The following is a 288358-nucleotide window of genomic DNA, read 5'->3' on the forward strand; positions in this document are numbered from 1 at the left end:
TACCCAGAACTAATCCTTTATCTTTTCCCTGAGATATGTGCATGTGCCCAAGAATAAGTAGTTCACATGGTGTCAATTCATTATGGGAGCAATAAATGTGGACTAGAGCAGAGATTGCAATCAGCCCTTTTGTGACTGATGCCAAATTGTTCCCTGCACAGTATCAGTTCATGTTTCTTGAACTGAAGGAAATGAGAACTTTACTCTCAGAGCTTCCTCCGAACTCATTAGTTTGTGTTCTGACTCCTCCTGCTGGAAATGAGATCAGAAAGGATGTATCAGTTGGAAGCCCACCCAGACGTTTCCTTTTATTTTCTGTCGTTTCTGGTGATGACACTGACAAACGTTTTAATCTTGCCCTCAAGGGGATATTCTCATGAGCTACCTTTCAGTATTAGTCCAACTTAAATAAGGAGCTCAAGGTCCTTGTGTGGTTTAGGAGAAGGAAGCTTCCTTCTAAGGGTGTTTCCAAGCAGGATCCATGTCTAAGCTTTATAAACTTTGTAATTGTTGCTGTGTTGTAATTATTTCCCATTGTGTGGAGATTCATATTTTGTAATTTTTCGTTAATACTTTTAGGCTTTTTAAAGAATTGTGCTTTTAAAGAATGTTTATTTTTGTAATTATTTGGATTAATTTTCTACAAGACTGTTATCTATTTTTTAAATAAATTATATATGGCAATAAAGGCATTCTAGCTAATATCATTTAAAGAAAAAAATGCAGCAAGTGAAAACTTCTAAGAAATAAACTAGCATAAATTCACTTTCTGACTTTCTTTGTGAACATTCCTTGTGAACAAGAATGTTATTGTATAGACCTGGTTGGATTTGAGGAATCCAGGGGTCTTCTTTGCTGTTTCTTTTCTGCCTTGTTCTATTTAGGACACAAAATATTTATCATCTCCCAGAATTCTTGCATCTCACTTATGTCCCAGTGCTGTTGATGACATCTATTTCTTTTTTTTTTCCCCTACTCTCCTTTACCAAACTGTGGAGCTCTGAGAAAGGCTTTTCCTTATCTAGAAAAGTGTATTGGCTTAGATGTAAAAGAACCAGAGGAACAGTGAAGTAACCATTTGTTGTTATTTGGATTCCATGTCACTGAAAAGAGAAGTTGTTCTTCATTTTGAGGTGCCATCCTCTTAACTTATACCTAGGATTAGGAAATTCTGAAAAAGAGGTATTTTTGCTCTTGTTTGCCTGAACCTGCTGAGACTCTTGTACTCACACACTTTCTGGATCATTCATGTGGGGGTGCTGCCAGTGTGTGGTTTCTTTGTATTTCACAGCAGAGAGCAAAGTGAATTGATTGGGAGAGGAACTGGAGTGCTTCCAAGAACTAGAAGAAGGTATATTATATCCTTTATACCAACTTAATTTTGTATTTGCTTAAACTGTGATTTTAACTCATGTAAATCACTTGGCACCACAGTTAACACACTGGTCATGTACTGAAGTACCCCCTTGAGGAGATGACTTTCTGCATTTCTGCTAATCCTGCCAACTGCAATCTTCATCAGCTTGCCTAAGAGTCCTTCTGTATCAATGAACATGGCTGCAGAAGAGATGGCAGAGCTGAGAACCTGATGCTGACAGTTACTAGCCCAGAAAGCAGTTCAGTCTTGGGTAGTTCCTGGATTGCAAAGTAGTTGAAGGGAGTATTGGTATGCTAGGTATTATATATGCTTAACCTGTTCTTATTCTTGTTGAGGTGGGAGAAAGAGGAGTACTAAACTAGAGAGAATCTTGCTGCGAATTCTACTGTTTTTATGATTAGCATTGAACTGGTTGCTTCCTTAGATTGTTTTCATAGTATGTTTTTTATTCTCTAAGAAAAGATGTAATTCCCAGATATGGTAAAGCTACGCAGTCTCACTGCAGTCAGTAAGGCCATGCTATCTTAACTTAGCTGAGTATCCAGTTTTTTTGTTTTTTCCCTTATATTGGTGGTTTTGAGATAATTTTTTACTGAGCTAGTACTGTACTTAAGGAAGATAAGTGGCTTTTTTCTTATGCCTTTCAAGATGGATACTAGTTTGACAGAAGTTTATTGCAGTATAGGCCACACATTTGTACCAGCTGGTCTGAATACGGACTCTATCTACTTCTGTAACTCCTACACTCTCTGAGGGACTACAGGAAGGGGATCTGGCAGTGCGAGATAGTAGGCAGCCTGAATTGCTTGTCTGTCTCTTGGATGTAAACACAGCAGTAAGCCCCCAGCTTTACCTTAAGCACTCTAGCAAGTATTCTGAGTAGAACCATGTGTGTTTAATGTCAAAGACAAATTCCTGCCCAAATAAATTATGAAATCGGGACTAGCGCTTTTGTAAAGCATCAATAGCAGTGCATTTTTAACATGAATAAACCGGCATAGCATAGGTAATGAATCAGCGTTTATATGTACATCTACAGGTGTCAGCAAAAGCTTGGGTACTTCTTTTGAATCAAACCAGAGCTATATACCAAAGGGACATCCTAAGCTAATCTATGAGGTAGGGTGCCTGAGGAAGGAACTGCGCTGGGAATGTTCTCCAGCTGCTTTAGAGAACATTAAGTCGTTTTCAAAGAGTGCAGGTACTGTCAGCCTCCATTCAAAACCCTTTTGAGCTTCAAACATCTTGTGGCTTTAGTGACTTGCTGTTAACATTTGGCTTCGGCTATCTATTAATCTAAAAAGAAATTTAACTGTGATTCTAGTGTGGAAAGATATGATTTATTTCCTTCTTGTTAAAAATTTCCTTTCAGATCCTATCTGCAAATCTCAGCAATAATGGGAATAAATAGCTTTTCACCATTGGCAATACAAATGTAGTATAGACCATGGTGATGAGCTAGATTCCCTTCCAGCTCGTGCACTATTACTCAAAGAGAGCTGAAGTAGGACTGCGTTGTGCCACTGCAGAGTAGACACTGAGTTTGAATTGGTGCAATGAGAGACGCTTCATATTCTGTGATAAATAGTACAACTTATTTTATTTTTACTTTTAGGGTAGGGGGAGTTGATCTACTGCAGCCTCAAGTCACTGAAAAATGATAAACATGAAACCCTTATGATAGTATCTTTCCTGTGTCAATTTATGTAAATACAGCATGGGTTTTCTTTGATCTTCTACAGAGAATGGCTTCTAGTTTACAGTTTTCTTCAGCTGTAATGTGTGGAGCTCATCCATCATTGCTAAGTGCCTTTAGACCTGTCTATTCAGGACAAGATAAGGGAGTATCAACTCTCATACTTTGATAATTAAAGCTTTTAGATGCTCTATGAAAACATTTCAAAGATGACATTTCCAAAGAAAGAGCTTTTAGAAGTGATGTCTCCCAGGGTATGTAGCCCCTCCCTTACTTAGAAGGTAAATAATACTCCTTTAAAAATGCCACACTTGGGTATAATTTGAAATGACTGTTTGCACTTGGTGCATCTGTGACTACGGATAAGGTGAACGCTAAGACTGAAGGAAATTTTCCCATCAAAATAATAAGTTTGATTAGACAGTAAATGTGAAGTAAAGTTGTTATGAGATTTACAAGGATTACCTCATTTTCTTGGGGAGCTTGGCACAGCAATTGGTTTTGAGCCGTGTGAGAGTCATGATTTTTATTATTTCAGTGCAATGGGAAATCACAGCTCAGTGACTGGAATTAGCTAAAAGAACTCAATTGTATTCCTGCTGTAACAAAATTTAGGCAGTGTTACCCTGTTGAAGATTGGAGTAGAAAGTAAAGCAAAAAATATTTTTCTTGAGTGTTTTAGAGCATACTTTTAATTCTGGAATTAGTTTTTAGAAATCACTGTGATGAGCTATATTAAGTGGAGAAGGAAAGATATTTAATGAACCCCAACTATACTGGATAAAACTGGTGCAATTTCTGCATTGTCCACTAGATGATGCAGCTGTATTACAGAGAAGTAGAATTCACGGCATAGCTACATGCAACTGTAATTCTATATTCTATACTATATTTTAGCAGTAGACAATATAGTTTTCAATGGGTACGCCGTAGTCAGTATTACATAAATAATGAAAAGATGTGGTTTTCTTTCTGATGACTTCAGTTGAAACTTGAGGATGCATAGACTTACGTCTTCTTTCACTTTTATTGTATTTTAACTTTGTTGGAGTTGCTTCTTCCTCAAGTTAAATCAGGTTGCTCTTCCATGAAACTATCACCTGAGCCATAACTAATGACTCACATCATCTTTATTATCATAATCCTAATGCTTTAGTTAGTGCGTTTGCAATATCTACTCGTGTGTCTTGTTTGTTAGAGTTTAGTTGCCATATGCAATCGTTTGCACAAGTCTCCAAAAATGACCTTTGATGTAGCTGAATGAACTCTCATTGAAATATCTCCTCTGGGCACAGTGTTTCTGTGGACTCTACCTAGTGTCTGTTCTCTATTGTATAATAGTAATAAGCTGATGTTTGACCACTAATTTCCTTCCCTGGAAATTTCTTCCCTGCCCATTTTCATAAAATCACAGTGGCATAGTTTGGAAGGGAGCTCAAAGCCCATGCTGCCTCAACCCCTGCCATGGGCAGGGCTGCCCCCCACCAGCTCAGGCTGCCCAGGGCCCCGTCCAACCTGGCCTTGAGCACCTCCAGGGATGGGGCAGCACAGCTTCTCTGGGCAGCTGTGCCAGCACATCACTGCCCTCTGAGTGAAAACTTAGTCCTGACATCTAACCTAAATCTCCCCTCTTTTAGTTTAAATCATTCCCCCTTTTTCTACCACTATCAGACTCTGTAAGAAATCAGTCCCCCTCCTGTTTACAAGCTTCCCTCAAGTACTGGAATGCTGCAATGGGTCTCACTGGAGCCTTCTCCAGGCTAAACCTCAGCTCCTCATCATATCTTCACAGGAGAGGTGCTCCACCCTCTGAGCACCTTTGTGTCCTCCTCTGGACCTGTTCTGACAGTTCCACGTCTTTTTTGTGCTGGGGACCCAGGCCTGGATGCAGTACTCCAGATGGGGCCTCACAAGGGCAGAGCAGAGGAGGACAATCACCTCCCGCTTCCTGTGGAACACCCCTCTTGTGGTGCAGCTCCGGATACTGTTGTCTTTCTGGGCTGTGAGCACACATTGCCAAGTCTTTCTCCACAGGGCTGCTCTCAATGAGTTCTTCTCCCAGTCTGTACTCATAAATGGGATTGCCGGGACCCAAGTGTAGCACTTTGCATTTGGCCTTGTTGAACCTCATTATGATCCCATGGCATCACTTTTCAAGCCTACACAGATCCCCCTGGATGGGTCTCTCTTCTATTGTAGCAACTGCACCACTCAGCTTGGTGTCACCTGCAAACTTACTGAGGGTACACTCAGTCCCAGTGAGTATGTTATTGACGCAGATGTTAAAGAATGCCAGTTCCAAGATAGGCCCCTTGGGATGCCGCTTGTCACCAGCCTCCACCTGGACATAGAGCCAATGACCACAACCCTCTGATTGTGAGCATCCAAGCAACTCCTTAACCATCGAATAGTCCACCCTCCAAATCCATCTCTCTCCAATTTAGAGATAAGGATGTGGTATGGGACCATGTCAAAGGCCTTGCACAAGTCCAAGTAGATGACATCAGTTGCCCTGTCTTTGTGCACCGGTGCTGTTACTCCATCTTAGAAGGACTTCAGATTGGTCAGGCATGAGACTGCTTATTACTGTTGATGTATATTTGTTTCACAGGGACTTCTGAAACACTCAGTGTGTGTCTACACTGTACATCTTTGGGGCTCTTTTGGATTGTCCCTGTTGTCCTGTAAATAAAAGAGTGAAGATAAATGCTGCTTGCAAAGCTATTGTTTGCTTCTGAAATCCTCTCTCCTGTTCCTTATTTATTTTCCTCTGTCTCCAGTGCTGTGTCATACTGCAGTGAGCCAATCTTGAAAGCACTGAAGTGGATTGAGATCTGTTACCATCATGAGTATGGCAGGAGGAAGATTAGTTTTCCTTTTTATGTACACCTGGACATTTCCAGAGTCTTACCTCTCCACTAGACTGCTAGAGTTGGGCAGGAGAAATTGGTAGATGAGCACCATGTCCTTTGCAGATACATCCAGATGCACAGCTGTGCTATTTTAGTTTTTCCTTCTTGCTGGGGACTGCTCTGGAAGGAGCTGGCAGTGGCATTTTGGCTCTTTTGACCTTTGGCAGACAATGATGACCATGGACAGGACAGAGAGACATTCTCAGCGTGAGGCTGGTGCCATGCCTGTCTGTACCACCCAGCCTGGGCCAGCTTCCAGAGTCTGTATCTCTATCCTTAAGAAGCCAGCTCTCTTTACAAGAAAGATCCAGTGCATTTGTGTATCCTTCCCATGACATGGACTTCGTATGGACAAAGATGCTTGGGTGTGGGTGGGCTGGTCTGTAAAGGATGTTGGCAAGGGATCATAAGGGACTCTGCCATCCCAAGATGACTCACACTGCTCTGAAATGTTTCTAAGACTTAGATGCTGAGCCCCTGGTTCAGGAATGGGAAAACTGTGTGGGTCATGGGAGGCTCCTAAAGGACTGCTGGCAGTGCAGTGTGGGCTTGGCTGTGGAGGTGGAAGGGAAAGGGTGAGCAAGAACAGGAGGAACAGCATGGTCCCACTGGACAGGGGATGTTTTGTACCCTCATAAAGAGCACACCATATAGTGTGGTGGCCAGGATCACCAATTCTGTACAGATTGGAAGTGGGTAGGAAAGTGAGGGCGATAAGCACACAGTTGGAACAGCAACCATTAGAAAATGATACAACATAAAGCAAGTGTGTATGAGTGTCTGTGTGTGCCATGCTTTGGCTAGCCAGTGCTATCTGAGCTCCATGAGAGCAGGGTTCATTTATGCAAGGGAGAAACAGTATGAGCCAGAACTGCAGTGATAGAAGAAGCCCTGTGGTTGTACTGGTCCATCAGGATGCCCCTCTTCTCTATGCTGTTGTTTACAAGAAAATGGGGATGGATCCCTCCATGTTTCCAGGTGAGAAATTCATCTTGTCATGTCAGTCATGCTGCTGCTGGTATAGAAGTAACATCAGCCTGTCTGTGACATGCAGCGCATCCCACCGTTGTTCACTGGTGAGGCTGTCCTGCTCTATGGGATAGGATTTGGGGGAACATGAGTTGCTCAGGCTAGGATGACTTTAAGTGTGGAGCTATTTGGTGAAGTAGAGAGTACGTATTGGAAAGAAATAAGCAGTCCTCTTTGCCAAGTTTGCTCGGGCATTTCCAATGGGGTGCACTCATGATCAGTCCTTTGAGCATGATCCAAGGTTAAGACAGGATAGTCAGAGAGCTGGGCTTTGAGGGTACAGCCAACAGCACTCAAAGGGACAGCATGGGTGTGACTGCTGCTTTGAGACTACTATTTATTTTTATGTCACATTGGTACAAACTGGCTAATGTATTCAGAAAATAAAGGAGAGAGAGAGAGGATAGGATAGTCAGATTTGCTTCCTTGTGACTCCAGGCTAAATTCACATAAGAAAATCAGAAAGTTATACCTAATATGCTTTGAAGCCAACCTTGAGCATAACTCTATTGGAGATTATTGCAATGATAGGTGATTGTACATCTCTGAAGAGGTCCCTGCCCTTGGGGAATAGCCATTCTGCTTCTAGATACAGCTAGAAAAGCATGTACAGTTGGTACAAGCACAGACCGGTCTTATCTGAACCACGGGAGACCTAATATTGTCTCTCCCTGACTGCTTCTGGCTAAAACTGGAAAATCAGTTCATCCTATGTCAGTTTAATTTCACTAGCTTGAATGGAGCTACATCTCACCTTTGATATTTGGCCTCAGGGCTTCACTAGGCATAGCTGTGGTCCAAATCTTCCTGACAGAAATCAATTGTTTGTTTGGGGTCAAAGCGTAATGTTCATTTTAACAAGAAAATAACAAAATAGTTTGCAATTACATGGGAATTATTGCAGCCTCCCGGAAGTATCAGAGAGCATGACTCCTCTATCAACCCACTGTTTGAACTGGAAGCGCCTGGGTGTAGCCTGAACTAATGTACATAGGGAATCTTGAATGCACTGAGCTCCAATTCCCTTTTGTGCACTGTGGCTGTTGGCTAAGAGGTAGCTCTGGCTATCCTGAAGCGTGTTATGCTTGTGTTGAGATGGGACTAACGTCCTCCATTGCAGGTGTAACTCTCACAGTAACAAGGTTTGCATGGCTTCCATCTACCCGTTGTTGAGCTTGCTCTTACTCTCCTCCAGTAACAGCCCAGGGATAAAGCTAGAGAGGAACAGCTGATGCAGCTGAAGTGCTGAGGGTAGGCTGCCTAGGTGTCTGTGTTTTTCCCAAAAGGAGTGTTGTTCACGTGGAAAAAGCAGAAACTGGTTCTTTCTCTGAGACTTCCAAAAGACAGTGGCACATGGCAGCTGACCAGCCACATGCACACAGCCAAGCAGCATCTCTATGTCCAACGAGACCTGTGCATGTTAGTGCAAAGACAACAACAACCCAAAGACAACTGTGTGTCAGGCAATAGCTCTGCACCTGTGCACAGCCTGATTCATGTCATCTGTACATGCTCTGTCCACTTGACATTGCATACACAATAAATGCACCACTATGTTCATGCTTGCGGGACTGGCTGGCAAGTGAGTCCCTGGGTTGTGCCTCCATGAGAATAATCAAGGAGCCTGAGCTGGGAGTCCTTTCCTGAGATCTGAAGGAAAATCCTTCCTGAAGTTTTCAACTATAGCATCAAAAATAGTGGAAACTCATATCAAAACAATGACTGTTTTTATTAATATGTTTTTCAAAATTATTGGAAGAATCCCCTGATGATCACTCCACCACCTAAAAGAAAGAAGCAGTGCTAGAAAAATGATGGATTGAGCACTTCTAAGCTTTTTTTTTTTTTTTTTTTTTTTTTTTTGGTTAGAGGAAATGTGCAAAGAATTGTGAAACAAAGAAACCCCAGGCCATAGCAAAATGAAACAGCATGAAAAACGTTCTTAATGTACCCACATTCTCTGGATTTTTCCCCATTTTCCCCACTGTTTCAAGATGAAAGTAAGATTTGAATCTGAGTCAATAACAAGATGCAACTGTTGAATGTCAGATAGGGGGGAAAATATGAGCATTACTTGGATAACTCAGAAAACAGCTGCTGCAGCGACGCAGCTTTGTACAAGTTAGAAAAAGATGCTGCTCCCCTTGGGAGGAAGAGACAGAATTCTGGTAACTTGGTGTCCTGGAGCCAACAGCAACACTGCTGTGATGCTGTGTGTGCCCTGGCCAGGCAAAGATCGGGGGGATATCTCTGGGGTCTGGGCTTTGGGGTCTCTGTGCCTTCCTCATAAACACTTGCCTGACTCCTGTGGGGCTGCAGAGTTGGAGAATGTGAGGAAAGCAGATACCATGATACAAGGACCTGTGAGAAATGCTTCTGACAATCTCAGGTAGTAAATGTAGAGCTAAATGGACTGTTATTCTGTGTTTAAAAGGAGAAAAGGTCAAAAGAGTACTAATAGTCAGTTTTTTAAATCATTCTTTAAACACCTCTTCCAGTTGTATGGCTTGAGCTATTTTTTCTCATCTCAAAGCTCTCCATGAACAATAAATATTTTAAAAATACAGTATATGCTAGTTGTTACTGGCTGCAGGTTGCAGTTTATATGTAAATCAAGTGCTCCTGACAGCAAGATCCACTATATACCCTCTTTGCACTCTGAGCACTTTAATATTAGAGAATCATTCTCTCCATTAGTGCACTTATATTATGAAGAATGATGTGGAACAGAGGTATTAGCAACTCTTCCTTTGTTTATAGCTAAAAAATATCTGACTGCTTAAAAGAACATGAAAACGAGTTTTGTCTTCCTTTCCTATTACTGTCAAACAAACTTCACCTCCGCGCTCAACATCACATGGAATTTGTCATTGGCAGGAAGCGTAAACCCTACCTTGTGAATATATAACTTACAGTCACTTCAGAGGGAGAAAAAAATCCTTTCATCATGTTCAGTTTTCTTCGCTGTTTTATTTCACTTAAAACATCACTCACTACCAAATGGTATTTGTCAGTAGTAATTGGCAAATGCTGGAGGCGGTTTTCAAGGCTGTCTGAATGGAAAATCTCAAAGCAGTTGTCTGCACTGAAAGAAAATATTACATTTGATCTTTTTATGATTCTCACAGACATGATGTATGTCTGCATTCCTCAGCCCAAAGAATTCTTGGTGTTTGGGTTTCTTTTCCTTTAAATGACAGGAAGTAACACTTCAATGTTATTTTGCAGTATTGTCTGAGAATTAACCACAACATAATGGTAATGTACATTTTTTTAATGCTTTACAGGGATTCATTTTTATTAGCCATTTATTGTGGTTTTGCTCGCTGGCAAGGTTCAGATCCTCTCGATGATAACTGTGGCTATTGCATTTCATCTGCATTTCTATTTAGACACATATTTCTCCTGATGTGTTCTTTCTAAATAGTGTCTCCCTCAAAGATTGCCATGCAATAAATCACTTTTCCTTAATGCAATTGGACAAATGTATTGTTGCTCTGGTCACCTCTGCCCCTGCGCTTTTTGGTCATTGAGAGCAGGGATGGATAGCATGTTACATTAACGCTGTGATTCAAGCCCACAGAGCTGAGGTTTCTGTAGTGCCAGGTAAAGCCCAGCACAAAGGAGTGGAGGACACAGTAGTGGATGAGTACTGACTCTGAGGGCTCCAGCACTGCTCAAAGTACCTCTCCTTTGCTCCCCAGAATTTTAGAAACCCAACGCCATGTACAGTGTGTGATAAAGCCAATTCCCATCTTGCAATCACTTAAACTTTCCAAATTATTTCTATTTATTTATTTTTTGCATCTGTAGAAGTCTTGAAAGCCTTGGCCTAGCAATTCCCAAGCATCTATGAACTGCAAATGCAGCTGCTTTGATACTGCAGCAAAGCCCTGAAAGCAGTGGCTGCTCTGCAATAAATGTGACCTCTTCCAGCCAGGGAGCACAATGACTTGGTGATGGCACTATAGTGACCAGAATGATTCTTGTTTCAGCTCAGGCGCCCTCCGTGTGCTCAGCGCAGAGCAGAGGAGCTGAGGGGAGACCTGGTGGCGGCTGCAGCTCCTCACAGGGAGCGGAGGGGCAGCGCTGAGCTCTGCTCTGTGTGACAGCGACAGGGCCCGAGGGAACGGCATGGAGCTGCGTCAGGGGAGGGAAGCTGGGGGTCAGGGAAAGGGGCTGCACCACAGGGCGGTGGGCGGGGAACGGGATGCACAGGGCTGTGGGCACGGCCACCAGTGATGGAGTTCGAGGGGTGTTCGGACAGTGCTCTCAGACATGTGATCTGATTTTTTGGTGGTGCTGTGTGAAGCCCGGAGTTGGGTGAGATGATCCTGATGGGTCCCTTCTAACTTGGGATGTTCTATGATTCTATGACTCTTCCCCTGGCAGCATCTCTGGGCTGGCCTCAACTCTCTGCTTTTGAGACAATCGGCGCCCATGTAAGGTGTTCCTAGCAATGGCAATGAGCACTTGTTCAGAGAGTACCTCTATAGTTATCTAAGGGTTTCACATCTGCCTTTCATCACAAGGCATGATTATATGCTGCTGATTTTTGGTGTTGTTTCACTTGTCTTCTGGTTTCCAGCTGTACTAAATTTGAATTTTCTTTACAATTATCAGATTTAGAAGGAAAAAAAAAAAGTGATTGTTCTATGCAAACTAAAAGCCTAAGTTCACTCACTGAGGCTTTAATTTCTGTGTTAAAGAATGTGGGCAGCTCTGATGTGCTCTGTATCTATACCTTGGCTGTATGACCAACAATTAATGACATACTAAAATGATGGTTATCTGCAAGAAAACTTCAGCAACACGGCTTGGTTTGCTGAGGTTAAACAAGATGCTGCCATGCCTATAGAAACACTGAGTGCTCATAGTGAGATGGCTGTGTGTGTACGAAATATTCACAAATGTATATATGTACAATTTCTTTTTACATAATGAACATTTCCTTTTACCTTTAAAATCACAGTATAACCCCATGAGAGGGAAAAGGATAACTTATTTACAGGCAATGCTGTGTTTACATTGTACCAATGTAAACCAGAGTTATCTTCCCTCCACACAGAACTGTGTGTTTTGCACTGATTCATTCTGGGATTACTGGCTAAGGGAGGTCAGATAAAGCTCATATGATTGCAACTAGAGACTTGGTCAGATAAAAGCAGGTCTTTGGGTGCCACCAGGGCCCCTCTCGGTGTGCTTGTGTGCGTGCAATGGGCTGAGTCCTCATAAGCTGCTCTTTGAAGCATTAGGAGGGCTGGCTAAGGTCTCAGGGTGGAATGCCACCTCAGGGGACCCAATGGACACAGCTTGTGTTCACCACCCTGCTTCATCCACGCCACAGACTCAAAGGAAATGGAATTTTGTTCATTTTGCCACCTATGGAATAATTTGGTTTTAGTGTGGTCTGTTGGTGCTTTCTCACTTGTCTGCAATGAGAGCTCGTTCTTTCCTGCCTCTAGGGATGCTCACCCATTCTTGCTGGGCAGAGTTCAGTAATACCACTCTTTCTGCAGTCTGTTACTTGAGCTATTTAGCCACATCTGCTGCAGATCCGACTGTCACTTTTTCACAGTTCCCGAATTAACAGCACATCAGAGATTTTGAAGTCAATAGCACTATTATTCAACAGAACTATGTGAGCTCATGAGCAAAATTAAAGACAAGCTGCAACAGTCTTCTAGCCCCAAAAGTTTTGTGGGCCTCGTTTACTTATTATCCACAGGCGGTTACTGTTTTCTTCTTGTAAATCTTGTGTGAGAGTGTTCAGAAATGCTTTGCTTTATTTTTGTCACCAATCAAAAGAACAATAAATGCACAAAAAACACATTTGTCTCACATGGAGCTAATGGCTCAGGGATGTGCATTAGAGATGATCACAGGCTTTTACAAAAAAGTTCTGGTCAAGTCTTTTGGCCAAAAGGCCTTTGGTCTGGAAGGTGGCAAAAAGAGGTATGGCACAGAGAGGTTATGGCATCCTTCAGAAGTAGGAGAGCACTGTGATAGATCCAAATGAGAGTCCTGAGTCTAAAAACCTGCAGTTTTAGGGGAGTTTCAAGTCAGTCTGGATTCAGTAGTATGGATCAATCTCCTGACAATGGCTCAGGAACAACCCCATACAAATGAACCTGGTAGTGCTGGAAGATTCATCTTGGCATGTCAGAAACTGGAGGAACAGGGAAAGGAAGAATGGACTGATCAGTCATGGCACTGGAAACATAGGCTGTGCAGGAGAATAGGCTGGCTCTCTTGCTGAGGAAGACAAAGAGATGGTTGCAAGGCATACAAAAAGAGAATAGTGTGTGCAGTACTCACAGGGTTTTCATCAGCATTAGTTGTGGTTTTCACATGAATAACTGTTTCTGAGTATGTAATGGACTTTTCAACAGCAGAAGTATTCTGCAAAAATTATGGGCTGCTTTTGCGTAACCTGTTATCACAGTTTACTATGCAGCTTTCCCTAGGTGCCAGCTAATCAAATATCTTTATAAACAACATTTTAAATAAATGTTCTGATCTGCCATCAGGAACAAAAAATTGTAGAGGTAGGGAGTCATCCCTCCTTTTCCAAAACTGTTTGTTAATGGTCAAAACAAGCAACAAGCCACTGTAACTGCCAAGTGGGCATTGTTTTTGACATTTTAATATTAAATAAATTAATCAGAGTCTTTCTTGATGAGTTCATGCCAACTAGAACTGGCTGTCAGTTCAAACTAATTGAAGTTAAAAGCGATTCTATGCAAAATGTCCATGCTTCCACTACTGTCTAACGTGAGGCATTTGAATAGGAGCTAAGAGGCACATAGGCTGTATTTTGGCCCTGTTTTCAGGAACAGATCCGCTCCATTGCACATTTGTTCTTTGGCTGAGGCACTTTGAAGTCAATGTGGTATCTATATTGTGGATTCGGCTGCCTTCAGGATACTGCTATCACCTTGTGACTGTGAGATTGTGGTGTATGATAATTCTCGTTCAGGTCTCAGCAGCAGTCAAAAAAGCCCAGCAGTCAAAAAGGCAAATAGGAGATTGCTGGGAAAGGGATAAGGATTTAACAAAGTATTTTTTAGTCACTGTACAACTCATGAGTATACCACCTTTTAGATAGGAATTATAGAAGCACAGAATCGTTAAGTTTGGAAAAGAGCTCTAAAATCACCTAGTCCAACCATCAATACATCTCCAAATATCCAACATGAAACCTTTTCTGAATACTAGAGTATGATACAGCATAGTATAATATAATGCAATATAGTTTAAATAATTTAACAGTCCCCTCTTTGGTTACCACTTACTGAATGCTACAAAACTAGGAAAGGTAAAGAGAAGAGCAGAGACTGAAATGATCCCTGCAGAAAGTGAATTTAAATGTACCAGTTTTCATAAGTCTGGGAAAATAGACAAAAGGAATGGTAAAAAGTAGTGGTAAGAGACTATAAAATCAGGAATAGTATGGACAGTGCAGATAGGAAAAGATTACTTATTCTTTCTCAAAATACAAACAGTAGGGGGTCCCTATTGGGATTATGAAGGAAGAAAGAACAACAAAAACAAAAGGGAAAACTTTTTCACAGTGGTGTGTAATAGGTTTATTGAGCTTATTGTCTCAAGATGTCCTGGAGGCCAAAAGGATTTCCAAAAGGGACGAGACAAGGACAGAGACAATGGTCTGGATGCAAACTGCAACAGGACCACCATGCTTATGCTGTGTCTCATGCTTTTCCCTTGAGACACTGCTGCTCTCAGAGACTGGACACTGGGACAAATGTTCTTAGTTTGCATACAGAATTGCCATTTCTTGTCAATGTTTCTGTATTCAGAAAGCACCAGATGGTTGTTTCTAGCTATCACCTCACTTGGGTATCTGTGTATGTTTTACAGTTCCAGAACCACAGCAGGTGTATTATATGCCTATAAGGCACAAATCAGACACAGGAGCTGATTTTTGCTTCCTGAATTGATAACTTGTGTGATAAACTCATACCCCAAACAGCTAAAAATATTAGCATTTGATTATATTTTCCAGTAGTATAGTTCACAGCAGAACTAGTTCATCACAGTAGTTTCTGAAAGGTGTCCATGGCACTAGCACAGCACTCAAGGTGTGTGCTGATGGAGAGCTTCTTTCTGATTTTGCAAAAGATGAACTTGAGAGACAACTCCAAGCAACAAACTGAATTATTCATGGCAGAGTGAAAGGAAATCATGATATAACTTCCCAGAATACCAAATAATACTGTTGTACAGCAATACACGAGAAAGTCAAAACAAAAGAACAGATTGGCACAGGGCTGCCAATGTTTCCAAAGGACAGAAAATGCAGTACAGAGTCCATAGGTTAGCAGCTGCTAGGGTTGCACTTTGGAAACTTGCAGTGCCTGCCCCTTTATCTACACAACTGTGCTTATTAAATGTATGAGTCTCCTGTGTCTGTTTGAGCTGTCCAACCTTGCAATTTAAGAACAAACTTAAGAGTTCCTCAACATTTTTATTATTTAAATCTTAAAGAGCTTTTCTTTGGCAAATCCATTCTGGGTTACAAATTTCATTTAGTCAGGATAAGCTTTTAAGGGAAAAGTGCTGGCACTGTAATAATCCCCTCCTGCTTTTAAACCTGCACATAATTTTAAATTTTATAATGTTTAAAAGAGAAACGTGATCTGTTTAGAGGATTTCAGTGGTATTTCAGGACCTTAGGATCCTAGAAGTCCATCTTAAAACAAAACAATGTTTTATTTCTGCCTTATAGATTTCCTCCAGATGTTTTCAGACCTAAATGCAAGTTCTAAAAAATGATATTAGTAACCTTGGCTCAGTGTGTCTCTTACTCAAAATTGCGTTTCTTAATTTAAAATTATTTAGAACAGTAGATATTAAGGGAAAATCAGTTTAAGTTTCTTTGTGTGCATGGCTTGGATTTGATGCTTCATCACTTAGCTGCAGACAAGAGTATTTTTAAGAACGCCTTGTAAGCCTTTCAGGAAGTATATGTGAGATTTAAATGTCAGCTCTCAAGGGAGCTGAGAACTATGTTCAATTGTTTTTAGTTTTCTACTTGTGTGATTCTACTGATGACGTGAATGCTGGTTTTTGTTGCTTTTTTGTTTGTTTTTTTTTTTTTTTTTTTGCCTTTTTCTACTCTTTCCAGGATGCCTTTGCAATGAGATGCTTCATAGAAATAAGATTTTCCTGTTTGTGTATTATTTTAAGAAGAAAAAAAAATGAGCAATTATGTAAATGTAACTCTGGGGTGCTAGTGACAAGGAAGACATTGTGCCCCATTAAGCAAGGAAGAGAACCACGAAAGCTGACTTACAGATTTATCACTATGTGCCACTAAGATCTACTCTTTGCCTCTCTTTTATCTGGTCACTAGCCTATGAGAATTGCCAAAAAATCAACACAGGATCCTCTGGATGCTCACTCTCTCAGGCTGCCCAGGGAGATGGTGGAATCACTGTCCCTGGAGGTGTTCAGTAACTGTGGATGTGGCACTGAGAGACATGGGCAGTGGGCATGGTGGGGGTGGGTTGATAGTTGGACTGGGCGATCATAGGGATCTTTTCCAATTTTAATGATTCTGTGCTTCTACGATTTTGCATGGGGTTCCCTCAGTGTTCATTCTGGAAGGAATGAAAACACTTGCAACACCTGTTCTGGTGAAATGATTAGTCTGTTGAGTGTTTGGTGGTAAGGTATGAATCACAACATTACACAGTGCTGTTTGCTTTCATAAAACATACATGATGCAAGAGGGGTCACATCAGCTATTTGCTTATCTTCCAGCTTGTTTAAAGACTAAACCACAGCCATGTTGGGATAAAACAACTGAGGTTAGATAGTGCTAGTAGCACTCTGTTAACTCCTCTTCCCACTTACCACGAAAACCTCAGCACTGATACACTTCTGTGATATGTGCAGACCAGGAGAGTAATTGGAAAATGTATCTTCCTGCAGCATGCCAGCTGACTCCTGCTGATGGGGCTGTGGCGAGGCCTGTGCTGTGTGGCCATGCGAGTGGTAAAACCAGGGTCTTGTCTCACATGGTCATGCTCCTCAGGGACACAACTGCTTGGAAAAGCATGGCAGCAGGGGGTTTAAAGCTGTGTCAGATGTACAAAGAGAAAATCGACTGATGTTGAGCACCTGATGATCTCAGGCACCTTGAGCACCCAAAGCTGAGGTGGTAACTTGGCTTTTACTTCCAGCAGTGCCAGAGACATGTCTTAAATAACAGGATTTCACAGCATTCTTGCTGTAGAAATGGTTCTTTATTACACTTCTGACTGATTTACAGGATCTATATGAAGGAAATAAGATTATGGATGTGTGCAATTGCATCTTCTCTAAACATACCTGAGCTAGCTCCTTCAGTGCTAGTGCCAAAGCACGAGTGCAAGGAGCAGCCTACAGCTCCAATCTGAGAAGCCATCTAGTTGATCAGAACCTGATTTAGCCACCTGATAGTCATCTTGTGCCCAACTGAACTTGGGCTAGTCTCCACTTTTTAGATAGGAATCACAGAACCACAGAATAAAGTTAGCAAAGACCTCTCAGATCCCCCAGTGCAACCATCAGCCCACCCCCCCCACACGCACTGCCCACGTCCCTCAGTGCCACATCAACACGGCTCCTGAACACCTCCAGGGATGGTGACTGCACCACCTCCCTGGGCAGCCTGTGCCACTGCAGCACTGCTCTTGCTGAGAAGAAATTCTTCCTAATATTCAGTCTTGTACCACTAAATGGTGATAGACAGACATGCTACTTATGGAGTTATGCTGTGGGTTACCCTATCTTTGGGTTTAGCTCTGCTTATACACAGCATCTCTTGAACATAGCAGCCTTCTGTGCTAATCACCTTGTGTTACACACACAGCACAGTGCCTATGGGACAGAGACACACACATGCAGTCTAAATCTTACCGAAGCTCCTTTGCACCTGCAATGTCTCGACGCTTTTTGCAGAGCCCATTCTCTTCATGAATGGAGGATGCTGTGTTTTTCAGAGTGTCTTTGCAAGTGGTACTGAACCTGAACCTCAGGGCCTTGAAGTGCAAACTTATACAGCTTGAGCCAATAAAAATAAAATCCTAGCTCTTGAAGTAGTAGCAGCAATCTTGTGGCCCACCCACTGCTCAGTGCTGCTGGAGAAATGCGCTGAACACATGTGTCTGGATGAGAATAAACCACTCTCATGTGTGTGCCTCTTCCTGCACTGATGTTTCCATCTGCTTTTACTAGTTCTGAAGGGATGTGGGCAGCAAGCCTCTTGAGTATGTGGAGATAACTGCACGCTTCCGCTCTGAAGAGCAAACAACTCCTTGATGATAAAATCTTTGATGACACACTGTGGTTTTCTGTGATAAAGGATTTCTTATGTCCTGTGCTATCTGCACATGGAAAAGCTGCTGCCCTGGGCTCAAAATGCCTGCTCCCTGACAAGGCAGGGAGATCTTCATGTCCCATTGCAGAAGGAAACGGCAGCAGGTGGCAGGGAAGCATATGAGGACCCAGAGTGAGTTCATGCACTGAGATATTTGCCATATTTTGGCAACAGTGCACTTTTCTTTGTGTGTGTGTGCGTATGTATGTGTGTTGTATTGTAATGTTGAATGCGGAATTTAACACAGCACTTTCCAAAACAAACACACCCTCCCTTTTTGCGTCATATGAATTGTCTGTACCTGCTTCAATATAAAACATGATAAAGAATTAGGTCATACAGATGATGGGCAAAGTGAGTGACACGATTAAGAAAGAAAGCTGCTGCTGTTCTGCTGAAGTTTTTTGTTGAGCTGTGTGCACCACTATTAAGACAGATTTTGATAATTTTACTCTCTTGGAACATTAGACTCTTACCTCACATTTAATTCTCCTGCCATCTGTGAAATGCTCTTTTACATCTTCTCTCAAGATAATCTTATTTGTAAACACAACATTAATCTTCATACTTATGAGTCAGAGGTATACCTCTCCAATCCAGGTCATCACCTTCTGTCCAAACAAAAACTTTGGCTGTCTCTTCGCAATCTCCTTATGGGTGTCCATCTGTCAACTCTAAAACAGCCTAACTGGAAGTGTACAATATCATCATTCTGCCTGCCATTCAGTTTATAGTCAACATACTGACATCAGGCTAATTTATTGTCCTATTAAAATACCAACAAAATCCTCCCAAATGAAAAATAAAAAGCCTCAAAGATATTCAGAAACAATTCTGATATCTTACACTGTTTTTAGCAGTTCTTTCATCTGTTAACTGGAAGCCACGTTGCTCAAAAGATGAGATACCTATATCTAACAAGCCACCTCACTATCTCTCAAATAATAATTTAAAACAAATAAAATAATAAATAAAACTAAAAGAATAATAATAAAAATAAATAATGGCACCCATTTCCTTATATTTTTTGCCTACACATATCCTGGTTCATGTTTCAACTGTAAACTTTTTGGAGCATGGGAGATTTTTTGTGTGATATGTTGTACACCACTGAGCACATTTGAGTCCAAGTCTAAGACAAAGTCTTGAGAACACTTCAAAAATTAAATTCACACAAATTCTATAAAGAGCAGTGTGGAATACTGTCTATTAAACAATAATGCAGAGTCAGAGCTTGGTCATTTTTTAACTTGCTGGTTTTTGATCTTTTGCAATAATGTTAAAAAAAAAAAAAAAAAAAAAAAAAAAGCCATGGCCCTGCATCCTTAATTTAGTTCTCACCTACAAAACAAACAAACAAAAAAAGCTACCCTGAAAAAAACTGAAGAACTGAGTCTTCTGTGCTGACACCCTACTGCTACCAAGCACTGCAGGCATTTTTGCTATTGCAGACATCTAGGCTCATAGACTGTCTGAAACTGCTAACCTGTTTCAAATTCTAGTGCTCAATATCTCTCTGAAATTTCTCTTGAAAAACTGTGTTCAAAAATAATCTTTCTGGGCATTTCTCTTTAGTTTCAAGGCACAACTGCAGGCAAAGGGCCTCATAACACTTTGCTAATGATTAGAACTTTTCACAATATCAATATCACTATCCTTTGGTTATTCAGAAGACAGACAGCAAAGGCAGTTTTATGCCTCGTTGCAAAGTAGATGACCAAATATATGTTGGATATTGGAAACAATTTCTTCCCAGCAAGAGCGGTGAGTCAGTGGCACAGGCTGCCCAGGGAGGTGGTGCAGTCACCGTCCCTGGAGGTGTTCAGGAGCCGTGTGGATGCAGCACTGAGGGACGTGGGCAGTGTGCATGTTGGGGGTGGGCTGATGGTTGGACTGGGTGATAATCTCCTACCTTAATCTCCAACCACGATTCCATGATTTTATGATTCTATAGCATCACAACTCAAGCATCAGTGCACGCTCTGGATAGACAGAACTATTATGGTAGTAACCAAACCGTGAATCCACATGATCTATGGTAAAGTGGGCTTGAATTTCAAGTGGTCTTGATATACTTGCTCTGGTTTCCTGGGCAGTGTGATCTATAATCTAGCTACTGAGCTGCTGGACCATATAGTTTGGGCTTTCCAAGCATCTTGTATTAAGATGTTTCCTGTATCTGATTTTCCATTTATATCCTCCTGGGATCAACTGACAAGAAATTAGAGAACAGCAAGCCTTATTAAAAAATTCTCAACATGTTTGCAGTTGGAAAGAATTCTGCAAAAACTTGTCTGATCACTTCTATGACAATTTAATGTGAGTTTCTTTATGGCTGCCCTGCTCTTCCCCTTACCCTTCATAATAGAGGATATTCCTGTGTCGATGGCCACTGTGTCCATCTGTGCACTTCCTTTGCACAATTTCCAGGCTTCTTTCTCCTTCATTCTTACATTTGTATTAAAAGTTTTTCCAAGTCACTGTAGGTTAAAAACCTGACTCCTTTGCTCCAGCCTCCAGCACTGCCTGCCTTTGGCTCCTCTGTCACCATAACCTGGGCTTAGGTCAGATATTACATCCCTGTTTTAAAATGTGTGCTATATACCCACACTGAAGATTACTTTCAAAAAGAGGTTGTCATGGCTTTTGCTAACAAGAGAGACACTTGTAATCTCTCACAATCATTTCTTTATTTACTTGTGAAAATCAGATAATTATACCAGCTTAGTAGAGAACAGGCATCAGGGACACAGGAAGATGTGGTCAGAGAAAACATACCAGAGATTTGATGTTGCTCTTTGGAGTACTTTTCATGTTCACCTGGTGTATAGCAATATATCCCCTAGATCACCATTCACTGCTTTGGGTTTCCAAAGGCAGCTTCTGTCTGTACACATGAAGGAGTTCAAAGGCACAGGGTCCTCTCGTGTTTTTCAGGTACATGATCTCACTTTGGAAGTCCTGGGGTTCAGGCAGAGGAATAAAATGGATAAGTTTATTTTCACGGCTGGGAATGAGTTATGGTAACTCAGCAACAAAAGCTGGAAACACAAAAGATAGGACGGCTGCCCGCCTACTTTGTAAACTCCATGCAGGTGGCTGAAAATAATACCTGAGCAAATATCACCAGTCACTTCTGAAATTTTCATTGTATGAACATTTGCTGTAGGTGGTTCACACATCTATTGGCGTTTGCTTGGCAAACAACCTGGTTTGGAACAAAAGAAAAAGACTCCCAAGGAACAATTATGCATTAATTAACCTTACAGATAATGTTATCAGCATTACTTTTTCTGCCATTAAGAACTGTAACACTGTTCTCCGTTTTAATCTTAACATTGACACCATATGCGTAGCTATAGTGTTTAAAGGTAGTGAATTTTGTGGTCTGATGTTTTGAAGACACCTTAGTAGCTTCCACATGTCTTGTGGTCTTCACAAAACAAATGTTTTCAGCAGTTTGCAAGACTGTTTTGCAAAGGAAGTATCCAACTGATCGGATGGCAAACTGCATGATGTCTGTTCAGCTCCCTGATTCTCTACCATTGGTGTGGGCAATCTTTTAATATTTGTATTATAAATCTATTTGTATTTGTATTATATAGTATTTGTATTATATAGTATATATCTATTTATATTTGTATTATAAATCTATAAAACTGGAAATTGTCCTGTCCTTTGAGGATTGCCTGCAGAAAGGTGTAACATGGATATGTACTTATTCCTGTAGGCAGGTAATACATATTTTCGGAAACTGTGTTAGAATTAAAAAATCATTAATATGAAGTGAAGTGGTCTACAGAGTTGCCCAGGAAAAGCTTTCTTAGATGGAAAACGCGGCCTTCAGCCTCACTGTTGATACGTTGGGTGTTTGGAGAAGGAGTTATCAACTGTTTTATTCACAAATAAAGGGCTCTGCACCAAAACCTTGTGCTGTTTTAGATTGCTTTGTCTTTCCCTGTTCAATCTCAGTCCTGAATGACTATTTCTGGAGTTTTGGTGCAGGCCAGCCTTATGTATTAAACAGTTCAGGATGCTTAATTAAGATGTTCAGGAAGAAAATTCTTTGCAGCTTGATTTTGAGAGGTCCACCAACAGTTTCTTCTAATCCTTATAGCTCAGCACAAATAAGTTCCAATCCCTGAATGAGGCTTCTGCCTACCTCATAGTGAATAAGAAATGAAAAGATAATATGAAGTACGCTATACAATTATTTTTGGTAAAGATATGACAGACATTTCATAGCATTTTAAAAGTTGTATGTTTCCCTGCACCCCACTTGGAGGCACTGTATTTTCAGGGCCTGCCTCGAGTGCTGGAAGGGTTCCTGTAGGATCAGACCTCTACAGTACCTGTACTCAAAGCCGTACTTGAAAACCTCAAGTTAGTTTGACCTTTTCTGTCCTGAGGTAAGTGCTTTGTAAGTGAGAGAGCACGAGACCACTGCAGTCTGCTTTTGTCCGCTGTGCTTTCTTGGTAAGCTCTCCAGGTTGGTACCATCTCCTGGGTGGCTTTTCTTAGTGCTCTCCCTGGGCTCTAACTTTCCAACACGCCTCCCTCCTGCACCAAAGGCTTGGTGGGTTGGATACCTACAGCTGTTCCCAGGGGTGAAGAGATAGAAGCCTTCCTCCTCTATGGCCTGTAGCTGCATCTGGCCCTCATGTGACTGTGCTGGCCTCTGGGAGAGGATGGAGCCAAGGCTCTTTGATCCCCACTTTGAGAGTAATGAAAAGGCAAGTCTCTCCCTCCTGCTCTGACTAGCACCACGTAGTGATATTCCTAGGAGGTGATGCTCTGCCTTTAAAATAACTTTATTATGCATCTGCCAAATAGCCAGAGCCTCATGCTCACAGATGTGAAAAGCAAGGTTTTTTAATAGGAGAAATACAGCTCCTCTGGGAATAATTTCATCTCTGTCAACTGAAGCATTGCCCGTGCTAGCATTTAGAGATGTTCTTACTCCCTTTTTTAGAAGAAGAAAAACTGGCTCCTCAGGCCCCTTCTCAAAGGCTGAAAGCATTCAGGACCGCAGGGCTCTTCTCCTCCAACCAATAAATATTTTAAGTTTTGAGCTTTCTGTTGAAAATATATTCACAGAAGCAAAGGCTGAACTCCAGACACAGCAGATCTTATTCCTGAGGCCTGCTTGCTGTTGTGCTCCAGCACTTGGTGTTCTTGGATGAACATGAGCCCAAAATGCTGGGCATCACCCATGGAGCTGGCGAGGGGCTCCTGCAATGGAGGGGACTTAAGTAGCTCCATGAAATTTTAAGAAGTTATTGTTCACTATTAAACTCATTGGTGAAAATAGAAACATAGCAAGAAACAGTTCTAGCTCCACAGAGTTGTGATTATTTTTATAATTCATAATTAAAAATGTGTTGGGTGATGTTTTCCTTATTGGTTAGTTAGGTGTCAGTCATTTGTACTTTGCATTTATGTTCATCTTAGTTGGTAAAGCCCTAGAACACAGTAATTTATGTTTCTTTTTTCACAAGTGTCTCTGAGATTACTGGAAATGCTCACCTTGTTAAGTACCCACCATAAATTAAGACTTTTAGGAGTTCTCAGGAAGAAAGCAGTGTGATTCTGGGAACCACTGCTAGCCAGTGTTCCGTATTCCATGAAAGCCAGATGTGTATGGATTTTGCTGCTTCATCAGCTTTCCTAGAAAAGGATGTGCTCATGTCTTTGCAGTCACTATCTCATTAAAGATATTTCTCTCTAAATCTTTATGTTCATGTATGCGTGGTTTGCTTGCCATAGGCTTGGCTGGGCTGGATCTGGCCCTGTACACAGAGTGTTAATGCCACAAAATTCAGAGCTACCTCTAGGTGAACTGGGAGTGGTCTGTTTTCCCTTGATAAATACCAAGTGAATGGTAGATACCAGGTAAATACCAAACTTTTCCTGGTGTGGTGATGCTTTCTGAACAGGACATAAAGGAGATCTGGAAAAGTGCTGTGACGTCACTCAGGAAAACAGGAGAAATGATGTCCATGCTGGTGTCCTGACAAGATGACAAGCTGGACACTTGTTTACCTTTTCCGTGGTTCCTAAAATCCAAAGCATGCATATGGAAAGCTTTGTTACCTTCTTCATAACACTGCTTTAAAACAATACATAGTCAAATTCTGATTCACCCTGGTGCTACCCAGTGACAGGAAGATTCTCATTCTGTTGAGAAACAGCACCATGGCAATAGGATGGCCACCTCAAACGTACGGGCCCAAGCTGCACGTGGCTTTGGGATTGAAATCAAGCCCATACCTCATAGCTTGACACATCCTTCCCCCTCAATGCCTCCTCCCAGCACCCGCTCAGTGGTCTGCAGGTGGTGAGTGCCATGGCTTTGTTCGCAGCACTGCTGGCCCTGTTTGCCCAGCTGGTGTCAGCTCAGATCGCTCTTTGGGTTGGTCTGCAGAAAGATTTGCCTGAAAGGTTTGCATATTCCAAGAAACCGCAATGATTGAGTACACATGAAAGAAAGCATTATGATGAATAATCAGGACATAATCAATGATACCCATTTTGCATTATAAATGATGACGCTTATACTCAATAGCTTTTAGGCAGAGTGTGGGTGTGACAGTTTGAAAAACAGAGTTTAGTATGACATGAGAGCTGTCAACTCCTAAATGCAGTAATTAATGACCCGCAAAGCGTGTGGATTTTAAATGTGTCACTTATTTTTCTGAAATATCTCAGGAGTAAAAAAATATTTGTAATTTATCATTAATAAAAAAAAACTGAGAATGAGAATACACATGGGCAATGAGAAATCACAGTAAAGGTCATGGCAAAAACACTTCATGCTTTTATTAGTAATAGGAAAAAAATCAGACCTCTCTCCAAGATTTCTCTCAGTCGACATCCTCTTCAGTGTATCTTTTTAGAGGTAGAGGTATAGAGGGATTGGCTATATTTTAGAATATTGTCTCCAAAACTAACACTGGTAGCTTAAAACCAAGACTCCAAAGAGAGGCTTTATTCTGTTGGATGCCTGACACTAATCCTGCAATATCTGAATGTGTACAACCCTTCTTGTAGGACTTGATTAGTATCAAAAAAGGACAGATCTCATTTTTGAATGAAGCTTAATAAAGCATCAGCTTTCAAGTGTTAAGCCTCACAAGGACACCAGGCCTACTATTGCTTTTTTGCTCTGCTCCTGCCTGCATCTCATCCATTGGCTAAAGATAATTAACCATTGCAGCTGTGCTATTTTTTTTTTTTAATCATTTCATTGTTTGGCAATAACTCATACAGCATAGAAAATGGACAAAATTCTTCTCCACCAAAGTCCTTTAAATACTTTCTTCTATTTAATGTATTAAACAGTTTTTAAAGCTATCAGTACTCTGAGTTATGTATGCTTATGTATAGTACCACCACCTGCCCACCCCCACCATGCCTACTGCCCACATCCCTCAGTGCCACATCCACAGGGCTCACGAACACTCCAGGGATGGTGACTGCACCACCTCCCTGGGCAGCCTGTGCCACTGCCTCACTGCTCTTGCTGAGAAGAATTTCCATCTTGAACCTCCCCTGGCACAACTTGAGGCTGTTTTTCTCATCCTGTCACTGTAATCTGGGAGAAGATGCTGACACCCACCTCACCTTTCAGGTGGTTGTAGAGAGCAGTGAGGTGTCCCCTGTGAACATCCTAGACTGAACCATCCCAGTTCCCTCAGCCGACCCCCCAAGACCTGTGTATGTCCAAGTGCATTCTTGGCTGCTGCACTGCTCATGTCAATGACTACAGCAAACTAAAGTCCAATCTTCCCCTTCTAAAATGCATTAAAAAAAAGAAGGTAACAAGTGGGTTGTAACTGTTCTTGTAAACCAAGATGGCTCCTGATGAGTGAAATGAATACTTGGGATACTTCCAAATTAGTGCTAATATGTCAGTGACAGCGTACACAGTCCTTCATTGTCTCCCTCAGACAACATTATGCATTTCTGTTTTGGTACAGTAAATCTTACCTTTGATATAGTTTTGAGTCCTGAATGTTTAAAATAAACAAGGTGCAGAAAAGGTGCAGTTTGATCTCTAATCACATCTGAAATACTGTGTGAAGCTCAAGAGATTATAATTTAACAGTGACCATTTCCTAAGTGTTAAGATTGTATTTACTCCATGCATGCACGACGAAATCTCATGTAGGTGCTTTAATAAATGAAAGAAAACATATATTAACATGTTGTCTGGAGCACTTTGAACCAGGAATCATAATCACAAAAAAATCAGAAAGTACTATTTTGTTCATACCTTTGTCTTGCAGCGTTCATGCAACCAGTAATAGTGATTTTGTCAGATCGTTGTAATAAGATCTCCATACAGATTAATGCATTGCACATCTTGAATTGATAGGTGGATGTTTCCTTCCCAGGGATGTATAAGGAATGCAGATGTGCTTCTTCAGTCTCCTTCTCTGTCTTCAGTGAGCCCTCGTCTGCCAGGTATGTCTGACTCCAACCTCTGACTTCTAGCAAGGAAGGTCTGACCACTACTTTGTGGAGCCAGCAGTTGAACTTGATGATCCTTATGGATCCCTTCCAACTCGGAATTTCCTATAATTCTATTCTTTGTCCTGCTTTCTCAAAACTGTTTTTCAAATTGAGCTGGTACAAAGAGAGTGAAGAACGTTTTGGATACTACACATTACCAATGAGTGTAATACGGAAGCATCAGTAACATTTTAACCTGCACATTTACTTGACATCTTTTGCTATTGTTTTTATGACTCTTTCCCGGCATCCTAAGTCACCATGACAATCATTCCTGCATATCCACGACCTTTAGTCTCTATGGAGTGGTTATTCTCGGTTGTCTGTCAAGCTGGCCGTGGCACTGGACTAGATGCAAGCACAGATGCATGAAGAATGACTGTTCTGGAAAGGTGCCATTTCAGCAGAGGAGGCAGGATGAGAGGGGAGTGGAAGCAAGAGTCTTGCCTAGGGTCAGGAAACTGTCACATGGCAGAGGCCAGAAATGTAATCCAGTTTTCTCAAGTCTCCGATAAATATCTGTACAGGACAGTCCCGTATTGAGGTAAGCTCTCATTTGATTTAGTTAGGGGATTTATTATGTGGAATCATCATATATAATCAGTCCTGGTACACGGCTGAAAAGTGCAGGGCAGACAGCAGGGAAGTTTGTGGTAGTGAACAAGCTAAGTTTAGAAAACTGTTCTCATTCACCTCTACATGTGAGTTACCTTATTAGTTTGAGTCATATGGAAGAAAAATGCATCAGCTATAAAATAAACAGAAAAAGCATAAAAACAGTGGTGTGACAGAAAAGATATAATTTGATAAACATAATTCATAAGGCTGGTGTTGGTTGCTCATTGTGGAAATATATGAATCTTCAACATTAGGATGCAAATGCAAAATATCAGTGAAGTCTAAACTCCTGTCAGCTACAAATTGACTCAGAGACCCACTGGGGTGATCGAAAGCCTTCTGACAAATTTCAGCAGGGCTCATACCAGAATCATGTATCTGTGCACAAACAGACAGCTGCACCTTATGCAGCAGAGAGCAGAATTAATTTCTTCATGTGCTGAAGGATGAGTTATACCATGTTGTGCATATGATGGAGGACTGTGAGCTCTGGCTTACACCTTATTGCCAGCTCCTCAAATTCGTAGCTCTATATGCTAGCGTGTGGTATCTTCTAACTTGTTATGAAGTGTGCCTTTTTTTTTTTTAATACAGTAATTTTCATTGTAAACCCTCAGAAATGTCCCTTACTCTGAAAAGCTGTTGTATATGTCTAACTTAAATATTTCTTTTTTTATTCCATTCTTTTGTTACTTGACCTGGCGCTTTCACTTCAGTTTCTGTAACTTGCAATTACAGTTTGGGAAATAATCCTCCAAAGGAGCATACTGTATAGTTTAAAAATTTTTCTCCTGGAATGTCAATGGAATAATTTTACTTCAGAATAGCTTATGAAGGCTTTTTATTGCATTTCCTATTCAGATAAATTCAGCCAATGCAGCACAACCTGCACCTCTTAAGTTAGGGCAGAGTTTCCCTCTGATTTCAATTAATCATGGTCAGTGAAGATCAAATAGGATTTTGATACATTGTCTTATGGCCTTGAGTGGACTTTAAAGAAGCTCAGAGTCACTCTCTTGTCTAATTTTTCAGATGTATAAGCTATTTCCCAGTGTCTTGTAAATAATACAGTATATCTACTATAATGCAAGATAACATGGACTTCAGGTCTTCCTTTTGATGACTGTTGTAGCCCTGACTAATGGCTGAGAAGGTCAGCTAAGGCTTCTGAGTAACTGGCAGCATTGTGTGCAGGTACTGGCATGAGTGCCTGCATTGATATTAATGTCACGTTGCCCTCATTAAGATGCAGTGTCTGATAATTCATTCTGCTTAGAACGTTGCAAAAATCACATGCTTGAGGTTTTGATTGAATGCAGTTGTGCTGTTTCTTTGTCCTCTATTCAGCATGAGGATCAGTGACTTTTCTTCGCCATCCTGTTTCGTGTTTGCTTTCTCCTGTTGAATCATAGGCAAGTAATCACAAAAGCCTTCTTCATAATCCCAGTTCTCTACTAACCTGTCAGGGACATGCTCAGTGGCATGTATGTTTCATATCTCCTTATAATGTGTAGCTACATCAAGCATCAGAATCTGAATGAAAATCCCAGCTACTTGCTTGAAAGATAACTTTGATGTGAAGCTGTGAAGCTTAGGGTTTATTTGTTTATTTATTTATTTATTCTTGCTCAATGCTTTCAAGTTAGAAAACAACAACAACAAAATGTTTTCCGAATGCCTGAGTAGCTGAAGAATTCAATGGGAATTCTGTGTTGTGCCGTGCTGTGCTATGGTAGCCCAGCCTGATATTACTCACACATTTTTGCACATATTTCATTGCAGCACTTTGTTGCACTGTCTTATTCTGGTTCCTTTTGCAGGATTCTGCTTTATGGCAATGATTAGATTCATGTGCTGGAGAATCCCATACTGGTTTCTGTGTCCAGCCTGATCTCAGCCTGATCTAGTTGGACCTCCTCTAAGCAAAGGATTGGCCTGGAGTTTCCTAAGGTCCCTTCCAACCTGAATTATTCCAGGATTCTCTAAAATCATGCATTCTTTTCTCCCTCAGAGGTATTATAGTGGAGCTTACTCATACATGATTAGCTGTAAAACTCAACAACATTAGCAAGGACATCTTTATCTTGTTGGAAGCTAGAAGAACTTAGCAGCAGTATAGGTTGTCTGATACACCGATCAAAAAATGGTGGAACTTTGAGGAAGAACATATGTTTTTTACACAATTACTTCCCCTTTCTCTTTGGTGAGGGAGGAACGAGATGATATCTTTCACTGCAAACCTTGCCAAAGACATGTCACAGTGTAACCACAGTGGTATAGTAGCTGGAACATCATGGGTTAAGTCATTGCTGAGCTCGTTTAGAGCCTTTTTAGACTCTGTCAGTCCTGAATGACAGTACCAAGAGAATCCAAGGCAGACCAGATTACTGACTTGGCTATCTAGCTGAGGTCTACCTCTTTGATATGATGCCCAGGGCAGTACGTTCTGCAAAATAATGCTCTGGAGAGGCTTCCAAATGTTGGTGAATGCATCCTGTTATCCTCTTTTTGGCCTGAAGCATTTAGTAAGTAAGCAGTTTGGGCCCCACCAGGTGTTTTCTATTAGAAACTGAGGCTAGAATCAATCTCTTATGTCTTTGGATCAAGCAAGAGTAGCATCTTTATAACAGATTCAAGCCATGCCTTAAAAACTCACTTTCTCAATTTTTGTTCTGTGTCACAGCCACAAAGCCTATGTTTGGTGCTTCCTTACTGCCTTCTTTGTTAGATTTTCTGTTGTTATTTTATTTTTTTTTCAGCTTTCTTCCCCAAATTCCTAGAAAAGAGGAAAATAAACGTCAGTTCCACTGACAGTTAGTAGCCAAACCTCTGCATGTTTTCTATCAGTACCAAATGCCTTTATGACAGATATTTTCTACTTAGGACTAACTCTATGAGAATACTTGATCAACAGTGGGTGCTCTCAAACTCATAGTCACCTGACTCCATAAATGAACTGTATAGCTCCTTTATGCACTTCTACATCGAACCTGGGCATTAATTACACTCATCACTAATGCAGTGTGTAATAACATTTTTGTCATGTTGCAGATTTAAAGCATGCTATGCTTTCTCTTACACTAATTGCTTTTCTATTATACAAACTGTCACACAAACCATCTCTGCAGACACATCAGGGCTGTTGTTCCCTGCACTGCTGGCAGTGCAAAAAAATGTGTAAAAGCATCAACACTGTCTGGAGAAGGCTGTGGAATACAATTGTAGAATCACAGAATCATTAAGGTTGGAAAGACTACTAAGATCATGGAGTCCAACTGTCAACCCACCCCCCCCACGCCCACTGCCCACATCCATCAGTGCCACATCCACCCAGTTCTGAATGCCTCCAGGGATGGTGATGCCACCACCTCCCTGGGCAGCCTGTCCCAGTGCCTCTCCACTCTTTCTGAGAAGAAACTTCTCCTAATATCCAACCTGAATCTCCTCTGGCACAACTTGAGACCATTCCATCCTGTTGATGGTTATGCAGAAGAGGCTGACCTCCACCTTGCCACAACCTCCTTTCAGGAGCAATAAGATCTCCCCTGAGCCTCCTCTTCTCTAGACTGAAGAATCCAGCTCCCTCATCTGCTCCCTGTCAGGGTAGTGCTTGAGACCCTTTACAGCTCTGCTGCCCTTCTCTGGACACACTCCAGGTCCTCAAATGTTTTTCTTGTAGTGAGGAGCCCAAAACTGAACACGGCACTTGAGGTGCGACCTCACCGGTGCAGAGAGCAGAGGGATGATTACCTCCCTGCTCCTGCTGGCTGCATTCATGTATCTCTGCTCTGTGAAAGGAAATGCAGTTTCGGCAGAAATTAAATACTCCAGAAAAAAAGCATGCTGCCATGCTCTTGTCCTCCCTCTTGTGCAGTTTTGTTGTCCGAGGAGGGAGTGAGCGCTCCCCAGAGGGCTGAGATGATCTGATAGCATGCCAGCTGAAGTGGGGTGGGAGCTCTGTCTGCAGCAGTGGGAGCAATGGGAGAGATGGGAGTGATGGGATTTTCAGATGGGCAAGGCAGTGGGCTTTGTTTTGGTGTTTCACTTCAAAGAGTTCTGGTTGATCAGGTGAACTGCGAATTTGGTGTTTGATGAGCACTGGTTGAAGAAAAAGCAATCAGATAGATGATTACAGCAGTGGATTTTTTCAGACTACTCTTGTCTACATAAATGATTCTGTTTTGCATCTGCTGTAAGCAGCAGTAAACCTAGATTAGAAAACAATGCAACACCCTTGAAAGCCAAATGAGGCCTCTTTCTTCTGAAGATGACAGTTGAGTCTATTTTTTTATGATGTCTTTTAAGGCTGCTAAATTGTTCTCTAATCCTTACCTCAGGGCTAAAAGCCTTTCAAGAGAACAAACATATGTAATATCAAAAAGAAAAGGTCTGCGCTGCACACTCTCCAAAGCAGCTTGTGCACAGACAGCTCCACAGAGGTTGCATTCAGATGAGCAAATGTGACAGAATTGCATTCAGTAATAACAATATCCTCAATCAAAGGCATCAGATGCTCTCATATGCACTAAGCCTGACTTCTGAAGTCTTTGAAAGAATGAAAATTGGCACATGTGAACATTGCACAGCATTTGCAAGGAGGTTTGTGAATATCTTCGTAATATCAGAGAAACATTTGCCTGGGAGAATTTCAGAGGTTACACCTTTCTGGCCTTCACTATTACAGAAATTTCCCCCCCTTTTTTTTCTACATGGCTGAGTTTTGCTATTTTGTAGTAGATAGATTAATTGAGAATGTTAGCAGAGAGATTTTATAACACATATATAATCATAGAATCATAGAATCACAGAAACATAGAAACATAGAATCATGGAACGACTTGGGATGGAAGGGACCCCATGGATCATCAAGTTCCAACTCTCCTGCCATAGGTAGGGCCACAAATCTCCAGAATGTAATAAGAGTTCAATCTCACTGATCTCAGAAACTTAATTTACCTGAAATATATATATATATATATATATATATGTATATATATATATGTATATAATGTGTATATATATATATATATATACACATTATTTTATTTATTTACACTTGATTTTTACCATAAACTACCCAAGGAAAACTTTCTGCTCTCCAGAACTGGAGCTTGGCCTGTTCTGGAGGACTAGCCAGCCTTTGGTTTTCAGTAGTCTTTGGGCAAAATAGTAACAAAAATGCCTCCGAATAACACCTTTTAAAAAGTATTTAAATGTTAAGTATTTAAATTGTATGTATTATTAATGGTACTGCAATGGCACTGCCAAAGGTAATTTCTCATGAAGCAGGTAGATCTCTGCGAAGACCTAAGAGATAGGGCAACTTTAGGATTCTGCTGCTTCATGAGGGACTGGCTGGGAAAGGTGATCAGGTTGCTGGTCAGAGATTGTGGGCAAAACTGTAAATTGTCCTTCCAGAACCAAGTGAGCAGACTTTAAACCCAAAGTTGTACCTGATCCAACTGGGCATGATATGTGGCGGGACAACCCCCGCCCCTGACCTCTTAGTGATGAGTTCCTGGTGCAAGCTCTCCTGACTGTGGGTGCATATTTGCTTTCTGATATATCCTGCAGTGTTCACTGGAGGTCTTGGTAAAACTTTTTGCCAGTAAAAGTACTTATGAGAATGTGAGTTCAAGTGGTCATAGAATCATACATTCACAGAACGGCTGGAGTTCGAAAGGACCTCAGAGATCATCTAGTTTCAACCCTCTGCTGTAGGCAGGGCAGCCAACCACTAAATCAGGAACTAGGTCATAGGAAATTCATTTAAATAGTCAAATGAATTTTCTTGGGAATTTTCCGTTGCATTTACCCAGAATTTCAAAAATCAATAATTATGTAATGAGTAGTTCCATTTGCCCAGGAAGTGAAAGCTACTCATAGATAAAGTAATAATCAGAGTATTCGTTCACTTTTCTAAATATATATTTGGCATCATTTGGAAAAAAAGCAGCGACATGAGGCTTTGGAGCAGACCCTGAGTATGTTTCCTGCCTGTCTCATCTCAGGACAGTGTGTAAGTCTAAGGAAGTGATGCTTCGGAATGAGGTGTCTTGTCCTTGCCTTATGATATTGAACTCATCTGGGATATGGTGCTGTGCATGTAACTCTTGTATGCATTTACCACACAGACAGGTAGATCTCACATGAATGATAGACACAAAGGCTGCTCTGCTCTTTCTCGCCAACAATGTGAGAGTATTCGTATCATTCCTCCTAAAAATGATTGCAAAACTCTTCCAAAGTGGGCTCCTGCTATAAGGTTTTCTATATTTGCATTGTGGATGAATCAGCTTGTGTTCTAATGTCTTTGCAGAGAAAAATTAATTTCTGTGCTGGGAGGAAAGAGACATTCACTGAAGATCAGTAAAAAGCAACAGGAGAGGAGTGCTAGCCGCAATAGGACACTGCTTTGCACAGCATGTCTAAGGTGAAATCTAATTATTTCAAAAAAAAAAAAAGCAAGGCCAAGACCCTCACTGATGTTCCTGTGCAGCATTTGAATTATTCCACTCACGCATACTTCTTGCCCTGAATTTTGGAATTGGTTTAGCAGAAATAAAAGGCAGAAAAGACAGAGAATCTGTGCTCATTTAATTCACTTTTTAAAAGCATGGGTAAGATGTAGGTGTCCCTAGAGATGTTTGAAGGCTTGGGAAGAGAGTCAGAACCCTGTACCATCCCAGGGAGCTGGTGATGGGGTGACAGCACCAGGTCCACTCACATATCTTGGGCTCTGTTGATGAAACAGCTAATTCACCTAAAACAAGATGTTGTAGTTCTCAGCTAGGAGCTGAATCATAGAACCACAGAACCAGGAAGGTTGGCAAAGACCTCTGAGATCCCCCAGCAGTCCAACCACCAGCCCACCCCCCCCACACCCACTGCCCACGTCCCTCAGTGCCACATCCACACGGCTCCTGAACACCTCAGGGACGGTGACTGCACCACCTCCCTGGGCAGCCTGTGCCACTGCATCACCATACACATGCTAATATCCAAGAATGGCTATTTTGCTTTAATTTTACATCCTCTCTTAGTTGGTATTAATTTTTAAAGTAGACAAGTTTTTAGAACTGTGGAAGTCTAAGAAATTCAGAACAGAGCCCCAGAGATTTATATCCCAAATTACTGCTATTGACATGGTCACAAATTAACCACTTCTGTCTCTTTGTCGGCAATTTGTCTACCCACAGAAATGCACATTTATCCCCCTTGGGTCTTTGTTAAATTTAATATGGGAAAGAGCTGATCGGTTCATTTGTTTAAAAAAAGCAGCAGTAAGTTTTCACCCCCCCAGTTTCCCTCAAGTAAAATCAACGTTTAAGAAGAGAAAAGAAAAAGAGAAAGGAGGAAAAAAGAAAGAAGTAAAACAGAACAGAACAAAACGAAACAAAACAAAACAAAACAAAACAAAACAAAACAAAAAAAAAAAAGGAAAAAGAAAAAGAAAAAAAAAGAACAAAAAAAAAAGAACAGTTTTGCTGCCTGTGTGTAACTCTAGCACTCATGCACTGAGTGAGGGTAATCACCATCTGTTAAACATATTGCTTAAAATATCTTATTGCTTATGTTTTTATATGTTATATATCACATTCTGAACTCCTAAAGAAAGATGGAACAACATTCTCAAATTCTATCATGGTGATTTCAGTGGTTCTACACCATCAGTGCTGCTAACAAGCAGGATATGATATGCAGATTTTTTTCAATTAACGAGCAATAACCTCCAAAAAATCTCATTTTTTGACCCATTTGGTTGTGTGGGATTTTGGAAATTTTTATGAAGAGAGACAGAGTTTTCTCTCAAAATCTGCACATTGATTAAAGTCAATGGCTATTTTAAAACTAGCACATTTTATGCAGGAATCGAATGCGTTTTGTGCAGATGGATCAATAGCTTAAAATCATCGCTACTCTCAGAATCAAATTTAAGTATTTTTCCAAGAGCGCATTCCTGATATTTTGCTGCATTAGCCTGGTCTGGTCACTAGATGTTGCTAGGTGTCCATGTTAGTGGTCTTTTTGGCTGATTTAGCCGTACAACTCCACAGATATAAGAGAACGGTTGTATCAGTAATAACCTAAGCAGTTACTTCCCTCAGTTTATAAACGCTAGCAACAAAAAAAGCCCCCTCTGCCTTCATTTTCTGATAAAGCTGTGCCCTCCTGTTATTAATGGATGCTACTGAGCAAAGCAGATCATCTGATCACTGCCTTTCAAGAAAAGATATTTCCAAAGAATGTTGTGATTTGTTTGGATATTGGGAGGATTTGGGGCTAATGAGTTATGGTACCATGAGAAAGAGAGCTAGATGTCCTTTTCATTCTGAAAGTAAGGCAAAAAGGGGTCCTTGTCCTTCAGCTCAGAGCCACCGTAGAATCATAGAATCATAGATCACTCAGGTTGGAAAAGACTTTACAGATCATCGAGTCCAACCACGACCTAACCATCCTACCCTAACTCTAACAGCCCTCTGCTAAATCATGTTCCTGAGCACCACATCCAATGGTCTTTAAACACATCCAGGATGGTGATTCAACCTGTGGAATTCGTATTCACCTGTTCCTTGAACCAAAGTTCTTCATAAGTCAGTGGAAATCTTAGTCTCCCTAACATTAACTCCCATACCATTAGGCTCACACGTTGAATAGGTTGTTTTTTTTTCTACTGCTGAAGCGTGTTATTTTTTTTGAATTATCTGCCACATCAACAGCATCTATGCACATGATATTGTCTTGAAATCCGTGGAGTGAATTTGTGGATAGTAATTATTCAATCAAGCTGTGATAAAGTAACTTTTATTTCACCAAAATTTTCAATCCTTAACTTTAAATTCAAATTTGAATTGAAGATGAAAACACACAATTGGAGGGAAAAATACTTAACAATCTTGAAAAACATGAAAGTGTGGAGTAGAGTGCTTATTTAACTAAATCTGTACTAAATACAGCAAGGAGTGTTGCCAGCCAAAACGCCCTCCCGCTTTGCTGAAACCTACTGGAATGTTTTGTGTCAGAAGCAGTGCAGTTCTTCACAACGTGTGCACTCACTGTGGATGGAATTCCTCCAGCCGGGCTGCGGCTGCCTCAAGGTCCGGGTGTAATGGAAGCCAGCAGCTCGGCTCTGCCAAATGTGATCCATCCCATCCCGAGACAGGTGGTGAAGATGGGCAGGATGAACCCACCTGGGCACGTGTCCGCCTCTGCTGACGACAGAGGAAGCCCAAAGGGCTGGTTTACTTAAGGTCTGACCTCTGGAAGACTGAAATTAGTTGAAGTGAGGCTGAGCTTTCTGTAAAAAAAATGCTGGTACATGGCAGCTAGTGCTTTTTTCTCCTTCTTACACATTTTCATGTTAAAAATGTTGAAACATAATTGTGCTGTTCTTTTTTGATGACTGTTATTTCCTATAACAACTAACTGTGACTATTTGTTCGAAGTTCTCAGCGGTAGGGGAAAGAGGAAAAGAGAAAGAATAAAGATTTCTGACCAAGGAAACAAGGAAAGAACGGAAAAGGAAAAAGCTTGGAGGATAACTTGGGAAGAAACATGAAATACACAGAATAAATCTGAAGACTTGGAATTAAACATATTTTTTTTATTAAACTGTATCTTCTGATGAAAACCAGCATCTCTATTCCTCTCAAAAGCAGCTATCATCAGAAAGAGTTCACTGCATTGGGCTATATGAATGTTTTAATTTATCACTTTTCTTTACTTTAGAAATATAATTTCTGTCTTTTTTTCCTGCACTAGGAAGGATAGTTTACATGAATCAGCCTGAAAGATGGGAAAAATCTGAAACCACACTCTTTCATTTGTTCATGTATATATTTAACTACCACATGTACAGAAGTGAAGATGATTAGGAAAAAGTGTGCATTATAGCACTGGTAATTACAGCATCCATCGGACAGATAATCACAGCATTCAAAGACTGATATAACTTCTTTCACTAATGTCCACTTGCATTGCTCTCCATTGTTCCTTTTCTATGGGGACCATGAGGATATGTGCTCTGCATCCCACGAGGAGCTTGAGACCACCTTCTGCAGAAGTTCCTCTAAAAATATCCACTTTGCTGCAGAATTTAATCTGGGAGCGACTGTTTCTCTTCCACTGGTGGAAGAAAGGGAAACAACATTGTCTGGTATTTGTTTTAAGCCTGCAATATGTGGGTTTCTGGTCTATATTCAAAAGGTCTGCTAAAGGTAACAGAATCCATCAAACACAAGGAACTGAAAACCACTTGCCTATGACGTTTGTACATGAGCAAGAAAAATAAGGACATTTTCTCTCTTATTTTGTATTTTCCCAAGCTGACAAGGAACCTAACATTTGGCTGCCCACCGCCATCTCCTGCCCACTGTTCTGCCCGTCACCTGCCTCTGTGCATGGGTGACAGAACTCAGCAGCCCATGGGGTGCTGCTAGGACTGTGCAGTCAACAGTGCTGCTGCACAGGCTTAGGGCTGCCCTGGAATGCAGCTGACCGCCTGCTTCCCAAAACCACCAGAGTCTGCTTCCCAAAATTGCTGAACAAAACATTTTTTTCCCAGACCTCCCGACTCTTCAATTCACCCACCTTTGCGTAGCAGCAAAAAATATGCTATGCACGGCCATGCCCACATGGTATTTATACTGCATTTATTTCTGTTGTTAAAATTGATAGAAGGGGAAGGAAAGATGAAAATTCCCATCCCTAACTGAATTTTGCATGTATGGAGAGATCTCTACAGATTAAAATGTGTTAAGTCTCCACACAGTTAACAACATGTCACTTTGTGAGAGAATTTTCATAATTAATGAACTGGTTCAATTTGCTCTGCCTCTTGACTTTGATTAATACATTTTTGAGTGTTCCCACTGGGACTCTGTCCAGTTTGTTTAGTAAGCTCTTATGTCTATATCCAGTTCATGTGCATGGATCAAAGTGTTGGCACCAAGTGCTGGCAATATTAGGCTATGGTACAGCCATTCTGACTCCACTTAAAAAGAAGATAGCAATATATCTTAAAACAAGTTCTTTGTGACTCATTAAAAAAAATAGGGGGATGGGGGGGGAAAGAAATTTCACACCGTATTGTGTGGAAATGCTGTGATTTAAAAGTTCATCTCACGCAAGCTTTGCCAATTAAAGAGTTATTTATCAATCTGGACAGTAATTGTGCGCACCCAAACTGGCAATTTGTTCGATATTAAGCAGTGAGCTGCAAAACTCCCATAATTAACCAACCTAATGAACATCAGCCTCTTCTGCCCAGATGCTGCGGGGTGTGTGACACGTTGGGTATGGGTGCATGGATGTTGCTGTACTTGGATGTCAGCTCAGGGTTGTGCTGGCCCCATCCGAAGGCCAACATGTGATGCTGAAGCACTTTCCCAGCTCTGTTTCCTAGGGTAAATGCCATCCCCAGGGAGCTGGAGGCATGAAATGGATCAGTGATAGACACCATCACTGACAGCCAGCCCCCGGGAAATCCTTTGTCAGAAGAAAATCTGAGAAGGCTCCAATTGGGTTTCCATTTAGCGCTGTGTGTGCATCCACATCAGCCCTGGGCTTGCGGTGCTGAGCTTCGAAAGTGTGGCAGTTGGAGAAGTGTATCTGGAGCCTAGAGTTTAAATTAATTGGAGGAATTCCCCAGGGCTCAATCTCTGCTTTCCCCTGGGGCAGTGGGGAGCAGGCAGTTAATCACCAGCAGTAACGAAGTGTCATGCCTGCTGCCCTGGTTTTGTTCAGACGTTACAAGGCTGAGCGATATTGGATAATGAACAATGGGAGACAAGCTGATGGAAACACAGAGAAAGCTGGCAGATTTAAGCGCTCATTGTTCAGCCAGGAGCAGGAGAACTGCCACAGAAGAAATGTATTCTTTTAAACTTTTCTCATGGGTTTCTTGCTCCCGTAAGACTCCAGTGGGTTTTGTTGCTCTATTCCTGCTCTGTGAGGATGCCAGGGTTGTGTTTGTGTCTATCAGCTCCATCTGCAGCATTTCTCTTAACAATTTATATCTTGTCATTTAAGCACTCTTAAGCAGTCTTTTGCCCAGTGGAAAAAAAATGCATGTAGTGTGCTTTACACGATAAATAAATCCTGCGAAAAATTGGCAGAGGCGAGCCTTCATTCAGTCAGTGCTTTTAGTCACATGCTTATTTTCATTACATACCTTACATGTGACTTGCCAGCAAATCATGAGTGTGCTAATGGCTGTTTTCCTTTGCCACATACTGCAAAATGTGGAAACTCAAACCACTCATTAAACCAAGCAGACAGTCTAGCACAGTGTCCACACAGATTTGCCTACCAGTAGCTTGCACTCTTCAGGGATTCTTCCCTTTCAGACCCTGGTCTGCAAGCACATTCTGTCCTGGGGGAACTCAGTTAACTCTGATAACATGAATGAAATACAGCTCTGCGTTTTCACAGAAATGTAGAATCGTAAAATCATTCATCTTGGAAATGACCACTTAGACCATTTAGTCTAACTACCCTAGTCCAAAACAGCATACACTATAGAGTAGCCCACCTACCTGAAGTAATTTTTTTCACTTTCTTATATGCATAGTATATAAGAGTGCTGAAACAGAGTGCAGATAAGACAGAAGTGCTTTCTTGTTTTCTATTTTCATTTATTTGGCAGATATTTAGCAAGGGTTTGTTTTACTCTTTGCTCTGACTACTGATCAACCACTCAGTTTCTCGTCTTCTACACTTCCAAGTACTACAGGGTGTTCAAAAAATGAGAACAAGAAAAAATGAGGAAAACACAGTGCTGTCAGAAAGACTCAGAATCAGATGTGAACAGTAAAAGAAGTTAGAGGTAGAACTTCTTTTAACAAACTGGTTAGATATCCAATGTATGTTCTGCCTGTAGCAAGCCCTCATAGTACTCCAGGATTTGCTGGCAATGGTCTCTCAGTCCAGCAGCAGAGGGAAGGCTGTGAATTTGAGCTGTCTTGCCAGGTCATTTGTTTTCTTTCAATCCACTGGAGTACAGCATCTCACACTGTAGTTTGCATTTGTCGTAGAAACTACTTCTAGGAGGATTCTACTTTCTTGTTTCTCTGTTTAGCAATATATCCTCTTCTTATAACTTTTTTTTCCCCATCATTTTGGCCAGTGGCAACCCAATTTGGTAATGGAGAACTTTTAGAAGGTGGGGAAAATTAGTTCCTTATCCTGTACTTAAGCCCATTCGAAATATGCGAGTAAACCCAAAGACTGCTATGCTGCTATAGAATATGTAGGAACTGCAGCTTATGGGATGACTGCTGGGGTACATGCATGACTTCTTGGCTGAGAATGGGGTCTGTAAGGGGCCAAATTCAGGGACTGTATGATGTGTCCTATGTGAGTTCTGCATTAAGAGCATGAGATTTTAGAGGTCCCCTGTTCAAGGTCTCATCTCACCATAAATCAGGTGTGGTCACTTTACCTGGATTGCTCTCTAGCATTTACCATTGACCCCAATCCCATCGTCTTCACTTCCTCCCTGTCCAGGCCCAGTGAGGCCCAGTTCTGCTCACTGCATGGCCAGCCCTCTTCCCAGCGTGGGTTGGTGTTGGATCTCTCCATCCATCATTTGTGTGTGTTAGAACAGTGCTGTAGTGGGTCAGATTGCATCCTGTACTTTTTACTCCAGAATACATTCACATCTGTCTTTTGTCCATTGGAGAACTGAAATGTTGGGAAAACTTTCAACAGTCTTTAGGTTGTCCAAAAAATTTGATGTTGTTTTCAGTATTATTGCCACCTTTTTGTAGGATCTTCCCCCTAATGAAAACATGAGGGGTTAGAGCAGATAGAGTTTTAAAAAGGGGAAATACCAAGATATTTAAGAGAAGAGGAAAATTGGCATTGATTACTGGAAAAGCCAATGAAGTCCTGGAAACAAAATTAACAAGGCTGCTGTCTCATCTGATACAAGAAGCAGGGAGGCAGGAAGGGAGCACAAATTAAACTAGCAGATTCAAGATTTACAGCCAACATTGGCATGCCAGCCCAGTGTGGGGTGAAGCTGGGGGGCCAATGTCACAGAGCTGTGGTGACAATAGGAATTTGTCATGTTCATAAGGACAAATGGGATGCCGGCATGCCACCTCCACCCAGCCCCTATGTCTTCAAGGGAGGTGCTGGCACAGGAAAAACTCTGGTTTTATGCTCCAGTAGCAGGCGCCTGCTACTGGCTGTGGCCAGGAACAAGATATTGGGTTAAATGAACATTTTATCTGACCCAGTACAGCAATCTTTCAGAGTGTTATGAGGAGGACAAGCTGTGCAGTTGTGCAGGTGCCACTGCATACAAAAGCAGATGAAGACAAATTCCAGTACTGGAAGACTAAAGCCAGGACCTGGCACTGCTCTAACATCTGTGAACATCTATAGTTTGCACCCTGCTTCTAAATCATGCTGGGAAAGCCTGCAATGCCCTCCAGAAGTTGAAATGTTGCTTTTCTGATTTGTGCACCTAATCCTGCTGAGGGCTTTGGCAGATGGTGGTTCCACAGAGAAGTCCAAACCCATTTAAGTCAGTACATTTAAGGTGCTGTCATTTAAAATTACAGGAAATCCCAAATCTGGTTTGGCTGGTGATATATAAAGAAGCTTCTCTAAATAAATTGAAGAGTAAGTGGGACAGTGAAATACTGTGAAGCAGATTAGACAGGCACAGTGGCTCCATTGAAGAATGTTTTACAGAGCAGCTGAGTTGCTGGCAACAGAAGTGAGATCCTTCTCACCTGCAGGAGGAGACTCATTCTGGATGAGTCTAAGAGGGGCTCTTCCCTGGGTAAGACACGAGCAGCTAAACATTCTTCTTTGTGCGTCTCTATGTTTGGGTTCCATTTGTGAAGCACTAATTGTGATGATCGATCCTTTTTATAATTAAATTCAAGTCTTTGTAGTTTATATCTTCATGTGATATTTCTGTAATGCTTACACACCTTTCTTATGGGCCCTGATGAATTCAGCAGTGTGAAAACAGAGGAAAAGAACAGTTTCCAATTCAACCTAATAAGAATATTACTACTACAGGGCAAGCAGTGTGTTGATTTGTGCTAAGTTTTCTGGCTGCATGTGCAGAAGAAGTAGCGCTTGATCAAAGCAGGATCTGTCGCTGTCGTGTGCTAGTGAAACATAGTAATTGTCATTCCATGTTTCCAAGAATAAAGAAGGACTGGTGCTATTTCTCTGCTTCTTGCAGAACACAAAGATCAGTGACACACATAAAATGGCATTTTATTAACTAGACATTTATATTATAAAAATTATTCCCTGACAAGCAGGAAAGTCCCAAAAGTGTGAGTCACTGGTGTTTGAATAGAAGTTTTGTAAGGCTGAGTGTGGGTCTTTATAAATAGAGCATTGATGAAATAAACAGTCACTTTGTATCAGAAAGGGAAAGTTTTCTATACACACATGCAGTTTTCATATGTCAGTGCCATGACTTTGAAGTTTATTTTAAAATGTGCAATCCTATCAGGAGATTTATTCAGTTTAACCAGCATCCTAACTTGTTACTGATCTAAGATATGCATTTTGCACTTGGTATATACCTGCCTCGGCTCATGCTTGTGGATAGATTACAGATTCTGTGCTTGCAGCCCACCTATGCTCTGGGCTGCGTTAAAAGAGGAGTGGGCAGGAGGAAGAGGAAGGTGATTATCCCCCTCTACTCAGCTCTTCTGAGGCCCCATCTGCAGTACTGCATCCAGGCCTGAGGCCCCCACTGCAGGAAGGATGTGGAGCTCTTGGAGTGGGTCCAGAGGAGAGCCACTAAGATGATCAGAGGGCTGGAGCACCTCTCCTATGAAGGAAGTTTGGGGAAACTGGAATTGTTTAGCTTGGAAAAGAGAAGACTCTGGGGAGACCTTGTTGTAGCCTTCCAGTACTTGAAGGGAGCATATAAACAGGAGGGTATGTCTGTTTATGAGGATGGATAGTGATAGGACAAGGGGAAATGGTTTTAAACTGAGACAGGGGAGGTTTAGGTTAGATATTAGGAGGAAGTTTTTCACACAGAGGCTGGTGAGGCACTAGAACAGGTTGCCCAAGGAGGCTGTGGATGCCCCATCCCTGGAGGCATTCAAGGCCAGGCTGGATGTGGCTCTGGGCAGCCTGGTCTGCTGGTTGGTGACCCTGCACACAGCAGGGGGGTTGAAACTGGATGATCATTGTGGTCCTTTTCAACCCAGGCCATTCTGTGAGTCTATGATGATGATAACGATGATGATGTTTAATCTTCCTTCCTCTTGATCTCAGGTGTGATTATGACCCTAAAAGACAGTATTAAGCTACTGCAATGATTCAAGGTGTGTCTGTTGTTGGAGAAGAAAGGTACATGAATAGCAGATATTTAAATTTGAAGTCAATTCTTGTTGCTTGAGAAGTCAGACCAGTGCCTGGTGTTTCCAGGCAAGCTCTTTTCCATGTAAGGTTTCCTTGAAGACACATTTCACTGGTTATTAGGATAACATGACTCAGAAACTGATCATTTAGAAGCAGGGAACTCTCAAGTGTGTGTTCTGCCACACCAGGGTTGTTGAAATGGCTGCATATTAGGAGAAATTTCTTCCCAGAAAGAGCAGTGATGCAGTGGCACAGGCTGCCCAGGGAGGTGGTGCAGTCACCATTCCTGGAGGTGTTCAGGAGCCGTGTGGATGTGGCACTGAGGGACGTGGGCAGTGGGCGTGGGGGGGGTGGGCTGGTGGTTGGACTGGGGGATCTTAGGGGTCTTTTTCAATCTCTATGAGTCTGTAATTCTAAGAGTGTAAGACACAGACAGCAGATCCAGCTGTCGTTGCACTCTGATGGGGTACCTGAGGCTGACACCTCAGCAGGTAATACTGGGCTGCTTTAGCAGCTCTGCTCAGCTTCATGTTTGTTCACCAATCTTGTTCTGGCTGTGGTTGCAGGCAGAGCCTCTGCTCATGCATTTGCACAGCACGAGGTGCCTTATCACTGAAGATGTCGAGGACAAGAATTTCCTACTATTTCCCTGAGAGTGAGAAATTGTTTCTCCCCTGGAAATCATTAGGACCCTTGAACTCATGGGTCCAATCCTCCTTTCATTTGAGACTAAGAAAAGAATCAAAGGGATGCTTAGCAGTGTTGGGATGAAAACTCTTTGCAACAGCAGAATGGCTGACAGCAGCAAATGAAAATGTGTGAAGAGGAAACAAACATTAGGTTATAAAACCAGTCATAACGTTGGATGGCTTAAAGTAAACATTGCTTTATGTTTATTTCCTTTCTTTTATATAGCCCAGGATAGTAGATGACAGAGATGCTGCAAGATCAATTAGTTTCTCTGGTTGATCAAATAGGAAGAGAAGTTTCTGTAGGGAAATCAAGAGCAGTACATGCACATATTTTTTCTAGAACTTTAAGTGTCAGGGCTCTGCCTATCCACATTGTCAGAGCAATGTCAGGAGATGCAGGGAACATCCCGAGGATGGATATCATCCCTTCTTTCCTATTAGTTTTTTGTTTGTTTGTTCATTTTTTAACTAATCTTTAATGATTGCAAATATTTTGTTTTTGTATATAAACTATATAAATATTATTGGAGTCATGCAAAGATGTAAACACATACTTGCTTGTCGATCTACCTATCTTTCTTACATGTTTATGCTATTAAGGAACAGAACAAGTAACAACCACAAGTAGCTGCTAAAAAAGACATTTTCCCAACACTACTAATGGGAAAGAGTGTAATGGGATGTGGTAACCACCTAAATAACAACAAAACAAAAATAGTCCATTTGTGTGGATTTCATTTTCTTGCCTTTTACTTGATCGGGCAATTGGGGGCAAAGATTTTAGGAACAACTTCAATCAGCCAAGATTAAAAATAAAAACTCCTATCCAGAGGGCATGAGCAATTAAATACAACTGTGGGAAATGTCATTTGAAGAAGAACACTTCCTCCCTTTATAAAGTGTGCTGAAGATGTGAAAGGGCACTGTGTGGAAAGGCAAAAGAGACAGGTGACTGGAGGTTTCATGCATATGCTTCTTCCTCCACCTGAATGCCTTTGCCAGGCTTCTCAGAGTCCCCACCTGATTTCCCTCTTGTTCTCAGGTGCTGGCCTCCACCATAATGTGGCTTAGTTGTTCTGGCAAGTGCCCAGAAGCCAAAGGGCTGGTGAATGTGGCTTCCCTGTTTGCAACTTGCTAGCTTGCAATTATCTGATAGGAGCTCGAGCACAGCCACAGCCTTCTCCCAGTAGCATGAGGCAGTTTTGACAAAATGATGCCCTTCCCTTATCTGCCTCTCTTCTGGAGAGGTGTTGGCACTGGTAATGTCACATCCTTCCCTCTCTGAAGTGAGATCCATTCCTGCTGCTAGAATGGGCACTTGCTGTTGTTCCAGTTCCTCTTGCAGTAGTGCTTGAAGGAGATAGGGCTGGAGATGTGGGCATGGGCTAGGGACAGGCCAGCTCTACCTTGTGCATCTCCCGAGGTCTTAGGAAGCCTCTGAAGAGGAAGAATGGCTATTTAAAAGAAATATTTATTGAACGTGAGAAGAAAAACGTTGTTTCCTCTGTTAATCTCACTGAAAATACACGCTGTCCAGAATGCCGTGCTGCCCACAGGTGAGTTACAGTAAGTACATCTCTCCTCTCGGCTCAAAGGAGAGTGCTGCATTTCATCTCTTGCCTTGCAACATTTGCATACCACATGAATGGATGAGCATATGATTTTTAAGGAGTTGTGCTTATTTCAGAGAGGCCTAATATTCTTTTTAAGGGTTTTGATGAATGTAGGCAAGGAAGATTTAACAGCACGTCTAGAACTTCCAGAGCACAGACTGAAAAGGCATCGAGGCTGGCAACCTCAAGATCGCCCACAGGAGTGCAAAGAAGCTCTGACTTGCTTGAGTGAGGATCTCCCTCTATCCCACATGATACAGATCTCTGTGTTTCTTTATGCAGGGGCCACAAACACCTCCTACCTGTGCTTGCTGCTAGCTGTTGGTTATTGCCATGAACATGCACAACACACCTGCATGGTACATGCCATGCAGGCATCAGCCCAGCATGAGAGGATGGCATGATCTCCAAATTGCCCAGATCTCCTCTGGCCCCTCGTGTTTGCTCACGTTTTGCCCTAGGGACGTTTACCTGGATTTTCACTTTCTGAAACAAGAAGTGGGCAATGATCCCCTGGTTATTTATGTGCCCTTTGTGATTTCTGGTGCTTAGGCTTGAGGCAGAATGGAGCTCTTGCTGTGATGTGAGATGATTCCTGCAATTCTGGCAGATGTGTAAGAATCAGGCTGTGGCTAAAGCTCTCTTCTTAGCTCTGCTGTGTGTACTGATAAGCACAGGGGCTGTTTCACGTAATGGAAGAAGTGATTGCTCTATTACAAATGATTTTGGGGGAAAAGCTAGACCATCTGGGAAAAGACTGGCTTTGTAAGAAGCTCCAAGTTAAATGTAGATTTTCTTCTAAAGCCAGCTTGCTCCACTGCTATGGTTCTATGAGCCCATTTGAAAGGTTTATCTTTCCCTGAGCTTGGATTCCTCCTGCCATCTCTGAAGGGAAGTTTTATTCCTCTGTATCAGAAAAGTGACTTCCCAACATGAGGGCTATTCTTCATGTGAGGAAAGAAGTGTTTGGATGAATGTAAGGAAAAACAATGACACCCCTGGGGGTGTTGGTTGACAGTGGCCAACAGTGTGCCCAGGTGGCCAAGAGGGCCAATGGCATCCTGGCCTGCATTAGAAATAGTGTGTCCAGCAGGAGCAGGGAGGTGATCATCCCCTGTACTCAGCACTGGTGAGGCCGCACCTCGAGTATTGTGTTCAGTTTTGGGCCCCTCACTACAGGAAAGACATTGAGGCCCTGGAGCGTGTCCAGAGAAGGGCAACAAAACTGGTGAGGGGTCTGAAGCACAAGTCTTATGAGGAGCGGCTGAAGGAGCTGGGATTGTTCAGTCTGGAGAAGAGGAGGCTCAGGGGAGACCTCACTGCACTGTACAACTTCCTGAAGGGAGGTTGTGGTGAAGAGGGATTTGGCCTCTTCTCCCAGGCGACGAGCAGGACACGGGGCAATGGCCACAAGTTGTACCAGAGGAGGTTTAGGTTAGACATAAGGAAGAACTTTTTCTCTCAGAGAGTGGTCAGGCACTGGAATGGCTGCCCAGGGAGGTGGTGGAGTCGCCGTCCCTGACAGTGTTCAAGAGGCGTCTGGATGAGGAGCTGCGTGAGATGGTTTAGTAGTAGTGGTGGCAGTGGTGATGAGGAGACGGTTGGTCTAGATGATCTTACAGGTCGTTTCCAACCTTGTGATTCCATGATTCTATGAATGACATTATCTCCTATGATGTGGGCTGAAATTGTTAGGTCATTATGGATGAACTAGTTTGCACAAAATAAATTGTTCTACCATAGACTGTGTAATTTCAGATTAAAACCGATCTTTAAAAAGTGATCTTTCTACTATATCTTATTTTTTTTACTTCTTTGTGTTCTGCTTGCAAGCAGGCACATCTCTGGAACATCTTTGAAGAAAATACCTCAGACGTCTCACAGGAAAAAGTGTGTCTATGAAATTTTCAGCTTTCCTTTCATTCTCATAAGAAGCTTTCACCACAGCGACAACTTTTAGCCTCTCCCCTGTTCCTATTTCTTCCCCTTTTAAAATAGAATAGGTTAAGAATAACTCTTTGAACTAAAGCAACATGGAGGTTATGCTGATGGGAAAAGAGTCGGTGACCTGCTTAGTCTGCTTCGGTCAGAGTCATGTACTTTCATTATCAGAGGAGTATTCTTGATTTCTGGGTTCAACACTTCTATCTGTGTGGTAGAAACCTCATATATTTCATAGTGGAATACCAAGTCAAATGTGATGATTTGGTCATTATCTTCAGGTCACTCTAACCTGGATGCAAATTTTCTAAAGACTCACTTAAATCTCTGGTAGACAAACAGCTGCAGAGCTCTTCGGGAAGTTGCAGACTTTTGCTTTAAAACACTGTTTTTTGAGAAGTTGGTCCAAGACTTCAGAATATATCTCTGAAAACTGAATGTGATCCTGGACATCACTGGCTTTAATTCCAGTTATCTCTGGTGTGCATTCTCTAAATAAAATCTAAGGTTTAGTGATGTGAACAACAATTAAGCCCAATACAACATTTCAACAAGTGCACAGTTTTTCTGTGTGGGGCTGGTAAGAACGAGCTGCAGGTGTCAGGTGCTAGACACAGCACGGAATGCTCTACATGTTCTACTACTTTGGTTTATAGAAAGAGTATTTAGGAAAGAGAAAAATGTACATGCAAGGGGTTCAAATCTTCTGGACTTCGGGTAAGCGTTTACTAATAAATGTAAGAAATACAATGATAACAAATGTGAACTTTCAAGGTGGTGTTAAACACAGAAAAAGATAAATCTGTTCTGTATTGAATATGGAGACTATAGAATTATCCCCATTTAATTAGCTAAGACTTAAAAAGTCTGTATAAAGAGCCAGATTTGCTTTTTGTTACACTTCTGAGTTTTCTTTCTCAAAGACAGTACATGGTATTATGCTATCTGTCTGCCTTAAAACCGAGTAGAGAAAACTAACAAAAACTCATGGAGAAAAATAACATCTTGAAGACATAAAGTTCTCTAGATATGCATGAAAATTGAAGATTGAGTGGAAGAGGGAGATCTGCTATAAAGTTCCTGCTGGGGCCAGAAAATGAATGCTGCAGTTACATGCTCTGTTTGGATTGCCACCTAGCTGGCCTGCACAGTTCAGGCTATAGCCTCTGCCATGTTGCTGTCAGATAGTAATTACATGGGAGAGCAGATAGATCAAAGGTCTAGTGGTATGGAGAGAAATTACAGATATGATAGAAAGAATAATGTCAAGGAAAATACAGAATACTACGAGAAATTATGCTCTTGCAGCCTTGGAGGGAGCTGTAGGGATAGGCACAGGCACAGATCTGTAAGTAACCAGGCTTATTAGCTCCTATGTCCAACATACGGCTTGCAAAATTTTGTTAAGGCTCCAAACCAGGCACCTGTGATGTGCAATGCTAAAGGAATGGAATATTGTAAACTCATTGAAATTGATTGTGTCTGTAAACTTCTCAGTATCAGTCCTAACCAAGAGAAACACTGACAGGCTAGCAATGAAAGAATGTGCTATAGATATTACTGCAGATGATTCTTGGGTTAGCATTTTGGTAGATAATTTCTTCTTAAACTTCGTGACATCTGAAAAATTAGAAGGTGAAAATGCTGTGGGAGTAGATATGATTAAATGTGCCATGATTCAACCTCCATTAAGGCAACAGAAAGACTTCTATTATTTTCCCAGAAGATAGCTAGGTGAGACAAAGGAAAAAAAATATGTTGCAAGTCTTCAGCAATTCTTTTTCAACATCAATGATTCTAGACATCTGTGAGCTTTGGTGGACAATGTGATTAAACTTGAGAGGGAGAGAACTCTTCCTTTCTAAGGATCATGGTAGATCATGGCCATTCACATGCATGACAGCAACCTACTTGGGAGCTGGATTTGCACTTTGCCTCTGATTCCCAAAGTCTGCATCTTCTACAGCTTTAGCTGTGAGACTGGAAGTGGGATAACTGTTCTTCGAATGTCTTTTTCCTCCAATTGCATGTAAATGATTATTGATATAAAATGAGGTGGAATATGACAGTGATTTTTAACTATTACTGATAAATACATGATAATAGAAGATCAGAACCCACAATATCCTGATATGAATAGCTGTGAAGACTAAACTTCAATCACTGGGGAGAAAAAAAAGTTAGTGGACCAAACTTTCAGGATGTATAAATCATGGAAGTTTTATTGTAGTCAACAGATCTTTGTTCTTTTCACCTCCTTTTAAGTGATTTATACAGCCAGAGAGCAGACATAGCAGCACACAGAACTTTCCAGCCTATCTCTAAAATATTTAGCCTGCTCTAGAGTTGTCTGAAACCAAAGATGCCAAGAGCTGCCAAGTCTGGAAGTTGGATTATGTTAAATCCTATATTGTTCCCCTTGCATAGTGGTGGGATAGATGCATGCTCCTCTTTCTTTTACAGACTAACAAATTGTAAATCATCCTTTACAGAAAAAGCAAAGTTTAGTTGCAGTCCTGAATTGGGAAGAATATATTTCCTGTTTAAGCTGTTGTATTCAATTCCAATTGCCCAGACAGTTTTGCTGCCTTCCATTCTTCCAGTCCCGTTTGCAATACCCCTTGGTGCCTGCTGGGCTGCCAGCAGTCAGTGGTGTGGCAGCGTTGTTGCCTCTCTCTTCCTTTTATTTCCTGGCCATCATTTACAAGCTTTCCATTTATCTTCTGTTTACTAAGGTCTCCTGCCCTGTTCCATGTTTGAATCCACACCAGAGGTCTACTACTGCTCTCGTTACTGATTCACTACTCATATTATTCCCGTGTGTGTTTTTCTTTTTTCTCTTTTTCTGTTTGTTTTGATGCTTTTGTGGTAATCTACACCAAGGAAAGGGTCACTGGAAAGACACAGAAAATGCACATCTGATTCTTAAGAGCAGAGCACAAAATGAAATACCGGAGATGAAAAACAATCTAGGAAAATACATTCTGAAAAATGAATTTCAGATTCTCAAACCAACTCTGCATTGATATTTCTCCAGAGAAAAAATGTTGTTAGAAACTTGGCCCAGTTGCATGTAATTCTAGAGTCTAATCTACTGATGTTTATCATCTGTTAACACGATTCTCTGATTCTGAGACTTATTTTAACACTTGGGATTTATTAACCACTGCTCAGTGTTAGTCATTTGCTTAATGTATGGAAAATTCAGGACACCGGTAAGTGAGAGTTAGTATGATTTAACAGAAAGATTCTTTGTGTCCATGGTGTATGAATTTCCCGCTCAGATATGAAATATCAAAAGGGGGCTCTTCATAAAGTAGGTCAGAAATATTCCTTACATATCTCACAATCTTTGAATCTGAATTTTCTTGGGGTAATATCAGTATCAGAATGGTGTTTAAAAAAAGATGTGTCTCCCCTGTATTTATCAAGGTGCTACTTAATTGAAGTTGTTAGCTACTAAAGGCCATCAACTTTTCAGAAGTGTCACACAGAGGTGAATTTTCCTTTCCTCTCCTTTCCTCTCCTCTCCTCATTAGACATTGAAGTTCATTAAATGTCAGTGACCAGAGCAGACAAAAGGAATCTCTCTCTGCAAAACATTATTTATTAATTCACTGGTTAATTTAATGTGTCTCAAAAATCTCATTATAGTTCACATGCCATGTTATGATAGTTTTTATCCTCTTCTAGAGCAAATAAGAAGATTTCAAAACATTTTGAAGTATTTATGATGGTCTTGTTTTTCCTAGAAAATCAAATATTTGGAAGAAAGTCTAATTGAACAGTATTGGAGATGGTAATTTTTCTTTGTAGTGGGGAAAATAATAGCAGTGCTAACTTCTCCTATTCCTATCTTAATGAGCATGTGACAAATGCCCAGGTGGCCAGGAGGGCCAATGCTATGCTGGCCTGCTTTAGAAATAGTGTGGCCAACAGGAACAGGGAGGTGAGCATCCCCCTGTACTCAGCACTGATGAGGCCACACCTTGTACTGTGTTCAGTTTTGGGCCCCTCACTACAAGAAAGACATTGAAGCCCTGGAACCTGTCCAGAGAAGGGCAATGAAACTGGTGAGGGGTCTGGAGCACAAGTATTATGAGGAGTGGCTGAGCGAGCTTGGATTGTTTATTCTGGAGAAGAGAAGGCTCAGAGGAGACCTCATTGCTCTGTATAGCTTCCTGAAGGGAGGCTGTGATGAGGAGGGGTTTGGCCTCTTCTCCCAGGCAACAAACAGAACCCTAGGAAATGGCCACAAGTTGTACCAGAGGAGGTTTAGGTTAGACATAAGGAAGAACTTTTTCTCTCAGAGAGTGGTCAGGCACTGGAATGGCTGCCCAGGGAGGTGGTGGAGTTGCCATCCTTGGCAGTGTTCAAGAGGTGTCTGGATGAGGAGCTGCGTGAGATGGTTTAGTGCTTGTGGTAGCAGTGGTAATGGGAGGATGGTTGGACCAGATGATCTTACAGGTCCTTTTCAACCTTGTGTTCTATGATTCTATTCTATGATTCTAGATGATTGTCTTTAGACTGCAACAAGATTCATTTGCTGAAGTTTAGAAATTAAGTTTAGAAAATGTTGAGTAAACACCCTCTTAATAAATTCCTTGAAAGTTTTATCAGTGCGAACCCTTTAAAATCAGAACACCTAAGAGTGGTTTGCCATTTTTCAAATAGAACTGCAAAATCTGTGGGGCAAACAACTTAGTTGCATGTTATAGTCTGAGAACTGTGTGATTTTATGTCACCAGATTCTGTTCTACATTATCTGAACTGTGATTTTGTCCTGAAAAATAATTATTACTGTTTCACAGCATTCCTCTGTTTGTACAGGCACTAATTTCATGCTGAAGGGGATCAGCAAAAGGGCTCTCATATAATATTTCTTGAGGTGTAGCATGATTTTCTTAAAGCAAATATGTAAAGACAAAAAGACATTTGTGCAGTATCTATCCCTGGGGCCTAATGTTCTAAAAAGAGAGTGAGAGAGATTTTTCATGGTGGAGTTATTGTGTGAATTCCCACCCCCGCACACATTGAGTTTTCAGTCGTTTGTGCAATATGGGAAGCCTTAGATACAAAGCCCATAAAAGTTCTTAGAAGTATTTTGGAAAGCATCATAGAGTTGCCATTAAAAAGAGCATTATCTCTTGAGAGGGAGGAAGAATGCTGGTGTTCCAGTGTCTTTACTCCTCAATGTTTTTGCTCTGAAATTGTTGTCATGTGTAGCAGAATAATGATAGAGATTTGTATCCTGAAAAAAATAAATGCGCATATCAGTGGCACGATCCATCAAATGTTAAGAATTGCTTTCAGCTAAAAGTAACCTTTAAAAATGAAATATAGCTATTGATTTAGATCAATATTCTTTATCATTCAAAAAGCGTATGAGTAGATTCCTCCTTGTTCTATCAAATTCAAAGTTTCCAACCCAGTTTGAGTCACAGCACATTGATCTACCATTGTAGTATTAAATTCATTGTTAGCTAAGATATTGATAAAAAGGCTAACTGCCCATCCAACAAATGTAGAGTTCTAAATGATCAAATTTGGAATAAGACTGACTAAGAAGGTGGAGGACAATCATTAACATGAGTAAAAAGTTGAAAATCTTAGCAGATATAATGTAAAAATGTAGACAAAATAGGAGTTCAGGTAGAAATAATTTACGCAAGAAGAGAATAAATATGTGGAATAAGTTAGCAGAGAAAATAATTTCACAAGTGTAAATAAGTCTAAAGGTCTGCCTCTACTTGTTTCTGAAAGGTAAACATTAGAAGGCACAGCAGTGGATTAAGGGAAGTTAAATATGTGCAGAACTTGGTATCTCTGGTGGGACATTTTTGTACCAACTTGGGCACAATTGATTTCATATTTGTACCCATATGTGTACTGTGTATGTTCACATTAGACATAACTGTGAATCTTTACAGAAGACAACTGGCTTAATTACCCTGTGCACAAATGTTATCTGTGTTGTGTGACTAGTTAGCCACACGTTGTGGTTTTACTCAGTAGCAGCTCAGCACTGCTCAGCCATTCACTCACTTCCCTCAATTGGGATGAAAGTGAGAACTGGAGGAAACACAATAGAACTCATGGGTTGAGATAAAAGCTATTTACTAAGACAGAAAAAGAAACTGGAAAAAAAAAATCTGTTGTTAAATATATGTGTATATGTATATACATCTCTCCACAGAGCAATTACTCACCACCTGCCAACTCATACCCAGTTAACACTACAGCTGCCTTCTGACTGACACCCTGCCAACAACTCAACATCCTGCCACCCTCTGACTTATGCCCCACTGATCCCTACAGCCTAACAGTCTTCTGCATCCAGTTTGGAATAACCGTTGGCCTCATTCATGCCAGCTATTCTGGCTCTGTCCTGTGCCATCATGGCAGTGGCTCTTCCCCATCAAGTAGCCCAGCCTAGCCCTGTATGTGCTCCCATCACTCAGCACCATCCAAACACCAGTGTACTATTAGCACTGTCTAAACTGAAACCAGGACACCAGGTCAGGTCATATCACCCTACAACTGTGATTTAGTGGTCCAGCTTTCAGAAGGTAATTCTCCTGCTATGTGAAATCAATTAATTTTTGATGAGACTCCATTTATGGGTACGTGCACCTGAAAATGCTTTCTGTAAACTGTCAGGTGACCAAACAGAGAAGCGCATGACAATCTAACAACTACTGCCTGTATGATTATCAACTTGAATGTGTACAAATACTAAAAAATACTTGCCCCTCTTAAAAGCTTGACTCCTAAAGTTTTGATATGTTCAATTTTCTATCCAAATCAACAGGTGTACTTTTCTATTGGCTTCAGAAAGTTTTGGATAGAGTTTTAGTGTCTTCAGATTTTATTTACTGGCTTTCTTGAATGTGTTTGGTGTAAGATGCTCTTTTTCCCTCCTTGGGAAGTTACAGTGTTGACACTCACCAAGTGAAGCTTTCCCTGATATTGATCCTCTCTTTCATTTAGCCCTTCCATACAAGAACATAGGAGAGAGAGGATCTCCTTCCACTTTGACAAAAGCTGTATGAAGGACAGGGGCTTAATTAGCTTCACTAAAATGTGGCCATCATGGGCTGAAACATCCTGGCAGCCAAGACAAGCTGAGGTGCCCATTGAAATCTCTGCCTCATTTTGGTCATTAAGTTGAGATGCTAATTTTAGCTGTCAAACCCAAAATGTCTCTATAGCAGTGCTGCTGTGCAGACTATATTAATTTCATAAGAGAGAAAACAACACCTGTTGGTCCAACAGAACCATATAAACACACAGAAACACAAACTGTCCATCTCACTGTAACTTTGTGCGTCTTTTACCTTCAGTAACTTGGGACACTATGAACCTGAAATCCTTGTATTGTACAATACAAGTTCATAGGAAAGTGTTTCCTAACAAGTAAAATGCACTGAATTATAGTATACCAAAAATTCTATACACCATATCACCTAGAGCTTCCTGTTAAAATATATTGGACTGTAATGATCGTACTATGAGTTGTAGACAAATAGATTTGATATATATATACCCACTGCTTTTTGAAGAATTTCTGACATACTAAATTGCACATACCAAACTCAGAGCAGTGCTTCTTATGGCTTTTTTCATGTACAGTAAAGGAGAGCACATCCTTTGCTGGGTGGGTTGCTACTTTTCACTTTTGCATTATTGAAAAAAGAGCCCTTGGACTTTGTTCACCTGGTTAATGGTGGATATGGGAAAGAAGAAAAACTATGAATTTACAAATGTAAAGTGCGTTTCAGATGACTGGCACTTCAACTGTCAGGCTACTCAATTTATTCTGAGGTTTGCTGTGTGATTTTACTGCAGTTGACTTAGTGGGAAGCACTATGCCAAATCTCTTTATATTAAATCTGTTGGAACTTCTATGCTCAAATTTAGAAGCAGCAGCAAGAATCTGAAATTTCTCTTCTTACTATCCAGGGAAGGGCAAGAAATACCAGGTCCACAGCAAGCAGCATCATGTGTGTTGGACCTTGGCAACTAATGGGCAAAGGTTATTGGCAAAATTTATTTCTGCAGATGCAACTTCCTCATTTACCCTGTCCTGTGGTATTGGATGCTGAATAAACATCTAAGGATATAAAAAGGACAACCTCTTCCCTATGGGAGTTGATGAAATACCCAGAATTAGAACAGAAGTCAAAGCAACCATGATATTTATAAACAGGAAAATGCCAGCTTCCCCAGTGGTCTATCACCAAATCTAAGCATTTTTTACAAAATGAACTGTCTCCTGGTTTCTGACCACTGAATACTAATTTGTTTTTCTGCATAGCTCTGTTTCTTTAAATGATACCTTATCTCACAATCATCTGTTGCTGGAGTATAGAAGAGGAGGATTCAGTTCTAAAGATAATTGTGATAAATTGCTTGGAATCCTTCAGGGTTTTTAATGTTTTTACTTTCCCTCCTGAAGAAAAAAAAAATATGATTTAAGTGCAGATAATGATCTCTTTCTTCTCTTTTACTGCCAGTCATAATATAACACCCTATGTTCTTGTCTTGCATGCAAACAACTGAAATCTCAGCATTTCTATTATTGCTGTATCATTAGCACATAAGGACATTAGCTGTCCTAAGGGCTTATGCAGATTGCTCTTTGATACACAAAATGCAAAGAAGATTGTGCCTCCCTGTAAAACTTTTTGTTATGTAGATCTCATAACCCAGTGAGTTTATCCAGATTTTTGAAGGAATTCAGCCTCTGTTCAAACATGTAAATAGTGTTCAGATTTGTAGAACTGCTCTAAACATAACAGCACTTACAAAAAACATTTCCTTGAAGGGCCTTTTTTTCCCCCCAAACAGCTACTCACACAACACGTCAATATTACTCATTGCTAGAGTCCTGGCCTTATATTCTATTACCTCAGTAAAAGCTGAAAGTTTCTGTAATCTGGCTTGTAGTCTGTCTAGTGAGAGTTGCTTTCTTTCACTCAGATGGTTTTGGGTATCACTTTTTGTAATACCTTTTTCCATAACTTTCTATCAGGGAGATGCATAATACTGGGCCACCCATGTGTGGAAGGAGGTGGATCGTGTTGCACTGAGGTTTTTCAGGCTCTCTTCTCATTCATTTACCATGGGTCTTTGTGTATGTTGCTTCTTGGCTGCCTGATAATTGATGGGGAGGACTGAGATGCCCTGGAGCAGGGGCGTTCAGCCACTTATAGGTTTGGAAGAGCATATATATGAAGACAACTGAAGGCCACTTTTTACTGTACTCCGTAGAACTGGCTTTTCACTCAGTTCTTGTCACACACACCTTGCCAGCAGGAAATATTGAGTCTGAGTATCTTGCATGTGAACCTAACATTCATCGGATTTCTGATTTCCAGTATCTTTTCAGGCTTCAAAGAAGTATTTAAGGCCTGAAATGGAAAGAGAGACCCACCAAAGACAACAGGAAGATCTTCCTTTAGTTTCAGAGAGTCCAGGATCTTTGGTCAACACCAGAGAGAGGGAAGCAGTTAAAAATGGGATCTTGAGTGAACAGGAAAAATAGGAGGAGATGGGTAAGTCTGCAAGCTGTGAGCTGTATCCTGTGCTTGAGTTTTGAAGGTAATGAATGACCTTTCAGTTTTCAATTCAAAAACATTGCTTCTTGGTCTCCTGGGAGGTACTTTCTAAGTCATTCAAAGTTGTTCTTACACTGCAGCTTTCAATTTCTTTACTTCGGCAATGCAAAAAAGCATCTCAAAATTGGTAAGAACAGCTATGAGAGATTTTTTGTTCCTGTCTCTCTCTGACCAGTGCTGAACTCAGGAAGAATCTTCTTCTGGCTATCAGGGCAGATATGAGGACAAGGCAATTACAAGCAGGAGGGGAATCAACTCTTTGAAAGGATTGATAACTGCAGGACAAGAGGAAATGGTTTTAAGTGGGAGGGGAGATTTGCGTTGGATGTCAGGGGGAAGTTCTTTACAGAGAGAGTGGTGAGGTGCTGGCACAGGCTGCCCAGAGAGGTTGTGGATGCCCCGTCCCTGGAGGTGTTCAAGGCCGGGTTGGATGGGGCCCTGGGCAACCTGGTCTAGTATTAGATGGGGAGGTTGGTGGCCCTGCCTGTGGCAGGGGGGTTGGAGATTCATGATCCTTGAGGTCCCTTCCAACCCTGGCCATTCTGTGATTCTGTGTGATTCTGTGATATATGGTATGTATCAGAAACATGCCTGAAAATTAGTGCTTTGCCTCTTCTTTGTTCTTCATGGCTCAGACAGAAGAAGACAAGGTGGTTAGTGGCATGGACCAGCTCTTCCTGTCACCTGAATCAATCCTGGGGCTAAGGGTATGTGATTAGGGATGTTATTTCTACATGTGGACAGCTGAACTCACAAGTCACGAACACCAAGGCATGGAGTCACCAGTGAAGTGATTCTCACCCCCAGGTGCATCAGTACCAACAACTACAGAATGTCATCTGGCAGCTTATTTTCTTACCTTTCTCCTTGAAAGGTGGCTCAGGGCACCTTGTTTGGCAAATGCTATTGCACCCTCCCATTGCTTTGCATATCAATAGGATGTACACTAACAAGGGAGCATGGTACGTTAATTAATGTCTAATGTGTACATAACCAATGGGTTGGAATGTGGTCGAACAACACTTTTTAAAGGTTTATTGAAGATATAGACCATCTTGTACTGAGACAATGAAGCTGCGTTTTCCTCGTCCTGATACAGATCCAGTTGGCTAGAACCTCCTTGAGCCCATTCACTTGCATGTGAAGGATATTACCTGACAAATATTAACATAAAATAGAGAATGTACGAGTGCTTCCCTTTATTCCTGTCTGCTTTTTACACTTCTTGGCAACTTATAATTCTAATTTATAATTATAAATTGTGCTCATAATTACATAAATTCAAGATAACTCATGGGACATGCCTGTAGGCATCACTTTGTTTCCTAGTTGGGTAAGAGGGTAGTGAATACATTTTTTCTCATAGTTTTAAGGCTAGTAGAGGATTAAAAAAATAATAATACTTGTTTATTAATATATAAAAAAGCTTATCAAAGTACCCCCTACTTCAGTATGCCATTTGTAAATAGCTGGCATTGTGTTGCTGAAGTTGAATGCTGACATAGTTGCCCTATTTTCTATGTGAAACATGGAGATAGACATATAGCATTAATATTACTAGCTCTATGTAGTGAATTATCTCCTAAGTTCCTTATCTATGCAAATCAGAAATATCTCAGAGTTACTCTGGTGGAACACAGGTGGTTCACCTGAGCTAAAAAAAAAAAAAAAAAAAAAAAAAGACAAAAATCAGATCCTAGTTCCTGAGTTTGCATTCTATTTATATGTGCAGAGCAGGAAATATTTTGTAAAAATCCTGGGTATTTCCAAATAACTGACTTCTCAGAGGAGTAAAAATGCAATCAAAGTATTTCCTTTCAAAGCTGCATCATTTTATGATTAGTCAAGGGTTTTTGGTAACATGAATTTCCTTTTCAGAAATGTTTTCTATTACATCTGTTTATTTTCCTTTTTAGCAATGCAATTAAATCCCTCTTTCATCAGACGGAAAATTTGGAGCAGATCATTTAAATATATATATATATTTGAGTATGCATGGATGCTATAGCAAATGCTTAAATATTTCCTCCTTCAGCTCTATGCCTGTCTGTGCTAAAATAGATCAGGATTTGATCCCAGAAATTATGAATATCCTTTCCAGAACATCCTTTCGTTCCCTTTCCTTCAAATTTAAAAGCTTTGGGATGATGCATCCAGTATCACAGATTTTATTAGCTGAAAATATCCCTGCACATCTGGATGAACAATTTGAACCATCTTGTGATGGAAGTTACTTATCATTTTCCCTCATCTTATGCATTTTACTGTATATGCATATGCTGATACACTTTCTCCAACATAATTTAAATACAGACCTTTTATAAATGAATTATTATCCCAATTCCACAACTGTGTTCTAGTGGTTATGGAATAGTTTTGTCCAGACTAAAGGACAGAAATTTACATTCTTTTACTTTGATTTCTTATGAGTTAAATTAACATGGAAGGAATCTTGCAACCTTCCTGTTACTTTTTTTCATTTACTCCTGACAATCAGTTCTGGGCCAAATCAAGGCCTGGCACCTTTGCCCCAGCTTCGTCTCCCACCAAGAGGCTGGAAGTGTTGTCTTGCTGTGACATGGCCTCCTGCAGCTGCTGCTCCCTAGACTCTCTTGGAGGAACTCCTGGTTCACTCCATGTGGGAGTTTTGTGGTTAGTCTTGTTATTGGTGTTGACCCTCTGTTCTCTCTCAAGACCTTGGTGGTCTTGTAGGGCAGCTGCATGGGAACGTGCCCTGAAGTGCAGTTGTGATGCTGATAGGATAGCATGGGTCCTGAGGGGGCATTTTTTTCAGGGAGAGGAGGGGGAGGAGAGGAGGACACTGGTTGGGGCTGGAGGGTATGTCATCCATGATGTTTGTAGCTGAGGCATACGATCCTTCTATGCAGCAAATGAAGCAATAATAGTGTGTAATGAGTCTGATTTTACTTCACGGTAAGTTATTGCACAGGCAGCCAGCGTCTGGCATTCAAGATACACTGGCAAAAGAGTAAGTTTTTTCCTAGTTCGGTCTTCCAAAAGAGGGGCTTGGCAACCAGAGTTCTGTGGCTTACAGTAGATGAAAGATATTGACAGGAAATGAGGAGAAATCCTCAAAAGCAGAAGTGCTGAGTATTTTTGCCCATTGCTAGGAATAAAGTGGCAATATGGGCCCCATAACAAGTACTGAACACACTGAAATGCCTATGAGAAGCTCCTTGGGTGCATAACAAAATAAGAGGCTGTGTACCGGATTCCTGTGTTTGGGGCAGCAGTGTGCAGCCTGCCCAGCCCTGCAGGATGGTGGTGCAGAGCCACTGGGAACCACGGTCACCATGGATGGCTGGTGGTCATGCAGGGCCCCTGGGTACCCATGCAGTACCACTGAGCCTGCTGGCCTCCCCAGTCCTCCTGATTTTGGTATTTTGCAGTCCTGTTTGAAAAGAAAAGTTCACCTACTGGCTTATTACCCTGTTCCTAGAAATGCTTTCACATGGTGCATCCCTCAGCACCTTTTTCTATGTGATCTTGATCCCAAGCATGTTAGTGGCAGGGCTGGAGCTTCCAGGGAGGGCTGAGAGTGCGTCTTTGGCTGAGAGGCTGGGAAGCCAGACCTATTGATAGCCCTGGATTTATTTGGACTGGCTCTAGCTCCTTGTGTCACTCAGAGAAGCCACTGAGGGCTGGCAACACAACCAAAGGAGGAAACAGGGCTATTGGGAACGGCGGCTGTCCTGGGACAGACTGAAAAATGGTAAGCAGTTGAATAGGAATGCCGAGACTCTCTTGAAAATTCAGGACACTTGATGGTGAGGGAAGATGAAAGTCTAGGTAACTTTTCCCCTTGCAAACATGTTACCGTTGCCAAAAAATAGGAATTGTAACAATTTCAACCTTGTGATAAGATGTGAGCCACACACACTCTTTTGAGAATACCTTAAAATAAAAGCTAACTTTGGCAATAATAACATGCTTGTAAATAAAGAGGTTGACTTTTGTGAAATGTTATCCCTGACTGGAAGCATCTGAGCAGAGCCCCTGAGGCTAATTTCCTTTCCGTTGTGTACAGAACAATGATTCACAAGCAGGTCAGGACACTTTTTGCTTTTTGAATTAGAATGTTTCTCGTTAACTGGGTGTAGCTGAAGGCACTCTCCTGCAACCCAGTGTCACTTCCCTGTCAGGAATGTTGACAAAGATGCGTATATAGTGCAAAAGTGCACACTGAGCAACAGAGACCTGCTTCAGAGCTGACTTTAAACCACACAGGAATTTAGGTATGTAAAACAACACCAGTAAGCATGTGTGCAACCTGAAGTAATCTTATACAAGGACAGGATTGCAGCAAGAAGGGAACTGGTAGAGATCTGCCAGCTCCTCAGATGACTTGATTTGAGAAGCAGTGATTGGCTTTATATTTTAATACATGTTTTGTTTCATAACTACCCTGATGAACACTGAAATCTTAAGCTGCAAGCTTCATTCTATTGGCAAGATGTCATGGCTACTGCTGTACTGCGTTCTCATATCTCATGCAAAGTCATGGGAAAGAAGATGAAGAAAATACTTTCTTGGTGAGGTTGCCAGCAGATCCAAAGGCAAAAACCAGGTTTAACTTCAAGCCAAAAGCTCAGGACTGACCATCGGAAATTTTGTAAGATAGACACCACTGGTTTAGAGTCTTTAAGCTGCACATCCCAAGTAAACCACAATAAAAGCTTGAAGAGGAAAGGTCAGACCTGTGAAGTGCTATTTGTTTTCACTGAAACTTCATCTCCCACTCACCCCCAGCCTAACCAGCAACGGAATCAATTACCACTTGTCAGGCTGAAACCTGACCCCAAAAATGAAACAAGGACATGACCTCTGGGGGGAAAAGAAACCACGAATGAACCACTTTCTCCTGCAACCAAGGGTTAACAGGCCTGATCCTCTTCTTTTCCCCTTTAAGAAAAGATCAATACCACCATTCTGTACATTTACTCTTCCTTTCATCAAGGATGGCCAGTAGGACAGTGAGGTTATTGAGATTAGGTTTCATAAATTACTCCATTTAATAATTGAAGACAAAGTGGTTCCATACATTTTAATAGCATTTAGCGTAACCGTTCAAATTTGTAGGACTCATAATAGATCAATTTCAGCTGCCATTACCACTTGAGGTAATGGTGCTTTCACTTACCAAGCTTCTGTTAAGTATAGGATCAGCTTGTCAAAAAGTGGTCGGGTTTAAGGCAATATCCTATGCCCTCCCATTTCAGACAAGTCTTGAAGGGTGCTCCCAAAGGAGTATCTACGATACACTCTGGACATCTCTGTCACTTCATCTCACACTGCAGTGGCCGTGGCGGCTGAGAGGTCTGTTCATTTCCATGTATGAAATGATACAAGAGCATTACTTGGGCATCCAGGACCAGCCTTGACTTGCTCTTTTAAAGCATGAGAAGCAAGCATGGGACACATAGGAGGAGCATCTTCTTATGTTTCCATTTCTGAATGTGAGGAAATACCTACACATAAAGCTGAAAAAGTTATCTTCTTGGGAATGGGAAGAGGTCTGTCTGAGCAGTGGGATTTGAGTAGCTTGTGATTGACACCAGCTAACACTGGCCTCACAGGATTAAATACAATATTTTTTTAAAACATTCTCTCACACACTACTAAAATCAAAGCTGCCCTCTCTGTTTGACCACTCTGCCATTTGGGTTTGTTTACATTAACACTGCATATGAAATTATCTGATTTTGCCTGTGTGCTTGTTTCTTGACCTTGTAGGCACTCTCCAGGACTATAGCAACCTTAGCTTTGCATTTCTTGCACACCGGAGTTGATCTTGACTTTAATCTGTCTGTACTCTTTGCTACACTGTATTTTCCCTGAGTTACAACATTTCTGTAACAGAAGGTTCGCGTTTTTGTGTGGTCAGCCTTTATCTCTGCTGGCCTGAGTCAGGGCAGAGGTACTCAGGGAATCTCATTAGGCTCTCTGCTAAATTTTTTCTAGGAAAGATTTACCTACAGAGGTATTAGCAATCACTCTGTGGTAGATAAGAAACAGATATTGCACTTGTGGTATGTGTTGGGTGCTGAGCACAGCCCACACAGCAGTCTGAAGAGCGTCTGCCAAAGGGGATGTTGAATGCACACAAACACACATTATTTTTTTTTTTTTTTTAAGATACTCTGCCAGGACCCTGCTGACACATCAGGCATAGAGAACTACTTGGCATCAGCCATTTCTGAAGCATTTTCCCTGCCTGTACTTTATAAAAAATAATACCAATTTGCATATTCCTTTTTATGCTTGTATATTTAAACAAAAGGATTTTTCTTTATTTTCCCCTATACTTTGGTGTTTCATTATTTTTTTTTTTTCCCCTATAATTATCTGCCAGGGAAACCGAATTTTTTGAATCTTCTTGTCTTGCAGTTCCTTGAACAAAACTCTCACCCAGTTTTCTCTGCTGCCTCAGGAAAAAAGAAATTTCTTAAGGACATAAATTGTGGACACATCATCAAATCCAACCAAGCAAATAGGAACAAATTCTCTTCTCCCATTCCCACTCCCCCTCTTGCTGAAAAGCAAACAAACGGAGCTGTAATCTGAAGGAGGCAGGAAATGAAGTCAAGGAGGAGCAATTCAGAAAATACAAGACATTTTTGAGTTTCACAGAAGAATGTATTTCGTGGTCCTGATTTTGCAATCTGGTGCTATACTGGTGATAAATTGATAAAGAAAACAATTTGTGCACAGTTCTATGGAGGGGAACCTCTCCAGTCCTCTACTATGTCAACAGACTGCACTAAACATGAGCAAACAGATGTGACAAGGTGGACCACCGTATGGTGGTTGTGGCTGAAGAATAAGTGGGATGTGATCTGGCACGGATCAAGTCAGAAAGGAGAAAACATGAGGTTTGTGAAGTCAGCAACACAAGCATCTCACCTTCTTCTGGCCTTCACTTTTCCAGTGTATTTTAGAAACTTAACCCTAGCTGTGACTTCTCAAAGTATACAAAATAGCCTTTCATCACTGAATTTCTTATGGACTTCCAGAGAAGCACTACATGCAAGGAAATTAATTAAACATGTCAGAAAATGATTGCTTTCCACCTGAGCCTGTCACAGCTTCTAATTAAAATCATGAGTGCAAAGTCACTTTGGAAAGATTGAAAGGCTTATCATTTGTCAGCTACACAGAAAATGGACCTGTAAGAGTATCAGAACTGCAAAAATAAAGCTTTTGGGGGAAATATTTTAGAACTTTTTGATTTAAAAAAACAGTAACTGTTTTTCAAAGGAAATGTCTGAGAATTCTATAAAAAATGTTTTTCCAAATACCTGAGATTTTTGGCATAAAAAGGAAAAAAAAAAAAAAAAAAAAAGCATTAGACTTAATACCAGCTTGGCTGGTCAGTCCATTTTGTGATGGACGGATCCTTAGGGAGACTAGGGAGACATCTTCAGACCCCAGGTTTCCCTTCTCCAATGTTCCCCCTGATTCAAGGCTATGTTCCTGTCTTATATTAGGTCTCCCAAGTCTCAGCTCTAATTCCTCTCGCTTTTTGCTCTACTTTACAAAGCCAGCCCCCTCCCTACAGGGTTACCACCTGCTCTTCTTTCCTTGCTCTGCCTAACGGTCATGTATCTCAGATCCTGGTGGGTGACTCATTTGTCAAGTGGTTCTAAGGGATAAGACCATGGAATGGCCATTTTAGGGAGTTTTGCACCTTTGCACCACTCTCACATCTGCTTTTGGCCCCATGGGTGTCTTCTTGACTGTGAATGACTTTGGGATACTGGCAGAAGAATGCTGACGTGGCCTTGCCTGGAGCCTGACATACTTCAGACAGAGAAAGGAAATAACTAGGGACAGTCATTCCTTTTCTGTGGGCACTAATGTCTCTTCTCAGCAGGACCCAGAGTCAGATCACCTTCCATTTACTATTCTGATTTTATGCTGAGTTTTAGCAGTATTTTTTCCTCAGTTTTCCCCTTGCATATTCCAGCTATCAGACTTTACCAGACCAGGTAACAGTGAAAGCACAAGAGGTAATGCTTTTAAGTTTTGTCAAGGGAAGTTCAGATTAGATGTTAGGAAGATCTTCTTCTCAGCAAGAGCAGTGAAGCAGCGGCACAGGCTGCCCAGGGAGGTGGTGCAGTCACCGTCCCTGGAGGTGTTCAGGAGCCGTGTGGATGTGGCACTGAGGGACGTGGGCAGTGGGCGTGGGGGGGGTGGGCTGGTGGCTGGACTGGGGGATCTTAGAGGTCTTTTCAAACTTTCATGATTCTATGATTCTGTTATTCTATTTATAATCTGTCCAAAGCTACTCTTTGCTTTATGAAATGCCTGAAAACTGATCAAGATTTCTCTTAAAACTATCCGTTGTTGACAAACGTTTTGTCTAATCCTTTCTTCTTAGCTTGCAGGTTGCTCAAAAACAATCTCATGAAAGTGTTGGGAAAACTACCTAGGGCTAATAGAATCTCTTTCTTCATTAACTAAGTAGAGTGGAATCATGTCCATCTTGCTTATGAATTTGAAATTCATAAATAAATGAATAAAATAATTCTGTGCTATTACTTCACAACTGTAGATTTTGGAAAATGTTTGCCTGCCTGTATAGATCCCTTCTATAACAGGGCAGCGTATGGGCAGTGCAGTCAAAATCTGCATGAGCAGCACTGAAATATGAACTTTGTATTTAGAAATGTTTCTTTTGTCAGAATTTGTCCCATTGTGCTCCTTTGGTCTTGTCACATGTTTGGGTAATCAAGTGACTGCCCAGTCGTAATTACTAATCTTGGTTTATTTTGTCGCAGGCAGACTGGGACACAGAGGGCACAGTTTAAGATAGTTCCTAAGCATGTGGTTTTTTCTCCCTGTTGCAAAATAAAACCAATTTCCTGAGTTGAATGTAGGGAATGGTGGAACCGCAAATGGATCTCCCCACTAACTACTAAAGAAGAACTTCTTCCATTCCCTGCAGATGCCTAAAGTTAGACCTGACATTTGGATGGGAAGAGAGGATGGAAAAGGGTAAATCCTTTGCTCTGTGCCTTGTTGCTACGCAACTCTTTGCTAAGGGGAGATAATTCAGCTCATCAGTCACTGTTTTCCCCATGCCCTCATGAGATATGCTAGGGACAAACAAGTCACTAGCACTGAGAGTGAGTCAGATGAACTGACTGTACTCATGCTGAGAGTTGGCCATCCTTTGGCAGGAATTCTGGCTTTCAAAGAGCTAGTTGAGGTGATCCAAAAGAGAGCCAGAGTAATAGTAGCGTAATACCAGTCTGGGCTAGCAGAGCCCTGGTGCTCCAGTTCCTTCCTGGGCACTCTCTTAGTCTGTGGTGTGGCTTAGACAGAGCTGACCCTCTCACCAAGGAGCACATCTGGATGATGTTGTGTGTAGTCAGGATGCGGCTTTGTTTAAAACAGCGTTCCTATGCTGAAGATGAGGAAGTAACAGCAGTATGCACTGCATGAACTGTTATGTAACGTGGTCAATAATTATCAGCTAATCCTTGGTAGCATGAGCAGCCTGTATGTCTGCAAAGTTGTTTTTTGTATTTCTGGTGTGCAATTCTAAATGAGAAAAAATTGGCAGCATGCAATGTAAACATATGCAAAGAGCATTTTCCTGATGAGACTCATAAAAGATTATTGTTTTCCTGGAAATTAATATTTTACAAGTGGGGTAAAGGGACTATATCCACAGAACTGAAGACTTTACAGGTGTGCGTGATGAGTCATGAGTGTGAAAGTAAATTCCTCCTGAACTCACAAGAATTAACTTTGCTAAAATAATCTTGGCTACCTGCAGATTCTGTCTGTGTTATATCAGGTATTGGAATGACAGTAAAATAAGGGACTTTGCATTGCTTCTACTGAAGGAGCATTCAGAATTCATATGTCAAGGGGCTCTTCTCAAGCCTGAGGTGTTAGTTTTGGCTCCATGGCTCATTCATGGCAAACTGCCAGTTTTGTGAAGTCTTGGCTAGGAGGGCAAAAGGTAAACCAATGCTTGTCCTGTTCACAGGCTGTTTATTGGATTTGACCAGGAAGTATTCAGCTAGATAAGCTGACTGAAGCAAAATCCCTAAGTGCATTAATGTCTGTTGCTGAATTCAAGTGGTGTTTTGAGAGAGCTGACACTTGTCCTCGCTGATGGATTTTGTTGAGTTTTCTTCTCACCATATTTATGTCTGTAGAGAAATGCTAGCTATAAATGTAACACAGAGCATATTTTAGAGAATAAACAGTAATTCCACTAGAAGTTAATTCATATAGCAAATGTTAAATGTTTGAACTGCAATTACATCTCACAAAAAAAACTCACAGGAAGGATGACTTTGTATTAGTCTTCCACTTTCGTCTTCCATCATAATTTAAATTCACACATTGCTTATTGTGATTAATCCACATGAATTGTTTTCTTCCTCTGAAACCATGTGGTTCTTTAGTATGAAAAATGGGATGACATGATGGACATGACGTTGTGCCCTTTTGATACTTGTTACGATTCAGATAAACAGATTTGGTCATGGCTTCATTTATTGGGCAGATGACTAAGCTATGAAATTGGAAATGTTAATTCCCAAAATATGAGCCTTCATTACACTGGAAATCTGTGGGTTTTTTTTTTCTCCTTTGATGTGGTCACTGTGATGTGTGTTAGGAAATAAGCTAATTAATAGGAGTCCACTGCAGGGGTTTACAATGTAAACACACATATCCAAGTAGCTCCCATGAGGGTCCCTTTGCAGTTAGTGGGGAAAAATGGACGCTATCAGGGTGTTTTTCCTCTTGCTGTAACATCGATGCCTACAGAGTGAACTGTGCCTTAAAATTTTGGAGTTTCAACAAGTGTAAGAGGAGTCTATCATGAGCCTTAGTCAGTCTTACCACTGCAGTCTGCTACTGTGGAAGTCGAGTTCAAGAGCAGGGGGTATTTTTGTCATTGAAAAAATGATTGCTTCACTGTAGTAATGAAGGAATATACCTAATAGCCACAGTGCATGAATATATTTGTGGAAATACTGTTTAGGAAACGATGATACCATCCCACTTGCACTTTGCTACAGCTCAGTATTTGTGCCCTACTTTTACCATGTAACTGAATTAATCCTCACAGCCTTCTGCTTTTACCTCCCTTTCAGAGATGGTGAAAGTGGAGCAGAGGCACTTCAGAAACCAGAGATGTTGAGCTTCCTCAGATTTCAAGGGAAAGGATGTCCCAGAGTGACTCAATCTCTTGAATGCTCCAACATCATTTCTGGCAATCCATCTGTGGTAATACTTGGGATAATACAAAATGCACCCTTCTCCATTTGGAAGAGAAGAAGGTGATGAAACCACATCCTCAGGCTTAAACTAGAAGCACTTATATTTGTGCTTATTATCTCATTTCCTCTGTACAATTTCTGGGGCTTTGCATGGAGGTCATTGCCTAGTCAGCAAGCACTCGTTTCACCCTTGAAGGCACTGTTGTTCCTGAATTTGTTTGCCCTAAAAGAAAACATAAATTCCTACTACCCTTTACTCCAGTCCCTTGGGAACATTCACCATCTTGCAAGAGCAAACATCTGAAGAACATTTTTAGTGGTAAATGGCTGTTTTAAAGGCTATTTACACGTGCCAGTGCCTTGCCAAAAACTGATAAACTGTGATCCTAGAACAGCCTCAATTTATACTTTGCAAAACTGTATCCAGAAGTCCATTTGATATCTATGTATTTACATAGCTGTAATATTAATTACAGTGACTTAGATACTTTTTCTCTGAAGAATACTCGATCTAAGTAGACAAGCAAGAGAAAGAACATTGAGTTTCTTGCCTGAGTTTTTGTTTGTTTGTTTATCTCATATTTGTGAAAAAAGTACTGAATTAAGTTCACCAAAATCTGTGTGTCACATGGCTACGAATTTCAAACAAAAGCTCTCAAATCCCCTTTCTGATGTTAAAACTGCTTAAATTTTCATGGTGAAAGAATTTTCAACTTCAAACTTCTATAGCAAGTGACATTTCAAAAATTTCAGATTGACATGATGGTCTTGGCTGCTCAGGTTGCTTCTGAGTTAAAAAGTCAGTTATTTATATATCTGTTATCACCACCTTTTTATAAATGGGGAAATGAAACAGAGAAAAAAGGTCTTGTCTTAATCACATGGCAACTCTGTGTCTGATCTAGTAGGGAGCCCAGGATCCCAAGTTCCAGTGCAACAGTTCAAAGTTTCAACCACAAAACAAACAAAACAGTCATGTTCTTTTTATAGCTGGAAACCATCACTGACTGTGTTGAAAGACCCGCTTGGATTCTCACATTTTCAGCATATAAGAGTGATAGCACTTCTCAGCCAGGTGGCAGTCTCTTGCCCTAGGTTAGAAATTCCAATTTTAAGGTGAACTGTGTGGTTTACACCTCTTTTTTGTGCTCACAAGACCTTATCACTCAAACCTGATGACTTTCCAGCCACTGGGTTGAACCCACATGTGCTACTGTCCTTCAGTGTTGAAGAAACAAATTCCAGCCCTAAACCAGCATTGCCCAAAACTTAAAATAGTAATGGAAGGGGGCAGTTGCCTCTACCAACTGTAGTCTTCTTTCGCAGTTTGATGGGAGCAGCACGCATTCAGGCTTGAAGCGTTCCTCATAGGTAAGATCAGTCTGGGAGGAAGTGACATCAGGGCTGCCTGGCAAGGTTTTAATCCTATGCATTATTTAGTATGTGATATTGTTGTGGGGAGGGACTGCACACTGAAAAAGATATTTTCTGAAGGAAAATAAAGGAAGGCAGAACAGCTGATTAGTTACTATTATCAGATGCTAATGGGTGTCATGTTGATAAGATGGTAACCAAATAGCATGTAGAAAGGATTTTAGTGCTAAGTACTCCATTGCTTTTGTGTGATGCCTCATTACTGCACTTGGATCCTCTCCTCTATAAATTTTTAATGACCTCACCATTTTTCATGTAACACTTTACTCCTTTCTTTACTCTAGTTTTTGTCCTGCTCAGGTTCTCAACTGAAGTGAAAATGCATTTTGTACTTATATGTGGAGAGCACATATTTTTTCACCTTGCTGCACTGAGTTCTCTTCAGGAAGAGAAAAAAAATTCAAAACTCAACATTTTTTTATTTATTTTTTTTTTATTTTTATTTTTTTTATTTTTATTTTTTTTGTCAAGGAGTGACGGGAAAAGAGTTCTAGTAAGACAGTTCTGTGGTGCCTGACAGTTCTATATGAAGCTGTGGGATAGATATGGCACGATTACAGGGTAACACCATTTCCAAGTGTCCTCCAAAGATATAAAGTGTGAGGTAGATTCTCACTCCTTTAAGTATCCTGAGCTGCATCAAAAGAGGAATGGGCAGCAGGCTGAGGGAAGTGATTGTCCCCCACTTCTCTGCCCTCATGCGGTTCCATCTGGAGTACTGCGTCAAGGTCTGGGCCCTCAGCACAAGAATGACGTGGACCTTTTGGAGCAGAGGACCACAAAGGTGATCAAAGGGCTGGAGAATCTCTCCTGTGAAGATTGACTGAGGGATCTGATCTTTTTCAGCCTTAGTATTTGGCAACTCTGCATGCAGGAGAGGGGTTGGGTCTTTGAGATGCCTTCCAACCCAAGCCATTCCAAGATTATATAATTTCTCCATGTTCCCTATCTGTACTGGGGATGCTTTAAGGTGAGCTGGGCATGACCCAAGAGTGGCTGCATGAGGCAGGCTGGCCTCCTCCTCCTGGCCTTAGCAAAGAGTCTTCGGGAAGCCATGGGAAACAAGGGTGGAAACGACAATATCTTTGGTCTTGTTCTGGTCTGTGTTGAAGACTGAAATCCTAGAATCATAGACTCACAGAGTAATTAAGTTTTGGAAAGACCACCCAGTCCAATTGCCAACCCACCCCCACCATGCCTACTGCTCACATCCCTCAGTGCCACATCCACATGCTTCTTGAACGCCTCCAGGAGCAGTGACTGCACCACCTCCCTGGGCAGCCTGTGCCACTGCATCACTGTTTTTTCTGAGAAGATATTTCTGCTAACATCCAACCTGAACCTCCCCTGGTGCAACTTGAGGTCGTTACCTCTGGTCTCATTGCTTGTTATGTGGGGTAATAGGCAGACTCCCACCTCATCACAACCTCCTTTCAGGTGGCTGTATAGAGCATTGAGGTTTCCCCTGAGCCTCCTCTTCTCCAGACTGAACAACCCCAGTTCCCTCAGCTGCTCCCAATCAGACTTGTGCTCCAGACTTCTTACAGCTCTGTTGCCCTTCACTGGATGAACTCCAGGGCTTGATAAGTTAGAGAGGAGTTTATACCTTGGGAAGAAGGAAAGTTTCTCGCTTGGACCTAGTTAGTGTCACCTAAAAACAGAGCTGCAGATATTAGCCCTGCTTACTGTGAGACCTTTTTAGAACATGGTGTTAGAAAAATGTGTGCTGATTAGTCAGAGGAATAGCAATCGGTGCCAAATAGTAAGGGTGAAGAAACTCCCATGGTTGAGGTTTTACAAGCTAGGTTTGGGAGAACCTTTCATGGGAAACAAGCTGGAGGAAATCCCTTTTGCTTTGGCTAGGCTGTGGCTGTGCTCCTGCCCCAACATGTGGGACTCCTCAGCCAGGGATCAGGCTTGGCAGATGTAGCCTATTACCATGCTGAGTGCAGAGTGGCTTCTCACTGACATTTCTCGGGAAAGACCTGCTTGGAATTTCTGAGGGAGCTTCTGCTATCTCAGGCTTGCGGTGGCTGCTGCAGAAACAGTTTCTTGTGGTATTATCATAGCAATTTTTCCACAGATCCACCATCGTCACCATTGCTTTTTTTACAGATAATACACATCTGAGAGCAAAGCTCCTTGGGGCTGCTACTCAGGCTTTCCTCTTTGAAAGAGTCTTTTCTGATCTTTTCTGAAAGATGAGACATGCGGTCTCACATCTTATTTTTCATTTTTTTTTCTCTGGAAATATCTGAGTCACACTTGCAGGGGTAACGGGACACAGGAAGGAGCAACTGCCATATCTGGTACAGTGAGCTCACTGTTCCAGCTTGCTAGACAAACGTTTATGTGTTCAAATAAACAGCAATCACAGCTCATGGGCTGATCTGCATGTGACACCCAACATACTGCTTTGTTATGTCATGTGGTGCTGAGAACGGGCAGTGGTAACACTGGGAGGAGGAAGCAGTGGGGCAGTGTGTGCTGTGGCATGATATTGCACGCTCAAGGAATCTGTCTGCTGGGAGCAGGGGTGGAGAAAAATGATGTTCATAGGGTCAAATGTTGCTCTGGAATCTCAGTTTCTGTATTTGATCAGTCTGAGAACAAATTTTTCTTTTTTTTTTTTTCAGAGCCTCTTTTTTCTCTGTATAATATAAAAACCACTTAAGAACTTGTTGACAAAAATAGCAAGTTTTGTCCTGTGGAAAACTGGAAAATTAAAAGGATTACCCTGAAAGTAATGCCTCCTATTTTATTATGTTGGTCCAGAACATCAGATGTGGATGTTGGTGGTATAGCAGTACAGGTTGAACCTGTCGATATCCCATTACATGTTATTGTTGTGTGACAGATGGCAGCAGAGGGGCAATGTGACACAATGGTATCTGACATGGAGATGCGTATGAAGCAAAGGTGTGTCACTGAATTCCTCTGTTTGGAAAAAATGGCACCCACTGACATTCATTGATGCTTGCTGAATGTTGATGGAGATCAGAGAGTGGATGTGAACACAGTGAGGAGTGGGTGGTGCATTTCAGCAGTGGTGTTGGTGACGGTGGATCACCTCCACTGGTGCAGATTTTTATGAGTGTGGCATGCAGGCTCTTGTTCATCGCTGGCAAAAATGCTTAGCTAATGGTTGTGACTATGATGACAACCAGTGTTTTGTAGCTGAGAATTTGCTCACTTAGTGTAGTGGGATTGGGCTCTTTGTATCTGTTGTAGTGCCTGTGGAAATATATAGGAGGCATTACTTTCAGAGCAACCTACATGTTTAGGTAAACATACTGTGGAATATCTATAAACATTGTAGTCCCTACCTACTCTTGTTCTGGAAAGTAGCTCTCTGGGCAAGGAGTTGTGTAAACCCAAAGCAAAAAGAGATCTCCTACTTGAAATAGCTAACCAAACTGATAGATTTTGGAATAGCTATGTTCTTGCATTCTTCCCTCTCCATTCTGCATGATAATTTTTTACACAGGAAGAATATCAAAGACAGAATAACATCACTTGATACTAATTTTCTTTTTTTCTTTCTTTCTTTCTTTTTTTTTTAATTTAATTAAAAATCACGAGGACGTTTTCAAACACTTTAAATTCCCTGATCACTGAAAGTCTCGGAAACTCCCAACACAAGACTTTTTCCCTTCTGTCTCGCAATTCAGTGTCCTCAGAGCAGAATGGGTATTTGGGTGCCAGTGCCAGGAGTGTGTCCCAGAACTCAAATATAAAGCAGCCAGGCAGGGCTCTGGGGAGCCCTGGGGAAGAAATGAAGAGTCCTCTTCCAAAGATGTGGAGTGGCTCCAAGGAGACTCCTTTGCTAATTCTCCTGCTTCTTACTGCCAAAGAGTGTTCTGCTGGCTACTTAAATCTGCAAGATGCATCTTACTTTAACCATACTGAAAAGGACTGATGTTTTGGGGTTGTGCTGTGCTATATTAAAATCCATATTTCAAACAATAAATGCTTTCAATTTATCCAGGCTAGTCTGTTTCTACTGAGCCAAACTTTCAGGCAGTTAGCTAAACCTTTCAGTAATATAAAGCACCTTTTTTATCTTGTGCCAACACTGTAATGCCTCCAATAATTTATGTTTAATTTTTAATACAGTTATCTATCATGAGTAATTATGTGGGCTGCTCACAATATTCCATTTTCTGTTATGTGGTTTTTCTGAAGATTGTGGACTTAAAAAAATACCAGAGTACTACTACTTCTCTTCCGAATTTACTCCAAAAAAGAAATATTGTGGTGTATTTGAAGATACTGTATGTTAGACTCCAAGATGTACTTTGCTCTGTCTTTAGATCTACTGATTCCAGTGTGAGAAACAGTGCAAGCTGCTGTGATTTATATACACTGCACAGACAGAAGGAGGATGAGGAGTGTTCCTCACGGTCACAGGCAGGGTTTGCTGGTGTTTGCATATGGAGCTCAGACTTTGGGGACTGGGCTCTGAGCACCTGATGGACCTGTAGCTGTCCCTGCTCATTGCAGGGGAGTTGGACCAGATGGCCTTTAAGTGTCCCTTCCAACTCAAATAATTCTATGATTCTATGAAAATGTCCCTGCTGCCACTGGTAGTGCACATCACTACTGAGATAGGCACTCACTTTCCTCTCCAGAGAGTAAGGAGAAGTTATCCCAGCTTTCCATCTAACAAACATCCTCCTCTGTGCTCATAGATCTCAGCACCTCACAGCTGTGCACCACTGCCACTGGGGACTGGCACTGCTGCAGTGCCCCTGTCCTTACCCCAGTATGCCTCAGAATTGCCCTAAAACCATTGCAACGTCCCAGTGTGCTCTGCAGGGAGGGTTGGGGAGTGTGTGATGCTTTCTAATGGCAAACTGGAAAATATCCGCTCCTGGCTCAGAGCTGATTGCGCCAGGAACAGCCAGGAAGTGTTTGCCTGCCTTGAATGACAGCCTGGTTTACACGTGCAATAGGAGCAGATGGTTTTGTTAATCTGTATCTGGCAAAAAGCACTGATACGAGTACCAGATCTGTCTGAGGGACTGGAAATGAACTCCAAAGGGCCATATAAGTTTTCTGTCCAAATCTACACTTTGAGATGTCTGTGCTGCTTCTCCTACTCTGTATGAGCGCTGCTCTTTTGGGAGGGAAAAAAAATGATTCTTTTTTTCTTTTTCCTGGCCAGACCACAGCTTGTCCTGACATGCTCTCTACTCTGGGAATTGAGAGTGGGATGTGTATGGGACTGCTAATGGAAACATATACCAGGAAGGCTGTCTGAGCCCTGGATGCTTGTCAGGGACATTTCCAGCCTCTGTATTAGACAACAGTGCTCATCTGAAATGGCATTGCTTCAAGAGTGAATGATGCATCAAACTCACAGACTCAAATAGTCTAAAATGCTACACTGGATGAGTCCTGTCCTTGCTGTGTATCAAAACAGACATTTTGCTGGCATACAGTTAGAAGCCCTCCTTCCAGGCTGTGGCACTTAACTTACACTCAGAGCTGTAGCTCCATGTATGAATGTAATATATTGCTCACCAAGTCTTTGTCAGAACTAAACGAGGTCTTGCATACCCACAGATTTTGTCATTATTAATTCCAATATTCTTTGACTTAATGAAAAATACTAGTTGTTTTTAGGAGTGCTGTGAGTAACAGCAGACTGTGGTTACAGACCTGTGACTACAATGTGGTTATTGAAGGCAAAAGGGCTGCAGGCTTGGCTTCATCAAAATCCAAGGTAAAACTTCTTTTGATGTCAGCATCATCAGATTTCACCCAGATAAAAAAGCAGTTTATTTTGGTAGCAGCACAAAGTTTAAATCCTATGATACATCCTATGTATCATCACATATACAGGTAGCATTGAATAACACAAAACGTGCAGGTAAATCTAAGACTGTAATTCAATCAAAGACTTTTGCTGATGTTTTAAGCTGAGAGTCAAACAGCTTAAGTAGTTTATGACCAGCAGTAGAACTCCCTTGATTGAATTACTACATAGGCATTCAATTGCATAAATGTATTTTTATTTGTATGGTGTGCCAAAGCCTGATTTTAAAGTTACCAATGGCTGTCTGTAACTAATGGAGAAAGAGCAGTATGATATTACACTGCCCCTTAAAAAAGGAAAATGAATGATGTGTTCTGTGCTCATGTAATAATAACTGTTGTAGTACTGTAGGGAATTAATTCCTTAGTATTCATTAAAGGAAGGAGAGCTTGAGGTTGTTAGTCAGAAATAGACACTGACCCCTACACCCGAGTGTACGACCTGAGAGATTTCCATTACTGTCAGGCACCTGTCTCTGGACCGGATCCACAATTTTTTATAACTCTCTTAGATTTAAAGGAAAGGAGATGAAACAAGGTGAAAATGGGCTCAGTAGATGAGCACTACAAATCCAACACAAATCCAACACTGTGCAGAGGACAAAGAGGAGTTACAGGGACCCCTGTGGCTTCCAGCACCCCTGCTCACAGGCAAGACACTGAGCCCAGCCACCAATCTTCATGGAATAACTTACACCAACAGATGAGAGGTCTTTGCTGGCTGCAGCCCAGCGTCCTCCAAGGGGCTGCAGCTTTTCTGCTTTCCTCTTTCACTACAGAGCTGGATAGCTTTACCAAGAGCGATCCAGAGAGCATGAACATTCAAATCAGTCCTTTTTGGAGGTGGTCAAAACTGCTTAGTAGCTGTGCAGGTTGCCTGTATCATGGGCTGTCACGGCAAATTGGAGCTGACAGCTAGAAACTGCTCACATAGATTTCCTATTGCACCTTTTAACTGGCCTGTATTAAATTGCACCGAAAGGGCTGACAGCCTTAAAATTCATGCCATTATATCACATTAAGGGCTACAAAAATCTGCCTGCTTTCACACATTTCAAAGTCAATTGATATATAAGCCTAGAAGACATCCTATAGCCTCGAGACACAGCACAACCAGCACACGTATGTGCGTGTTACTTCTGCATCTAGGACCATCTGCAGTTCTCAGATATTACCCCGTATAAACATTTCTTAGAATCCCATACAAAAAGGAAATACTTTAAATACAGAAAAAATTACTACAGGCATGAATATTTCCTTCAGGGAGACTTCCTTCTGAAAGGACATGGCTTTTGAAAGCACTGTTATTACTTATCTTGGGCTCATTAATTACAAGAATAACCTGTGTATGTATGAATACTCCCACTGAGGGAAAGGCTGATGTGTGTTTCAGTGAGGTGTGAAGATGAATACTTGCATGCCAGGTAGACTCAGTCCTGTATATCATAGATGACAAGGCAGCAGTATAGACACAGAAACATGAAATTCTTGAATATCTTAAAATTTTAATCAGGATAAAAGCAGGAAAAAATGCACATAGTTGTGAAAGAAATGTTATGACTTTGTCCTTTCTTCGTCATTTGATTTTATCTAAGTTAACACAGTTTTTAATATTTGACTTCAGAAAAATTCTTCCTCTAAAATATCTCCATCGCAGCAAAAATACTAAGCACAAAGGGAAATGGTTTTAAACTAAAAGATGGTAGATTTAGGTTAGATGTTAGAAGGAAATTCTTTCCTCAGAGGGTGGTGAGGCGCTGGCACAGCTGCCCAGAGAAGCTGTGGTGCCCCATCCCCGGAGGTTCCCAAGGGCAGGTTGGATGGGGCCCTGGGCAGCTGAGATGGTGGGGGGCAGCCCTGCCCACAGAAAGGTTTGAGGCTGTGTGGGATTTGAGCAGGGATTCCAATCTAAACCATTCAGTGATTCTATGATTATACGATATTATGCCAACACACAGGTGATAAAATCATCTTTTAATAAAACTTATGCTACATCTCATTTCCTGATTAGTTTTGTTGTGTTTGAAGTGGGATGAATTATGGCTCTATTCTCTTGGTTTGTGTATCAAACATTTAGCTCTTGCTACTCTGTTAGTAGACTTCCACTTTTTAGGGAACTCTAGCAGAAAATAATTTATTTTTAGGTCTCTAACTAGACTATCTCTGGATTCAAATCAATGTAAATAATATATATAAAAGACTAGCAGATGAGCCAGCTCTCTCACACACATAGACCCCTGAAAACTAGTCAAACTTCCTGCCTGACAGGAAGTCAGATGATCCTTAATTTGACACTTGAGAAAAGAACAGTTAAAGGCAATGAAACGTTACTCTACTTCTCTTTCTACCTCAGCAAACAAGAAAGAAAATTATTCGTGCCATCCATATCGCACATTTTAAAGTCCTTCGTATAGTCAAACCTCATCACACGTAAAACATGCTGCATGCCAAAGCAGTTAAATGTGTTTTTGAGTGTATTATGGTTTCATCAGTTCCTTTGGTTGCTGGACTTTGGAGCAGTCTGCTCTAAATCCTGAGAAGAGCAGTTGGACTTCCATAGGTCACCCAAACCTGTAGTGGTGACAGCCTGACCTTGGCACAGCTTGAAAGGAAAATAATCTCTTCTAAGTTTGGGAGGGCCAATTCACTAGCCTTCAAAATTCTGCTGAGGGAAATAAACAATTAACAGAGCTAGCTATGTCCTCAGCTGTGTTTGATAAATTACATCATGATTTATACATACAAACACATTATATGAGGATGGATCCTAGTCTCATACTTTCAGTCCAGAAATCCAATTTTCAGTGAACATGTGTTAGTCCACCTGTTTATTTACTTTTAAAATACTTTATTTGGTGTGTAATAGGATGTGATTTTATTAACTAAACTAAGCAGGGTTTTCCTAGGTTTCAGTTTTTATCACATACAAATTCTTCTCTTAGAGTCTCTTTCTGATTCTGACATCTGTGTTTGGATGTGGTCTTTAAGGGCACTGTTAACTTCTCCAATCTGATGTTATGTTAAGGACTTTGATCTTGTAAGGGTGTGATAATTTCCACTGTGTGGTTCAGTGCTAGTTCCAAAGAAAAATCAGGCCAGAAGATAATAAAAAAAAATATTGCACTAAATAAGAGGGTCAGCCACAGCTTTCCTTCATATCATAAAAAGGGCAATGTCTCAAAAGCACCCTGGGAGGTCATTTGTGACTCAGAGCCCTGCACAGTAAGAGTATTGGTTCTTTCTCACCCGTGAGAGCCATCACTCCATTCAGGCTAAAGTCCCAGAGATTTGATTTAAGAGTGTTTCCACTCAGTAGGCCAAAATTCTTTGGCCTCTTCTCCTTACATGCTGCACAAGGCACTGGGAATTGTCTGGTCTTATGCACCAAGTCATGTAAACAAATTCACTATTTGGATCACAACAAGGAATTAATCCTCAAGTTTCCAGGGAAAGAAGAGACATATATGTTCTAGCTCTGTTGCTTTCGGTAGCCCTTCTGCAAGTAGGTGCTGAGTTGGTGCTAAGGAAGTGGTTCAAAACTGATAGATCTCTATCTGTATGGATTGGACGCATTTGTGTATATCTGCTTGTTCCTGTGTTGGGGTTAATGGAGCACAAACAATCAGGTTGTTTGAATCAGTCAAGACAATCAAGAACTCTGTAGGAAACATGGTTAGAAGACATGCACTACAGAAATGTGAGAAATAGTTAAATGAACTAGCAACTCAACAAAATTAAATTTTCTGTATTGCTTTCTGCATTTTTCCAGTCCTAGCATATCTTTCAACAATAAATACGTTCCATTGTGATCTCACTTTAACTATTATTTTCCTTCTTTTTACTTTTTTTTTCTTTCTTTTTACTTTTCTTTCTCTTCCTTCCTTCCTTCCTTCCTTCCTTCCTTCCTTCCTTCCTTCCTTCCTTCCTTCCTTCCTTCCTTCCTTCCTTCCTTCCTTCCTTCCTTCCTTCCTTCCTTCCTTCCTTCCTTCCTTCCTTCCTTCCTTCCTTCCTTCCTTCCATCTTTTTTTTTCTATTAAGGGCTTGTGAACTATCTTTTCTATTGCTTCCAACATGTCTGTCAAACTGATTTGAATTTTTGCTGGTATGCTTAAATTGTTGAATATGTTACAGTCTGTAGTACACATAGCTGCAGTATTTGTGCTGCCTGTTTTTCTTTCTATGTAAATTAATTAAAAATCTAAAGTAATTTTGAAGCAGTAAAGGCATGATGATCAAGCAAAATTTGCAGAAGATACTAAAGTAACAGTGATGAACCAAACTTTCAGACTCTAAACAAACTTGGAAAAGAATCATTAAATCAGTGCTGGTTTTAATTTAATTTTTTTTTTTTTTTTAAAAAAAAGGTCATGAATTCTTATCAGGCTTCCTTAAAGGACAGCTTGGCATTGGCCCTGACTTCTTAAAATTAAAATTATATTGATTTTCCATTTTATTAAATAAATGTTTCTCCCTGAGCTTGCTTTAGGAAAAGAAAAATGTTTTCAGTGCAATTTTCTGTCCAGCCATTGCCTAGACTTTGACTGTGGAACACACATCTATGCTGAAATTAAGAGACAAAGGAGAACTTGTTCCAAGTTTCTGATGATACAATGCAAGTTCTGCCCTATCAGATTTATGAATAAAATGCTAGTTCTGTTAAGTTACCCTGTACAATATCCTGTGTAAAAACTGTGCACAAATGTTTATATTCATGTTAACATTCATGTTTAGGAAATAAATTGGTGTTGTACTCAGATGCATTGTAGAAGCCAACCTTTCCTCCTTGTCCCCCTGCCATGCACTTCACTCTGGACTGTTTGCAGCACTTTTTGTGGATTATTAAACATGCCAGCATGACTGCTGTGCATAGACTGCCTCCTAATTCCAGATTTATCTTGTACAAGGCACGCTAAAAATTATAGCTGTATGAAAGTGGGACTTTGACGCTGTTGAATCCTTCAAGATTAAAAATGTTAATTTCCAAGTCCATTAGGACTTCTTGCCCTTTTAGGATCTTTTTCGTTTAGGAAGACCAGGAAGACCTTTTCTAAATTTGTCAGCTTTAAAAGTATGCCTTGACCTCAGGGACAAAGAAACATTAATTAACCGAAGAGAACCCGTGAACTTTGAACTTGAACCCACGCTATTCTTTTGGTTTGTTTGAGAATTGAGACCAAAAACCTGCAGAGGTGAAACATGCAATGCAATGTGGTGCAAGATCCTTCACTTCTGTCCTGTTCTCGTATTGCAGATGGGTTGCCTATATGACAAGGGAAAAGCTTTTGACAATTTGGTATTGAATAACGTGGTCTCCAAAGGAACTATGTGTACTTTCTGTACTTCTGTGTGATTGAAAAGGAATAATTTGGTAAAATAGTCATTGTATTATTTGCATAAAGTATTTTAAGACAAAATTTAAGCACTAGGGAGATTAAGAAGTTTATTTATCTCAAACTACAAATGCAACTGTCAATCCTATCAACTGTGGAGAAGTGAACATTTCATCCCAACACAAAGACAGTCACTGACCCTAGCTACAGAATATTTAATCAAGAAATTTCAAACCAAAGGCATAAAATAAAACTTCTTAAAAACAACCATCAGCTGTGAACCCATCAGAATGATAAGGCCACATGCAACTCTTAAATCAGTAATACTCAATTAGTAAGTTTAAGCCATAGCCTGTAGTTTGTAGTGGGAGCAGGAAATGGCTGAACAGAATGACTGCAACACCCTCCATTTACATAAGCTCCTGCCAAGCACCCTGAGTGGCTCATATGGGTGGTGGGAAATCAGTTACAGATGGCACTGTTTGAACTGTCTGAGGTTTTTAGGTTTATCTGCTGGCCGATATGAAATAAGCAATGTCCTCATCTCTTCATTTCCTTACTTTTAAATGCCTGGCTTTATCAAATGGCATAAGAGGTTAATAATTTTTCTCAGCTACGTATCAGCTTTAACAAGCTTTTAAATCAAAACTGTTTATTTATCAGTGATGGCATTAGGAGCAAATGGGAGGTTAGAAAGTGTTGCCTGAAACCATGCTCCCCTGTCATAGCATTGAGATGAATTTTTGGTAGAAACAAAGTAATACCCCAAGATCTAATTTGGAAGCATTAGCCACACTTTAGAAGGGAAATATAATTTTAGCTTTTGAAAGAATAATAATTCCTTTCCAGATCCATTATTCTTCATTGGAATTACATAAGAAAACACCTTCTCCCTGGTATTTTTATAGGAAATACCAAGAAGCAGAGCATTCCTACCTTATGGCATTTCCATAAAAACATGCTCTCCTACATTATTTTACTTTGAACAAAAAAGCTTTTCTTGCTTTACAATGTTTTCAGCAAGAATCCTGAGCATATCCTTTCCAGGCTTACCAGCTTTGTGGATACTCTGAATTACACTTCATTTACTATACTTACTGCTTACACAAAGCAGTCACATAAAACTTTTATGAACATGCTTCAGGGATTTTTTGGATGTCAAGGGGAATGCGATGTTCCTGGCTGTGTATTTTTTTGTGTGGGTTCTCAGGATCACAAGTAGAATTCAGGATCCTTGTATCTATGATTTTCTCTTCTATGCTTTTCTCTATTGATAAATGAAGTTTCTTACTGAGGGCTTGCTTTTCTGGATGCTACAAAATTATGATTCCTTGCTGTGTTGACCCAATAGCATCCCAAGTTATGGCAGCAACTAAAACTGTTATTTCCTTTCTCTTTTCAGAACTACATTGATATTTCACATTCTGTTCTCCATCAGAATTTTTCTCTCATCTTCTTCTTCCCTCTCAACTCTAGGACCATTAGCTCATGCACAAGATACTAAAAACTGTAGGATTGCTGTTTTTTCCTTCATTACGTGTTTCAAGTAATTTAAATTAAAATATATTAAAATCTCAGCTCTAAGAACTTAGTGAATTTTTGCTTGTTTTTAGTTTCTAACCTAATCCTGTTCTATGCCTTGAGGAGATCTCATGCAAACTGCACTGAATATACAAACAAGCAAGAAACCTGCAGGTGAACCTCAGCCCTGGTGGGGTTTGTGAAGGTGCCCCCTTGCTTTTTCTTAGCTGCAGCAGGATGTAGTTAGGGGGCAACTCTGAAGAGCTTGAAGAATGCTTGGCCTTCTCTGCATGCCCATGCAAAGAGCCGTCTGGAGACAATGTCTTCCAACAAGACTGCCATGAGGCAGGCATAAAGGCCTGAGCCTAAACCATTGAGGGCCACAGAAGATTCCTGTGGCATGGCAGGGTTAGCTGCTGGCTGGTAGGGAAGATGCAGGGGAGGGTCCTCATCTTCAGCCAAGCCAAGGGGTTTCAGTAGGATTGGAATTTCTCTGTCTCTTAGGAGAAGCTTCTTCCTTGCTAAGCTTACTCGATCCTCTTCTCACATCCAAGGCTGTATGAAGACTTGCAATGATCATGCTGCAGACCATTTACAATCCTTGTACCTCAGGTGACTTATTAATATCTTATCTGACAAGTCAAATTTAAATGCATGTTGAAAAATGACTTTATTCTGTCAGAGCTCATTAGGTTTTATGCACAAAACAAAATCATTATTCTGAGATTTGGAACTGCTTTACTAAAGTGGGCATCTATTGAATATCCTCAAAGCAATTCTTCCTTCTAATATGGTAATTCGTTATCTGTATTTAATTATCTGCAAGGTGAAAGGTTGCTGGGCAGTGTTGTTCAGCAATAGCCCAATGGAAATTTTTAAGTACTTTCACTCTGAGCTGACTGTCTTTACAGATCAATCTTACTGCTAATGACAACCAATACTTTCAGATGTGATTACAGACTAGCTCCATCTTTTCATGAGCCGAGACTCTTTGGAATCATATGTATTGATCTTTTTAATAGAAGTCAAGAAAAATGAAATTACTGTGGCTTCTTTTTGCAAAACTATGATAAATGAGAACTTGGAAAGTTACAGAAGATTTTTTTTTCTGTTGTGGATTATTTTAATCACTAAAAATGATGGTCTTTTTAATAATGTTTGTCTTTCCATTATGCACATTTGCAGGAAAGCCAGAACTTATTTCTGTATTACTTTTTATAACCACATTTAAGGAAAGACATGTCAGAATTGCCTGCTAGTATATTTAGGTAACTATGAAGGGGAGTCTGGGCAAAAGGAGAAAGCTGCTTTTAGATTCCAAGTGGTTGTGTTTTCTCAATATCTTCAAGTTTAATCCAATTTTTAGAGCAGTGTATTGGAATGCCTAACATCAAATATGTAGAGTTTACCTTTCATTGCTTATTATATTAAGACAAGTAACTTTACACGTGTATATTATTTTTCTTCCCAGAAGTTTCATTCTGGCTTTCACATGTCCAGTTTTCAGTGGATATTTATGCTGCACAGTTTTCCCTTTTGATTTATTCCTTTGTTCATGTTCATGTGTTTTACAAAATATAAGTGCCTGTTGTGCCCTGTCTCTGAGGCCTAGAGGACAGTGTTTTGGCTTTATGTTATGCTATAAATGCATGTGCACCACCCTGAGAATAACATTTTCAAGCTTCACTTCTCATTCTTGTGCCAATAGGAAGTAAAAATGTATTAGATCTCATGTTAATTGTAGCTATGCATCTTAGATAAATTTCACTGCAAAGGCGGTGGATAACTTAAATCTTAGTGACACAGGGGCAGAAGAGAAGATATGGATAAATCACAGCAGTGGTGGGAGATAGATACTGGTTACTCTCACTGGTATTAATAGGAGCTGGAAGATAGACGCGTAACCTACATATATTTAATCGGAAAGACACTGGCAACTCTTCTCAGTTTGAAGAGCAGTGTCAGGTCTTCTTATTGCCTGATTGATCCCCAACTCTCTTCAATCACATGTGTTGTAAATCCGTGCTCTTTTCAACTTATTTCCACAAGGTAATTTCCTTCTTTTCTAATCACATCTCCCTAATATTTTAGCTTCCTTTTCACTTTTCATTAAGTCTCTTGTCACAGCAGTCTTCTATACCCAATCATTTCATTTTATTGCTGTCCATGAAATCTTTAATATTTTAAAGTCAGATTTCTTTTTGAGCACTTTGGTAACCTGTACCTCATTGTTTTCAGAGATCCAAATTTAACATATTTTGAAAATCTGGTCAACTTCAGAAGTATTATCTTATGCTTGATTCAGGAAGTTCCTAAACTGTATCTGATTAAAAGGGCACAACAAGGGCACTGTGTGTCTGCTCCTTTATTTCTGCTCTTTTCATAACCTTCTGTTAATGTCCATTATTGGAGACATGTTACTGTGATGATTGGTTTTGGATAGATCCAGCACGAAGGTCCTCAGTTGACATCTCTGTCCCATAGGTTTCTTGCTATGCCTAATTTTATTTGAATATCCTGTTCACAGAAATTATTATACTTACAATTTAAAAAGAAAATCAAAACAAATATCACAGCTCAACTGATTACAATTTTATACTGTTTCTATTTGTGATAAATTGCAGCTTTTAAGAGTAAGCCTTTAAATTTCATATAGACTGAGTCTGTATTGCAGATGGACTAAAGCAGGTGATAAAAATATTTTGTGATAGACTGTATTCAGCTGCATACAATCCAGTACTTAAATGAGAAATCTAAGTTAAAAAACCTATCTTCTAATAATTGCTATTGTTATGTCTTAATACTTTCATTAAAAATAGTGAATGATGTTTCAGGATGTCTTGCAACCATTCATGGTCAGTCAAAACCAGCCAGTGTTTTCCATAGTTTTCTGAGACACTGTTTTACAGAACTGTGTCTGACTGATTTTGCAGAGGAAAACTGTCCATTTGTTATTGAATGAAGATCTGAAATTAACCACATTAGAAAGATGATGGTACAATCGCATTGCAGTGTATTTATTTTAGGATATCTTGAGAAGCCTAATAATTCTTCCAGTAAAAAGTGTTTCTCAGGAAAAACAACAGACCATCTTGAAGATGCCTTGTATTGAGCTCTAGAAGCTTATTTGTTAGTCTGATGAAATAGAGCACACTAAAATTGCCAGCTGATGATTCCAATCATCATCTGAAAGATGATTAACTTTGTTGAAGTAGTTCTGTGAAACAGTGGTTTTGTCATAGATTTTTCTTACCAGTGGATATTTTGTAAGGTGTAACACACAGATAACAAAATTGTTCTTCCATCCCATTTACCTGAGTTTTCAACTCATTTATTTAGATTGAATATTTTTTCTTAGCATGTATAGTAGAGCACAAGTACTAAAATCTGTTATAACAAGTCAGAACAATCTGGATTAAATAACTCAGCCATTCAGTTTAACCCTTCTAACATTTATGCACATGAGTAAATTTGCTTATATGAGTATGTTCTTTAAGCTCAAAGGTTCAACTACACCTGTGTGCATGTGCAACTGGATCCCTTCAGAAGCCTCCTTATTTCCTTTAATAATACAAATAAGCTTTGTCTGGGTACCCATACCTCTTGCGTGTCAAAAGGAGAACTTTGCTGTTGCTTCAAGTTTCTGGAATGCTTTCTTCTATTATGTAAGCTTTTACAGTATAAGCCTGAAACAAAAGGTAAAACTGAAAAAAAAAAGAAAAAGAAAAAAGAAAGGGTGCTTTGCAGGTAGACTTGTTTGCAAGATCAGAAAGGAGGTAATTTTATTTTTTCCTTGATATGAATAATTTTACAATCTGAGGAAGAAGGGAAAACTGGCGCACTGAGATAGAAGGATAGCCTTAAATACGGTGATGTAAACTAGAGACAGTTTCCAGCATACTTTCTCTCAATTCCTCTTTTTTTAAGAGAGCCTGTACAATTTCTGTTTCAGTTCACTCTATTACATAACAAATGTACTAGTTACTTTACTAGAGTGAGTAAGAGCAGAGGATGGCCTCTTTCTGACTAACTGTTCAAAAATTTGGCTGTTCATCTCCTTGAAATCTTTTGCACAACTCAGAGAAAATCCGTCAGTTTTAGTTGTCTAGAGCTTTATTCAACCATTGCTCAACATACTCCAGAAGTACACAGTGTTACTGCTAAGAAGTCAGCATTTTCTTGCAATTAGCATGCAATACCATCAAAGACCATTGTTACTTCTCATTCGGATGACAGAGAGCAATAGTTTATTCACCTATCCATCTATCTGTCTATCTATAGGTAGTGCTGTTTGGTAATTTTTGTCATTGTTAAATTTTAATATTTATCATATTACAATTGGTTCTTGTTTTATAGTTTGGAAAGGAAGACAGGTGACTGTGGAAAAGAATATGGAAAATAAACTGCTATTAAGGATGTAAGATAGTAGAAAGGAGAAAGAAAGCTTTTGGCAGAAAAGAGAAGACAGGTTGGGCTATGACACAGAAGGGATAAACCTGCTTCCACCAGGCATCTTGAGTGCTGTTGAAGCTTTTCAAAGTTACATCAAAGAACAAGACAAGACATCTCCCAACATGAGCTCTAGTTCTTCTGTGGTGGTTTCTTTCTCCAAAATAATTGTCAAAAATTACTGAAAAGAAATCTATGAGTTGGGTTGCATTTGCAATATCCAAGTTTTGGTTTTCTTGGAACTATCTGTGATATTCTGACATGGTAATAAAACAGTTAAATCTCTACTGGGTATCCCCAGAAGAGTAATTCAAACACTAGTTATTTAAAACAGGAAAATATTTGGGCTGGTAAAGAATTTTTTCCATTCAACTATTTTTTTTATGGAAAACTTTTTTTTTTTCTGATGAAACTTATTTTTTTTTAAATGAAAAGCCTTTAATGGAAATCAGCTGTCTGCTTTTTGTGGAAAATGTTGGCTTTTTGTTGAAAGAAGAAAGTATAAAGAAGGCAAGAAAAGAGTATTTCAAGAGATTCCCATATTTGGAATGTAGAAGTGGCTACACATTGGTTAAACATTCTAATAGTTAGTAAGTCATTCCAGTTAACAAATGTCAAAGCTTGTATTGTCTATAAGAGCATTCAATTCTGTGCATATCTAAGTTAAGTGGTCATAAAAGTGTTGAAACATCTCTCTCCAGTGAGTGTTCCAACTCTGCTTCCATTGAAATAAATTAAAATATTCTTATTGACTACTGTAGGATGAGAACTGAGATCTGGGGTCTAGGGCTTGCTTGAATATGCTGTGTGCAAAGGAAATGAATGTTAGGAGGCTGACTACAGCTGATGACCAACAAAGGGAAATTCATGTCTGCAAATGGATGTATGACAGTTGGCAACAGACTCTAACAGAAATTGTTTTCCCTCTGGAATTTGATAACTGTTAATTCTTCATGTACTTGGCTTCTGCCAATGAACACAGTATTTTTCACTGATAAGGAATTCATATTGTTAAACTCCATTTGAACTCAGAAAATATTTATGTGTGTATTTGCTTACCAGCAAATATGAACAGCAAATGTCAGAGAAAATTAAATAATTGAGCATAATAAAATAAGCTTGTTTTTGGGATGTCACTTTATAAGTTTCTGAAAGACCAATTGCTCTTAAGAAAACTAAGTCAAGAACGAAATGTAGTGTATGGCTAATTGGGAAAGGATCGATGAATTTAGCTAAGCCATAGGAGTTCTTCTATGGAAACAGTAATTTAAAGCTGTGTTAACAGTGTGCTCTGCTTATGTACCCATCTGTCTTGTGAGGGACAGAATGTCTCAAACGATTCTATAGTAAAAACTTGTCCCCAATAAAAGGTACAGCTGGCCAACTGATCTCTTCTGTGAAGTTCCAACTAAGGAAAGATGTTGATGAAATGAATGCTGACAAAACCTTCTTGTAACTGTAGCCTACTCTGAGATACTTCATCTACACAAATGATTTTGCATTTGTTATGTTATAAATTTTTATATTGTTAACATTCATGAACTGTGCTATTTTTGTGTCCCTAAATGAATTGGTGATAACTCAGATAGCTCCAACCTACACTCACTCCCTGTGAAGGAGCAAAGAACAGAAAAATGGCAGCAGCTTTGGTCTCCTCTGTCATACCTGAGCTCACCTGGTGAATGCAACTCAGAGATACAATAAAAAGAAAAAGGAAAGAAGGAAGTAAAGTAACACAAAGCTTGAGGAGAGCAAATAGGGAAATGAGTGTAAAGGTGGACTGAGCTGCAGACCATCTGCTTGTCAAATTCAGAAATCCTGCTGCAAACTAGGGAGGAATTCTTAGCCCACATTACATATCCAAAATTCCATATCACATCTCCTCTTGCCTTTCATAGCCCACTCATTATATTCAGAAATGTCCCACTTATGTCTCTCATGTTTTTATACTCATGGTAGAGTGAGAAGAACTACCACCACTGCCACATTGTGGCACACTGTTTTCCCTTTCAGTAGGAACTCTGTTATTCCAGTTACTGTAGAGAAGTCCCATGTTGTTTACATGTAATGTACCAATGCTGCAGTGTAAGAAAACTCCTACTCTTCTTTCATTTTTCTTGGGTTGATGTGGAACAGAAAGTTACAGATTTCTTTACTACTGCTCTTTTCTTGTTGGAGAGTCAGTTCGGCCATCTTTTTTTTTCTTCCTAGAAATACACCAAAAAAACAGGTGGCAAATATCAGGATAATGTCTGAAAAATGTGGTCTGAATGAAATCTTCTTTCCTGTAACATCTCACAGTACCTGTGGACTATAAAATTTAATCAGATGATCAAGAAGAGATGGCAAACTTTGCATTTGACATGATCTCTCTTTGTATTTTCCTTCTAATTATTTCCATATGCCTCTCATCTGAAGTATTTTTCATTTGCTTCTTCAGTCTGAATAATTCTATGCTTTTCTTGAATAAGGGTGAGACAGCCTGAGCCAAAATCTCCATTAGAATGCAGTGCTAAAAAGCATTTAATTTAGTGAAAATGCTGAGGACACGCTAGACCTAGCTTTGAGGTGGCTGGTCACATCTTCTGTTTCTGAATGTGAAATCCAAGAAATAAGATATGCTTGATTTCCATATCTCCTCAGAATGCCCTGGTGTGTTACTCCTAAATGCAGCCTAGGTCTTCCATTCTTTTTTTTTTTTTTTTTTTTTTTTTTCTCTGATGAGGATCTATTCACAGCATTTCTGAACTGAAGAAAACATTACATGTTCAACACAGCAAGAATAGGTTACCACTGGCAACTCTTATAGCTGCTTCAGACTTCAGTCTTCTGCAGGGTCATAACATCTGCTATGCATTTATAGAATTCCTACTAATATATTAAAAAGAGTGGATTTATTATGTGAGTGCTGAATTTTGGAGATTTTTCCAAGTGCTGAAACTGGTCAGTGGGCTGTCCTGAAAAAGCTAAATATAGCTGTTTCTATAATTTTTGTATATAATTCTTTTGTAATGGCTTGCTCAGTACTTCTATTTTGGTCACTCAGCCCAAAACAGAGTGGGGACCAAACAATGGAAAAACTCCCTTTGTTTGTAAGGCCAAGGGTGAAGGTAACAAACCCAAGACTTAAAACCAGAAACTTTTTTTTTTTATTTTCCTAGCAAGAATGAACAAACTTCAAGAAGAACTTAAAATGAAAAGTTACTGACATAAAGATTAGGCTCTCTGGTCAGAACTTAAGCTGCGTCCGCCTGATAATTTGTGATGTCAACTGAAATGAAGGATGTACATCTTCTTTTAAGCCCTCTGGATGCATTTTGTATGCATTTATATTCCTTGATAAGCTGTCTCATTCATTCATTTAAATGAACGAGGAGCAAGGAACCAAACTACCATAACCCACATCATGAGGATGAGAGATTCCTGGCTATTTTGAAAGTGCATCCTCTTCTCACTATCTCATCATGAAAACTTGGGTTCTTTTTGTCTCCTAAAAAACGTCTGTGGGACAGGAAAATATCTTCCCATTTGTGTGCTAGTCACAACCCTTATTGAAAACTGCAAGGGCTGGTAATCCAGTTTGCTTGTGCTTCTTCTGTTATGACCTTTATTTGCTTACTGGGTGGATAGTGATGACATTTCCCTACAGGAAATTATTAACTGCATAACGTTTTCCTTCTCTCAGGTCATCATCGTCATCATCGTCAATGTTGTCAGATGTCAGGTGCCCCAGTCTGAAGTCAGCAGATACTCCTCCTGTCTGGGCAAGCAACACTGCCAGCAACGCCCTGGCGATCCTAAGCCTCCAGAGTGCCACTCTGTGAGACTGCTAGCCATGTTCAACAAAAGGAATGTTTTTCATGTACAGCTAAGGAAATCCTTGGTCAAGATAAACAACTTCCCCCTCCTACTTGCTTGCTGCCAGGAAGCTCTAAATAGAGTCTCTGTAGTAGGGTTTTTTTTTTTTTTTTTTTTTTTGAATTACTTCACATTGGAGCTCAGTTCTGAACTCTAAGCCAGAAAATCCAAGCTGTGTTGGAACTGCTGAAAGACCACAGACCTTGCTAAAAGTTCAGGTACTTCAAAGTTCTAAGAACATGTGTTATCGTTTACATCACGCATTTATTTGAGATGGAGAAGTTCTGCTGATACCTTCTCTATCTCCATGATAATGTATTTGCCTAGTGGGAAGTCCTCTGAAAAATTAATCTTTAGTTCCTTGTTCCCATCAAAGCTTTATCAAACCCACCAGTGTATGGTGAATCTTATGGCAGCTGGCGCTTCTGTCATTACAAAGGCACTAGCATTCTATACAGTATATTTGCAAGAAAGAAAATGAAGAGCCAAGCAGAGCACTGAAATTTTGTCTTAAAAAGCCGAACCAAATTTCCTAGTACTTGAAGAGAGCTTATGAGCTAGAAGGGGACTGATTCTTTACACAGTCTAATAGTAACAGGACACGGGGGAGCTTCTTTAAATTAAAACAGGGGAGATTTAGGTTCAAAATTAGGCAAGAATTCTTTCCTTAGAGGGCAGTGAGGCGCTGGCAGAGCTGTCCAGAGAAGCTGTGGTGACCCATCCTTGGAGACACTCAAGGCCAGGTTGGATGGTGCCCTGGGCAGCCTGAGCTGGTGGGGGGCAGCCCTGCCTACAGCAGCAAGTTGGAGGTTTATGATCTTTGAGACCCCTTTCAAACTAATCCATTTTGTGATTCAGTGATCAAATGATTCTATGATTAAAAACTTTCTGGTGCTCACCACAATAACACAGAGGCAAACTGACTGTAGTAAGTGGTCGCAAAAGTAGAGATACTGAACTGAGCGCATTATTTCTGGTGGTGGTGCTAAGAGTGCAGATTGCCCCATTGTGGCTGTAAGAAAACATCAGAACCTGTAAAACAACAAAGTATCTGGGTGTGAAAATGAGATGGGGTGGCAATATGAAGTTACAAAAGCCTGGGAGACAGAGGACTTAGATACTGGTCAGGATGTTGTGAGAGGAGAAGCAGGGGAAATGAATGTGATGACTAGAATGATGGAGGTGAAACAGTTGGTAGTAGCAGCTATGAAAAGAGAAGTGTGAAAAGAAGAGGAAGGAGGACTAGGAACAAACACTTAAGCTTTAAAGAGGAGGAAACTGGGTAATAATATCTCCAAAAACATACAGTTGGGAAATCAGTTCACACAGAGCCCTCATTTCTTTTTCTTTCAAAGTATATTACCATTAACAGATGTTGCATAATGTTGCACAATGCCCAGATGTATTTGGTTTCCTCTATCCTATTCCTGGCACAAATTACTTACTTCATTGTGTGAGAAAAAGCTGCTGTGTTATGATCAGATGCCAGGAATAAGTACTGAAAATATTTTCCCAGGAGAGGACTAGGGATACTGTCTTCTCACCTGTGTTGCTCTGTGATCTCTGTTTACAGAACAGTACCAGAACCAGGTACTTATGGGGTTTTATTTGTCTGCTTTTCTTAGGATTTTCAACTATAGAGATAGAAAGCCATACTTGCTGTTATAGATTGTCCATATCATTACAGTATTACTTGCAAGTGTCCTGTTTCTCAGAGACATTTCAGTCCTACGTGATGTGCACAGAATCCATAGTATGTAAAGCTTCCCAGAGGAAGACCTGCAGTGGATTTCTTTTCACTAACCTCAACTCTAGAGTGAGGGCCCTAAGACTAATCCAGTATTGTGCCTTCCACTTTCAGGTGTTTTGCTTTAACAGAGAATGCTTACAGCAAGGAAGGATATAAGACTGCTAAAATGTTTGTAGTGGAGCTGTGCTCCCCACCTTCCAGATCTTCTTCTCTGATGCTAAACACACTTCCTGCAGTGTCTAACACTTACGGACGCTGTCCTGGATACTTATACTGAGATTTGAGCATGGCAGTAGAAAAAAAGAGGGAACTATACTTAGTCTTTGCTTATGATTCATATGGTTCATGGTGTTTCCCTTTGCCCAACCACTCAGTTAAAAACTAAAGGAAGATGTGATAGTTGGCAGATGGTCTCTGGAGGGAAGGCTGGACAAAAATTATTGGAAAGAAAACTTGGACAAAAGAAGTAAGTTCCAGACAGGAGAAATACAAGAAAATCTCATGTTTTTAAACTCATAGTGAATTCTCAAAGGCTCAGTGTAGGTTTTCTTTGCCAGGTCAGATAATTATCTCCCAAAGCACTTATCGAGTTGCACTATGGCCTTCTGTGGAAAAACCAGGTGAATTTGTTCTTGGGAAGGGGCATAAAAAAGGTTTCTAAAATCAAGCTTAGATTAAAGGATAACAACAAATGCTGGTCTTGTGGAAACATTTTATTTTAATTCCACAATATCCTCTTACGTAAACACTAAAACACATTGAATCAATTTTTTCAAACAAACTTGTAAAATCAGAAAATGCACTAGCCTCTGATAGGCAGAAGCATTAATTGCCAGGAGCACAAAGAGGCATTTAAACATTAAAACATTTTGGCAAAATTACAAATGACTTATTTTCCTTCCATGCCCTTGAAAATAGCTTTTCTAAACTCTGAGCTTCCTATGATGGAGAGTTCACCATTAATCACCTTTATGACATCTTGTATGTAGGCTGTGGATAAATCCACGGGCCCTAATCAACCACTTTCCTGAGGAAATTGGCCAAATCCTGACTCTTTGAGGAAGGAGGTGGGGGATGAATCACAACAACTTTGCTATTCAGACAAATCTCTTTTCAAGTGCCCTTAAAGCTTTTTTTTTCATACACAGCGAAGACAGCCACACAGGAAACAATAATAGTTTAATCTCTTGAAAAATTTCCTTCCTGCACTGCAGCAGCCTTTCAGACAGGTAGTCAAAGCACGCCAAAGAAAATTATCAACAGCCGATGCCAAGAGCAGGCTGTTACGTTAGCCTTTTAGCTCTGTCCCTTTTCCTTCCATGTGAGTAGAGAACAAGAAGCTACTCATCTCTCTGACTAAACACCCTCTGAGCTACATTTTGCTGTGCATTAGTAACACTTCTGGGCCTTAGGAACTGATAATGGAGAAGACATGGAGGGATGGGTCCTGCAAACACTTGCTGTAGTACCTCTACCATGAATAACCTCACTGATTCACATCCCTGGCCTACAAAGAGAACTGTGTTTGTATCCTCCTATGCACAAGCATACTTACAGGTATGTCTCTGCAGGATTTTTACAAGTTATCCATTGCAAGGTTTCTTCCCTTCCCTGCCCTTCCCTTCTCTGCCCTGCCCTGCCCTGCCCTCCCTTCCCCCTCCCTTCGCCCTCCCTTCCTCTTCCCCCTCTCCCTTCTCTCTTCCCCTTCCCATTTCCCTTCTCCTTCTCCTTCCACTTTGGTATTGCTATGAGGAAAGCTTTGCCAGGTCCTCTTACATGTCAAATCAGTAGGCCAGTGTGTCCATTCTGAGGTCAGCACTGGCCTAGTTTTCTTCTTCACTACTGTTCTCTGGAGGATGCCCTCAGTCCACATCTTGTGCAGATCATGGCTCTGAACTCATGGGTCTGAACAAGAGGCAAGCTACAGCCAGAGTAAACATATTCTTCTCCAGCTCCAAATACTCTGTTCCCAGATCCAGGGACATTGCCCAGTAGTGCAAAGGGAATAAGGGTAGGAGGGAAAGGTGAAATTTCTCAAGTGGATGGACTTGTTAAATAATGGTTCAGTGTAAACCAGATCAGATTACCCTATGGAAGTGCTGCCATTTGTCATCTAGGCACTACCTGAAAACACAAACCAAAATCAGGGCAATCCAGAGAAAGGTGCAATATGTACTATATACTAGAGGGATTTTCTAATCTGAGGTTATTGCACTGTGAAGACAGATGAATTCCCAATGGACTTTGGAGGCAGAAAAGGCTATTTCGTATCACGGTTGAATTTGTGGTTGTGATATGGGAAGCTTCTATATAGCAGCAAAAAGGGAAAGATTTTTAGACTGAGAACCTCAAGTACTTTGGTCTTCCCTATAGTCTGAGATGTTTTGGACAGATGTACCATTTGCCTGATTTTGTTGCTCTTTTTTGTTTTTAACCTGATTTTGTGAAAGAACATATCTGTAGTTACTGCACCACTAATATCCTAGGACAGTTCAGGTTGTGATGCATATCTAACTATGACATCTCAGTAACAGGATGGAGAAAACCAACTCCTGCTCTAGAGGAAAGGATCAAAGCTGTACTGCTAGGACCCTTGCTTCAACTTCTTCACCAAGCCACATGCTATTAATTGCACATAGTAACAAAGATTTTCCCTGTTATTTGCTGGACACAAGGATGAATCCTTGTTACTGACTGCAAAGCCCAGCAGTCCTCTGTTGCATTTTCAAGCCAGTACAGTAAGCTCTGCACACACCATTGGAAGAAATGAGAAAGTCTCTATATCTTCAGCAATAGCATGCAGAACAGTGGCTTCACATCTGTACACTTTTTGTATATTTCAATTACATAATGGCAAAAATGAAAGATCCGCACATACTTCTTATTTTTTCCTTTAATGTGTGTAATTGTACTTCAATTAGACGTTGAAGTATTGTTATGGGAACTGTACCCATTTATAATGAAAAACTTGATACGAATCAGAAGATGTGAAATATTTTCCTTCAATATTTTTTAATGCTCCCTGTTAATGGAATAAAGTGTTATAAAACTATACTCGTTTTTCCTGTACTTTCTTCTCTTTAAAAAACGTCAGCTTGATTTTGCAAAACAATGAGAAAAGAGTAAATAGCTATATTGGCCATGTCATAAAGAAAAACCATTCGAAAGAGATTGCTTTTTCTTCCCAGAAAGAAAATGTCCTGCTGAGCAGGGGTCAGATCCAATGCCCACAGAAGTCAGTGGAAGAACTCCCACTGATGACAGTGGGTGTTGGATGAAGTCCACCTCGTTCTCATGTTTAAATGCAGAAAAATGAGTTGCCAAGTTATAATGAGTGCAGTGAAACCCTTCTGTTACATTAGTTAGTTACAATGGATTATTACAACCATTAAGAAAAGCTGATTATTTTTATTAAAAGTATACATTTTTTGGTTCTCTCAAGCTGTTCCCAAAGTCTACACATATCTTTCCCCTCTTTGCTTTTCTGAATCTCTCTGTTTTATAAACAAAACACAAACAAAAACATGATTTCCTGTTGGTTAAAGAAAGACTGTGGATTTATTCTTTACATGGGAAAACGTTTGATTGCTGAGCACATGTGACATCACATGGCTTTTTCAAACATCCTATCAAATTAAAAGCAGATTCCAGCTCAAATGTTCCAGATTAAGTCCATGGGGCTGGGACAAGCACTTTCATGAAACTGTACTGCGTTTAAGAAGACAGTGATCAAAGCACTGCACCTCATACAGTGAGTGAGTGGTGAATCTCTCTTATCTGAGCATCGAGCATTGAGGAGTAATTCTAGAGAATTATTAGATCTTCCACTAATCACAATTATGATGCTGATTGAACAAGTTCTTCTGTTTCAGGAATGCCAACATATATACTCAGTGCCTCAATGTACTTAACAAGATGGTGTTAAAATTGCATCTCAAAACCTCCGTAAGTGACATCTTCTCATTGTACATTTTTGGTGATCGCTTCCTGCTCAGACTTGTGCCATCCTTCCTGACAGCACATGACATGCTTTCCTCTGATCCAGGGTGTGCAGTTCTAATCCTTGGTATGACAAAGGCAATGCAGGTGCTTGGTTAATGGTACTCTGAAGTGAGCTGAGTAGATTGTTGCTCTGTGTATGTGCTCATTTTTGAAATACAGCTAACTTTTGCAAGTGATAGCTTGATTTCATGGGTATGTTATGAAACAGAAAATTTAAAAATAGAATTCACCTCTGCTGTTAACAAGTTTTGACCTTTGCTCACATTTGTTGGGGAAAGTAGCTCATACTACCAATTAACATGAATTATTAACTCCTACATTAATAATTAATTTATTAGAGGGCTAAAGGCATCAGTCTTTGCCAACTAACACTATTGAGAGAAAACGAAGAGAACAACACAGCCCTAATTATAACAGCTTAATGAGGATGTCTGGAAGATCTGATGTGATTCAGTCACTCTAAATGCTCTTTATTTCCTCTCTGAAGCCACACTGGGTGCAGAGAATCAGGCTGTTAACTATAGTTCCTGTAGTGCAGGGTTTCTTCCTACTTTCTGAAGAGAGGAAGCCCACTAAGGAGAGCTCAATTTAGATATTATTAAGGACTGATGAAGGATGCCATTGCCTAAACAATATGAATGCAGTCTCTCTCGGTAATGAACTGTTCTAGTGGTGTCTGAATCACTAATGGCTTCAATAGGATACTAAGAAAACTTATCTCAGAACTGTGTTGTGCAACGATTTCTTGAGTTCACAGAATCTTTCCTTTGCTTGAGGTCTCTATGCATTTTGATCAGAATGCAATTGCAAGAGCAGTGAAATGTAGAAAACTTCATCTAATGAAAAACTGTTGAATTGTTCCCCTGCAAAGATGTTGGTGTTCCCAGTTTATCCTATCCCTGTCTGAGGGGATAGTGTTGCATTTCTTGTTAGTGGAACCAGTTTCTTCTGGTGCTCCTGGATGCAGTTCTGACTCTGACACATAGACACTTTCCTGAGATTCACTGCTCAAAGCCTAGTTCACATTTTCTCTTACTGCATGAACACTGTTCATTAAAAAGCATATTTCCCCTCCCCCCCCCCCCCCAACCCTCAGGACATTTATGCACATCTATATGCCTGCACATCCTTCATTTAGCTGTATTATAAAGCTGAGATTTCCTTAAATCCACGCTTGTTTCCCAGGCTCTCAATCACCCTCATCAAGACAACTCTTCTTTGTATATATTCCACTCTTAGTTCATTTTTTACCACTGCTCCTCACCTTCTCTTTGAGCCCAGTTCATACTTTCAGATAGCTCTTCAGGTGTAGGAGTGACAGGCATGACAGACAATGTCACATACCACAGTCCCCAGTTAAAAATGTAGAGTAAACTCACAACTTTAAGCATTTCCATGAGCCCTGTTTTTCTTTCAGTTGAAGATCACCCTAGTTTAGAAACTGCCAGACTATGCAATACTATTCACTTTTTGTTTTATTTTTTTCGGGGGGGGGGGGGGGGGGGGAGGGGGTCTTGGCCTAGACTTATCACAAAGGTTTGCTGAGCAAATAAGCAGTACTAGAATGACTTAGAATGAGCAAGATGAACATTAGATTAATCAGATAATGCTCCTGGGGAAATTGCCACTAATTTCAGCTTTTTCATGTCCCAGAAATCAATTATTATTATGTTTATTGATATTGTACTTGTCACTACTTTCAGTATTTTTGCTATGGTGACAGAGCCTAAGGGAAGAAATAGGTGAGGAAACATAGTAAATCACTTAGAGCCTTTTCCTAAGGCACAGGAAGTTAGTAGCCATCTGCATGAGTCAATAGAATAGAGTAATAGGAGAGTTTTATATGTACATGCATCTTTTTGATGAAAAAAATTTGCCTTGCTCTACTCATGAGTTGTTTGGAATACAGTCAGGACTTAAAGAGAAAACATCTGTAAACTCCACTGATTTTAGTACATGAGAGATAAAGTCATAAACCACTTTTACTGATAGTTGTAAGTTCCTATTGAAATGCCTTCCTGAAGGAGTTCACAAATACTGTGTTTCCCAAATATGAACAAAACTATACAAGAAGTAAAAGGAAGGTGCAGAAATGTCAACTTGATAAGTATGACAATAATTTAATTTTGAAATTAGATTAATAAATACGCCAGTGCAAAATGCAGCGTCAGTGTCAACAAAATGGAAGGTGATCTTTAAACGGGTTGTGCCAGGTCCTCTACTGACCATTCACTAATGGCAACAGTTTCAGGTCACACAATGACAAATTCATGTTCTGCTGCACGTCCTTTTTATCACCACGAACTCTGCCTTGGCAGAACATGATGAGTGCCACGAAGTCCTCGTCAGTCACTAGGCAAACTCATCTTAGTGTTTCTGTTTTGAACCTTTAACATCTTTTATTGGAAATCTGTTGGATTTGCTTGCGCTCTTTAAACTGTGTAAAAAGCATAAGAATTTGGCATTTTAAAATTATGGATAATTTAATTTATGTTAGGATTCAGTGCAAAGAAGAATTAGCGTTACAGTGTTGTAGTAAGGACTTTCTCATTACATTGGGGTTCCTACTTTACAAACACTTAGTTCAAATTTGGAATTTAAGAATAAATTTTACTTTAATCATAAAATATGTAAAAGGTTTCTGTAGTTATAGTTAACTTTTATTCTTTATTCTTCTGACATATCAAAACTAAATGGGGGCCCAATGGCACTGACAAGCATACATTTTTGTTTGTTTATACAATACTTAATTCATAGCATCCCCAGACTGTATGACTGAGATGTGAAAAGAAGGGATTACAAACTCTTTATAGTTATGGCAAAGCCTTCTGCTAACAGGGTTGTATGACATCTGGGCCTCAAGATAGCAGCCTTTGTCCAGTACTTCTGCACTGCATGGTATGTGCATTGGCATTAGCCTGATGAGAACCAGTACCTTGTCTTCATGGGTTGAGTCAACATGCCTAGGAAGATGAAGTTCCTTATCAGCTTGGCAGGTCAGACAAATGTGTGATCATTTGATATATTAAACTCAACATAAAATAGCTATCTAATAGATGTTCTTTTTGCTTCACATAATCATCTTTATGCTGTTCCTTCAGATGAAATGAATGTAATATTTCTTGTTGAGATAAGGATTATTCCTTCTATCTTATTGTTAGGGAACTTATGAAGATATGGGTTCATTCTCTTATTTTATCACTTATTTTTCTTTTATATCTTTGAACAAGAATTTTTCTTTCATAGGTACTTCAGAAAGGCACCCCAGGAAACCTTAAGACTAGAAGCTTTCCTATGCTCAGGAATACTTCTACAAGATGATGTAAACATTTGGTAGGCTGAATTACTGAGTTTCTCACTAGGGTCCTGCTCTTTTAATTATACAGGAAGTATGATGGCAGTATGCTCCTAACCTAGGCAACCTGTTGTGACTACTGAAAATCACTTCTGTATGCGACAGAAAGAAGATGAAAATGAGAGAAAATGATTGCCTTTCTTTGTAGGAAATGTTCTGAATACAGAGATGTGCTCCACACTTTGGAAATTCTGTAACAACTAGATGGCTGGAAGGAACTTAACAGGGCATAGAGTCATAGAATCATTGAATTGCTCAGGTTGGAAAAGGCATTAAAGATCATTGAGATCAACCTCAACCTAACCATACTAAATCTAACAATTTTCCACTAAATCATGTCCTTGAGCACCATATCCAAACTGTTTTCAAACATGTCTAGGGATGGTGACTCAACCACCTCCCTGGGGAGCCCATCCCAGTGCTTAACAATGCTTTCTGTACAGAAGTTCTTCCTGATATCCAACCTAAACCTCCCCTGGTGTAACTTGAGGCCATTTTGCCTTGTCCTGTCACCTGTCACCTGTGAGAAGGGACCAGCCCTGCTCTGCTGTAAGCACCTTTCAGAGACTCTAAGACAGTAATAAGGTATCCCCTCAGCCTCTACATCATAGATCTCTTTTGTCTTGTTTCCAGTGTTTTTCTAATTTTGACTTTGACTCTGGCTTTACAATGAGCCCTGTAGAGATATGCAGCCTATGTTAAAGATGCTTAACCATTCAAATCAAAGTTATATCTTTGATCTTCCTAATCTCTGTTCACATGTCTCACAAAGTTCTTCTGATGGGAGCATTGATGGCAGGGTTGTAGAATCACATTTAAAAACACATGCTGAAATATTGTAGGCGATCTTAGAATAACAATTGTTTGCCTGAAATTCTCATTTCCTTTATTTTCTACTGTGAAGCCTGACATTACTGTTGGAACAGATTTTGCTTCTGTGGGTAGGAGTTAATCAAATGTTTGAACCTTCAGGATTCTGATGTGAGAAATAAATTTCCAAAGTAGTTATTTAAGTATTTCTCTTGGAGGCAATTATTTCTTCATACTGACATTTTCTTAAGATGGAAAGCTTCTTTGCTTCATTCGCAACCAAGACCTAACCTGGTGACTAGCCAGCTGTGCAGTTTAGGTTGGCATTACTTAAGAGGGGCACAGTTCATAAGTGAAATAAATGGCTCTTTCTACCTGCCATCAAATGCAGAACCTCCATGCATTATTTTAGAATAGGTGGATCTTGGTAATTAAAACACTGGACTTCCACAGTAAACAGAGGAAGAATTTAATTCTTTAGTAGATTGTGTTAAGACCTGCAAAAGTGTTGGAAACAATTTAGGCTGTGTAGTTTCAATATATCAAAGCACTGGAGGCATGGATGCACTAAGTACTGAGTGCTCCTCATTGAAATTACTACCACTAAAATAGAAAGGAGAAACTTCATATGGGAATGTCAATCCTGTTCTGATGTGGTTCAAACTTTCAGTAGGACAGATGAAAGATAATTCATATTGCTTTTCCTTTCAAATTTCTCTTGAAATCTACTCTTCCTTTATGGCATGTCTCAGTAATAATGCCATTCTAGCTTAAAATCTTTCTATTCCTCTGGGTAGAATCTAACATTTTGTTCTCCTTCAGGATCTTTGTTCCTTTACTCACTTTCTTTCCTTTCCACAATCTTTAGTTCTGACCTTTGTTTAGATATCTATCACTCTTTTTATAAAATAAAAATAAAAAACTGTGTCTACTCACTTTTAAAGGAAACATTAGTTAATTAACAAAGCAATACTTTTGTCTTGTAAAAAATGAATAAAATAAAGCAGACAGTTTATTAGTCAAATAATTTTCTGTGTACTTTGCATGCATACAGAGAATGTGTAGGAAGTACTACTTTAAAAAAAAATCTCATGAATTTGAAAGAGTTAACAAAAAGAAATTCACTCTACCCCTTGTAAATGCTAAATACACTTTCAAGGTCCTTTTTAAGTGCCTACACTCTACTTTTCCAGTAATTACTCCAAAACATTCTGACCAGTAACCATTCCATAAGGAATGATTATCCTGAAAATTTCAGTGGAAAAAATAACACACACACACACACAAAAAAAAAAACAGAACAAAAACATTGGAAATTGATGAAGCTGAACATAGATCAGTTACAGATAAATCCTAGAAGAAAAGTATTTCCACTCTGATTTTCTACCTGAGAGATGCATATGGTTGAAGAACAGTGTATCAGACATGACTTTGTTAAAATAAAATGTAATGGAATGAAATCACATAGGAAGAAAGGCTAGTGAGCCAAGAAAATAATGTTTTGTTTCTGGTGTCACCAAATTCTGACTTTTAATATTTGGTCACAATAGAAGTCAATGTAATAAAAAAAAATCCAAACAGATTGGAGAAGGAAGAAGTAGAGAGTAAGTGGTTGCTTTTATCTACCGTTTTTTTTTTTTTTTTATTAGTTACCTTGCTTCTTTATAGACTACAGGTGCAGTCAAGCAGACAGTGTTAAGGTAGGAAGTATCATCTAATCACTGATAAGTGATCTAAGCAAAACAAACAAACAAAAAGTAATTTTTTGATCCAACTTGGCCCAATGGGACTGTGTGAACCTAAATGAGATTAAACATGGCCAAGTACAAGATGTTACACTTCAGGCAGGTCAGTCCCAGATATGTGTTCAGACTGGAATAAGAACTCATTGAGAGCAGCCCTGCAGAGAAGGACTTGGGAGTTCTGATGGATGAAATACTTCACACAAACCAGTAGAGTGCACTTGCAGCTTGAAAGGCCAACTACTTCTTGGGCTGCATCACAGGAGATGTGGCCAGCAGGGAGAAGGAGGGGATTGTTCCCTTCAGCTCTGTTCTTGTGGGGCCTCATCTGAAGTACTGTGTCCAGGCCTGGGTCCCACAGCAGAGATAAGGGGACACTGAAGTGGGTACAAAGGAAGAAAAAAAGATGATCAGAGGGCTCGAGCACCTCTTTCATGAAGAAAAGTTGGGGGAGTTTGCTTGTTTAGCTTGGAGAAGGGAAGGCTCCAGAGAGACCTCACTGAGGTCTACCAGTACTTGAAAGAAGCTTATAAACAGGAGGGAGACCAACTTTTTACATCTGATCTGATCTGATAGTGACTGGACAAGGGGGGACAGTTTTAAAGTAAAAGAGATGAGATTTAATTTTGCTACTGGAAGGATAGTGAGGGACTGAAATGGAATGCCACAAGAAGTCATAAATGCACCATCCCTGGAAGTGTCCAAGGCCAGGTTGGATAGGACCCTGAACACCCTGATCTAGTGGGTGGCAACTCTACCCATGCCAGGGATTTGGAACTGGGTGGTCTTTGAAGTCTCTTCCAACATAACTATTCTATAATACAACTATATATCTTAGCCAATATTTACAACATGCTACTAGGTAGCATCTTAACTGTCTTAAAAATGAATGATTATAGGACTTCACATCACTTCTAGAAGTGGATAACAACTAAAAATTAGCTAAGTAATATCTCTTGAATTTAACAAGGCAGTACTTGTAAGGAGAATGAATATCCTGGGGAGAATAAGTGTGCTTTCATTGGATCCCTGTGTATCAAGCAAAAAAATAAGAGCATTAGTAGGCTATTTGGTATGGAAAGGAGGAATAGGAGAGGGGTGTATTTTTTTTTTTATTTCTTTTTTTCCCCTCCTGTAAAACGTAATAATATTGAACAGTTAAAAATGCCAGATCTGGATAGTATTTTTCTTCATTCAACAGAATGTATCATTTTTTTTTTTTTTTAGCTCATAAATGTCTCGGAGATCAGCAATAGATCAGCAATAATTTCTAAAAGAAGAAAGAAAAGAAAAATAAGAAGAATCCCTGTCCTTCCCCCCTCCCCCCCTTCCCCCCACTTCCCACCCTTTCCCTCCCCCCTCCCCCCCTCCCATTAAGTTCTGGATAGAGAATAATTCATTAAGAGGAGCAGAGAATGAAGAGCTGTCTTTTTAGGCAGAACAGAACGTTTTGCTAGCCAGATGCATGGGAGAAGGACCGTTTTCATGCATGTTGTCTTAGAATAAACCTTTGCCTGCTGTTACAAGACCCCACACGTAACTTGAGGGCAGCATTTTGGAAGGGAGCACCAAAAAATCTCTCAGTCTCCAGAAGGCTGAGGCAAGGTTCCTTTGCCATCCGACGCGGAACCCCTCTCACGGGCTTGGTGGACGCGTGTCTCCAGGCTCTTTCAGCACCTCCCTCCCGTGGACAGTTCCCCACCACCACGACCACGCGGGGCCGCCGGCGGTTGGTGGCCCAGGGCAGCTCCGCTTTGAGGCGCTGTGGTGGGAGGCAGAGATTACAAGGCTGGACAGATTGAAGGCTGTGAAGAAAAGTCAGAGAGGAAGAAGTGCAAGGAAGAGTGGGAAGAACTAAGGCTGCATGGGTATGCACTAAATTAGAGCTATTAGAAGAGGATGATGCTTGAGCAGAGTTGCCAGGAAGTCACAACATTTTGAGGGACAGTCTTTTTCTGAATGGAAGAGAATTAAATTTCCCCTATGAGAAGGGTGAAGACACAATAGATGTGATCTTTTTCTATGAGCTATCCCTTCATATGAACTCATAAGCTTAATATTATGAACCCAGATTTATTATTCTTGACAACGTGAAGCTGGGGAGCACTGTTCTAGTGTCTTGGCATAGAAAAGCTGGAGTGAAGAGAAGGTCTTCATCTCTGTTTTCTTCATTAAGTGTTATGAGAGGTGACACTTTCTCTCATGAAAATGTGCGGGAGTTAAACAAAAAGTTAATCATTTCTCTTGTATCAGGATCTCTACCTTTGCTATAAACAATCTTGACACATCCCGTAGTGGATGCCCATTGGGAACTGCATATATTTATCTACAAAAATCCAGACCTTTTTTTACCACCTTTTTACCACCTATAGTAGCTCCAGTACTTTTTATTACAGAGCCATTGCAGATCTTGGAGAATGAGGTTGTTTTTCAAATGAATTCCCATAACAAACTACCAAATCCACACATTCATGGGGTACTACCAGACTTGATTCACTCTTTCCAATGCTTGCTTGAGATTTCACCCCAAGCCACATATTATTAGAATGCACATAGAACAGAAGGCCAGCTGCATGTCAATACTGCAGTCATATGCACTCTCTTTTCCTTTCTGGCTCTGAAATCTTTATTGAATTCTCATTCATCATTATGAGGGATTTTTCAGCACTGCAAAGGTGCCATTTAGATGTGAGCATATTCAGTCAAAGCAGCTTAAACTCTTAATTTATTGCTTGTTAAACACACCTGCTTTGCTGTCAGGGTTGCTCTTGCTGAGGTAGTACTGACTAGCTCTCAGAGGACAGTATAGAAGACAGGAGTGGAAGACAAGGAAATAAAAAAGGTTCTGGGCCTTATCTCCTCACTATGGATGTGAATATACATGGAGATGGTGTAAAACAAGCAGAGGACCACACTGATAGCTTTCAAAGCTTGTTTCTGTTGTAAGGATAACTGTAGAATGAATTCTATATCTAGCTTAAGTTTCAACTTGCAGTCAGAATAACTTCCAAAAAACAACTCTGGTGAGTGACAACTGTATGTTTTGCCCCTGTGGGATTACTTTTTTTTCACTCACGTGGCACACATGAAAATATTTCATGAAATTCCCAAGAATTTTTTTGAGAAAATTCCTTAAAAATATGGTGAGGCAGTCCCCGGAAATGTTCAAAGCTTTCCAAAGCTCTTCACTTTTGGATGAAGAACAAAACGCATGTAAATGGCAGGCAGAAACCATGTCTGCAAGGGAGTGGTGCTATGTTTTATGGGTGTTCCTTGAGAGTGGTGGTCAGGGTGGTAAGTAAACAACATTTATCATTTGGGGACCAAGGAGGTAAATCCCTCCCCACTGTAAGGGCAGAGCAAGTCCGACAGTGCCTCCTTAGACTGAATGAATACAAGTCTATGGGGCCGGATGGCGTGCATCCCAGGGTCCTGAAGGAGCTGGCTGAGGTGGTTGCCAAGCCGCTCTCCATCATATTTGGGAAGTCGTGGCTGTCAGGTGAGGTCCCGGATGACTGGAGGAAGGGTCACATCACTCCCATATACAAGAAGGGGAGCAGGGAGGACCCGGGGAACTACAGGCCGGTGAGTCTCACCTCCGTGCCTAGGAAGATCATGGAACAGATCCTCCTGGACAACATGCTCGATCACATAAAGAATGAGCATGTGATCCGAGACAGCCAGCACGGCTTCACCAAAGGAAGGTCATGCCTAACTAATCTTGTGGCCTTCTATGACGGAGTGACGGCATTAGTGGACGAAGGGAAGGCGACCGATGTCATTTACCTGGACCTGAGCAAGGCCTTTGACATGGTCCCCCACCACATCCTCATCTCCAAATTGGATGGAAGTGGATTTGATGGGTGGACGACCCGATGGATAAGCAATTGGTTGAAAGGCCGCAGACAGAGGGTGGTGATCAATGGCTCTATGTCCAGGTGGAGGCCGGTAACAAGTGGTGTCCCCCAAGGGTCTGTCTTGGGACCGGTGCTCTTTAACATCTTTATTAATGACATTGACAAGGGAATTGAGTGCACCCTCAGCAAGTTTGCTGACGACACCAAGCTGAGTGGTGCGGTTGATACAGTGGAAGGAAGGGATGCCATTCAGAGGGACCTCAACAGGCTGGAAAGCTGGGCTCGGGTGAACCTAATGAGGTTCAACACGGCAAAGTGCAAGGTTTTGCATTTGGGCCGGAAGAACCCCAGGCACCCGTACAGGCTGGGAGGAGTGGTCCTTGAGAGCAGCTCGGCAGAGAAGGACCTGGGGGTCCTGATGGACGAGAGACTTAACATGAGCCAGCAGTGCGCTCTGGCAGCTCGAAAGGCAAATGGGATCCTGGGCTCCATCAGGAGAGGGGTGGTCAACAGGGACAGGGAGGTGCTTGTCCCTCTCTACTCGGCTCTTGTGAGGCCCCATCTGGAGTACTGTCCAGGTGTGGAGCCCTCAGTACAAGAAAGACATAGAGATTTTGGAAAGAGTCCAGAGGAGGGCGACTAAGATGATCAGGGGGCTGGAGCACCTCCCCTATGAGGACAGACTGAGGGAGTTGGGCTTGTTCAGCCTGGAGAAGAGAAGGCTGCGGGGTGACCTCATTGCAGCCTATCAATACCTGAAGGGAACCTACACCCAGGAAGGGAGTAAACTCTTCAAAAGGGCTGACAATAGCAGGACTAGGGGAAATGGATCCAAGTTGAAGGAGGGAAGATTTAGGTTGGATGTTAGGGGGAAGTTCTTTACAAGGAGAGTGGTTAGGCCCTGGAACGGGCTGCCCAGAGAGGTTGTGGATGCCCCGTCCTTGGACGTGTTCAAGGCCAGGTTGGACGGGGTCCTGGGCAACCTGATCTAAATGTGTATGTTTGGTGGCCCTGCTAGGCAGGGGGGTTGGAACTACATGATCCTTGAGGTCCCTTCCAACCCGGGTGATTCTGTGATTCTGTGATTCTGTGATTTATCAATACCAGTGACCATCTGTGGCTACACCAGAGTACCAGGAACAGTCCTCTGAGTATACTTAACCACTTCTTTTCTGTGTCACATCTCTTCAGAGCAATTATGGATGGTTTGTTTTGCATGTGTATGTGCATTTCGTTAATTTCTCCCTTTTTGATTTGCAAAATGGAGGTAAGGAGAAGTAGTTCTAAAGGAAGCATTATGAGACTGGAACAGAAAAAAGTCAGTGCATTTATTTTCTGTTTTGATTCTTTTGGAAATGCAAAAGACATCCAGAGAAGTTATCAGTTTTTTTACTTTCATCACTTATGACATGGTTTTGGTTAATAATAGATGTAAAATAGTCAGTCTGGATTGAAATATATGAAAATGCAAGTTAAAGGAGACACACCAAAAAAATGAAATGCTTTTAATATCCATTTCTGAAATAAAAAAGACTACTATTAGCAACATATATATGGCTTGTTTCTTAAAAGATGACTTTATCCTGACAACATCCATTTAATTTCAAAAATCATTATTGAAATTAAAAAGCAAAACTTGCTCTGAGAAAGTGTACTCTAATGTACTGTTTTTCATCATAAGTTTTTGACTCTACACTAAGTTTGTTTTTTCACTGCATAAACTCCTGCCTGACACCTGAACTGTGGCAGAGATTTTTGAGATCACAGTGCCTTGCTCCCTAGCTAGAGGTTACTGCTGTCACAGGGTCATTTGCCTGAGTCAGAAGAAGTACCATGGCTACTCTGTGAAATTTCTTCAGATATCTCCTTCTAATGACCATTTAGAGTTACCTTTTTCAAGGAACTGTGTCTATCTGCCTCCTCCTTTCAAAGAAGCCTGTGCATCATTCTGGGGTCAGTAAATGAATGCAGAACCTTTGCTTCTTTGGATGCTTAAAAATCCTGGAGGTGATTGCTCTTTCTGCTCTGACTGTCTCCTAATTCAGCCTCGCACACACACACTGATGCACAGATACACACAGACAAATTGATCTTCTTCTTCAATGTCATAAATTTTAATGTAGTTTAACATAGTGAGTTGTCACCGATTTGATTTTCTAGGTCAAAGAGTTCAGCTTCCTTTAATCACTGTGTCCATAGCTCTCCATTACACTCAATAAGCTTTTCTGTGCAATTTAAACTACCTACCATTAAGTTACAGTCTTTGCCTCCACATTCTCTCCAGTGTTTCCTTGGATGAACTTATTACAGATTTTGGTTAGGACTTTAAGGAGTTTCCTTCAGTCAAATTATGGTAAAACTGATGCTCCTTAAGTGTTTGCAGTGATTATGAAGGAATCCCATCCTTCCAAGAGGAAAATGGGTGCCAGCTTGTAATCTGTGCTGTTAAAGATTCAGCTGTATCCACAATTGGGTTTTTTTTTTTTTTTTTTTGTTTTTGTTTGTTTCCTTTTTTCTCCATACATCTCCTTTATGTAGCTCTGCTAATGCCCTGGATTCTTGACTCAAAGTTTCTCTGAAGCAAAAGACCATTTGAGCAGAACCAGACTGTGCCAATGACACCAGACATTCCCATGCTACAGTGCAGCTGTCTTCTGATTAGTTTAAAATTGAGTAGCTTTGGCATTAGAGGAAATCTAAATGTATTTTGCTTTGGTTTCTCTGGCATACAGCTGTTGTTGTAAAGACCTGGTTATGTAGGCAACTTTTCAAGCAAGTGTTATTGGATAATAAGCTCAGTTTGAGTTCATGCTGAGCTCAGCACACTTGGGCCCAGCTCTTTATGATGATGGCTGGGACTGGAACTGGTGTCTTCAGAGTATTTTATTTCCTGCATACTGCTTATACACTGATAGCATTTGATTCCCATCCCTTAAAGATAAATGAAATGTCTCTGAAGACTTTTCCATCCATTAAGGTAAGCCAGCTTGTGTGTGTGGACTAGCAGGCAGTGAGAGTTGGGCAGAGGAGCACATGCAGGACAGGGAAGGGTTTCATACATATAATGCTGTATTTGTCCTATATAGGAATTAGTCAATATCAGAAACATTTGTAAGGTTTACTGTTTTTTTTTTTAAATATATTTTTTACACTGGGTGACCTTCCATTATAACTTTCAAAAAACCACCACTCACATCAGATTTGTAAATTTCATTGAGAATGCAACAGTAATTTCTGAAAACCTCAGGGAAAAGTCTGTTATTCTCTTGAAGAAAACAGCAAAACTCTCAGTGTTTTCAGGTATGCAGTCTCGTGTTTAGTGAACAAGATAAGTAGCAAAATGCGTGATATAATTTTCCATCTGTCCAGACATATAATTTTAAAGAAATGTTTTCATAATTTTTAACTAGTATAAAACCATGAAATGTAGAATACAAATAAGATTTCTCTGATATGGAGTCCAAACCCCACACGTAACAGCACAGTATATCTTCATTAACAAGAAACATTTCTATTGATTTCATTTTGCAATGTTTCATATTACACATAACAAATATGTATGGTCACCTAAATGAATTATTGCAATTCAATTTGGAATGATTGCATAAGGTTATTGTGTTATCTCTAGGATGCCTTAGTCTCTGGGTGTCAAAACTGTTTTTATTTAATGGAATAACATGGGAAAGTTAATCAGAGTAGGTTAACCTCTATGGAACACAAGGTCACAAACACTCAGTCTCAACTGTAATTGGGGAGCTTACATTATTTATTTATTTGTATTTTTTTAACTTGGAAAAAATATATATGCAAGAGGAAAATGCAGTGTGGAATTCAGCCCTGATGAAAGTCTCACTGGGCTTTCCAGTAGGAAAACTTATTTTCCCTGCAGAAAGTTCCTGTGAGGTAATTACTATGAAAAAAAGGAAAAATTGTGCAGTAATCAGGTATTTCCCATGAAATCTCTTTTTTCTGGCACCTTTTTGAGGTTCTTTATCACCTTTGCTGGAAATGAAATGATTACAAAATCTTTGGTGGTATGCCAAGATTACAATGTACAGAGTTGATTTTCTAGCTGTTTCACTACCACTTGGTTTTTTCTTTCTTGCCCTGTTTGCTTTATCTACCCTCATCTCTTACATCAGACTGTTGCTTTGAAACTGTGTCAGAAATTGCTTTTTTTCTCTGTATTTGTGCATGTGCTTAATGCAGTCTGTCTGGGTAAAGCCTGGCACGGCCACTGTAGCAGTGAGCTGAGTGAGCAGCTCTGGTGTTGAGTGCATGTATATCAGGAGTAAAAAAGTTCTATGAAGAAAAGAAATTGCCCATTTCAGGGATATTAAGAAATAAATCTGATCTGCAGATTTTTTGAAAGGGCGTAATTTCTATACAGCTATTTATCACCGTATCAGTGTTCGAAGGGAGCAAAACATATTACATGCATTCCATATTGAATAGGCTTGCTCCATCATAGGTGCAGAAGGTTGGTAGGATCCTTCTGGATTGAGAAGTTACTGGGTATCTTGAGTGTAGCTTTGAATTTTCCTCATCACGTTCTGGCTGAGAGTTGCGTGCTTGAGTCTAGGTCAGTCTTTCTGGTTCTCTTTCTGGTCAATGAGAGGGGGGGCAGAAGATAATTTAACCTACCTTTCCTAATATGGGATATATTTCTTATTCTATAAAAGGCTCCATTGGACATTTTGTTCCTACAGGCCACAGATTCCTTCACAGCATCTTCTCTTAAAGGAAAGATCTCTCATCTGAAGGACAGTGGGCCACAGGAAGAGTAGAGATTAAGGGCCCCTTCAGCTCTGTATTTAAAACCCAACATGATATGGCTGGTCCGTGTGAGCAGAGTCTCAGGCTGGTCTGAAGCTAGAGAGGGTCCTTTATTTTCTTTTGAGTAATGTCCATAGGGTTACCGTGTACGTTAACTCCTAAGCTGCTTGATAACAGAAGGGGCAAGAAACCAGATCATCTTCAAAGCAGCCTGCAAACTGAGACAGGTGACCACAGTCTTAAGTGTCTGCTGCTCACCAGTCTTTTCCCTAATATTATTCCTTTGGCTATTCAAACTGGCAGAATAGCAATGGGCAGAAAGGACCACACACGCACACACACACACAAAAAGCTGCTCTCTGTTCTTCTATGTAATAGCTTATTTCAGACAAATCATTTCCCACTTGTCTATACTCTCTAGAACATTAATGTCACCATATTGGGTTAGAGAAAAAGTTTATCTGAGCCTGGGACTTTGTCTTTGAGAGTGACCAGTAGCAATCACGTACGGAGATCAGAGGGAGTGAACAGATAAGATAATCCTTCTGTGGCATATTTATTCTCCCTTCTTCTAGGGTCATCTTGACTCTGACTCTCTCCTCCAGACCAATCAGCTGGGATTGCCTGGCATAGAGTTTGCTGAACTAAAAGCAACAAAGTGCTTCTTGTTCAGATTCCGCTGCTCTCCCTGACAAATCTGCAGCTGCACTACAGCCTTCCCTCTCCAAAGCCACAGAGCTTTGGGTAACCATCAATACCAAGTCCTCAACTGATGACAATAGACACAGAATCCCTGAGCTCTCTTGCAAACAAAAAGGAGCTGCCACGTGTCACTGTCACGCAACAAATGATTTCCGTTCACCCAGAGATTTGACTGAATTTCAATCACAAGCTTAAAGAGTCAGCTTTGATTTACTCGGGGGAATGGGACTGTTTTCAGTGGTCAGCAAAAGAAAGGCCTGGACTGTTCATTAATATTTTAAAAAGGCAAACACCGAAATGACATAATGAATGATGCATTGTCTTTGCTGCCTCTACATTAAAAGCAACCAGGAGTTTTTAGCTGGGGGTCAGATGAAGAAAAGTTCCCTCAGATCCCAGTAACTTTATCTCCCCAGAACTGGTGGTCATTTTCTCTTTTTTTTTTTTTTTTCATCTTGTCTGCCTGAAAGCCAGTATTCCTCTGCTCACCCTTTGAACCTCTGTGCTGACAAGCATAGGCATATTCTGGAGGTGTGCATCTGACCTGCCTCTAGAGAACAGAATTTGTTTTCATCTGTGCTGTTTTGAATTTGAGCCCCTACACAGAATAGTAAATTCCCAACTAGAAACTTTCATGTGGATGTCAGCAATGAGAGCATCTTTATAAAAAACATTAGCAAGAAAAAAATGCATAAATGCATAAAAATCCTTTTGATAAGTTTACTTAACAAAATGTTGGTCCATTGCTTAAAATTCACCCTTAACTTTCATAATTGCCATGTCCAGAACAAAACATCTGCATAAATCTTCTGCATATTGGCACATCATCAAGCAGAGGCTCTCAGCAGTCTCTCACAGACTCATTGATGAATTGGAATTGCAGAAAGTACCCATTTCAAGCCCAAGCACAACTGACATGATCAAAATAGATTTTCTGCATATATTCACTGTGAAGTCTTTTATGATAGAAAATTAGAATAGAACAGCTAATTCATTTAAGTTTAGTTCAATTGGAACGAAGCTACAAAGATTATCAAGTTGCCTGAGCACTTCACTGACATGCATGTGGAGACAACCACCTTGCTAGAAAACTTGTTCCAATGTTTGATCACTTTCAAGGTACAGAAATTTTTCCTAAGGTACACTTTGAACCTCCACTGGTGCAGATCTGTGCTGTTACTGCATATTCTGTTGTTGGTGCCCAGGGATCAGAGCCCAGCACTTCCCTCTGCACTTTTCCTCCTCTTCAAGTTGTTGAGAACAATGAGGTCACTTCTCAGCCTCCTCTTCTCCAGACTGGACAACCCAAGTGTCCTCAGCCTCTCCTCACAGGACATCCCTTTTAGTCCTCTTAAAGATTCATTGTCCTCCTCTTGAATGCATTCAGATATCTTGACATTCTTTTTATATTGAGGAGCCTGAAACTGTGCGCAGTGTTCAAACTGAGGCCACACCAATGCTAAATACAGTGAGGGAATCACCTCTTTTGACCTGCTTGATATGCTTTGTTTAGTGCACCCCAAAATGCAGTGTACCCTCTTGGCTGCAAGTGCAGATTGCTGACTCATTTTGAGCCTACCATGCCTGTAGCCACAAATTTAGACAAATATTCTTAACTTTAGGAAGTGTCTTTTCTTCTTTACATAAGATTTGCTTATTTCTTATTTTCTTATTTTGTAAGTCTATACTTTGAACATATTGAATTTTATAGAGCAAAATCATCACCTTAAATTTCCAGAGGGATGCTGATGTTGTAAGTGGCAGACTCAGAAACCTGGCACTTCTACCTTTTCTTGTTTAATGAGATAAAAATGAGCAGGCATTAAGATAAATGTTTCACAGAATTAGAATGATGTTAATTCAATAAAGCAGTCGATGGCACAAAATCACTGCATTTTTTTTTTTTTTTTTGAGAGCATGTGGATACCAGCACAGAGACCCTGTAGAAAGATCTCTGCTACCCTGCTGTCCACCATTGTGGAGGTATGTGAAGTACGATTCCACCCGGGAGTTCCTGAAAATCTATCATTTTGGTCTGAAATTTCAGAATAAATCTCTTATACAACCCAAGATCTCTCAGACAATTCATATGCTAGAGATCACTTAAAAACTTTCTAGTTCTCTGTTGGTACTAGTCAACGCAAAAATTGAGATATTTCGTAATAATATATATAACTGTGTTCTTAATTTCTCATCTCTCAGAAGGTGTGTTAGGGCAATGTTATCAGTTGCCACTTAAGACTGCAGCTGCATGCCCGACACTTCAACAGGACAGCTAGATTTTAGGTGCTGGCAGAAACTGTGTACTCTGGGAATATTTTCTGGGCAAAGAGAAAGATTATGGAACAATAATGTGGATATAATTCATATTTCACTATCAGTCTCTGTGGAAAGCCAAAGAGATCTTCATGATACTACAAGACACTCTTTATCAGTAAAACAACAGGTAAATATGTGAAATACAGAAACAAGGAAAGGAAGATTTTTCTGAAAATAATACCAGAATTTTTTTAACGTGGAGAAAACTGAAAGACTGTGAATGCATACAAATGAGATGACTTAGGTCAGGTTGTTTTCCTAGTGAATTTAAAAAAGAAAAAAATGCATAATTCAGCAAAGCAATGGAACTGTCAGCAACAACTGGAGATTCAGTGTGGAGAGGAAATTAATGGAGTCAGGGGTATAGTCTTAGTCTCCGCAGTAAATCAAAGACCAGATTTGAAGTCACTGACTTATTTATTAATTCATATTCGTAAGATGCTTCAAAGTCCTGACCTATCTGTTGGGAAGATTTATCCTAATCCACTCTTCCGTCCTTACTGGAAATGTGCATAAATAAGAAGAGTAAACTGGCGTCTCATTATTATAATTAAACTTTTAATGTCTATTCTTTGTGTACACGTACTGTAGACAAAACCAAACCAAACCAAAACAACAACAACAAACTTCTTAGGAATTTAGCTCATGTACATAAATTTGTATGTGTCAATGAATTGTATTGATTTTGATTAGTAGATGCAATTTCTCATCCTATAAGCTTTTTGCATAGTGAATATGGATGTTGGCTGGTTAAAAATTTTACTTAATGGCAAATTTGTTTTCTCGTTGGCTGAAGGAAAATTTCACAGAGTTCAGAGGTTTACATCAGACTCATCTATGGTCTGGAAATCCCTATCTATTTTGACTGCAGGAAGCTTTATTCATGATGTTAATATAGATCGAATCTTTCAAAAAACGTATAAACAAAGAAAAGAAAAATCTCTTCTGTTCAAAGGGATTAAAGGACAATGAATTTCAAACGGGAATATTGCTAAAATTCATGGGTGCTGTAGTTTTCATTATATAGGACTGAAGGATGGTATCACATATTGACAAAAAGTAAATGCTTGTGGTCACACCAGAAACTCCATGAGAAGTTGAAAACTATCTTCCTTGACAACAGTGCAGTCTACTCAGAACTTCTGCTTTTTTTTTTTTTTTTTCAAATTGTCTCCTCTGCTTCTATTCTGTTCCCCCAATTTTACTATCACTCTCCACTGCAGATTCTTTTAATGCCCTCCAACCTTCCCCTTCTTACCCCATCTCTGTGTCCACAATCTCCAGGTTCAGCAAAGAAAGCATTAATTACCAACCAATGTGTTGACTTCCAAAAGTGTCAACACTCCCGAACTCAAGCCTAGGAAAAAGTATTCTATTAAATCTTATCTCTAGTTTTAAAAAAAAACCAACAGTGTGCCTAGTATGGTCAAAATCAGGGCTTTGGGAAGAAGGAACCTGGGAGAAGTAAAAATGTGGGACTCACTAAACCTTCTAAATGACTTGCAATACTATATAAATCTGCCTTGGATTATTTGTTTCTAAAATTAAAAACAAACAACAACAACACCGTTTAAGGTTCTATTTTTCCAGAGTTCTTTATCACAAATCCTCCCTGATTGCTGAGGGACAGAAGGGTAGAATCTGGTTTATTGTATATCTTCCTAGGATACAACTAATAAATTTTGTGGGGAAAGTCTTCAATATTTCTGTATTAACTGTTGAAGATTAAACTCTGTCCCCACTGAAATAATCAGCAAAGCATCACTTGGTCTGAGTGGACTGAGATCTCTTCCTTTAGTAGTAGGCCTCAGAGACAGAGACAGGCGAATGTCAATGAATTTTTCTGATCATGAAATCCATAAACCACGGTGGAACTTTTTCTTTATTAATTTTAAATGTTTCTGTACATTTCTGACTTTCCAAAGGTCAGACTAGTCAACAGTTCCTTCATTCCTTTTCCTTCACTTTTCCCAGAGCAGTTTTGCAATAAGTTTCACTCTTGTGGAAAATTTCATTCCTGAAATAGAAACCTCTAAACAACAATTCAGACCTATTTTAAAAAGCACTTCCCAGATATCTCAGCTCTGTTTCAAATGCTTAAGATATTTCCTTGATTTTACTTTAACTGTGGAGATCTCTGTTATGCTTCTATTACTTTTTTCCTGGGTTAAGAAATTTCAGTGTGTGTTTCAGATGAGTATTTTTGCTCCTATACATTTCCTGAGAAATAAATGGAAAGGCTTCATAGTGAGGATAAATTGACCAATTAGTAAACATAATGCATAGAACACTTTTTAATATTACAGCTGCTGTGATTTGATGGGAATGTATACATCTCAGAACAGGAACATGATGGAACTCTAATTATTCTGCAATTGGAAGAGCTGATAAATGAAACTGCCCATTCCCAAAATATGCAGAATATCTAACGTGCATCTGATCCTGAATTTCAAATCAATGGAGTTTAATATTTCACTGGTGATCATAAATTTGAAAATCAATGTTGTCAGGGTTGGGAATACTCTCCTACTGAAGAGAAAGCTACAAGCCAATGAGATTGAAAGCAAGCATTCAAAGAACTAACTAAAGCTGTTTCAAAAGTTTTGTTCATTTGTTTAAAGAAAGGAATGTTATTTTACTGACTTTAGTGACTTTAGAAATTTAGATCTTAGGTTTCCAAACCAGTAGAGCAAAGTACAGTCATCACAAAACACAACCTAAAACATAATTTCAATAACTTGTGGTACATAGACTTCTTTGAAAAGGAGCTATTAAGATCCACGTCAACACTTACTGGAGGAAATATCTTCTTGCTATAGATGTTCAAAACAACGTACTGACAGGGATCTGCCAAGAAGATGTAAAACTTCACTGTAAAAAATTGCTTTTTTATACTATCAGGAATGTCTTTGGTTTGATGAACTTAAGTCCACAACCCTCAGTCCCCTAATGTGCTCCTTTCATGAATACTGTCAAGAACAAGATGGTTTGTTTAGAAGGATCACTGATGTGGTGCGATGGGCTGATCCCAAACTAATTCAAAACAAAGCGTTGTTGTATTTTCTTGACTTCTGACAACATCTTCTTCACAACTTTGTGAAGAGAGGAAAAGATTTGTCCCTGAGTGCAAGTCACTTTGTAGCATGGAATGGAAGGAGTCTTTCTGTGTTTTGAGCAAAAGAGGAGATCACAGGAAATCTACCAAGATATTGAAGAAGATTACTGAGGAACTGCAGAAATCAGAAAGCAAAGAATCATTTTACAACTACTTAGATACATTCCTGAACAACATTCTCTGGATTACTGCAAGTCCTTAGAGGGGTGAAAACTTATATCTATGGCAATCTTACCTCCAGATCCTGAATTCTTCATTCCAGAGAGCAAATAAGAGCTTGAAGATTAATCCATTCTTGCTTTCAAAGTGACTGAACATATGGTAACTCAGAACCTGTGAGAAATTATTGTTTGGATACATGGACTGCTCCAATAGTAATGCCTGCTACTTTATTATGTTGACCCATGACAGAGGCAGATATTGGTGGTATGACAGAAGAGGCTGAACCTTCCCAAAAAGATTTCATTACATTTTGTTGTCAGATGACAGGTGGCAACAGAGTGGCAGTCTGAAAAAATGGCATCTGACATGAAAATGCACATGAAGCAAAAGTGTGTCTAATTCCTCCACACAGAAAAAAATGACACTCTCTGACATTCATCTACACTTGCTGAACTTTGATGGAGATCAAACAGTGGATGTGAGCACAGTGAGAGATAGGTGGTGTGTTTCAGCAGTGGTGGTGACAGCAACAACAGCTCACCTCCACTGGTGCAGATTTTTATGAGCATGGCATGCAACTTCTTGTTCATTGCTGGTGAAAATGCATGGATAGGGATAGTGTCTATGCAGTAAGACAGTGTTGCGTAGCTGAGAATTTGCTCCATCAAATAGCGTTGTGCTCTTTGTATCTTTTGTAGTTTCCACAGAAATCTATTGGAGGCATTACTTTCCAAGTGACCTAAGTATTTCTTCAATAAATATTCTAGCATCCTTGCAGCTCCTTAGATTTCTTTTTTTCTGGTTTTGATATCTTTCTCTGTAATGTAAAGGAAGCTGTTAAAAGGGAGTAGTTCACAAATTATCATCCTACTGCTGATTTCTGGAAGACAAAAACTAGAACACTAATGCTGTTATCACTAGAGAATGCTACTTTTTTTTTTCAATTCAGTAAAATAGAAGTAAGGTTTTCTTAACTGAAGACTATTCCTACTTTGAGAAATTGCATTTTCTGTGTTTCTGATTATTTTTTATATTTAGTCCACTTAAACTTGAATCTACTAACTGATACCACTAAACAAATTTTATGCATGTATTTGGCCTCATTTGAGGCTAGTAGTCCAAAATGAGCCATTCCAGACACTGAAAATTTCTTTCTGACGTTTTCTATTTTTTATTTATTCCGTAGTTAATGAGAAGATTAATCAATGGCAAAGAGAACAATTAGAAAATCTTATTCTGTGTTAACAGTTTTTCTGAACTTGCACCCTGTTTTTGTTCACAATGGTCAGAAGGAAAGACAGCATATGGTTACATGTCTAAATGGCTCTTATCCTCTCCATTACCTGTCACAAACTGGGAGCACTATTTCTCATTTGTGATCATGGCTGTGATATTTAGAAATGTGCTGATGTGGTTGTTGGAGCAATATTGTCACAGGGCTAATATGAACCCATTTCTCAGTCAAAGTGAAGTAAAAAGATAAAAGACAGTAAATAAGCTTGATTCTTTCCTTGCTTTGCTTCATTTACAATATTTCATTCTCTTAGTTCCCTTCTCAGCTCATAACTCTTCTGTTTAGCCTGGAAACTTCAAGGCTCATCTGCAGCTAATTGACCGTGACTGCAGTCCACTAGAGAATGGATAGCATAAGTATATTAATGGCCATGTGGTGCTTTCCCACAGGGAAAAGCCATTTTTAATATGTGTACATTAATAATAGTATCTATTTGTATCGCTGTATAAAGATATGACAGCCTTGATGATTTCTGACATTGGCATGGTACATTTTCACTTGCAGAGATATCAGAAAACAAAATCAAACCTTGTCTATCTTTCTATCCTCATTCTGTACCAGGCAATAACTAAAAGAAAAATGTAATGATTTTGCCAGGTCAATAGGTGTGTATCGCAGAGCACAGTCATATGAATGACAGAGAAAATCAGGATTAAGGCTAATAAAGGCAGGGATTTGACAGGAAAATTCTGTCTTGCTTCTCACCTGAGGTGTAGTGTGTAATGACTAAGGTGTGTGGGTCTCATTCAGTCATGACAGATTAAGGCCTACCCTAGGAAGCTGAAGTACAACTATCCATGTCACCAAATTGCAACCCTGACTGCTGGCATCACCTGGGTCTGGTGCATTAGTTGTCTCCCAGGCAATTTCCAGCCACAGATCAATGTTAACACAGGCAGGGGAATGCTCAAAACAAAAAAGGAAAATTAGTGACAGAGCACTGGGGTGGGTCCACAGAGTGCTAGTAATGGTAACTGTGCAACTTCGGCTTAGGAGAGAAGGAGAAGGATCACAGGGGCAGACCTGCCTGGATTTGCTTTGTTCTGTTCAATAAATTTAGCCAAGAAGATGGCTACAAAAGTGTCATCTGATGTAGACATGCCATCAGGAAAACAACAATGCCCTACATTGAAAGGGCAGGAACAAAAGTCCCTTTAGCTGACTATTTGTTCTTTAATTATCTTAAATCTTCCAGAATGAATTGATATGTCTTGAAGACAAGGGCTGAAACATGGAGGATTTTTGAGACTATGATTCAGCAAAAGCCCTAAACATTGCCGTGTGCCTCTCCTGCTTGGTACATCAGCTGAGTGATATTCAGTTGAATAGGGAATACACCAAGATCTCTCACCTTATGTCTATTTTAATTGACAAGCTCCTAGTTTTTGGTAGAATTTTGTTTTGCTCGTCCTTGCTAATTTTCTTTTGGTTCGTAGATCATGTTACTATATTTCATCCTGACACAGTTACTGTTTCAAGATAATTTTTGCTTTATTAGCATGCATGCTACAATTCACACCAGTTAGTAAGTCATAAAAGAGGATTGTCCGAAGCTCCATCCTTTTTATGCCCCTCAGCAACCCAAATGTTCTTCTTTCAGCAGATTTCATTGTCGCTTTCTTTAATGAGTTTCTTATGGTTCTTTAACAATCTTTAACTGTTCCTGTGATAACTAATAACTTCTCATGCAGCACCAAACCAAATGTTTTATTGAAATATGAATAGATTCTGCAGGCTTCCCAAATATAAAACTGGAAAAATCTGTCATCATGTCATGTGAAAAATATTAGGCCAGTCTGGAATGATTGTCTCTTCAAATACCATGTTGATTTAACAATTTTTCCAATTTTCTTCTAAGCTTAAAATCTTTTTCCTTCCTTCAAAATTAATTTTAAATCTTTATATACCCTTCAAGTCAGGCCAATGAGCCTGCAATTAACTAAGTTAAATGGGGAAAAACTCCCTAAATGATGCATCTTTTTCTCTAGATTTGCTCTGATCACCGATTTGACAACTTTCGTAACCATGCACAAATGTATTCAATTTCACCTGCCTCGTGCTGCTGCATTCTGTGTTGGATGTTGTAATTTTTCCAGTTGGAGCATATGAAGATCTTTGAATTTTACTTTACCTCAAAGAGTGACCATTTTTCTATATATTTATTCTCACTAGCCATTCTTCATTTTCCATTTTTTTTCTGCATTCAGTGAATATGAAACAAAGTATTCTTTTAATATTTTGTAGTTTCTTTATATTACTTTTTGTCCTTAATCTATCCTCACCACATAATTAGTGCTGCTTCTTCTCCTCCCACCCTTTGCTGCCTCTTTATTTACATAACTGAAGAGGTTTAACTAAACTTGGATTTTGGCAGCTTTCTCTTCATCCCTATGCTTCCTGACATCCAGGATGCAGCTGTCTGTGTTTCAACTTGTTTCCTTCCTTGCCCTGGAGCTTTTCTTATACGGTGAAACAAATACGTCCTGAGTTGGTCTCTTGCTTACAATTCTATGTGCAACACCCATGCTTTCAGAAGAAGGGAGGATGAGTGGATTTCTCTGCTCTGTTATTGCTCACCCCACTTCTCTGACGTCGTCATGCCTGTCAGGTTTATAGTGATGCAACAGAACACAACAGTTTTCCAAATACAAAGCATACACCTTGCAAGCATATTCAACTCATAAATTTCTCCTTCCAGCACTGGATCCTTTGCTTAAAATTACGTAAATATGTTACTGCAAGTGGGTGAAGGCATTAGCATACTTACAGATAATACTAGCAAGCTGTTCAAACCAATCTGAATTCCATAACTTGGAGGAATAGTTAAGAAGCCTGACTCCACTTTCACTGTGCATCTTGTTCAGGGGAGGTAACTCTTTTCTATTAGTGTACTCCAGGCTGAAGATCTGTGGACTCATTTTTACTTTTAGGAATAGATCAAGGCTAGTGCTACAGAGGTGAATGGAGTTGGAGGGACATTAAAGGATTATCATGATAAGAAACCCAAGCACAGTTAATTGAAGCATATTAACGCAGCCTTTTTAAAAGCTATTTTTAAAGAAAGGACCCTTTCTAGAGGCAGCATTTCAAAACATGTTCAAGCAGAAGTAGGTTTGTTCACTGAGACTGGGTATAGGCTTTAGAAGAACACAAGTTGTCCTTTTGCTTTCAGTTATTGTGGTCAAGTGAGAAAAAACAATGTTTGTGTAAATAGAATTACTATCTTTGGGTTTGCCTGCATTTTGGATCAGCAGCCCTTCAGATTTATTCAGAAAAAATCTGATTTGGAAGGGATATTAAATAACAAAATACTGCCTTGAATCAGTTTTCTAGGCTTAGTAAGGGGTGAGAAATTATCTTGACTTATATTTTTATTTAAGGATACACCCAACAGTAGAAGTACTGATGGGCATTCTGACATTGATTCACAGATTTCCCTTTCCACGGTGGTTACCATCCATGTCCTTTGCTGCTAACCCCATGTCGTTTGTGGCTAGGTAATGAAGACACCCAAGTGTGCTGTTGTCAGCCCCAGTCTTCAGCCAGGCTGTAACTCTGGAGCCCGGGGAAGACTATGTCTGCAAGTCTCTGACGCCTGGCCCAAAGAGCAACCCTAGTGCCGCCAGGCAGGAAGACAACAAAATGAATTTCTATGATGCAAAAATTAGAGTTGATTGATAGGAACCTACTAATAAAATGTCACATCTTATGGATGTGGAAGGACCACAGTGCCAGCGATAAAGTGAGATTGGTCAGGTCTGACAAACATGCATCAGAGCTGTATTATTGACAGTAGGGGATAGTATTGATTGAGCTGTCAAGCTTATCATATTACACAATTATGATATTAGATTTGCATTTTTAATTCTTTTAGAAGAAATTGGCCTGAGGCAATTACGAGAGAGAAATGCTATACTGGAGCCTGCTGGTCCAAAAAGAAGAAATCAGAAGCTTTTAGGGAGGAGCTGCCACTGTCAAAGAAAAGTTTTGCCTAACAGACCCATGACAAGAAAACAATGGAAATATAAAACCAATCAAGCTTTAAAGGATTTGTTCCCAGCAGTGTTGTCTCAGGGGACAATAAGACTAAACCAGATGACCATTAAGGCTGAGCTAACAAAGAAGGGATCTGGGTCATTTGTTTAGTTCAGATCACATCCCTCCAAGATGGACCATTTGTGGAGTGCTTGGGAGTGTGCACAGGCTTTTTCTCCTCTTCCTAACTACACAGTATGCAAAGGAGTCTCCAGACCATCCAGTCCTGGGCTCCATCTACTTGAGAAGCCATGCAAACTAGAAGCTCTTAAGCAAGTTGATGATTTAGTTCCCAGAAAGGTGAATGAGTGGGACATAGTCTCCTCTCCTCATTGGTATTTTCACTGCTTAAAGTGTTTGCAGGAGTTAATTCCCCTAGTATTCTCTCGTTAGGCTGAATCGTTGTCTATTCCTCCATTGGTCCACTGCAGGTCGTGTGAGCGGGACATAAGGCTCTTGTTGCCTTCATTTTTGTATCCATGAAATGAACACTGAACATAATCATGCTTCATTTTCACTATTGAATAGAATGGATAAGATTTTCAAAGCATTTCAAGACATGTAGATTAAATCTCTTGAGTATTAGGTTTTTTGACTATGTCCTTTTTGGAGTACCTGTTTTTTCAAAAACCTTCTGAATTGAAGAAGACAAACAGGTTCATCAATGTTGTTTTAACTGTCTTCGCAGGCCCAGTTTATCCGTACCTAGTGAGCTCTTCATTGTCTCATTAATAGTCAACCTTCTGATCTGGAGCTGCTTGAATGTTTGTGCCCAGGGATCAGTTTTTATTTTGCTGCTGGAGACAAGAAATGCAAGTACCTTACGATCTTGTAAAGAAAGGATGATTTCAAGGGCAAATTTTCCTTTCACAGATCTACAAAAAGACAGCAAATACTTCTTTGGAAGATCTGCCAGAAAAGGCTGAGGAAATTCCTAAGTTATAAAGGAGAAGGAAAAAGGAAGAAAGAAGCATATAGCCTCATTTCAGATCCTGATATAATTTTTGCCATGGTTGGACTTCAGCTACCAAGGTGAGATCCAGAAGTTTTGAACAGCTCAGGATGAGTGTCCACAGCTGGATTACACTTCAGACCCACTTTTAACATCTCAGAAAACTGGTTAAGGTATGTCTTTCTGTATTTAGTGAGTCATTCTGCAAATATCAGTGGTTTGAAACAGAAGCAAGACCCTGAGTTTGGGATAAGAAGGGTGTCCCTGATCTCAATTGAGTCTTCTGAGACCTCTGCATTTGGTAGAAGTCCTGTGTTACCAGCTCCTGTGTTGCACATCACAGAAAGAGTTGTTCTGTATTCACCGCTGTTAATCTGCTTCTGACTTAGCCTTAGATCTGCTGTAATACCTTATGTGTGAGTATAGATTTAGCAAGAGGACAGGTTGTTGATACTTACAGTCAGTAACTTTAGTGTTTAATGCCAACTGCTCTAAGGGCTGGTCAGGGCTTCTGAGACCCACTCAAAGCAGTTTCTGCAAATTACAGGAAGATGTGCCCCAAATAAATATTCTGGGAGAAGCTTGTGTTAGTATTAAAACGATGATGCTACTGAAATACTGTATAGTGTTGCACTACTGCTATTACACATAACTCTTCAAGATAAAGGACAAAGGATACAATAACACCTAACTAGATCATTTGAAAGAGATATCATCAACTTCAAAATAAATCCTCTATCATTTCAATCTTTATTTACAGTTATGATTGAAAAAAAAAAAAAGGAACAACTTTTGGAATACGGACTTCAATATGTCTATTGTTCAGACTCTCTTTGACAGTGGACTGTTAATAATGTGCTTCATGGTCATCCTTTCATGGAATATTATTCTGCTTCCCCTTTGCTTTGCATGAGTCTTTCAACAGCACGATGGGAGTACATGTTGAAAATAATTCTTATTCTCAGGTGATAATTAAAGGTCAGTGGTATCTAGGAGCAAGGGAAGTTCCTAGAATTTGTAAAGGCTTTCTTTTTCCGCAGTTGATGACATTCTTTTGTTATCAGAATGTTAACTTCCATCACTGTATTAAAATAGTTTCCAGAGATGGTAGCTTGAAGAATGCTTGATATCTCTGTATTATCCATGTTACGAAATATAATAAGTTCTATGGTCTTGGTCCAGAGAAAATACTTAAGCTTTGAACTCAGCAGGACTTGTGTGGAATAATGCGGTTTACATGCTCTCCTAAATCATAACCTCTTCTATAATTTCTGATCTGAGATATATAACATATCTCAGTTCAGAATATATCTCAGAGATATATTCTTTAACAGCTACTGCATAGACATTACATGCTGCAGAACAGTTATTTCGTTTTGTCCAATGCATTGTACTTTGCAAATAATGGAAGCAGAAGATCATAATGGAAAAATATCTGCTATTTATTCTCATCAACATATATCATCTAACAGTAAAGGTTAGAAAAATAACAGTGCATTCTGTGGCCAGCTTCCTTTATATCAACTCAGCTATCATAGCATTTGAAGAAAGGTAATCAAAACAAAAACGAACTCCGATGGTAATTGCATCAACAGTAGAAGAAGACCTCACATGGCCTATTGAGAGAGCTGAGCTCATGTGGTGTATTAATCACCAGTGCAGCAACAAAGAAGAGAAGGGAGAGAAGTGGGAGGGGAGCAGCCTTACATGGCCTCTTTTATCCACTCCTGGGAGGTGACTGCTGTTGCTCTTCCTTCACTCTGTCTTTCGCAGCTGATCCACAGTAAGACCATAATAAAAGGCTACAGAAAACAGCTGCCAAACAAAATCATAAACAATATAAATTGAATTTGTATGCACACGCACATACAGAAGAGCCTCAATATTTACAAAATAAGGACATTTCATTGAGAATCAGCTCACACGAACAGATTTTTTTGCCAAAATTGGCCAGAGAGTAAAACTTCAGTGTCATGAAACTTCTGATTTTCCAAAAATGTTCCATGCTGGAATGAAAACAAAACTTTTAGATCTTTTTTTTGTGTGTGTGTGATTTGGAATTGTTTCAGATTGAAAAGCTCCAGGTTTTGGTTCAGGTCGCTCTCTGCTTCTAGTCAGAAACCGCAAGCATCAGAAATCTGTGTCAAAACCAGTATGTCTTCACAGAATATTGCGGCTTTGATAAACAACATATTGTAATGAAATGACATTTTGTTGAAAAATTTCCAGCCAGCTCTAGCTGCAGCTTTTGTGAGATTGGGCAATTGGGCATTATTAATATTGCTAAAGCTTTCTTTTCAAAGGCCACGGCAGCTCTTGATGATCACTGGACATAAGGAATTAATTTCTTGGGTGGGGGAAGATGGGAAGAGGGTGAGGGGGTTAGCAATGTGGTTTATTGGACCCAGGCATGGGATAGTAATAAAGCTGCCCACAGTCAGGTTGCAAATAGTTTCTTTTGTTTCCAATATACTTGCTCAAAAAAAAATGCCCCACATCAGTTATCTGTGCATTCCCATCCCACATGAGAATCGGTGTTCCCTGGGCAGTACTGGGGCAACTTGCTGTTAGACATGGGCCTGGTGCTGCCACTGCTCTGGCTGTGGTTAACCACAGAGTAGTCAAAGATGTTTCAGAACTGTGAAATCCTTGCATGCAGGGAGCTGCAGTCAAACCTACTCTCTTTTTCTTGTGTCAGTGCTTTGAGGATGGGGATGAGATGGAATGATGGCACTGTGGGAGAATGCAACAGCTTGTGTTCGAGTTGACAAATGCATTTTAAATCCTTCTCTGTCCTCACTTTCTTGCACTGCCAGTGCTTTGGCAATTGAGAGCTTCTTTGCTGAATAGAAAAAGATGTTTGCTTGGGATTATGTGGTGTGTACAGGAAGGACCTGCTGTACTCCTGGTCTGGGGGAAACTCCACAGGAGGAGGCCTGCAGATGCTTGGGCAGGGCAACATGCAAAGCTGGTCTGCATTGTGGATGTTGTCTCAGGGGCCAACAGTATGCCACAAGTATCTGGGATGAGACTTGGTGCTTAGTCCCTCATGTCCTCAGCATGATGGGGCTGAGAGGTAAAAAATGTGTCACGTTATATCTGGCCTCTTGTTGATTGCCATAAAGCCTGCTCATTAACCAAGTGAGAAAGCTGAGGCTGCCATATGTGAGCATAGAGGGAGGGGAAGAGGAAAAATGGAAAAATTCCCAAAGCTTGTTGATCTCCTCAGAAGGCACTGAATGTGTGGTTGTGAGAGTACAGGCATATCAGGAAAACTTTGCTCTCCTAGAAACACTGCAAGCTTGGGTAATGCTGTGCGATGGACAGGGCTCTATCAAAGTTGTTGTTGTTGACCATGGAAGCCAGACTGTGCATTTTTTCTCCAGTTTTTGTTATTGTTATTGTTGTCTGTTTGTTTCATAGGGAAAAAGTAGAGAAAAGAAAAAAGGATCTGTGACCTTCTTTTCTGGTGTAACCTTGTTGCTTTACTTCCCCTACTGAGCAATTAGTACTGAAAAGGCCATACACTTTGCTCCTCTCTAGGGTTTTCACATATAAGCCTTGGTTCTAGCACCTTATGTGCCAACAAATCCTCAGGAAAAGCAGTTTGAGTGTAGAATATAATGTGTGCGTAGATTTGATCGCCACCAGTTTACATACTGAGCTCACTGCAAGACATTCTTATTAGGTGGGTGTAAAAAACCAGCACATTACAAAAAAGGTAAAATATTTCCTCCATCTCCACTAGAAGATAATTTGTAGGCAATTACTGCATCTTGAAGCACATTCATTTACACTGCAGGATGCAGAAGGTTTTAAAATATTTCTTGTTAATTATTGATGATTCAGATTAGGAACCATCTTCACCTTATTTACAAAAATAATGGATCTGTTTTTATGTTCAGGGATGTACGTTGCTTATGAGCGTGCATACAGATAGTTAAACCATGTGCTTGGCTAAGAGGGAGATGCAAGAAAAGTGGTTGTACCAATGACACCTTTGATTTTCAAGAGCAGAGGAGACAGGCTATCGTCGAACCTCATCTGGCTTCAGATCATATTATTATAGTGTTCTTTGTGTCAGATGAAGCATACATATTATTTCCTGTTAATAGTATATAGCTGATGGCAGATAATTGCACTGACAGGTTTAGACAGATCAGGCAGAGTTAAGAGCTAGAGTATTATGAAGGAAAAAGGAGGAGGAGATTGTGGTTTACTGTCAAGCAAAAGTCATAGGGAAACAGACACTGGACCTTGGAAGCTAACACTACGCCTTTGGAAAGCTCCTTCATGACCTATATTAGTTCACATTTTAACCACAGCATTCAGTGAAGATCACTGTTAGTGGCTACCATCACCATGCTCTTTAGAAATCAGCTTTATACCACTCTGCTTACAGACCTTATGAGCTTCCTATGACAAAACATGGCCCTCCAGGAACATTGTGGCTGTTAATTTCTATACATGGTCACGCAGGAGAATTGAGGGAAAGAAAGATGCAAAATGACTGCATCCATGGCTTTGCTTCTTGAGATGAGATTGCAAGAACTCACAGTTGCCTTTATTTGAACAATAACCCAGGTGAAAGTGACTTCTAGCATAAATTCTATGTATTGCTCGGGTAAATGCTTTGACTAAAAATAGGTACAGGAAAGCTTAGATGAAAAAAGTGAGGCAAAGAAGTTTTTGTTAAGGATCTGTGTTGGAGCTGAGGAAGGAATTGGTCATTGGGAACTTCTTAGAACACTGAAATAATAAATGACTTATTGATGAACTTAGCGATTTTGGTTTTCAGCAGAAACTAGCTGGCTTTGGTCTTATGAGTCATTCAGAGATGAATTAGTAAGAAGGTGGGATGAGCTGCGCCTATATACACAATAACAATTATGAAAAAATGTGAACAATTGTCAAAATAGAAAGCACGATTTATAAAGTGAAGTATTAGACATTTGTTCCTCTGTTACTTTTATGCTCCAGGTGCTTGCAGAATTGTATTTGTGTATGACTCTCTCATAAGGAATGATCAAATCCTTACTCAAATCTGATTTAGTATCATTGATGTATATTGGACTGATGAAAGTATTCCCAAAATACTAGTATCTTTTTCATTCAAAACAGAAAACAGACAGATACAATTAAAATCCAGTTTAAGTAAAGCTCTCCTCTTTCAAATACAGTGTCAAAAAGATAACAAACATAATGTCTTCAGCTGTTAACATCCCTTAAATTCCAGTCAATAAGTTTATAGCCTTTCAGCTCTTCTGCTCTTAATATAACTTAAAAGCTCTGGAGTGAAAAAATAGGATAACAAGTGCAACTGCTACAACAAGACTATTAGTTTCATTGATTTTCTAAAAGGAAAACCCCCAGCTAAAATTCAGGAAAGAAATTAATACAACTATCTTCTAATAATATTAACTTTCATGAAATCAATATTTTTCTCATATTACTTCATACTTTGCTACACACCAGCCTCTATGTAAGTAATGATAATCAATTCAGAGCCTGTGTATTTGCAAGGACCTTTTCAAAGGCTGGCATAATGGACAAGATTAGCCAAATCTGCCTGAAAATCAGAGTGCCAGCTTGATACTGAACATCAAACTGTTGGTGGAGGCTTCAGGTCCTGAAGGTTTTTGTGATACTGATGATGGTTGATGTGTGACAGCAGAAGTGCAACCTCTGTGCTGCAGAGGACCAGATGTAGACCCTTGCTGAAATTCTCTAATTCAATTTGTCAAAAGTTTGGGGTGATTTTCTGCCTTGACTTCACTGGTATTCTGGATACAGAATCACAGAATCACAGCTTGGTTGGGGTTGGAAGGGACCCATGGAGATTATCTTGTGCCATTCTCCTGCTCAAGTGGGGCCACCTAGAGCAGGAAATAGCTTTGGAAAATTAGCTGGAAAACTTCAGATCTCCCATTTCTTCTGCCAACATCATCTCTTACCAGAGAAAAGCACTCTGTAATGACCATTGTGGGTTGCAATGGGGTCTCCATTGACACAGAGAGTAGAAACTGCATAAACCTGATTGTAACTATAGGCATATATGACATAAATAAAAGTTGCAGCCTGTCACTGAATCTTGTGCTGAGTTTCTCTTAACTCCTTTCCCTCTTAGCTTGAGCTAAATTCAACTAATAATTAGCCATGATAAAATATTTCTGTGGTAAAATTTAGAGAAGTCCCAGGAATGCAATAATAATTTACTGTAGAAGCAATATTGAGAAAGGCTCTCATTCTTCAAAGTCTTAATTCCAATTATTAAAACGTGCTAAATGTTGATATGGGAGTTTTGCCAGTGCACATTTTCTTCAGGGAATAATGCTTTAAAGAAAGCGAGTTTTTTGTAATTATGAGAATGTGACAAGATTGTGAGTAGTTATGTACTCTTTAAAACTCTTGCATTGTAAAAATGCAGTTTTCTGAGGAAAAAAAAAATAATTACCTCTTAGAATGCTTCTGTTTTGGATGAAAGTTACCTTGCCAGAAAAAAAACTTTTGGTTTTTTGTCAATTCTACTATGAAATTTTCTTAGTGACAGAAGCTAGGAAAGAATCTTAAATGTCAAAGCATAGACAATATGAAATGAAAAATGGCCCTTCTCGTTTACAGGGTTAAATCATATGCCTGATGCTAAACAGTTACTTCAGATATGCCAAATATTCCCTCGTGGGTTTTTTTGTTTGTTTGTTTGTTTTTACAAGACTAAATTTTTGTTATCCTATCTATGGGAAGAGTGGCACTAGACATATTATATGGAGAATTTCTGCCCTAGGGAAAGAGTAACTCTCATGTGCAGAGCATTGCCTGCATTGTGATAAGATTTCATCCAGATAGGCAGAGTTGAACTTTAAAATGACAAATCAGTGGTTTTGGAAACCCTCTTGCATTTTGCTGTACCTCTGAGTGAATCTTGGGAACAGGGATTTAAACACTGAAACAAGGCACTGAGCTGAAACCCTGGGAGCTGCTGATAATCCTTTAGTCTGTAATAGATAATGTTGTGATACACTGAGAAAGGGAAAAAGAAAATACCTGAGAGTGGAATTCATGGAATAGTTAGGAAAACCTTTTCCTGTTCTTAATTTATAATCTTTTTCCTTTTCTTCCCAGTTGCTGTGTGCTTCTTCTTTCTGTAGTATAGCACTGGCATCACAAACAGCTTACGGAAGTAGGGTGTGCATGTGAGGAAAGTAGTTAGGAGGAAGAAAGAACTATTTTTTTCCATGTGATACTGATAGATCCACCATGAAAAATACCCTGCTGACGTTTTCGGTAAGAACATGTTGAACTGCTTTCACACCTTGTCAAGAAAACATCTAGTAAGAATGAATATGAGAGTAAGCGAGGCTGTTCAAACGACAACCTGGCACCCACAGTCTGTAAAGATAAATCAGAAAGTCTTTTTGTTGCTGCGGTTCTCATTCATTTTTCTGCGTTCTTCTTCATTTTTCATAGTTTTTCTTCAGCTTTTTCATGCCTCTGGGACCCATCAGGTCTCACCTGAGCAGTAAGCATGGCTACTTTTCCTATCTTTGCTGCTCAGAATAGTAGGAGGTTTAAAGCTTTTCTTGGCCTTCTTCAAAATCCCAAATCCCAACTCTGCTACACATAGTAAATTTCTACCTGTGGCAAAACACAGCTGTGAATGTCAGGTGTAGTGATAGGCTGGGTTTTACAGGGCTGGTGGCTGTGACTAAACAGTTTGTAGTGTATACAAGCGCACTTAGACCGAAAGTGAAGTTCTCTTTTTGCCCAGCTTAAAAAAGGCACTGCTCCCCAAATGAACGATTAATGCTTGAAAAAAGTCTGAAAAATGGATATCCCTTTGACCTTTCGAAGGTTTGTCATTTAGTTGACATACCCATTACCTCAAAAATCAAATGTGTTTGTCTAAACATTATTCTGATGTTTGGTTTGGGCAACAAAGGTCAGACAGCTGACCACTAACTCGCTGACAGTGATCAATTCAGTCTGAAATCTTGTCACTTTCCCTGTTTATTCTGCTATCCATCTCTGCTTTGCCAGCCACCACCGCCACTTTCTGCTGTTGAGGCGCTTTTAAACCTAACAATAATCCAATTTAGAATTGATCAATGGGAATGTGTGGTCAGTAAGCAAAATGACAAAGTCTGCATACAACCACTGACCACAATCTGGTGGTATTTTACATAGGGCTGATTGCAAACTTAATATATGTAAACAGCTCCCAACCACAACAGTTCCAGCAAAGAAGAGGTGATAGGGACTGAGGTTTCGAATGTTCAGTGTTGATACTCATCTGGTGCCACAAATCTGTGCAGCCTTCTGGCTTCTCATGAGATTGCCTGTGTTCTAATCATGCAGAAGTTTTTCCACAGGTAACAACAGTGTCCCAGGTTTTACTATGGTGTCTTTCCAATCAAATTATGCTCTGAAATCCAGCCTTGTCAGTGGAAGATGTCTGTGGGAACTGTCAGGAATATCTCAGAAGAAAAAAGTCTGTAACTCCACACTGTGATATAAGCACAAAGTAATGAGGAGGGAGAACAAGGGCTCCCAGTACTCGATGTTTATTTACTTGTTAATTAAATGAAAGAGTGACAGTACAACAAGAAGAAGGAACAACAGTTTAAAACATTACGTATTGGGTTTGCACAGAGAACAGCACAGTGCTCAAATGAATGCATCTCAGATAGATAAAAATGGTACTTAAGTAAGAATCTGGGACAAAAAAGAAAGCCAAAACATACAAAACCGAACAAACAGCTCAACTTTCTAGGCACTTCCCAAAATTTATTTAATCCCTTCTGCATGGCTCAGGAGACCCCTCAATCTTCAGATTGCAACTCATGGGACAAAATGTTGCATGACAAATGATGAAACACTGAAACACTATTGTACATTGTTTGTGACAGTGCTTTTCATTAGCTTCTAAATCTAGCTCTAAGTCTACTTTGCTTGACTGCCTGTATGATGATGTGCAGGACAGAAGACTCCAGTCTAGGAAACATTACACCAAAGCCTTGATAAGGAAGACTGATTGACAAAACTTGACCGCAGTAGCTCTTCAAAGTGTGTTTTGAGGTTTTACTGAGAAAGAGAAAAATATTCTGCTTCAAGTGTTTGTTTCTAACCATGTTTAAATCATGAACACACTTTTGCCCAAATGCTCAGCATTGGAGATAGTTTTTGCTTTATCAGTGTAAGCAGAGCAGTACACTTCCTCAGCGTGTTACGTGGTGTTGAATGCCCCATGCATTCATCTCCTCTGCAGAGATTAAACTGTAAGAGCTGTGGAATTAATTTTTCTTCCTTGCAAATACTAGCCTTTTAGTTTCCTTTCACTGAGACTGCAAGATATGGTTTACCTTTGAAGGAGTTTTTTACTCTTATATCAATCCTTCTTCCATGTTTTGGCTGTTACCTTCCTGATGAAGACTGGTGTATGAAGTGCATGTGTACTGACTATTCTACCTGAGTACAAGTTACTTGGTCAAGCATTAATCTGGACAAGTAAGTTGTCACCTCTGCTACCACTGTTGACCTGTGACAATCTTTTAAGAAAATGCCCTACCCACAGCACTTACAGCCGTCTTTTCTTGGCAGACTCAGAGATTTTAGACCTTCTGCAGCCTAACATGGAGAATTTTGATAAGACATTTTCTAAAGGATGGTGGGAACAGTTTGGACTCCTCTTGAGAAGGTCACCAATATTCCCCAGGGCACTGAAGACCTTTGACTCATTCTTTTATTCTGAAACTGCCCTTTTATTGTTTCTCTGTTTAATCCTGCAAAATTTATGAGGCAAGCTCTAGTCTCTCTCAGTGTTGCAGCCAAATCGAGGGACAAAGTTTCAGGCCTGCCAGATTTTCTTTTTTTCTATTTTTTCTCCATCTTCCTTAATCATGGCAAGGAGCAAAAGGAAATTTGCCTTTTCAACATGCATGGAAGATTAACTTCAGATAAATAGGTCCTTGAGACCTTTCAAATCTCCTGTATTTAGTTCTTTTTGCTGAACTCTGCTTTCTTCCCAGTCCTCTTCTCAGCTGAGGCAACATTTCCATGACATCCTGCTTTGACAGAAAGATGAACATGTTTACCTTTGATAGGATGAGGTGAAATTAATTTCTTATTTCAGCTTCCTTGTAGCAATTCAGCTGCAGGGAGTATGGCTGAGTATTCTAGAAAGCAAATCCTCTGGATATCATTTGGCTAGGTTTGCGCATATAACTTCAATATTTAGGATGAGAGTTGTCTTTTGCTGTGGAATCAGTGTATGTAAGTATGTGCAGTGACATACAAATGCTTTATGGACAGCTCCTGCAATGTGTACATAGAAACAAAAGACTCAGAGAATGTTGCAAGACATTTTAAGCTTTTTTTTTTAATGAATTTTTAAGTTATCTGTTCAGTACAAGTCTGTATATAGTAACATGAACAGAAACTTAAGAAGGCAATTTGGCTTATTTTCATACAAGTCTTTGTGCTGCTGGATCAGAACCACTGAAAGCTGTGTTTACAGCCTGATCCATTAGAGCATGTCATCTATTTTTTAGTACCATAAATTCTGAAACACTGAATAATGATACTGAAATTACCATTTATGTAGTTTTAGCACCTTAGATGCACCAGAACTGTCTACCTTTCAAGCTAGATAGAGCACAGCACAAGTAAGGAGTCTGGAATTAAAAGGGAATTTTTTGAACAGTAGTGGGAGAACTGTTAAATTTCCAAATTTGTAGAGGGCTATTAAAATTTTTGAATGGAAAAAAAATTATGGATTTGATTAATAGTTCTCAAAAACAATTTGCTGTGTGTTGCTTCATGCAGATTCTGGATGTATAAGGTCATTACTAGACCAAATATCTCCAGGTTTGTGGAATGTGGGGGGGTTGTGCTAATAGATTATGATGCTGCAGCTCCAAGCCTGTATATTTCAGCTGGCTAGCCAGGTTCTTCACACTTTTACCCTAACCCTTTTTCTGTCTTCAAAATTGTATTTTAAAAGTTGAAGTTTATTTCTGAGAAAAGAAATTGTGGTTAATTGTCAGCATTGTTATGTCTATACTTATGTTTCCGGAGACCCAGAATGAAGTATGCAGAAACAAGGAGTTTTCAGGTGTGGTTTATTTTTTTTCTTCAGTTTTTGAGCATATTTGTCCAATTGGAAAGATCAGATAATGCCATAGGGTAGTAGATTTAGTTTCATACTTTATTTTCTTATTTAAAACTATTAAGAGTATACTTTTGTGCCTTCCTTCTACTCAACAGATATTGGTCTGTTATTAAAATAATAAAATATCTCAGCAATATAGTCTTTCCTTGATAGTCTGTTCGATATGTTTTTAGAATGTAATTAAACCATATCAGTGAAGTGACAGCTGAGTGCTTAATCATTTCTCTTATACCTTGAGAAAATGCTTCATAAAGTAATTGGGAATTTAAGTGCAGCTAGCTTTTTTTGGCTTTCATTTTCAACGTATTATCTACTTCTTGCTGTGCACCAAAAACATGTGAATAGATGTACACTTCGTCCCAGCATTTCACAGAATTATAGAATCAGTAAGGTTGGAAAAGATCTCCAAGATCATCTAGTCCAAACGTCCACCTATAACCAATACTGCTCACTTAACCATGTCCCTCAGTGCTACATCTCCACATTTCCACATCTCCACACCACTAGGGACAGTGACTTCACCACCTCTCTGGGCAGCCTGTTCCAATGTCTCACTACTCATTCTGAGATTAATTTTTTCCTAATATTTGTCTTATTTGGAAGCTTTTGCAGCTGAATCTTCCAAAATGAAAACTATGAGTAATGTATATCATATGTTTAAGACACGTGACAAATGTTGGTGCATGTTTATGGCCAATCTTGAGTTTGTACCACAGGGTGTGAACATTTAGAGTGTACAGTCCTGAATGACCAACCTCCCTGAACCATTGCTGTTGAAGTTGACACCTCCAGCTCAGCTATAGCACCACATGGCCAGCATTGGACCAAGAGCTAATTGCGTTCTGCAAAGAGTAATATCTTAGAGCAGGACTTTGGCCAAGCTGCTTTTACTTTGAATTCAAGGTGTATACAGCACAGACAGTAGTCTTGGGAAACTTTTTTTTTTTTCCTTTCCTAGTGCTGAAGAAGCCCAGAAAACAGAATATGCCCTGAAATTTAATTTAAATAAAGTTCCAGAACCAACAGGGGTCTGAGTGATTGGTCTTTGTCACACACACAGATTACGGAGACGATGCTCATTAATTTAGCTTTTAAACTGTGACCATTTGATACTGATCTATACAGTTCAGTCCCACAACTCTCAGGAAGTCAGTATTGTCATAGGGATTACTACAAGAATAGTAATTCCAAGTGTAAAAGAACAAATCTATTAAACACTTTGGAGAGTAGCATTCTGGAAGTACTTTGCCTCATCAGCCTTTGACCAATAAGGAAGTTCAGAGTGTGGAATATTATTTTTTTTAAACTCCTTAATGAAATTAAGTCAGCTATTTAATCTTTAGCAGGACTTCTGAAGTCATTTATTCAATAAAGAAGTAGGATCACTTTATAACAAAGCACCTCAAGTAAGTGATTTTGATTTATTGCTGTGTATGGGGAACATACACTGCGTCTCAAGTAGCTTTTTGCTGGGTACACTTTATAACTGAATCTAGGTTATGTGTCATATAGTGTCATATAGTCATATAGTGTGCTTCGGCTTTGTTCTTGTTGGATTTTTTTTGCTCTGCTTTCCCTCTTGTCTGCTTCCAGCAATTTGAGTGCTTTCATGGCAATGTTCATGTCAAAGATTTCCATTAAGGACATGCCCTTATGATGATATAAACTTCTAGCTTTGTTTTAAGTGGTGGGAAAGGGGCAATAGGGCTTACATCAAGAACAATGCTTGTGAACTTTTACACATTCGAAATGTGGTCTTGGAGCAAACCTAGGGAAGAACAAGACCAGAGGCTTTTCACATGACTGCAAAGAGCACTATATGTGAAAGGTGGCCATCTTGTTCCACATTTTCTCAATGAAAAAGCAATGATTAAAAATTTCTAGACTGTAAAACATCCTTTTTTGAAAATGAACAGCCTTCTTCTGTGTGTCATTTCTGACCGATTATCTAACTCGTAAAGTTTATGCTGTGCATTAGACCATGCGGTGCTCTTTTGGCCAATGCAAAGCTGTTAGCCAATATGGCTATACAAGGAAAAACGTTCTCTCCTTTGTTCCAGTAACTTAGCTTTTATTTTCAACCATCAACAGCAAGCTGCTCACCACAGCTCCTTGCCCAAACCGGAGGATCTCTACTTCAAACATTATCATCTGTGCCCTACAGAGCTGCCACAATTCCTAACAGATGGTGGATGTCTATGCTCTGCATTGTTTGGATTAAGCTGCAGAAGGACTCTATATGAGTAATATTCTGCTATGGCATGGAACAAGCCAAACTGGGAAAATTTGGTGACAGCACTGTAAGCCACAAGTCACACTAAGCATCACAGCTCACGCAGTGTGATACACTTGCCTGAAAACCCTTGAAACAGGGAAAATGACATTAAAAATAGCATTTTTTTCCAAACTTCTAAGTTTCCTCATTTTTATTAATGTTTTTTTGACCTGAGCTTCTGTGGTTTAATTTCCTGTAGATATCAAATATCAGTGAATCAAGCAAAGACCTTAACCTTTAGTCCCTTTTGCTTTTGAAGCTACCTCACTTTGACAGTATTTTAACTGGTGTTAATTCCCCTCCCTTTCTTCCCCTCCTCCCTTAATGCTTGCTCTTCAAAACTGTAAATTTTAAATTTTAAAATTCTACAATATCACCCTGTACTGTACACTAAACTGAGCTGCCTTTATTAATTGGGTAGCTTTTGAACACCACCAACACACCAGAAAGCAATTTTTGAACTGTGGTTAGATATGATTTGTTTTGCACAAGTGCTCTGGGACTGCTCTCTGTGCCATTCAGATCAGCATTTGCACTGTCTGACATAGAGGAGCCATGGAACTGCTGTTTTGCACTATTTCACAGTGGTTCTCCCTGAGAAAGCTTGCATGACATCAGGACCCTGTATTTGCAACATGTTTATGCTCCTGTGATAGAAATGTCCCCCTGCTGAGGTGCCTCAAGTCTTCAGCAGCATCTCAGGGTGATCAAAGTTCCAGTGAGCTGAGGAACCAAGAAATTTCCAACTTCAGAGATCAGTAAACGATAAAGGATTTAACTCATGCTGTGCCAAAGAAATGAGAAGAAAGCATAGCATAGCTGTACCTTTCTCACTTTTCTACCGTTTTCCACTACTTGTTTTTCTGTATTTTTCTTTTTAAAAATCCTCTTGGGGAGGTTGCTCAGATGAACGATTCATCTGGACTATACCTTGCCAAATTCTTGTTCCGGGAAGGTTCAGATTGGATATTAGGAACCATTTCTTCTCAGCAAGAGCGGTGAGGCGGTGGCACAGGCTGCCCAGGGAGGTGGTGCAGTCACCGTCCCTGGAGGTGTTCAGGAGCCCTGTGGATGTGGCACTGAGGGACGTGGGCAGTGGGCGTGGGGGGGGTGGGCTGGTGGTTGCACTGGGGGATCTGAGAGGTCTTTGCCAACCTTCATGATTCAATGATTCTATGAATTTTTTACGTTCATTTCTTTCTAAATAAAACCTCTAAATATCATTACTGGTATTACACCAGTAAATATTTACTTGGTTACTTGCTTACTTCTCAGGCAATACCCCAGCAGCACACACACTTTCTAAAGACCAGGCTGCAGCCTCTTAGAGACTAAGCTGCCATGTGCTACCATCAGTGCCAGCAAATATCACTTACTCTTTTTGCATTCTTTGATTTAAAGACATCATCAGTCTTAGAAAAATTTACCATGAATGAATAGAAACACTCCCCTGGGTCTGGGTTCCTGGGATCTTGGGGGCTTTCCTCTGAGCAGGCAGGGTTCATGGAGTGGACCCAGTGGATGACTGGATATTCTTCAGTCATCCCCATGCTGTGCTGCACAGCCATACCACAGCAACACTACACTTCCAGAATAGATAGGCTCAGTCTGGCTACTGGCACATCCCCCTCACACAGCCTTTCTCTATGTTCTTGGAACTGCAAGGCATCCAAACCCAGAAGCCATTTCAGGACAGCAGCTGCCAGGATTAGTTTCCTGGGATGAGAGCGTTTTGAGGAATTTGAGGTTTTTTCAAGCTATGGAGCCTGAAATAGCTTGGCATCTTCACACTGCTGGCTTTTGTTTGTGGAGCCTGCAAGCTATTTTGATGGTCAGTTCCTATCAATCATGTGGATTTTTACATTTTTTAACTTTTGAATTTGTAGAGGGTTTATTATTATTATCATTATTTTATACCACATTCAAAAAAGGATTTGAGGAGTTCTGGTTTTCTAAAGGGGAGTTTATACTTCCCACAATATTTTCTGTCTTTCCTCCTTTTGGCTGTTGTCTCAACAGCTTTTATTTTGCTCAGCCCACTCTCATCTTGACTTTTGCCTTTGATTCTGTTGTGAGAGGCTTATGCATTTGAAAACACTAAAGCTAGAAAACCTCCAAAACTCAGGGTATTTTGACTAAAACTTTCAGGAGTGGTTAAGCCAGACTTTTTTTCCACACACAAATAAGGAATAGTTCACTCTCCTCTTTGGTCACCTGCACACCACATCCTGCAGAGAGATCTGGGCTGATGTGTGCTGAGGCAGCAGAGCTGCATGAAAGTGCTTCTACACTAAGCGGGAGTTTAAGACATTCTCTGCCTGCATTTCTTCTCTTGGCCTTTTGGTGTCATTCTGTGATTAACAAGGAGAGTGAAGAGCCCCATAATTGCCTCTCCACTTGTTTCGGAGCAAAGCAGAGTTTGTAGCAAATGATAATATCTGCTAAAAAGTCATAGAAAACACAGCAAATCTCCTGAAGGTTAAGGATGGAGCTAAACCTATATAATGGATCCAGATCCCAGAGGGCATGAAGAAAGGTGTACCCATCTATTTGTGTCGCTAAGATAACTTCATATTTAGGTCCATGATGCTCAGCTATAAATGAGATGGGTTGAAATGCTAAGGAGACTCCTACATGGCCCTGCCATGTGCTGGAGAGCATATCCTGAGGATAATGTTGGCTAGCTGTGTGGCACCAATATCACTTGGTGCAATCTGGGGATGGGGAGGAGAGCACAAACGTTGGAAATACAGGGAGAAAGCTACAAGAGTTCTGCTGCTAAAAAGGAGAACTCAGAAACTGAAATTGAAGAAATGAGGTGATCAGGGTAAGGTACTGTGTGACCAGTATGAGTCACCAAATGAGGGGCTGTAGCATAACAAAAATAGGCAAGTTGGAAAACATTTATCTGCATTTCCTCAGGACACCAGGATGGCTGCACTCTGGTACACACTCATAAAACCATAGAATGTCCTGAATTGGAGGGGACCTCAAGGATCATCAAGTTGCATGTGTTCTTGTGGAGAGACAATGAGCACGAAAGGGCTGAGTATATATCAGGGAATTAAAAGCCTGGTAGAGCTGAATCGACAATGTTTTCTTGTTAGTTTGCTGATTGGTCTGGGGGAAAGAGAAATGAGTTAATAGGAAGTTTTCCTAACAATTAAAAAAAAGAAATCATATCCACTACCTCCTTTGATCTAAAAGAAAATAGTCTAGCACTCACAGGTGTGTGTTTGTGTATAGGAGCATAATGGAGTTTTTAAAAAGAGCTGCATCTCTTTTTATCGCTTGCAAAATCCATATTCATTTAATAAATACTTCAGCATGTTTACTTGTGTGGATGGCTGCCTGTTCGTATAGCTTCTGCCTCCTTAAACAAAAGAGACTGTGAGTCCTGAATATTCTCTGCAGAATGTTTCCTGTCTGCTCTGAAAGCTGAGCCCTGCCTTTTTTCATGTACGTGAGACTACAGGAGGAGCTTCCCAATCCCTCGGCTTGCCCAGAGAGGCAACAGAGAGCTGCTGACAGCCAACTATGCTGTGTTTTGTTCCTGTGATTGTGGCTCAGCCATACAAGGCTTCCTAGATTTCTCTATGATATTACTGACAAGGGCTGTGATGCCATTCCTGCCTCAAACTAAAGTTTTGCAGTTTTATCTCCTTCACTGAAATATATATATATACATGTATTCAGATTCCTTTAAGTGATGCAGATGAATAAAATTCATATATTGAACACACTGGAGCAAGTATGTCATGGGTGATGACATGGGTCAAAGATAGACTCAACCAGTCAATCTCTGCAAACTCAGTCTGAACTACATTTTGTTTCTGCAGAGGAATTACTCAGCACTTGAGTCTGTTATGTTGAAATGTCTAATCGCTGTTTCAGGATCTACAAAATTCAGAGGCACTTGAGATGAGGTGTGATAATGCCAACCACTATGCCAACCACTATGGAAAAAATAATTTCTTTTCTGTGGAGCTATACTGCAAAAGACAATTTAATGTACTGTTTTCCTGAGGCCTTCTCTACCAGCTAAAGGCATGGAGAAAAGCTTTGCGCTTGTAGAGGAAAAAACATCGTTTCCTTTTTCTAATAAACTCTCTCCAAAAAGTAGTTTTGCTTTCTTTGAGTACAAACAAATATTTATTGCAATTGGTGCTGACTGTGTTTGAATATATGTTATACGTAATACCAGAAATAACTTCATTTTCCTTTAGATGCTTGGTACAAATCTTATGAGGACTGGCTGAGGGAGCTGAGATTGTTCAGTCAAGAGAAGAGGAGGCTCAGTGAATACCTCATTGCTTTCCACAATAACCTGAAAGGAGGTTGTAGCGAGATGGAGGTCGGCCTCTTCTCCCAGATCACAGTGACAGGACAAGAGAGAATGTCCTCAAGATATGCCAGGAGAGGTTCATGTTGGATATTAGGAAAAATTTCTTCTCAGAAAGAGCGGTGAGGCAGTGTCACAGGCTGCCCAGGGAGGTGTTGGAGTTCACTGTGCCTGGAGATGTTCAAGAACCGTATAGATGTGACACTGAAAAACATCGTTAGTGGGTATGGTGTGGATGGGCTGACTGTTGGACTAGATGATTGTAGAAGTGTTTTCCAAACCTTAATGATTCTAAATATTTCTAGAACTTTTGAAAATATTGTGAAAATGGTCTATTTCCTTTCTTTTTCCCTTCTCCCCTTTTGAGTAAATCTGTCTCTAGGAATAGGTACAGACATTCAATTCTGCAGCACATCCAATTAAAAAGGCTGAAAAAAAAAATCAAACAAAAAAAAATTAAGGAACTTAGACATTTTTGCTGCTTTCATTTCACAGTTTTGCTGGTTTATATTCTCCTTGTCTTGAAACTCCCAACGAGGTGAAAAATACTTATGAGGTTCTTTATAGAACAAGGATTTAGCCTTCAGTGGATCATCTGGGGAGAATTTTTCTAGTGCACAGGAAAGATGTGACATTGGCACTTCCTCTACCACAGCCAAGATGCTGAAGAATAAGCATGGATTCCGATTCCAAAGTGTTTCATGACCCAAACACAGAGTCTGAGTAGATGGACTGACAATATAAAAAGCTCTTGGTATGCTCCAGAACATACTCGCAGCTATTTTCAGGCATGAGAATCAGACAGTCTTTCTCTACTTCATAACAATGGCAGTGAGGTTTGAAAACCACTGGATTTTTTCACAGACAGAGCACTGAGCAAGCCTGATCTCTCCAGCCCATTTAAGGCAATGGCAGGACTCTCATTAACTTGCATGACTTCAGAATTGGCTGCAGTCATCCTGGCTGATACCTTCACTTCACACCAGGCTTGTTGTCTGGACCCAGACCTGCACCAGTCCTGTAGAGGTTGCTTGGCAGTCTCTGCAGAGATGCTGCAGAGAGCAACCCACAGTCTGATGGGTGTGCTTTGGGAAGGAGGACATGTGTAGGTCTGCACATGGCATGCTCTCTCTCCAACTCTAGGAAATGCAGGTGGCTCAGGACAAAGGCCTTGATGGCTCTTCCTAGATGAAACTTCTGAAGTCTTTCATCTTTAGGCCTTTCCTCCATCCCTTCAGACCCCTCCACGCTGATAGCACGCCAACATCTGGTGTCCTCTGGAAAAGGTTTTTTGTGCTTCTTCAGCCTCCTTTTGAGTGATGTTCAGTCATGTTGCAGGAAGGAAAAAATGCATTTTTAAAATCCTGTAGCAAGGCGCTGGCCTCCTTCCATAAACCCTATTCTCTGCAGAGATGGGAGACAGAAGTACTTTTATGAACCAATTCTGATCTTGAACTATGGAGTTTGGTCTGAGGTTTCATGCTGAGGTTTGGAGCGACTCACATTTTGCAAACAGGTCTACTCAGTCTCATAGAGTTACACCACCTATTTAAGGTAGAAATATGCAAGCGAGTACATAATGCACGCTGCCTGCCCGCTCCAAACCACAAGTTGCTCAAAAAAGCCAGTGGTGAATCCTGCTGGGAAAGTTCAAAATAACGAAAGAACAGTCACTTCTTGCTCTGTTGCTGCCTATGAAAGCATATATAATGCGATGCCAAGCCAGACAGGGAATGTGAAACTAAAAGATAGTTAATACATGTTTCAATCAGTTACTCAAATGTTTTGTCAGTACATTCTGTCATGATTTTAGTGCTCTTGATCTTGCAGAAAATATGCAGCCCAATTAGAAAAAAGCTTGTGTATTTTTAATTCTTTTGCTCAGAATATTTCTTTATGTCTTACAGCTCAGGACACACCTTTTCTGCCAGAAACTTAGCTCCAGTGTGAATGAATTCATAGCTATCTTTTAAAACAGGTAACATGGTAATGCCTTTAAAAGATTTTCACATAGCTCTAGATTTTGCAGAATGACAACAACAAAACATCAGAAAAACCAACATTGGAAAGTGTAGAGCTAATGGAAACAGATGCATTTTTCCATGTTCCTTAAGAAAAACAAAAGCAGCTGCCACTTTTTTTGTTGAATAGTATTTCTGATTGGTCTGAATGTGTTCTGTGCTATTCTTTTGCTCTAATGGGGGCAAATGAAATATTCTTCTGCATAACCCAGGGGAGCTGTTAGCCATCTCCTCTTAATTTGAGTGATCTTTAGATTTCTTATATGAGGTTCTGAATCAGACAAAGTGCTCAGAGTCAGCTCTTATCTCTACATAGTAAATAAGGGTGAAATTTAAAAAAGGCCATTAGCAATCAATACGGGTGGGATATTTAATTTCCAGAACATGCTTGTTTTGTTTTATTGCTCTAGACCCTAAGAGTTCCAAGGGATTATTTCCTTATTATTACATTTGCAGCATTTTTCTACATAACTTACCCTTTTCTGCTCGCACTATTTGCTGTTTGACTGACATATTCTTGTGGTATGCTACCTTGCTGACAAAACAAAGGAAAGTGGTCTCACTGGAGCAGGTAAGGCTGCACTACCCGGCAGCCATGATGCCAAGGCAATTATGAAAAGGAATAGCCAGACCCCTCCCTTGAGATGGGAAGTATTCCTTATCTGCCAGCTTGGGAGCTAGAGCCAATTCACTGTGCTGAGTTTTGTGTCCATGGTAGAAAAGCAGAAGCTGTTCCAAGTATAGCTCCCTCAGAACTGATTATTTGGGGAAAAAAAATATACAGCTGTGCTACATAATGTCTTAATGATATGACATAACCAAACAAAAAGAGGGGAGATTTAGATTGGATATAAGGAAGAAGTTTTTTAATGATAAGAGTGGTGAGGTACAGGAACAGGTTGCCCAGAGAGGTGGTGGATGCTCCATCCCTGAAGACATTCAAGGTCAGGCTGGAAAGGGCTCTGAGTTCTCCATAGGTGTCCCTGTTTGTTGCAGGGGAGTTAGACCAGATGGCCTTTAAAGGTCCCTTACAACTCAAATGATTCTATGATAATGATTCTGTATTTTCTATAATGTAATAGGCAAAATGCTGTTGGGCAGACATTGGAATTACTTGTGCCTTTTGTTCTATTCATGGATAACACCATTTATTCTCAAAACTGAGGAAATAAGTCAGACTAGAACTATTTTTGGGAAAAAAAGAGAGAGTGGAGAATATGGTGGCAAAACTGCTGGTTTCGTTCTGTAAAGTTAGAGTTGCAGCTTGCTGTCTTGCAGTGATAGAGCTGTGTCCAGTCAGCGTGTGATGTGATGAAAAAGTGGACTTACCATCACAACATTAAAAAGCAGAGGGAAGCTACATTAAGCAAAGAGAGAAAGTTGTCTTTTTTCTGCAGGTGTTCAAAAGCTGTGAGCAGCTCCTGTTAGACAAGATGGGTATGTCACTCAGAAAAATCTGTACACAGTCCCTCATAGAGTCATTTTGGCTTTATGCATGTAGTCTTAATGAGATTTATATGCAGCATGTAGCTTTAGTGTCAACTATCCGATGCTATAACACTGATTTCAGGATTAAGTATAAAAAAAAAACAGTCACAAAAATGACTTCACTTCTTCTGCAGTCTGCAAGTTAATATTATGAGCGCCAAACAAATTTACCCCAAGTAAGATTAAATTCATATCAAGTCTATCTCTAAGCATATGACATGACTTGTTTCACATACATACTCAAAAATAACTATTTTTGCTGTATTTATTAAAGTAGAATTTTTATGTAATATATGAAAGACTTCCAGAAATAGTTTTCTATTAATCAAAATCATTTTGGAAGCAAATCATGTCATATAGACATAGAAACAAATTTAGCTCTGTGTACCCCTAACTCCAGGTACAGATATTTTTTGCTTAGCTTTTCAACATCTTTGAAGCATAAAATTAATGCAACCTAATACGTAAAGCCTTAGTCATTTGTCATTAGATCTATTACATCTACGTAGGAATATTATAAATCTGCATTTTATTTTTTAAAGTGCCCATAAGCTTGTTCATTATTACCTTCACATCTTAACTTTGTCAAGACTGGTAACTTAAAAATCCAGCATAGATTGTGATGCAGCACTTTCCTGGTGCAAGCTGAACCTAGGCATTTGCTATCAATTATGAATTAATGCTGCCTATAATATATATGCTGCACGCTGTGCCATGCATTTTCCTGGCAGGTAGGCAGCATGTCCTTTCACCAGTGATCCTTTAGTGGGTAAGCAGAAAAAATCCAACCATGAAGTACCTGCACCGAAAACTTATTTACTGATCTCACCTGTCCCAACTTCCAAGGGGCTTTTTTGCTGTCTGTGGGCAGCACAGACCTCAAATGGAGTCCCAGAGCTTTGCACAAAAGACTGGAGCCTATCAGAGGAAAGGATGGACTGAAAGGGCTGGTTTTCTGAATGTTACTTCTTGAACTGATGATAGTGAGGTATCAAACATTTAAAGAATGATGAATGTTTTAGTGGGTTAAAGTGAGTATTAATAGCTTATCAATATGGCCAGGAGCTTTTCCTACAAGCTTCCTCAGCCAGGAATACTGTATATCATGTTATCCATTAGGAAGGAATTTCTTTTTAATCTTTATTCCCCTTTCTTTATTTAGGCACCAATTACTTTATTTACACATGCAGAATCACATGTATGCTCCCAGAACAATAACAGTGTTTGAAAATTCATCTAAGAATCCCAAGGATTAGCAGGAGAGAGCTTTGGCACATTCCTTAAGCCTGAACCAAGTAAAATGTAATAGTAAAAAAGAAAAAAAAAAAAAAGAATAAAAGAATAAAAGCATTTTTAACCTAATTAAGGTTAATGGGCCCTAAATAGGCGTGAGTAAATAATCATCCTTAACAAGGATTAATTTTGCAGCTGATAAGATGGGAAATTCTGCAAGCACACTTTAAAGTCAGGATTAAAACTGAACATCGTCTTGATAAATAAGACAAATAATGTGGGGAAAAAGAAAAGGGCTTTCATCTGATAGGGACAGAGGCAACTACAAATAAGATCAGCCAGTTGCATGAGCACAAGAGAGGAAGGATGGGCTAGTCAACAGCTGGGCTGATTGCACCTGGGTGGTCAGTGCCATCCATGAAATGAATGCAGGGGTGGCTCAGCACCTTGTGCTCAGGCAGTCCTACATGTCTACCATGGAGCTGGTGGGCTTCAGCAAAGTCACTCTGGAGTATGGACCGCTTACATGAGGACAGGCAGGAAACCTATGGCAGCACAAGGGTTTCGAAGTGCTTCTTCTGCACACTGTTATTTTAATGGTCATGTAACACAGCAGTTTTATTCTTCTAAGTGGAACATAAGTGCTGAGCTGGAAGACATCATTATCTTCAATTGTACCCTGTTCCTGAGCACAGATGGGATACAATTGTTAGGTTAAAACACTGGCTTATATTCTCATTAATTCTCGACCCCTTCCTTGCTCAGTCCATACCTCCTCACCCTTAGGGGTACAAGAAAGGCCAGCTGGCAGCAGTGTCTCAGTGATCAGCTTGTCACGAGTTTGGTGTTTGAAACAGACAGGGCAAATGAACATACCGACATCATAACATCCATAATTTTTGCTTTCTCTCCATTCTCTGCAACCTTACAAAATGTGAACGTTAATGCTCCTTTTATCCTAGTTATTTCTTGCACAAGCAAATACAATCTTTCAAAGTTGCTGAATATTTGTCTTGAGCATTTGACAGGCATCAACAGTTTAGGTGACATTCCACAATTTAGTTACACATATAGTTAGCATATACACAATACAGTTAGCGTAGACAACTGACTCCAGCAAATCAGTGTCATATTTCTGAAAGATGACAACAACAATGGTAATGCGATTAATTTCTTTTCTATGACAAAATACCATTTTAGGCAAAATTTTCTTTGATAGAATAACCTGCAGATAGACCTGCAGGTCAGGGCTCCATTGTAGAATAAATTGTAAGAATGCAACTTTCTAAAGTGGTTATAATCATCATGACTTATCGCTTAACTTTCTAATGCTATTTTTCAGAGATTTGGAGAACACTGAAGGAAGTGTACAACTTTTCACAGGGACAAAGATGCAGCTTCATCCTGGAAACTTAGAGATATTCCCCCAAAGCCTTTGTTTGCCCTAATATTCCATAATGTTAGGCTTTTAGAGTCGATAACCCATTAGTAATCAAGAGATGTATCATTTATTAATTATGCACCATATTAATATTTAATCTTTTGGGTTGCCGAGCATATTTCTAAATCTACTTTTTAATTACATTAAAAAAAAATAAATCTTCAAGGCAACCATTAGAAAAGTCATTTTTCTGCGCATTATGACTTCAATTACTTTGAAACAGCTGTCTGTGAACTCCTCGTGATGGTACAGTACTTGGTAAAATGGCCATCTCAGCTCATCCAGGCTCTTCGCTTGTTTGAAAGCTAATTGAATATTAGAGCAAAGGGAATGTTACAAAGAATTTCCTATGAGCACTAAAGTAGTCTGGAATTAGCCCTGGAAATGTGGTGCCAACCGCCCGCCACTGCCTGCTTGGCAGGAGGGCACTGGCTGGTGGTACACGACGATCTGCCTCTGCCCCAACCATGATTCTTGGCTCAGCACACAAAGTAAAACAGAAGTGTTAAAGAGTCTTTCTGCCTCTGGATTGTCTTGGGAAGCAGAGAACTCGGAGGGAGTCAATGAGAGGGCAATAACAAAGAGAGGGACAGATTCTTTAGTACGATCTGCTATGACAGGACAAATGGAAATGGTTTCAAATTGAAAGAGGGGAGATCTAGGCTGGACAGAAGGAAGAAGATTTTATAAAGTAAGTGTGGTGAAGCACTGGAACAGTTTGCCCAGAAAGATGGTGGATGCTCTGTCTTCGGGGATGCTCAAGGTCAGTCTAAACAGGACTCTTAGCGCACTGATCTAGCTGTAGGTGTCCCTGTTCATGACAGGGGAGTTGGACTAAGTGGCCTTTAACAGTCCCTTTCAACTCAAATGCTGATGATTTTATGATGAGGATTCTATGGTCACTCCATCTTCTTGGAGGTGCCCAGATGCAGGATGTGCAGATGGACTGGACTCACTCGGATAGGCTGGTGGATGTGTGTCCTGATCATCCCTTCGAATTCTTCAGATGGTTGCAGACTGTGTAAAATCCCAGGTCCCATGACCTATGCTCAGTAATTTGCCTGAGAAAGCAGAAGTTTCCTCCATAGCTTTGCAACATTATTAATAATGATAATGAAGTTACAGCAGACCAGTGCTCCATCAAGCTAAATATGTGCAGAGACAAAACAGAAAGCATTTTGTTTCCCAAAAGATCAAATCTGATGAATCATTTCTTTTAAGTGGCTTTTTTCCTCAACAGACCTTGAACCTATCAGAGAGAAGTTTTAGTTGCAAGGCACTCACAAAAAGGTTTCTTATGGTTTCATTTGTCAAAATCTTAGCTTGGAAAAATGATAGAGGAAATGTTTTCTTACTTCCGTACCTTACTTACCTCCTCCAGCTGTACAGAAGGCATTTGTTCCCTTATATGATAACCAGCCCTGACTAGATAGCAATACATGAGAGCGTTTGTTTGAACGTTTTTGATTTTGTAAGGAAACTTCCTATGTTTGTACAGTAATCTTAGAAAGAGAATCTGAAAATACATCCCTTCATTAAAAGAGCAGTAAGATACATACAAAGAAAACAATCTCAATGTTCTTAACACTGTGCTTATTGGGGTTTTCAGTTGAATAAAGACAAAGGAAAGTTAGGATGAATTACCTACAGGGCTGAAATCAGACTACATAAAAAAATCTACATTAAATCTCAAAGGGTGTATTCCTACTAGGAACATAATGGCCTTGTTTCAGTGAAACTCCTTCTGCTTTACACTACAGAACAAGAAGGAGAAGTTATGAATGTGTTTACATTAGGTGAACATACTCCTGAAATAAAAGACTGTCCGGATTCTGACTCTGGCTGAAGCACTGATTATTGAATATGACCCTGACAGCACTTAATAATGAACTCAAAACCAAACAAAAAATACAGGAACAAAGTCTAATGTCTAATTGCTTGAAAAGTTTTACATTCAAATTCAGGGTTGATAATGATTTCCTCTACTTTAAAGCTAGATTCTGTCCTTTCTTGGAATGAAACAGAAAGAGCTTTATATAAAGACATTTGGGGTGGATAGCATCTATGCCACCCAAAGAAAAATATTCTCCCTTCACATATGTATTCTTATGTTAATCTACATAAATAAAGTTCAGAAATAGGGAGGAATACCTGTGTTCCTATTACTTGCACTAAAACACTTGCTTTTAAAACTATACATGTATATGTATATTTGGTTGAGTAGATCAAACCTCTTCAAAAGGTAGAACCTGTCAAAGCTGGATCGTGCTGCAGGCCCTGAAAAGGGACGATATTTGTGGATGCCAGGCCTCTTGGGTTCAATTCTCCCAGCCGTTGACGCTCTTTATTGCTCTCAACAACTACTCTTTCCCTCCATTTTCCCATGTGGGCCTTTTAATTTATGAAGTGATGGTGAGTCACTTAATGATGCTGATGATGGGAATGGTGCCATGGAAGTAGCCAAGCATGATTTCCCTGGGGAGGTGAGAACAGGCTTGGGGGATATTTCTGCTGGTAGATGGGGGGACATAGTCCCAGAGAGTGATGCTGGCAAGGCAGTGCTCAGGAAATGCTTCCAGGGGCTTCAAAGGGAAAGCAGTTCCTTAGCACTGTTAACTCGTCTCCGGGTTGGTCCTCTTATGTCTTGGTGTTAATGCTACATATACCTTGCAGAGGAAAATAATATTGATACGTATCCTTGATTACATATCTGATTAAAATGAAGGCTGATTTTTTCCATTAAGCTATACAATAGGCAGTTCCTTGAGTTTTCACAAGACATTAAAGGAATGAAGCATTATGAAAAAGACATTCTGTTACAAAAGCACACTAATCAATACTGAGAACACTGGTTATAAATTATTCAGATTTGGTTATAAACTACTCAGATCTAAGAAAGACACAAAACCTAAGAGTCTGCAGTGCAGTCAGTTGAATGCAAAAGTGTGACTGCCTCACCTGAGAAGTACCAATACAATACTCTGCATCTTTCTGCATCCAAATAGTCACAATACAGAAATGGCTGTTTCACTGGATTATAGGAAATAAATCACTGAGTGGCCTTGCCCCCGATAGGCCCTGATCGCTGTAACTTGTTGTGCATTCTTCCTTCACCACACATTAATTTTTAATGAAACCATTTCAAAATAAAGTCATAATGTGGATCATAAATCACAAAATGGTGGTAATAAACCACTTTGGTTTATATTAGCTCTGAGCAGACGATACTTAAGCATTTCCACCATTAGCATGGAATATGTGAGCATTCTCCACAAAACATTTCCTCTATTACTTCCATCTTAAACTGTGGAAATGTGGGAAGCAAAGCCAGTTCCAATCAACCTCTGGGTCACTATTTATTCTCTTAATTGAATGATCATAAGCTAACAAGAGAAGATTTTTAGCACTTTTCTGACAGCTGCAAGCATTTTTCAGTGACATAGAGTTATAAAAGCAATGCTGCCAGCTACAGCTGAGATAGAGGATGGAATGAAGGGGAGGGATGCAGAGACATGGTTAACTGGCATGAGGGCTAGACAAGAGTAAATAACAATATTTTATTATCATGTAGTATGCAATATTGATTGATCTTAAAGCGTTAACAGGCAGACCCATGCTGCAGATCTGTAATAGAGAATATAAATAATTTCTTCTATTCTTATAATTACTTTTATTAATTACTCTGCTTCTTGATGGTTTCTTCCTCATTCCATTGACCTTAATAGGGTTTACAGTATACAGGTAAGAGGAGTAACTCAAAAGAAGATCTAGTCTGTACAAGCCAAAGCTCCCCACATACTGCAAGTGCCTGGGGTCATAGCTGTCTGGAGACTGCGCAGATCAGCTCTTCGCTGCTGGGCTGTCTTTCCAGACATAGACCTGTTTGCAGGCCATGTAATAGTCTGAATATGTCCAGTTATATATAGCTGCCGTGACTAGAGCAGGGAATAAAGACTGATAAAGGCTGTTACCTCTCACAAGAAGGCTCTTCTTGCTCAAACTCGGTGAGGCACAAAAGCTGTCAGAACAGACCTTATGCTTCTGTGTAATACACGTGAAGGGCCAGCCTTGGAACAAATAAGATTACTTATAGGCATCAACTAGCACTTTATTAATTCTCAAGCTTTAAGAATTTACATAATGATTCCTTTGGCACCTTTTACACTTGCTTTCTTCTTTATTTCCAAGCATTCAAGAATCCTGGGGCTCATCACAATCAAAAGGCAAAATATAATTTCAAGTATGTGTTTCATGACCCTGAGTTAATATGAAGTTTGTATTCACACTTGCATGCACAAGCTTTGGGAAGCTCAAATATAATTTAACATTAAAAATAAGCAAATATTTTTAGTTTTGGAGAGAGAGTCGTGGCATCAGTATCCAGAGGAAAGAACAAATAATATAAGCTTGAATGCAGTTTGAGGCTATGACTGAAGACTTAGTTACGTGCATTAATTATGAAAATAGCTACAGTTTGATAAAACGGTGTTTTGATATCTTAAGAATGCATCTACCATCAGTCAGAAAATACCTTATAAGTTGAGTCAAATGAAAGAACAACTGAGAACTTATAAGGGTTTAAGACATTTAAGTAGCCTGTCTGCTCCAATCCAGTGGAGCAGAGCTGGTTTTTGTAGAGAGCTCATCCCAGAAAAGTTGGCTGTGCAGCCCTGGTGAGTGCACTTCTGTCTCCACAGGGCTACCTTTTCTGCTTCCAAGTGGATCCACCAGGAGCTGACTTCACTGAGACCCTGTGCTCTCTGGGCAGGAACTTGTGAAAATAAAAACTCTTAGATGGCTCCCTTCTCTCAAGCTTACCTCTCCAGCTAGCTATAGGGTCTGGCCTCATTACCTAATCAGGCAGAAAAATTGTACGGTTGTAGTGATTTTACAACAAGCACTAAGTGAAAAAGATTGATGGAAAACAGGTTGCTAGATGGACGATTTCTGATTAAGGGTCAGAAGGACCTAATGACATAGTTTACATTTCACAAAGTGATTGAAGATGATGGGACAGACACATTCCATTGGAAGGGCCTTAGGAAAAAAAGACATCTAACCCACCTTCCAGACTCAAAGAGGAACAACTGACATTTCCTGAGAGATGGTCTCAACCTGAAACTGAAGTGAAGTATCTCTAGTGATAAGACTTCCAAGCTTATCCAGACAACCTTTGCTTCTGTCTAACAGTATCTAAAAGAAATCTTTCCTTCTGTGCTTACTTTTCAGTGTGCTCTGACAAAAAGTGTTCTTTCCAACAGTTTTTTTATGAACACAAAGACAACTATTGTGTGTTCTACCAGCCAGTTCATTTAGGTAAGCAGTTCCCTGCTCTTTCCTACCTTTTTTTTCCCTATGATCTTGAGGTAATCATTTTCATCATGAGATCACTCATTACTATTCTTTGAACTCTGCTCTGGACCTTTCTAAGTCCTATGCTTCACCCTGGTTCTTCCATTCTATTTGAGACTGAATAGAAAAATTGTCTAATTATGTTGCACATTCCACTGCCTTTCCCAATTCATGCTTACCATTTTTGCAACAGAACAGTACTAATGCAGAAAGTCTACCATACACGGTATTACTTCATTCATGTACTAAACATGCTGTGCTTACTTGTGAGGTCTAGAAAATATGCGTAGGAAGTATTTGACTGCTGAACTTCTGTCACTCATAATTTAAAATGAAGATGCAATTTCAAAGGTCTCAAGTTCCTGGACTTGAAGCAAGTGCTGTGCCAATCTTGAATCTTCAGCTGTGTACTTTCCACCCTTGCTTGGGCTACACTGGTATCCTTACCCACCCTTGTATAAAGAGCTTTCTAAGTCTGTGTGTAGGATAAAGATTGGAGAAATTGCTTCTAAAGGTGGTAGGGCTGTTTGCCTTCTCAACTTGGATTTCTTGTTGCAACAGAAACAGTCCAAAGATCATTGTTGTGTGAACCTGTAAGCTCTGTTTGGCTTTGAATCAGGCATGGTTAGTGGTATTTTAAGTGTGTGTTACAGTTTTCAAATAAAAAGCAATCACTTATTTTCAATGGTGGCCTAGAACTATTGACAAAGCTGTCATTTTCTTTAATGTAAACATTGAATTATTGATGTAAATGCTAAAGAGTGCATGTGCATTTAACAAAACTCCAAAACTACCAGTCTAGAGGCACAGACTCAGACTTCTTTTCACGCTTTACCACCTGTTTTAAGTGACACCTAATATGTAGCAAGTAACAAGTTCAGTGAATATGTCCCAGCGCTGCTAATGTTTTGAGGCACTTTCTTTAAAATTATATATTTTCTCAAGATAACAATTTGGAAAATGATTGCAGGAAGGAAACATATTAGCAATTAAATTAGCATGTTTTAGCACAACAAGTAATAAACTGCTTAACACTGAGCCCCTGTGAATTAAAAGCCGGAACAGCATTGGACAAAAGTCAAGGTTATGCTGACACATTTATTTCTCGGTAAATGAGGACTGTTTAGTTTTAATGCATTTGTGGTTAGCAATAGTTTCAAAAGATCAATGTAAATTCATTTTGAACTAGTAAATAATGTCTTAATGAGACTTCTGACAGCATGCTTTCACACCTTATGGTTCCTTACCTTTAAAAATGCCCAAAGGTGAACCTATTTTTCCTGGCATTTTACAATAAACAAATAACATCATGCAGCATTTTATGACTTCTGTATGAAGTGTATTTGGGGGAATTGCAGTGTGGTTTTAACAACACCAAAACTCTGGCTGTTCAGATCACAGTACAGTACTGTTCTTTTCCTACAATGGCTTAACTCATACAATGGCAGAGTCAAAAAAGAAGTGAAGTGAGTCCTTTGTTTTCTGTCACACGATGTAACTAACATGACATGAAGTGCAGGATTTACCTTGTCCCTCTGATGTTATCAGGACGTAAACCATCTGCCATGCAGAATCTTGCTGGCATTTATAAATGCACACCCTCATTTTCTAACTAGAAACCTAGGTCAAATCTTGTGTAGGTCTGCTGGAGATCCTCTACTGGTATTTCATAGTTGAATCAGCTACACTGTGAATCCATCACTGTAGTCATTAACATTTCACAGCATGAGCCATCATGCTCTTTAGAACATGTGCTGGTGCTGTTGCTCACAGTATTAAGGACAAAAGTATGCAGTGCGGGTTGTCCCCAAGGAGTCTTCAGAGGGGTCTATTCTAACACAGAATGGATGGATATACAAAATCTGTATCTTGCAGAAGGGCACATGTTTTTCAAAGTACGTCTTCAGATCCAGCTGTCTGCAAAGTCAGATGATTCAGGTTGTAAGTCAGCAGCCCTCCCAGTGGTACCAGTGACTTCCTCAGGGTTGTTCACATGACTGACATCATGCATCTGCTTTCCGACTAAGTCAGAAGTCTGAGCCAACACTACAGATCTGAAAGGAAAACAGGAAACGTAAATCTTGCACAAATTTTAAGAAAGTTCTAAAAATAACTCCTAAACTTTCATATAATGGATTTTCAAAGCCTGACACCTTGCAACTTGCCAGGTCTATTAGGGAGTATGCTGGCAGTCAGAAATATAGAAATATCTCCTTTACTAACGGTATACAGCTCTCTAATTCTAGCTCTAATAAAGTGGCAAGAATAATAAACTGGATCTTAAAACTGTCGTGTCCTTGTGACTGCTATCCATCCTTGACCTTGAAGCAACATAATTCATAGGAAGGGATTGCTAAATCTGGCAGGAAATACACATTTGTCTGGCTCTGGTCTTTTGGTGAAGCAAACTGCTGCTTCATGAACAGTTCCTGAGGGAAAGCACATGTGTGTGTCCTCAAACTTACTTTGTGTTTGGTTCTCCTGTTGGTTCCTCCTCCAGGGAAGGCAGCATATGGAGGAAAAAACTGAGCTCTTTCCTGCCTTCACTGGGCTATGGATGTAATGCTCAGGGCCTGATAAAAAATTTGTGCTTTCCTTAACAAGGATACCAGGGTGTTTACAGATATTTTGTTAAGATTCTTCATTGCCTTTAATGGTTTTGTGACTGTGCCCTCGTCTCTTCAGTCCATCACAGTGAAGTCTGATGCTTGTTGTCAAATTGATCCAGAAATAAAGCAGTGAAAATTCAAACTCTGCAGCTTAAGATGGACTTTTCCATGATACAACATTTCATTTACTTTCTTGCTTTCTAAAAGATGCTCCAGTGAAGCCATTCAAAACAGCTGTATTTTACAGAGCATCTTGAACAAGCTTGGTAACACAGCACGAGTGTCTGACAAATGTTAATGTAAAACAGGTGGCTCTCTGTGGAGTCCCAGTGTGACTCCTCAGGTCTTCTACCTGAACTCACTTTTGGGATTGCATCTTAAGGTGTGACCTTCTCCTTAAAGAGAAGAATGAGCTGGGAAGAAGTTGATCATGGGTCTGTAATTTCAGTGAGCGGAAAAGCATGTAGAAATATTGTATAGCTGCACACACTGTGTGAAATGCGCAGTTATGAAAATCAAGGCCTGAAACAGAATAATCCAGTCCCTCAAGGACAGCACCACAAAAACAAACCAACAAATAAACAAAATAAACAAACAGAAACAACAAATAAACCAACAAAAAAGGCAACGCTCCCAAATTGAAAAGAAATGAATCAATCAACAGAGCAGAAAGAATTAAAAGAGTCCATAAAACATTACAAGGAACTTTTCCAAAAATGTAAGGAGAAGAAAGTCTTGAAAAAATAACCAAATATAACCTGTGCCAGCAATTATAGTTAAAGAAAACAATTATCCTCCTAGAAGTAAAAAAGTCAAACTACCACCAGAGTTTTACAATAGTAATTGCCCTACAACTCCAATAGTCTTGCAGAAAATTGAAATAGGTAAGGTGATGTGGTAATGCTGAGTTACTTATCTACCTTCATTTTGTTTGAGGGATTTTCTGATTTTGACCCTTAGGCAGCCTTTATATGTAGCAAGAAGTTGAGCTGTGTTTAAATTTCTTTTCACAAAAGGTTTTTGCTTTTCTGAGTAGAAGATCCACACCTTCTGAAAATCATTATTGAGAATGTACGCAGATATGCCTCCTGTGGTCTCTGCAGCTTTTTTGTTCATTAACTCAATTTTGCATCTTAGATGAGATTGTCCAAACGTAACCAAAACTGTATTATAAACTAACTAGCATATGTATAGTGTAAAACAATAAGAGAAATTAAGCTAACACTTGGCATTAGGGTGCCAAGAAGTTCTGCCTGTACGCAATACAAAATTGTTGAACAGGAGAATGGGCTGCAAAAATGTCCACAACATCTTCATTATTTCCTTTTAGTTGCTTTTAGTGTTACTGACTGTTTTAAGTTTGATGTCATGATGATGAAGTCTGGCTTTTTCCCCAGCTTGAAATAGCGTTGAAGTTTCTGCATGGATCCCTTTCTATTGGAGCGGATGCAGGCAGGTGCTTCCATGATTTACTCAATAGGGAGGGGTGTGAGGAGGCACTTTGAGATCGAAGGCACTTGTGTGGGAACAAAAGGACAGAGGTCTCTTTGGGTGCTTTTTGGGGAGTTCTGTTGTGTTGCCCACCTTGTAAAATCACCTGAATGACTCACTGATCTAAGGGCTGCTAAGATCCTGTGTATTTTCTGTGGACTTTGCTAGCTTTTCTCCAGGGACTTTGCCCCTTTTAGTTCTCCAGACCAGCTTTCAATTTTAGTTAGTTCACTACATCATATCTGCACTTCTGGAGGAGTGCACTTGATCCAAGTTGTGTGTTTTTAGCATCATTATGACACTACACCTCTAACCTTGACTTGTAGGGATGCGGGATTGTGAACCTGCCCCTGACTGTATAACAGGACCATAGAGTTAACAAGACACCAGTGAATTTGCTAATGAACTTGCCCAGAAGGTACAGGAAAGGGTCAGTTCTGCACTTTCCCCGAGACAAATTGAACCATAAATTTTACAAGTTTTTGTTGACATTAATTGGGTTACACTTGTGTAAGAAATTCTTCTTTCTTGCTCATTTGTCTTGCGAGTTGTTTGAAGTGCCAAATATTTCTGCCATGCCAGTCACTCAGCCATGTGATTTCCAGGCTTAACAATTTCTCTGAGACACCACAGACTCAAACCTCACTGTAGTTTATTGCTCAATAAAAAACAATAACTTCAGATATTTCACCAGACTGCAGTTCTCAGAGGGTCAAATCAAAACTCCCGTTTAAAGAAAATTTTCTCCCAGCCTCCTCCTTTTTTATTAGTCCTTTATTCACATCTCAAAACCACTGGGCCTTGAACAAAAGGCTCTTTTCAGAACAGTCACTTCTGTTCAAGATTAAGTGAAGTGATTTATTACATTTATGTAGTGTTAGGCAGTGATCATTCAGATGTTAAATTAATGGACGTTTCCTCACCAGTTCCTTGCCAGTTCCTGTAGCACTGTTAATGTACCATTTGATTCAGAGTACATGAAATAATCCCCCTGCTAGCTCTGGAGAAAGAGTTGTCCTTTGTCGCTGTTGTTGATTTCTCACAGGGTGAGTTGCCATGCCTGAATGTAGACAGCTCTGAGTTTGATATTCCAACTCTATCAAAGGCAGAGGTGCCTCTTCTGTGCCAGTCCTGCATGCAAACACTAGCGCATAGTCAACAAATCTAGGAGAAACCCTAGAAACCTGGGATAGAAAGGCTGAAAGTATTGACATTAGGCTGGAGTACATCACTGATGCAAGCTGGTACATCTCTGCTTGAGCTAATGTCCTTTCGTATCTGCAGACTCATTCCTCAAGATGCTGGGAAAATGCATGCTGTGAGAATGGAGATGCTGGAGAATCTGGAATGGAGACGCTGGATGGCTCTTTCATTCGCTGGAGAGGTTCAGATGATATCAGTAATGAATGTCTGCTGGGAAGAAGACAGAAAGAACAGTAAATGTAATTTTAGTTACAGCTCTTTGAGTGAGATCCTGCATTAAGTAGAGCCACAAATGGGAGCTTTCTTGAACTCAGCGACTTCACCACTATACCCAAAACATGGTAATATTTGAAGGATTATACCACAAGTAACTGGCTACTACCTATGGGAGAAAAGTACCACACAGAACAGTTATTTTTAGTTTTGTTGTATTTGGCTTGGTATAATCTTCTTTGTTAAAGCCAAAATCTCTAGTCCAATGTGCCAGACTCTTAAACATGTCTGCTCTTAACTGGAAAAGCATGACATTCTGCCATCCTTAAAAAAATTGGGGTTTCCAAATATCTCTGATGTCTGTGCTTGTTAGGGCAGAGCTCCAAGCAGACCAGTCTTGTTCGAGAAGAGTTGACTGAGCGCTTTACCATCATGTAGGATCTCTCTGTATGAAATTTCAGTTCATAAGAGTATGTTTAAGAATGAATTGCCATGACACAGTGACATGCCTTGGAGAGTAGATCATGGCAATCCTAGAGGAGTCAGCTATGGTCTTGGCCAGACCTCTATGTGCCACTGGGTTGTGTGTCTTTGCTCCTGCTGACCTGCTTACCACCTTGCAGGTTTTTTGACCCTCTCATTCTTCAAACACAATAAATAGAATTTGACTTTTATGCATAACCTCAGTCTGGTCTTATTGAGAAAATTCACTTTTGTTGCACAGAGCTTTTTGCATTTGCTAGTGTGCCTGCGAGACAATGAAGAACGGGAACTGTTATCCAGCGACACCACATGGACTGAAATATGTGCTTAAATACTCTGAATTAGGTTGGTTTCCTGACTACCAAGGTAATGCATGTAGGTGTGTGCTTAAATTTTAAAATGTTGTTAAGTTCTATTCATGCCAAAGAAATCTAAGCATGTGCTTAAAGTTGAGAAGTTTATTGAATTGTGGCAAAACTGAGAGGCCTTTGTAGAATTAATTAATCTATCTGAACTACTTTTTATGTATGTGACCCAAAGAGAACTGTATGGCTTCTGTGTGATTTTTAAACATATCTTCCAGTTAAATCAAGGATCCAGACACAAATGGTAGTACACATTATATGGATTTATGACATTCCCTGGAGGATTCTGGGTCAATAAAGCAGTGAATGGATTGCAAAGAGGCCTCTAAAGTGTTTGCTTGGAATTTGCAATGAATGAATGAATGACTGTTTGTTTTATGACTGGGAAACATCCTATGGATGCAGCAGATCAGGCTGACTGACAGATGTAACATGTTTTTGCTGTGCTTTGAACAACTCTATTTACTGTATACAAGGCAGAAGTAAAAAAAATAAAGAAGGGAAGAAGAATGTTGTAGTAGTATACTGTTACAACATACTGGAAAATAACTTCGTTTCAATGCAAATGATTATTTATTATTCAACATGGTTATTTTTTTCCTGCAGTAACTCAGAGGCTTCCACTAGGGCCAGTGCTCCACTGTTAGCAGACACGTTGTACATGATGTGAGAAACTGGTAGCACATGTGAATCTTATCTAAATGCCTTATGCACACTTAATTTGAAAATCACTTTGGGTTTTCTAACCAGCTAGAAGTGGTGAGCCACATATAAAGCAGGACGTTTTATCTCCAGCTGGCATAGAAATACTGCATGCAGATACAACCAAAGGCAAGACCTAACAAGCAAAACACAAGAGGAATGGGGGAAAAAAAGAAAAGAAAAAAAAAAAGAAGCAACGAAGTGATTATGAAGGATATGAGGGGAAAGGAAGAAACCTCAGATCTGTCCTACACTTTCAGCCATGACAAAGGCCAACGATGTTACTGCATGCACGGTCTTCAGTCTGCTTCACTCTGTCCATGCAGTGCAGCTCAGCTGGACAGAAAGGATTTAGCACTGCTTGTCTAAAGAGCCAGTAGATTCTTCGGGTTAGTATGACTTTGGGATCGGGAAGCATAAGTAGCAGGACAGCCAAGTTGCCCCCTTGCTTCTTGCACAACTGGAGGTAAGGAGATTGCTGCTGCCCCCACATCCCCTTGTTCCCTCTCTTCATGGAGGCAATGGGGATGCTCTTTGCTGTGCTTGGCTTCACCATCCAGGAATGTCCAAGGCTGAAGAGAGGTGGATAAGAGACAAATTAGTTTTCTAAGGAGATTTTTGCTTTTCTGAGGTATGGCTTATGCTACCAACAAAGAAAGAGCATTTGGTTCCAGCTCTGTATACAGTTCCTGGTCCTGCGGTGAATAGAGACTTCTTGCTGTGATTTGATGACTTGGCTTTCACTCCACTTTAAACTCTAAATTCCATACAAAATTTCTCTTGGAAAGATTTCAATGGTGTACAGTGATTGCTAAATACAAACAGCAGTATTAGTTACCTTGCAGCTGTCAAAAAGCAGCAGTTTGCTGAGCAGTGATCACGTTCAGCAACCACAAGATGCATTCAGGGAATTGTTGCTGTCAGTATTTGATATTAGCACTCAATGGCATAACTATAATAATTAATACATAATGATAATGCAAGGGCTAATGAAATTAGTAATGCAATTACTATTAATATTTTGCAAGCCTACCTAATCACTTGCACAGCACCCACAGTAGAGTGTTGGGGAGCATTAAAGCAAATGCCTCCCCTTGCTACAGGGAGATAAAACTTTTGTCAACTCTGAAGAACTAAGAGGAGGAAAAATATAGCTGAGAACAACAAAAAATATAAGGAAAGAATTGGAGGGTCTGTGTTTCTGATTTATCAGTGTATTACTGTCAGCAGTGCCAGCAAATATGTGTTCTATGTCATTGAACTGAATGCAAAACATCCAACAAGACAGCTGAATTAAATGAAAATAGAGGTTGTCTACCTTGAGTTCAAATAAAGCACAGACAGTTGGCAGCAATGGAAAGTCCATTAAATTTTAATTTACTAGTCATTAAAGTATGCCATTCATCTGTAATATTACATGGCAAGGAAGCCCAAGTACTGGAGTGTATGGCTTACCGTTCCTAATGGTCTTCTTATAAATTTCTGTCTGTGATTATGATCAGTTCTTTCTTATCATCCATGAAATTTATGAACCAATTTATTACATCAGCTGAGTGGAAATATCAGATAATGCAATGCAATAAAAAGTAGATACTGATTTTAAGAAATCAGTGTGTCCTCCACAGTCTCCTATGAGAGGTGCTAGGAAAGAGTAGCTAATTACTTCTGCAGCGTTAAAAACAACGGTGGTATAATGGCGTATGGAACCATTTAATCAAAATGGACACACAACACTCTTGTAATTATATGAAAAGGTCATGGAAATCATCAATTTAGATGAATACGATGTGAAGAATATGGCTTAAAACTTCCAGTAAAACTATCTCCTGGAGATTATTTGAACCACAAAAAAGTGGCTTGTATTTCCAGTTTAATAGCTGAGGGCACAATGCCATACTGTGTGTTTTGGCTTGCAAGATCTCAAAGCAGAATTTTCTTAATTGGAACTGCTCAGATACACAGCATGGAGGTTCATTTCAAGTAACATACCTGCTGCTGGAAAATATAACTGCCTACAATTTAATTATATAAAAGTTGTACCCTTGCTTTTTGATTGGTCCTGTGAATTTCTCTGTGGAGCTGAAATACCAATTCATCCGTTTTAGCAGAAGCAAAGGAAAAGTGAACTGCTTTCAATTTCCTTTTTAGTATGCAGTAATGGATAATTTCCAGCTATGGAAAAAAGAAAGGACCCCAGCCCATACCTGGAGGTAACCTAGTTCCAACAGGTAATACAATCTGCTTTTCTTGCTGCAGCTGAGCAATGATTGACCTTGACATCTTGATTTTGGGCAAGACAATGGGGGCAGGAAGAAAATCTGCTCTTGGAAAGAGGGAGGTGCTTTGAAGTGAAAGGGAAATACACATTTATATGACTATGAGGGTAGGGTCAATTAAAGCCTAGACACGGGATAATTCTACACAGCACAGAAAGCCTGTCATTGCTTGGGCACTGGAGAAAGAAAATAGCAGAGTTATAATTTGCCCGGGCTATTACTGCGATTCTTAGCTGAGATGAGGATCCCATGAGGATGGCCTCATTAATGCAGCTGTTGCTTCTTGTAGCCATTTGGATCCAGCACTGGTATCTTTGCACAAGATTTTCCTATGCTCCGTGAGTGTGTGTGCATGTGCTTTTTTGGCACATACCTAGGAGCTGAGGAAGATGTGGCTATTTTATAACCTGATCTTTTTAAAGTGGGGTCTCTAGCCCTCTAGGACTGCCAAGAAATACTTACAAACCTGGTGGATAATGACCTGCCCTAGCTCTGATTCTCACATGTGCATTTTAGCCCAGTTATTAAGGATGTCCCTCCTAATTCTGCAACTTTGTGTGGAGAAAAGGGGCCCAGGAGCCACCAGGCATTGGATACAGTGATCTCTAGAGATCCCTTCCAAACCCTGCAATTCTGTGATTCTGTCATTTCTGGAGGTCTGTGGGACTGCCCCTTAGCACGTGGATGGAAAAAGAAATTCACAGCAGTAAAAAGAAAACTTGACCAGCTTCTTGCCACTGAACTTTAGCAGGTATGAATGGTGGTGGCAGGCTCTTCTTGTGCTCACGGAAGGCTCATCTTTACCAACACGCTTAGGGCTATGCCTGTTCCATTATGTCTAACAGCAACAAGAGGCAATACCTACCCCACAGGTACTGTGGGACAAGATGGTGACCAGATCTACCTGGGTTCTATTTTGTGCTCCTGCCATCGATGCCTGCACAGTGTGAGGCTGCTGAGCGACTTTCTGGGCTAAGACTCCTGAATCATCAATCTGGGTGAGTCCACTGCCTTCTACTTGGGAACCTGAGCCCAGCAAAGCAGCCCTGCAGTACTGTGACAGGCAATAAACCACTGCACTTGAGATTGCCCACCCTAGCATGCTAGAGAAGGACTGAGGTGGGCAAGGGCATTTTTGGATGTAGTGCAGCATCCTCAGCCCCATCACAGGGGTGTGCCAGGAGAAAAATGCAAGACCACTTATCTGTTGTCCCTGCTGTCATCATGTGCTGCACTGCCAGTGAACAGGGTATACAGTCAGCAGCAGAGATGCTGACATAGCTGACAAGGAAATAATCTCTTGCTGATGCGACTTTATCTGCTGCGTTTATAGTAGGAGGCTGCCAGTTTAGAGGCTCCCGCTGCCTGTTTACTACAGCTGTGTGAACTGCCAAGTGCCATATGCCATCTCATCCCAAAAAATGGCCCTCCTTGCCTCAGCACCATGAAGGAGATGTGATGGAATGACACTGCTGTGCTATTGCCCTGGGGGTCTGAATAAAAATATGAAGACAGACAACTGGAGATGTCTCCCCACATCTGCTAGCCATTGCCTTGGCTGTGTGGGATCTCAGGGTCCTCCTGGTTGCCTGGTACTTCTCAGGAGTTTTGAGTTGCGTATTTTCAAAGCACAGCTCCTTCACTGAAGGCAAACATCTGGCGCTCCTTTTGGTGTGCCAAGGCTCTCTGGCATGCATCTTGGCATTCTTGCCTTCCTATAATCAAGGTTTTATTCCTGAGACTTCCCTTGGAACAGCTGCTGCAGGTCTGCTCCCAGAAGCAGCCCTCCAGGCCACCCAGGAATGAGTTGATACCAGCAACGTCTCTTGTCTTCTCCAGCTCAACTCAGACACGAGGGACCTTTTTGGGCCCCCTGGCAGCCACTGGACTTCAGCCCTGTGTGTTCCTCTGTCCTCTACAGCTGAGAGGGTGACTTAGATCCACTCAGGTGAAAGAGCTGTCTGCAGCCATTGAGAGGCCTGTTGAGGAAACACAACAGTGAGGGAGTACATGCCATTCCTTGGTGTGTGGGGAAGTGCTGTTGGGGGATGCAGAGCCTGCTGAGATGGTGCTGGAGTTGTGCACTGTCGTGCAAGTCAATATTGTCCATCTGGTTCCTTCCACCTACAAGAAATGGTTTCTGGAAGCAGCATGCCCTGGTGCTATTTTTAGGAATTTGTGGGGCAGCTTCGGCAGAGAGTCTGGAAGCATGCTAAAACCTAGGTGGTATGGGAAGTTGGAAGTGCTTGTGATCCTGACATTTTTTAGCAGCACGGACATGCACTCCAGCTCTAAGTATAGTAGCAAACAAGACAAACCCAGGGCCCATGTTCAAGTGCTAGCCTGTGATTTGTTGCTGCATACTAACTGCTATCACACTCCCTGGCCATGTTTGGGCCTGTGCCAACTCCCATTTCCCAGAGCAATGTTTGGAGATGGTGTGTGTTAAGAGTTTCTTTCTAGTCTTCAGGTAACCACTCTCATTGGGTGGTGAGAACATGGAGGGGTGAAAGGTTTAGCCATATGGATGTACTGTACAAGCTTACCAGATTACTGGGCAAGAGACATGCCCTCATTTTTGTTTCCTTTATTAGTACAAACCTAGGCAGATGGAACCAGACCCTTTCTTTAAATGTATTCAGCAAAGAATTAATTAGTAATCTGCTTGCAGGACTGAAAGCAATTGTCCCCTTCAAATGAACAAAAAAAAAACAAACCTCCAAAGTAAAAGGGCATAATTAAGGTTGCAAAGTCAAGCTCTCAGAAATTGTCCATTGCTTGAGATGAGCATGCGTGTACAAGCTTCTTTCTAGCCTTTATTTGTAGCCTTTGTGTGCCTGCATTATGACAGTCTTCAATCCCTCTCCACATGATATTTTTTCCTATTAGCTTCTGTTTCCTTCAGTGTACTGTCCTCTGCTTGATGTGTGATTCCAGGCTTCACTTGTTGCACAGTGTTCAAGTCCTGCTCTGCAGATATGGCTATCAGCTTCCTCACTGCCTTTCCTGTGGCAGACTCCAGTTGCCTGTGCATGGACTTTACCAACAAGAGTGATTTTTAGATCATAGTGCCCTTGCTGAGAGGAGGAGGAAATAGAACATTCTATTTATTTTATGTTATTTTATTGTTACAGTCACAGAATATTTAGTAGTTTGTGCGTTTCATTTCTGAGGCCCTGAGAAATTTTATTTTTCAGTTTACTTAACATTAACACCAACATCCAAGAACAGATGCCATTTGACTTTGATTATTACGAATTTCAACATTTCAGCAAAGGAGACCATACGGCCTTAGGTTTGGCATGCAGAAAATGAGGAATGCATGACTTTTTGTGATAAATTCTCAGACCTGACATCATGCAGGCACACTGTGGTGGAGGCAAGAACAGAAGTCAGCTCCCCCAAGAAGGCAATTAGGCTTTTCTGTTCCTCCAGTCCCCTGACTCACTGGCTCCATACTTTCCAGCCTCTACAGCAAAAAACACAGATGTTCTTCAGACTTCATTCTGTTTTACCACGTAGCCTTGATTTACTTCCAGTGCAGGTCTCCTCTGGTCAGTCTACAAAGCACAGTTGCTATGGAAAAGATGTGTGGTTACAGAATGAATATGCCTGATCTGAGCGGACCCTAGCCTAAATCCAAACCTGGGTTTTCCTTGTTAGAACTGTCAATAAGGAGGTATACACAAAGCCATCCTCTCCACCTCTTGGAAACTGAACAATGTGGACTGTAATTTCCTGACACTAGGTGTCAAACTTGGACATCTCTTACATAATCAAAGATAAATACTCTTAATTCCAGAAGTCCCTGATTTCAGGCTCCTTGAGAGAGCAAAAAGGGATAACTCCTAATCTTTTTTGGTTGGCATCGAGGAGGAGGACCTCCCTGGACTGGAACCTTACTGATATTTCTGTGGTTTGAGATCAGGAATGCAGTTTCTAGATCTGATGCAGAGAGCCCTGGGACTAATGCAGTGTCTGTTAACAACACCAGGTAGAAACCCCTAGCAGGACCAGCATATGGGAAGGACAAGAGGTAACATGCACCAAATCACACAGAGGTATTTATGTACAGCAAGAAAATGGGCTGAGGCTCCTCCAGGCAGTTGCAGGAAGTGGGGTATAATGAGCCCTCAATGTGTACCTCCAACCACCTCTGATGCCCTATCCTCTCCACTCAGGAGTATCCAAAACTGAGCTTTGATAGTCGAAGCAAGTACAGGCACTCATGGGAACATAACTGGGTAAACTTGGGGCCTCGTGGAAAAAACATCCTCTAAATAGGAAGAATAAACATGGGGAGGTTCAGGGAGCGGTTTTTCACACCAGTCCTTGGTAAGCATTTTTCACTAATTCTAAAAATAAAAATGCTTTGGAAGGCTACCTAAGCACTCCAGACTCAACAAATATCTTTATTATATGAAAGAAAGAAAACTTTCTGCATGTGGTTTGCTTTCAGCTACCATTATCTACTTAACAGACACTAAGCTAAGCAAGAAAAGCATATTAAAAAAAATCAGATTTATATTAGACATCTTGCATAAGGCAGAATAGGCATTTTGTTTTCTTCAGTGACCTTGGAAATCCCTGTGTTCTGGTAATTGATGTTTTTGGTGTATGCATCCGCTGGTGGGAGGGAAGCTCATGGTTGAAAATAAGTTTTTCATGGTAACCTAAGAAAGGAAAATAGTGCCTCAGATTGTAACCACAAAGGTAGTGCGGTAGTTGGCTGACGGGGCCAATTCTCCCACAATTAGGCATTATCAGCTGTGCCTGATATACCATTGGCAAGTCAAATTAGACCTCACCGAGTCAGCGGCTGCTTCTGAAATGCTGCCTGCCTCACTTTGACTGTGCGTGGTGGCAAAAGCTTGCCACTGGAATTTGTTTCTTAGCATTACAGAGCTCTTGAATTGTGTGCCCTAAAGCAACTGTGGCCAGACAAAGGCAATCTCTTTCACACAGAGCAGAATCCCAAGCCCTGTGAACTTAGCTCCCTCTGTTTGGCGTTACTGATCCGTTAGTCTAAATATGGTACATGGCAGTTTGATGGAAATCATTTCCAGTAAGAGAGGATGTTTCCTCAGCAGTTTTCAAGCTGGCTCTGACTCAGGCATTCTCAAGGGAGTCTATTTAACTGGTCATTAGGGAGACAGAAAAAAGGCATTGAGGAATTTCGTAACAAAGATGTGCATCCTGTATGAAAGACCTCCTGAGAATCCTCCTGGCCATTGGCTCTCTGCATGCTTGAGAGATTTTATTAATGCTGCTGAAAAAGTATTGCTGTAACTAATCTATTATTTGTGCATAATTTTAAAGATGCTGTATTGTACTTGTTCCAGCAATGTGATGAGCCACTGTGCTTATAAAATGCTGTGCTCAAACAAACCATAATTAAATGTTTAAAGTCGATTAACACCCTATACTGCAACACACTAATCGATGGTGGAAGGGTTGCAGTTACTGAGGGAATAACAGGAAGAAACATCCAGAATTTCCTAAGCAAAGTCAGCTCACAAGCTAGGAATGAATACGACAAGAAAGTAACCTGTTCAAGAAAGTTAAAGTTGTGAATCACCCTTACAAAAGCTTTAAGAAGAAAAAAAAAATCATTTTTAACAGTCTATGATTTACACTTTTATACTTTTTTTTTTTTTTTTTTTTTTTGCATGTGTGTTTCAAGACAAATCTTTTCCAGACCAGCAGTGGTTGAATTATTAAAGCTTTAATCTTTGAAAATCCCTGAGTAAGCAGATTTCTTTAGGTGTGATGGCTGGACCCACTGGCTTTGCTGAGATTACTAACATGTTTAAAACCAAATCCTTTTTGTAAGAGTTTCACTGGACTTAATCTAGTAGTTGGCAGAAGGGATGGATAGCAGGAATTTTGGTTTCCATTCCAATCCTTCCAGGTTATGGCTGCTCACAATCCCGAAATGCTTCTGGAATGGAGGAAGAGGGGCTCCATGCAGCTGGTATGCCCCAAAGCTAGTTTTTCGTTCGAAAGAAGAAACTCTGCCAAGTCCACATGGCAGACAAGGTGTTCCCAGGTGAGTCACGTAAAGATGGTAGCAGAAGGATGTATTTCTGGTTTTGGATCTGTGCCTTCAGCCCTCTGCAGTCTACAATGATCTCTGATCTCTGGGCTTTGGTCCAGTTTTCTGTTACTTTATGGGACACCATACAGCACCCTCCATAGTCCAGATGTAATTATGCCCCTCAGAAGTGGCTCTTCCCTTTGATTTCTATTATTGATATCTATTATATTGATTTCTATTGCATCACTAAAAAGCGTGCATGCTTTCATGTAAGTTTTGGGCAAAGTAGAGAGACAAGGGTCTGTTGGGCGAGTAACCCATGAGGGGATCTTTTCTTTCAGACTCTGACATTCATGCTAAGAAAATGCAGGACTCTCTTATTAACTCCTCTTTATGAGGAATTTTTCCTGGTTGATTTAAAGGCACATCGATTCTTATCATAAGAAGTAAGACTCTTTGTTGAGTGTTTACTTCCAAGCAAGACTGAATCACAATGATTTGCTGTTTGCATGGATAAAGAAGTGTTTTCATGAGTGGAATTACGTTGCCTAAGTTTTAGATCAAATGCCTATGGACCTGGGAGTTTAATTCCTAGGCATGTTGGCCTGATGCTATGTATAAGGCTAGTGAAAATAGAGGAGAAAGACTTGGAAAAGGATCAGAAAGGCACAGAGAGAAAACGCACACATGACAAAAGGAGAAGGAAGTAGATGAAAAATAGATTTTGTAAAAAAAATCCTGCAGTGTTCAGATGCTCTAGACCAAAAAAATGGATGTACAGTAACTGATCAGCCTTGCGGTCTTGTTAGTCAAGGCGCTCTGAGAGAGGGCAAGCATCTGTCTTTGAGAAGAAACTCCAGACAGATTCATATCAGGTAAATATAACGATTTTCTCCACCCTGTAAATTTCATTTCACTGGATAGCTGGGCATTCCCTACGGGTTTGTATTCCAGTACCTCATCTATCCAATGGTACTTTCTGCAGTTAGCATTATTATGACACTGCACACTCTTCTTATTAATCCAAACCTATTAATGCATTTCTCCTCCACACAAAGCTCTTGACTTCAATGACTCCTTGTGGCCAGGAGATCCTTATCCTAACCAGATACAACAAAAAGCAATTCTTAGGTTGACCTAGCTTGCTAAGACCCTATTTTAACCTATTGAGGGTAGCCTTACAGATGCCTAGTTTTTAAGGCAATCTTATCCACTCTACATTAGCTAGGACATCTCTGTAGCTGAATTTAATATGTAAAAATTTAGCAAAACAAACTTGCTGATACTTGTTTTGAAAAAAATTCCTGCAATGAAAGGCATGAATTACGCATAATTATTGACCCTGCAGTGTAAATACTGATGATAGGAAGCTTTTAAAATGTACATTATTAAACTGCTAGAGTGTTTATAGCTATAGAGACATCAGTGGTTTAATAATTAAGTATGTATTTATGAATTCTCCTAAATAGGCATTATTAATCCAAAAATATGAGTTTTAAGATAATTAAAAAAAGAAAAACACAATATTTTTCAGATCTAGGGCACTAAATTGCCTATGAGCTGTTATAATCTTTAATTTAAAACTATGTAAATATCCCCTACAGAACAACTTCTTTTACAGCCTGTTCCAAAGATGTTTATTGAGTGTAAAGTCTTTCCACTGACTTCAATCAGCTTTGAAAAGACACTCAATCTCCTGTCGACTTTACCTGTTCGTGATTAACTGCTCTGGCTCATCTGTACTATCCTTCTGGCCCTTACAGGGAAAGGAGAAGGGCTGAGGAGTTTGATGCCAAGAAGGACTGTAGATTTTCTGTTATTTAACCATGTTACCCTGAAGACACTCAGCTCCTTTCTTTTTCTGTTTTTATAGGTGGTCACTGATGATGTACTGTGTGAGGGATGAAGAAAATTTTGTTGTTTTCAAGCATACAGTTACAGCTTGCTCTAGGCAGGAATGGAATCTGGCCCTTGCGGATCATGCTGCAGGTTTCAGAAGTGCAGCAGGAACAAGTCCAGGAAGGCCTGCTGAGCACCAGGCTTGATGAGTTGTAGATTCACAGTGTAGGCTGGGCCACAGAGACATAAAGATTTGTGATAGGTACACTGGGTTATTTTGACAGATAGGAAATGGTACGTGGCAACAAGGTAAAGGGAAGGGCATTTTTGTCCTTTTAGTGTTGTGCAACAATAGTGTCTTACTCAACTCTCTGTCTAAAATGCGATGATACATCAAGAATATGAAACCAAGTCCAGTGGGTCTATCCATAGGGAGCCTGATTTCCCAAATCATCCTTGCAGAAAAGGCTCATTTTGTGATTCTCTATTCTAACTAGTCAGTTACCAAAGGCAGTTAAGAGATTGGTCTGAGTTGTAGAGATAGGCTGAGTCAGAATTTGACAGTTTGAAATTTGGAATAATTTTAAATAGGTCACCTCTTACAAGACTCCTTCCTTACCACCTCAGCTCTCATGTTTGCACTGCTACAGATATTTAGATATATAGGACAAGGCATGAGGAGGTGAACACACATCCAGAGAAATCAGGGCATATTGATCGTGTGAATTGTGACAGTGAGTGATCTGAGCTAAAATAAGAGCTGCTGTCCTGTTTGGGTTCAGGATTTGAGTAATCTTAACTGAAATCATAATGTTTACCTAACGTCTGTCCTTTCCCCTTTTCCCTCATTCCTTCAACTCCTTTGGATTTCCACATGATAGTGTAGCCCAGTGAATATTCTCAAGCCTAATTTTCAGCCAGGTAAGTTCAGCTGGGAAGTGGAAAGGTGCTTACCCCTGCTGCCAGACCTTTTTGGGGACTTGCCCAACCATCTGCAATTTTTTGGCAGATCTTCTGCTGACATGCAAGAAGACAGCCTGGCAAGAAGTCCAACTATGTGTTTACCTTTGAACAGATGGTGGGACCTGACTTCTGATGAGCTCCTGTTGGCTCTAGTAGGTTCTGACCAGCTCTGAGTGCTGACTCTCACGTTAGTTGCCCCCAGTGCAGGATGAGGGTGCTTAGTGCTCAAGATGAACGAAGAAAAAGAAGACTTGCAGTAGTTGTGATCTTTGGTTCTAAGCCAAGGAAGTTTGGCTATCTCTGGAAGAGGGGAAGTTTGAATAAATTATCCAAGTCATTGCAGAGATTATTGCTCCCTCTGGGTCTCCTCTGAGAAAGGTGATGATGGGAGAGCACGGGAAAGGAAGCAATTGAAGTCTGGTAGAGCAGGGGCTTGTGCCTAAAATTGGGCTGTCCCAACAAAAACATCCCTGTGAAGTGTGTACAGTGAAAGCACCTAGCAACGTTTGTTTTTGCTGGCTGCACATCTGTAGCCCTTAAATGTGGTGGAATCTAGTGCCAGAGTACAGAAGAAGGCATCTGAAGGTTTCTGGGGCTTTCTGATGGCTTTTTGCCCTGTTACCAAAGAGGGGCTTTCTGGAGACAGAGTCTGACTGCAGAGTCTGAGAAAGAGGCAGAACTCAATGTCTAGCTATAATCCTAGTGTCTCTTGCAAGCTGCTCTCAAGAATGTTGGGTCAAAAAAGATCTGCATCCCTGTATAATGTTGTACAAAGTATCTGTACTATACCTGATCTGTTAGATTCCCCCTCATTTCAGTGAGTACCTAATTTAGATATTCAATGTGGCTTTTATTTTGAACACTCTGAATGCCAGCTTTTCTGTGGCTTGTGCGGGATAAAGCATGTGGGATGAGTGGTCTCTCTGAATTTCCCCTTGGCTCTGTGATAGGGAGGCATGTGAGAGGGGATGCCAGACACCTGCCCCCCACTACATCAAGAAAGGAGATTGGCTTATGATGATTCTGAGGAAGACTGTCCTCTGCTGTCCTCTGCAGTGCATTTGCATGGACCCCCATGTACAGTTTTTTGCCTGGATGAGTCAGGGGAGTGGAGCTCTCTGTGTGGGCATAGCTTTGGCAGTGTATCATTGCTCCCCTCAGTGTCTCACTCCATCCCTGGGTGGGTTCTGCACGTAGAGCCCAGACAGAGGAATTTCCTTCTTTACACAGGGGGTGTTAATCAACATTTTGGGAAATGCAATTACAGGTTGGCGAGCTCTGGAAACCTCTGGGTTTCCCACACTTGGTCAGCGTGGTCATCATCTATGTCTCAGCTCTTTCATTAGCTGCCAGGTACACTTAACCTCTCATGGTGTCTACATGGGACTGGGAATGTTTTCTGAATGACTAAGGTGCCAGCCCTGTAGACATACATGTATGCTTAGCAGCAGCCAGCACTAGGATTTTCCTAAGAGAATTAGGAAGACAGTTTTTCTGGTAGCCAAACGATGGTGGTTGTTTTTTCTTTTGTTTTTTTTTTTCATTCTTTTTTTTCTTTTTTTTCTTCTTATAATAAAAAAGAATCTCTGCCTTTTTGTTTCTAGCTTTCCAGCTGAGCGTGTTAGACTCCTGGCACTGCTGCTGTACTCTGGTGCATTACTCAGCTTTTGTGCTGCCAGACTGAAATGTCAATGCAAGTAACTGTCAGCCTCCCAGGAGGTGAAATGGAGAGCACCATTCCCCCCTCCCTAGGTAAGTGGTTTCAGGATACATCTCAGTCAGTTACGAGAAAAGTTATGGGATATATTGCCTGAGGTAGTGAGGGGCTTGACTTGCCAATGCACAATCCTCTTCCCAGTTCCCAAGAACACCCTGAATACTGTGGAAAAAATAAGGTTTTCCCATTATGTGTGCTTTCCCGAGTCATTCTGTTAAATTATATTCCCACTGCCATTTTTTCCGCATTCCTACACGGCTATGCCCTGACTACTATGTTGAGTGAAAAGCTTCGTTATCAAAAGTCATAATTCATTTACCAGCTCTCAGAGGTCACCACTTATTAGACATTTATATGCTGACCTTAAGGCCTTGCCTATACAGAAAGGCTGTACTGCTCAAGACTTACTGGTATAATTAGAGTAAAACAATCCCTCCCTTTCCCCCACTCCTCCTTGGTGTGGATGCAATCACCCAACTGTAAAGATGTTTATACAAGCCTAAGTTACAACTGAGAAAGCAGAATGTGTTTTATCACAACAAGGCATTTTTATTTCAGTATAACTGCATCTCCACCAAGCCCGATGCTGATTTAATTAGGGCTAATTTTACACAGAAGTAGTTGCCAGAATCAGCATACTGATATATGGGAGCACATGCATACACAGGGCTACTGTATATGTCCTAAACATATCCCACTCCCATCTGTGGCAGCACAGATCTAGCACTGTGGGAGAAGGAAGTCATATTGCTGACTGAAATACACAGAAACTGTTTAGACAAGGCTTATGGAGAAACACAACTTATTTTCTGCAATTTCCTACTCTTCTGATGCTGCTCTACATTGTGGTAAGGCAATCTTGACAGGAGCTACAAGCAGCAAGACATGTAAATTTGGTCTAAGAGATAAAACACCAAAATTATTCACTGTTTAAATAGACAGTTCAAGAGAACAAGCTCTCATGAATTAATGCTTCATGTTCTGAAATGCTTTTAGCGTTTCAATTCATTTTGAAGGATTTGGGAGAAAATGGCCCCTGTGTCTGGAAAGAAACCTCATACTGACCTCACCGAAGAAATCTGGATGTCTTCTTCCTGCTTTAAAGGAGCAAATAAGGATGAATATAGATGAAGTGGCCAGCAAAACTTCAAGCCAAGTCAGTTACAACATATCTGCAACCACAAGCCAATTAGACCTGCCCTGGGGGTTTAATACAGTGTGCGAGACAATGTCATTATCTGAAAGTCTGCAGTGCTTTCCATGCAAAAAAATAAAATGAATAAAATAAAATAAAATAAAAATTAACTGAAAACAAGGTAAATAATAAACATGTTATGCAATATATTTTTGAATATGTAATATTCATGCCATTTCTCCAGGGTACCTCAAATCCAGGATGAGACAAGACTGTATTCAAACTTAGCTGATAGTAAAGCATTTCTAAGAGGAGCGGGAATGCTTGGCAGAGCTTTTTAAGTCAGAAGCTCCTTGGTTATGACCAGCTGTACCCTGCCCCACTGACTCAGATGCTGGTCCTGAGGTCTGAACCAGCTGCCCCTACAAGTCAGAGCAACCATAGGCTTGCTATGACAGCTTATTTATCAGCTGGGAAAGTCCCATATGACCCATAGAAAGGCAAGGTCTAGCATTGTCTGGGTGTGCTTTGTTTTTGTTTTCTTATTCCTGATGTACTCCTCCATGAGGAGGATGGGTTGAGAAAATTTGGCTTTAATCAGGCATTACAGCTGGATGTGGAAGGTGCTTCAACTCCACTCTGGTGGTACAAATGGATTTCAGTGGACACCAGTGATTTTTCTGGCAAAAATAACTTTTAGTAAATTCTTTGGTTTTCCAAAAACAATATCAAAACCCAGGCTGAACTAATAATCATATATGTTTTCTTCTGTTATCTGTTTATGTAATGAGAATATACAGCCAGGAAATGTAGCCTGTTCTGTACCATGTGTCCTCAGTTCCTCGTGCCTTGCAGTGTAGTAGGTCAGAACAATTTTTAAACAAGATTAAAACTGCCGTTTGTTTTCCTCTTACAACCTACAGTCAGGGATAAGAATTTTTTTCTCTTCCCACACACCTTCCAAACCTGTTGGCATCACCCAACCATCAGTAAAATCAATGGACTTCTACCTTTGACTTCAGCAGAAGCCAGAATTTATCAACATGCCTAGAAGTTTTGTATTTTACACCAATTTACCAGACTTGAAATAAACCGAACTACAGGTGATATACTGAAGTTTCACACATGTTCTGCCCATATCAGTCAACCTTCCCTGTTGTAAAAGCATGCTGCAACAAGAAACTATGAGATAGCTTGTACTCTGAGAGATCTTGCACAGGACAAAATACAGAACAAGGGCAGCAGGCAGTGATGCAGTGTTAGGAGAAGGAGAGCAGGCCTGGAAAGTCTGGGATAAGAGGGATGGTGGGGTGAGAGAGCAGGCTATGCCACGCACCTTTGTTTGTGTTACCTGCTTGAGGGTACGACCTGCTGCCTATCCAAATTGCAGGATTTTACTTTTTACAACAAACCTTGGGTTGTACAAGTGATTTCTCATACAGCACACTGAGCAACACCTAATCATTTTCCCTCACACGGGGAAGTTAATGATTGTTTAATGTGTCTGGAGCAATGATGTCCCACGTTTGGCTTGCAGGTCTCTGAGGCTATCCAGGAAGTTTAACTGTGCAGTATTCATCAGCTGAGCTTTCCATTAAATTAATTTTGGCATCCTTTTTGTATTCCCATTTCTTTTTATGTCCAAAAATTCTTTGGAAAATAAACAGCATCCGATTTTGCAGATAAAAAGCAAAACCTCACATTCATTATTTTACATCATGTTTTCTCATGGATGAATAGAAAGGGAAACCTCCTTTGGCCCCTGATAAAGAGAAGACATGTCCCAGGGTTGACATCCTATGTAGAAAGATATTTCCTTATGGAATTGCATGTTTCTGTACCAAAAAAAAAAAAAACAACCCACAACAGTGAGCAGCAGCTCTCTTCTTCCTGGGTGGCAGAAGGGGCCCAGCAGAATTCAGTTGTACACTGGCAGGAGAAAAAAGGCAGAGAAACCAATGATGAGGTAATGAGGGTTTTCCATGCAGACCTCCTCAGACAGAGTGCAGAGTTGTTGATGGTGTCCATCTCTTCTTGGTGATCCCTCTCAGTCCCAGGTTACACTGAAGTGATTTGCGACACTTTCACTGTGCCAAATTGCTTTAACTGCAATTTGGACATCATATACTCTTTTGCTGTTATTTGAATTTCATCCTAAACAAATGAAATCAGGTAACTGATCTGATAACTGTTACAGGAGCAGCTGTGGGCAGGGGTAGCACTGCTTTGGGATGCTTTGACTTTTTTTTGTGTACAAGTCCATTAGTCAGAAACGTTATTGGTGGTGTGTGTTATTTTCATTTTGAAATTTCACACTGAGTTTCAAAGATAACATAATGCAGAAAAATGCTTTTAATGATCAATCTACAAGAGAGGAGGAACTGCTCTTCAGGAGATCAGAGTGGATAATGCAAATGCTCTCAGTGCTCTCAGACAAATTAGGGAGAGGCCAGATGAGAGCTGAAAGAACAATAAGAAATTTAAAATTAAAAAAATATGGTACGTTAAGAAAGATTAAAGGAGGTAGGGGGATCAGTCAAGGGCAAAGCTTTGTGAAGGATATATAAAATCTGAATGCTTAGGAGCAGCTATAGGGTGGCAATCAATTTTCTTCAAGTCCATCTAGGGAAGTACAAATCTGCTCATATCTAAACAATCTACGGTAAAGATGATATCCTTACTTACTAGCAAAATCTTTTTGTTATTTTTGTTTCTTTTTTTTAAAAAAGCAGGTCACTGACGTGGTAGAACAGGTTGTATATAAAAATCGTGAAACTTTTCAAAATGTTTTCAAGACTCAGCTAAATAATCTTTTGCCAGAGATGTCTTGTTAAATTTAACCTTGCCTCAGTACAGGGGTTTGGACTAGATGAACTTAAGCTGCATAAATATTGACAAAAAGCAAGTGATTGCCTCTCTGTTTTAGTAACCTATCCTGTGCAGAATGACCCAGGAACTACAGGAACCCAATACAACTGAAAGCAGACACTTGTCCGTGAACAACTGGACCAAAAAGAGTGGTTTGATAGAGTTTTTAAAGGGAATTAGCAGTAGGCTGCCAGAACTAGCCTTCATGTCTTTATTTTCAAGAACAGATTCTTGGGAGGACTACAGAGAAGTTGTTTGAGCAGTCAGGGATCAGGCCAGGAAAGCTAAAATCCAGATGGAATTAAATCTAGACAGGGACATAAAGGGGAACAAGGAGAAATTCTATAGATATATAGGTGATAAAAGGAAGGCCAGGGAAGATGTGAGCTATTTCCAGAAGGAAACTGGGAACCTGATCACAAGAGATAGGAAGAAAGCTGAGGTACTCAATGACTTCTCTGCCTCAGTCTTCACCGGCAAGGGCTCTAGCCACACTGCCCAAGCTGCAGAAAGCAAAGGTAAGAACTGGGAGAAGAAAGATCTGCCTGCTGTAAGTGAAGATCAGATTTGAGACCATATAAAGAATCTGAAGGTGCACAAGTTCATAGGACCCAGTGAGATTCATCCATGGGTTCTGAGGGAACTGGCAGATGAAGCTGCCGAGCTGCTATCCATCATATTTAAAAGGTCATGGCAGTCTGATGAAGTTCCCACTGACTAGAAAGGGGGAAACATAATCTCAGTTCTCAAGAAAGTAAAAAGAGAAGATCTAGGAAACTACAGGTCAGTCAGTCTCACCTCTGTGCCTGGCAAGATCATGGAGCAGATCCTCCTGAAGGCCCTATTAAAACACACGGAAAATAAGGATGAAATGATCATCATGGCTTCATCAAGAGCAATTTGTGCTTGACAAAGTTGGTGGTTTTTTTTGATGGAGTTACAGTGTCAGTGAATAAAAGAAGAACAAGTGATGTCATCTACCTGGACTTGTGCATTTGACACTGTCGCACATAACATCCTGGTTACTAAAGTGGAGAAAAATTGATTTGATGGATTGGCCATTTCCTGGATAAGGAATTGGCTTGATGATTGCATTCAGAGAGCTGTGGTAAACAGCTCAGTGTCCAAATGGAGACTTGTGATGAGTGATGTTCCTCAGGGATTGGTGCTGGGACCACATTTAACATCTTTGTAGGTGACATGGACAGTGGGATCAAATGCACTCTCACTAAGTTTGAAGATGACAACAAGCTGAGTGGTGCAGTTGACATGCTAGAGGGAAGGAATGCCATCCAGAGGGACCTGGACAGGCTTGAGAGATGGAGCTGTGCCAACCTCCTGAAGTTCTACAAGGCTAAGTGCAAAGTCTTCCTACTGGATTGGGGCAATCCTGAATACAAATACAGGCTGAGTGTAGAATGCCTTGAGAGCAGCCCTGAGGAGAAAGATTCAGTCAGGGGTGTTGGTTGATGAAAGACTCAACATGAGCTGGCAATGTATGCTTGCAGCTCAGAAAACCAACTGTATCCTGGGTTGCATTAAGAGGAACGTGGCCAGCAGGTCAAGGGAGGTGATTCTGCATCTCTACTCTGTTCTTGTGAGACTCCATCTAGAATAGTATGCAGTCCTGGGGCCTTCAACACAAGAAGTATATTGAGCTGTTCGAGCGGGTCCAGAGTTGGACCACAAAGATGATCAGAGGGCTGAAGCACCTCCCCTGAGAGGACAGGTTGAGAGAGCTGGTGCTCTGCAGCCTGCAGAAAGGAAGGCTCTGTGGGGACCTTATTTATTATTATTATTATTATGCCTTCCAGTACATGAAGAGGGGCTACAGGAAAGATGGGGAGAGACTTTTTGTAAGGGCATGTAGCAACAGGACGAGAGGAAATGGCTTTAAACTGGAAGAGGGTATATTTATACTAAATATTAGGAAGAAATTCCTTACTGTGAGGGTGGTGAGACATTGGATCATGTTGCCCAGAGAGGTTGTGGATGCCCCCTCCCTGGAGGCATTCAAGACCAGACTGGATGGGTTTTGAGCAACCTACTCTAGTGGAAAGAGTCTCAGCCTATAGCAAGGGGATTGGAACTAAATGATCTAAAGGTCCCTTCCAACCCAAACCATTCTATGATTCTGATTCTAATCCAGGCAACCGTGGAGGCCTTTGCTAATTGAGTTATTAAGCAAGATATAGTCTGCAGACAGGTATAAGGACATCTCAGTTTCTCTTTCCTGGTGTTCCCCTGTACTGGGGAAACAAGATGAATTTTTACCCCTCACTAAAAGCCAGATGAGCATCCTTCTTTTCAGATTTCCTGTCCTTTGCCAAGATGTTTGGTTTTGGTCCTTATGAATCATCAGAGCAGCATTCACATCCTCCTTGTTGATTCAAGGATCCTGGAAAGAATCTAGGAAAAGAACAACATGTATAAGTAGTGACTTAGCAAACATGAAGCAAGATAGAAAGACATGGATCATTCACTGGGGGTGGAGAAATAACAAATTCCAGGTATAAGAGTTGCCCTTAGGAAGCAGTTCATACCAAGTCTAGTAGGAGGTCCAGGTGAGGAGCAATGTGTTTTTATCTCTGTGCTTGCAGTTTCTCTGTAGATGCTGTCTCTTCCCTCCTCCTGTCTAGTTCCCCAGGCCTTGGTGCATGGGGAAGTTACTCCTGCCCTAAGCCTGTGCTACGTATGTTTCCAGTGCTTGGCTTAGAATGGGGGGTGAGGAAGTCCTCCCCCACAACAACTCATGCTCATGGGGGCCTGTGGGAGCTGCCAGGGGATTTGGTATGAGGGAAATTCAATCCATTTTGTTGGCAGCAAAATATCTTTTTTTCTGAATAAAAATGTCCTTGAGAAAGAGTCCAATTTATAGTTAATAGCTGGAAGGTTTTGTGAGAACTTAGCGAGGGCAGAAAGCTCTGGAGTCTTATGGTCTGGGATATAATAAAGGAGGATGGTTTACATGAATACTCTGGGGTATTATTTTGTGCTGTGCATGGTTTTTTTCTGAGCTTGGTCTCTTCCTTCAGTACACAGCATGTGCTGTACAGAAGCAAGACAAGACAAGGCTAACCATGTAGGTCATGACTCCGAGCATGTGGGAAGCCGCTCTCCAAGTATAAAAGTTAAAGTAAATATCTGGTGTTGATAAACACATTGTGCATACTTAAGGCCACCAGTGTTCCTTGGGTGCCCTTTGTTAGTGTAAATAAGCTTCATCTTGGTTTGTGGCAAACCTCAAATATTTGACTTCAGTCTCATCATGGTTGAGCAGGCAGTATGCAGCTATTCATCTGCTCCTGCGCATGATTTTTAACACTGTAACTTATCACATTAAATTGCTCTTGACAATGAAACCCTAAGTTTTCCAAAAAAAACAATAACAAAGGGCTAGAGGATCCCCTTCTTGTTCAGTTTAAAATTACTTTGCTAAATATCCAGGTGCTGTCCATTAGAATTCCAATGAAAATGTAAAGTGCACTGCATCAGCTTTATTAGCTTGTTGACACTGGGAAATCTGAAATCTACCAACACAAAGGGGTGCCTTTGCCCAGGCTAACAGGAAGAATTTCCATATGTGAGTGAAGAGACCTGTGTCAACCCACTGTTGGGGTAATGTGACTTCATATCTCTGCAAAGCCCAGCACAGCCTCTTGAAGCGTATGTTTTGATCACCATCCTCCAACTTTTCAGAATACAGGGAAGAGCTAGAGTATGGGGGGAACTACACCTTTGGAAAGGTCTGCTTAGTGCCAGATGGATCCCAAATTCCTTGTCTTCGAGAGCCTTGAATTGTGCAAAATAGGTGGCTGCATTGCTGGAAAATACTCAGGCAGATAGAGAAGGGGGTTCATTGTCTCTGTCACTCATAGCAATAAGCGCAAAGAAAAGAGAAGTTTTAGGACAGTGTCAGCCAGATAACTCGAGCTTCAGAGTGTTCTTTGGGCAAAATCTGTTCCAGTGTTCATGTTTGTAAGTCTAGAAAAGTATTTTGTATATGTGGCCTCCATATCTGTGCTTCAGGGGCCATGAAGAGCTTCATTCCCATAGAGGTTTTGGGGACCTATCTGGCATTGTACCTGTGTAAATTCCAAATTCCTCCCTGTTGATACTCACAGAAAACCTGGAATTTTAGTCAGGAATTCCTACTCAACAGGCCATAGAGTAGGGCCTTGTGGGAATGCTTGGGTCCCAGTCCTTAAGCCCATTTGAGAGCCAAGCTTTGTCACTTCGGTGATGTGCCAGCTTCAGCTCCGAGGTGAAAACTTCCTCTCTGGAAGCACCTATTTTTGGCAGAAAATACTTAAACATGTATCATGTTTCAGAAAAAGTGAGAGTGATGGTGTACTCTGACGATGAGAATTTCCAGTAGAATGTTTTAAACTAAACTGTTGTTCCACTGAGTGGTAGTGACTCAGAGGACACTGTTTTAAAAGAGGCCGCAATTGTCTCAGTAACACGAAACGACACCCTTTGACTGGACAGGGAGTTGCCAGTTTTGCTGATTTCCTACCATGTATTAATGTTTTTGGCAACATGCTTGTGATGAAGCTGAGCTTGTATTTCTCTGTGCAAAAATTTCTTGTTTGCTCTTTGTTTGAAGCCACACAGACATATCTTTCTGCCAGCATGGTCTTTGCTTTATTTCTAACTCCCTGTTTTCCTCTTCCCTGGCCACTTTCAGCAATTTTTCCCTGCTAGCAGTCACCCGTTCATAAATCCCGTTGATCTGAACTGTCTGGGGGTGGTGGGGGTGGCGGTGGGTTGCAGGCAGTGGGGACTGTTCCTGTCAGTGCTTGGCTGGGGCGGGTTATTTCCGAGCTCTAGTTTCTCCCCACCCACATGGACAGGACATACTGCTCTGGCTTGATTTCCCAGAATGAGTTTGGCCAGGAAAATGCAGAAGCCTTGTCTCTGGCTTCAGGTTTTGGCAAAGTCTCCTCTCAGGAGCATGTCGGTAATGTCAGCATGGTGTAGTAGGCAGGCTGGATGCTAACTCGAGCGAATAGCTGGCACCAAGAAAGAATCTGTACTTTTCAAAGAGAGGAAAAATACAAGCTCTTCTTTCAGCTGGCTGAGGCTAAAATGCCAGGTCGGTCTTCTTCCCTGCTCTGCTGGCCTTATGTTAAGAGTTATGTCCTTAGCCATGCCCCATACACCTCCTGCTCCCTGTTTCCCAATGAGGATCTTGCAGCTGGGAGGGCTGAACAGCTGCAACTCCTTTGGAAATGCTCTTCTCCCTTCCTTCTTGGCAGGTAGATATGGTTCTTGTAGTTTCTGAGGAATTGGTTTCAACAGTACTGAAAGTCTAAGAGTTACCAAGGATGACAAATTCTGATCATCCTGAATAGTTTGTCAAGGACATAGCAGGCTTCTCAGTGAACTCATACAATTATTATTCTCGACTGTGACCTGATTCTTTGCTTCTCTGAGTGAAGCAGACAACCCTTGCCTTGCTGTCACTATTAAACTTGATAGACTCGTGCTTACCTACAGAATCTGGAGACTGAGCCAGAGCACAGAGGGGTCCTTAATTTTAAGAAACAAAGTTTAGAGCACTGCAAGAGGCACTGAAATTGAAGTTTCTGGAGACGCTACAACTGTGCAGGCCCTACTCCTCTAGAGGGATGAAGGTTGCTCTTCTGGAATGTGCTTAACTAACTGACTAAATAGCAACATGGTCCTAGGCAGAGATATGACTTACTAGAGAAGGCAAAGTCCTAAAACAGGCAAGAGAGAAAAGAATCTACAGGTGGACCTCGGATAGATATTTTGCTAGGTTGGGACTACCTATGGAGTTACCAGCACACTCACATCTATATCCACGTGGAAGTCAGAAATCTAGACCTGTAGGAGAAAATGTAATGAAAAAGTTGGGAGAAGGGAGGGCAGCAATCTATTTCTTTCTAAATGTCAGGATGTTGTATTCAATTTGAAGAAAACAGTAATAAAATCTGAGCTACTGTGAGTAAGACCAAAAGTTAGTTTTGCCTAGGTCTTAATAGTGACTAACAGCAGTCACAAAAGAAAAGTCACAAAAGAGAAGAAACAAGTATCCAGTGCACTGCCAACAAGTGTACATCCTTCCAGTTTTCAGCAATGTCTGAAGTTTCTTGTTTTTTTTTTTTTTTAATTTTTGAGACAGAAGTTATATCTGCATCTTGGTGAGAAATACTATTTTGTGAGGGTTTTTCTCCTTAATTTTCTGGTTTGTATTTCTGGTATCAATCACACAATTTAAAGGGACCTCTGGAGACCACTGAGCCCAACTCCCTGCTAAAGCAGGTTCCCTACAGCAGGTGACACAAGAAAGCATCCAGGTGGGTTTTGAATATCTTCAGAGGAGACTTCACAGCCTCTCTGGGCAGCCTGTTCCAGTGCCCTGGCACCCTCACTGATATATAATATAATTTCTATATCTGCACTGGGGGAAAGTTTTATGTTCTCTTTTTTAAGCTAACCTGACACATGCAGAGATGAACACACAAAGATCACAAGTAATCCATTCAAATTAGTAATCCATTCCAAAAGATGCCATTCATTTTCTCTTGCTGCCAGTCTCTGAGGCCAGATGTTAGAACAGGGATAACTTAGAGAACTGAAATAACAAACTAGCTCTTCTTTCCTATTTTTTTTCTATAAACAATTTAATCAGTATTAACTTTTGGACTTTTAAAGAGATGCTACTTTGAGGTTCAGTTTGCAGAGTAGTATTGTGATGCTATTGTTAAGCTTAGGGTGGAGCAAATAAGCAAGCACTCACATTTTAGCTCAGAAAAGTTGATATCATTAAGGTGTGTTTATCTTAGTACATCTTTCAGTATCTTTTTATCGTATTAGATGCAAATACTATGATAGGCCTCTTCTTTATTTGATTGTCTCTCCTCATAGAATATTATTTATGTTGCAAACAATTTTATCTGTCTAATTAGCTGTGTAGATACATATCAGTGAATGGAGAAGATCAGGAGGTCCACAGAACACTAGGCCATTCTTATGTACTGTAAGGTGGTAAGAAAATTATTGTAAAGTGGAAAGAATCTGGATATTATTAGCTATACCGTTCTGCCAGACTGTTTCCTGATAAACACTTTGACAGTGCACAATAGACTGCACAGGTTAAAACACCTTTGGTTTTGTAGTTGCCTCACAGAAGATGGCTATGCCAAAATTGACAGTTGGCCATAAGGAAATTTGGAGGAGGCAGTGCTTTGCTTCCAGCGGCATGCATGGGCCAGCAACCCATGCTGAGGGAAGAGGTGAGAAAAAAAGGACGTGTGCAGTGTTGTTGCCCAAGATTACCTGCTTGGTGCAGCAATCAAGTTACAGTTTTCAGAGATGGAAAACACACTGTGCATTTTATTTCAATAGTCACTGAGGTATCTAGATACTATTTATCATCAAACTCATACTAAGGTGCTAAAAATTGCATATTTTTATTTTTCTGAGGACATCTGCAATTCTACTTGTTTATAAACCTACCCAGATTGCCTGCCCTGGATTTGCTGTGGGGATAACATATTGGCTTGATGGGCACTCTAGTTTTATCCTACTCAAATCAAAGCCATGTCAGGGGGTTGTAATCCTTCATAGCAGCTGTCCATCACTGGTTTGATGGCAGCAGTGGGAATGGCACTCTGTGTGCCCCTTGAGGAACTGGGCAAAGAGAGCTTAAAATGCAACCACTAAGATGTATCAAGTCTCTGTGGTTAGACCTCAGGTACCCTCTGCTTCACCCACTGCAGTGAGGCACCACAGTGTCTGTCATCCTGCACATGTAACCACTTCTCAGGGTAAGCCCAGTGAGGAAAACCACAGGCTGAATGAAGACAAACTGTCATTTCAGGATTCACACGGGAATATAACTTATCCTCTGTGTTATACCAACTCAGTAATTATGTCTGTCAGTTGGTTGATATTTTACATAGATACCGTCTGACTCAAGCAAATGGAGAGCAGCTCTTCAGTGTGTAATATGTTTATAAACGAAGCATTCTCCTAGGTGTGAATAATCTTTACTGTGGGACCAACAAAATATTTTTCCAATTAAAGATGCCCCTAACTAGGTAAGTAGTTTAATTGGTGCTCTAAATCTCCTGCCAGTCTTAGAACTGGCATCACACTGCAGCTTCTGGATTTTCTGCATGGAAGCGCCTTGGTGCAAGAAAACACATTAGTCAAGTTCAATCTTCAGGGAGCAAGGTTTCCTGAATGAGAATGGTCCTACTGAGAATTCCTCAATTCATGCATGTGGTTCAATTCCTTTGAACACTGGGACTTCAGTGGGATTTGAATTGTACACGTCTCACACACAGTATTTGGAAGGAGAGAGAAGGTACGAAGCAGTAGGATCAGTGCCTACATGCTCCCTCTTCCAATAGGAGGAATTTCTGCAATTGAGGTATGACTGGAGCCAGACTGCTCTACATCTTCAACACAGAGTGAGCATATGTTTGTATTGCTTCCTGGGTAGAGGAGAGGCTATAAGGTGTAGTGTGGGGATGGCTCCACAGTGAATCCTGAAAATGAATACTCTGTGTTGTTTTCACAGTGAGGATGCACAATAGTGAGGGAATTTCCTGAAGGTTAGCAATGTACAGGAAGGAGATGATGGAACACTACATGCATCAGTCTTTTCACAGAAGTGGTAATTCCTCTTACTAAATGAATATGAAACAAAGTGTCTGTGCTGCTTCTGTCAAACTAAAATAGGCAAAAAGCCTGCTTATACGACATTGCTGAGCGCTAGTCAGCCAGCTCACTGCTCCTGAGGAAGCTGCCACACATTATACTTGAGACAGCAGCCAGATGGATATCACGGAATCACAGAATCCTTAGAGTCAGAAGGGACTCTTGAAGGTCATCTAGTCCACCCCCCCTGCAATAAACTGGGATACCTACAGCTAGATCAGGTCACTCAGAATCTCATACAGACTGACCTTGAGGTGGATGAGGCACCAACCACCTCTCTAACCAACCTGTTCCACTGCTTCACTACCCGCACTGTAAAAGACTTTTCATTATATCCAACCTGAATCTCCCCACTTTTATTTTGAAACCATTTCCCCTTGTCCTATCAACACAGACTCTGCTAAAGAGTCTGTCCCCTTTTTTCTTGTAGCTCCATTTTTTGTAGCTTCCGTTGCCTTAGGAAGAAATAATGCATACAGCAGAGTTTCTCTGCTGCTCACAGTTGTACACCTAGTTCAGCAGCGGCACAGTTTGCCCTGCCTGGTCTTAGCAATGCCTCTAGATGTCCTAGCTGGAGTGTTTCATCTGATCTCAGATGCTGGACAGCCTAAATCTGAGTTTGTTGTCCAAACTGTCTTTATAGTGAGTAGTAAGAAAGAGGCCCTTTATAGCAAACAGTCCATCTCATTCAAGAATTTTTACAAGCCTGAGAAGAGTTGTGGCCTGTAGGAGACTGTCTCAGTGCTCTAGCAGGATTCTGTGCACTGTGCACATTGCCTCTGAACCATTCATTGAGTTAATGACTCCTAGTGTACATATCAAATAAAAATCCTGGTTTGTGAAGAAAAGTCATACCTTCTCTGACTAAAGACTTGTCTATTGAAAATACCTCAGTGGAGAATCTTTTCAGATTTCACTCATACTGACATTCTTAATGCTTTACCTAACATAATTATAAATGTTCTTAGACACGCGTCTTAGTTCCCAGATGTGTTTAACTGAATTTGTTGTGTGAGATGGCACTGGAATTAATCAGGTCTAACCTTTGTCAACAGTATGTCAACAGTTCGGTTGACACTGCACTATCATGATAGCTTTCAAATCTTGGCACTACACTGAAAAGGTTTAAAACTTTTTCCAAATTTGTTTCCTTTAAAAAATAAAGAGAATGAAGTTAAAGAAATCCTGTCCTTAGGATTTTGGTGCTCTGTTAAATTACAAAATCAAATGCACTAAGTTCAGTGACCTCTCAAATTGCATATCTTCAACAACATCAAGTTATTGCACCAGGTGCAGTATGAACTACCCTTGTTTTTCTTGCTAACAGACGAATTGTGTCATCTAAGAACTGCCCTCAGTTAACGACACATCCAATTACATCACCTCTGGGAAACATTGCACTACTTGGCTTCCCAGCCCTTTCCAGAAAACCAGAGGAAGCTTGACAGCTATTTCATATCCTTACAAAAAATGTGTTGTCTCTTTTTCTAGCTTTTGCAGAAAGAAAGTGGGCTTTGAGTAGCTCAGATGCTGGAGGAATTCATTTGCAAAGCCAGACTGAGGAACAGCGATGCCATTCTTTTTATCATGTTGAAGCTACTGTTCTTCCCACTAACCCCTTCTCAGCCCCATCATGTAATTGTGGACTCCCCTATGGTAACAGCAAATACATCTTTCCTGAGGGTAGATTTCTCTCGAGCTGGAAGCATCTATCAGTCTCTACACATGGTGTCTTACCCATGAACAGCAGGTAAGGGAAGCCCCTTGCATCGGAAAGAGCTTTTGAGCTTTTGTTTAATGTCCTAACACTTCTAAAAATTAATTCTTTTCCTGGATATCTATTGCCTGTAGAAGTCTGTCTGAACCCTGAACATAAGAAAATAAGTAGTCTACTTTTGTTGCTACATTCAATATCAATAATAAATGGAAAATAAATTTGAGAAAGGTTTTTCTATACAGCCATTGTGAGTCACTCTGATTTGACTACACTGACTGACTCTGTTCCTCCTCCCAATACTATTCTGTAAACATGCCTCTGCCTCATCTGCCATGTGTTGTAGCAAACACATCAGCATCCTCTCTGTCTCACAGATGCCTTATGACATGAGTATGATTAACCTACTTAATTTGGGGTCAGAATCCCAGTTCTCACTGGTTTTCCTTGTCAAACAAACACAGAGAGTTTTCTACATATGATAGAATTTTCCTTTTCTTTGAGTGTACTGATGTCCAAAATTCAAGATGTTCTAGGCCTGGGGTTAAGTTCCTGTAATTAGTTTTCCCTGAAAAAAAAAACCCACGTGGGTAAGTCTTAAGCTTTGAAACATTCTACCTGAAACGGGACAGTTAGCTTGTTTTTACTCAGCCAGAAGTAGCTGGAACACATCCAGGTGTCTGGACTTGACACAAGCTGCCTCTTCTGAAGCAATTGTGCACCTGCCGACAGAATCGCTCAGTAGTGTTTTGTAGTACGAAGAGAAGAAAAAGTGGAAAAAGTACTATCTGATTTTTGGAGAGAATATCCCATTTGCTGAAATATGCCTGTTGGATCTGGTGGCATTTTTGTGAGGAGAATGGGAGGAAACTTTCTACGATCTGGCATGCAGCTTCCAATCCAGCACTGATGATGAACATTTTATGTCCCAATTTACCCTGTGTGCACTAATTACATGGAGTGCTTATGTTCTGCTTTATCCCTTCATCTTGCAGTTGTTGCAGCAAGTTGCAAAATGAGGCCCTGAGGGTGTGAGGCTCCAGTACACAAAGATAAAATGTTAATCTGCCTAGTGTTTCAAAGGCTGCTTTCATTTTCACAGCATGCATGGCTTCTGAGGGGTTGGTGTATTTGGTTTTTGTTCTGATATAACATAAGAACATAACCTATTTGCATGTTTTTCTCTTGTTTACTGCCTGCATGCAAATGGCAGAAATGAGAAATGGGAAATGGACAGGAGAAGAAATTGCATACACAGTTACATCCTGGAGAGAACTGAAGACTGTTCTGTTGACCCAGTTGGAAACTGCTGGTCTAGAGCAGTTACTACTCACAGGGAAAGTTCTCCACATGTATTTTCTCCTCAGCCTTTCTGTCTATGGATTTACTTTCCTTTCTATGAATGGCATCCTGTAACCCAACCCCTCTGAGTTAAGAAAGCTGCCAGTTACCTTCCTAATTAAGGTTAGGCTAATAACTATTAATATTCCCTACTTCAATTGCCTGGGATTTATGGAACACACATAGTATGTGCAGCGTATCCCTTATTTTGCTGCCAAGTTAAAGGTATATTGCAGAAAGTAAAATAAAAGGAGTCAGAAACATTGTACAGTTGTCAGGCCAAAAATGATGGAAAGCTTTTGTTATATAGTGGAATCTAAGATTCTGCTAAAGACAACCCAACATCACTTTCAAGCCACATTTTTCTGTTCTTGTAATAGTTTGTTGTAGACTGCAACAGCACAGTTGCAACTAGTTATACACAGAAGAAACTAGAAGCCCCAGCAGCACTGACAGGAAGAAAATCAGGATGAATGCAGTTCAGAAAGTAATGCTGTTGGTTGTTTTTTTGTGGGTTTGGGTTGTTTTTTTTTTGTTTTTTGTTTTTTGTTTTTTGTTTTGTTTTGTTTTGTTTTGTTTTTTAGGTTTTGATTCAACAGTTTCTTTCTCCCGGTCTTAGCAGTAGTACAGTAATACACTTCTGAGATATTCAAGAAAGAACTGGCAAATTACAAAGAAGCAAAAGAGGGCAATCAGTGAAAGCAATCTGTATCTCATTGTTGAATAAATAATTGCAGAGGAGATCTAAAATTAGATTTGAGAAGAAATCTGAACTAGTCTGAATGTGGGCTGATGCGTTTCTCTAGATTAATCATCATACTGGATAGTCAGAATCTCAGCTGAGGCAAAAGGTCTAAAACCAGTGGTACTCTCCTGCTATTGGACTGGCTCTTTGTATCTGGGCAGAGATGTTTATGCTGGGGGCAGGTGTTGACCTTAGAAATCCCTCACGGTTTTCTGGAGAGGCTGACCAGTTTTAAGTGGTGTCTCTTTCATAGAATCAAAGAGTTGCTCAGGTTGGAAAAGACCTTAAAGATCATCAAGTCCAACTGCAACCTAACCATCCTACCCTAACTCTAACAGCCCTCCGCTAAATCATGTCCCTGAGCACCACATCCAAATGATTTTTAAACACATCCAAGGATGGTGACTCAACCACCTCCCTGGGAAGCCTATTCCAGTGCTTTACAACCCTTTCTGTAAAGAAGTTTTTCCTGATATCCAACAAGCTTATTGCAGAAGTAAGCTTTGTCAGCCCATTAGAGAAGCAGGAGGAGGGAAGGCAGCTCCCCAGGTTTTCTTGCTATGCAAGACCTGTCTGGTACCCTGAAACAGAGACTGGGTTTACAGGTAGCCACAGTTATTTCCCATTTACAGTCCCTGATAAAAGAGGAGGAGAAGGAAGACACCTGTTAAGCTTGCATCTGGCAAATTCAGAAAGCAAATCAGTTGTTTTCTGGAGGAAATAACAACCACCCTGTACCACCCCTCTCAGTGAACACCAGTCTGAGTCACATAGGCAGTGCTAGCTTGGGGTATGCCGTGTAGAATTAATAGGTTCTATAATATTAAGACATAGCGCCAAAAACACAGACTTGATGACTGATCACATTTACTTCTGTACCTGCTTAGGAAGTTGTAGACATAGCTCTCTCTTCAAATGCAAATCAATCATTTGTTATAAAAGCCAAAACCACATAGTATGAACACTGTACGTCACCTTTCTAAAATCCTGTAGTAGTTATCCCTTGAACAGATGTTTTACCTCAATGTTGGGTGAGAGGTTTTATGTTTCCCATCTCTCTGAAGAGAGTGGATCTTGGTGTTTCAGTCCTACCCTTATCTCAGTTATCAGTATGGCTAAAACCGTGGAGCTTAACTGTGCAGAGCACCTGAAAGAGACTTCCTTCCAGGCTACTGTGACTGTGATTGATGTGACTCAAAACAAGTTACCAAAACCAGTGTGTTGTTCATCCACCCAAAAATATTCTTACACAGAGGAAGTAGTTAAAACAACAGACGTTTATGCATCCCCAATCTTACCTAAACTTTGCAAATTCAGAAAACAGGCATATCCTCCACTTCTGGATTGGGAGATATGAGTTGCCCTCCTAACCCTCATGCTTGTTTCTCCATTTCCCCAGTAGCAGCTGACTCTCCTTCCCTTGACCTTCAGAGGCTTGAGATTTTAGCACTGGACTCTGCTTGTTGTCTTTATGTCTAGAAAAATGGGTCTGTTAATCTGCCTGGGGTCTTGTAGATAGGGGCTGACCGGTCCTCTATTGTTTGCTTGAGGACTCAGTACTTTCTCTAAACTTATCCTATCATTAGCCACCATTTCTTTTCCTGCTTCCACTTATTATAAAAAAAAAAAAAAAAAAAAAAAAAAAAAAAAAAAAGGTGGATTTCATGTAGATAATGGGACATTTCTAGAATTTAAACTGTGTTAATAATAATTTTTTATTATTTTCCTGAGGAAAAGAAAATGAAGAATGTGAAACAGTTGGGGCCAAATTCTAACACCTAAAAATTGGAGTCTACTTTAAACAGGAGAAAGCTTTCGGTTATGGCACTGAATTGAGCTGTTTTGAATTTACATTTACAGCATTTTTCCCCTTTAATTTACAGCATTTTTTCCCCTTTAATTTACAGCATTTCCCTCCCCCCCCCCCCTTTTTTTTTTTACATGATTTGCAGAGTTTGACTCCAACTGCAGACAATTTTGCCAAGTGAAACTGCATTATTTTTCAGAAAAACTCATCAAGCCTACATAAAAATGTAGGATATATATTCTATGTTGTTCTAGAGAGAGAGATTTTCAGAGGCACAGATGGTGGCTGAGCACCTCACTCACATTTGTGCTTTTGCAACTCCTCTTATTGACAGGCTAATCAATAATGACAAAACTTTCTGAGAAAGAGTATTAAATAAGGCCATTAATCCCTCTTCAGTTTGATTGCACAGAAGCTCAGATCACTTTATCTATGCCTGACTGAAAAGGAAGAAAGAAATGGCTCAGATGGTTCAGGGAGGCCTGGGAAGGATGAATGAATAGATGGAAAGGTAGATGGAGGGATGGAATGGATGGAATGGATGGATGGATGGATGGATGGATGGATGGATGGATGGATGGATGGATGGATGGAAGGCCACCTCTTTTTCTATGTCTGCCCATTTGCCTGAGAGCTTTCTGCCTTCTGGCAGCTTGCAAATTGGTTGCTCCCTTGTCAGTCCAGTAACATTCACAGACCTTGTTATTTTTTTAACATTACAGTAAGTTGGAAATATCAGTTTGCTTCAGTGTCTCCACTTTTTTTTTTTTTTTTTTTTTTTTTTTTAATGGGAAAATGGGAAAATCCTCTTGCTGTGAGTCTTGGAGCCAGCAACTGGACAGAGCAAACTTCAGGGCCTGACTTGAGAGGCTTTATGGAAACATTATGGGAAAGAACATGTCTTGGGCCAACGACCTGGGAGGAGAGAAGGTTAAGGAAAAAGGCTGTGGTTGAGAAGGGCGGGAAAAAAGGAAACAAAAAACAAAGGCAACCTCAGTATTTTCATCAGTTTGGGTGCAAAACTAACAGTTTAAGTGCCAGACTTAATTTCTTGATTGGAACTGATGGAAAAGATTCTTAGGAGTGAAAAAATAGAACCCTTTGAAAAGCTTCTCAAAACAAAAGGGCTGTCTGATAGGAATGAGTGTGTAGATAGAAAAAAAAATTATATGGATTGGAACAGTGATATCACTCACATGGAGCCAGAGAGTTGATTTCTAACCAGAGAACTGCTTTCTTTAGCCTTAAGGACTTCAGATTGATTATAATGGATTACTCAAATGTATGACAAGTTCATTACTGTCAAAAGCAGTAGATAACTCTCAAACAATGCAGATGTTTTATTTATGAATAAAAGAATTTTTTAATGGCTTATAACTAATCTCCATTGCTAGACCAGACTAAAATCAATTCAAAGTTAAAGCAAAGAGAAAAAAAATGGAGAAGAGGGAAACATTTTCATAATGTTGTTTTGTTTCTTCAGATATTATTTTTTGTCTTTTGTTTTGTATCTGTTTACTTAGAGCTCTTTGGTTTTATTTGTGATTTGAAAGCAAGCTGAAGTGTAACAAACACAGGCGATCTTTAATAAAGAGATGTGCGGAGTCTCTGATGTGTTTCAGGGAACCTCCGCTGCTTGTGGTTTTGTATATGGTTATGGTAAATAACTATCATGCTGATTTTTGTGGTCTGCCCTTTGCTGTGAGCACTTGACCACTGGAGACTCACTTAACCCAAGCAATCCCAATTCATGCCCAGGTTCAGACTCACAACAGCACAAGTCAGCCCATGGCCCAGGCAAAATGAATCCCACAGTCCTCATGAGATCATGCTTGGTCTCAGGGCTCAAACATCTGCTGTCAGTGCAGGATGGGGAGGGAGGCTCTGACAAGCCCTGCTGTGAAGAGCTTGTTAAGCCATGGGTTTGTCACTGCCAGATCCCCCTTTCCCCATGGCTGCTTCCTGCTGACTCTCTTAATAAATGAGCCCAAGTGGGAGACAGGATGACAGGACTGAGGCCCTGAGCAACGCTCGCTGTGCCTCACTGGGGGATAGCCACTACCGTGGCTTGACAGCGGGCACTCAGCCTGAACTGATGCTGCCGGTAGGATGGAGTGTCCCTGTCCCGACCAGCCACTCACGCACCAGCTCTGGACCTGGGGGCTTGCTGAGAGGCAATCACTCCTGCAGACATCACTACCCTTGTATGGCCAAATTAGCATGAGACAAACAGCAACTCCCACTCAAAATATTCCATTTACAGTATGAAATATTTTTGCGTAACCACTGATTGTTGCTCAAAAAAAAAAAAAAAAAAATTTATCTACATGATGCTTTTCCCCTGCTTGCTTGTAAAAATGCTTTGTTATTCTGTGTATCTATCCATCTATCTATCTATTATCTAAAGGGGGGCTATGAGAAAGTAGGGGACAGACTCTTCAGCAGAGTCTGTTGTGATAGGACAAGGGGAAATGGTTTCAAAATAAAAGAGGGGAGACTTAGACTGGATATGAGGAAGAAGTTTTTTACCATAGGGGTGGTGAGGCATTGGAATGGGTTGCCTAGAGAAGTGGTGGATGCACTGGCCCTGGAGATACTCAAGGTCAGGCTGAATGGGGCTCTGAGCACATGATCTAGCTGTAGATGTCCCTGTTCATTGCAGGGGAATTGAACTAGACCTGTAAGGGTCTAGCCATTCATCTATCTGTCTATCTATCCACCCATTCATCTATCCACATGCACTTAATTATAGATATATAAATATATTTAGGTTTACATATACATAAACACTCGTATATAGGCATATGTGTATGTGTGTATACACAAATGTGTAAATATTTATACACACACATGTGTATTTGGGCCAAGAACAACTGCAGTAATGCATTTTCCTACATGAAAGATAAAAAATGCAGCTGAGGGTGTCATAGAATACAAATGACATGCACATGGTGTAGGGAAATCTCTCTGCAACCTCACCAGTCTGTCTAAGGGGATGTCAGTAAGGGACATATGCAAGCAGTGAACCACAAAGGCAGAAGCATGACATTAGCAGGAAAAGGAACTCTCTGGGCAGAGTTCCTTCTGAGCGTGACACTTTATGATTCATCTGACTATAAATCTGTGTCCATCTGAAGACAAGATTTTTTTCTTTTCCTGTGGAAATTTCTCATATAACATTTGAAAAATCTAAGTATTTTTGGCTTTCAGCAAATAAAGCCAAAGTTTTTTGACTTAAGCATTTGGGAGACTGGTTTCCTGATAAATACAAATGTTTTCCAGGACATCAGATGAATTCTAAAATATATTAAAAGCAGTTTGATTGTTTGCTGAAAAAAAAAAATAGGACAATAACCACTGTCAGAGTTATACTTAATGCAAAGAGTTCTGGAAACAGCAGGTAAAAAGAAAATGTTACCTTCTGATACTACTTTCCTCTTTTGTTTTCATTCTTCCTCTTACCTAAATGTCAATAAGCATGCTAGAGTATCTTTCTAGGATGACTGATTGATAACCAGAGGAGACACCTGGAGAACAAGTTACACCGTAGAGTGATAAATCAGGGAGTGAGATTCATGCCAAGTCTACTTTCCTCCATGTATCCTGTAATATGGCGTAGCTTAAGCTTGAATCAAATACCTATCTTTCTATTTTGTGGTAGTGTTTTTCTGTCTTAACTATTGTCTTTCCATTTCTTTTCCTTGGAGCAGGTGAGAGAAATAGGGCTTCCCAAGGGAAGGGAAGTTAGAGCAATGGACACTGGCAAGTGATGCGAACCAATTGCTCAACGTAAAAGAATTTGACTGGTTGCTAGGGGAAGCAAGGTCCAAAGACTTATTGAGGCCTCAGAAAGAACTGAAAGATTTTTCTAGAAGCCAGAAATAGTTGTACGATAGTTGCTGTAATTCCAAAAGTCATTGAGTTGAAAAACCCATCAGTGAAGACATAGCGGGCAACTGAAGTGATGGTATAAACACTTTTAATTTCTTGCTTGGTCACTTTGTTTTCTCTATTTATCAATACATACATAGCTTATAAACTCCCTTGTTAGTAGTTTGGGAGATTCAGCCTCTTTGGGGAGATCTATGTAAGGATAAGACAGCAACCCCATAGCTCTGGATGACTCAGTTTCCACTTTTCTTCTTAGCTTCCAGAGAGAGAAGACAGAGCACAATTTACCCTAACTCTTATAGTCTCCTTTGCAGAGAATGGGTCTGTGCCTGAGCCCAGCCATTCCCTTTCTCATGTTCACTCCTTTTCCTCATCCCAAGGTACACAGCCTCTTTCATTCTTTCTCTTCCAGCTGTTGATAAGTGAAACTGGAATGCATATGAGCCATGGTCTGAAGAGAAATCTGTTGAACTGAGGCTAAAATTTCCCTTCAGGGAGCCAGGGGATTTTTAATTTTTTTTTCACTTACAAGAAAGAAGAGTCAGAAGCCAGCAAAAGAAGCCAGTGCAGCTGGCAGTGAAGGAAATAGCCTGCTGGAAAAAGAGACTTTTTTCCCCACTTCAGTTTTACAAAACTGACCAAAAGACCAAGCCAGGATGCAACACCTAAGAAACTCAGACTGTAGAAAATGTATTTTTTTATCAGACTTTGTCCACAGCTGCAATGCTGGTGGCAGCAGTACTGAAGCACGGGTGCAACATCGAGTAAAGTAAACCACACTCCTCATCTGTCATTTCCGATGTGCACACAGACAGATGACGACCAAAGAATGATGACAATTTCTTCCTGGTGGGAAAGAAATCGTGAGCACAGAGCTTGGTATTTGCTTTGTGCCATTTATTTATCTTGCATTACACACATCTGTGACATCTTTGAGCAGAAGTAGCTGAAAATAGTTCCAGACATCAGTGCTTAGTCTTCAGGAAACATTGGCATGAGGAACTGACTACTGTTAGACAGCAAGAGGGGAAACTCCACTTACTTACTGCTGCAGCTTTTCTTCTAGAGGTCTCACGACTAATTGGACAATGAAAGAACCATACCTTTGAGTACTGTGTGCTCACTGCAGCTGGGAAAGAGGCCTTGCAGCACTGCAACATGGTGGTTTGCATTCCTGGACAGAAGGGCAAGATGGATGGAAAAAGGCTTTTGGAGAACTGGGAAAGATGTTTTCTTCTAAATACCCAGCACATCACCTGAAATATCAAGAAGGAGCCCTGGCACTTGTATCCCATTACAGCATTAGGTGATTTGTTCAGTTATCTGTCTGAAGCAATTTTCTTCCTGATAGCTGTCATGTCCTAACTTCTCCAAATTCTGTGGGCCATGGGTTCCATGGAGAACACTGGGAGCAAGCTGAGCACTGAATTTCTTCAGTAAGGGTGATGAAAGTGTTTGTTCTACAAAGGTTTGGCAAACATGACTTATGTTGAATAGACTTCTCTCTTAGCATAATTGAAATATTCATTTTCATACAAATCAAGAAACTTAGGCATATCAGCCAAGAATCTAGGAAACATGTCTTCAAACCAATGTGCTTTACCTTTTGAATCACCTCTTGAAAGTATTGTCTTGCTACAATTGCGTTACAGTTTTGCTATTTGGCATTCCTAATCCCTGAAACCTTGAGAAACACAAGGAAACAAATCAGCCATGTCTGAACAACACAACTTCTGTTGTGCATGTGAATTTAGAATCATAGAAACATAGAATACTTAAGGTTAGAAAAGACCTCTAAGATCATCTAGTTCAACCATTCACGTGCCACTAATAGTGCCCACTAATCATGTTCCTAAGTACCACATCTATACCTTTCCAGAGTATTAAAGCATTACACATTTCTGTCACTATCTTGGATCTTTCCAATAAATGAACAATTTTGGATTCAAATTGTGTAGATAAATGAACAATTTTGGATTCAAATTGTGTAGATAGGCATTAAGTTATTGTTTCAAAGTTTCCACTAATCTGATTTTCACATAGAATATGTGTTGTTGCTCTCTGCACTGCAAGATTATGAGGAAGTTAGTGACAGTTTTATTCCATATTACCTCAGTGAAATATTTCTAGGGGAGCAATGTCATAACTCTTGCTTTGTCTGGTGCTTATGGCTTTGAGTTAATGCAATGTTTGATATCACTACCCTCTATGTGACATATTTCTTGAAGTTATACACTTGCTAGAGCTCTCTCTTTGAGGTGAGCCCCTCTGGACCTCCTATGAAAAGAGAAGAGGTTGTCTGACTTGTACAACTATTATCTTACATCATGAGTTGTCTCATTTCTCCCATTTCACTTCCATTGCTGTGTCTTCCCTTAGTCCCCATTGTGAATGTGAGTGGAAGACATCCCTGGCTTTTAGAAAATAGGCTGCATTTTCCATTTAAAAAGTCCAGCCAAGCCATATCCACAACCATGATCTTCTGACTTGTGAAAATTTCCAAGGCAGAGCTTGGTGGAGCTGACATGGATGACTGGTGGGCTGAGTTACTACCTTTCAGCAACTCACTCCATGCCTTCCCTCCCTCCCTTTCCCACCTAAAGAACATGCTTTAAGTCTCCCATTAAAGATCAGTTGTGAAATCTTCTGACACAACAGTAAATAATGGAATAGCTGGAATGAATTGGAGCCTTAGCTTACATTTTATTCACCAAGACTGCAAAATCAAAGGAGCAAATTGATCCGACAACATCAAACTGCTCAGCACAGAGTGTATTAAAATGAATTTCATGTTAGCTGTTAGGAGCAGCATCTTGATTAGTATCTCTGTACAGAATGTTTTCCTGGGGCTGTGCCAATGGTGCCTCGCCGTCTGATTTTGAAGGACTGTAATTGAGTGATAATTGCAAGATCCTATTTTGAACCAACACTATCTGCAAGCACTGATAAACTTCATAACCATTTAGCTAGAAATCTGAGAACTCCAAACAATTTATTTACAGAGAAAGATACAGACATATTTTAACATACTACACTACTCGCCTGCCCTCCACCGCAAGGACAAAATGTACATCGGCATTTGGATGGCGCCAATTAATAGCATGCTGCAGTTTTGTTTTGTTTTGATTTGTTTTTTATTCAAATCAATTTTTTTTTTTTTCTCTTTGACATGTTCTACATTAGCCAGGAAAAACCTCCTTCCTGCCTGCACAGACAGAGTAGTTTTGTGGTGTTTTTATGCTCATGAAACCTAGTCAAGGTAATATCTGTTTTTGGCCTCTTAGGAATTATTGCTAAGTTCAGTGAAGAGAAAATAAATTCTAAAGTGATAGATAAAGGAGAGGGAGAATAAAGAACAACGTAGAAATGAAGAAAAGTACTATTTCATATATGGCTGGGATGAGGCAGCTGTTTTTCTGCTGATTTTCTCAGTTGGCCATCAGTATCTCATCTCTCTGGAAGAGACATACTCAGAATTATATGTTGGCTTGTCCTTTCACCTCCAAGCTTTGTGAAGAGTAGTAAGAAGGGACCTGAATATTCAACACTGTCCAGATCCACAGTATACACACTGTGCAAATTTGTTTTCTGCTATGCCTGCTGGAGTTGTAACCCACAGAATTAGTCACAAGGCTGAGTTTTCAAAGCAGTGTTTTGCAAATGTCTTACAATGGTAGAAAAATGGATCTAAGGAGGACTAGAAGTTTTGCCTCCCCAGAAGAGCTGTGCTATTCTTGACAGATACTTCTCCAGTCTGTTCCTAAAAACCTCCAGAGACGATGGGTCTGGTCCAGTTCAGACAAGCCCTCATAGTGGTGCATTGTCCATAGTGCTTGGGAAAGTGTATCTACTGTGTGATTGTTGCCCTCCTCCTTCAGTTTCTGCTTTCAAGACTGAAGATGATGGTTCTATTTCCCTGCAAAAGTCTTCATGCTTGCTGCCAGTAATCCTTCTCTCTAGTCTAAACAACCCCAGGCCTCGTACATTTTCCTCAGCAGTCAAAAGGGTCTGCAATAACCTCACCTCATCCTCCACAGACTGTGCTCACCATGCATATGGAGATGGTCACAAGTGCAAAGAGCTGGCTTACAGAGGCTTTAGAACCATGGAATCATGAAGGTTGGAAAAGACCTCTAAGTTCACCTGGTCCAACCATCAGCCCATCCGCACCAAACTCACTGCCCATGTCCCTCAGTGCCACATCCACATGATTCTTGAACATCTCCAGGGATGGTGACTCCACCACCTCTCTGGGCAGCCTGTGACACTTTATACCTCCTAGTAGAGTATTTTCCTCTTTTTGCACTGAAATAAATTCAGAATTGGTAATTTATGTTCATGTTTCAGCTCAGTGCAACAGATCCTTCCACTGAAAGGAGCTCAGTATTCCAGATGCTGGCTGCTGGTGAATCATGTGCCAGGACAGAGAGCTCTACGTGATTCTACAACATCTGTTGGTGGGAAGGTTTTTAAGTCTTTTTAAAAGGATTTCTGTGGCCACTTGTGCACTTTGTCACCCCACTTCTGAGTCCTGCTTCTACCCTCCAGCTTGGGTGCTGACATCTCAGAAGCCTGATTTTCCTGCTCTGCTGGACCAGTATCCTGCTTGCTCAGCAACTGACCCCAGGAGGAAAAGGGTTAAAACTCATAATGGAAGGAAAAGCCTCAGGGCCTCAGCACCCACCAGTCACTGCTGCTGCTGCCAGATAACAAACTCAGCAGACAGAGGAGACTGACTCACCAGCTTACAGCACCCACTGAGCTATAAGTATCCAAAACCAGGGTGAGGATGTTTGTGCAGCTGGGATGGACATCTGAGAACAGTAAAGCCTTTGGATGCCCATTGAAACCTGTTGGAGCTTGCCTGTCAGTGCTCAGTAGGGATGACCAAGCCGTGCTGTTGTCTCCTTTTGCTTTCGTCATAACTGGAGAGCATGGGAACCCCTAGTGATTCTTATTCCTCACTAGCCGCAACCTCCAGGTTTTAGTTGGAGATAATTTAGCAGAGTTATCAGCATCGGGCCATAAAGGAAGCAGTGGGCTGACCTGCTATTACCATTGCCCAGCCTGTCTGGGGTCAATAGTGCAAAAGACTCATTTTCACTTGTCTCTAACAATGCAGAAATTGATTTGCAGGTCCAAGGGGTTGCATCTATCTATCTGCCCAGCAGCACTGCACTGTGTGTGCATGTAGGGAAAAGCAACTCTGACGCTTTTAAATGGATTTCTGTTCCATGTAATGCTACTTCCATGAAATGCTGCTATTAAAATACAGTGGCTATTGACCATGTGTTTTTGTGTACTTAATTTAAACAACACAATTTATGTGAATATCAAAGTGTCCTTACCCATACAGTTTTGCAGAATGCCAAACATGAAAGAGTCACTCCTTCAGAAATAAAATACAGCACTTTGAAAGGCCAAATTCTCAAATAATTAGAGCAGCACAGCTGTATGCTCACCTAACGTGCAGCCAAACCTGAATCAGAATTCATTTATTTTCTTTGATAGCATATTGGGGCTCTCAGCCCTCAGCCCTAGCAGTTTTCACAATGACAGCCCAAAATGAGACAGTTTTGCTTTTGTTCTCTATAGCTTGCTCTCTCACTGGGAAGATCAACCTGCTCTTCTTTACCTGTCTGACAGATGAGACACACCTGCCAGGCTGGAGCCTTGTGGCAGATGTGCTCTCATAGAGCACCTCAGAGAAAGCACAGTGTATCTTTTAGATGGGATCATGAATCTCTCAGCTTTTATACTCTGCCACACATAGACTGAAAAAAAGCACACAAAGTAATCAATTCAGATATATTTCTTTGGAAGTGTGAGAGTCCGTTCTCCAATACTAGCAAATACATGAATTAGCTTTTAGAATAATTACCTCTGCAGCACTCACCACTCCTTTTTCTTTCTCTCTCTGTCTGAAATGACCACAGTCTCCTAAATTAACGCTGAACTCACTCAAACCACACATTTAACTGTTGCCATCTTGCCTTCGGCCCTCCTCCCTCATATCCATCATGCTGCTGCTTCTTCACATGCACTTGGAAACTGCTGAACTCTCAATTGACTCTGGAGAAACACTTCAAAAAGAAAAGTGTCAGACATAGGTCCCCATGATGTTTTCTTTTAGATTTTTCTTCCTAAAAGACTGGCAAGTTCTCGGAGCTAAGTCAGGCATACAGGTGAAGCGGCACATTCTTGACACCCTGTCACTCTTTTACCACCAGATATTTTAATCTTAGGTATACACATTTGTTCTCATTTTAACTCATCCAGCTTTTATGAGTTTTGGAAGTAGGAGAGCAGCTGAAATGGGAATTCAGAGGGTTGTGTGAAACTGTGGAAGACTGGACATAGAATCATTGCATCACGGAATTGTGTGAGTTGGAAGGGACCTTTGAAGGCCATCTGGTCCACTCTCCCTGCAGTAAGCAGGGACACTTACAGTTCCATCAGGTGCTCAGAGCCCCATCCAGTCCAACCTTGAGTGTCTCCAGGGATGGGGCATCCACCACCTCTCTGGGCAATCTGTTCTGCTGCTTCACCACCCTTATTGTAAAAACTTCTTCCTTCTATCCAATCTAAATCTCCCCTCATTTAGTTTGAAACCATTTCTCCTTGCCCGGTCACAACAGACCCTGCTGAAGAGTCTGTCCTGTTTTTTTTTTTTCGCAGGCCCCCCTCAGATCCTTTGCTTTGGCCCACTCTTTCCCTTTAGAAAGCAACACTGCACACCTTCAGGTGCTTTATCAGAAATGAATACATACTGGTTTCTTTTGGCCATTGTTTTTGGTCAAAATGATTACAACTTTTTATTAAGTTAATAGCAATATTTTTTTTTCATTCATGATAGATTTTTAGGAAATATTTATATCAGCAAAGGTTTAATTATAGATAAAACAGGAAAAAAATCTTGCCTATCTCCTTATGTATAAAAATTGGACTCACTATTTAGAAATAAATAGTTAGGAATTATTCTCTCTTAGCAAGTTCAAATTAGCTTGTCTTGCAAAGCTGTGTCTAGCCAAACGATGACTTGTGTTTTTAGAAACTATAGCAAATAGCATCACAACATCTTAAGAAAACCTTCTCAAAGATTTCTTAACCTTATATTCCCCCTGAAACTAGTCTTAATAGTAACTGAAAACTATTAGAAAAACTATACAAGAGGCTAAGGATACTGACCTAGTGTTCATGTTCACTGCATCCAGAGGCATTTCTCCTTTGGCCATGTCCATCCCAGAGGCTATGAGGCGTGGTGAGATACCTCAGCTTCTGTACCATCCTGTTGGGTCCTACATCTGGATTCCAATGCAGGAACAGGACCACTTTCCTGCTTGTGCACAGCATCCCTGTAGTGAGACAGGAAGAATTAAATAAATTCAAAGTGGATTAAATGTGTAATTGAATGCATATTAAAAGTGGCATTTGTTCATTGAATACAGTGAGTTACCTGGTTAACTTTAGCAACTACATATACATAGACAGCAGAGTGTGCTTGCAGTGAGTGCACAAGAAAAGCCAAGCTGTCGGTTGAGCACTCAGAGGCAGGAGCTGCTGACACCTCAAACAGAAAGTAGTTCTGCTTCATGGCACTGCCTGGGCTTCGGCGAGGGCTGTAGAGAACACTTAGCTGGAGAAGCAGAAATTCCATTTTCTTCTTCCAAACTACATAAAACACAAAAAACATGACAAGGTGAGATATGCTAGACCTAATGACATAAACATTATCGATTCGGCTCCCTGACTGCTGGTGCTAAATCTCTTCTTAAGCTGATTCAAACACGCACCATTTAAGTTCACAATTTATGTCCAGTACATGTTATTGTTAATAACTAATATTAAAGGCTGCGATATGCGTTTATTTTGATCCCAATTTCTATCTGAATAGAACGTGCAACAAATTATAGCAAAGGAAATAATAAATTATGCAATGATAGTGAAGGATATCATTAAATCTTTCATAACTTTAAGATGTTAAGAATCCAGATGCTTACATTTCAAGCTATATTATTGCTTCCACTTGACAAAAATAAGTATCATTTAATGTAAAGCACCTCTTTATCAGCTTCTCAACAGCTTCAAATAAAAATTACCTGTCTTTGAGAAAGTAAGCAAGCACACAGATAGAAAATAAAATTGAAACTTCATACATAGTGCTTGAATCACTAGAGTTAAACCTCTCCAGCACAGGAAGGCATGGTTAATGGCTCAGAATAATTGCAGTTCTTCCAAGTTGGTGTTTTACACCTGAGGGATCTTTGCATGATAACTGCCTCCTAGGGAACTGCAACCCACACAGGCTGTGAGCAAGGATGAGCAGTAGCAATAGCCCCCAGCCCCAGCCCCAGCTCAGGGACCTGCCCACAGCACCTGAAAGCAAGGAAGAAGAGGAGGAAACTGTACTGACAGCAATTACACTAAACACAGGCTCCTGTACCAAAACTCCGGTGTTGAACTCCACCTCCAACTTTCACACTTGAGGTTTGTCTACCTAATTAGCCAACGTGGAAGTTCTTTTTGTGTGTATGTGTGTGTTTGTGCTTTCCCTTGAGGGAAGCTTGGATTCAAATCCAAATATTGTGGTCACCCTCTCTACATTTTCATAAGAGCTGTGTTGGTGTAGCTGTATTAAAATAATTGGAGCATATAAATATATATAAAACACAACATCATTTTTAATATACAGAAACAGGAAAGATTCCCCTCATTTCTTCCATGACAAGGCTCAGATGGTTGTGTATATACATTTATATACATGCATACGTATGTAAATATTTAAATGGAAACTGTGGCTGATAATGGGATGAGGTCTGGAGAGTAGGATCTTAGACCAGGAAGCATCAGGTAGGTCCAACAACAGGCCATGCCATGAGCAGTGACTACACCAAAGAAATTCACGGGTTGCTCCTAGGGCACGTTCCCATGCTCAGCTGGGACTCAAACCCTGCTCAGGGGACACCCATGCCACTGCTGGGCCCCTGCTGCCTCTATGCCTCGGTGTGGAAATGGCTGGGACCTGAAAGCAGTTGCTAGGCCCTGTGTTTGTCTCGGCACAGCTGGTTGGGAAGCATTGTGTGTCCCGTCCTAAAAAATGACTGTGCATGGAACTTGTGTCATGACATTTGTCTTCGGACCCAGCAGGGACTTGATGCCATGGAGTGAGGGAACTTACTGAAGTCTCAGAGTCAAAGCTAAGCTGACTGTTTGCTGTCTTTACACAAACGAAAAGGATCAGCTGTTATTTTTTTTGTTGTTGTTAGCCATGTAATAGTGTTTTGTCAGAAACAGGAAACAAGGGTTACAGCTAGGTCAGGCTGTAGGGTCTCCCAGAGCACCAAGCAAAGCAATAAACGTACAGACAACAAACCCTTGTGAAGTGAGAAAGAAACTCTTTTCTCCACAAAGACCAAATCAATTATTTCTCCATAACAGAATGAAGTGAATGAACACTGACTGCAGACATGACAGCAAGTGAGGAGCTGAGCTCACACACAGCTGTGCACTGAGTGATGTTTTGAGGGTGAGGGGGTGCCAGTGTGGGGTGGGGGGATCAGGGGAGAGGAAAGGGGGAGGCAGGGAGTTGTTGGCAACTTCAGGGTTCTCCCCAGCACCCTTCAAAATGAAAACAGCGCCCATTTGCTTCTTAAAACTTGGGGTAAATCCAGCATCCTCAGGAGGCAGCATGCTGCTAAGTCTATGTTGGTTTGGAGTTCAGACATTTAATCAATTACACTTGTATTGCCAAGGCTGAAAAAAGAAAATAGCTGTTCAGATCTGTGCCCTGTATTTTGTCTATGTCAAACCAGCAGTGATGTTTGATTTCTGTGGTGAAAACAGTTTAAAGAAACACCACTTAAACCAAACAGACATAAACAAATATCTTCCATCCGGTAGATGATCATTCCAGGGCTTGCCTTACTCAGTGTGAGCATAAAGAAAAAATATAGGCTAGGACTTTATTAATAGTTATTCTTATTTTCAGTTCAGAAAGGTAAATGGGCTGTTTTCCTGGAGGTGTACACAGTCTTCTGTCTGCTTTCATTGGATCCACCCAACAGTCCAACCAAGTTTGTACCTCCACCAGCTTCTCACCTGTGCCACAGAAACTTCCAGCATTTGCTAACTGCCTCTCATCTGCCTCATGCAATGTTTTATCTTATGGTATGGTCAGAAAGTGGATAACTTGACATGCATGTGTTGCAAGGATGTGCCTGAAAATAAGCGTTCATTTCAGAGCATCTCATTGAGCAACTTGAAACACCAGCAGCCCTGAAAGGCTCCTGTGCAAGAGTGGGAATAAACCACTGGGTCTTTATTTCTAGCCTTTCTGTGATATGGTTGTAACCTTCTTCCCAGATGACGGGTGAGTTTTTGTACTGTTAATCTTCAGGGTGAATCTCTCCCCCTTTTTTGTTGCAGCTCAAAGGTATGACGAAAAGTTTAGCAAGGTGTTTGTAAATAAAAGCATTTAACTTCATTGTCATGATGTGATCTCAAATGCTTGGTAGCATTAATACCATGCACCAGTTAGCAAAGTCAACTGATATGCTAATGCACTAAGTAATGTGCCAAATTTTATTAAATGAGTATGTTTTTAAAAACCCTGATTTACTGTTAAGATGAATATTTTCTCAGCAGTCTTCTTCCACACCCTAGAGTGAAGGCTTCACACATCTTCATAGAAAAGATGCCAGTCTACTTCTTGAAAATATCCAGTAAATGTTTACACTACCAATTGTGAGACAGTTTGCAGATCAAGAAACCCAACAGGATGTTACCCAAACTTTCCTCAATTCTGACTTCCTAGCAACTTGTGCCAAAAGTGCTGTTTGACACATCACCACTTTTATTTTCCACTGATTGAGACTAAATAAAAGCATAAATCAATGATGTGTAATTTGTCATTTCTTTGTAACAGAGTCCAGAACACTCCTAATGACTGCAACACCTATGTCTGGCTCAGGATACATGAGACATGGAAGAAAGTGGAGCTGAAGCAGGCAGAAGACTGGCAAATCACTGTTACAATATCCTCGACTAAAAAGCACTCTTTTCCCAGAAGGAAGACTCTTGTTGCCTAATGTGTAATAGACAGAATTGTCTGATGTGGAAACAGCATCAACCAACAGCAGAGGTACTTCTTTCTGTGTTATTGTACAAAGGCAGAATTGGGTTTGACTTTCTTACAGCTTTACAAATGTTGAAGGGAACATCTGGCTAGATGTTGCATGTGACTTTCTACTGTCTTGTTGTGCATCAACAATAATTGACAATAACTTTAAAGGTCTCCTTCCAAGATTGTTTTTTACGTGTTCCCACAGATATCTGGTTTGGAAAGAGCAGGAATTATTACCATATTCTAAGGGAATATGTATGTTGCTGAGTAGGGGCCATCTCTTTGCCTGGTAATAAACATGCCAGGCTTGTGAATTCAGAGGCAGTGAAGGAGGAATATTCTACCCATACACGAGTGACTGGTGCTGTTTCAGGTGCCCCAGGGTATTCCCTTGGAGCCAAGCAGCTGGTTCAAGAGGTGCAGGACTTCTCTAGCTCACATCTGAATTTCTGGTGGGGATGGCTTAGATGCTCCAGAGCACCTCAAGTGATCCACGGAATACTAGTTAGACAAGTGGAAATGCTTATGCAAAGAATCCTGGCCCAAAGGGAAATTTTAATACCAAGTAAAGTAAAATGTCCTGATTTTAAGCCTGATTAGGCTTTCACGTAGCCCTTATTTCTCAGAGTTTTTCTTTAGGGTGGCAGAGAAAGGGTTCAGCTCTTAAAGGTGATGGGGCAACACTGGGATACCTTACCCCTCACACTGTGAGAGATTATTTAGCCAGAGAACAAGGGTGGGCAGATAGGACTGGCTACTCTGTGACATCAAAGCTTTTCACTAGGAGAATAAGTGCAAAATTGAACCAAGTGGAGCCTGTGGGACGATAAAACTAGTGCTGGGCCCACTGGAAATCTCATGCTGCCACATCTGTAGGGTGACTTGTTCAGGCTCAAGCTCTGACAGGGGCTGAAGGGGCATCTGCCTGTCCAAGAATGGCATCCATGGCTGTGATCGAAGGATGTAATAATGTCAAGTGTCAGTATGATTTATGATTCCCTGTGCATGAGCTTTGGAAAAGGCTTTCAGGTAACTGACCCACACAGACACAGGTTATGAAATACAATATAGAATATGAAGTGACACAATCGTAAAAACATAGGCTAGTTTAGAGTGTAAGAGTTTAACAGAGCCCACTAAATGTCATATGTCCTCAGTTACCTTCCTTTTAATCCTTTGTTGGTATTTCTGCCCTCCCTGAATGTCTGGCTTCAAATCCCTAAGGGCAGGAACCTCTCCTAACTCTGTTATTTGTAGACAGAGGTACTGGTCCTGAATGAGTCATGAGGTGCCAATGTGATTCTGAGTAGGTATGAAGATAGGTCATCTCCAGGTTTGAGCTCGTGTAATTGCAAGTTTGCAAAGATCTGCGACACTTCACCCATTTAAGAGTGTGCAACTTGGCTCATTACCCATGAGGAGTTCTGTAATGAGGATTAGCTTGCCAGATGAGTTAGCCTGGAGAAGTTAAAGTTATCATAAAATTACCTTCACAACTAGAAGTCAAAGGGGTTTTTATGAATTCCTGACAAAGGTGACAGCATTTTCTGTAGGAGAAAAGTAACATTTCAAGTACTGATAAGGAGGGCAAGAAAAAAGTTCTCTGTGTGACTGTAGAGGCCATTTTTAAAGCTCTGTACAGGACTTTAAACCAATGTTTGTGGGTGCCATCCTCTTTTCAGAGAAGTCACAGGCAAACTTTTCTTCTGAGAACATCACTGTCTGCAGACACAGTGTGAGACCAGCAATCAGTTCTCCTGTCTCTTCTGCCACCTGCTCTCAAAAGCAATAAAATACATCTCTATAAGTATCAGATGCAATTGTCTCACAACTGAAATGTTGGATTTGGTAGGAAAGGAAGAGGAATGAGATTAGCAGATGAGCTTTCAGCCTGGAGAGATCTGACTTTGTAATTTCTGAACACTAAAATTGCTACCTGACACCAGCAAAACTCATCTGACACCATCCAGGGACTCAGACTCAGACTTATTGATACAAACAGCTGGCAACTATATGAATGTCGACCTTACTGAATGGCTGCTGCTGCCGCCTTGATTTGTTGCAGTGAAGCAGCAAAATCCTATATAATGTTCTTCACTGTAGATAATACTGTTTCCCTTCTATTTTCTTGACAAGAAACTGCCTTCCAGGTTATAGCTTGAAGGCAAATATGCCTCCTCATCCCAGGCAACAGCTCTGGGCAGGTCTCTCTGACTGTAGCAGAGGAGTGATGATTCACACCAACTTCAGGTTTGATTCCTGTATTGCTGCTTAGTGGCTCTCTGCGATAGCACATGGTGTGTGGTAGGGAACACAGCTACTTTTATCTCTTTGAACTTCTTTAATTCCTAGGACTGGATAAATGCATTCATGAGTAGGCAGATGCATTTGTTCCAATACAGTAGATAAATCTCTATCCTTGATGGAACATGCTACAATCACATTTTCTGTTTATATGTCACCTTTCCCTCTCTTAACTTGTCTGCACCTCCATGCAGTTTTTAACCTGGGGTGCTGGTAACTACCAGATGTGTGCACCTTCCAGATCAGGAGCCTGCAGCTACAAAATCCTGCAAACTGGAGGATATAAGAGGCTCAAGTCTTATTCTGTTTTTCTTTTGTTTGTTTGTTTGTTTGTTTGTTTTTTGTTGTGGGTTTTTTTTTTTTTTTTTTTTTTACAGCTAAGCATTCCTCACTGGAAACTATCATCATCTGTATTTGACCAAGTGGACTTTTGATCTGACACAGTGGATTTCTTATGAAAAAGGTCAATCCAGCACTTTCTGCTTCCAGTGAACCATGATTTTTCTTATCATGGTTAGAAAAGATGTTTCTAACACCGACTTGGCTGTACATTGCTTTCTTCTACTTTCCATTTGCACACTGACTGCTCTGAAGGGCCCTGAGCCCTCAGGAGCAGTGCATGGCTTTGGCCCCTTGAATACATACCCAATACACATACAAGTGGAATTGACGTGTTGGGGAGAAATAAAGATTCTGGGAATGAAAGAAGATTACACTCAAATTTCTACTGTTTTTGGACAAACCATTGTCTGGAAGATTGATGGAAGAGTGAACATATGGTCCTTGTCTTGCTGAGTGCACTGAGAAAAGTCAAGCCAAGGCCAAGTCCATGCTGTCCCACAGGAGATGCAGCATGTGGGACACTGGGAGGGGAAAAAAAAAAAAAGGAAAAAAAAAAAAAAAAAAAAAGTTTTACATGTTGTTGATTCCAAAGTGGAATCTTAAACATCAGGAAAAAAAAAGCTGTGCCTACTAAGGGATGTTGTGCCATTGTAATGGCTGCAGATGGAGGTCAAGCTTTCACTCCTAAAGCACGATCTTCCTAGGGCAGCAGGACTGTGTTAGCAGCAGTGTGAGCCTGGTATGCGACTGAGTCAGAGCCATGCCTTTAGCTTGGACCAGCCTTCCCACTCAGTAGATTTGCCTTCAGATTGAGTGGGAAGGAGATGCACACCAAGGGTAGTGAGACTGGGTAAAATGGAGTTGGCTGGCCCAGCTTAGGAAGCAATGTCCATTTGATCCTCCTGTCTCCAAATCCATGCTTAGCAAGAGCTGCCAGCTTAGGTGTAGCTCAGGGTTCTAGCATGGCTTTTTGTATTAGAGGGCCATGTACTACAGCTCAGAGTTCCCTGACATTTATGTGATTGAACACACCAGCACTCTCTTTTGTAGTGCCTTCACTGCCATCTGCTTCTTTGCCCTGCGGTGGGATGGTCATGCTGATTTTTGTTCCAAATTCTTGAATATTTTCCAATGTGCAATGAGAATATTTTTTAAATTACTAAAAATTTTGCAGGATATGAGGTCTATTTCCTGCCAAGCTCTACAGACAGCTCCTCTGAATTGTGAAACAGCAAAAAAAAATGTCTGGTCACAGTAATAATTCTGCCTGTTATTATGGAGCTGTAATTATTGTGCCTGAATGTGTTAGTGGACCATGATTTCCCCTATTCTCCCACTGTCTCCCAAACAATATTGCTTCTGGCTAGCTAAGAAGCAAACGCAGATTGCAACACCTGCATGCTGCATGCAGAACACATGTTTGGAAGAGACTCCCCAGAGATCCATCCATTGTACTTGCTAGTGTCTGTACTGAGGGTGAATTGGAAGGGGAATCCATTAAATAGAATGGAGGGGGGGGGGAATCAATAATATAATTAGACAACATTACATGAGGTAATGACGCCAATCAAAGAGCAGCAAACCCATTTACAGCAGGCTTGGGCTGACTGGTGAGGGTGAAGGAAATGAATGGGTCCACGGCCCTGTAGCACACACATCCTGCTCCCCAGCTCAAGACTGGCCCCGCTCCCGGCATTTCAGTGAACCTGGCTCTGCCCCATGCCATGGTGACATGCATGGCATTGACTGCGAGAGTCAAATGGGAGAGAAGCAAGAGGGCAAAACTAAGGCTTGGCCAAGGGTTCTTGCACTAGGATGTAGGCTTGTGGTTCCAGATGCCTCAGATCATCCATGAAGGGAACAGTGCCTATCTAAGCATCTCAGAAACAAACAGAAAACAGCAGATCCACTAGAGAAATATTTGTTCTGCAGGCAAGGGAGAAAGCTGAGAGAGGGCAGAGCTCCTGACTGGGCAAGGGTGTTGGAAGAGCGCTTTGGAAATGTGTATAACGGTGTTTGATCCATCTGGTGTTCACTTGATCTCCTCAGCAGAAATGTGCAGGAGAAATGCCTTTTTTTTCTAATGGAAGCAATTCACAAGATCCCAAATACTGGTGAAGATTTTAGATTCAAAGAAGCTGTAGTATACCAGGGAGAATTGCATTTTTAGCTAATGGAGATTCTATGAAAAGATCAATTTTCAGATTTCTTAGTAAACTATACAAATGGATGAAATCAGTATAACCTCCAAATAATACTGAGGTCTTGGGAATGGCTTTGAATGGTCTATGCATACTGTAAACTCTTATGCAGTAAGAAGCAGCTAGGTACACAGTAAAATGTATGAAATTTCAGACAGTACACAATGCAAGTGGATTTCTATTTTGCCTTCTGCTACTTTAAAGATAAAGTCCCTCCATGAGCTCGCAAGAAACCCTTTGGCTTTCTCTAGCTGGTGTCAGGTGTGATTCCAGGAAACATGAATTGGCCAGAATTTGTTAGTAGTTGTTTTTGGAGCAGGAGCTATTTCAACAGCAGCATTTGTTGAGGAATTTTCATTTTTCTTGTAATGCTTTTCATTGTGCTTTTCTTTTAAGACCTTTCCTTCTCTCCCTCAAGAAAAAGGATCAAATGATGGGAATCTCTTTTGTGACTCCATGGCAGCTCTTTCTATTTCACATGCTGTGCAAGGAAAGCTGTTGTATTTTTGTATGAACTTTTCAAATATTTGCACCCAGCCCTACTAACGTGATGTGTGTGCTAGCACACTTATCAATCACTTCATGTCTGCAGGCTGAAAATCTTCCTAATGGCCTGTGTAAAAGTTTAGCTTGTTTCTGTTCTTTTTGTAAAGTGAGAAATACTGTCAGTGGTTCAAAGTGATAAGAAGTAGAATACTTTGTATGCTATATTGCTCCATTCTCACCCTTCAGTTATGACTTCTTTGTTTTCATGGCTACCTTAGTTATAATTGAAGTTGGGAAAAAAGTTAAAGCAATTTCAAGTTATGATTTTAAACCAAAGTTCCACTTTTTCTCCCTTCCACCTATAAAATGTCTCTTTTTAACTGATGTCTCCCTCTCAGTATTCAGGTTAAATATATGGGTAAAGGTTCACAAGACCAGGTTTTAATACAACAGACATTAAGTTCAAAGAAAAGGTGATCTTGCATCTTTTGTTCAAGAAAGAAGTACTGGAAAATGGTACTTCTTCCTTCTTCTGAGTCTGAGATGATGCTTCTCACCTCTTCTTCCTTCCTCACATCCCATCACAAGGGAAACCAGCACTTTATGCATTGTTCCTCTGAGGCTATTGCTACTCTCCCCGTTTTTTCCTCTCTCAATCTTGGCTGATGCTCAAGGGGGAGGAAAGCACTTAAGTGTCTCTTTTGGGGCTTACTCTACACTCCTCTCAAGTCTCCAGGATACTAAAGGGGACCTGTGGGGGCTTACCATAAATAAAGTATGGTTTTAGTGTTCATTAGACATTCCCCTGTCCCCTCCTCTCTTCATCTCTCTGAGTTGTTCTCTCATCAACAAGCAAAATGAGTTTGCAGCTAGTGCTGTAAAATGAAGATATGGTGAGGTTGTTTGGAATATGTCCTTATTGAACAGGAAAAACACAGCGTTACCTCTTTGTCCAAACATGCTTTGCTCAGGTTATGTTTTGTGGCTGCTGGGCTGATGGTGTGTTTTGGTGGAGGCTTTGAAAGATGTCAACATGTCTTGTGGTATGAGCTTGATAGGCAAGTGGCGTGAACTGAAGTGTGGTGGCTTGGCCCTTCTTGCAGCCTCCACGTGATGCATGCTCCAGCTCTGCTTCTCATTTAATTTTACACTAATTACCAGAGCTGTTCCAAGTCAGCCGAGTGCTACAGGCAGGAGGTAAAAATGAAGGCATGATTAAAATAATTACTAGGTGTGGTCGATCTTGTGGTGCTCAGGCAGCCAAACAAGCACCATGCCACGCTCGTGAGCCAGAAATCAAGCAGCACTTCTCAACAGAAATCACAGCACTTCTCAACATAGAAAGCTACTCTCTATGGTAATAGTCTTATGAAGGATGTAAAAGGTATGGTTTCTGCCTTAAAGCTTAGGAAAAAAAAAAGGACAGGAAAGAAATATCAAATGAGAACTGAAGCTGGTGTTTCTCTACACATACATCTTTTAATTTGAAAACTTCTTAGCTAACCACAAACATCCTTTTTGAATAAAGCTCCTATTTATCACTTGTATCTATACATGAATGTTACTATGTCTTTATATATGCTGCAAAAACAAGGCAAATCCCACCTTCATAGTGGCTGTGTCTTTGGCAACCATAGCCTTGTGTGAATTTTCAGTACTACTGACTCAAGCTGAATACTCTTGTAGAGAATTGATTTCTTCTTGCCCTGGAAATCTTAAAAGCTAGAAAGAAGAATGTTACCTGGAAGTCACCTTCTTTGACAAAGCAGTACTCAGAGCATATGGTTTCTGACAAATTTTGGGGCACTGAAATGTGATTAATAAGGCTGTTAGATGTGCTGCTTATAAATGTGCTGTTATAATCAAATATACCATTCTTACATAGATAAGATATAGATTCCAACACTAATAATCTTGCTGTAGAATCTACGAGGAGAAATACCAGCTATCAAATCAGGGAAAAACACAAATCAGAACAGTCTGCTAAATTTGATGCCATTTTGTACTCAAATTCATTCCACTCATTTAATCAAGATATGTTCCATGGACAGGACTTCTTTCAGCCCTCCTCTTCAGCTGCAGTTCAACTGGAAGGTGCCCTGGTTTTATTAGATTTATGCCAGTTGTCTGTGACCGAAATCCAGATTTGCTGACATTCCTCAGCACGACCAGTATGTCAGAGTTTATATGAAAAATAGCAGTGTTGTATATTGTTCTATATTAACATACTGTCCTTCCAAACAAGATTGTTCTGACAAGCAACCATAGTGGTCCTTGGACACCACTGAACAGCAAGAGCTTTTTCTGAGATTTGTCTCAAATTCAGATTTCAATCCCAGGTCTCTGTGACTGCTCTCTGTCTCTCTGACAATGTGAAGCAGGCACAGGCCTGGTTAAAAAAGTTGGGAAAATCAATTGTGAAGAAGTTTATAAGTCTAGAAAAATGTGTAATATCACAGTGAATATGGCTTTCTGAGTCACAGGTATTTTTACAAGTGTAGTTCTAACCTCATCATTAAAAGCTGCCGCAGTTAGTAAGAACTAGTGGTGTCAAAACATGATTTAAAGGTCAAACTTCATGAAATGCTTTAGTCACAATAAATGTTTGCTTTAAATTCAGCCCGTAGCACTGAATTGCCACAGCATGTTGCATAATTTTTTCTTTTTTCAGACCAAATCCTCCTCATCCTAATGGCTTCCTCAGAAAGTAAGGTAGGAGAAAATGAAATGGCTGAAGAACAAACAAACTTCACATCTGATGTAACAGTGTTGAAATTGGTGAATTTATACTGGATGTAAAGTTGAATCAGTGGCACAATGGGACACTGAATTTGCAGCTCACTTTTGATGTAACAAGTAATATAAAAGACCCCCATTTATTTCTTAATTTATTTAGAAGACACCAGAGTATAGAATATAAAGCATTCTTCTAAAAATTCTTGACAAACACTAACTGAACAGTCTGTGCAACACCTTTGTGGAGCAGACATTATTGTTCTCATTATTGCTGAACACAGAACTTATCCATTGCCATTTCTTTACCCGAACTCTCAAAGCTACACAAAGATGTTATGACAAAGCTTGTACCAGATCTCCTGGGTGCCTATGATCACAGTATTTCCATCAGTGGATTATCCCATGGAACCATCCTCCATCGAATTAGAATTAGAAAATGCATTGGAAGCATCATGTAAGTTGTTTGTTTGTTTGTTTGTTTGTTGTACAAACCTGGAAGTTGCTGGGTGGTGCCCAGTGCCAGGACAAGAGACAGTGATCACAAACTGGATTGCAGGAGGTTCCATCTACTATCAAGCAGCATGCCTGTGCTGTACAGGCGATGGATGGAGCACTGGCACAGGTTGCCCATAGAAGCGGTGGAAATTCTGCTTGGAGATCAAAAGCTGCCTGGACATGGCCCTGGGCACCCCGGGTGTCCCTGGTGGAGCAGAGGTTGGGCCAGGTGGTCCCATCCTGTGATCCTGTGCTTCTGTTGTCTGCTCAAAGCACATTACTGTCAATAAATCATGCCTGATTATTCCTAAGCTAATATAACAATCCTCAGAGTAAACATTTAGTGTAAGAGACCACTCAGAAAACATTTCTCATGTATATTGCAAACAGAAATATTTAGTCCAGATTTTTATTTATTTTTTATTTTTTTGGTACTATATGACTTTCCTTAAGAGAATAATGATTTGAAACTGAAGATCAAAACCTGAGACAATGGATAGCAGATATGGAAATTATTGGAAAACACTGGAAAAATAGATAAAGGGTAACGGGTCAAGAGAGACAATCCCCTGCTCCATTTGTCCAAGAAGGAGTTCTGCTTTCCTGAGATGAGTGCCACAGGTCTGACACAGATGAGTGGATCACTCTTTCTTTTCTTTCTGTCCTTGTCTCTTTTTTTTTCTCCCTGTTTTTTGTGCACCTAATAAGAACAAAATGTTACAATGTGTTGTTTATCATTCTGATCCAGAGCAGGAAAATATTTTAAAATCTCAAAAAGTTTTGCAAGATGGGAATACCATTTCCCAGACAGGTTTAGCAATGTCTTCCAGGACTTCCAAAAAGCTGTTAAGCAAGACTGCCCCTCAGCCTAATTCATTTTGGCTATCTCCAGCTAAATGAGTCTTTTCAATGTATTATAGCATGACTTCATTAAAACCCACAAAACTGTTTCCCCAGGAAATAACTTTGAGCCAACTGGATTCTAACTACCTGCTGTATCTCATGACCCCTTAATAATAAAAATAATGTTTGAAGTAAGTCTGTGCATTGTGTTGCTCACTTTCCCTTGCTCTGTACCCAACCTGTCATGGAGGCAATTGGGAAAAATCTGTTAAGGCTTCACTAATTTCTTTCCTCATTTCCTTTAGCAATCCTGATAGCTGCCCAGGACACTTAGTCTTCCTTAAGAGCATTCATTTTTTTGGCACAAGACTTTTCATTTGTATCTGTTCACAATTCATCTCCCCCTGTCATATCCGGAAATACGATCCCTTTATTAAACAGTTAATTTGCTTCTCTTTGCAGAGGGAGAGAGGGAGAGAGAGGCTGGAGAGCTGCCTAACAAACCTGTGAGATCTCCATTCCTTCCCCCCTGCTCTGAATATTTCTTACTTTTTATCTTTTTCTATCATGCAAAGCGTTTCAACATTTCTATGCATGCTGACAATATACAGGAGATCACACCACCCTTAGGAACATGCTCCTGGACTGGATCCTTTGCTAGGGAAAGCTGACATCATAGAATCATAGAATCATAAAATGGTTTGGATTGGAAGCAACCCCAGGGATCATCAAGCACCAACCCCACTGCCACAGGCAGAGCCACCAACCTCTAGGTCTGGTTCTAGACCAGGGTGCCCAGGGCCCCATCCAACCTGGTCTTGAACACCTTTTGAACATCTCCATGCCACAGTCCATGGAGCAGCCCAGCTCTTCACCAAGTGCACTCTGAACTATATGCTACAGTTCACCCTCACCTACTTGATTTTGATGAAATCTCAGATCTGCTTCTTTACAATTTGCTTTTTGCTTGCATGTATCTAAATGGAACAAAGCCCACCTACACTCATTTGTGCTACACAGCTGAAATGAAAGTGTTTGAGAATTGAAAAAAGGGTTATGTTTGGCTTTAGTTTTAATGGTCAGCAAGGACAAAATGCACTCTTATTAAAGAGAGTATAGAAAGCTGCCATGGTAATAAGGTCATACTCACCGTAGTAGTGTTACTGATGTTTATTTGCAACAGAAGACCAATAAGTAAGATTGTGACCTTCCTTGCTGATCACTAGCAGTGTTTGTCAGCTAATAGCAAAGCTTCTGTAAAGAGATTGGGAAATGCCCTGCAGTTTAGAGGTAAAAATGACACACCACGACACTCCTGGCAAACAAAAATTCTTCCCACCTCCTTTTAGCCCTTTAGCCTTTTTTTTTTTTTTTTCCCAGTAGTATTCTTTAGGATTTTGGTTCGGCTTTTCTTTAGAAAATGAAGCTGCCCATGCTAAACTGGCTATCGAGCGAGAATAGGAGAGGAAAGAGAATGCAAAAGAATGCTGAAGTCATTGCCTTCCTGGTCCAGCTGCGGTTTGTTTTGTATTTGCTTCAACACAGTACTGCCAGATTTGTTGTGATATTTCAAGGTGAGGGTTTGCCCTGAAAATTTATTTTAAACATTTTGGAATGTACCCACTTCTAGTTACAGGAGCTGGAGGATGAAGTTGATTAAAAACAGTAACATGTTGAATATCTGAATGCTTTGGATATGTTTATGGTGTGTTTGAGATTAAAAAAAAAAAAAAAGAAAAAAAAGAAAAAGAAATTGGCATTGAATATGAAAAGCCTTGAACCTGAAGAAAGGACTCATCTAGTGGAGCTTTCAGTCTAAAATACAGAAGTAATGTGCTGAAAATTATTTCCCTAGTGACTGATTGGGAAGACAAAAGGTACATTACAGGATGCATTTTCTTTGAGCAGCAGATGAGCCATTGTGCAGCTGTATTCTTCAGTCATATTTCCACTCATTCAAGCTTTGATATCTTCCCTGTTTAGAATGGGGCATCACAGGTATTTTAAAAGTGGTATTTTGGTTTCCACATCACTCAGGTGCTTCTGACAACCTCAGATAAATGTGACTGTTGACCATAATTAATTTCAGTGAAGTAACAGGCTAAAGCTAAAGAACATGTCTAACCAGTCAGGATCAAAAGTGAGAGACAGAAAACTTTTCCAAACAAAACAGAAATGTTTCTTCTTTAGCACTGTCCTCTTATCCTTCATTAAGAGCAGCTATTTCCATTTCAGTCCTGGGTTGTGAGTGGAGTGTAGCAGGACTTCAACCATTCTTTCCTGACCCTGTTTTGCAGCATCTGTGTTTTGCATGGGGCTGTTGCGACATAGACTAATCACGTAAGAGTTTGGCTGGGAGCACTACATACACTGCAGGCTTTCCAGTGGATGATTCCTTCCTTCCTTCCTTCCTTCCTTCCTTCCTTCCTTCCTTCCTTCCTTCCTTCCTTCCTTCCTTCCTTCCTTCCTTCCTGCCTTCCTGCCTTCCTGCCTTCCTGCCTTCCTGCCTTCCTGCCTTCCTGCCTTCCTGCCTTCCTTCCTGTCTTCCCTGCCTTCCTCTCTTCCTCTCTTCCTCTCTTCCTTTCAAATAAGTAATAAGGAAACCAGATATCTACATGCCTTTCTGAGACAAAAATAGGAGAGAGTTAAAGAAATTATTTCCACTGTTAACTCTGCAGGTTTCGATATTCTAACTCTGTATAAAGCAAATGAGTGGCAAGATGAATCATGATCTATTATTCTTATATGTCACAACACAAATTTGAGAAGGAGCAGAAAGACCATTGTAGGATTACAATTATCTGTTGTTGAGAGATGAAAAACTATTATATTGCAAAACTTGTAGCATGTATTTCAGAATCAACCTGCAAGTTTTCATAGAGTTCCATATACTTGGCTATCATATCTGTGTAACATCTAAATGCAATATTTTCTGATTTCTAAATAGTACAAGACTAATTAAATCTCACCCTACTGTGTATTCAGTCTCCCACGTTCAGTCTAATAAGTATGAGTGTTCATTTTCTATAGCACACTTCTAATATAGTGTAATTACACAATTTTTAACAAGGGACAAAAAAAAAAAAAAAAGAAAAGAAAAGAAAAAAGAGTCTAAATATCTCACACTAGCTACGATGAGTAGGATTAATTTTCCATTGAATTCAGTGGGACAGTCCTCAATAAATGCTATACTAATGGAAATGATAAATTCACAACAGCATTTCAAGCCAGGTTGAGGCCTGAGCCTGTTTCTATTGATATCAGTAGTGATGCTCATACAGATCTGTTCATACTGGTCAGTTGTTTTTTGAACCAGCCTTTCCTCAGCTTTAAGCATCTTGAGGTATCTCCCACTTCACCTGATAGTTCTTCAGTCCCGATTTGTATCAGAGCCACAAGAAAGCAATTACCACCAAAGCAAGCTTAAGCTTGGAGTTGCCATCTTTCAAACCCTGATCTGAACCTAACAGTTGTTCTTGATCTTGATAGTGAAACATGATGGACTGTTTTTTACAGGATTTGAGACTTTTGGCTCTGTCTACCATGGTAGTACCCAAGAAAGTGATCTAAGGAACTATTGGATTTCTTTGGACTCTCAGTAATCCAGCCTCACTGCTTAGCTGGGATATCTCCACTGGCTAAACTTGGATCCTAGAAGAGCATGTTAGACTAGACAGCTTATTTTCCTGTGTCAAAAGACGGGAATGTAAAACTCACACCTTCCTTTATAGTGTGGTGTGCCTACCTGCAACAAAATATTCTTCTCATGCTTTGGCATTGCATCAAGATAAGTCCATAGCTGTGAGCTGTGTGTGTAGAAAGAATGTATGTATAAAGAAAAAAAAGTGTCATCTAAGATAGAGTACACTGATACCTCACACATCAAAGGCTAGGAGGGACAATAAAAATAATTGTTACACTCTTCCACTCTCTTCCAATTTCTTGATGCAAAAGTGAATTACCATGGATTCCTATATAGTATGTATCTGTAAGCACGTATGATAGCTTGGGATGGTAGGCTGGATGCAAATTAGAAGCAGCTTTGTTTGATGCAAACTTAATTGTGCAACCGAAAAACTAATAGAACAGAATAAACAGAATAAAGCCATGGGTGTGGGAAAACGTGTCTTTGATGTACGAAGGTATGAAGGTTATCAATATTAGGTCAAGATTCAGCTCAGTACAGTCACTGTGTGTAAATTTGGTTCCTACTATTCATAATAATACATTGTTTTAGTTGAAGTTGCCTAAGTGCTTTCAGACACATTTATGTGGAGCAAATTCAAAGTAAGCATACCAATTATATGAAACAAAAAGGAGATGTTTTGTACTGTGTAAAGTTGAAGGCTCTCTAAATTCTCTAAACAGGGATATACACTGCTATTGGGGAATACTAAAAAAAGAAATTAAATGTGAAGTAATTTATAGAAACCACATTTTTTATCCTACTTATTGGTTATCAATGATTGTATCATTGATTAATACTTTACAGAGTGTTACTCTGTGTCTGCCTTAACTCCAAAAAGGACAAAAAAGAACAGAGCAGAGGCCAAAGAGTGATTTCATTATACAAATGAAATGGAAAAATTCAGTGAAATTCCATCCATCCCTGAGGACTGACTCCATTTAGAGGTTAGAGGGAGCGCTGAGAGTGATCTCACATTTGCAGGTTCTGTAACTGTCATTCATTAGCAATGGTAATGGGATTATGACTCAAGTTAAAGCAACCAGAAGACAAAAATACTAGTTGAGAATTTGGCAGGCTACAACAAATCCCTCTTTTCTCTCTTCAGGGCCACAATTTCTGCGTATCTGTAAGATGCACACAAGAAGTCATGTGTCTGTTAACAGTCTGAGCAGAGCTGAGCTGCCCCACAGTGAATCTGCACCCTGAAGAGATCATCAGGACATGACCAGTGGGTTTGGGATGGTGCTGGGCTTTGCTTTCAGGGAACCAGCCTCTTCCTCCTGTGAGGCTGCCTTATCTGCACCTGCTCAGTTCAGACAGTCAGTGTGTCTACAAATGCACCTACTAAATATGGTCAAACCAAGGCCTAACCACAGCCTGCTGGTGAGTTTTTATCAGTATTTTCTCAGGATGCTGAAGTGATATGAGATGTGCAGCAGTGTCTGCCATAGTGAAGATCCAACAAGGCTTAGCCTGGGCTGTTCCTCTCATACAGGAGGCAAACCACCAAGAACAGCTGATTTTTTGGGAACATGGGGCTTCCTGTCCCTGCCTTGAGATGGTTGGCAGCAACTTACAACTTGGAGCAACTTAGGATAGAGATTCAGGTTTCTGCCAGAACTTAAGCCTCATACAAGCTCTCTGTAAGTATCACAGAATCATAAAATCATTAAGGTTAGAAAAACCACTAAGATCATCTACTCCAACCATCAGTCCATACTTGTGACCAATCTAGACTCTCAGTGCCACATCTACATGGTTCTTGAACACCTTCAAGACAGTGACTCCACCATCTCCCTGAGTAGCCTGTTCCAGTGCATCACTACTCTTTTAGAGAATAAATTTATTCAAGCAACCATCCTGAACCTCCCATGGTGCAACTTAAAGCCATTAACTTTTGTCCTATTGCTGTTACATGGGAGAAGAGGCTGACAATCACCCGCCCGCCCCCCACCCCCCCTCCCCGCAACCACAACCTCCTTTCAGGTGACTGTAGAGAGTGATGAGGTCTCCCTTGAGACTCCCTTTCTCCAGACAGAACAATCCCATAAGTAATTTAACTCCTAAACTCATGCCTGTGTGTATTCTGTTCAGGGTGACGTAGGACCTCTTCTACTAGATATCTTAATAAAAATCAAGAACTTTGCAAACACAGTGGGGTGAGGAGCAGAGGACTGTGCTTGAAAACCACCATGGAAATTCTGAATTATCTAGAAGAAACACAACTCTGTGGTAGTTTTCACCTTGCAGCAGGCCATACTTTATTTCACCTGGACTTTCTAGGGGAGGCTTCTTCATCTTCTCCAGCCACAGAAGTCCATCACCTTCAGGTGATGAAATTTTTAGCTGAAGTTGAATGTGAAGGGGAACAGGCACTTGCTAAAATAACCACATTTTCCTCCCCTGCTCCCTGCTGCTTGCTTGCCTGCTGAAAACACACCAGAGACTTAATTAGCCTCTAATAAGTCCTAATTTTCCAGATAGTGTGCAGATCAACATCTGGCTAACTGACAGGCCAAAATGTGGACCTTAGGGATTCTGCTGTCTGTTGCAGGTCTTTGGGGCTGTGTATGGTGACACAGTTCATGGTGAGGCCTATGAGGACTGGAATGAATGGTCTGAGAGGAATCCAGAAATTAGGAGAGTCCCACAAAATGCCTAATGCTGAGAAATACTATGCTATTCATCTATTTATTAAATGTTAATAAATGCTTACTGTGATGACTTTCTACTACATTAATGTTACACTCATCATTCCATCAGTGTTTTCATCCTGAAGCCCCAAATGAGCTTGCCATCAACAACCAGTCTGACATCAGAGCAAGAGAGCCAAAGATACCCTCAATACCAATAGAATAATTAGTGAAACCCTTCAAAAAGTGCTTGAATACAGTAGCAGTGATGCCAATATAAAACTATAAGGATGATAAATGCTGAGGAGGAGGACATAGAAATTTCATTGCCCAGCTTCAGTGCAATTTTGTCAAATGTTCCTTGTATGTCCTTCTGATCTTACAAGAGGTCAACTCATAGTCTGGCTATTGTATTGTACCTTTAAAAGCTGGGGTGTAGGCAGAAATATTGTCCTATGCTGCTGTAAGTGGTTAAGCTCCCTTTGGTTTAATGGATCTAGATTTTCATCCCATGTCTTTATCCTCCCACCTCAACACACATGTTGACCTAACTAAGCACTAAAAATGTTTTTTAAAAGCTGTAAGAAGCCTGCTGCGGCTTCATCTGAGTTCACTGGACAAAGGATTGTGCATAGATGTGAGAACTGCAAGGGCTGGCTTGGCTTTATGTCAGACAGTGTGTACCTGTTTGAGGGCTCTCTTTATGGCTGTATAAAACCTTGCTCAAAGCACTGCCAGAATCCAAATCTACTGATAATTAAAGAAAATATCTTTGTGAGTGGGAGAAGAGGTAAGAGAAATGCTCATGCTCTTACCAACATTTTTTCTTATTAGAGAACGGGAGATACTGATTTTACAGATACAGTGCTTTTAGTGCTTAGCATGGCCATAGAGTCATGGATACTTCCCTCTTCAGTGTTTGGGGTATGTATGAAAATGAAAAGCATGAAGTATGTCTGAGCAGAAAAGAGGTCTGCAGAGAAAAAAAGAGTAAATTAGATCTCTGCTTCTTAATTGCTCAGAACTTGTGTTTCACACTTCCAGCCAGCACTGTTCTTCTCCTGGCATCCCTTCTTCCTTTCCAGTCCCTCAGCGATCATATTGCAAACCTAACACACTTGGTTCAAATCCATTTTTAAATTCACCACTGCAGATTCTGCCGCAGAGTGGCTGCATCTGTCTCAAAAGAGAGCTGAAATGGAAATTTAAACATTTTTAATGTGGGTATTCACATGCCTGTTGGAGTCTAGAAAGAGATGTAGCTGAACATGCGTAGGAATGTATATCTAGCCCAAAAAGGGCGACACTGACATATGCCACTTTGTTAAGGACAGTAAAATGTGGCTATCATGTAGGCATGATAACAAGCTGCTGTTTAATTCCCAGCTCAGCAACTTGGGTTGAAAACTGTAACAACAGTAATTATCAGCAAGTTTCCAAGCCAGACAATTGAATCACTCGTCTGAGCAGATGCCTTTGGGGAGTAGCAATAGAATTGCACTCTTCAGTTTGTAGTACACGTACATACTGTATAGGAGCATAAAACTATTCCAGAGGTGGCTCTGCTATCTCTGCACACTTGTCCACTTTCTGCCACTAACTAGAAGTTGAATAAGCTAGAAGGCAACTGTCCCCAGCATCTTCTGTTTGGACATTAGATGCCACCACAGGCGTGCTGGTGTAACCCAGCCCTGCTGAGTGCCAAATGGGAATGCGATATGTGCTGAGGACAATGGAACCTTGGGGGTCTGGAGGATCTCACGCTGGGAATCTCACTGGCAAATCACTACAGGGCACAAAGAGATGTAGAGGACATCTTCAACATCATAGGCCTGCCCTTGACCAAGAAGGAAGAGGGAGCATACATATTTTATTATAAATGTGGTAGGGTAACAGCAGTGTTTTCAGAAGTGTGTCTTAAATACATAGTTTATTACAGATAGATGTAAGGAAGTAAAGGAGCTTTGAATGGGTTGACGTTAGGACTATATGATCTTAGTGTTTTTTTTTCAAGTTTAACGATTCTATAATTCCACCCTCTGCTTTAACACAAGACCTATCAGACTGAATATAATAATCAGTACTTAAAGAACAGTTGAACTGTCCTTCTTTTTGGTGAGCCTTGACAGGTTTGTTGCATGAATTGCAACTCACTGAATTTGTTGTGGGACAGCTACCTATCCTCTAACTGTGTTTTTTACTTTTTTCTATAGTCACAGAGGATTAGCTTAAAGCAATGGATACACAGGGACCCAGGGGAAAAACTACCCTGGGTTTGTTCACAGACTATTGCAAAGCTGATTGTTTTCCACAAGAACTGCTCAAGCTCCAGAAAAAAAAAATGCTGTGGGACTGAAATGCCAGAAGCCTTCCTCTGATCATTTTTCTTTTTGAAACGTGCATTTATTCTAAACCTTGGCAATTTCCTCTGTGTGTCTTGAGCTACATTTCTAGACCTGGGAAAAAGGGATCTTGTTGTGTTAAAGATCTCTCAGCTGAATGACTAAGATTATGTCCCACTGTGGATATTTCAGTTTTAGAAGGGAGATGAGACCTGATAGTGATACCACATTAAACACATCCCCTATCGATCCTTTCTAACCTTGCAAAAGAGCTGCTCTGCATTAAGTACCTTTTACTTCAGTGCTGCTGATGGGACCACAGATGTCAACTGCCAGGCTGAATATCCTCAGAGGTCAGCAGACAGGGCATTTGAGAGGTCATAAAGTAATAATTTTCTAGCTAAGAAACAATAAGAGTGTATATCCCTCTGCCCTCAAATATAGCCTGAGGACACACTAGTGGCTCACTCTGAATTATAATTGCAATATTCATAAATAAAAGGGAATTAATGAAATGTCTCCTTCCCTGTTCTCCACCACGTAGCTCTTTGAACATACCACAGATTGGCTTGGTATGTCAAACGATTGTACTTGATTGATGACAAAAGGCCTTGTACTGAACAAAAGGCTGTGCTTATAAAGGTGTATTTTCAGACCATCCTTTCCACTATTACTGGCTACCTGTTCTGTATGAAAACCTGAAAGTTAATTACCTATTCCACCTTTAGGCTCATAGCTATAGCTGATGAGAGAAAAAAAAAAAAAAAGCCATTCTGTGATTTAGACCATACCTTTTGGCTCTCTGATCTCTCTCCACTGTGTGTGGACAGATTGAGCTGGCTGTCCTCTCATCTTCTAGGATTTTCTCAGTATCCACTTTGTGGAGTTTGATTTCCACAACCAGCAAGGAAATGGTGGCTGGGCATTGCTGCAGAAAGGACAGTATCATCTTTGTTGATCTGTGAGGGCCACATTCCTTATGGCAATTAAAATGGATGATTCATTTTCTTCAGCTGAAGAATGGTGATTTTTGCTAGTTGAAGAGCCAATCTGCAGTCTTATACATGAGTTTGGAAGAACAGATCTTACTAAAGAAGCAGTCTCCTGTTATTTCCCCACAGACCAGTAACTCATGCCAGTTTTCTTGAAGAATCAATGGGCAACATGTCACATTTGGGCGCTGGAACATCAACATGCTGTAAACACATCAGGAGGCACTTGTGTTTATTGATTCATTTATTTTCAGTTCACCCAATTTCAGATATTTCATAGAATAATAGAATCATAGAATCATAGAATCATAGAATCATAGAATCACAAGGTTGGAAACCTTGATCATCAAGTTCAACCGTCTCCTCAACACCACTGCCACCACAAGCACTAAACCATATCACGAAGCACGTCGTCTAGACGCCTCTTGAACACTGCCGGGGACAGCCACTCCACCACCAAATCCCTCTTCACCACAACCTCCCTTCAGAAAGTTGTAGAGTGCAATGAGGTCTCCCCTGAGCCTCCTCTTCTCCAGACTGAACAATCCCAGCTCCCTCAGCCGCTCCTCATAAGACTTGTGTTTCAGACCCCTCACCAGTTTTGTTGCCCTTCTCTGGACACACTCCAGGACCTCAACATCTTTCCTGTAGTGAGGGGCCCAAAACTGAACACAATACTCGAGGTGCGGCCTCACCAGTTCTGAGTAGAGAGGGATGATCACCTACCTGCTCCTGCTGGCCACACTATTTCTAATGCAGGCAGATGTCTCTTTACACTCTGTTTTTGGCTGAAGCAGATTTGTCTGGTTACACTGTGCTCCTTGGTTTGCTTATTCTCCTGGGAACTGGACATGCTGGAGAGGTGGGCAGTTAGAAATGAGATGAGGCTTAACAAAAGCAAGTGTAGAGTCTTGCATCTAGGGAGGAATAATTGCATGCACCGGTACAGGGTGGGGGATGATGGGGATGAGCTGCTGAAGAGGAGCTCTGTAGAGAGAGACCTGGGTGTCCTGGTGGATGACAGGTTGGCCATGAGCCAGCAGTGTGCCCTTGTGGCCAAGAGGGCCAATGGCATTCTGGGGTGCATTAAAAAGAGCGTGTCCAGCAGGTCGAGGGAGGTGATCCTCCCCCTCTACTCTGCCCTGGTGAGGCCTCATCTGCAGTGCTGCGTGCAGTTCTGCTCCCCAGTACAAAAAAGACAGGGATCTCTTGGAAAGAGTCCAGCGGAGGGCCACGAAGATGGTGAAGGGCCTGGAGCATCTCTCCTATGAAGAAAGGCTGAGTGAACTGGGTCTGTTTAGCCTTGAGAAAAGAAGACTGAGAGGGGACCTGATCCAGGTCTATAAATATCCAAGGTGTGGGGGGCAGAATGGCGAGGCCAGACTCTTTTCAGTGGTGAATGGAGACAGGACAAGGGGAAACAGCCGGAAACTGCAGCATGGGAAGTTCCACACAAATGTGCGCAAGAACTTCTTTACAGTGAGGTGACGGAGCACTGGAACAGGCTGCCCAGGGAGGTGATGGAGTCTCCTTCTCTGGAGATGTTCAAGACCTGCCTGGATGCCTACCTGTGCTACCTGATGTAGGGAACCTGCTTTGGCAGGGGGGTTGGACTCGATGATCTCTGGAGGTCCCTTCCAACCCCTATGATTCTGTGATTCTGTGATTCTGTGAATTGATTCACATATTTTCTCAAATTAGGTAGTTGTATTTGAGAAGGTAATTTCTTTTATTTCTCTCTCTTCTTTCTCTCTAGTAATATTTTGTAAATAGTAATAATAAAAAAAAACAACAGGGAAGAGAAACAATAGACCTTTTTGATACATGCAGTGGCTTGATAATGAGGTACATGTGTAATGGACAGTGCATGTGTTACATGAGTATTCTGTTGCCTGCCAAAACATTATTGTCATTAGCATGTGTGCAAGAGGAAGATTGAACTAATAGACTCATGCCAGCCATCTCCAAGGTATGCTGTAGGAACCAAGGGGGTGTACAATGTCTGGCTGAAATAATGTATGTGTGAGTAATTCGCTCCTTGAATTTTGAGCAAGACCTTTGTTCATTCTAGTCAGCATGGTTTAAACTTTTCCTATTCTGCTGTGACCAATCTTAGTGGCTGCTGCTCACGTGCAGCATAGTTTTGCATGCACTAGCAGTGGCTGAATGTCAGCTTATCTTTCTCAGTATCTGATGTGGCTTTTGTGTCATAAGGAAAGCAGGCAGGGAAAAAAAGGAAGCGATTGTCGTGAAGAGAAAGAAACAGAGAACAGCAAGTGGAATTTGCTGACCAAGCACTAATGGTCAAATTTCTATACTAAAGGGAGCATTTAAAAAAATTAAACAGCAAAAAAATGTGTTTTCCCCGGAGATGACCAAATACTTCTGAATATACCATTTCTGTTGTGTTCAGCCCAAAGAATTCAGAAGCTATGAGTCAGACTGAAAAAAATGCAGAGTTTTTTCCTAAAAATTTAATAAATGATAGATTCTTCTCTCTCTCTTTTTTTTCTGATTATCTTTCACAATTCAAGTGTCAACATTATTGGCTCAAGTTTTCAAGGCTTTTTCAGGCCAAATTCTTCTGTACTGTTATTTGAGATCTGATGCTGGGATTTGACAGATATCAGTCATTGTGAAATTCCCAATCAGACCACACGAGGTGGTGACAGTGAATTTCCTTTGCAAGCATTTTATTCTTTTACAGTTCACAATAAGCCAAGATAGCTGTCTTTACAAAGAATCTGATTGTCTAGTGTTATTTTCTGAAACCATAACACTGGCAAATCAGTGGAGCTGTGTGGAAGTCAGTGTGTTGATGGTAAACACCAAGACTTGACACCTACTGACATTTTACCTCCTTACTCATTGTCATGCTCACAAGACTTGAGAGGCAAAGGACCCTTCGGGAAGTTTTCAAAGGCTAGGTGTATTTGGTGGAGGTGTCAAAGGCAATTAGTGTGAATACTTAGGAGTGATAGTGCTTGGAAAGTGCGTACAAAAATGAAGTTGCTTTCTGAAAACAGGTTGTCCCTGGCAGAATGCTGGCTACCCTGGCATCATGCTTTTAGGGAGCTTCTGATTAAATGTCTGAAGTGTTTGCTCGATAGTTGAGTTTTACTTCTGATTCCATAAATTCATAGGTTGCCCTGTGGTAAAAATAGAAAGAAGCTTCATTTCCCAATACCACTGTGTCAGCCATAAAGACTCTTTGCACAGAGGAATGGAAAGCCTGAAGAAAAATGTTTTGTTGTATATATATGAATACATTCTGCTTGTCCACATGAAGTTTTCAGCGAGAATTTCTTCTTTAAACCTCTTCAATCTGTCTATTTTCAGTTTGTTTCTGTCTTGAGTCTTTCTGGAAAGAGTGACTTCCGAATGAATATTCAGATCATCTATAGCAAATGATAGTTGCTGATTTTGTAGCCAAGATGTTGAAGAGGCAGCCCATCTGAAATGTAGGAAGGAAGTGCTGGATAATCCAGGCTTCCCATCAAAATGAATTCTGACTGAGTTTATATTAAGATATTTCTGTAGACCTACTGTCATATTACTTTCCAAGCATGATGCATACTATCAAGTGAATCAAGATCAGCATCTACATAGCAAAGGCCTACAATTGCTGTCCTTTTTTCAAATGAGAAATCTGAGTTACAAAGGAAAATTGTCACTAAACACCCACAGAGCCACAGGCTTACCTTCCAACTGGGCTGCACATCTCTTGAAACAACCTCATTTGATACGGTACATAACTGATGTGAGGGACTACTGCTTAACCTGCTGACCAGCATGGGCTTCATCCTGTATTATACTCATCTGTTATCTCAGGTCCTGTCATTTCTTATACTCAGGGACACATACTTCTTGTTGACTTTTTAGAATTTAGTGCAAGGGATCTCAATGCCCGAATGGTGTTCATAAGGCCAATTTTAAATAATAAGGGCAGTAATGAGAAGAGCAAAATCAAGAAAACATAATGAATGAACTTTTAAAAGATGAGCATGTTATTCAGCTTCAAATTTTCTATTCAGCTTTACAAACCTTAACCTATGTAATTTCCTCAAAGTCATACAGAGTGTATGCTCTCAGGAATAATATCCTGGTGACCTAACCCTGGGTAACAACCCATCCTCCTTCTCAAAATAGTTAATTGGGAAAAAAAAAAGATGTATAGCTCAAATATATGACTCTAGACTCTTTTCTTTGTAGATCTAGAGTAATGCAGCTGAAATCACCAGTTGTCTGAGATCAGTCTTTCTCTACAGACAAATTATCTTGCCAGACCATTTCAAACAAGTGTAATAAAGAGTGATCATTTTAACACTTTCACAAGCAACCTTGCAGCCAAAAAGCTGAGAAAATGGTCAATCATTTATATTGTTCTACTTGCTTCTCTGTTACTGTATTTTGCCTTTTTATTCATGTAGTATGATGAATTTCCAAGTCTCAGGTCTGGATGAGGTGGCTTTCATAAAGGAAAGAGATAGATGCTCTCGAGTGAGACGGGGGAAGAAGGGAGGGGGAAGTGAAAGGATCTTGCTGCATTAAACACCACTTTCTGTGGAAACAATTAGTGCTGTAAGTGTATTCCTGAAGACGAGTGGCTTTACAATGAGATTACTTACAAGCACCATCTCTGCTAAAATGCCCATAAAGAGTTCCGCAGTTCTGAGAAGTCATCTCCATAGACATTGCTTATTGGAAGTCACAGATGATATTTCATGCTGTACTCTTTCAAAAGTAGCTGATGTTTGGGTCATACTTAGACATCCAAATTGCCGAAATCTCTGGGGCTTTGCTGTAAGGAAACCTGATGGAGCGTAGACACCGCAGATCGCTGGCAGCCCTCAAGACAGTGCCTTAAGGGGGTGTTGGCAATAATGTGAGGGTAGTCTGAGGTTTGTAAACCAGCATAGGTTCAGATTCAGGTTCCACTTTCTCTGAACCACCAAAGTTTTCAGGTTTGTGGGTTAGGTGAAAGACTGTTTCCCTTCCTTGCCTGTAATGTGTAACGTGGGATATTTGGGTTTTGTAAAACCTCAGGAGCTGGTGTTTTGAGCCTGTAAAACAAAACAAATCCTTACGTGGCTTGAACTAGAGGCTTTATTTATTTATTTATTTATTTTCCATTTTACCCCATACAGCTCACACCTTAGGAATAAAAACCTCTTCTAATAGATATAAATTCATAAGAATGCTTACTTTGTGTAAATTATCTGTGATTATCTAGTGCAGGAACCATCTTTTGAGGTAGTTGACTTTTCTAGAGACTAAATGTTGCTGAGATGGAAGATTAGAACCCACATATCAATGCTTATGCTTTTGTGTTTGAGCTATCACTAGCTGAGAAAGATAATAATTAAGACTGAAGGGTTCTTGCAGCAGGGAAAATTCAAGAGAAGCACTAGGAAAATCTTCCACTTGTAGATTTCTTTGGTGAGACGCAGAGTCTTCATCACTGAAAATCTTTAACGATAAGTAGACATCAGACATCTGCCTAGAATTCTAATGCTGCTGGTCCAACTTTTTCCTTCATACAATTTGTAAATGAAATTTAACAATTGTTTTATTGATACCATCAAGTCTCTTTGCTTTAGTGAGGTTGCCATCTCCACTGAGAATTCCCCAGTTACTATCGTTTTGTTTGAAAGCTCTTCCCAAAACAAACATTATTCTTTAGGGCAATGCAGGAGAAAGTTATGAAAAACTTCCTTCACAGGAGCACTCGGATGTTTATTGTCATCTTGATGAAATCTCACCAGTACCAGACGGTCTGGTACATCACGCTCTGTATTTCATGGCTAATAGCTTTCAGTTAGTTGCATATTTATTGCCTTGATCTGTCAAAGAATTGCCACGTTATCTTTCAGCTAATGTTGAAGGGACTGTTTTCTGATCTCAGATTATTTACATCTGTGTGATATATAGGCAAACTAGGCAACCTTCTAGAATCACAGTCTGCCGGGGTCTGTGAATTAGTCATGGCCTTGCTGCGCTATTCTTTCTAAGCCAGAGACCTAGACAAGGAGGACCAAAGCATTATCTATCAACAGTATTTGTGGCCTTCTTTTTCGTGCTCCCCAAGCAAAGTTCTCATCTCTCCAGTGCCTTCACTCCCCTCATTCTTAATTGCCATTCTTAATGCCAGTTCTTAACTTGACCTATTCTCTTCTCAGAATAGACCACACCTCTCTTAAATCATGAAATGCTGAAAGGACAAGCGCCAGATCATTTGGAGTAGTTTGGCTCCTAAGTCCACAGCTCAAAGGGAGTCCAGCATGGATTATATTACAGGACAAAACCGACCCTGGATCCTTGTAGTCTCAGTTTAGCTCCTGCAGACAAACAGTTCAGTCAAGAGCTCAGATTAAGTTCAAATCAGGCCAATCAAAACTACATTTTGCAATTAGCTCGATAGAATTTTGCTGCACATTTTGACCCAAACATTAGCCTAAAAATAATTTCTAAATTGACCAGAGCATCTAACATAGAATCATTACAGATACTTCAGGAATTGATTTTGCATGAATAATTCAAGTGGAGTGTAGAGACAAGAATATCTTTAAAATATGTGGTATTTTTGAGATATTGTTCAAAACAGGCAGTCTTATTTACAGACTTTGGTGGAGTTTTTATCAGGACTTAGTGTGTGTCCTCATAAAAGGAAGGATTAGGATCAAGTTTTACTTGTTATTAAAGTTTGACCTTCTAGAGTTACAAAACCTAATTTACTAACTTTTAAGAAATGATATCCTCCTATACTGTTCTATTCTCAAAGAATAAGATGACCAAAACCCAAAGCTAAAAAAGCATCAGTTACAACACTTCAATAAATAATGTCTGACTTCATGAAGTAAACTGTGAAAACAATACAGATTAGCAAAGAAAATAGGCAAGAGTAGGGTGGCTGAAGCTGAACAGCTCTCTTTCTATGTTTATGCAAAAATACATTTGACCTTCAGGATTATATATTTTCCCAAAACTATAGGTTTCTGTGTCTGTAACATTATTGCCTTTGGTGTGGTCACTGATTACAGAAAAGATACTGTTGTGCCTGGCACTCTGGAAATCATTACTATAGAGGAATTGCTACAATACCACCACGCAGAATCTGAGGCTAAAGAGAAAAGCTCTGTAAATATCTCCCCAGAGTGATTTCCAGTGACAGTCCTTTCAGGTGTATGTTGTTTGCATTCAAGAGCAATGGGAAAGATTATGGCCTATAAATTCTGAGATTATGAAGTTGGATGAGCGTGGAATGGCATGTGTAGGAAAGAGATATAGACTGGTGCTCTTGAGATACTTTTTTTACCTTACGCTTCACAGTGAGTGGGAGCACATGCAAGAGTTTCATGCCAGGCCCTTGTTTAACAGCGATACTTATGCTACGTATGTGTGATTAGTTCCATAACCACAGCATTTCACCGTTTCATTTAAGAAGAATGAACTGCAAGGGGATAAAGGCAAGAAGCAGTCTCTCCAGTTCAGAAATACTATATGCCATATCACCTCATTGTCCTGGGAAGAGGACATAGATATGCACCTCCTGGCAGCACATCTCTCCAGGATCCTGTGTGCTGAAAGCAAAGACTAAACAAGTGCACTAGCTGCACCTGGTGTGTGGAGTTGAGGAACTGGAAGAAACGGTGCTTTCAAAGTGGAAATGTGATGGAGCAAAAGACATAGCTACTCTATTTTTCCACAGTAAGGTAGGATTGAATTTCACACTCATGTTGAATACTACAATTAACACCTCAACAAGAAGCGAGTCTTCATCAGAGGACCTGACTGACTGCTTTGTTCCAGGTACAGCAGAGCACCTCAACTCAATGGGAGCAGATAGAAATGGGACTACTTTTCAGTGGCACCTTAAAGGAAGAAGATAATTACAAGCACCATGCCTTTCAAATATGCTAGCCATTCAGGCCAGTGCCTGAAAGACAGTGGTGAATCTTCAGGTGCACTCTCCAAATTATTCTTTGTTCTCAATAATTCACAAGTTTCCAGCTTAAATCTTGGAAAGGACGAGACCTTAATCATAACATCAGGCTTTCATTTTGAAGTCACGTCTGGCTTTTTCAAAAGCCAAGGCCTTTATTTTGTCTTTTAGAGTATTCTGCTCTTTAGAGCATAATAGCTAAAATTCCTGAGAATGGCATTTGCTGAGATTTTTCTGTAATCTTTTAATGCTTTCCAATACCCAGAGTCCAATTAACATTATGCCTAATGGATATTGGATATCTGTAGTATTTTCCCCCCTCCCTCACCTACACTATAGATGCAGTACTTCCACAGAACCTCCTCTGGGATGCTTGCTTGAATGGCGTTTTTAATTGCACTGCCTGGTACTGGGAAAGCTGCAGTATGTCATTAAACAGATGAGTTGTGCTGCCTGTGCCCATGTGAAGAGTATAACAACAATCAAACTGACTTTTAGCTGCAGGCTTTTTGCTACTTCTGATTCCTCTTTAAGCAAAATCCGCTACTCATCCCCAACACTCCCTGTTCCTCCTAATAACTAATGGTTTCCCATGAAGTAGCATTGCAGACATGAAAGATCAGAAAAACTGCACCTACCACACGTACACCTTGTCTAAAAAGATTCTTAACTCAAACAAGGGCATCAGGAGAGTATGCCACATGTATCTTGCTTTACCAAGGGCACGTTTTATTCTGTTCTCTTCAACTAAATTTGTTTTCAAAGACTTGTAGATTTGCTAAGCAATGATTGGAACGGATCTTTAGAGATCATCTAGTCCAAATCCCTGTTCACAGTGTGGTCTGTTATGACAGGTTTCTCAGGGCCATATCCAGTAGGGTTTTGGATTATTTTGACAGTGGAGATACTGTCTCCTGGCCTTTCCTACAGTAAAATTTGTGCTTGATTTTTTTAAACGCAGCTTCCTACGAGATGGTTCATATGGTTCCTCACAGCTGAATCTTTGGACCACATGTTGGTCTTCATCATCTTTTTACAACTTTGTTGTCCTTATTTTCAAAGTAATTTCCTTAACTTCTATATCTTTAAATATATACCCCAACACGGTACCATCATCCCAACAGGAATCTAAAAAGAAACTTGTCCTAATTCCTCTGGTTAACCCTTTTGACTATTCTGACATCTCTAATCTTGGCAGGCACATTTTTTCTTCAGTCCTTTTTAGTCCCTTCTCCCTTGGAGATCCCAATTTCTCTTTGTCCCTTCTTCTCTCTCCCACCTTTTTAGCACAATGTCTATTTTCATTTAACCCATCTCCTTTGACCAAAGACTTTCTAACCCTGATTTATTAAACTGATGTCTTCCAATCTCAGATTCCATTCAACCACATACTTTTTATTAGAGTATTTCTGTGTGTGTGAATTTTTCCAGAAAGCCCAGTTTCCTCTATAGGGAAAATACATATATCATATATTCCATATCTAAGTACAGATGAGGGCAATCTAAACCAACTTTTCTGTCCCAGTTCTATCTCTAAGAGCAGATCCGTCAGCACTAGCTCTGCTCCCACACTGCTCTACTGTTTCACAGCAGCAAAGCTTGAAGTAGCTACAGATTTCCTACTAGTATACATTTTTCTGTGATGAGAAAATGTTTTAGTGAAGATTCAGAGTCACTGTTTCTCCTTTCTTCCTTCTTTCTGACAGGAAATAAATTATAAATAAATATTGTACACTCTTGGAATAGTCCCACTATGTTATTATCCAACATCTCTGCCTAAAGAAGGTGGAATATCTACCCAAAGTCTGTGTTCTTCCCAGCATACCCACCCAGTGCAGCAGAAATGTGCTAATACACCTGCACAGTAGAGCACAGAGGCCTTGCTCTCTTTGTGGGAAAGGCACGTAAAAATCTGGAGTATCACAAGGATCAGGCCTGAAGTCAATAGTGCTAATGCAAAACTATGAAATGGGGAGGGGGAGAAATTGAAAAGGATAGCAAATACTACTTCATATAGCAGAGCTTGTCACATCTGCCAGATGGATGGGATTTTACAACACTGGATGAAGCTGAAATGGCAATTAACAATGAATATGGAGAGGCTAGTATTTATCTACAGCACATCTTTGGAGACCATATTAATATGGCTGAGATTTTTGAACAAATGTAGTGTTCTTGAGAAATCTTTTTTTTTTTTTTTTTTTTTTTTTTTTTAAGGGCATTTATCTGTTTGGAATAACATAATACAATGGAAGATTACATGGAGGAAACGAATGATCAAAGTTCTGGCATTTTTTTTTCGTGAGACTTCTCTATTCCAGGTAGATCCCTAAAATTACACTATGCTATCATCTATGATGAAAATGTGAATAGGATGGAATAAAAAGGAGTCTGAAACATACAGAACTTCAAATGTTGTTTCCTAACTAAAGCAGCACACTTCTTCAAAGTACAGCATCATGAAACAGTTTTGTGCACTTCTTTTCTAGGTGACATGCTCGAAGTTCACACAGTCTTAAGAAAAAAAAACACGCCTGGAAATATTTATAATCTCATCTGATATCTTTTTGGTTGTCTGATGTTTTCTTCTCATATTAAGTTTTATTAAAAAAACATCACTCCTTCTATGTGGCTCCCTCCACTAGTTTATCCAACTATTCTATTAATTGAGCAAATTGTCTGGTCCTGAGATTAAACTGCAATAAAGTAGAACAAAATACATACAATACAATAAGGTATGATCATAAAATTCTGTGTCAGAATTCTATATTCTGATATAGGAGGGATAGAAATACAGTTTGCTGACATCCAGAGCCAGCGCCCCGCCTGTTAGAAGACAGAATACATTACAAAAATCTCTGATTTCCTTCTTGGTTAGAGAATTCAGTTTTCCATCTGAAACCCAGCATTGAAGTGCTTTTGGAATTTTAGAAAATTTGGACTTTTTTCGTTTCTACAAGATGCAACATGACATACTGAGAGGTCAAGTCCATGACAAATGGACATGATGCCAAGTAACAGACTATTGCCACAAAAAAAGAGAGAGACTTTTCTAGTTTAACATTAGCAAAAACAGATAAAGGTTGATTTTGTATTCATTTCATCAATTGATTTTTCATAATCATTTGTAATTCTGTTTTTTTTGTTGTTGTTTTGGTTTATCTTTTTTTTTTTTTTTTTTTTTAATGTGTGTTTCCAACGTAATTAGAACACAACACATTTAGAAGTGCAGTAAAACAACAATAAAAAGGATAGTTTTGTAAAAACCCTGTCTTACATGCCTATTCCCACCTGTCAGAGAAGAAACCAATTGGATGCAGCTGAAAACTGTGTTGGCATCAAGAGAAAAAAAACCAACGGTGTCTTTCAGTGAGCCTGCTGATTCTCAGGCATGCAGATAGGTACAAGGGAGCAAGCTAAAAACTCTTGGAGTTCATCCTACGAGCACAGGAAGGGTGTTTATTGCTAGCAATAGCAATAGGGATTAAAGATTGCTCGCATGAGTATTATGCTAAGGCAGACACAATGCAGGATTTGTCTGCACTCTTCTCCGCTGATCCAACTGCTAGTGATTTTAGTGGTTGCTATAAAAATCACATTAAAACCGTCTCACTTTTGCATGTCTGATTCAGTTTGTTTTTTTCCACTAGGTTGTATAGAGCTTCCAACATTTTCCTTTCCTTTCATATCTCATTAGTCTTGATTAATGCTAAGTGCTCACTCTAACACACTGGGTCAGTGATCTAATGCTGGAAGCTTGATTTCCAGAAACTGACCTACCAATTTTACCAATTTAATAACAACTGTGGTCTGTTAAATTTAAGAAAACATTATCCACCAAGCTGATACAAAACCCAAGTGTTTTATTTGAGTAAAGTCTTTGTCCAGTTCTACTATGCACTGCAAACCAAACTTATCCTGACCTCTTAGTATAACTTTTTCTGTGTGGCAAATTTCAGAATATATTTTGAGTTCATCCTGGAATGAAAATAAATTTTGGAACATATTTATAAAAATAGAATGTGTCAAAATACCCTTCTGGGCCAACGCTTTAGATTTTCAGCTGTACACACCTACTTATTAGTCAATGTAACTGCAGAATGGAAGCCTCTGTATTTGAATTAGAATCATTTTTCATCACAGGTTCCTCTGAAAGAAACAAGTCCTGGTCTCAAGTGCCTTTACCACATTACAATGGCAAATCTATAGGCTAAAACATGTAATTATTCTTTCTGTATCATCTTTTTCACTTTTCCAATGAAAACACCATTGGAAATAGCAGTACCTCTCTGTGGAAGTTTCTGTATCCCTTAAAATTTCTTGTTCATCTCTGGCTAACCTTTTGTAAAATTTGAGCTGCTTCTGCTTTCTATTGCTTGCTTTGGAGTATCTCTATGGGTGACATAGAGAAAAACTTGTCATAGTTTGTGGATGAGGAGAGAGTAAGAGTCTCTGTCATCCTCACCACCAAAGTGTGGTGTCTCTTGGACCTTGGTAAGAGAATAGTATCACATTTGACTAATTCCTAATTAAAAAAAAAAAAAAGTATTCTGTGCCAAAGGCTAGATGAACCATTTCATTTCATTTTGGCTTCAGACCTTTTTTTTTTTTTTTTTTTTTCCCATTTTCTTAGAATTTGACTCTAAACCTGCTTGACTTCAAGAAGGATTGTATTGGTAAGCCTCTGCCTGGGTTTAACTCAATTGGTTTAAAATCACACCTTGAGTTAAATGGGTGCAGCTGTCTTGTGTAGACAAGCCCTCAGAGGCAGTTTGTCAGGCATACTGCCACTAATCCACCTACCGAGGTAATCTATCTTGTCCCGAGGGGAGCAACAGATTCCTCTCTGTTAATATTCAGATCTGTCAGAGTGGAGATACCACAACACTGCCCTCACTTAAATAATTATCTAGTCTCCAGGTACATTATGTAGTCTAAGTGATTGCAAAGTAGCTTTTTGGCTCATTATATTCTAAACTGGGCCCTGAAGAAAGCAAACATCCATTTGGTTGTGTTTAACGCATCCATACAGTTACTGACCTTAGAACAGAAGCTTTCCTGTGTGGGTCCAGGTGACTGCTAATATCTTTTACAAAAGGTTTCTGGCCCTTGGACAAGACTCGTTTTGCACATATACACCATACTATAAGAAGCACAGCTGTCCTAGACAGTGAGCCCAGGGGAACACCAGCCAGACTTGGTGATAGGGCTCCCTGAAAAGCCCTCAATCAGCCCCACACCATTGTGCAGGTCGATTCCAGCACATACACTTTGCCTTCAAAGTGCTTAACATTTCAGAAGCGAGCTTGTAGCAATTAGTGCTTGTTGTGTGATGGAGACTGCTGTGTTGACTGAGCCAATTAAGAGATCAATTAGTGCAGTGCAGAGTGCTTAGAGAGGTAGTCTTGGGTGACATCGGTCAGGTATTCAGTCCATGCTCTGTACTGAACTGTGATCTCTAAAGTGCATTTAATGACTTTGTATTTGAAGGAATACCAAAACACTTATACCTGCTGTCTGATTTTGAAAGTAGATCAGTTTTGTGCTATTGTAGTCCATAAAATACTGTTTTACATAGGTGTAGTACTAAGTAGGGATTTCCATGTATTGGAAACACTACAAGCTAATGCCAAAGCCAGTGTTTCTTCTTCTTGTGTCTGAAATTTTAAAAAATCAAAGATCATATGATCTAAAAGTTCACTCTGTGACATCTGTAGCAGGCTAAAACATATCGCTGTTTCCTTTACAACAGAGTAAAATGAATTCATGACTTCATAATTTCAAGTTGCAGTGGATTTTATGGTCTTAATTAGATAATTCTCCTTATTTGGCTCTGATTAGAAGTTTACAGATGAAAATACCAACTGGATGCAGGTCTGTTGGCCCTCTTTGGTTTCCCATCCAGGCAGCTGGGGAGCTTGGGCTCCTGAGCTCTGTGACTCCAGGGCTGACTCACCAAAGCAGGGTTTTCAGGCATGACACACAGCACTGCTAGGAACTCAGTGTTTGTGGAAGTGGAAGCCAGTAGAGGTGAAACTAATAAGAAAGTCTCAGGAAATGATATATTTCAGAAACACCATGCATGTTTCCTTTTAGAAACAGTGTTTGGGGATTTCTGGGTCATGAGAAGGTCTTGAAGAATTGATGTAGGTCCTGACCAAACAAAACCACATAAATAAAGAAGAAAAAGAAGAAAAAGTATCATTAACCCTAAATCCGGCATTTTAGCTAGTTCTAGTCTTGTTCTGCTTTGAAATTTATTTATATGGCTACAGAAACTGGAACAAGTTAAAACAAGAACCAAAGGGTCTATAGTCAAGGTAACTGACTTCATTTCACACATCATGATGCCAAACACAATCAAGTAGACTATTAAAATAAGAGATTTTGTTCTCTTAAAAATAGCAAAAAAAAAAAAAAAAATCAAAACAAACAAAAAAACCTCACAAGTACTCACACACACATAAAACAAGCAAATAAATAAATAAATCCCAGAAAATTTGTTCTCTCTGTGCACAAAAGTTTAAACCATAACATGGAAGACTCAATTTCGCTCACTTTCAGGAACAGGCAGGAGATGCAGATCTGATCTTTTTACTTGGCCTGCTTAGAAACAATTAAAAACAAACAAAAAAAAAAAAAAAAAAAAAAAAAAAAAAACAACACAATTATTTTTACATATTAATCCTCCATAATGTCAGGAAAGCTTACATGAAGATTTTAACGGATTAATGATTTCTCAACATACTTTCTTGATGCTGCATTAACTGCACCAGCCTTGCTGTATTCACAGAAAAGCATCCTCCTTTTGCTTTCCTGGAACTATTTTTCTGGGTGCATCTCCTGGGAAAAGAGAACGTGAAAGAGAACATGCAGGCACACTTCATCCCAGAACCTTCTTCAGTATACGTTTTTAAGCAGTTAAATAACACCAGAAACAAAGAATCAAAGAACCAAGGTTTAGACAACAGCATAACATACCCTGTGTCTTACAAATAATAATAATAATAATAACAATAATAATAATAATGTGGAAAAGCAATATACTTCAATATTAATAGTAATGAGTATAAGTGATTAATGAGGGTGTCACAATAACCCAGGATTTTCTCTTTGTCCCTGAATAAAGAAAACAAAATGAGATTTCTGGAGATTCTACAATGTTTAGATCCAAGGCTTTTATAGACCACAGTGACAGATCTGTTCTAACTGAAGATAACTGAGGAAAAAAATAGACTTTCTTAGTGAGGTTTCAGAGTCTTATGCACAATGCTATATATTCAGTACTTTCTCCAGGCATTGATGGCAGGCATTTATGGGATGGGAATACTGGTCTAATCCATATGGCTCAGGCTCCCAGTTTGTTACCACTACTTGTTCAGCACATGATTTTGAAAAATTTTTTTCTAGGAGTCACATAACCATATGTAAACATCTACGTTGAGTCTTTTCTCCCTTGACACCTTTTATAGGCACCAAAGAATATACTCATGCCACTAAAATATGGAATACAAGTTCAAGCTATCTCAAAGGCAAACTATTTATAGGGGAGTTAACCTTAAGCTGCATGGACAGCAAGCAGCGTGACCCACATGGCCACAGCACAGAGGCTGGTCCCTGACTCTTCTGTTTGGCAATATAGGCAGAGCTAGAGGGAGCTGCGAGAAGAAGCCCCTCTGGCTTGTGTTTGCATTCACCCCAAAGTAGCTGTTTACAGCAGGTTGGATGAATCATGCTCCTTGTATCTTGGTTTCTATAAAATGGGGAATGGTATAAAATAATACATAACCATGCTCACAAAGAACTGTAAGTACTCTGGATGAGACATGCACTACCTGAAGAGAAAGAAATCAGCAAAACCCAAAAGTTTAAGGCTGAAAAAAAAAAAAAAAAAAAAGACCAACACACTAGCAACCACCAGGAAGTAATTTCTCAGCCAATATTTAAGAGGTAGATTTGCATAACTCCATTTTGTGAATCACCGGACTCTAGAAGCAAGTTTGGAGCAGGCAGCATGGTGGGGCAAGGCTCTGAAGATCAGACCAATGTTAAGATGAGCAGACTGCAGGTCTAGACCTTATGATGTAGGAACAAGGTCCCAGGAGATGGAATAGCATTTCTTTTGCAGTAACATCAAGACCTCTCCTGTGTAATAGACATTTCCGTGCAGTTCTGTAGGGAGCATGTTCATTGTATATCACAGTCTCGTTCAGTAAAAAAGTTATGTCCACAGCCTTTCATGCTACATGAATTTTAAGATCACAAACTCTGGCTTTGAAACACATGTTTGGCTTACCATGAAAGTGAACTGTAGAAAAAACAAAGCAACCATTCCATGACATACAGTCACTGGCTTTTTTTTTCCCCTCAAGAATCAAGGAACAGTCAGGCGTGGTTTCAGAAGGCATTTCTTATTGAATCCGGCCAAAAGATGTTGTAATATTTACCCTGGTACACGATTGTTGGCCTAAAAACTATTGTGTAAGGAGTCAGAATGGGAATACAGATTCAAATATAACACCAAATAAATAAAGTTTCATTAATGCATGGTTTGGTGAGAAGAACATTGGCTGGGGACTCAGAAGGCCAATGTCTTTGTGGTCCTTTCAGGGGACATCAAAGCATATTCATGGTCCCAACCCAAGCTCCGCTGGCAATGTTTCCACCCCAGCGCATGGGTGCTGGGATGGAGCCAGGCTGAGCTCCAGGCAGCATTACCAGGGACACCCACTGCCTGGGTGGGCGGGAGACCTGACTGTCACCCGAGTGCCCCCCACCGCAGGTAACAGGGGTATGGAATAGTGCAATGAAAGGGCTGGTGGCCAGAATCTCCTCAAGGCTGTGTGCCATGTAGCTGGAGAGAGAGCACTGTGGCGCTCCCAGGGGAGTCCTGTGTCCCCACAAGTTAGTTACTCAGCCAAGCAGCCGGGTCCTGCCTGGGACAGCCAGTCACGAGGCGTCTGTCAGGGTCTGTGTCTGACTGCACAGATGGAATGATAAGCATAAACTCTTCAGGCCTGTGACCAATAGATGGCAGGCAAATCTTAGTCCTCTCATGCAAAGCAGCAAATAATGTCCCACAGACTGCTTGCTGCAGGAGCTGGCGAGACTGTGCCTGGTGACCCCAGGGCTGGCCGGAGGCTCTTGGCGGTCGCTGAGTTATTTCAGCCCGACCTCAGCAGTCAGCAAGTCCCTCTCTCAGGCTCTGGATGGCTTAGATCGGCCTGTCTGACATACCTGCTTGCAAAAGCATTTACTCTGAATAACAGAGTAAAGCTTGACTTGCTGTTCTCTTGTCATGCTTTCCAGCTTGCTCTGTTCTATCTGTGTTGCAGAGTAATTGGGGTCTAAATGGAGTGACAGAGAAAGATGAGATCAATGTGATTCCCAACCTGTCTTTCATACAGACTGTCTTGATAACGGCATTTTTGTTTGGCCACCCAAACATTACAAGTCATGTGACAGTTTTTCACAGTAGTGACTTTTAAGATCCAGACCACCCCAAAACAAACAAACAAAAATACTGTGGAAAAAAATATTTTCATTTTAATAACTCCCCACTCTCAACTTTTAAACAGAATTCATATCTCTTAATGCACTCAATGATTGTTGATTGTTCCTCCCTCAGTCCCCATTTCAGAAATCATGGAATCACAGAATTATTAAGGTTGGAAAAGACCTCTACCTACCATCAATACTGCCTACTAAACCATTCCCTAAGCATCACATCTACATGCTTGTTGAACACATCCAGGGACAGTGACTCCACCATCTCCCTTTGCATCACCTCACCACTCTCTGAGAAGAAATTTTTCCAAATATCCAACCTGAACTTCCCCTGGCAAAACTCAACGCCATTTGCTCTTGCCTGTGAATGTAGCATACAGACAGGACTGAGCAAGTGTACTGACCACAACATTAGTGCACCTTTAGGCAGGAAGAAACAAAGATTGAAGTGGAAATCAGAGAAATAGCCACAGGTTTTTCCAGACAATTAAAGCACAAGGGAAAGTTTGTTTTCTAAGTAAAGCTTTCCCATACATTAAGAAATTTTAGCTTTTTTATGTGCTTTCTTAAGAGTAGTCTGCTGTTGTTCCCAACAAAAAAATGAATTAAATGTTTTCCTGAGAATGTGGCACACCAAGTCCTTATTTCAACTTCATTCTTTTTCGGCTGAAATATGTTTAAATCCAGACTGCCTTTTCCTCAGCATGCTATGTAGCCCACAGTGCACTGTGCATGCTTGTGTATTTCTGGGGATAATATGCAAATGTGTGCATACCATGCATATAGTGGGATTTGGGAACATTGGCATGTGTTAGTGTGTGAGATGTCTGGGAAGCTGAGAGTTTTCTATAGTCACTGACATGATATGTGGTTTTTAAGAACAGCATCTAATTTGAGGGCTCCACAGAGAACATCAGAATTATCATCACTCATCTACTGCAGAGAAAGAGGATGGAAAAATAAACTAACATCTGGGGGTCACCCAGTGAGCTTGCAAATGCAGAGAGGTGGAATCATAGAATCATAGAATCACAAGGTTGGGAACGACTTGCAGGATCATTTAGTCCAACTGTCCTCCTACTACCATTGCTACCACAAGCACTAAACCATATCTTGTAGCTCCTCATCCAGATGCCTCTTGAACACTGCTAGGGACGGCGACTCCACCACCTCCCTGGGCAGCCATTCCAGTGCCTGACCACTCTCTGAGAGAAAAAGTTTTTCCTTATGTCTAACCTAAACCTCCTCTGGCACAGCTTGTGGCCATTTCCTAGGGTCCTGTTTGTCATCTGAGAGAAGAGGCCAAACCTCTCCTCATCACAACCTCCCTTCAGGAAGTTGTACAGTGCAGTGAGGTCTCCTCTGAGCCTTCTCTTCTGCAAACTAAACAATCCCAGCTCCCTCAGCTGCTCCTCATAAGACTTGTGCTCCAGACCCCTCACCAGTTTTGTTGCCCTTCTCTGGAGATGTTCCAGGGCCTCAATGTCTTTCTTGTAGTGAGGGGCCGAAGACTGAACACAGTACTTGAGGTGCAGCCTCACCAGTGTTGAGTACAGAGATGGATGATCACCTCCCTGCTCCTGCTGGCCACACTATTTCTAAAGCAGGCCAGGATGCCATTGGCTGTCTTGGCCACCTGGGCACACTGTCGGCTCATGTTCAGCTGAGCATCAACCAACACCCCCAGGTCCCTTTCCTTTTCATAGTCATCCAGCCACTCATCCCCAAGCCTACAGCGCTGCATGGGGTAGTTGTTGCCAAAGTACAGGACCCAGCACTTGGCCTTGTTGAACCTCATCCCATCACCTCAGCCCAGCGATCCAGCTTATTTAGATCTCTCTGAAGGGCCTCCCTACCCTCAGGCAGATCAACAGCACCTCCCAACTTGGTGTCATCTGCAATCTTACTGGAGGTACACTCAATCCCCTCTTCTAGGTCATCAATAAAAATATTAAACAAGATGGGCCCCAATACTGACCCCTGGGGGACACCACTTGTAACAGGTCACCAGCTGGACTTAACTCCATTAACCACTATCTGTTGGGAACAGCCTTCTAACCAGTTCCTTACCCAAAGAAGTGTATACCTGTCCAGGCCAGGGACAGCCAGTTTCCCCAGGAGAACACAGTGAGAGACTGTGTCAAAGGCTTTGCTGAAGTCTAGGTAGATTACATCAACACCTTTCCCTCGTCTACCAGTCTGGTCACCCAGTCATAGAAGGAGATGAGGTTGGTCAAGTACGACCTGTCTTTCATGAACCCGTGCTGGCGGGGCCTGATCCCCTGGACACCACGCACGTTCTGTGTGATCTCACTCAAGATTATTTGCTCCATAACTTTCCCTGGTACCGAGGCCAGGCTGACAGGCCTGTAGTTCCCTGGATCCTCCTTACGGTCCTTCTTGTAGATGGGAGTCAAATCAGCAAGCCTCCAATCCTCTGGGACCTCTCTAGATAACCAGGAACACTGATAGATGGCCAAGATGGCAATCACCCCGCTAGCTCCCTCAGCACCCTTGGGTGGAGCCCATCTGGTCCCATGGACTTGTGACAGTCCAGATGGAGGAGGAGCTCTCTGTCTCCACCTGAATCACCAGGGGCGAATTCTGCAAAACATCCCAGACTTCCAGATCAGGGCGTAAAGTACCCTGAGGATAACTGATCTGCCTATTAAAGACACTGTTGAGGACCTCAGCCTTCTTCTTATCCTCAGTGACAACATTCCCCGCTGCATGAAGTAAAGAATGGAAATTCTCCTTGGTTCTTCTCTTACTGTTGATATATTTGTAAAAGGATTTCTTATTCTCTTTTACTGCAGTGGCCAATCTGAGTTGAAGCTGGGCTTTTGCCTTCCTAACTTCCTCCCTGTGTATACCTTAGAAACTTCCTTGTAATCTCCCCAAGTAGCCTGTCCCTTCTTCCAGAGAACATAGACTCTCTTTTTCTTCTGGAGTCTCAACAGTAGTTCCCGGTTCATCCACACCAGTCTTCTTCCCCTACGGCTCGCCTTACAGCATTCAGGAACATCCTGTTCTTGTGCCTTTAAGATTTCCATCTTGAAGAGCGTCCAGACTTCCTGGACCCCTTTACCCTTAAGGAGCGACTCCCATGGGACCCCTGCAATAAGCGTCCTGAACAGGTCAAAGTCCATCCTCTGGAAGTTCAAGATAGCAGTTTTGCTAGTCACTCTTTTGACATCTCCAAGAATAGATTTCATGTTTGCTCTACCCAAGACAGTGGCTGAAGGATAATCTGTTAGGTACAAACCTCTCCTCACCGCTGCTTGGGAAACTAACATCACCTAGTCTTATGTAATCCGAAACATGTTTCATCAGGCAGGTGAACACAGTGCTGAGAGTTCAGCAACAGTTTACCTTTTGAGGAGGAGGAACCATTCATTATGTCTTGAAGTCCCAGAGATAGGCCCTGCTGAAAGATGTCTCCAATTATGCCTAAGCATTACTCCAAGATGAGCCAAAAGGTTTGAAGGTATGGATGAGGCTGTGACAAGCCAAACATTTGTCTTAGCCCCGAGAGGCAAAAACATCATCGGATTTTTGGAATGGAGCATGCAGCAGAACATGGGAAGTGTACAGTGTGCCATGCATGCGGGCGTGCACAAGCACACATAAGTGCAGGCAGGTAAGGTCACGGTGACCGCCAGGAAGCAGTGCCAGACGCTTTTCAGTACTTTGGCTCTGTCCCGACTTCTTTCTCATTCACGGGCATGGAGCCGAGACAGAGCCAGGTTTTCAGCTGCAGCCAGACTTTATGCTTCATTACTTTGCCCACCTCTGCACAGGATATAGCATTTTTAACATTAACAGTTAGCATTATAAGCTCTCATAAATTATCCTGGGCCTCTGCTGCTGAAAATATGTTCCAGTGCATGGCCCATCCATCTCTCTGCCTGTGAGGTATGTGGGATGCCAGCTTTGTGAACCATGGCTGTTTCCCCACTGCAGTCTCCACTTGGTCACTGTTCAGAGCCTTTGAACTGGGTCCAGTGAATGTTTACCTCATGCTAATGCAGATTTCCCATGTGATGCACTGGGATAACGTGAAACCTGCTCAACATGAGTGGCTCATTTTGTGCTCCAAATGGAAATCTGGAGGATGGGAGCAAGTGTTTCTCTGGCCAAAGAAAAAGCAAGCTCAGCTGAAGAAGAGCCATCCCTGGGCATGCCAAAGGGTAATAAACACATTCTTTTTTAGAAGGAGAAAGGGAAGGGCAAGGAGCAGGTCTAGGATGTGCAAGTAGTTTAAAGTCACTGCTGAGCTAACACCCACGCAGATGAGTGCTGAAGCACGCCAAAGGCTACCCTTCGTTTTACATTCAATTAGTGTGCAAGTTGCTACACATCCCTGCAGGACCAGATTCCCTACTTCAGCCACAGCCACCAATGAAGGATGACACATGAAGTGCTGCACCTCAGAAGCATCCTCAGGAGATATGACTCAGTGCACACAACTTGAGTTAAAGTTGCTTTCTTCCTCTTATCATTTCTCTTCAGGACCAGAAGCATCACCACATTTCCCTTCAGTCACTGAGGCTCAATTTCACACAGGTGCTGCCCTGCCCTATGATTTTACCAGATCATTTTTACAGACCAGGAAGGCCTGTGAAGTCAAACACCAAGTCAGTGAACATTGGAGAAAATGGCATTCTCTTCAGTTGTAGTGGAGCCAGAGCACTTTTGTCTACTTCTGAGCTTTAGCTAGATCTAGGGAAGTCTGCAGTAGGAAGAGGAAACTAAGTGTCTTTGAAAGACTGATTTTCCCCCAGAAGCTTACAAAAGGAGTGGAAGACATACTATGCAATATTGTCTCGGGCTTTAGGTGAAGAGTTGATCCTCAGGCCCATTCTGCTGAAGGAATTTCCTGCTCAATAATATGGAAAGATGCATAAGGGCAGCAGAGATGGTGTGAAGATACATGATTGCTTGCTGAGAGCTGTCAAGTTAGTTGTGGGAAGGATCATATAAAGCCTGCCATTTGGATGAACAGGAAATGGGTTGATGGGCTGATGGTTGTACTAGATTATATTAGTGGTCTTTTCCAAACTTAATGATTCTTTGATTTGTTGGTTCTATGAAAAGTATGAGCAGAGTGTGTGAATGAGAAGAAACTCTGGGTGGAGTTACCTCACAGTGGGATGCACAGAGTATACCTGGAAAAAAAGCTCAGGGCTGCAAGAAAAGGTGCATGAGTAACCAGCTTAAAAGGGTGTGGAGGATAATCAGAATCTCTCCCTGTCTGCCATTTACAAGTAAGAAAACTGTCAAGGAATCAATGGACTATTCCCTACCTGAGCTCCAGTGAGAATAGCTTGTCTCTTCACAGTGAGAAAAAGAAAAATATTACCCTGAACTTCTATCTCTCATACTGCTACTTCTCCCAGGGTGTTTTCTCTTTTGGTCTTCAAGACTGTAACAGCACTTTGCACTCAATACTTTAATTAAAAACTAGAGACAAACAGCCTCCACATCAGTTACAGACAGTTGACATTCGCAGCAGACTTTGGTTTTCATCATATGACATGCTTTTTTAACCAGCCCAGTTAACATTTTAATTTTAAAATGCAGTTAACACTTCGAAGAGTGCTGCTTCTTTTCAAATGCTGGAATGCATACATAACCTCAGGGGGTTGTATTTGTATTTATTTTGACCAGCACTGCACAAAAAACCTTTGGCACATAAATGGCTTCTTTTTCCCTGGGGAACAGAACACAGGGAGAAAAATGCCAGCAAGTCATACACCGGAGGGTCAAGGACATCCCAGGGAAGGTAGCAGAAGAAGTAGGGAACCAGGGAATGATGATGGTAGAGAGTAATAAGTGAGAGGTGCTGGGATTTCAGAATATGACAAGCAAAGCTTTTGGAAAGGAGAATCAGTTTGCTTGTGATTGCTAGGGATAGGCTCAGAGGACAGATCCTGTGTTTTTTCACCCCTTTGAGACTTCTAGCTGTATTTTTGGCACTGGCCACTTACTCAGTAAAGATCCCAACTTTGCATGCTTAACACTTTGTTTGGCAGCCACTACCTCAATTGCATGCTGAGGGAATGTGCTGAATATCTGGATTTCTTGTTCCTTTTGAAAGCAGCAATATACAGCAGCTATAACTAGTGCCCTGGCCATCTCTGTGAGAGTTAACTACCTCAGAAATGGGGGGAAAATAACCTCCTCCACATGGAATATGCTGCTTTGGAGAGAGAAAAGACTTCATTAAAACCAGACTCACCAGAGCTTTCTTTAAAAATTTTATAGCTGTTCAAATGTAAAACATATTTAACAATGGCTCTTTCGCAATGTTATAAGCTTATTTATTAGACTATGTGTGTTCATAAATCATTCTTTTATCCTCCTTTTTATTTTTCCAAATTAACACATTTTCGGTAAAAGAGATTACAAGAGAGATGATGAAGTGCTAGATTCTATCTCCTGTATCTTTTGTGCTCCTAAAGAAAAATCATAAAAAATAAAAAAATTTAAAAAATTAAAAAAAAAAAAAAAGAATGGGGCAAACACCACAAAACTTTGCTGATGGTAGTGATCAGAAAGAGCAATAAGGCTGCCTTGTCTGTGCTCACACTCCTTTCCTCATCCTTTTTTGGCCAATATTCCAGCAAATAAGCTGTTATCATGTATGCATATAGTGTACTCAGGATGTGATTCTCCTTGTCGAGCTTCCTCCCTCTTTGCAGTTACTTGTGAAAGTATTGCAGCAGGCAATAATGTCAGATAATAGGACTGACAGACATTTTCCATCACAAAACTCGAGATTTCTGTTGATTATAACTTAGTCACATGCTAGAAACAAGTATCTCATGGTTTTCCAGTAGCAAACGCAGAGAACAGTATCTTTAATCATTCTTTCAGCCACACAGTCCAAATGGCATGCTGCTAATAAGAGAGGAAATCCAGTCCTGAGAGAAAACTCATATTGCACATCTTTTGTGACCACTGGCAGAGAGATAAGTGCAACCTAACCTATGACTGGTGGCTGAACATGTCTGAGGACAAATTAAAGAATTTGGTAGCCTCCATGCCAAAAATCCTCCTTCTAGCTCAAAGCAGTGACGGGAGGTATCCATGCTGGAAAGTATCTTGATGCAAGTCTCAGTGGGAGTGGCATCCTACTGTGGAGCAAGGCCAGCAGTTTCCTCCACAGTGTGGCTAGGGTCTCCATTGGGTTGGTACACGCTGCTTTCTGGAGAGGGTTTTCACTCCCACCAAGAGTACAAGGAGGACTGGCTTCCTAACCTGGTGCTCCAAAGAGGTGCCCAAGTTAGATCAGTTAGCTCTATACCATCAAGACCTTAAATCTAGGGAGTAAGGAAGGTGCAGCTTTTCAGTCTTTCCATCCCAATGTCCTGCTGACAGCAAGGAGTCAAACAAGTTTGGAAGAAATCTCAACCTTCCACCTCCTGCTCAAGCAGGGACACCTAGAGGATAACTTTTGCCACAGCTTAACGCAGCACAACTTTTTGTGGCACCCAAAATTACATTTGCTAACATTCACATTTTCAAAGCTACTTCTACAAAGGACCTTTCTGGTTACTGGCACGGTGCCTAGAAATGAGAACTTTGATGAGACCCAGTCAACTAGTGGGAGCAAGTGTACTGCTGGGAAACGGTGGTGGTCCCTCCTAAAATTGCAAGTCCTAACGTGAGCCTGAAGCTTAACTGTTTTAGTGGGCCAATGTCAGTACAGGCTATATGTCCTGTAAAAATCTGACAGCAAACAAACATTTTTAATGCAGCCATACAAGCAGTTTTGTCGCTCAGTGGAGCGATTTGATGATCGATACCTCTGTCCACTGATTCACATTCCTTTCTTTCTCAAATAATCAAGGCTAGAACAAAATCCACCAAACTCCCCAGCCCAATTAGAGCCGTGTTCGTACAATTTACATTTTTGAAATGCACATCCTTAGCTCAGAGGACGGGGCTGCAGCATCCTCCAATTATACAGAGCAATTAGAGAAGATCATCAAGACATTCTGAGGTCTCATTAGGCAAAGTGTTGGTTGTTACAGGCATCTTCGCAGATTACAGCAGTGTCTGGGGCCTGCGCCAGCCCCCCTAGCACACATGCTCTTTTGGAGGAGTTAGATCATGACTCACTTCTACTGAAAAAATGGTCAGTGCTTTCACAGAATCATCTTACATTGGCTTCTTTTGAATAAAAATAATGATTTGTTCACACCATCAAATACCTTAAGATAGGAAAGAAACCACTGAATTAATCTGTATTTTCTGGTTTTAAAATCATACATCCTCTGGTAGGCAAAGACAGTATCAGTCTGTGCCTAATGGTGAGGAATACATATTTCCATTGTAAAAGAAAAACAAATAAATACATTATTTTCCTATAATGGTGTTCATGTTTAATCAGCGTGTAGAGTGAGGCAGGTTTCAAGCTCAAAGCAGTGAATCCTTATTTTACAGGCCTCACATTTTTGCTTGGAGAAATACAGAATCATTTGAGTTTAAAGATACCATTAAAGGTCTTCTAGTTCAATTCCCCTGCAATGAACAGGGACACCCACAGCTCCATCAGGTGCTCAGAGCCCTGACCAGCCTGACCTTGAGTGTCTCCGGCATGGGCCATCCACTGTCTCACTGGGCAACCTGTTCCAATCCCTCACTAGCCATATGGTAAAAAACTTATTCCTTATATTCACTCTAAATCTCTCATATTTTAGTTTGAAACCATTTCTCCTTGTCCTATCACAACAGACCCTGCTGAAGAGTCTGTCCCTTTCTCTTGTATAGGCTTCCTTTGGATACTGAAAGGCTGCTCTCAGGTTTCACTGGACAAGGCGTTACTGATGATCCACGAAATAACCAATCTGTAAATGGTCAAATTTTCAGATCAATTTAGAGGTTTGAAAAGCAATCTATGATCCAAGACCAGGCCTATCTGGCATGCTTTCCATACAACCTTTGACAGGAGTCCAGAAAAATGGTTCTCTGGCTGTTGCCAAAACAATGCAAACTGTTTTCCTAGGCTCATTATGCCTTTCTACACCAGGGTGAATTCCCCCCTGAAAAAATAAAGTTCTTGCAGCACCATGGAGTGCTGCAGGAGCTGCTCAAGGCATCAGCAGAAACAAGTTTAACTGACAGTTGTGCTGGCTGCCAGCTGCATAAAAATATATATTTTTCCCCCACACACAAATTGGCCAGTTGCTTTGGAGCAGAGGAGGCAGTTTGTGTGTGGCCATTGAAACAGCTGTTGGAGGAAGATTTTGTTGGAAGTGGCCAACAGGAGTCAAGCCTCGGGGTCAAATGAGCATCTATCTGGATTTGCAATGGCACAGCAACATCTCACAACACGTACCCTGACTCGTCCAATCTGCCTGCAGCGATTCCTATTTTGTAGTCATGCACAGTGTAACAGCCTCTGGGTAGCAATGCCATTCTCCTCAGCTGACCTTTCAGATGCTCCTTCTGCTGACTGTGCTGTGCATGCCTGGCATCCACTGCAGAGCACAGTGCCATTGCTGAGTTGTGTCACTAGCATCACAGATAGAATCATAGAATCACCAAGAACCTCCAGGATCATCCAGTCCAACCATCCACTTACCACCAATATTTCCCCACTAAACCATGTGCCTTAGTACAACATCTAAACTTTTCTTGAGTATCTCCAAGGATGGTGACTCCACAGCCTCCCTGGCCAGGCTGTTTCAGTGCCTCACTACTTTTGGAGAAAACATTTTTCCTAATATCTAACCTGAACCTCCCCTGGCACAACTTGAGGCCTTTCCCTCTCATCCTATTGCTGGTTATACAGAAGAAGAGGCTGACCTCTACCTCACCACAGTCTCCTTTCAGGTGATTGTAGAGATTGATGAGGTCTCCCCTGAGCTTCCTCTTCTCCAGACAGAACAACCCCAGTTCTCTCAGTCACTCCCCATCAGTCTTATGCTCCAGACCCCACACAGCTCTATTGCCCTTCTCTGGACATGCTCCAGGACCTCAATGTCTTCCTTGTAGTGAGGGGCCCAAAACTGAACATAATACTTGACGTGCGGCCTCACCAGAACTGAGTACAGAGGGATGATCATCTCCCTGCTCCTGCTGGCCACAGTATTTCTGATACAAGTCAGGATGCTGTTGGCCTTTTTAGCTACCTGTGCCCACTGCTGGCTCATGTTCAGCTGAGTGTTGACCAATACCCCCAGATCCATTTCTTCCATTCCAGAGTGGGGCAGCCATTCTGCCCCAAGCCTGTCGTATTACTTGGGGTTGTTGTGGCCAAAATGCAGGACCCAGCATTTGGTCTTGTTAAGCTTGAATTATGGCAGTGATGCTCTGCTGTCAAGGTCACCGGAACATCTTAGAAACTGGGGAAGTTGCAGAGGCAGAACACAGAGATGCATCTGGAGGGAAGCGAACCATTGGTCAGAAACAGGCACACCTCTCACAGTCCATCACAGGATTTCCTACAAGTGTCCAATTCTCTTTTTCTTCTGATCTTAGTGTGATAATTGAAAAATCTTTTCATATCATAGAATCATGAAGGTTGGAAAAGACCACTAAGGTCACCTAGTCAGCCCATACTACCATGACCACTAACCATGTCCCTCAATGCCACATCTTCAGTAATATCACACCATAGCTTGTGATGTCATTTTCTGTGATTTGTGACTGTTGATGTCATCAGGATTGGTTCTAGACATGACGAGTAGCAAACCAGTCAGTCTGTGATAGAAGAAACCACTTTCTTTCCATGGTTGCCTTGAATACCACATTCTCACAAACCAAACTGAAACCAAAACCAAAACCCGATTGAAAACTGTTGTTTGAGAAATTGTTTTTAGACTATTTATTTTCTAATACAAGAAAGATTATTCCTGAGAGCTGTGTTCAAGAAGCAAAGCGACATAACAGAGCTGCTTAATAGAAACTGCTATATATATGAAGCTGCAGAAGAATATTAAAGATTCCCATTTCTAGTAAAAGGTGATTATTTATTAACAGCCAATAATAATAGATATATAGGCAGTCAGATTATTTTGAGGTATATTTCCAGAATACCTACCAAGTAAGAAGTTAATGAAATCTGAAAGAATGTTTGTAGTGGCGTCTTCTGCTTAGGAAGTTGCTTTTCATAAATAAAAATTCCTTGTGTTTCTGTGTAATTGTATTGGTGCTCACACACCCTGCTGCTGTCTCAGGATTTGGCTGACTTGCTGTTACCAGTTGTCATGGAGAGCGCTCCACAAAGCTAGACAGTGAGGAGATAAGAGCAGAGGTTTTCAGTGATATTTTGGTTCATTTTGGAATGCTGTATTTAAGTTTAGGGAGCAAAATTATGGGAAAAGCAAAACAAATTATTACTGGCACTGCTCTTTTTAAACTTCAGAAGATAGAGGAATGGGGGAGTGACTCCAGACTGTAAACAAGCAGTACTATCTGCAGCCACAACCAGCATGAGAGGCATTCCTTAGGAGCTCAACCTTGAATGGTCCTCAGGGATCAGGTTTCTGGCATATTGCTCTCCTGATGGTACAAGAAAATCAAGTTCAGAAATGCTGCATGTCTCAATGTTGACATCTTCACTTTAATCCACTCACTCCCTTGGGGGTCATGATGCACCTTCTAGCTGGTTATTGCCCAATATGTTTTTATAAATTATCTGTGTATATAGGTCTTATTTAACAGTAGAGGCCAAATTTTGCCTCTACTTCTGAGCTATTCCAGTACTCCATAAGGTGGAAGCAGGGGTGCTGAGCTAGGTTCCCATCTCTCTCTTGGTGGGTGCATCTGCATCTCCAACCACCTACACTAGAGTACATCTCTATGTCATCCCAGGGAGAACTGTACACATGAATGTATGTATACACAGAGTGAGAAAATTAGAGGGACAGATTATTTAGATTGACACTAACACTGGTACGTACTGCTCTATCTGTCCAGTGGCCTTCCAAAAAGGCTGGGGGTTGAAATCCAAGGGGCAGGAGACCAAAGGTCTCTGTGAAGATTCACAGCAATTTAAAGGTGTGCTTTCCTACATGTCAGGCTTGGGGAGAAAGGCAGAAAACCCTTTGGAAGTTTAGAGCAAGATTATTCTTTAATGAAAAGTGTGTATATTTAATGTGAATCATCTCTGACTCAGCTGAGACAAAACAGAGGTATTTATTTTCCAGACTGATATCTTTAAAGCTGTCTACAGTTTTGGGTATTGATTTGTGGCCTCAGGAAGTTTCTTCTTTTCCTTCTATCACCATGGGACAGGATTAAATTACAATAGATTTTGTTATGGATTAAATATGTTTGTACTGGATTAATTGCAAATGAAAGTACATACATATGCTTTGAAAATTTACCCTATCACCAAATTCAACCTCTATAAATTAGAATTAATGTTTTGCTGAGTGTAATCCCCTGGTTTCACTCTGCTTCATATAACCCTCTCCCACCTCTGCCTTTGCAGCTTTCAAAAAATAGCTGCGGATTGTTTTTTTTTTAAAAGCCTGAGAGTTTTGGAAAACCACCGCTAATCCAGAGGGAAAACTAGATGACTCTCTCCTTTTGACAGCACTGCAAACCTCAGCTAGGGCGTCTTCTCCCTTTCCCGCTTGCTCTTCTCTCTTCTGACAGCCCTATTTTTAACGCGGGAGGTCGGCCCTGATGCTGACAGACGTTCAAGCACTGCAGACTTCTGGCCCAGCTGGCGCGAGGAGCTCACGGCGTTGCCAGCTCACCGCTCTCTGCTGCCAGCAGCTACGGGCTCAGCCCGTGCCTGGCCAGCTGCCCCCTCTGCCTGACCCCTCTAGGACTGGCCGGCTCCAGGCACCAGCCTGCAGATGGCAGATGCCACGCGGATGGCACTGCTGTATTTTGGAGGTGTTGGTGAGATTTTTTAGGCTGGATGTTTAGGCCCAGAAAAATGGGATGAAATGGAAGAGCATGTGAATGCGTGCCCCCAAAAGTGTGCTGGCTGGCAGTGACTTGCCTGTGGGCTGATCTGAGCCTGTGTGCAGTTTGGTATGTGAGTTTCCTTTGGTGTGGATTAGCATTTCTTCAGGGTACCAGAAAAGGGGACCTTTATTGTTAAATAATTCCCCCAAAAGAATACAACTGGTTACTTCTGTTATTTCATATTAGCCACTTTCTTCTTGGATGCATTTTGCTTGGCTCCTGCTGGAATTGGCTAAGCAGAAGGCTTGATGGGATGGTTCGAGCTGCTCGTTCCAGCCCCAGGCACCCGTGTGCAGAGCATGCATAGGGCCAGATGCTGCCTGACACCTATCCTCAGTTGTGAGACATATCTGGGTCAAAAGTATGCCAGAAAAGCCCTTAACATTTAACCAATGACAAACAAGTATTTCTATGTAAGAATCACACAATCATTAATTAGCCCAACTGACAGCCCACCCCCATGCCCAATGATTACATCTCTCAGTGCCACATCCACACGGCTCTTGAGCATCTCCAGGCACAGTGACTCCACCACCTCCCAGGGCAGCCTGTGCCACTGCCTCATCACTCTCTTTGAGAAGAATTTTTTCCTAAAAAGTCACACAGGTCTCTCAAAAGCTGCAAACCTTTTCATCTTCTTTCTAAAGTTCTCAATTCATGTATCCCCAGGCAGCTGGTAGATAAGGTTCATCTTGAGCGATGTGCTGCTCATAGCTTCTTCTTGAAGAGCACCCAATACACAGTGTAGGTAATAGACATTCAAATGGTGTTGAAACTGAGCCACCAAGCCTTACAGGTTTGCTTGCAGCCTTCAGGAGAAAATTTTTTCATGGCTCTGCAAATCATGTGTAGCCTGCAATCAGTTCTCAGCAGAGAGAATGAAAAATACATAAGAATGCACTTTTTTCTGACTAACTCTGTAAGCATGAAGTGCTCAACAAGATGGCTGGCTCCTCAGTTGGTAGTGCTCACTGAAAAATATGAAACAGTTGGAGCTATGCAGAGTCCACTGCCAGCCAACACATGTCTCTTCCGTGTTTTGACTTCTAAGATCTCCTTCCTTCAGGATGAAATAATTGAGTTTTGGTTATGAAAACCTACAACAATAAGAATCAAACCCAATGCTACTGGCCAAGCTGATGCATGGTTAATTTGCAGGTCCTGTGGCTGGACTGGGTAACTCCAGGACTGAGTGCTCCAGTGACCTCTGCTAGGATGTTCAGTTGGAGTGATTTCCTCCTCTTGCCTTTATAAGTTCTTTCTTTATAAGCTGCAGAAGAATTTAGCAGTTACAAAGAGCTGCTGCACACATGCACACATAAATCTTTGAGAACTTTTTCAAGCTGTGCTGGACTTTAATGATACTCTCCCCTCAACTTTGTAAAGATCTATTAATTTTGAGTCAAACTATTAGACAGTCACACTAGAGTGGGTTTTGTATTAAACAAAAAAGAAATTAGTTCATGCACCATAATTCCATACGCCTTTGCTGTAATATCTGTGTATCTAGGACACATGTTTCGTCTTAGTATGAGATTTTAAGTTCGTCTCAAGTTGCATGGCTAGAACTGGAGCTGAGTCTATTATGTTTCTTCATCAGTGCAGCCAACGCACGTTACTCACACTGGCAAAGGTTTTCTCTTGGGGGATGAAGATCACTCTAGGAAGCTAGCTTGCCTTCTTGTTCCTGTGGCTGATCTCAGGGCTCTGTGACTGGGAAGGCGTGGGGTGAGTGGCACAGGGACATGGCATCCAGAGCCTCAGAGCCCTGCTTGCGAGAGTGCTGTGATAATGGCTTACCCACACTACCATCCTTCTGCGTCCTCCTAATATGCACAAGTAGTGTGGAATGTGCTGGAAATTATAACCTTATCCAGCCTGTAATGGTTTTCCTGGAGAAGCTATTTTTCCATTCTTGTGACATTAACACCTTGCCAGGAGAGAAAGAAGTGGTGCAAATCCATGGCTGTTGATTTTGCTGGGAATATCATAAGTCTTTTAGCTCCACAGACTTAGGTGGCATGTGATTACCGTACTTCATTAAAATGTGCAACTTCTAACCAGTAGGTAGCTAAAGTTTCAGCCGGGAAACCACAAACCAATAGAGTACAATAAGAGTGGTGATAGGGGAGAAGCACAGCCATATACTGTAATTACAGTCCAAGAGGCCATCACCAAGAGACAAAATGCCACAGTTTGTGGTGGCAGTGGGAAGCCACACATGGGGATGAAAACATGCTGTTTGCAACATAGGCACCTCTGTGGCAGAGGCTGGGTGGATGCTTGCATGTTTTGCAAGCAAATTAAAAGCAAGCAGCTGATTTGACGTAGGTCAGCTTTAAGTTCTACTCACTTATTTTTATTTCCGGCAGGAGATAAAGGCTTGTGCAGCGTACAGAGTTGTTGGCTTCTTTACACGCTTCCTCCAAACAGCCTGTTTTATGGAGAACAGCAATAAAAAATGTGAGGTTGTCGCAGTGGTCAATTATTATCAGTAGAAAACAGCAAACATTAAGAGTCTGATATATGCTAACACTGAATATTTTGACAAGGACCAGTAGGAAAAAGCAAAGAGAGGTGTGCATTTCATTTTTTCAAGCAGTCCGCTTAAGTCTTGACATCAGGGCAAATATTTGCATTACTCTTGTGTTTCATATGTGATGCATAACTGCGGCGTGACCCAGCCAGATGCTCTCCCTGGGATGTGGAAGAGAAGCAACTCTCTGATCTGAGCTGAAAAGGCGTTTAGTCAGTGCTATGAGGTAGTTTAACTGGAAAAGTTAGCTGAAGATCAGCATTTCTTCCAAGGAAAAGTCCTTAAGAGTGCAACATGTATACACGCTGCTGAGACTTCTAATGAAGCTGATTATGAGCAACACCAGTTACTTTGCTTACCAGAGTCAACCATACAGAAATACCACTGAGCAGCAGAAACAGCAAAAAACATGACAAGGAAATTGGCAGGAGTATCTGTTTTTGTGAACTCTATGTATTTCAATAACAATTTATGATAAAAATGTTTCCTTTCAAAAATTAAGTTCTGTATGAATTCATTAAAATTTTCAGAAGTGCTGAAAAAAATTATTGAAAAAGCATTTGAGCATTTTCTGAAAGAAAAATATTTTTTGCTAGGATGGTGTTGAAGTTTATTTCTTTCAGCTTGTCCTATTAAGAACAACAATGAGGCCAGCACACCCAACTGGTACCATTGCCACTATGGGTATTGTAGCCTCTAGTTTCATTAAATTTTAAACTCTATTTTAATTGTCTGTTTACACACACACACACACACAAACTCTCCTTTATTTATTTATTTATTTATTTATTTATTCATTCATTCATTCATTTATTTATTTAATTTTTTTTCAGTTTGTTTTTGTCTGGAAGTGTCTAATTTCTGAAAATGCTGAAAAACAGTCCTTCACAGCTGCAGGCAGGGAGCTCTAAAACCATCCCAGACTTTGAGTTCCTAAGGCTCAAAACATAACTTTTTTTTGCAGAAGGCTTAAGACATACAAAAAAAATGGATAAACACCAGTGCCCTCGAAGTAAATGCAACTTCACTGATCTGAAATTAGGCAGCACAAACTCATGAAACCCCCCTGTAAATCTAATCTTTAACTGTAAAATTATTCCCCCCCTGTAAATCTAATCTTTAACTGTAAAATTATTATGGATACATTTCATTTGCAAAAGCCCTTTTTTTTTCTTCCTCATCAAACAAAAATAATTACGCGTTGCTCTCCAGTCATTTTTAATCAATACCATGCTGCCTATCACAGCTGATATGCGAAGTAGGTTAACTTAATCTTACCAGAGCAGATTTGGCATTTCCTACTTTTGGAACACTTGTTTTGTGAACTTGTCATTGCATTCATTTTGATACAATTCATATTTACTTTAAAACACCCTTATCAATATTCTGCGGATTTTGTTCAGTTCTACATCCGTGCTCATTTTTTCCATAGTATTTTAATGAATAAAAAAAAAAAAAAAGGCCATGGAAGGGTCAACCTTAGAAAAAGTCTCCTTTGCTCTTTGAAACTGAGTCAGCTCAACCACAAAATAAACCACTGTAAAAAATGAATTATGAGATGGGAATACCTTTACATACATGGCACATGGGAGGAACAAACTAGTCACAAACCATCCAATAGCTCTTAACCACAGGATTTTAACACTAGCCGGCAGTGCTGTTGATACAACCATTCTTAACACATTTGGAAAATATTCTTAATATTCAAATATTCTATTTCCCAGCCTACCAACCTCAATGCAAAAAGAGCATTAGTACTGCAATGCAAAAAGAAGCATCAGCACTGGCCTGACTGAATTTACAAGAAAATTTACCTTTGACTTCAAGATCATCTAGCCTCCAAATAAACAAAAAATAGCAGCAAAGGTTTCCTAATACAAAGCTTTCCTTGCTTCATGTGAAGAATTACTTTTCTCTTGCTTTCAAGGCTACCACAATGAAACTAAGGTATACAGGCTGAATTTTCATAGTCTTACTTAGACAATTTTACAACCGCACTTATTTCCAAATTAAAAGCAGTTCTGACTTTTCAGAGGTAGATTCCATACTTTATTAAAAAATGAGCTGCTTAAAGATGAATATTTCTACTTTTCTTTCTATAATATTCTGATATTTTCCTGTTGGCCTTGATGTAATTACAAGAGATTTAGTGTTATAGTACGTTCACCTGGAGAGTTGTAAAAATGAAAGAAAAAATATGACTACAAAGTATAAAAAGGGAACAGGAATGTGCAGTTCGCATTTTTTTGTTGTCTGAACGCCTCCCTACAGCTTGCTGCACTTGACTGCAGAGGCTTATCAGGGCAAGTGGTGGCATCTGTAGTACCTTTGATGTAAATGTCTTCAAGGGGTGATGGTGAAGTCTCAATGGAGTTGGGCCTCCTCCAGTCACTCTGGTGCCACCCCATCAAGGTCCAAGGGACACTTCCCATACAAGGCTGCTGCATGGGAGAATGAACCGTGGATGAGGCAAGAGGGCACGGTATTACCTAATGTTTTGGTGTGTGAGCACAGAACCCATTTCTTTAATTTCTTTGTTCCTGTGGATCCTACAGGAAAAGGAAACACTGTGATCAGACAGTTACCACAGCAAGGAACTCAGTAGGCTGCAGGATTTCACACATGGGGAAATGCCCACCACGGAGCACCATAACCTCTTTTTCAGTAGAATCATAGGATCATAGAATCATGGAATGGCTTAGATTGGAAAGGGCCTTAAAGATCATCTAGCTCCAACTCATGGACAGGGCTGCCCCCCACCAGCTCAGGCTGCTCAGGGCCCCATCCAACATGGCCTTGAGCACTGGTCAGGTGAGCTAACAATCGGGATCTCTCTATCCGCCTGTGAGTCCTATTGCACCCACTGCACAGAAGTGGTAAGGTGAAGTGCAGGCAGGGAAAGGGGGAGGGTGGGAAGGTGAGCCTCCTCCAGCACCAGCAACTCAGCCAGAAACCAGATCCCAAGCCTGACAACACCAGGCTGCACAGACACTGGTCTGTATTTCATGTGCTTTCCTGAAATGGTGATGTAATTTATAACCAATCCAGTGCAGACAAAACTTAGTGACTAGAAGGCTAGTTTCAACTCCTGCCATCTCACTATCAGCTTCGTTCAGCATCAGACACGACTTGCATCTAGGCTCAGGAGGGGGATGATGGCGTCACTACCTCTTTCTGCTCCCATCACATACATTACGTGCTCTCAGCTCAGTGTTAGAAATAGCATCGACATAGTGCTGTATTCCTCCAGTATCGGATAACAACCTTTGCATGCTTGGCATAGGGAAGGAAATAGCAAGGGAAAAGGGGAAATGAAAATAAGTAGAGAAAAAAATCCCACATAAAAATAGGGAGTATGTTAGTAAAGTAGAGCTTATGATTCAGTTTTGCAACCGCAATTTCGAAGTCCCTCTTGTTGAGAAGGATATGACTTAATGCTCTTGTGGGGCATTCTGCAAAACAAAAGATCATCACTTCACCACTAAGAAAATGCAAAACAAAAGATCATCACTTCACCACTAAGAAAAGTATCAATTTCTGCCTTTTATGAAAAAAAAAAAAACCCAGATGGTCATTTTCTGTATATTTAGATCAGCAAACTGAGCAAACTTGAAAGCTTAACTTCTGTTATCTCCCAGGAAGAGTGCCATCCTTCTGAACCCTTCAAGTGCACTTCTGTTTTGAAAAATAAAAATTCACATGCATGCTCAGCACATCTTTTCCATTTATATTTAGAGCTACAAATAATTCTCAGTACAAATTATTTATCTCCTGTATTGTGATGCTATTACTCCTAGCAAGGATGCCGGGCTCCTTCACTTCACCAGTACAACTGTTCACCACTGTAAACTGCAAAAACTTACACAAAGGCAACTTTAATGCACTGCTGCCTGCTGGTCAAACTGTCGTAACACGCATGCTGTCTCTGCAGCACAGTGACTGCAGAACTTCACCTCTAATACAGTTGCTTTACCTCCAGCTGACAAGCAGCTGCCTGCTAAGCATCTGCAGTGCAATTGTTAGATGGGTCCAGCAAAATTCAAAGCCCGTAGTCCCAGCTTTGCAGCCTAGATCATGCACTTGATTACACAGGTACTACTTTAAGCACTAGGTTCATTATCATTTCCAGCCTTGCTCACTCAGCCCTTCTCCTGCACGTGCAGAATGATCAGCAAATGAGTAAAGCAATGGAGAATCAGACTGCAAGAGGTGTTGAAGCTACTGGTATTGCTGTCATGTGTTTCAATGCAGTGTTTCTCTCACTCCTTGGACATATTCAACAATCAAGAACCAATCAGACATGACCAACTGCTACAGCCCTGCATCCATGGCCCAAGACTACACTTTACAGAGCAGCTTAGTAGAGTGAGAGATTAAAGGTAATTTGAGAAATACTTCTGGAAATACTGCCTCGGTATGTTTGTTTGGCAGTTCATTGATTCAAAATCTGAGGAGCTTTTCTAAGTCATAGGCAAAGCATCCCCTTTAAGAGAATCCACAAACTCAGTTAGAGTATGCTTGTCATTGCACTTCTAAAGCCCAAATTGTATTGAAGGTCAAGAACTGCACACATGAAACTTAACTGGAGCCTTTGTCTAAGAAGATTTGCAGAATTACTGTACGCATCAGCTGTTTGGTGATAGCCTCTGTCAAATTGGGTTTTGACCAAGTTACTCAGGAGAAAGTAGAGCTGAGAACTCAGGAAGTCATTGGGATTGAAGTGGTCACTTGGACTTTCCCTGCCACAGCACTATGCTTAACCTATTCCTGACAGATATCTGATTAAACTGTACTAAAATGTTCCACAGCTCAGACAAATCCATGTAGAAAAACATACAGAACAGCATATCTCCTTTCTACCTTTCTTCCATCTTTACAGCTTTGTACAGAAATGCGTTTTCTTCTCTATCAGGACTTTTGTTTGTAAAACATCCTCATATCCAGTCAATGTGAAGTTTGACAAAGTAATTAAAGCAGACAAACATCCAGTAGACTTTGAAACACATCGTATACAGAAATGGCCTGAAGGGAAGCTGGCTTTTCTGGCTCCTTCTGTGATGTCTGTGTAGGTAATATATCTGAAAAAGAAGACATTTATTACACTATTTTAAATAAATTATTGCTGTGTGAACCCCTAAGCCTTTTCCAGTGAGTGACATGTAGCTAAGCTGCTGCATAGAACATTTAAGTTCATTTTTCCTGGCCAACTTTTACAGTCTGGCAGCAGACTGTTCACATCTCTTGTTTTGTAACTAGCTCTCTTTATGGGTTGCACCGTTGTCTGAAAAGTAAGCAAGGGCATAAAGAGCATTTTGAAATCAGCAAAAGAAGTCTTGCTACATTTGTAGCATGACTTAACACAGGAAAGTTCAGATAAATCATTACAGTCAAAGCTGGTGGACTTGCCACTGTTACTGAAGTTGCCTATACTCTTGCATCAACACTACCATTCCTATACTCCTAAAACCTGAGATCCTCCCAGTCTTCAAAACATGGATCTTCCCAACACTTTCTAGGGATGAAAAGACGCTCACTTTTGTAATTGGGAAATTGAGGTACAAAGGACCTGAATCCTAAGTCATTAGAATCATACTGTTCTACAAGCTTGTATGTGACTTGTAGATATTCTGCATTTAATGTGTCCCATCTATTCTTGATACCAGCGTCATAGAGACTTTTCTTTGACAGACTCTGGGCATTTTTTTCTGCTTGATGTCAATCAAGTAGTATGGATAAAAGGACTCATAGGATCTGTGGAGACTGCTGTGTACAGTGTTCCCCTAGGCTTTCTCCTCTAGATCTTCAGTTTGGATCTCCCCAAACAAATCCAAAAGATACTCTTGCAGGTCAAATGAAAAGCCAGTACAGAAGTGTTTGAGCATAATTTCTGTTGAAAATTTCACTTCAATCTTCAGACAGGTGAAACAAGAAGATCCAGAGAACTGAAGGTACCAGCTGCAGGCTGGAAGACATTTCTAAATGATGACAAAAAGGTGATTGGTTATTGTCACTGCAGATTCACAAAGGGGAAAGATGCTTGACAAACTTGGCAGCCTTTCATGATGATATGAGTAGCTGCTTGGATGGGAACATGACAGTGGACATAATTTAATTGGACTTTGGCAGAGCTTGTAGAACCATGTCCAGTAACGTCCTCATAGATAAACTGATAAACGTGGCCTAGGTAATGGACAATGAGATAGTCTGAAAGCTGTCTGAGTAACTAGCCTCAAGGGGTTGTCACCAGTGGCACAGAGTCCAGCAGAAAGTCAGTTGATAGTGCTGTACCTCAGGGTAGAATATTGAGAAAAATACTGCTTAAACTCTCCATTAAAGATCTGGATGATGGGGCAGGATGCACTCTCGGCAAGTTTACAGATGATATAAAACTGAGAGGAGTGACTAATATACCATATGGTTGCGCTGTTTTTCAGAGAGTCCTGTTCTATTTGGACCTTAAGAAATGTGTGGCAGAAAGGTCTCACACTCATGGAGAAATAACTACATGTACTAGTAAGGTCTGGGGGCCAATCAGCTGGAAAGCAGCTTTGCAGAAATTGAGTTATTGGTCCTGGTGGACACCAAACTGAACATGAGCCATCATTTGTAAGCACTTCTTTTCCAAGAGAATCCTGGGCTACATCAGGCACTGTTGCCAGCAGGTTGATAAAGGTGATCTTTCCTCTCTGCTCAGCCCTGGTAAGGTCATAGCTGGAGCACGGTGTCCAGTTCTGAGCTCTCCATTTCAAGAGCAGCATGGACATAGTGAAGAGAGACCAGTGGAAGGCTACAAACATGCTGAAGGGACTGGAACACATAAAAGGAGAGGCTGTTCAGCCTTTAATATAGAATGCTTAGGGGGATTTTACCTGTATACATGAAAGGAACATATAGGACATAACTGGGCTCTTTTCAGTGACAAGACAAGAGGCAAAAGGCAAAAATACCCTATATTTTATGTTAACTTTTTTTTTTTTTAACTGTAAATATAATCAAACACTGGAACTGCATGCCAAAAGAGCCATATCCATCCATGGAGACGTTCAAAAGAGCAAGGTTCTAGTTGAGCTGTTCTAAGAGATATCCTATACCAGAAGGGTTGAATTAGAGAATCTTCTACCCAGACTCAGTGATTCTGTGATTCTGTGAGACCACACATACACCATAATGCTGTCACGAACACTAAAAGAAAGTATAAAATACTGTAGTGTTCAACATACAGAGAAGAGCTCGGCATTCTAGATTTGACTCCCAACACAATGCCTGGGAGAACAAAGACTGGGATCCACAGAGGTCAGTGCATTGACATTCTCATACTGCCATCCTGTAGGCATGTCCTGGATCTCTGGCTGGAGAGAATTCTTCTGCAAGATGATGTCCTGCAAAGCAAAAACAAATGTTGAGATTCACTGAGTGAAGAAAAGATAGCAAGAAACCTCATGGCTCCTTATGGTAAGGCCACTACTTTGGCAAGAGAGAGCCATGCCATGAATTTAGTTCTTGTAGTAAGGATGGATGTAGAGTGCAAAAGTGGTCTGGGAATAGAACTGAAGCATCCTTTTGTCAAGTGGAGTACATTTATTTCTGAGTCCACAATTTGCAGCTACAGCTTTGTATGTCCAAATGGCTCAGCTCTAGTGAGAAGGGCACAGACAGACCTTTCTTTCAACAGCCCAAAATTTTAGTTGGATTTTTTTCTGGGAAAGAGGTGTGCATTTAAACCTTCTTAGATGAGATGAGCACTAAGTCCAGATCTCTCACTCTTCAGAGGAGTGCTGTAGTTGCAGTGAAGCAGAGCCACTTCTGCCTTTTCAAAAGAAAGCTGCAGTGGTTGCTGTGTTTTTCACCACTCTACTTTTCTTTGTTGATATATGCTGAGGACGTCAGAAGATCCCTCAGAAAGTCCAGGTCTGAGATCTGGTTTGAGCTGAAGCATATGACAGTGGCAATGAGCCCTAAAGAGATAGCAGGCTAAGTTGTGGGCTGTTAAAATGGTGCATTAAAATGTGATGGACAAAGGGCTTGGGAGGTGGCACTACTTGACATGGGAAGCCCGCATTCCCTGTTCAAGGTGCCCAGCCTCCTTGGTGGCTTGATCAGCTTGCATGTGGTCACATTTGTGCCTAGTAGTATGAGTCCAGCAAGTCAACATTTTTATCTCTGCAAACCACCCTAGATGGACACAAGAATATCATATATCAAAGTCTCAGAAGGTATTTGTTTTAGGTTTGTTTTTTGTTTTTCTTTTCTTTTTTCCCAGCTGCATATAGATCCTATGGAAGAGAAGCCATGGGACAAAGTAATGGTTAATTTCAGATTTGGGGCAGATAGCATTGTTTTATGCATCTGGAAGATGTTCACATATCCCCGTTTTCTATCCAGGTTCTTTGGTTTGTATCAGGAGCAAACCCATCAAATTCTGCTTGCAGTGCTTTTTATCCCCTTTATTATCCCTCAGTTCTAACCCACAAGACATTTCAAACATTAGAAATGGTTCAGTGCATAATGGTTTTCAGAAACATGCAGTATCTCTGTCTAAATGAGAAAAATAAATATCTAGGGAGCTTTTGCACATGTCAACAGTACTCAGTGAAGCAATATGTGTAGGCAGTGCTGGAAACAGTGACAAAGTGAGTATCTGTGCATAACTTGGTAATAATATCATCACCGTCTAGACAACTCAACAATTAGCATCCAGACATACCGAAGCCTTCTTTAAGAAGTCTCCAACAATAAAAAAAAAAAAAATGCTTCCATGGGGAAGAAAGCCACAGATCTCTCTTTGCTACATTGCACATGTACGTTTAATTTTGATTTCATTTAAAAAGTTGCTTTCTAAGATATGCCGCTTTTCTCAAGGCCACTCCTGAGTGCATGTTTGCAAAACTACAATTGATGAAGAACGTCCTGTTAAAACATCTGTTTTAATATTCTCTGAGTATAGCAGTTGCTAGGCAAAAATGTTGGACATGGCAATTCCCATGCACTTCCTGGTCCGCTTCTCTTTTATTATTTACTTTGAAAAACATTTCTTTCAAAATACATCAATATTGGGCTGATTCAGGAAAAAGAAAACCTTTCTGCACAAGCATATGACTTCCAGTGGGGTATCTTTAAAGGACTTACTCCAAGACTCGACTCTTCTGTAACAGGCCCAAGTCTGTTCTCATTTTCTAATTCTTTTTCTGTACACTGAAAACAGCAAATTACACTGGGACAAATCCAAGGTAAAGGCAGAATTATATCCTCTGATTTTGTTATGCAGGAGTTTTATTGCTTATACTGCATATTTTTTCCCCAGAAGGGTGCAGGGAATGATATGATAAGACATTGGGTCTTTCTTATTTGGAGGGCTGACATACAAGGCATGCAGGAAATTCCACAGAACTCACATTATTCCATCTGAAGACAAGGATTGTATGTATCTCCCATTCTCCTTGTGGCTTTGTCTCCTTGAGGACCGTATTGGTTGTGGATGTTAGGAAACCTCTGTCTACAGGATGTAGTTCTGGCTGCAGGCACCGTGAACCCGCTTTGAAGGTATTGGGTACCATGGCTGTTGTGTGGAAAAAATCATGCTGCCCCAGAATGCAGTGAGGAGCCCTCATTTCACATTTAAAGCAGTGAGTATTTGTGTGTACGATTGCTAATGATATTAGTAGCACCTTCGTTGCAGCAACTGGTAGAGATGAATGACTAAAGCATGTTTTTATTCATTGGTCAAAAGCCAAAGAAAGCACAAATTATTTCAGTCATCACTACCTTTGTATCCCACACAAGCTAAACTATGTTGGGAAACAGAGCCCTGAGGTGCCTTTGAGTCCCTTGGAGGGTTGCAGGCCAGCAGCAGAGTTGGATTTTAATTGTATTCATTGCCTTGAGGGCCAGCTCCAAAGCCATGAATGCTCATACCGTGAATCATGCTCTGCTGTTGCTCTGAGAGCATCTGATGGCTGCACAGCTGTCTTACTCAGTGAGCAATATGAGCAATAGCCCAAAGATACAGAAAGAGCATTAGAACATGGCAGGAAAGTAGTAGAAAGATATGTTCAAGACATTTAATGTTTAGCGCTTCCCACGCTGACATAAAAAGGGAGCAGGGTGAAAAGGTTGAGACTAAACCAACAGTAGTTGGCTCTGCAGTTTCTGGAACACAGAGAAATCACATGAAGCCTTTTTTAAGTCTGTCAGCATAAACTCTTTGTTCTTAGTACTGCCAGTGTGTCCAAGGTGGATAGAGTCTAAAAAATATGACTTTTCCTTGGGCAGATCAGTCAGACTGAAACATCCTTGGAAATGTTATACTCATGAAATCAGGAGGGTCAATAGTTGAGTTAAGTATGTCTAAGGATCATTTATGACTAGGATCAAAAACATGCAAATGCAACTCCCACCCAGAGGTCTGTGGATGACATGAACATTTTGTTGAAATGTCTTTCCCCACCCTGTGGTAAGGGAAAACATCTCTGTCAATCTTTCAAAAGCTCAGCCTTGGGAGGGGATGGGACTCACCAGCATTTCCCATGCTCCAGCCTGAAACCAAGCTTAGGTATGAATAACCAAATATAGCACAGCAAAAGGCCACTCATCTTCCCACCTGTTTCAGTCCTCTGAGGAACAGTAGTCAATGACAGGCTTGGATGGATGGTAAAATGTATGTGTGTGTGTGCTGTTGATTACCTTTTCTGCAAATGCAACTACACAGAACAAAATCTCCTCTAGCTTCTCTTAACATTCACGATTTTTTCCTCACTTCCCAGGAAGCCATGGGCCATAATGTGAACATCTTGCAGTGTAGGCTCAACCTAGACCACACTAAAAGTTATCCCCAGGGTAGAATCAGCAACTGGAAGTGGTCCAGGAAAAGTTACCCACTGCTTTCTGCTTTCCCATTCAGAGTGCAAGTCTACAGGAAGAGACTCTTTAAGTTCTCATTATTTGCTCACTCACTGTTTTGTTTTCTCAGAGGCTGTCCTCTGATATGCTGCAACATATTCCTGTCACAACATATTTCCATGTCACGAGAGGAACAGTTTTGCATGCCATTAATGCACACAGAACGGGAAATGTTTTGTCCGAGTTTCATTTTTATTGTGGTTTGCTTATGCTTTAATATGTGCGTCAGTTCTCACAATACATTGCTTTTTCTACTCCTCAATTACAGCCAGAAATGTAGCCTACAAAATATAATGCAGATATTGCAGAGAAAACAGCTACTGTCTTACAAAAGCCCCTTTTCCCTCTCCATTGGGTTGTGATGTCCTGCACTGCATTGTGTTGCGCAGGCTAGTGGGCTGCTGTATGTCAGGGTCTGTTTCTGCCCCCACATTCCCACTATGTGCTTACTCAAAAGCTTCCTTATAGTTGGACATTCTTTTAAAAATCAGCTCAAACTTCACTCCTGTGAACTGTGTGAGACACTTGACCACCACTGTGTTCAGTGGTGCTCTGAAAATGAAGGCATTATTTGTTACAGGTTAGGAAGAGGTTATCGGTGTGTCTCATTAACCTGATGAACTTCACTTACCTGAGTTGCTCGTGTAATGAAGTTAGTCTATAATCCTTATTAGTTAGGGAAGCTTCCGGTTGAATATTAGGAAAAAATTCTTGTCAGATCAAGTTATGAGGCAATGGCACAGGCTGCCCAGGGAGGTGGTGCAGTCACCGTCCCTGGAGGTGTTCAGGAGCCGTGTGGATGTGGCACTGAGGGACGTGGGCAGTGGGCGTGGGGGGGGTGGGCTGGTGGTTGGACTGGGTGATCTTAGAGATCTTTTCAACCTTATTGATTCTATGTTTCTATGATTCTTATCTCAGAAAATTCCCTAGGATCCAAAATGCCAATTTCTCTGAGGTGCTTTAGGATACGTGGGAGAAGAGCAAATTCCAAGAGCAGTTGTCATCATTGTGTCCCATTTCAGAGAGTGAAAAAGTTGAAGCAAAAAGCAGTGAGACTGTGTGTCTAACTGGGACAGCAGATAAGAAAGCCCTCCATGGCAGTGCTGTCAAAGCAGCCCTGGAATGCTTTCTCTGCTGTCAGAAGAAGCATGTGTCTTGGCCCCTGATCTGAAGTCTTTTAAGGGAAATGCTCTAGTCTGGAAAATTATTATACTGCTTCACAGACATACTTGTGAAATAAGAACATCACCACATAGAACATTATTGCATCTCTGCATACCTTCATACTTTTTCTCTGGACTATTCGGGAAATCCTTTGGACAATTCAGAAGTATCCAAGGACCCCAAAGGATGGCAGGGAGGCAGAGGGGAACACCACTTCCTAACTCAGAGCAAAAACAGTGGCCCTATTCCAGACAAGACATTGGCTTTAAGAAAAGAAAGAAGGAGAGCCTCAGTTTTAGCCTCTTTCCCTCTCCTGGGTGAAGAGCGACCAGCTGTTGTGTTCACAGTCTTCAGGGGGAGCAGTGCATGCTTAATTCATCATGGGGCTGCTTCCCCAGGAGATCAGACAGAGAGGAGGGAGGGGAGCAGTGAAATAACTCCCTGGCCAAGTTCTCAAACAGTCGAAGCACAAAGACTTCCTTGAAAAGCTCCTCATTACAAAGCTTTTTGAAACTCGGCTTGTCCATGTAAGTAATGGATGGAAAACTCCTTACTGATTCTTTCAGTGCAGCTTGCAAAAAAAAAAAAAAAAGCCCTCATAACTGACTCATGTTCCTTTAAGAGGGGTTTCCTATCAAATCCCTTGTGAGTGTGGCTGCTGAAGGCAGCAGATTCCAACAAAACTTCTTTCACCAATGGACACAATTCATCCTATTAAAAAAAATAACACTGGCTGTCCTGACTGTGTAGGTGGGTGAGAAAATGTTAACAGCTGCACTCATGAATCTGTGCTGGAGGAGCAAGCTGCCAAAAATACTTGTACTGTGAACAACTGTTCTAAATTTGGTTACCTGCTTTATGTTATTCAGTAGCCAGGCTCTCTTCTTGCTCTTATCCTACTAGATACATAAAGCACAAAAGCACATTTTTCTATCAGATCAAAGGCAGGTGATTCTGCAAGTTGTCATCAGAAAACTGGGGAATTACATTGTTTGCTATGCAATCAAGTATTTTGACAAATGAGGAGGAAGCAACTCATTTGGTGCTCAGAGAGGTACAGATGGCAGCCCTGCAGATGAGATGAGCCCAAGGGTGACAGGCCCTGCCACCTTGCCACACTGGCTCTAATGTCTTGATGTTGGAGGTAGATGCTTGTCCCCTGCCCACATTGGAAGGTAGCAGAGAGTACCATCTGGTTTGTAACCAGGACCTCCTCTGCAGCAGGGATGGTCTGGTGTTGGGGTGTGTGCGCGATGCCCCATAACCTCTGTCCTCATCTTTAGCTGCCATCTTCTCATATTGCCCTTCTGCCAATGTGCAGTGCTGCCAATGCTGAGTTTACTATGAAACATAACTTTTTCTCTATTTAAAAAAATATACTTTGCCACTGAGACATAATAATTGCTTTCGCTTATGGACTTCTACAGGCTTTTTTTTTTTTTTTAATCTAGCCTGCAATTTTCCGGATGAAATGTTTTGCTCTCAATTAACTGTAGATGCAATTTAATGAGTAGGCCAAACGGTGATAGTTAGGCACATAACTAACATATGGAATGTGCAGTATTAGTGGCTTAGTTAAGACCCTTCAATTAAAATGAGGTCATTCAGTCCTCCTTTCTCTCTTTGTGCAGATGATATATGTTTAATGCTGAACACTTGCTGATATGTTATTAGGACCACATAAGCCGTCTTTTAAGTACCAGGGAAATTGTGGCTTTGATGTGTCAGGTACCTAATGAAGATGAAATTCAGACCAGGAGCCATATCGTGTCAGAGTGCAGAAAAGATCTTTCTGCAAGCTTTGCTCAGTCTTTCATATGAAGCTCATTCATTGCTTCAGTAAATACCCCTGTCAGTAACCTCTCCTTCTAGGAAAGCTGCAGAAGGTGCCCATTTAAGGAGCACTAGATTATTTTTCAGATACTCCAGTGATTGTTTGCAGCACCCTGTGAGCATTTGCTCACCCCTGCATAACACCTCTTGGGGAATGGAATGCTGTTGGCACATTTCTCAAACGAAATCTGGAACTCTTTGTCCAAAGTCCACAGCACTCTTAGCCAGTGATTGGTAGCTAGCTAGAGACCCAATTAGTCCAGCTTGGCAAACACTGTTTTCCCCACTTAATGTTATTCTCTCTTTCCAGAGACATGACATTTTTCCAGTCCCTGAAGCACAGCAGAGTGGGCAGGAATCGACCTCACCTTCCCAGCTGTCTGGAAGGTAGGTGCCTCCCTCTGAACTTGTCATCTAGGCTCCCTCTGTTGTCATCAGATAGAAATGAACAAGTGCCACTTGATTTACCTGTCCAGGAGAACTAATCCAGGTTGGGGCAAGCTGTCTCTCAGCAGAGTTTTTCCCTTCCTGTCATTCTCCAGAGACCCAGGCCATACATGCAGCTTTTAATGTGAGGTCAGAAGTAGGCCACAGTGGTGTGTACTGGTACATGTTGCAGATAGCTGCAGATCAGCGGGGCAAAGAGACCTTCCTGTTGTGACAGCGTGGAGTTACTCAAGCTGATGATGGGTCTGCTGGGTTCCTGCTTTGTGTTGATAGTTCAGACCAGGAAGCTGCATCTCTGATCCCAGAAGCAGGAGGCAATGAATCTCGTGGTATCTCCATGAGATCAGTGACATTTTGCTTGCAGCTTCACAGGTATTAGTCACTTGTGGCAGGGTCTCATGGCATGTGCATGTGTGTGCAGGAGGGGCAAGAAGAAAGTACAAGCATCCTTCAGTAAGTAATTATTGTACTCAACAGTCTCAGACTTGTACAGCCTTATCAGCCAATGAGATAGCCATATCAACCTGATAGCCATTCTTCTTCTGATTTCATTAACACCAGTGTGCCTTGTGAAAAACTCCAACATGGGCAGATTTGTGCCATACTGATGATGGGGTTGATAAAAACCATGCAATACACACAAAGGAAACAACATTGACATTGGTACAATTTGCCAAGATTTGCAGCAGCACAAAGTAGACAAGCAGCTACACCTGTGTGGTGTATGCTATGCCTGGATGCAATGGTTTGGGATCTCCAGACATCTTCACCTGTGTCTGATCTGTGCTTTGCTCACCTTTCAGGACTGGAGGAATAATGGCTCAGTGTCCTGTTTACCCCTCACAGCTTTTTAAACCTCAGCACTGAGGCTGATCAAATTTACACTTCTATGCCTTCAACTTCAAAGAGATGTTTCCAGCACCTAGGGATGCCACATGTATTTTCTGTATCCCAGCTTTGTTCTAGCAAGTAAGATCTCTTAGAAAGTGCCTAGAATGAGCCTTGGCATGCTTTCACACTGAGACAAACTCTCACCCCACTCCTGCAGTTGATTTTTGGACCACTTTGCCCTGCTCCATTAGTAAAAGTCTGGCCTGGAAATGCAACCTCCGTGTTAGATCTGTACAAGAAAATCTTGTGTTATGGATGTATATGTAGGGCAGCAGACAAGTTGTCTCTCTCTTAATCCAATGTCTTTAAGTTCAACATCAAATGAAAATAACTGGCAAGAGGACAATCTGATACACACATACACACATATATGTTATTGCCTGCAAGTTACAGGAGAGGAGAAAGTTCACCCTGCTGATAATGTAGAGGGAAAGTCTGTGCACTTGGGTTTGGGGATGGCAGAAAGACACAAGGATTCTGTGGGAAATATTGGTCAGTAGGATGAATTTCTTTTGTACTTATACCGGCTTTTAGACAAGAAGGAGATTCTTTAAATATCATATCAGAGTACTGCAGATAGTTTTGCAAGTGCAGAAAGTATCCAGCATTCCTAGCAGTGGTCAGATTGCCAAAATTTTTAAATAAAATCAATGGATGCTATGAAAAACAGTGAAAAACTAGGATTTTTTTTATTATAATTTTGTATTGCCTGTGCCTCCCTCCTTTTCCAGTGGAATGTTAGGAACTGCAGGAGCTACTAAGTCTCCATCCTTAGATAAACAGCAGGCAAAGGCCAGAGTTGCCTTTGCTAACTTTAGAAATGCTCTTCTTCCAAGTGAGGGAAAGTATTTTGGTCTGCAGAAATCCACTATGTAAAGCTTTGGTTTTATTAGCTCAACACTCTGTCAAGATCCAACAGGAAAGTCATGCTACTATTATCTATACATAATGGGTTATGTGGGAGGATGAAAAAAAGGCTTAAAAAGGTAAATGCAGATAAACATTTAGATTCTTACATGTCAGAATGTGGCAGTTTCTCTCTTCTGCCATGCTCATAAAAAAAATGTGTTAATACTCTCATCATTTAACTTGTTAAACTATTTATATTCACCACACAGGCATTGTCTTCTTTGGTCTTTAATTGATCCTTAAAGGAAACCTCAAAGGAAATAAAATAAAAAGAATGAAAAAAGAAAAACAAACCTTTTTTGCACAAGATTTTCTTGGAGGGAGGACTTCTCTGGCCACTCATGCAGGGTGAGAAACACTAAAGCTGCCTTGATAAGGAAGTGAACACAGAGAGGGAAGGGGGGAAAACAAGTAAGAACAGGAAAAAAAAAAAGAAAAAAAAAGATTTGATTTTAATTCAAGCACAAATATCCACAACTGAAATTGTGCTTCCACCTCAGCAACCCTTTTATGGGATCTTGGATGCTTAGGGATGTTTGTGTAATTGCTTCTTGTAAATGATCTTCTAGTCTGCAACACTTTACAGTAAACCACTTTCCTTTGCCATCTGTTATCCAGTTGTTTTAACTGGGTTTCCAGTTATTTGTATCAGTCATTTACAAGAACCTTTTTAACCTCCATAAAATGAAATAATTGAAGCCTATCTTCTTGACTCCTTTAGCATATAGTTGACATGTGCTTTAAAACTGAGGGACGGAGGGTTAAAATTCAGCATATAAGAAGCAGTAATTTGTAAAGCAGCACTGAACAAACCAGCATTGCCAAAAATTCTTCCTGAAAGCTCTTAGTGTGTATGTTTAATTGGAGAAAGTAATTTCAGGCACCCAGTGACAATTTTTCATCTCTAGGTCACTTTTTGAATGATTGCCACATCCAGCCACTGGCCAGTCAATGTAAATGAGTTTAGTGACTAAAAATATGGTTTGTCAAACAGAGAAGTGCATTCCAGAAAATTGTGTTCATTGTTGTATGAGATGAAGGGTTAAGCGTCCTGCACCTTGTCTTCTGGGAAGTGACTACTGGCAGTCCCCTGCCCACTCTCTCTGTACACCACTCAAGTTGGGCCTGGTTGGAGGGCTGCCTGGTGCTGCCTGAAGTTATTCCTCTCTGTCGGTCTCTTCTCCCAGATAACAGCAATAGGACAAGAGGTAATGCCCTCAGTTTGCACCAAGGGAGGGTCAGATTGTACATTAAGAACAATTTCTTCTCCAAAAGAGCGATGATGTAGTGGCACAGGCTGCCCAGGGAGGTGGTGCAGTCACCATTCCTGGAGGTGTTCAAGAGCCGTGTGGATGTGGCACTGAGGGACGTGGGCAGTGGGCGTTGGGGGGGTGGATTGATGGTTGGACTAGATGACCTTAGAGGTCTTTTTCAACCTTAACTGATTCCATGGCTCCCCCTCAAGTTGGTGATATTTGCATTTCAGAAGTCACTTTGCACGTGCATGTACCAACTGGGGCCACTTACAGGATGCTGGAAATGGGTCAGCAATGCAAGATTCGCCATAAGAATCCTCAGATTTTGGGGTGAGAAGAAGTTGTGGGTTCCACTGCAAGCAGTGGAGCTCATGCCAATGTGAAGGGTCTGAGTGGTGCCACGCTTCCTTGTAGCAGGCTTCCTGCAGTTTCTCCAGCCATCCTTCAGTCCTGCATATGTGGGGAAGAGAAAGGATTGTACCTGCCTGTTTTTTCACACAAACTTGCCCTGCCTCACTTGAAATGCAGCGGCAGGGGAAGGGCTTGGTTGTTCATGGGGAACTGGGAATGTTAATGGGTTTGCACTCTGCTTGGGAGAGACAGTAGAAAGAGGGTAAAAAAAGCCAATGGGAGGGAGAGAAAGAAATCCAGTGCAATTACAAAGTGACAACAGAGCAGGGGAAAAACAAACATAAAGACAGTGCTATAAGACAGAGAGACCAAAGGAAGAAAAAGATCTAATAATAATCTAAATATAGTGCTATATTTTATCCTGGGTAGGGGTTGCATGGAAGGGTGCTCCATCCCTAATTCACAGACTTCCTTTCAGCAATTAAAATAGATTCCTTTCTTTTTTAATTGAATAATAGTTTAAAGATGTGGATTGTAATTGACAGCAATAACAGGCTCACATACTCAAGCTTGTACTGTGGACCATGAGGAGAGCTTGCCCAGAGACTGGGACTCCCATGCTCCCACTGCCACCAGACCTGCCAGGTCTGGCAGCCCCTCCCAAGGTCATCAAATATCAATTCTCTGCATATAACCCAGCAAGTACATCTGTCTCCAGGAAGAAGAGGTACCTGTGCCCAGTTGTGGCTTTGCAGCACAGTCAGCCACAGAGGGAACAGTGCTGGTATTAAGACCCTGTGAACTGAGAAGCAGCACAGGTTACTAATGCTGTGAGTTTTCTGGGTATTTTTAAAAATAAAAGTCATTTTTAATGCAAAAGCACAGTAACCAGTATTTTTTTATTTTAACCAAACCAGCATTTATCTAGAAGGAGGTGTCCCGGCCAATAGCAGGGGGGCTGGAACTAGATGACCTTAAAGGTCTCTTCCAATCCAAACCATTCTATGGATGATTCTATTCTGTGATTTATCAACATATTTTGAGAATAATAAAATATTTTAAGAAAGTGAGAGTTGCAATAGCAAAATGCAGCATCATCAGGATGTCTTACAGGACTGCCTCATTCCCAAGGGACACTATCTCATTTGTATTCACACTTAACAGCAAACTGAATGTTTGGTAGGTGGACATCCAGATGCCTGAAGTCAATGGGAGGCTTGCTATTGACGTCAGTGGAGCTAGAGTTTCACTTGGTATCTGGTGGCAGATATTGTGAAACGTTTTCTAACTGAAGAAGTTAACTCTGCTTGTTAAACACAACCAACTTTTTGCCATCTACTCCTGCCTTCCCCTTGCTATCCTCCACTCCATCATTTTTTGAGCTGCACTGTGCTTGGCTCCAGAGCAGCACAACTCTCTCCCTTCGCAAGGCGCTGAGTCAGCACTTAACAAGGACATTATTGTCTTCCAGTATCCATTATGCAGCTTATTTTACTATGAAAATTCATAATTTGGGAAGAGCATATGGTTCTGATTCAAACTGGAGCCTGCATTTGATCCTGATGTAAACAGACCAGTTTTGGACGCAGAGACTCTCACCATTTGGCAAATAGCAAATATTTCGGATCCATTCCAGCTCTCCTGGGAGTGTATAGGAGGCTTGCTGTTGATTTCAATTGTAGCAGGCTCTAGTGAAATAGAATATTGTAGAAAATGAGATATCCCTGCAATTCTTCAAATTTAACCATTCAGTGAAGAAATATCAGGGAGGGAAATGGAGAGAAGTGAGGAGAAAAAAGAACCAAAAGACCAGAGAGAGAGAGACTGTTGTGGAGAAAAGTGCAGAAAAGAAAGAAACAATAACAGCAGAGGAGAAAAACTAGGAAATAGAGAAAACATAGGCAGACAATATTAAGTATGTATGGTAGATAGGAAGAAATCAGAGACAGAGAAAATAATTGTGTTTTTTGTCAAAGAGGAAGACAGAGGGAGTCCCATGTCTGATTCACCAAGATAAATGTTAAACACATACTTGTGCACGAGTAGTTGCACTGTCAGTCCTGGAGCTAAGCAGGTACTTAAATGCCTTGCAGAGCAGTGACAAAATAAAAATATGCAGATGAGGGAGAAGGTCAGAACCTGACACTTTTAAAGAAAAAGTGTAAATAATAAAGAAGTGAATAAAGACATCTCCTCCATACATGTAACAGAACAATTAAAAAGACTGGAGATAAATTAAATAAGGAAGATTTTAGATGTCTTTTAAAGATAACCTGTGAGGGGAAAAAAAAGTGGAAGTGGAAAGGTCTCTGCTTTTTAACATAACTTTAACAGGAAATGTTTTGATTTCTTTATAGATGTCCATAGACGGAGGCTTTACTTGCAACTATAGCTCAGCAGCAAATAAGTCTTGGGAAGACTGTTTTATTGAAATAAAAATTGTTTTCAGCTTAGCCTACTTTGAGAACAATAATGCAAACAAATGCTTTCTGCCTATTTCCTACTTTGTGTTTTACATCCCACTGAAAGCTTTGCCTCTCATACCGACTAGAGCCAAGGGCAGCCCAGCTGCTTATCAAAAAGTCCTCAGAAGATTTTTCTGCACCTGAAGACCAAATTTGGTGATTCTTACCCACCAGAGCTCCATGATGGACTGGAGGAGACAAAGTGGTGGCAGCCTCTGTTCCCCTTTCTCAGGTGGGTTAATGGGAAATGGATGATCTATAACTGAGACCAAGAACTCCAACAAATGTAATTCTGGCAACAAATATACTCATGAATTTCACAACCTGCAGGCTTTATTGAAGACTGCTGTAGCTTTATAACTGGCACTGTCTGCATGAGAAAAATAATAGTAGGAAGAGTAAGTTACTGCCTTAAAAAACAAACAAACAAAAAAACAACAAAGCCACAGTCCGTGTTTCTTGCCTATACGAACAACCTTGTCATACTTGCTTCCGTGTTCTGAAAAAACCTTACCAAACTGTAACATAAATTTACTAGGCAGAAACAAACTGTGAGAACCTGAGAACTGCAGGGTACAACATCCACTGTTCTCTTCTACAAAAAGATTCCGGCTTCCCACTAGTAGCGTAACTGTTGTTCTCAACAACTGCTTGAAATTTCCACATACTCATAAAATTCCTTTATAAAAAAAGATTCATTAGAAACACTGAGGAAATGGATTTGAAACAATTTTTCTCCACACCTCTGGGCTGACATTTCTTGGCAGCTGAAATTTCAAGCGCTCTCAGTGGAGTTAGCGGAAAGGAAAACTAACTCTTTGTATATTCAGAGAGCAAATTCTCATTTCACTGAAACTGTTGTGGTAAAGACTAACTCCACTGCTTGGAAATGAGGGTACAGAGACACCCCTCATTCACCCAACTGCCTGGCAGTTATGGGGAACCTAGGCTTATTTCCATTTTAAGTGAGGTCATCATTCTCTGAGGAAAAAAAAAAGAGAGCCTTCTCCCTAAGCGAAGTCACACCATCCTCTGGGAAGCTGACTTCATTTTTTTTCCAGTGCTGCCCCTCACGCATTGGAGAAACTCTTCGTAAACACCCTGAATGTTACCTCATTATTATTCTTGGTAGCATTAAAACTTCCCTTCGCCACAGTGCCTACGGAAAAACTGACCAATGCCATGGCTTGTGATCCTGATTGTTTTGTTATCCTGTGATTGTTTTCTCCATCTCCCTATATCCATCTGTTATGTGCCTCACAGGTAGACTGAACCATCCTAGGTCAGGATCTTTCTTTTTCTGCTTGGGTGCTAGGATCATATGAATATTTGATCAGAATGATTTAAAAATATTTCCATTTCTTCAGCACAGCAGTAGCAGGTTGGACTATAAATATCTGCCTGACTCAGTGAACTGGGGGATCTCTGACTGGCTTTCCTATCCCTTCTCCAGTGCAGTTTTGTTTGTCTGGGTGGAGTTTTCCCCAAAGCTAAAGCTCTCACTCAGCATCCTTTGGTCATGAATTGTTAATGCACTGACAAACTGCAGTCATGCTGATATAGTACCAGCAACTAGACTCTTAAGGGCAAAAAATAGCAATTGCTCAGGCTGTGTGATAGGAGGAAGAACAACTCAACAATAATATTTATTTTTTATTAAATGGGGCTTTCTGTTTTTATTTTGTAGTGATATAATTACTGTTTCAACAACCACAGTACAGGTACTGTAGAGCAGACTACAAGACTGGCACAAAGCCTGTCTGTGGCATTGCAGCTTGATTTCTGCAGAAGTAAGAGTACTCCTACCGTCAGTGAAAAGGGAAAAAATACTGTCCCACAGCTCTCTGTGTATGCCACAGACCCATCATTACTGACACCAGTACTGGCGCACAACAGCTGTAGTGGGTGAGAGCCCCCAAAGAGCTCCCAAGGAGGAAAGAAACTCCTGCATTGTGCAAGGATCTCATTTCCAAGCATCCAGCCATGGATCGTGCCATGAAGACTTCAGTGAAAGCAATAACACAAATGTTAAGCAAAAATTGCTTCAGAGAATCCTGCAGAGGAGCAGGGCAGAGATGAAATTCCCCATTAAAGATAGCTGAAATGGTGGTGGTTGTTGCTGCCAAAACCAAGCAATCTGATCAAAACCAAACAACTGGATATTTTTCAGGCTTGAAGGGAATGCTGTTGGAGATCTTTTTCAACCTTAATGATTCTATGATTCTATGACCCTAGCCAAGAGCTTGTGGTGGCTGATGAATCAGAGAGAACACCACTATGCACTGGCTTCTGTACATTTTCGTGGACAACAGGGAGAGAAAGCTAGAGTTTTAAGTATCTAGAGTCCTGGCACGGGGTAATTACTTCCACTGATGAACTGTGTGCTTGTACATAGCTGCCAAGGATGAGACCTAGCTTCTATTCATGCACCACATAGAAGAACATAATTTGGAAACCCAAAGTCCCTATTCAGATGCACATCCCTTGTGTGTTGGTTCATCAAAGGACAGAATTCTCCTCAGGAGACTTCACTGTCTTTCAGGATTTTAGTGTTTTTCAGGATTTTATTAAGTTGGTCTCTTCTCCCAGGCAAGTAGCAACAGGGCAAATAATAACCTCAAGTTGCATCAGAAGAGGTTCGAGTTGGATATTAGCAGTAATTTCTTCTCAGAAGGAGCAGTGAGGCAGTGGCACAGGCTGCCCAGGGAGGTGGTGCAGTCACCGTCCCTGGAGGTGTTCAGGAGCCGTGTGGATGTGGCACTGAGGGACGTGGGCAGAGGGCATGGGGGGGGTGGGGTGGTGGTTGGACTGGGGGATCTTAGAGATCTTTTCCAACATAAATGATTCTATGATTCTGTGAAAATCTAGCTCAGTTAGGTTTTTAACTTAGGTACTCCAGGTAAACACCTAAGCCTGAGGATCTGCAAGAGAAAGTCATTCAAATCAGTGTGTTTTGGTTTCCAGTCTGCTGGGTAGACAGCAAGTCAGATTATTTAGTAGTGAGATACATACTGATATTAATACCCTGAGAAATTAATTCAATGTTGCTAAGTCTACACAGAGAGCAAGATCGTGGTGAGGTTTCTTATGCTGAAACAGAGAACTTGCACTTCTGAGACTGATAGAGTGAGAATGCAAACATTTTAGACAAAGCAGAGCAACTCAGAGAGTAGAAGGAGAAAGCAAATATGGGGACCTTACAATGGTAGAGTCAGTACACTAGGAGGTAGAAGATGGAAGGGAAGGTTTACTCTTCTGGAAGAAATGCAATTTAAGTCTGTGTTTCCTTCATCCCTGTATGTGCTCTAAGGAATAAAGAGTGGCAAAAGGGGCACATTCCTCCCCTTCTGTCCATGCCTTGATTTAGATCAAATTTCAGAGATGCACCCATAAAATACTGGTGGGATAGGGCCCAAATTTTGAGACTGGTGGAGATCACTCACTTTATGAATGACAACAGTAGTGATTCATTTGTTTAGATTGCTGGTTAAAGCTAAGACATAAAGAGCTATGTGGGAGTCTCTACCTCTATGGTATATGGTCTAGGTATGTAGAAAATTATTGGATGAAAGTGGGGCAGCTAGCATAGGCATTTCTTCTTTTAGAGTGGCAGCTCTGTGGGAGGTTTAAGGATTTCATTCTTGGCCTTTGGCACACAAATTCTTTTGTAGATCCTATGTATCAAATACGAAGGCAGACCCAATGACTTAACAACCTCTACATTACCCTGACTATCCTGCCCTGAGCCAAGTAAAGTGAAGTTTAAATTTGCTGCATATAATCATAATTACACTAAATTTGAGTAGTGTGCACATATTAAAGAAACTAAAAGCAAATATTGATAGTCCTGTGGTAACTAGATGTAAAAGCAAAAACCTTGGGCAACTGATGAAAGACAGGTTTGTGGCTATATCATGGGAAGAAATACACACTGAACTGTAAGAAGAAAATTCCTAGTTGATTGGTTCCTAATGTAGTAAAACAATTCACCCAGGGACTTGTAAAATAACTGTGAGAGCTTAAAGTGATTCAAATTGGCAGTTCCAGCATAGTCCCAAAGGACATGATGCAATAACCATGCTTAAAACCTATTTCTGGGTTCCTAGGAAGGCGCCAGCACAGAATTGCTACAGGGGGTAGGATGTGGGACCAGGATGTGTGCCGGAGCTGGAGAGGGATTGTCTCTCCTCTTAACCTCTCTCCTTAGCCTCATTTATAGGAAGAGTTGAGAAACTTTGCCTCCAGGATGCCCAGCAGTGCCACTCCCTCTGACCTCCTAGGATCCTTGTGCAATTCTTGCACTTTGAAATTTCTTCCATCTGAAGATGTATTGAAAGCCCCTGCAGTGTTTAAAATATGGGCACTGCTCTTCAGGCAGCCACAGCATTAAAAATGGAAGGCCCTTCTAATGTCTATATAGACATGGGAAAATAAATCAGTACAGGTCTTCAGGCTGAGGTCTGAGGTATCCCAGGAATAAGTCACCCAAGTGATTTTACTTTGAGAAGCCAAGCACCATCTGTTCAACAAGGAGATGTGGTGACAGTTGGAACTGTGGCCTCTATGTCCCGCTGCCCCCTGTTGTGCCACAAGACTGGATGGTATGACACGTAGCTTCTGCACAGCAGTTTTCTTCAGCTGAACTACATTGAGCAAACTATCAGGCCCCATGAGATAACATGTCAGAACTTGACTGTGAAAGCTCTCCGTGAGTATTCAGGGAATTGTAATAGCTTTGTTAGGTCAGGGTCTGAAAGCTATTAAGTCTGACCTCACTTGATCACCTGTAGTTATGTAATGTTGGTACAAGGGCTGCTCTGAAAGTAATGCCTCCTGTTTTATTATGTTGGCCTGCAACGTCAGAGATGGATGTTGGTGGTATGGCAGTAGAGGTTGAAAGTTCCCACCAATGTTCCATTCCATTTTGCTACCATATGAGAGATGGCAGCAGAGAGGCAGTCTGACAGAATGGTGTCTGATACAGAAGTGCAGATGAAGCAAAGATGTGTCACTGAATTCCTCCATGTAGAAAAAATGCCACCAATTGACATTCATCAACACTTGCTGAATATTTATGGAGACCAAACAGTGGATGTGAGCACAGTAAGAGGTAGGTAGTGAGTTTCAGCAGTGGTGACAGCAATGTGAAAGTCAAGCCATGTTCCAGTTAGCCATGCAGATTTTTACAAGCGCAGCATGTAGGCTCTTGTTCATTGTTGGTGAATATACACTGCTAATAGTGGTGCCTGTGTTAAAAAATAAGGTTTTGTAGCCAATAATTTTCTCTATCAAACAGTGTTATCATGCTCTTTGTATCTGTTGTAGTTTCCATGGAAATAGGAAGCATTACTTTTGGAGTGAACTATGTATTCTGTTGTGTGATTTTTTTATGCTCCTTGCTCCTTACTGCAGAGCAAGGCTCATTTTTGCCATCATGAGTCTGCTTGGGCAGAGTGAGCAAGGCCAATTCATGTCCACCTTCTCATCTGCACAGTCTCTTGCATGAGATCTCTAGTCCTGGGTGAGCCACAACCTTCATCTCAGGAACTGTGCATGTAGCCAGTAGTGACATCACCTTTAGACAACTTGCATATGAATGCCCACTCCTAGACTTATATAATTCAGCATAAAACTGAGGTGACCATACTGAACAGCTCTCTATTCCTCAGATCTCTAGGGATTCATGCACCAAATAAATCATCTGATTGTGAATGGGGAAAGATCTGGGAGGTGATCCTGTTGATCTGTTCTGGAGTACTGTGTTCAGATGTGGAATCCTCAGTGCAGGAGAGAAGGGGACCTGTTGGAACACATCCAGAAGAGGACTACAAAAATAGTCCAGGGCATGGAACATCCCTACAAGAATGGGCTGACAGAGCTGGGGCTGTTCAGCCTGAAGAAGTCTCCAGGAAGACCTGAGTGTAGCCTTTCAGTATCTACAGGGTAGCTGTAAGAAATAAGGGGACAGATTCTTTATCAGAGCCTGTTGTGTTAGAACAAGGAGCTATTGATTTCTAACTAAAAAATGGCAGATTTAGACTGGATAGAAGGAAGAAAATTTTTACAATGGAGGTGGTGGGGCACTGGAACAGGTTGCCCAGAGAGGCGATGGATGTCCCATGCCTGGAGCTACTCAAGGTCAGGCTCTGAGCAATCTGATGGAGCTGTGGGTGTCCTTGTTCATTTCAGGGGAGTTGGACCAGGTGATCTTTAATGGTCCCTTCCAATTCAAAAGATTCTGTTATTCCATGATCTCCGTATTTACTGGCCAATGCAATTTGAGGGATAGGGGATGAACAACAAAACTGGAAATATAGCTGTTGGATATGCTCTCCCTCAGCAGTCAGAAGTGTGACTGCACTCCAGCTCTAATTTAGCCAGTGAGGATATCAAAGAATTACACATCTTTGTAGCAGAGGCTTCAGCCACAGTTATTTGGTACTCATGGAGGTTTTTTTTTTCCAGTACATGCCATAACATTGTATCTTCCATGTTACTGGTTCATGACCTAGTTAGAATAAAACTTGCTTTCAGAGATCTGCAGTCATTTTACCTCACCATAATTCAGGCACAGCCAGAGGAAAAAAGCAGCTAAGGAAAATCTGCACATCTAAGGGTTATTTCTGTGGCATGAGATTTCCCCTGGTTATTCACCATGTTGGTGTGGTTTCCTTACTGCTCTGCTCAGGGCTGTGCCAGGAGGCATGCACTAACCCCAGCTTTGAAATGTCACAAAGCAAAGAGGTGTGCCAAGACACTTGGGGCAGTGCACACAGTGAAGGAATTGACCACAACACACTGATTTCCTGCACTTTCATCCTCACCAAGTCAAATGTTATTTTCTAGCAATATAAGAGTGTCATTGCAGAATTATCACAGAAACAGTAGCTCTTTGTGTCCAGAGCGAACAGTTTGTTGGTGGAGATGTCTGCATATAGACTGATGCAATACTGTGTAATTAGAGCTTGTATGCTTCCAGTCTTCCTATTAAGTTCTATCGAGTTGGACTTACAAAAACACCCGCAAGACCCAAGTGATTATCAGGAAAATGATCAAAGTCTTTTTCACATGGAACAGAAAGCAAAAAAGGCAAGTTTAGTCAAGGCCAGCTCTGGCCTATTTGTTTTGCTTCCATCATTGTAAACACAATATTTGTTCAGTACTCACTGTACCTGACCAGAGGCCCCTACAACTTGGAAGACATGCCATGAACTTTATTGGATAAGAAGTCCCTGCTCCTCCAGGTCCCTAAGAAGAATTGAATGTGAGTAACATTGAAGGATAGCCTGTGGAGAACTGCAGTACTTGCCTACGCTTCATTTCTCCTCCATGAAATAAGTTAATCACCTTGAAAATAAAAAGCCAGGCCACTGTCTAGTCCTGCTGCCAGTGCAGTGCTTGGGGCAAGGTTGTGTTAGATTTAACTGGTAGATTATGGATCGTAGCGAGCATTTCAGCAGCTCCACGCCTGGGCACATTCAGCTCATCCTTACTGACACCTCATTTTGAGAAAGCTTCTTGGACTCATCCCCCCAAAAGAAAGATTCAAGCCTGAAAACCCTGGTGAGTGAAAGGGGACACAAAGCTTTCCAGCTGTGTTCTCACCTTCTCTGAGCAATGGTTTACACCTCAAGTCATCTATCAACCCCCTTGACTTTCTGGCAGACTGTCTGCATTTGATGTGTTTCAGAAATGTTTTATTTTTTCTGCCTTTCAGAAGTTGCTTTGCAGAATCTCTCTTGGCTTGTGTTATTACAGCCTAGTTGTTAACTTGCCAGAGCACATGATTACTTCTGTCCTTGTCTGGACACATTTTATGTCACTGCGACAAAGTAAGAACTGTGACAACTTCCCCTACACACCTCCTTACACTTCCCACACCAACAAGGTTCCAATCAGATACCATCACTACTCACATGCAGAAATTTTTTAGAATTGTGCAATGAAGGGTGCTTTTTTTTTTTTTTTTTTAATGATTTTTTTTTCCCTTCTGCAGAAGATGAGTGAATGATGTGTTTTTGGAAGTACTGGCTATTCGTTTTCCAGAGAAGTGCCTGCAGAGACACTTTAGGCTGATGTCTCTAGTGTTAAATTAGTTTCCTCCCTGTTTCACACTAGGCTTCTTGACCCATCAAATCGGGGGTTAAAGTATTTAGTATTTTTGGCAAGGAAAAGCAGGCATGGCTGAAATGATAGTTCACCGACCGTACACTTAGCAGAGATGGGCTGTGCAGGACTAGGCTTCCTTTGCCCCAGTCAGTCTCTGATATTAAGTGCTCATACAACCACATGCTTCCTCAAGACTGGTGCCTGTACTCAAAGTTTGATGGGCCCCAGGCTGTGCTGCTCGAGAGGAAGCTCGCCTGCTTTGGGCTTGGCCAGACCGCCTATGCAGCCTTGTCTTCTGCTGTTTTATTTAGCCCAGAGGAGCCTACGGTCTGTCTTAAAGCTGAAGAATCCTTTGTCATGTACGTCTTTATGTTTTACATTGGAGTGACTAGGACAAAAAAGGTTAGGCACTCTCATGCAGTGGGGAGAGAGGAGGTCTCCAAGGCCTCTGTGAGGGCCTTGGCAGCTCACATTTTGGGCACAGAAGCCTCATCAGGAGTACTGATGTGGTTCCTGTGTTAGTTGCTGTCATTGTCAAAGGGTGGGGTTCAGAAGATCTGGAAAGCTAAGTCTTGTTATGACAGCTCAGCAGGCAGTGGTGTTCCAGCATCCCGGCAGACACAGTGCAAGGTGCACATCTCCAAGGCAGTGAGGGGCTGAAATGTTTGTCCATCCTGCAGGACCTTCGTGGATCTGCTTTGGATCTCAGCGATATTCAAGCCATCACTGAAAAAGTTCAAGGGAGCTGGCTATCACTGTGTGACCAGGCAAAGTCTCATCACATTTTGCCTATGTGTTGTTTGTGTTGTTTCTTTTTTTCAGCTTTTTTTTTTTTTTCTTCTGGTTTTGCTTGTTGATGATGTGGTTGGCATTTAAGGGAAAGTGAATACACTTGGAGGACCCCCCAAGCCAGGGAAGACACAAACATCATAGGTATTCTCACTGTATTTATCAAGTAGTGGTCCCATAACATGACAGAATAACAGCCCTTCCAACCGGCGTGGCATGGCATGACATAGTATCACATGGCATGGCATGATGTGTCACGGCAAGGCAAATCAGGAATATGGATGGTTCACAGATACAGGAGTCCTGTCAGTTCTTTTCTTGACTGGAGGGAGTTTGTGCTGAATAACCTAACTGCCTTGTTTGATGGACAACACTCAGACAGGGTTTTGCAGAATAGTGCTGCAGATCTTGAACATCAGCAAGACC

This window comes from Tetrao urogallus (assembly GCF_951394365.1).
Source record: "Tetrao urogallus genome assembly, chromosome: 1".
Taxonomy (NCBI): Eukaryota; Metazoa; Chordata; class Aves; order Galliformes; family Phasianidae; genus Tetrao; species Tetrao urogallus.